This window comes from Lynx rufus, unplaced genomic scaffold (assembly GCF_022079265.1).
Source record: "Lynx rufus isolate CCGP_SWC_20201006 ecotype Redwood Valley unplaced genomic scaffold, mLynRuf1.p SCAF_11, whole genome shotgun sequence".
NCBI lineage: Eukaryota > Metazoa > Chordata > Mammalia > Carnivora > Felidae > Lynx > Lynx rufus.
This window is the reverse complement of record NW_025814825.1, coordinates 54,824,397-55,112,754: the sequence shown is the minus strand read 5'-3', so window position 1 is coordinate 55,112,754 and position 288,358 is coordinate 54,824,397. Positions and strand designations below refer to the sequence as shown.

Sequence of the window (288,358 nt, the reverse complement as noted above, 5' to 3'; positions counted from 1 at the left end):
TGCCTAAGAAGCACAGCTAAAACCAGAGCTGTTCAGCAGGCTAACGGACGAGCTCCTGCTGGGGCCAGATAGATTTGGCCGGGGAGTCCCCCTGTAGTGATAGTGTAGGTCATTGCCTCAGGCACCTTCTGCCTCTTGGGTTGTGTTACTCTCAATTCTGGTGCTTATAATCACATGATTAAGGGGGAAGGTTTATATGTGTGTGTGTGTGTGTGTGTGTGTGTGTGTGTGTGTACACACACACACACACTCTAGAGAGAGAGACAGAGAGAGAGAGAGAGAGAGAGAGAGAGATGTGACCATTGCATTTTATGTAACCCAGGATTCAGGAGCAGTGCTCCCACCTGCTTACACCTCATCGTATTTGTGCTAACCTTTCCTATCCCTTTTGTCATCCTTCCTGCTGTGTGTTTTCAATGTATTCACACATCGTGGTCTATGAGCCTTTCTATTCTGTCACCTCCAGGATAGCTTGCATGGCAGTGATGTTGGAAGCTAAACTTCCTTCACAACGTACTGAAATAGTACACTGTGAATTACCTACTATGACTGCTAATTAGGGCAAGGGATCAAATTGAACTAGGTTTTGAATTTACCTATTAAAAAAACCCATTTCGTAGTCATTCAACAATTATCCACTGCATTAAGTGCTGAGGATACAGTGATAAGAAAGCAGCCAGGATGCCTGCCCTTATGGAGCTTAGAGCAGAGAAATGATGAGAACACAATGAGCAGAACACAATTGGGACCATAATGGATGTCCCCAATGGGTGCCTGATTTAGGGGACGACCTAGCTGCCAGCCCTGAGGGTAGCATGAGCATCCCTTGTAACTTGGTCCCTTTACCTATTTCTATCCACACTTCGCACTCCAATCTGATGATCAGGTGAATAAATGTAGTTTTAACAGTGGTAAGTCGTATGAAGAGAAGCTGAACGGTCCTCTGAGAGCGTATGGCAGGGGAATTTGACCCACTCAGAGAGGGAGGGAGTTAATGAAGCAAAGGAGAAAGCATAAAGGTCCCAGGAGAGGGACTAACCTGTGTAAGGTCATATGATGGGATAATCAAATCAACTCTTTATTCAGCAGGTTGCACTGACCCCAGTGCCTGGCCCCATGCTGAGCTGGAGAATACGGAGGGGACAGACCAACACTACCCCAAGACAAGTTCAAGAAAACTGGTAAGCCTGGAAGGGTGCTTAGAGAACCTCAGTGTCCTAACCCCCAGCACCTGACAAGCATACTTACTCTCACTGATAACTAGCTTCTGCCACACCTAACACTCTTTGTGAGTTCAGCCCTCCCAGGACTAAAAGCTGACCTCAAACTAACATCTCTGGCTACAGTCTCTTCCTCCAGCTATTTGAAAACTTTTGATGCGCCAACTCAAACCCAGTTGTCAAACCTTCATCGGCTAAAGTCTCACTGAATTCCAGCTTTAGGAGAAATAATCAAGGTTCCATTCCCGGGCCTATGCTAAATTCTTTATGTGCATTAAGTTTTTTTTTTTTAATTTTTTTTTAACGTTTATTTATTTTTGGGACAGAGAGAGACAGAGCATGAACGGGGGAGGGGCAGAGAGAGAGGGAGACACAGAATCGGAAACAGGCTCCAGGCTCTGAGCCATCAGCCCAGAGCCTGACGCGGGGCTCGAACTCACGGACCGCGAGATCGTGACCTGAGCTGAAGTCGGACGCTTAACCGACTGCGCCACCCAGGCGCCCCTATGTGCATTAAGTTTTATCTTTACTACAGCATGGGAGGTAACACCATTGTAGTAGGAGAGGAAACTGATGCTCAGAGAGAGGCTAAGCCGAAACCATTCAGCGATTAAGTGACAAAATCACGATTCAGATCCAGGTCGTTCTGACCCAAGAGCTGCAACAGACATGAAAATGTGGAAGCTCTAACCAGGAATGAAGTTCCGACCACTGGATGTTCCATGTTTAGGAATGTGCATTTTCTGGGAGTATCTGGGTATTGTTTTTGTGTTGATGGTATCGTAGTTTGGGAAATAGGGCGGTCTTTTGACGATACATGCTGAAAATGTTTGCAGACTAAATACTACGATGTCTATGTTTTGCTTCCAAATAATCTCTCTGAATGTGGGACAGGGGCAGGTTAGAGTCTGCTGGGAGAGGGAGGGAAACAGACTGGCCAAGAGTTGATTACTTGCAGATTGGGGATGGGAGCATGGGAAGGGGGGTCATTATGAAACTGTGTCTTCTTTTGTGTACTTTTGAAATTTACCATAAAATGCTTTACAAAACAAGTAAGTTTGGGGTACGTTCCAGTGCCCATTCCTCAACTCCACATCCCACAGAGCATCACAGTTATATTTTCCTATAGAATCCAAAGCGGTATGGCTCTGGTTCAAGAATCTGAACAACCAGGGGCACCTGGGTGGCTCAGTCCCTTACGCCACCACTCTTGGTTTCTGCTCAGGTCATGATCTCATGGTTGGTGAGTTCAAACCTCGCATGGGTCTCCGCACTGACAGTGTGGAGCCTGCTTGGGATTCTCTCTCTCTCTCTCTCAAAATTAATAAGAATAAACGTTTAAACATGTTCAAACTGGATTTAAAAAATCTGAATCACTAAAGATATAATCGAGTCCCACCACCCAAATAGCTGGCAATAAAAAAGCACCCAGTACATTCTGCAGACACATGGGCAGAAGCCGACTCCCACAGAGCAGTCAAAACAGCAGGCCAGGTAAGAATCCGCTCAATTCTGATTCCAGCCCCCTGACTTGCTAACTCTGCAGCCTGGGGCTAGTTAACCTCTCCTGGGCCTTCAGTCTCCGTCTGTAAAAAGGAGTGGGGAGGAAGGCGTGGTAACGATAATCCCACCAAGGGTGTTTGGGAGAATTAGGCCACGCGGTGCCCGCGCCCCTGGTCTCCCCGTTCCCCCTCCCCCCCAACCCCCCTCGCTCGCTGGGTTTCTGAGGCCCCCTTGGCGCCCTTTGCCTCCTAAGTCTGGTTCTCCCTCCATCGGGTCTGCCTGGCAAGTTTTTGAGGGAGAGAAACTGTTTCACATAGAGAAGTGGGCACAGGCGTGGGCAATGGGGGACAGGCGTGTGACAACTGAGGAGGCTGAGGCACAGCTGCCCTTCCTGTTCTTAAGATACAGGCAAGGGGCAGGGACACCGTGCGATTTCTTTTTTAAAATCCGAGTGTGTATAGTTCACCTTCACCTCTGAACTTGGGTGGGTCTATCTGACATTGGTGGTCTCTAATCAGGACGACCAATCCTGCTGCTGGGAAACGTGGCGGGTTTGGCGCAGTCCCGGAAAGCCTCGGGCGTCTCCCGGGCTGTCTCTGGCGACAAGGCTGACCACCTCCGCGGGAGGGAGCCGCGTGTGCGCGGGCGGCGGGCAGGCCAGGCCCCCAGCCCCTCGGACCAGGAGTGCACTCTGCTTCCTGCCGCCAGAGGGCGCCCAGCCCAGCCCAGAGGGGCCCGTGGGCGGGAGTGGCGGCCGCAGGTGAAGGGTGAGCTGCGGGGGGAGTGCGGATCCCACCCGAAGGCTCACTCCGGCCATCTGGGCCCCAGGAAAGGGGCGGGGTGGCCTGGAAATTGACAGTGACCGGGGGAGAGGGCTGGATGCAGGGCCTGGCACCCATTAGGCGCTCGTTAAGTATCTGCTGACCGGGGTTGCTCCGGCACAGCTCTGGGGAGTCCAAGTGCACTCTCTGGAACCTCGGTAGCTGGCAGCCTCCTAGTGATGTACCCCACACCGCGAGCGCGAACCCGGGAGTCACACACCCGACTGACTGCGGTCCTTGTGAGCTTCCGTTTGGGGTAGGGGAGCGAGGCAACCCCTGCGAGGCGTGGGCACCACCTGGAGGGGGCCCGGAGTATCCCGGCTGCAAGGCCCTTCCTGCCTCCCCGGGACTCAGCACTCATGGCCTCAGCTGCGATCTTCAACTGTTCCCACCGGACCGCTGAGCTGAGTCTCCAGGGAGGGGAGAGAAAGGTTTCTTCCCGCGACCTTTGTCCCGGCTTGTCCCGGCTCCTGGCCCACGGTGCTCGGGCGGCTCAGTATGATCTGAGGCCGCCGAGTGGGCCGGAGACCGAAGGGGGCTCGACACAGAGTCTCAGGACGCTCCTGGCACTAACTGGGCAAGTGGATGTGCGCGCCGCGGACCGCGATTCCCAGGAGCATTTCTCCGCCCGAGGCCAGTGCCAGCGCAGGGAAGACAAAAGTGCCGCTCAGAGTGAGTGGAAACCCAAGAGCCAAAGCTTGCGCTTGCTCACGTCACGCAACTTTGTGGTTCGGAGCTTGACCTCTGAAGGAAGACTCGCTTCAAATCCCTTCTCTACCTCTTCTCAGCTGTGTGATCTTGGGCAACCATACTTAACCTCTCTGAGCCTCAGTTTCCTGCTTTGTAAAATGGAGATTTAAAAACAAACTTCTGTCGTCGGGCTGGTTGTGTGGGAGCCGTTAGGCCCAGTGTTCTCATCCCCGTGGTAGCCAGACGCAATCATAAGGGAGGCAGACTAGCTTCTTAGAACTGAGAGGTATGCAAGTCCTCCCGGAGGCACAGTCTGGGTCCCGGTGGAAGAGACCCGGGAAGCGGAAGCGTCCAGGTGGCAGTCTTTAAGTCCAGCACTGCTCAGTATCCTCTCCTCCTTGAAACTTGAGATGGGGATGCCTCAGTGCAGCGCCGCCCGGTGGCCACCCTCCGGGGTAAACCCCTGCAATCCACAATAGGCTGGCACCATGAGGACATCATCTCAGTTAATCCTCACAAACAGCCCTGAAAAACAAGCAAGGAAACTGATGCACAGAGAGGCCAAGTAACTCACGCAAGGTCACACAGCCAAGTGTGTGGCCAACGTGGAACCCCAATTCCATCTAATTCCGGAGTCTGGGCTCCTTCTTTTAGTCACCTACCTCTCCATCAGCTCAGCCCCCAAGCCTGGGACCAACCATCTAATTGGGAGTGGGAAAGGATGAGGAGTCCTGGGGCCAGGGCCCCCTCTGCCCACCCTGGCTTCTGGTGCCCAGAGTGGGTTGGAAAGGGGGGGTGGGGGCAGTCTTCCTCCCGGAGGCTTCAGGAAGTAAACACTGGCCTGGACCAGTGGGAAAGGAAGGTCTGGGCTGTGCCCCAACCAGGTGCACAGGGAGATCCCTCAGGGATCACGCCCTGGCTCCTCGGTGTGGGTCACCACGTGCTGTGCCCACCTCTCCCAAATCAGGGTGTGAGGAGAGGCCAGGCCCTGCCATCCCTTCCTTCTCTGGAAAGGGAGCTGGTGTCCATTAAAGAATGAACGTGCCCAACCTCAGATGAGTCTCTGTACGCACAAGCCTTCCCCGTTCCTCCTTGCCCAGGCCTTACAGTCCAGGCCTCCCTGCGGCCCCCACCGGTAGACATGACCTAGGACTTGGTGCCTGAGTTAACACGCTGGGGGCCTGGCTCAGACCACGGGCGCCCAGGGTCTCTTTGGGGAGGTGAGTGCTTGAGGAGCCGGGAGGGTGAGGAAGGCTTTGAGCAGGGCAAGAGGGCTTTCTTGAGGCCTCCGGGACAGCTCTGGAGGGGCTTGTGGCCTGGAAGGGAGAAAAGGTTTGTCCCAGCAGCGCTGGGGAGAGACCCTCCACCGAGCGGGGCAGTTTCAACACCGGATACCAGGGGGCAGTGCTGCGCAGCGAATGCGGCCCAGCTTGCAGCCCAGGCCAGCACGCTCACGGACACCCCTCCAGTCTCTCCAATAACGTTGCAAAGTTGTTCCTAGAACGTTTCTGACCCCGACAGCCCTCTGGACCCATAACGCGCTAAAGGGGGCGCGCTCCTCTTCCTCCGCGCGCCGCAATCAGTGCCGGCTGCCGGGACGCCCTTGCTGGGAAAAGACAGCAGCCACCTGGTTGGTGTTTGACCACCGACGTGGCCCTGCAGAAAGTGTAAGCTGGGGCGGCGGGGTGCCCCGTCGGGTTCTGCAGGCAGTGCGCGCAGGGGTGGGGTTACCTGGAAGACGGTTTTTGAGGGGACTTCTCAGCCCGAGAAAATGCAGACGCGCCTTTGAAATGCGAAAGGACGTGCGAGGTGGGCCGTCTGCGTGCCATAGCCTTGCAGATTTCCGTGGAAATCCGTCGGAGGAAAGGTCGGCTGTAAGGCGGAGGCCCGTCCTCCGCAGGGTTGGAGCTATCCCAGAGGGGCGGGGTGGGAGGGCTGACCTTTCGCGCCAGCACCCGGCCCCAGGCCCACCCCCTGGAATCCGTGGCGTGTTAGGCAAACGCCTTTCCTTCTAGCTTAGAGGAGGTCGTGTCTGGCTTTAAACCCCGCAGCAGCAGTGGGCAGACCGGTGACACGCTCCGAGCTTTTCCCCCCGCGGGGATCTGAAGTCCAGTGCCTGTCTCGCCCCGGAGGAAGAGGTCGAGCCCTCCAGGCTGGGGGGGGCGGCGCGGGGAGGGGTAGGGGGGCGGGGGGGGGAGGCAAGTGTGAGCACAGGAAGCTTGGTGAAATTTAAACGGGACATGATTCTCTTTGGGTACGGCCTGCTTGGTCTAGAATGTTTGGTTTTGTTTTTCTCTTTTTTTCTGATAGCTGCTGTGCAAAAAATAAAATAAAATAAGGCAGCTGCATGTCGGTGTTTGAATGCTAGAGACTGTGCTTTGAAGAATTCACACCTTAAAATTGCTTTCTGTGAGCCCAGAGGAAGAACTTATAAACCACCGTTATGTAATTTGAAACCATCAATAGCCCCTCTTTAAAGCTGTCTTTATTGTGGGAAGTCAAGGTAATGATTTTGTCGCTAATTTCATCCCAATGTACTGCGTCGCTTTTATAGCCTTTCAAAGGTAAGTGAAAGGCGTCAATCTGGGACCCTTTTTGTGGCCGATTAACAGTTTAAACTGGTTTCCTAACCCTGTCACAACTATTGGGCCGATAAACAGGATTTCTGGGGAGGCATTAGCAAGTCTGTAAATAGATCATTTAAAAAAAAAAAAAACTCGGGCAATTCTGCGCTCCTCTGGCAAAAATAAAACATAGGTCCACAGGGTGGTGTGTGTGTGTGTGTGTGTGTGTGTGTGTGTGTTTCTCACCTCCAAGAAGAGGTAGTTACCAAGGACTTCTCAAGAGCTGTTTGTGTCCTGGTTATGATGATGATGATGATGATTGTCATAATCTTAGGAGAAAGTGAACAACAAGCTGAGGACACAGGGATGGAAATCAATGGCTTTTAGGCACTGCATGGACTCTACCTTATGGTAGGAAATGTCCTCCCTTTCATCATTGGCAATGTCGGCTGTCGCTGCAAATCTTTTTTGACGTAGCACCAGCCAAACAGAAAAATCCGTTTTTGTGCAAGGGTTCTATCTATGGAAGAAAATCTTTTATGTGGACACACTGTTAACACAGGAGAGAAAGCAAGGACAAGAAGGCAAATTAGACCCCAGCCTAGGGTGACCCAGGCATCATCTCTTCCCTCCTCTGAACCACTGGAAAAGTTACTGATTTTTAAATTGAAGCAAAAAAGAAAACTGGACACTTGGAGATCTTTGAAGTTTGTTTTTTAAATTAAATTTAGGCCCAGACCTACTACAAGTTTCCTTTAAATGCCGCCTATTTTCTCTGATGAAACAGTAACCTCTAACTCCTGGCCCCGGTCGCCGACGGCCCGAGGGACTGCCCCATTCCTGAGAGTAACGTTTGGGTGCAGCCTTGGCCACTTTCTCCAGAGGAAGGGCGCAGCTACCCCTGTGCAATGCCAAGGGGAAATTGTAAGCAGGCGTGAAACTGTCGAGAGGCCCAGCCTGGCGCCCACCCACACAAGGCACTAGGGAAGGCGACATCCCCGGGCCTGGAGCGCCACCGAGATAGTGCTCTGGAGCCGCGCGCGGGAAAGCTTTGACTGTTTTGTCTTCCCTGCCCCCTCCCGCGCGGGGTTCCGGGGCTTAGGGCCCGGGACCGGGAGGAAAAGGCGAGAAGGCGCTTCTGGGCTCGCTGGGGTTGCAGCCACTTCGGAGCCCTCGCCCGGCCCCTATCCTCGCGGCCCGAGGCGGGGCGGGACGCGAAGGTGAAGTGTCCGGGCGGGCGGGGACCCCAGCCCCGGGTGGGGCCTCTGCACTCAGAGCCGTCGGCGCGCGGCCCGCCTCCCTCCGGGGCTCGGCTCCCGGGCCCCACGTGCGGGTCGGCGCCTGGACCCGGAAAACGCGGCGACTCCGGACAGGGGGCGCCTCCCCGGCGCCGAGGAAGGACTGCCGCGACGGAGGGGGCGGGCGGGCCCGCACGATTGCATTTTGAGCGCGACTGCCACCTGCAAGAGGCAGAACGCAGAGCCCGACGCAGATCCTCACTCGCGGCCCCGAGCCCGGCCCGGCTCCCGGGGCTCTGATGGCCCTGTCTCCTCCCCTCCGGCAAATGCCACCTCCAGTGAAATGCGCCCACCCCACCCAGCTTGGCGAGCCACCCGGCCCGGGGCTGCCCCAGCCGCGGCTCAGTCTCGCAGCGTGCGGATCCCCGGCCGAGGCGGCCGAGAGAGGCGGGCAGAGCGTCCCAGCGGCTCCTACCTACCCCCGGGCGACCGCACCGGCTGCGGCTGGGGGTGGGGTGGGGTGGGGACAGTGGCCGGTGGCCGGCGAGGGGACCCAGCTCGGCTGCAGGACGGCCCCGGGCTCGGCGGCGACCTCCAATAGAGCCCAGCCCGGCCCTCTGGCCCCGGGCGCAGCTCGCGTCCCCACCCCGCACCTCCCCCATCCCCTCGTCTGGCTGCGTTCTCCGCCTTGGGCTTTTCCTTTCCCTCCCAGGGTTTCCACCCCCTGCTTGTCTCCCCGACTCTCCTCTCCTCCGCCGACTCCTTTCCTCCCCACCTCGTCCCCCGCCCCTACGCTTCTGCAGTTTTATCGCCGAGAGTTCCAAACAGACCCCATAAACCCAAAGTGTAAGCACTGCCCAGATCCGTGTACGCATCCTGTCGCTTCTGGAAGGCAAACTGACACCGGGTGCATGTGGACCGCGTCCTGGGAGAGGCCAGAGAGCTTTCAGATATTCTGAGTCAGGAGACAGTTGGCTGTTTTCTTAGCATCTCTGCAGCGGCTGAGGACTTCGTTCTTCGTCCTCAGACATGTCCAGCCCAGGGACTTTAGCCCATTTTGTGCAGGTGGAGGACGTGGAGAAGGGAGGTAACCCCAACTATTATCAACTTAATTTTTCTCGTGGGGGAGGGGGAGGGGTCAGTCCTTTGAAGACTCTACGTCCTGTTTCCCCTTCCTCTTACTTGATTTCTTGACATTTTCTTGGATGGTTTAAGTAACAGGAGGAAGATAAGGCGAAGATAACCCCATACCTTTCAATAGAGTGAAATAAATAGCAAACCTGGAATGACAGCCACATAACTATCACAAATGAAACTGCGTGAAAATCTGTAACCCTAGCTATGCAATTTGGAGCTCCTCATGAAAAAGGATATTGCACAGGTGAAAGTGATTTGACAATTGCTTCCATATTTTTAATATTTTTCAAAATTGTTGAGAGGACTTTTCTTGACAAGGATGAATGCTTCAGCCTGGAGAGTTCGCCGTAGCCTTAGTCATTGGAGGGCGACAGTTATCATAAATTGCCTTTAAAGTGTATATTAAAGTGATTGAAATTTGTTTCCTTTAAAAAAAAAATAGCCTCTGAAGTTGAAAACTTTCTACTCTTACCGAATAGACTTTTCTGAAACTTTAAAATAATTCCCATGAACTTTTTCTTAGAGAAATTTCACGTTAAATGCAATGTTTCTAGGACTCTTTTAAAAATGGGAGTTGAAACACAGCCTTCAAAACTACCAATTTCCCTGCCAGATTCTTTAAGCTGAACATCCCCTGGGTGCCTGGACCTTGCTTTTATTGAAGCGGATTTTCAGGAGGCAAAAATGTGCATTCCTGGAGAACTCTGCTTTAGGGCATGTCCTAAAGTGATGCAGGTTTAGGCACCCCACACCTATCAGGGTGCACAGGGTTTGGGATGTGGGACCAGTGTAATGCCCAGCAAATATTCTAGGTAGGCTGACAAGTTGAGAGAAATGCAAAAAGTCCTGGCCAGATTCATGCAACATGAAGACAAAATTCAGTAAGGGTTCCTCATTTTGCATGAAGCGCTCAGCTACTGAGGCAGAGGAGGCATTGAGATCGGAACTGTCCAAAGTGTCTCCATGCCTTCAGGTTTATCACTAGTTATCATCCCTTTTCCACAGCTCGTTTTGCTCGGCCAGCCCCGACTACCTGGGGACTTACCGGAAAACTGTTTGCTTTGGTTTCCCCCCACATGATTTGTAACAACTTGAAGGGACTCTGCCTAACCCAAATTCCCTTCCTTTTAATTTTGTTCGTTAGTAACTAGATCATCAAATTCAAGTTTTTCTGTTCCTACATGATTTTTACTCCCTCCCCCCCCCACCTTAACTTTATTCCTGTACTTCAAACTAGTTCTTGTTCTTCTCCCCATCTATTCTCTCGACCAAAGGTTTCCAGCATGGCAATTTACATTACTGACCAAATTTCCAAAGCACCTTGAAAACTAACTGATGCCTTTCATCACCCACTGGAGTACTTTTTCACCAAGGAGCTCTTGTCAGCCCAGAAAGGTGAGGAAGAAATAAGAGATAATCACATACAGGTAACTGAAGGCAAAACCATCTCATCGTCGAGTTGTTGTTGTTGTTGTTGTTTTTCCTAATGAATGTCTTTAAATTAGCGATACCAGATTAATTACTGTAATAATCATAATGATAATATAAATTGTCACCCTCCACTGGGTATTCAGGTCCACTAAGCAACACTAAAAAACACAGATAGTGGCCATGCAAAACATGAAAAGGTTGTACTTGTGACACTGAACGCCTAGTTCCTATTACTAGCAATGTACCCGATATCCTTCTTTGTAGAAAAACCTGATCTTATAGAGGAAAGGCAAAAGTTAGAGGGATACCCCAACAGCTGATCTGAAATAATTCTCTTATTGAAATACACGAAGGGAACGCCACCATCACGAATTGGTATTTGCATGTTCAGTATCAGCCCCAAGGAGAGAGAATTTGGAACTGGAGGGGAAATGGCCGTTATCAGGAAACGAAATGCTTGCCCAGAGAATTCTAAGCAAATCAATCACCAGTCCGGGCAGGAGGGTTTTTTTTTTTTTTTTTTCCTGTTGTGTTTTTTTTTTTTTTTTCAAATATCCACTTTCCACTTGTTTTACCCAATTCAGAAATTTTTCCCAAGAAGAAAATACGCTTGTAAAATGTCTCATTAACAGCAAAGATGAATTGGACCTCAACTTCTGAATGCCATGCAGCTTTAATGGAGATTGTAGAAGTTTGTGGAATGAAAGAATACTGCCAGCTTGTATTCGGACTATTTTCCATCTGTGTGGTAGAGTTTGAGCTGTGTGTTCTACAAAAGTTTCAGTGGGTTGAAGGGTGACTTTGGTCCTGAATGTTCATTTATTTTTGTCTCAAATATGAAGCCATGTTTATTTTCCAAAATTTCACATTTTAAATACTTTCTACCTACATTTCTATTGTATTTACATTGTTATCTGATTTAATTATGTTTCAAGGGACACATTAGAGAGTCTCCACATTTAGTATTGTTTTACGAGGAAAAAAGAAAAACATTGGAAGGTGCTGATTTCTGTGTCAAATGAATGGGTTGCCGGTGTCATTCTTCAGGCAGCCCCGATTAATACTTACAAAATAAAGGTTTTCTCTTCAACGGATGTGGAGCTTTACCCATACAAAGTACGTCTGTGTGATCAGCAGTCATAAAATGAATAGAGGTGAGGGTGGGATCTTAGCTGGTCCTGCAGCCTGGTGCACTGATTGTGTTTTTATGGAGAGCCTGTTTTGTCCAGCAGCTGGTGAATTGCAAAATGGTCCCCAAAGCCTATCTCTGAGGCTAGAGGTTCAGCCACAGTCGTTCAGTTAGCCTCTGTACCCCGCCCACCCCCCCATTCCCCCCCCATCCCCCCCATCCAGCAACATCCCAACCCAGCACACCTCCAAATGCAAGACTTTTATAACAGAATGGAAGCCGCTGGGAGGGGCTCACTTGCTGGATCAACAGTTTTTACTTTAAAGAGAAGGTAGCAGTTCAGCCTCTTGTTTGTTTTTGCTGAGCACCTCGGTTTTGCCTCCGCATTTCCCCACCAGCAGGAGACCATTACCCGGGACAATGTTCTATTCCATTGTCGCTATCTCCCACGGAACTAAAACAATGCTCTGTTTGGCCTCCCAGGCGAGGGGGATTTGTTCTGCTCTTCCTTAAGCGGAGTTTCCGACTGAGTTTCTGACCCAGTCACTTGATATCCAGCAGGGATACCTGGCGACAATATATTTTTTTAAATCTGCTATCTTGTGTTTTGTAATTTCATTCTCTGAGAAAGAGCCCAGAAACTCGATTCTCAATCAGGAAGAATCACACCATGGCTAGGGGAAGAGGGTTTGCTCCAGCTGTGTGAGCCCTATAATTTAAATCATCCAGACAGGATTTATTTATAGTTGTCTTATTTTTTTGTTTTGTGTTATTGAATACCAAACCCTAAAAGGTTTGTAATATCGTATTGTTGATCATCAAACCCCAAAAGGTTAGGAACCACAAGATCTGAGTTCTTTTCCATTGGGCCAAGGTGTTTCCTTTCTGTTTACTCTTTTTAAAAGACATAAGTTTTATATGCATACATTATATATATATGCATATATACGTATAATATTATGACATATCAAGATTTCTAACATTCATATGACAAATGTTGATGAACATTAACTCTGGAGCTATTTTGTCATACTTGAGATCCTCTATGAAAGCAGAACAAGCCCACAGAGTAGGAAAAACCTGATCTGCTATAAGCATCTGTCTTTATATATATTTACGCAGGCTGCTATCCCTAAGTGTTTTCACCTGGAAAATGTTATGTAGTTGAACGCAGGTCTAGTGGCAGAAAAACTTGTTTGTCCTGGAGCTAAAGAATCAGTAGGGCCCTTAGGACTGTTTTTGCCCTTGGACGTGAGACTAGCTAATTGTCAGCATCCCTCCAACACTTGCTATCGCTTCACTGCTCAGGTTTAGCTAGGAGTAACCTGGGAAGCACAAATGTAACAGCTGCTTATAATAAAAGTGTAATTGGCCAAGACGGGCTACCTGAGGAGATTAAGCCTCCTGCTAATGAGGCCAAGGTCGTATGCTGATTTGCTTGGCTTTGAGATGGTAATAAATAGTCCTTGTCTCCTGCAGTCCCAGTGGCTGGATCCGGGGAAAGTCTACCTTCACAAGGCTAGTAGAGAAATAGTTCACGGCCCAGGTCTTACTGGAGAACAGGAGAGCCATTGTAGGAGATGACATGGAAATCCATTTAAAAATTAAGGCTCTGGACGCCGACAGATCTGTGTTTGAATGCCGACTCCCCCATTTGCTCTGTTGGTGACTCTGACCAAGTTACTAACCACTCTGGACTTCCGTTGCCTTAGCTCTAAAGATAAAGGAAATAAAAGTAATAGCTCCCTATTATTTGTTAGAAAGCTTAAATGACAGGATGCATGTAAAGCCTCCAGTGCTCTGCATTAGTGATCGCATCCAGGGACCAGCACCGCCCATCGAAGACCCAACCCTATGGTTCTTCCCAGTCTTGCCCCATCATTAGGAAGAATGTCCACTCTGTGGATATTGCAGTCACATGTCTTACTCCTAGATCACAGGAGGCTTCTTGTCACGGACAAGTGAAGCTGCATTTATTTTGGTCTTCAGCCATCAGGGTTTCGGCTTGTCGGAGCCCAACTGTGCCTGCTTTGTCATGGGTTCTGATCAGTGACACTCTTTCCTGACTACTCCGTCAGGCACTATTTGGGCCATGCCTCTCCTTAGATCCAGTGCCCACATCCCTTGCCCTGTGTTACCTGTGGCTTTAGAATCCTCCCCATCATGTGGGCTGCTTGCCCTTCGTCACCGTTTCTTTGACCGAAGCCTGAACCCTGTAACCACACCACACTGGTCACAAGTTCAGGGGAGAGATCGCTGCTCCTGACAACTTGGTCTAGTTTGGGGTACAAATGTGCATGAAAAGAGAACCCGCATTAGAAAGCGAGGCATGAGCTGGGGTGAAACCGTGGGCAAGATGATAAGTGCTATGGCATATCCCACTGTGAACCTTGCTTTGCTCATCCGAAAAGCTGGAGGGCCCCCTCCCCGGTCAGTTCCTCTCCTAGGACTTCAGTGGAAAACCTATGAGGTGTCCTCTACGGAAGCTTCCTGTCAACTGAAAATCAACGGCACCAAAAACAAAGTAAGAGGCATTAGGAGATCATAAGATGCAGGGAAACAACCGAATAATCACTAACCCTTGAAAGGTGACTAGAGGTGACACATGCCAGACTCAATGGCATGAAGTCTGGTTCCATCTAAGGTGGGGGAAGAGGGGAGAGTGTAGTGGGAACAGGTGTACCAAGGGCCTTCGATTATGTTGCTGTTCTCTGTCTCATGTTGAGGGATGGTCATTATCTCCTTTTCATAAATTTTGATATATGCGCACATGCATACACACACACACACACACACACACAGGACTTTAGTTGTTGGTCTTAAAAGTTTCATTTGACAGGGGTGCCTGGGTGGCTCAGTCAGCTGGGCATCTGACTTCGGCTCAGGTCATGATCTCACAGTTTGTGAGTTCAAGCCCCGCGTCGGGTTCTGTGCTGATAGCTCAGAGCCTGGAGCCTGCTTTGGATTCTCTGTCTCCCTCTCTCTCTGCCCCTCCCCTGCTCATTCTCTGTCTCTCTCTATCTCAAAAATAAATAAAACATTAAAAAATTTTAAAAAAAAGAGTGTCTTATGGTTAAAAAAAAGTTTCATTTGACAGATGAGAAAACTGAGGCCCTGGAGGAGGAAGTGCTCGCCTCAGCCTCTCAGTCACCAACCTAGTGCTGTATCTGAATTGTTTCCCCCCCCCCACTATCCCTCCATCTCTGTTTTCTCTGTTCTCTGTAAATCTTAGCAACATTCTCGACTCCTCTCCCTCCCTCCCCGCCATGCTCAATCCAACAGCGGGTCCTGCCCGTTGGACCTTCTCCCAATGTCTTGAGTCTACCCACTTCTCCCCACTGCCCCCGCCCGCGTGCCCATTCCCCAGCAGCTTCCACTGGCGGTGGGTCAGGGAAGTGGAGAGTCGTATGGCTGTGGTTCCAGGGTTCCTGGTCGGGTCCCAGCTGAGAGAGCGCCACATGTATTCACATGGAAAACAAAACTGACCGTCACACCTGTTATGCATACATGGATGAACATGAAGGTGCTCGGAGACCATGAAGCATGTTCCGTATCTGCATGTGTAGACGTGGAAGTATGTATCCCTGTTTCTGCAGTTATACGTGACGGGCGTGTACTCTCCTCTCGTACACCTGCTCAGTGATGCCTCTGATTCTCGGATCCTGGAACACCTCACTTTCTGGGGTGCGGCATCGTCATGGGCCTGCCTTATCCTCCTTGCTAGGTGGAAATCCCTTCATGGTAGGAGCCTGGTATGAGTACTCTTCACATGCCCCTCAGAGCCCGGGCCTGCGGGGACAGAACGAGTGCTCTGCTGAATAGGTGTTGAATGAACCTTTATACGAAATAAGCCCGTGCTCTTGCTGCTGGTGTTTCCATCCCACCCGTGCGCCTCTCCTCCTATCCCCATGGATGGAAGGCACCCCTTTCTCTGGGACGCCCATCCTTCAATGCCCGGCTGACTCCCACATCTGCAGAGAAGCCATGCTTCATACCAGCAGTCCTCACTCACTCAGCCTTTCCTTCCTTCTGAACTCCTTCTCCACTTGCAGCCTGGGCCACAAAGCGCAGCCCTCAGGGATGTCTTTACTCATTGGCACTTTAATGGAAGGTTGCAAGTGCCCTGGGCTGGGACCACCATGTCCAGGAGTCTCCTCCTACCACACGGAGGCCCTCAGCTCCCTGGGGTGGGTACCAGCACGTTACCTGGCCGGTAGAGGCTCAGTAAATATGTGCCAGTGAACCGAAGAAGAGCTTCCTCAGTGGGGTCCCTCCTAGGGGGACAACTAAAGAGGCCTTTTGAAAGCATAAATCAGAATGCAAACCTTCCCACGGCTTCCCATTGTGCTTAGAATAAATACGAAATTCCTTCCCACAACATAAGAAGCTTTCTATGACCTGGCCCCATCCTCCCTTTCCAAACCCTCCTCTCTCCTCCTCTCCTCTCCCTGACTCAGCCAGGGCAGCCTTCCTTCTGCTCCCCTAACACACTACATATTTCTGCCTCAGGACTTTTGCACATATCTTTCCTCTGCCTGGGAAACTCTTCCCCCGGTTCCATATTTGCTTGGGCAAAATAGTCCCAATAACACACCCTATTACTATTGCCTCGACACTTACCACCATCTGAAGTGATCTAATTGCTTAATGACCTCGTGTGTTCCTTGCCTGTTGCCCTCTTCTCCCCCTAGGTGATGGGAGCTTACCATCTAAGAAGCAAGGCCTTTGTTTGACTTTTTCGCTGCTGTGTCTCCAGACACTCAACAAAACATCTGGCAATTAATAGGTGCTCAGTAAATTAATGAATGAGAAAAAAAAATCATATCACACTGTTATGAATGGAACTGTATCCCAAGCCCCTGCTCAAATTCGTATCTTGAAGCCCCCAAATGTGGCTGTATTCAGGGAGATAATTCAGATTAAATGATGAAAGAAGGGTGGGTCCCTGACAGGATTGGTGTCCTTATAAGAAGAGGAAGAGACACAAGAGCTTTCTCTCTTTCCTCAAAAGCACGGAGGAAAGAAAGGCCACATGAGGACATAGGGGAGAGTGGCTGTCTACAAGCCGAGAAGAGAGGTCTCATCAGAAACCAACCTTTATCTCCACCTTTAACTTATCACCTTGGTCTCAGACGTCTATCCGCCAGAACTTTGAGAGAATAAATTTCTGTTAAGTCCTCCAGTCTGTGGTACTTGTGTGTGGCCGCCCTAGCAGACTAATACATACACCATCGCTAATTCGCTGGCTGGCCTTGGACAAGTCAACGTGCCTTAGTTTCCTCGTCTATGAAATGGGGCTAATAATAGTGCCCGTTTCATAGAGTTCTGGTGAAGATTTTAAGGAATTAATCCATGCAAGGCTCTTGGGATACTCTATTAGGGCCAGCTATTTGTATTACTAATAGCAGGTTCAGTCAAGTCGGGGAGGAACATCGAGAAAGCCGAATGTTAGAACTCCCAGGTAGGGTATGAAAGAAGAATGGCACCTGGGGAAAGACGTGTGGCTCGGAGAGGCCCTAGACAAAGGCAGGTGCAAAGCAGCAGGGGAAGAAGAGGAGATCTTTTGGGGAGACAGGCTGGGAGGAGGGACTACGTGATGTGTTCAGGTGGAAAGAACAGGGGAGAGTCTGGGCAGGAGAGAGCTCATTTTTATTTACATGGCACACCAGTGTTTTTAAGCGAGGGAGAAGTCAGCAGACCTCCTGAGCAGGTTTTTCGTGGCTGCTGATTTCATTCCCTCTACCAGCAGCTGTCACTTCTCTCCCTCCTGGGCACCATGCTCTTTCTCCGTCAGCACACTCTGCTTCTCCTGTTCTCCAAGCACCCACCAGAGGGACTGTCCTGGAAAGCAGGGCGTCTCTCCATTTTTTAGCCCCTGGGCTAGATCACCCCAAGTCTCCTATTCTGTCTCTCCCTCCTTTTTGGCATGCAAAGATTTTCCTGTAAAGATAACGTTTTTTGTTTTTTAGGTCGGCCTCACACCCAGCCCGGAACCCAATGAGGGGCTTCCACTCATGACCCTGAGATCAAGATCTGAGCTGAGATCGAGAGTTGGACGCTTGACTGACTAAGCCACCTGGGTGCCCCTGCAAAGAAGATTTTAACTAGAATGTTCAACTTACTGTCAAGTAAGTTGTTCTGTGTAGACAGCCAGAATCATTTTTTGTTTGGGTCTATTGTTTTCAATTCTCCTTTCCCACAAAACTACAGTAGGGTGGGCTCTGAGCCTCCAGATCTTTCTTCTTTGCTCTTCTCCTGGAGTTGAAGAACTGGCCTTTGGATCCATAGACACATCCTCGTGCTCTCTTGCTGCTTCCTGTCTGGCAGGGTACAACACCAGCCTCCAGTCTCGGCCACAGACTCTCCGGGTGCAAAAAAAAAATGCTGGCCTTGGAGCAGAGAAGTCGGGCTGGTCTCCTGACTCTGTTTCTCCTTCCTAGAGCCGCATCACTCTGGGTTCCCTGAACCTCACCTGTAAAATAGCATGGGTCTTGGGGAAGGCTGATACGAAGCTCTTGCCCCCCCCCCCATAAAGTGTTTGTTGTGTGTGATCGTTCTCACTGTTTTATCACCTGACTCTTCTGTTCGCTCATGTTCCCCAGACGCATGGTGCCTGGATCTCCAAATTGACGGGGAAGAAGGGATGGGGTTCGGCTGGCTTCAGGGCCATCTCCCCGCATGGGGTGTCCTTGACGTGACTTGGGGTTCGAACTACTCCACTGATGGAGCAAACCCTGATGGGCAGTTTGGTGAGATGTTCTTCAGGAACAGCAAGCAGTGACCACCTGAGACCCACCCTGGGGCTCTCCAATTTTGTTAGCTCCTCAGAGAAATGGTAGCCTGCGCCCTCAGGTTCTGGAGCAGCCCAACGTAACAGACCTGCTGCCTACAGCATCACCTTCGATGGTGCCTCAAGGACCAGGCAGGTGACGTGAATGAAGGGACCAACCCGGTGGGGAGCTGGAGAGCACAAGCCCCTTCCAGTAGGGCAGACACTTCTCATCTCCAGCTGATTGCTGATGTGGAAAAAAATCAGTCCCGTACAACGAGGTCATCTAATTTTTTAAGAGACATTTGGAGTTCAGGTGTTTCAGTAAAATCCCCTTATTTTGAAAACATTGCAAATTAACTCAAATATTAAAAAAAAAATACAATGTGGACCCAACAACACACGAAACCACAGACTGGATTTGGCTCTGGTTTTCAGCCTTTGCTTAAACTACGTTGGCATATTGGTAGATATTCAGCATGACCATTCTCTGTGACTTACCTGTGTTTTCTTTTGGGGCCTTGTCTAAATACCCAGCAGCAGTCATATAATTTGGACAGCCTGATGACTCTGCCATAAAGCAGGTAGTCTCAGCCTGAGGACCCGCCGCCTCTAAGCTTTGCCACGTGTGACCACAGAATCTGAGACCGTTAGAGCTGGGATCACCAGTGGATCACTGACCGTGTCCTGCTCCTCCTTCAGCAGAGAAGAAAAGGAAGGCCAGATGGCGTCAGCTCTTGTCTGGGGTCACTCACCTTCTCAGGCACCCAGTTGGGACAATAGTACGGTCTCCCAAACCCTGGTCCTACTTCCTTCTTTTTCTAGAGCTTCCATTTCTGGCTGTAAAATGACGCCCTTTGCTTCAACCCCAAACGCATTCTTCTGAGAAGGGTCTCAAAACGGTGGATGTTTTGAAGTATTTCTGTACGGGGCAACAGCACCAAATATTCGAGCCTCTGGTAGGTGCAGGGCACTGTCGGGGGAGGGGGGCTGCTCCCTGAACCTCTTTCTGAGGCCTCTTCTATAGAGATGGCGGGCAGAGGCTGGTTGATGTGGATGCAACTCTTCCTCCTTCCACCTACCCAGGGTGCGGACAAGCCCCACAGAGGGAGAACCTTAAGGAGAGAGACCACAACCAGCCACAGGCACCCAGGCTGTTTGCAGGAGGATCCTTTATGGTGTCTGCAACTTGCTCTTCCATCCGCCCTGTTGTGCTAGTGACACAATGTTGCCATAAACAGCTTCCGGGGCTCTCCAATGCCACCGCCAAACTTGGATACCTAATCCCTCCCAAAGCTGTTTACAGTTCTGTGTACTCCTCTTCATGAACATTATATCTTCATGGTATTAGCTTTTTTCAGATAATTCAAACAGATTGCAGAGGCCCAATTTTCCCTTCCAGAAGTCGTGCTGGTTTAATTAGTTAATGTTTGTAAAGCACTATTGAAGAGGGAGAGTGCTGTGGAAATACTAAGCCGCAGTATTAGGAGTTTCTCAACACACTTTGTAACATCCCTCCTGCGCAAATGTCATCCCCTTCCATCACGCCGGGTGCACGTGAGTTCCGACTGCTGCTTCATTTCACGGAGAGCGTGTCAGCCTGCCTTTTGGGTCGCATTGGACTCCAACACCAGTTACAGCCCATTGGCGTCCCTGGGACCACGGTTCCTCGGTTCCTCGGCTTCTGTTGTAGCTGAGAGTCTTGGCAAAACCTGAGAACAAATGCTTCTCGCAGATAGCTCATAGTCTTTGGATTCCCTTTCCTCCCTTTGCAAATGCTAACAAGAGCCCACCAGGTAGGAGGCATTCCCTCCCTCTTGGTCCCCTTGATTTGCCTGGGCTAATGGTTTTGCTGAGTGGCCTTAGTTGAGTCATTTCACCTTCCTGCATTCTTTGCCCCGCCCCGCCCCCACCCCCCCCAGCCCAGCCGTGGACTGTGTTGCAATGGGTCGAACACAAAATATCTGGGGATAAAAATATGCCCATGCTCAGTTCTGTATTCCTGGGTTAAATAGCTCACCTTGGCCACCTTTGAGTAGTGAATAAAGAGAAGTCTGTGTTACTTGCACTGCTTGCACGTAGGAATAGTTTTTGCCTTTCAAAATTACAGTGACGTCTCCCTGACTATATACAGTGTGACACATGTAATTTTTCTACATTTATTTGACGTTAAAATGTCCCTCAAAGGTTTTATATGCTTCTCTGCCTTCTTAAACAAAAATGCAATTTAACCTTTGGGGGCCGTTTCTCTGAATACCCATGGTACATTGCATTCTGTGGCTTTCACGCCCTCAAGAACACATGAGGTCAGAGTTAGTTGTGTCTAAGCAAAGTAACCCCAGATTGTGATAGTGTTTGACTCACTTGGTGTGTTTGCGCTCTCTCTCTCTCTCTCTCTCTCTCCAAGATTTCTCACTCAAGCAGTACCTTACTTTCCCATCTGATGCCTCTAATCTTTTGCAACCTAGGCAATGGGAGAGTTAGGCTCGTTAGAATTAGGTAGAAAATAAGAGTAAATAGGCTTCGAAGGAGTGTCTGAGAAGGTCTTCTATGAGCAAAAAAACCCAGTTGTAATTTACAGACCCTGTGATACATCATCTTAACTGCTCAGTGACCTTACCTTCATCCCCTTTCAGTTGTGGCTCTCTTTCTGGATGGGGGGGGGAGGTTTACAGGGTGAGTGACTTCTGGGCCAATGTTCCTGCCCACTGAAACAAAAACACTTTCTGCTTTTGAAACAAGGAGTTCTTAAAGACCTACACAGAGTAGGTGTCTCCTGCCTGTTAAATAAATGGCTCCAGCAGCTTTTGAGGCAAAAAGGAACTTTAGAAAATGATGGGTTTAAAGATGCTTTGAAACACAAATGTGTTCCTGTTAGAAAGATACAAATTTATAAGCCAGTTTTCCTGGAAAACCTCAAAGTTCTCTGTGACCCAGAAACGTTGTAATAAAATCAACCTTTCTTTTCCTTCTCTCAGAATGCTCCGCCTGGAGAATTTCAGAGCCAAGGAACCACCTGTTGCCATTTTCTATTCACCACCCTAAGTGTTAATGTTGCTCTGATTTCCTAAAGGTTAGAGCAGAACATGTTCATTTGCATCCTTTTTTTTTTTTTAATAAAATGAGAAAACAATTCAGGTCTCTGTACCCATATCCCAGTGAGACGGCCCGATTTGATTTTCCAAAAGTGATGAGGATCTTGGCAAAGACCACCTTTGTTCCATTACTGGCTCTAACACTTTGATTCTCTACGGTCTTAAGAGTGACAATGCTATGTCCTTAATGTGTGCAGCCTCCCTCTTGTAATGTCTAAATAGAGAAAGAAGAAAAATGAACATATGAGTTATTCTTTAGAATTTGGTTATTGCAGGGGTGCCTGGGTGGCTCAGTCAGTTAAGCGACCATCTTTGGCTCAGGTCATGATCTCACGGGTTCAAGCCCCACATAGGGCTCTGTGCTGACAGTGCGAAGCCTGCTTGGCATTCTTTCTCTCCCTCTCTCTCTGCCCCTCCCAACTCACTTTCGCTCTCTCAGAATAAATAAATAAACTTAAAAAAAAAGAATTTGGTTATTTCATAGGAGGCACTATATAATTCGTTGGTCAAGAGCACGGATTTGGATATGGGATGGTCTCGGGTTTGAATCCAGGCTATACCACTGCTCAGCTGTGAGACCACGGACACGTTGCTTAGACTCTCTGAGTCTCAGTTTCTCATCTGTAATTTGAGTGTTTCAAGTTACTTATGGCACCCAAAGTTTAGTAGCTGAAAACAACAACCATGTATTTTTTTCAAGATTCCGCCATTTGAACAGGGTTCACAATGGATGGCTCATCTCTGCTTCACATGACGTTGTCAGGATCCCTTATAAAGTTGCATTCAGCTGGAAGTTCCACTGGGCTGGACCATCTAAGATGGTCTCACTCAGTTGATGCTATCAGCTGGGGCACTTAGTTTTCTATATGGACTTTCTTCCTCTAGCAGGCTACACTCACTTCCATAAAGCATGGCAGCTGGGTTCCAAGAAAGCAAGAACAGAAGCTACCAGGGCTCTTTAAGACCTAGCTGCTGGGGGTGCCTGAGTGGCTCAGTTGGTTAAGCATCTGACTCTTGACGTTGGCTCAGGTCACGATCTCACAGTTTGTGAGATCGAGCCCTGTGTTGTGCTCCATGCTGATGATGCAGAACCTGCTTGGGAGTCTCTCTCTCCCTCTCTCTGCTCCTCCACCACTCGCACGTGCATGCACTCTCTCTCTCTCTCTCTCAAAATAAATAAAATAAACACTAAGAAAAAAAAAGACCTACCCCCAGAACTGGCAACGTGTCACTTCCACGTCACTCTATTGATCAAAGCATGTCATGAAGCCAGCCAAATTCAGCAAAGGGGAAAATAGATGCCACCTCTTGATGGAAGAAATGGCAAGCAATTTATGGCCATTTGTAATCCAACACAATGGGTACACACAGGGTTGTTACAAAAATGAAATGAGATAATAGCAGTGGGTAAGTCCTTGATAAATAGTAGTTGCTTATACTGTCAGATTGTACTGAATCAACATGATGCCAACCTATTCTCGATTGTAGTAGATGCTTTGCCCGTCACTATCTGGACCTTTCGATTACTCTGGCCGACTCTTGGTTCCTTCTTGCTATCTGTGATTCTACCTAACACAGTGCTAGCCCCATGGAAGGTGCTGGAAGAAAGACGCTAGTTAAATATTTATTGAGTGTTCATTGTGTGGCAAGCACTGTTCTAAGTAAGCACTTTACTTCTGTTACGTAATAGCCTTACAGATACTGGCGCTAACCTTACTTTGCTACTGAGTCACAGAGAAGCAAAGTAACGAGCCTAAGGTCACCTACCTAGTAAGTAAGCTAACTTGGAAAAGCGTGCAATTCTTGATCTTGGGGTCATTAGTTTGAGCCCCACATGGGGTATAGAGATTACTTAAATAAAACTTTTAAAAAAAGGGGGGTGCCTGGAAGGCTCAGTTGTTTAAGCATCTGACTCTTGATTTGGGCTCAGGTCATGATCTCATGGTTCCTGGGTTCAAGCCCCAGTTGGGGCTCTGCACTGACAGTGTGGAGCATGCATTCTCTCAATCTCTGCCCCTCCCTACCTTGCATGCATGTAAATGCTCCCTCTCACTCTATCTTTCTCTCTCAAAATAAATTAATTCAAAAATCTTAAAAGTAAAATAAAAGAAATTCCAGTTAACATATAGTGCAATATTTGTTCCAGGTGAACATAGTGATTTAACACCTCCATACGACACCTGGTGCTCATCAGAGCAAATGTCCTCCTTAAGCCCCATCACTTATTTAACTCATCCCCCCACCCACCTCCCCCTCTGGTAACCATCAGCTTGTTCTCTAGAGTTAAGAGTCTGTTTTTCGGTTTGCTTCTCTCTCTCTCTTTTATCCCTTTGTTTTGTTTCTTAAATTCTACACAGAAGTGAAATCATACGGTATTTGTCTTACTCTGACTTATTTCGATTAGCATTATGCTCTCTAGCCCCATCCACATCATTGCAAATGGCAAGATTTCATTCTTTTTGGTGGCTGCGTAATATTCTGTTGTCTATATGTATCACATCTTTATCCATTCCTCGGTCGACGGACATTCGGGCTGCTTCCATAGTTTGGCTATAATAGATAATAATACTTTAAACATCAGGGTGCACGTATCCCTTTGAATTAGTACTTTTGTATTCTTTGGGTAAATACCTAGTAGTGCAATTGTTGGATCATAGGTAGTTCTATTTTTAACTTTTTTTTTTTTTTTTAGGAACTTCCATACTGTTCTCCAGAGTGGCTGTACCAGATTTCAGCATCAGTTCTTAATTAATTTGCTTCTCCAGTGTCTTGACCTCCTCCTATGAAATGGGGATGATGGCAGTTAGATAAAATTGAATTCATCACCACATGAAACTTTGGCTGGGATGACAATATCTGCATAAATGCTAGGTATTCTTGTTTTTAGTCATTATTATCAGGTGCCCTGATTCATTGTCACAGAAACTTAATTTCAGGTTGTATTATCTCCTCCGATGCAGTTCCTTTTAAAATGATGTCTCAGACATTAAGTTATGCTGTCCCAAACCCCTCATAATCTAAGAAAATCTCAGATTTTCTGCCAGCATATTTTCCCCTCCTACATCTTCCTGAAATTAAAAAAAAAAAAATGAAAGTAGGAAGGAAAGCACTGTGTATGTACTATCTCTGATCCTGCTTTCAGGTGGGGTGACAGGGCGGAGGCAAGGCATGTGAAAAGCACCCTCAAGGCTCTGATTGTGATTCAGTTCATTTATATGGCATCATTTCACCCAATCCCAGAGAGAGCATTCATCTTGTTCAGGTTCTGGGAAGACTGGGTGCTGGTGGGGGTGTAGCTTTAAGTTGGGAGACCAGGATTGTCGCACAGATACCCCCACTAACTAGTTGTCTAATCCTTAACAAGTTGCTTTGTCTTCCCAGGCTCATTTTCCTCATCTGTCAAGTCAGATGAAGGTTATGGAATAGATGATCTCTGAAAACTCCTTCCAGCTCTACAGTTCTATTCTGGGTCTGTCTGCACCTGCAGACAGTGATGGGGGGGGGCGTTTGGGGAGGGGACTCTGGGGAGGGAGGCAAATTTAGTCATGGGATTAAACCACTTTTACCTGGAGCAGCCCTGTGTCCTCATGGGTTGTGTAGTGCAGGCTTGACTCAGATTATCCAAATAATTGATTGAGTTCTCTCTCCTTTCTCTCCCAGTGGACACACAGCTTTAGTTTCTGGGAGTCGCAGCTGCTTCTCTGAAATTTCCATCCCAGGGCTTCCGTCCTCCACTGTGTCCTCTCAGAAACCTGTCATGGTTTTTCTGGATGGATGCCCACAGAATTTTAATCCAGTCTCTCTCTCTCTCTGTCTCTCTGTCTCTCTCTTTCTCTCTCTCTCTCTCTCTCACACACACACACACACACACACACACACACAGAAAGTACTATGCATAACAAAAAGCAAAACCAGGTTATGGGTTGAATGTTTCTTTATTGAATTTGGTCACTTCAAGGGCTCAGAACATAGAGAGGCATCGCTTGTGCTGTCAACCCCAAGCCACGAGGAGCTGGGGCCCATGAGTTCTCTCCGTAAAGGGTTTGCACGTGAAGCTGTAAAAAGACCCAGATGCTTCAGCTCCCATCCTGGATCCAGCCCTGGTCCCGACACCTCTAGATTCTTGGTAAATGGCTGCTTAATTAAACTAGGTGTGTTCCCATAATACCCCAATTTCTTCCCTTCTCCAATAAGCCTTTGCATTTCCAGTAAGTGGGGGGAAAATACGTCCCAGCTCTCATGAAACTTAGCAGAGCCCCCCAACTTTACCCAACTTTAAAAGATGCAGTTCTTGGGGTGCCTGGGTGGCTCAGTTGGTTAAGCATCAGACTTCAGGTCAGGTCATGATCTCACGGTTTGTGGGTTCGAGTCCCACATCGGGCTCTCTGCTGTCAGGGCAGAACCTGCTTCAGGTCCTCTGTCTCCCTCTCTGTCTGCCCCTCCCCTGCTTGTTCTCTCTCTCTCTCTCTCTCTCTCTCTCTCTCTCTCTCTCTCTCTCTCAGAAATAAATAAACATTAAAAAAGAAAGAAAAGGTGCAGTTCTCCCACCTTAATTTGTGCAAAGATCCCCTGCGAGGCAGCTAAAAATGCGCATTCCTGAACACAGCTCTCAGATATTCATTCAGTAGGTTTGGATCTAGGAAACTACTTTATTCACTCCAGGGCAGCTGATGTAGGGGTGGGGGTGGGGGGCGGTGATAGACTCCTAAGAAATGCTCATGGCTAGAAATAAATAGCATTATCACAAACGAGAAGTTCATGTTTCCATTTGCATTTCATGTTGTTCTGATAAAATCCATAAAAACTGATGCTTGGTCATCACGATTCCTGGGATTGACCTTAAGGTCATTGCTCTGTACCTTGGATACCTGTCATGAGCACCCGGAGATTCCAAAAACTCAAAGCAGGAATAAAAAGGGCAAAGCCCTGCAGGGTTGCTAAAGAAGAGTGTAAATACCTTGGAGTTCAAATTCTGCACTTGCCAGCTGTGTGACTGGGGCAAGTTAGGGAACCTCTCTGAGCCTTTGTTTTTTTTCATCTATAAAACTGGGATATGATTAACCTTCCTGATGGAGGGGTTAAGAAAATTAAATGAGTTCACGGACCCCTACGTGACTGCTCAATAAACAGTTCCCACTTAGAACAAAATGTGCCACTGTTATTCTCCGGAAGGGAGGGGCAAGTGTCTCTGATGCCCAACTTCAAATCCTTATTTGGGATTGGGCCTTACCTTGGTGCATCCTCCAGTGCCGGATATACAGCTCCGGACCTCCCTGGGCCACCACTGCCCACCACGCTGGACTTTTCTAAGGGCCGCAGTTCGCTCCCTGGCCGGTTCCCCTCCTCCACCTAACAGAAGAGGCGGTGGACTGAGTATTTTTATTTTAAAAGACTTTTTTCTGGGCCTTTGACCCGACACTGCAGGTATCAGCGTGGGTTTCACGGGCCTCAGTAGCTTTGGCAGAAAGGAGGAGGCGGCTCAGCTGGGAGCGATGAGGGACCCGGAGCCACACACCCCCCTCCCCACCAAGGTGGCCCCACTGGGGCCAAGGCTTGGGTCTGGGACTTTCCACGGCCTCCAGATCTCTCGAGATGGGCGGCAAATCCTCCTGCGCAAGGGACCCGGGGAGGTTGGGAAGGGGCCCGGGCCAGCTGTCTGAGGGTATGACAGGAAAGGGCCACAGGCCGGGATTTGGGACCCCATCGTCTCCTCACCTAAGGAGGCCCCGGGAACCGCCTCTGGCCGAGCTCTACAGGGAAAGGCGGGCTCCATCCACCGCCCGGATCCCCTTCGGGAGGACCCGAATCCCAGGGCCCTGCACTGGCTACGCGGTAAGGGGAGCCAAGACCCGGCGACAGCGCCTTTCGCCCGCAGGAGGGGCTGGGGAGCGGAGCCCTCGCGGCCTCGGGGCGCCAACCCGGCGTTTGCGCCTGGCGGGAAGTAACTGGAGAGTTTGCTGGATTTTGTCTCCATCCCACTCTACATCTTTAGGCCAGGGCGGCTGCAAGGACACGTCCCGCTCTCCAGCCACCAGGCCCCACCGAACCACCCGGCAGAGCGCGGAATCAAAGGCACTGTCCATCCGGAGGCCCAGCTGGCGACAGCTCGAGAGGACTGACAGGCCACCCGTCTGTCGGGCCCCGGGAAACCCGCCTCCCTGAGGAGAGTGGCTCAGGATAATCTCACACACACACACACACACACACACACACACACACACACTCAAATAAAGTAGAAGCCCAAGGTCTGCCTCCACGGCCAGAGGTGGCTTCCGGAACCGGACCGAGCTTGGGTCCTCCGATGGGCCCGAGGGGGAGGGGGTAGGGGCGGCGGGGGAGGGGAAGGGGCGAAGGACCCCGCTCGGAGGCCCCTCCCACTCGCGGACGTTCCACGGGGTCGAGCGGGGTGGCGGCGGGGCTGCAGGACCGCGGGGCGGGCGGAGCGCGCCGGGCGGCGGGCGGGAGCCCCTCGGAGCAAACCGCACACACTCGCACCCCCTCTCCCTCCTTCTCTCCCACCCTCTCGCCGACACCCCCCGCCCCCAGCCCCCTCCTCTTCCCCGCCCGCCTCCGCCCCCATTCTGGGAATTGTGTGGAAAAATTCTCAGCCAAACCTCCCACCTCTCCTCTCGCCCCCCCCCAACCCCCCGCCACCCCACTCCCTTTAAAAAACCCCCTTTCCTCCCCGGCCCCTGCACTCTTTGTGAATGAGGGCAGGGAACACGGCCCTTCCCCCGCCCAGGAGCCACGCCAGACCGCCGCACTCAGAGGACTGTTTGTTAATAGTCCAATTAGATAATTGCCATCTTTCACTCCTTTTGCTCCGCATTTCCCATAAAGGAATGAATGGGGAGAGCGGCGTGGAGAGGGCTTCTGCCCCGGCAAGGTGACGAGAAGGGCTGGAGCATGCTCCTTGCACAAGGCCATGCGCTTGAATTGAATCATTGTAGCCTAATCAATGCTCTTATTGGATTACTGGCTGTTGCTTTTCTCAAAGATATTGTAGCAGAGACAATGAAATAGCTAGGGGAAAACTTTTTTTTTTTTTTTTTTTGAAGCAGATCTCACAGTTGAGATTTTCTCGGCTCTCTCCCTCTCCCCCCCTCTCTCCTGCTGGACTCTGAGCACAAAGCTGCCCTTTGAATGGGCTGCCTCAGGGCTGACCGGAGGTGCAAGCGTGAAAAAATCCAACGGGAACACTAAATGAAGAGAGGTGGCCGTTTAAGATGGCTGTCAGCGTCGAGGTGTGTTAAGGAGGAGTTATTTGGGACGAAAGCTTGGCTTTTAGAGTTCGGGGGAGACACTTTTCGGGAAAACTTTTACTCCCCCCCCCCTTTTCCCCCTAGAGGCAACCTCTTTCTTCTGCAGCAGGGTGTGCGAGGGTTTTTGTTGGTTTCTCTTTCCCTCCCCCCCTCCTCCCTCATTCAGCTCTATCTGTCGAGTGTGCAGAAAACCCCTCTAGCCAGTATGTGAGCAGGAGGGTCAAAGGCAAAGGGAAAGTTAATAATGCCTGCTAATGGTACTAACAATTCAGGATGAATCTTGTCAAAAGTTTTTCTGGAAGTGTGGGTCTTTGATTGTGTGTTTCCTGAAAGCAAGACCAGTCATTTCCGTTTATTCACTGGCTAAACCCCTACTTGATTGGGGACAAGGACAGAAACCATCCATTACGATCTGATATATTATCCAAACAATTTAGTGTATTCATGAGGTAACCGAAACGTGGGGGCTGCGAAATTACCCGTAATCAATTGCAACAGCGAGTGTACGTCCCCGCGGGTGTCGGACAAGTAGAAGTCGCCGTCTCAGCCACAGGCGGGAGCCGCAGCATTTCGGAGTTGCTCTGCTTGCTACCTGATCGCCAGGCTGGGGACACTGGACGTGCTCAGAGGACGCGGACGCTGACGAGGCGGCCTCGCCGCGGCTCCATCGGGATCCTGGATCAGACCCGCCGCCTCTCCGCCACTCGCCGGTCGCCGCTGACCCGCCCGCGGTCGCCGCAGCCGCCCCGCGGGGACATTCATTCTTGCCGCTTGCCTCTCTCTGGGCTGGGCGCAGGAGCTCCTTTGTAGGGTTTTGTGCCCGCGGCGCCTCCTTTTTTTGTTGTTGTTGTTTTTTTTTCTTTTTTTCCTTTTTTTTTTCCTTCCTTTTTCTTTTCTTTCTTTTTTCTTTTTTTTTCCCCCCCCATGTTCGGGAAACCAGACAAAATGGACGTTCGGTGCCACTCGGACGCAGAGGCTGCCCGGGTCTCGAAGAACGCGCACAAGGAGAGCCGGGAGAGCAAGGGTGCGGAGGGGAGCCTCCCCGCCGCTTTCCTAAAGGAGTCGCAGGGCGCCTTCTCCGCGTCGGGCGCCGCGGAAGATTGTAACAAAAGTAAATCCAATTCGACTGCCGATCCGGATTACTGCCGCCGGATCCTGGTCCGAGGTAGGAATGGGGTCGGGATGCAGGGCGCGTGTGCTTTGGGGGAGGACTCGGGGGCCCGAGCTGCGCGCGGCTCCAGACGCAGGCCCGCGGGGAGGAGGTGTCGGCTGCGAACTCGGAGAAAGTTACTGGCCTTTCTCCCCCCCCCACCCCCACCCCCACCCGCGGTCTGGCTGGCCGCTGGGCACTCGCACCCGGGGCGCGCACTCTCTTGCAGCCTCGACCCTCCGAGTCCCGAGGGGCCCCGCCTCCTGGGCTGCTGGGGAGCCTAGGGGCTGCGCGGGCCGGCCGGGGCTCCGGGCTGCGGCCTCCGGCCGGGGAGAGGGAGCAGGACACTATGGAGGACGAGTGCGCGCTGTGCGAGCCAGAGGACCTGCCGCGAGCCTGCCTACGGGCTCCTGCGCCCTGGCGGGCCGAGTGCACCCAAGGGCAGTGCGGGAGCCGGAGAGCAGCTGCCGAACGCCGGCTACTGCCGGGCTAGTTGGCGCGCTGGGCCGAGGGCCCCGGCGCCGCGCGTGAGACTCGCCTCGCCGCCGCCGCCGCCGGGAGAAGCGGCTGAGCTGGGTCGCCGGGCCACGGATGTCGCCTCGGTGCTCCACTCGGCCCCGCCGTGCTGCGCGTTTTGCGCTCGGCTAGGGGGGCGGCGGTGGTGAGGCCCGGCCGCGGCCCCGCGCCGCCCCGCCAGCAGATAGCCAGGCCCCGGCGGCCCAGACCCGGTCCCCCCTCCTTCCACCGCCCCGGCTCAGGAGAGAAGGAAACCCCGGGGTGGGGCGCTGGGGCAGCGGGAGACGAGTCTGGTCTACGCGCCCCAGAGCTGGGGACGGTGGGCCCCGGCCTGGTCAGTTTGGAGACCCTCAGGCTACAAGGGGACCCAGACCGCGCAGCCGAGGCTCCCAGGCCTGAAGGATCATCAGCTGATTTGGCATTTTTTTTTTCCTCCCATGTCTAGAGGCCTCTATAAAGGCCAAGTCTGGTTCCGCCTCTCGTCAGCGGTGTGGAGTTAGCCCCTTAGCTCCCCAAAACGCACAGTGTCTTTGCTCCCCGGCTGTGACCGCAGCCCTCCACCCCCATCCCCCACCCCAGACTGCAGGCAGCTGGCGGCCGTGTCCTCAAGCCAGCTCCGGCCAGGGAGGTGGAGGGAGACGGGAGGGTTCCGGTGGCTGACATCCCCCCTTCCTCAGATGCCAAGGGTTCCATCCGAGAGATCATCCTGCCCAAGGGCCTGGACCTGGACCGGCCCAAGAGGACGCGCACGTCCTTCACGGCGGAGCAGCTGTACCGGCTGGAGATGGAGTTCCAGCGCTGCCAGTACGTGGTGGGCCGAGAGAGGACCGAGCTCGCCCGGCAGCTTAACCTCTCCGAGACCCAGGTACCGGGTGGCCAGGCCGTGCACAGCTCTGCACAAGCCTGCCTCCCCATCTCTGTAACTGGCTCCTCCCGGGTACCCAGCCTGGCTCTGGACAGAGACGCCCAGGGGAGGCAGATTGGATGGGGTGAAAGACCTCACGATTCCTTCCCTTCCATAAACCATTCCTTTCCCTCTACACCCTCAAGTCTTCCAGGGCCTACACTCTGCCCTCCTTGGCCTAGCCCAGGAGGCCCCAACTGTTGTCCTTTGGAATTCTTTTTAGATCACAGTCTTGAGAATAACCTGCTTGCCTCTTCTGCTCCACAAGGAACCAATGTTTGCCCCTGTCTTGGCCACGCCATTTTGGCCAGATTTCCAGGCACCACCCTCTTTGGGGACCCCAGGCTTATTCAACACCCAGGCCTGTTCTGCAAGCATGGGGCTGGGGCCAAAGGCACCTCGGTGCTGAGGGTGACAACTAGATTGCAAAGGCACACATGCCTGAGATTTGCCTGTGCAGGCAGGCCACCCTGCCCCTTGAGTGTGGACCCATTCCCAGCGCTGGGCACCCACTGGGCACCTAGGAGGCCCTGTCTTCTGTGACAATGATATATGGGATCAGGGGCAGATCTGGGGCCCTGGGAGCCATCACTGCCAACTGCGCTTTAGGTCTTTTCCTTTACGTAAAATCCACATGACGTTATTGGAGTTAGTCACATAGACTCTGGACCCTGGACTTTTCAGGGCCAGAGAGCTTTGGGGCCTGGTGAGGGCATGGCATCAGCTTGGCCTAGGTAAGGGAGATTCCTTTCTGAGGGCCAGTCTCTTTCCCTGTGCCCAGCCCTGAAGCAGGTAAGGAGCATTTTAGGTCTGGGATCTGGGCAGAAAGCTGAGAACTGAAGACAGATCATCTTGGATGTTCTTTTTGAGTTTGAGTTGGCATGATAGCTTTTTCCTGTTTTCTCTACTACCACCCCTCTTAGGTTTGCAAAATCTAGACCTTTCCATATAGCTGCTAAACTCCATTCTGGGCCACCAGGTAGGCCCAAGGAGGGGGCAGAGGGAGATGAGAAAGTGAGAGGGAGGTTGGCGGAGAGAATTTGGTTCACCCCAGCCTCCTGACTTCCTCCCATGATTCCAAAGTTCATGTTGGAGAACAGGTGATAAATTAAGAGTATCACTCAGAGCCTCCAATCCAGAGGCAGAGAGAGGAGGTGGAGATAGCTTGGCCTATAAAGTCCATCCTGCACAAATTATTCCTTCTACAGCCACCTTCCCAGCTTGCTGCTAGTTAATGGCCACGTCTGACCCCAGTAAGCAAGTAACAGCCTCTTGAAGCCTTGGACAGTACTAATGCGGCAGAGGCTAAATTTGGTTGGGCTAAGGGCCTGGGTCCAGCAAAACAGAGCAACACTCCTCCTCACCCACCCCCTACTTCCCACACAGCAGCCTTCAGGCCTCACCCCTCTTCTGGAAATGTGAGCTCACAAGCCAGGATGATCCCTGTCTGGCTGCATGCAGGTAGCTAGGCAGCCCGGTGAAATTCCTTCTGGTCTTCCTTCGAGTTAGGATCACGGACATCTTTAATACTTTACTTATAATCTCTGACAGCCTAGGCCCGCTTCCACGACCCGGAAGCCCAGCCTAGTGCGGCTGTGTCCAACTCTTGGTGGCCCAGGGAGCTCCCCAGCCAGCAACCTCTCCTGCTGCGAGGTGGGGCTGGGACCGGGGCTGGGCTGGGCTGGGGCTGGGGCTGGGGCTGGGAAAGGGGACCTTCACGGAGCCCTCGCGTCCTGGGAGCCCGCCCCCCTTGACGCCGGTCTCCCCCTGCCCCTCTCTCCCGCCCTCCCTGCGCCCCTGCGCCCAGGTGAAGGTCTGGTTCCAGAACCGGCGCACGAAGCAGAAGAAAGACCAGGGCAAGGACTCGGAGCTGCGCTCGGTGGTGTCGGAGACGGCCGCCACGTGCAGCGTGCTGCGGCTGCTGGAGCAGGGCCGCCTGCTGTCGCCGCCCGGCCTACCCGCGCTGCTGCCGCCCTGCGCCACCGGCGCGCTCGGCTCGGCGCTACGCGGGCCCAGCCTGCCGGCCCTGGGCGCCGGCGCCGCGGCGGGCTCGGCCGCCGCCGCCGCCGCCGCCGCCGCCGCCGCCGCCCCGGGTCCCACCGGCGCCGCGTCCCCGCACCCACCGGCCGTGGGCGGCGCTCCGGGCCCCGGGCCCGCTGGGCCAGGGGGACTGCATGCGGGCGCGCCGGCTGCCGGCCACGGCCTCTTCAGCCTACCCGTACCCTCGCTGCTCGGCTCCGTCGCCAGCCGCCTGTCCTCCGCTCCGTTGACAATGGCCGGTTCGCTGGCAGGGAATTTGCAAGAACTCTCCGCCCGATACCTGAGCTCCTCGGCCTTCGAGCCTTACTCCCGGACCAACAATAAAGAAGGGGCCGAGAAAAAAGCGCTGGACTGATTTTACGTGTTTGCCTGTATTTATATTTATAGTATCTATTGTGGTGATATTTATGGACTCGCGTATTCGGCGCCCGAGGCTCCTGGGCTGGGCTTCCCGCTCCCACCAGGCCTCTGACAGCTCTCCTTCCCCGTTAGTCTCTGCTACCAATCTTATTTTGGGCTACTTTTTTTCTACCTTCCCTCCGTCCTCCTCTCCTCCCCCCAACTTCCTTCTGAATCCAGGAGAATCCAAAGAATTGGGGGGGGGGATGCCCGAATTAGCCAACTGATGCCCCAGCCGATGCCAGGCCCTGGAAGGAAAAGACTGGTTCTAAGTCAAGCACAGGCCACCTGCTCTAGATCGGGCCGGGCCGCTGCTGCCGGTGATCATTCTTAGGAATATTGAAAGAGGAAAGCTGCGCGCAGAGCCCTGGGGCTGAAAAAGCCGGTAGGTTTCGTTAGAGCAAAAAGGAAGACGTTCCTCCCTCTTGCCAGAGAAACCAGGGCTTTGGGGAGCCCCTGAGCCCTACTTTATGGACTGCTTGGGAGAGCCGATGCACACGCAGCTTTCTGGCTGGACAAATCTTGCCGATTCCCCACCCCGCCCCCCAACACCTCTAGAGAAGCAACAATCACAACCACCCCCGCCCGACCTCAGGAGATACACCAAACGTCACGGTGGGCAACGGCGGTGATACATTTGATCGGATCAGCAATAAAGCCAGAGTAATAACTACCACATAAAACCAGATGAAGCGAAACCAGTTTTTAAATACTCCTGTAACAATCCAGTTTGGACGGCTTACGAAAATCCACGATAGAGAACGCTCCGCGGGGCAATGCAAAATTCAAGTTCTGGGTGTTATGACTTTAAACGGGAACTTAAAAGGAAAAAAGCAAAAGAAAAGCCAACGCCGCTAGTGAAAGACAATTCAGAATCTTTTCTCCGAGGCTGTTCGGGGCGACGGCCGACAGCTCCCCGCTCCGGGAGCGAGGGAAGGGCGGCTGCTGGGCTCTTCTCGCCAGCGTCTCCCCGACGACGCGCAGGCAGAATTGCTGGGCTTGGAGACGAATCGATGCCCTTTGCGTCCTCTTCCCCACTCCCGGATTCAGGAAACCCTTCCAGCACGCAGGAAACGATTGGATTTCAGAGCTCTTCTTGGAGGACCAGGTGTCAGGGACGGAGACGGGGACAGCGAGGCTACCGGACCTCCAGTGTGGTAGTCTCGGTATTCAGATCGGCTACCTGCTCAGCTAGGAAAGGCTTCCCTCCCCACACCCCTCCCCCCACCCCCACCCCCCCAGGTTTCCACGGTCCCAAGTCAGAAACCCGGACCGCGACACCGCCACAGCCTCATCCCTTACCGGAGCCACAAACCTCCGTCCCCGCAGCTACGGCCACCCGCATTTTAACCAAAACTACAGACCTAGACGGCGAGGTGCCGCAGCGTCTAGAATGTATTTCTTCATCCGAAGCGAGCGCAGAGCATTTTTTAAAATAGTAATTTTATTGTAAATTATTTACGTCGGAAGCTCCCCCACCCCTCTTTTTTTTCTTTTAGGAACTAGTGAAGAAAATAATGAACGATTCAAACATGGGTAGGTGTCACTGAATCCTGGCTACTAACTTTGTTCTGAATGTTTTGGATATTTGGATGTTTTGTATTTATGTGGTGAGAGTGAAATATATATATCTAAGATGATAAATGAGGTGTATTTTTGTCTTGTGTTTGAAGGATAAAAAAACAAATCAAAAAAGAAGAAGAAGAAGAAAAGGAAGAGAGACCCAGCAAATGATATGGCTCGGTGGCCTGGGGACTCCTGGGGCGGAGGGTGGCAGGCAGCCCCAGAGCTCCAGGCCCTGCAGCCGGTACCTGCCATGAGCTCCTGAGAGGAGGTTTGGGGCGGACTTTGGTCCCTGGAGACACAGCCGCCTGGCTAAAATGTTGTTTCACTTCTTTGAGTGGGTCTCACTCTCTCTCTGTCCCAATAGGTTAGACCTTCAGGCCCTGCCCCCCACCCCCATTCTCCCCGCGTGGTGTTTCTGGGTTTATTTAGGAACTTGTGTCCTGACACCCTAAAGTTCCTGCCTCCTAACACTCCCAGTTTCTAGAGTTTTCCAGCCACATCTCCAAGCTGACCGGCAGTATTTTGGATTCATGCAATCACAGGGCCCGGAACAGTTACGATTTTCCTTTCTTCTGATTTAGAGTCTCTCTGCCGCTAAGAGAAACTTGAAGGAGCAAGAGAATGGAAAAGATATTAATTCCTGCACAGACCTCTTCCCCCACCCCACCCACCCCACTATATACGCGGTGGTGAGCGGATGTAGACGGTGCAGAGAGAACGCAGGGGTTGAGGAGGATACATCTAGACACTTTCCTAAAGCATGAGGCCCCCGGGGCGCAGGCCTATCGGTCCTAGCTCCCTCTTCCTGGTGCCCGGGCACCAGGGTGATGAGGGGGCCCGCAGTTCCCTTGGGGCACCTGCACAGGCCGGGCCCCTCAAACCCTCACGAGGGTACTGTGCCCGAACCGCAAGTTTGAGGCACCCGAAATGAGGCGGCGGCACAGTGTGGTCGGCTGAGTTCATAAGCTGAGTGTAGGTTGGAACTCTGCGTGGTTTAGGGCCTTTGCGGTGAGCTGGTTGTTTTCCTGAGAGCAGCCACCGCCCCCAGACAGTCTACTTTTGTTTCTGGAAGTCGCTGCACACCCCTTGGCTTGCTACCTCTGGGCTCCTCCCCTCCCTGTCTTATTTTCTTTAGCTGGAACCTGCTTTCTCCCTTCTGTCCCTCTAAGGGTCTCTCTCCCCTGCTGCTCTGGGTCTCCATCCCCTTGTTTCTCCTTTCTTCCATTGCTTCTCCCCAGTCGCTCTCTGTCTCTCTGCTTCTCACTCACATTCATTCTCTCTCTCTGTCTCTCTCTCTCTCCCCAATTCCTGTGCCTTCTCCTGGTGGCCCCAGGACCAAGGCATGGGTGGCTCTGATGCAGTTTTCTGGCTGGTGGTTTGGGGCCAGTGAAGGGGGAGAAGAGAGCGAGAAGGTGGCATACATGTATGGAACAAAAGAAAACACAAAACCCTAGCTTCAGGGTCCCCACCAAGCTTAGCCCCCTCCCCCAGGGGCATCAGCATGGGGAGTCACCAAGCAGATCCCTTAGAAGCTTTCCCTCCTTTCTCTTTTCACTTCCTTATCCCTCAAAAGGGGAAAGAGCTGCCTACCCCGTTTCTCTGCTCTCACCTCCCTTCCCTCCCTGGCTTTGGGAAGAGCTGCTGAGCTCTTCTCCTGCCACTCAGGGAGTGCAATTGTTCTTAACGAGACTCTTCTGCATAGAACATGAATCACAATTTTAATTAAAAAACGTTTATAGACAATTCATTTAATTTTAGTGCCTGTCTTGTTCCCCCTCCTTCCCCAAGGGCCTCCAGCAAGCTGCCTGGGTCCCTGGAGGGCTCTGGTGAGGCCTCTGTCCTCCCTCGAGTGACTCACAGGCCAGGGAGGAGGCAGGTGGCCTCTGTGACAACAGCTGGCCCTGCCTGGGAGAAGGTGGAAGGGGCTCCTGGAGGTCAAGGAGAACAGCTGGAGTTGGGGGAGCTGAAAGGAATCTCATGCTCAGGCCTGCACAAAGCAATGTCCAAGTTAGCTCAGAGCAAAAAAGAAAAAGAAAAAGAAAAAAAAAAAAACCTCTCACCAAACTCCTGTGACTTTGGTGGTCAGGTGCGGGGAAGACGTGGGAAGTCACTTGGGGAGTTGAGCTGGGACACAGGCTCAGATCCATACTTGCAGCTGGCCTGGCCCAGAGCAGAGTGTAGTCATAATAAATAGCATTTAGCAGCCCTTTATAGTTGACAAATAGCCTTTCACATATACCGTCTGTATTACTCCTTACTTGCAGAGTGCCAGCCTCATTTTAAAGAACCACATGAGGGGCGCCTGGGTGGCTCAGTCGGTTGAGAGACTGACTTCGGCTCAGGTCATGAGCTCAGGGTTTGTGAGTTCGAGCCCCACGTCGGGCTCTGTGCTGGCAGCTCAGAGCCTGGAGCCTGCTTCTGATTCTGTGTCTCCCTCTCTCTCTGCCCCTCCCTCACTCATGCTCTGTCTCTCTCTGTCTCAGAAATAAATAAACATTAAAAAAAAAAAAAGAGCCACATGAGGCTTGGAGCAGTCAAATGACTCTTGCTGGAGGCTATGGCCCTTGTCAGAGCCACAAGACTATAAGCTCCCCACACGGCCAGGACCCTCTTCTTCCTGCTTTTTTTTTTTTCTCCTTCTTTTCTTCTGCCCGCCCCCCCTACCTTCCTCCTTCCCTCCTTCCCTTCTTTCTTCTCTTCCCTTCTTTTATTCCTTCATACTTTCCTTTTGTGCCCAAAGTGTCTGGTTCATGGTACCTGAGTTCTTTAGCCTGTTTACACCCACATCTGTGGACTCCCATTTCCAGCCCTCTTTTTTGCTACACCGGCTGCTAAGGATTTACTTGGTGCCTTCATCAAGAGGTTTGAATTTTTCTCTTCTTCCTGTTTTCTTTCTTGCGGGTATCCAACTCCTGCCCCTACTCCTCTCCAGAGTGACATCTTTAAACACCTTACCATCTCTACCTCATACTTCTGTAAAAAAACAAACAAAATAAAACCAAAAAACTTCTTTCCGATCTAACATTCATATGGTAAACATCTATATGGTAAAGTACACAAAGCTTAAGCATACAGTTGATGAATCTTTACACACGTGGGCACACACACACACACACACACACTTCTTGAATTGTTTCAGTGATATTCTTCCAACTTCTCCTCTTAGGCCACATGATGATACAATGTTTTTCTCCTGTTTGAAAAGAAATGGTGTCATCTTGGTGTCCTGCTAATTGCACAGAAAACCTTCCAGGAAGTCTCTCCAAGGCTTCTGGACAGAATTAGAAATCATGTATTTCTTCCAATCCCCTGTGGTGCTGAGTCTAAGTGACTTAAGTCAAACATCCGATCAGAACTTAAGGTCTACTAAGTCAGCGGTTCTCAAGAAACAACAGAAGACCACCTGCTTCTGAATCACCTGGAGACTGGTTAAAATGCAGATTCCTGTACTTCAGCCCCCCACCCCCATATGAATCAGAAACTATGGGAGTGGGGCTCAGGAATGTGCATTATTAATAAGTTTCCCAAGTGATTTCCACACTAACATTTGAGAACTGTACTAAATGGCAAGTTCTCAAAACACTGCAACCTCCAGCATCTGGCCCAAGGCCTGCTGTTTGGTGGGAATACAAGGAATGTTTGTTAAACAAATTAATCCACAATGTTCTGACACATCATACCATTGTAACTTAACACCATGTCTACACTGGGGAATCTTTACATTTCAGAGTCTTTTTACTGGGATGGGTTTCATTTTGATGAAGCAGGAAAGGAAAGAGGGATAGAATTTGGTGATCCCTCAGGTCTCAGGGATGGTTTTTTAATAAACCCAACTTGGACCACCTCGCTGGACATGCTGCTCCCCTTCAGACCTGGGAGTTTGGGGAGGGTAGAGGAGAGCCCTCCAGATTTGCTGAAAGCCCTCTACCTTTCTTGGCTGGAACTGAGGATTCTATTGGAGCGATAGTAGAGAGCAATGGAAAGGAGCAAGCCCCCCAGGGTGAGAGAAACTGGCATTAAAGGGACACAGAAGCTGAAAATTACTTCTGTATTCTCTGATTTATGCTTGAAGCCTATTTTCTATCTAGAAGCACATTTGCTTATCCTCTTACCCTGAAAACACAAAATAAATGTGGGCTTCACGTGGTAATGTTGGGTCCATTCTTAGAAATAACAGCAACACACACACAAACACACACACACACTCCTATTCCTTGGTATCTCACAATGGCCACAATGATGGTTTGCTGCCTAAGAAAAAGTACTTCTTAGTGGTTACTAGTTATGGGCTCTAGAATCAGAGTGACTTAGGTTTGAATCCTAGAGCCACCACGTAATAGCTGGGTAGTCTCAGACAAGCTACTTGGCCAGCTGCTCTTAGCCTGTTTCCATATATGTCAAATGATGACAATAATGGTAGATGCCTTATAGAATTTTCATGAGTAGTTAATTGGATAAGGCATATAAACTATCTGGTACAAACTAATACAAACATTCAAATATTAGCCATTTATTACAAGACTGTGTCATTGTGGTAACTGATGATCTGAGACTCGGGGCCTCAGTTTCCCCATCTGTAGAGTGTGGAGATTGGCATAAAGTCCTTTCATGAAGAAGGACCTGGAATTGTGGTTGAGCCCGTCATAATGGACTTTACTCTCCCTGCCTTTAGACTGGATACCATAGTCATCAGTAAGCACAGTTTTACTCAAAATGATAAATTATTACTTTAGTGACATGGTAGACAGTCCTCAGCTGTCAGCGTCCTTTGGGAATTGCCTTAGCTGAGAGAGCCACCTTGCCCAATGACTGAGAGAGACATGGGGTTAAGTCTGGTGCTCACACCCCAGCTTTGGGTAGCTTTGAAGGACCATTCCCTCTTCTCAACTCCCCGAATTGTTGGCTGCAGTTCTGTCAAGATTCCAATGCAGCTGGACTTCTCCTTCTGCCCGGTGCTGCTTCTTTCTTTTCTCTTCCACACTTGATGAACTTGGAGCATTCACTAATATACCTCCTACATGCTAATCTCTCTGCTTCTTAGGGAACCCAGCTTGTATCAAATGTTGTGGGAAAGTGCATGGAAAGTGACAGAAATGGCGAGGAAGCACTGAGGACCTTCACTGTAGAATGACTGGAGGGCAAATCATGGGAGAGGAGGCAGGAATGCAGGCAGGACCTGGTATACTATATTTATAACATTTTCATTTTACCATCAAGGTGATGAGGAAAGGTTCTCCCAAGGAGATCATGAACTCAGTGAACATCTGTATTTTGAAAAAAAAAAATTTTTTTTTTGGCAGTAGGGGAGAATCCCAGGGGAGGTGGTGTGGAAAGAGAAGCACAAGGATTCTGAAGCAGAGAACAATTGGTGAGTTCACTCCAATAGGGACAAGAGAGGATGACGGTGGTGGTGGTGGTGTCATTCATTGGTGTAGTAGCGGCAGAAATGGAGGAGAGGGGATGGCCTCAAGACATCTTCCGCGATAAAATCAACAGATCTTAGTAACCAAGGGGAAGTGACTGGCGTTGACATGGATTTCAAGATGGGGCCCAAGTGGAACTTTGAAACCATTTCCCTTGAGCCAGAGAAGGACTCAGATGCTGAACCTGAACCCAAGAAGGGAGGGGGTGGGGCGAGGCAGCTCCAAGCCTGAGGAAGGAGAGGAGAGTTCCCGCAGAGGCCTTGGATCTACAGGAAGGAGGGCCCACGGGTGGGAACATTCCTGGAGCGTGCGCCCTCTGCGTGAGCCCGGCGCTTGCGCTCTGGGTCTCGTGTCAGTGGGCGGAGTCTGCGGCGAGGGCCTGAAGGTCTCCGAGGTTGCGTTCCTGGGGTCATTTGGCCTCGCCATCCCCGCGCAGGCACCCCGGGCCTCTCGAGGCCCACCCCACGCGGTGCTCGCTGGGGTCCCGGGCGGGGATGCGTTCGCGAGAGGTGCCAGCCGCGACCACCACCAGGAAGGTGGACAGCTCGGCCTGGTGTGACGCTTTCGCCGCCTTCGCCTACGCTGAGCGCCGCCATGGCGCCCTCCTGCCCAGCAGGAGAAGGCGGCGCTGGAAAGGTCTTCCTCGCAGGGCTGGCTCTGAAGATGTCAGCGGTGACTCAGGTCTGTGGGGCAGCCCACCCCACGTCAGGAGGTGCGGCCACGACCCCTGGAAGCCCCCTTCTCTACCCGTCCATGTTCGGCCGGGGTTCTCATCCCAGCTGCTCAGCTTGCGTAAAAGGCGAGAGGGGTCGGCCAGAGGCTCCTTCTCCATCCTCCAGACCAACGCTCTGGGCTCTGGAAAGCAACCCAGGCGGGGCCAGCTCTTGGAAGGAGAGAAGCAGAGATGAGGGATTTGTTAGGGATGCCCAGTAGCGAGTACCCACGTTTTGTTTTGTTTCCCTGCTTTCTCATTTGTTAGATAAAACTGCCATCTGTTAGATAGGTGGTGGGTAAGTAAGTTCATCCTCGTGCCCATTTTATTGAGGGTCACGCCTCGTCCATTCCAGGGAAGAGCTAAATGCAAGTTTAGTTTTCTGTCCCCGATGTCAGTTGATGCTATGGAGGGCAAGCACAGAGAGTTTGAGAGGGTGTTGTTGGGTGGGATGGGCAGAGAGCCTGCAGGGAAGGACTGTAGGTTCTGAGATGATCAGGAAGGTATGTCCCATCTTGGCAAAGGCAGCCCAGGGAGGAGTGGGAGGGAAGAGGGAAAGAAAATGAAATGGAATGATGGGGGCACCCATTGAAGAGAGGTGAAAGAGAAGGCTGGAAAAGTACCCTGATCAAGAAAGGTCTTCAATACCAACCTAAAGATTGTTATTCTGTAGGTGAAGGGGAGGTTTTTGGTAGGCAGGGATGGGAGGAAAGCTGAGTTACTGGATCAGACAGGTGCAGGCAGGGGGAGAAAGAAAGGTTAGTGAACTTGAGGTTAGGTGTTAAGGTCTGAAATTAGGTTGTAGGTGAAGAGAATGGAAAGTAGGTACAACGTGCATGCCTTTGACCTTGTCAGTCATGGAGGTTAGGGTGGCCTAACACACTGATGCCAACACTCCTTTTAAACATAAGCATCATTTCATTTTAACATTCTCTTCCTGAGCTTCCAGTGAACATTACATGTTCTCAAATAATTGGTGTTGAAATGCACACAACATAAACTCCCTGAAGCTACTGCAAAAACACAGTTTATTCATTCTCTTTCCTGGATTGACTATTAATCTTGTAGATAATTTGGGACCTCCTTTAAAATGAAACATATTTATTTTCAAAGTGATGAAAAGTTAAAACCTCATGGCTTATTTCATAAAAGGGCAATCCTCTGCCCTGCTTCTCAAGTGGTAACCACCCTAAGTTCTTTGAAGGTTTTCCTTCACTTTTTTTTTTTAATATTACTTTTTAAAAAATTTACATCCAAGTTAGTTAGCGAGTGCAACAATGATTTTAGGAGTAGAGTCTTTAATGCCCCTTACCCATTTAGCCCATTTGCCCTCCCATAACCCCTCCAGTAACCCTCTGTTTGTTCTCCATATTTAAGAGTCTCTTATGTTTTGTCCCCCTCCCTGTTTTTATATTATTTTTGCTTCCCTTCCCTTGTGTTCATCTGTTCTGGGTCTTAGAGTCCTCATGTGAGTGAAGTCATATATTTGTCTTTCTCTGACTAATTTAGCTTAGCATCATACCCTCTAATTCCCTCCACATAGTTGCAAATGGCAAGATTTCATTCTTTTTGATTGCCGAGTAATACTCCATTGTGCCTGTGTGTGTGTGTGTGTGTGTGTGTGTGTGTGTACCACTTCTTCTTTATCCATTCATCCATCGATGGACATTTGGACTCTTTCCATACTTTGGCTATCATTGATAGTGCTCCTGTAAACATTGGGGTGCATGTTCCCCTTTGAAACATTTTACCTGTATCCCTTGGATAAATACCTAGTAGTGAAATTGCTGGGTTGTAGAGTAGTTCTGTTTTTAATTTTTTGAGGAACCTGCATACTGTTTTCCAAAGTGGCTACACCAGCTTGCATTCCCACCAACAATGCAAAAGAGATCCTCTTTCTCCACATCCTCGCCAACATCTGTTGTTGCCTGAGTTGTTCATGTTAGCCATTCTGACAGGTGTGAGGTGGTATCTCATTGTGGTTTTGGTTTGTATTTCCCTGATGATGAGTGATGAGCATTTTTCATGTGTCAGTTGGCCATCTGGATGTCTTCTTTGGAGAAGTGTCTATTCATGTCTTTTGCCCATTTCTTCACTGGATTATTTGTTTTTTGGGTGTTGAGTTTGATAAGTTCTTTATAGATTTTGGATACTAACCCTTTATCTGACATGTCGTTTGCAAATATCTTCTCCCATTCTGTCAGTTGCCTTTTAGTTTTGCCGATTGTTTCCTTTGCTGTGTAGAAGCTTTTTATTTTGATGAAGTCCCAATACTCATTTTTGCTTTTGTTTCCCTTGCATCTGGAGATGAGTTGAATAAGAAGCTGCTGCAGCCAAGATCAAAGCACATTTTGCCTGCTTTCTCCTCAAGGATTTTGATGGCTTCCTATCTTATATTTAGGTCTTTCATCCATTTTGAGTTTTTGTGGTTCCTTTACTTCTTAATTCGTCTCATTCATTTCCTTTACTGCCCATAGTCTCTATCCTCCAGTATACACAGTTTAGTTTTAACATTTTGGGGAGGAGGTAGATCAACATTGAGCATTTACATTATTTTTTAAATGCTTATTTATTTTTGAGAGGGGGGAGGGGCAGGGAGAGAGGGAGACAGAGGATCAGAAGCAGGCTCCATTCTGAAGGAGCTCTGCTCCTGTCAGAAGCAGGCTGCTTTCTGACAGCAGAAAGCCCGATGTGGGGCTTGAACTCATGAACAGTGAGTTCATGACCTGAGCTGAAGTCAGACACTTAACTCACTAAGCCCCTGAGCATTTACATTGTTAGGAGAATGCAACTCTGATTCACAGTTGAGCTGTGTACCATGTATGTTATGAATCCATTTATTTTCTTGGACAACTTTTGTTTTTCCTGGAGTTTATAGTTTTCTTATTTTCTGTTTGATTGGTACTCTGTGTAGTAATGATTAATTCATTTCAAACTCTACCATGAATGTGAATCTTTCGGGTAGTTCTTATACATGAGATATTCTCCCAGTTCCTTCTTTTGGAGACATCTGTTTTGGTATTGCTGTCCTGCTCTGATGGACTCTGCTGACTGTCTAGGCCTGTGACACACCTGTTTTTCTGAGATCTTTCTTCACTGTTATTCTTGGGAATCATCATCCTTTCCTGAGTTGGAAGCTCTGTTTCCTGGATTCTGTGTCTTTCTCTTTGATGATTTGCTCCCTGGTCTTTCTGGAACACTTCCTTCAGTGGCTCCTTGAGACATGGTGCATGAGGTTTGTTTGTTTGTTTGTTTGTTTGTTTGTTTGTTTTGAGAGTTTGGATGTCTGAAAGTGCCTCTGTGTACTCTTAAACTTACATGATTATTTACCTGGATATAAAATTACAGGTTAGAAATGCTTTTTCCTCAGAATTTTGAAGGCATTCCTTTATTGTCTTCTAGCCCCCAGTATTGCTGTTAAATCCAATGCTCCTCTGATTTGTGATCCATTATATGTGACTGTTATTTCTCTCTGGAAGTTTTTGGTATCTTTTCTCTGTCCTGGTATTCTGAAGTTTCATAAAAATGTGCTTGGAGTAGGTCTTTTTATATCCATTGTGCTGGCACTCAGTGGGCCTTTTCATTCTGGAAACATATCTTTCATTGGCAAATTATCTTGAATTTTTCTTTGATAATTTCTTTTCCTCCTTTCCACTGCCCCCCCCTTTTTTTGGAACTCTTATTATTTGGATATTGGATCTCCTGGATTGATCTAATTTTCTTTTCTTTCCTTTCCTATTTCCTATCACTTAATGTTTTGGATGAGTTAATATGTTATAAAGCACTTAGGACAGTACCTGACCAACTTTATCTTCTAATATAACGATTGAAATTTTCATTTTGGGTATCATACTGTATTTTGTTTTTTAAAAATGTTTTTATCTATTATTTTGAGAGAGACAGAGATCATAAGTTGGGTGGGGGTGCAGAGAGAGAGAATCCCAAGCAGGCTCCACACTGTCCTGCAGAGCCCGACACAGGGCTCCATCTCAGGAACTGTGAGATTATGACCTGAGCCAAAGTCAAGAGCCAGAAACTCAACCACCTGAGCTGCCCAAGTGCCCTGCTATCACATTTTAAATATCCAAGAGTTGTGTTTAATTTTCCAAATCTATGCTGTTTATATGGTAGTCACATGTGCTATTTGAATGAAAATGAAATATGAGTAAAAGTCAGTTCTTAGTTGTATTAGCTACATCTCAAGTGCTCTATGGCCAAATGTGACTAGTGGCTACCATACTAAATGGTGCAGATATAGAGCATTTCCATCATCACAGAAAGTTCTGTTGGACAGTGTTGCTTAAAATTTGTTTTCTTTATAATAGCCTGTTATTGTTTCAAGAATGCATTATCTTCTCCTATCTCTGTGAGGATATTAATGAGAATTTGATGTTTCTTCTAAACTTCTAACTTTATTCTATTAGATCATTTGTACTTAATATTAGGACATAAAAAACCTGATTAGAAGCTTTCTGTGCTTGGTTGGGGGCTTACTGACTATTGAGATTTACCACATGGTGATCTGGTAGGGATTTTTTTAGAGACCACTGAGTATCAGTATCTTTAGGTCCTTTCTTTTATATCAGATTCTTCAGGGAAGAATTTTCCAGTCTCCTAAGTAGAGAGTACAGATCTAGTTGCAGTTAAACATGAGAAGAGGGGTTGGAGTCTCACTGACCGTATGTAGACTTTCACTTATTCTTTTTTGTCTTTAGCTGCATCTTGTGTCTTCCAGTTCAGAGTCTTTCTGGTTCACTATATTCAGAAGAACAAAACAAAACAAAACAAAACCTCCAGTTTTATGGTCTGCCTATTCAGGGTGGGTGATGGGATTGAACTGGGAGCCCAACTGTTTCTTTTGCATATTGATTTTGTAATCTGTAACCCCAGTGAACTCATTTATTACTTCTGGTAGTTTTTTTGTGGGTTGGAAAGTCATTTCTTAGTTTTTCAAGATGAGTTGTGGCACCCAAAAACAGCATATTGGGATTTACTGAAGAATGAAATGAGCTTCCTCTCCCTCTCTGCAGTGTAGAGACACTTTTTTTTTAAAAGTAGGATTCACACCCAGCACAGAGCCCAGTGTGGGGGGTGGGGTGGGGTGGAGGTTGAACTCATGACTCTGAAATCAAGACCTGAGCTGAGATCAAGAGTCAGATGCTTAACTGACTGAGCATCCAGGTGCCCCTGTAGAGACACTATTTTCAAATAGAGGGATAAGTACTACATTTTAATATGAAATGCTCCATTCTTCTGGTTATTTAGTGACAGCTGCTGACCTACCTTCTTTCCTAGCCCACGGGAACTTGGGCTAGAGACTGGTAGCCCCTAGCTCTGTGGTTACTGTATGGTGATTGTGGTCCGGGAGCCAGTCTCCCCCGGATCAGGCAGCCAGCCCGTTCTCAGAAGGGACAGATGTTGGATGGCTAAAGGAAATTCTCCCTCCAGGAAGAGAAAAAGCAGAGAATTCAGTGAAAATAGGACAGTAATAGGTTTCACAGTGTACCTTCTGAATCTCTTAGGAGAGGATATTCACTTCCTGTTCCCATTCTTTCCACTGTAGTCCAGGCCACCATCATCTCAGTGCTTCGATTATGGTAAAAGTCTCCTAATTTGTCTCTAGTTGCTTCCCCTGTAGCCTCTGCTCCATATTGTAGCCACAGTTGTATTTCTCAAATACGAATCTAATCTCAGTTGACTCCACTGCTTAAAATGGATTGCATGCAATTTCCTTAGCATTGCTTACAAGGCCCGTCATGACCAGACCTTGTCTTTGCTCACGGTTTCTCTCCCTTTTACTTTATAGTTCCATCTGTAAGATTTTTCGTATTATGCATAAACTGCTCCGTATGTCTACAGCATGTTTCACTATTCCTCCCTGACTCTCATCCATCCAATTCATCTATCTATATATATAAATAAATGACATCTATCTATATATGTAAATAAATGAGGAGAAAGGGAAAATTCAATGAAGAAAGCAAAGTGAAGTCCATTTTAAAGATGTAGAACTTGAGGCCTGGAGAGTCTGTGTGTCAGTGAAAGAATTCGAAGTTAAACTTTGTTATTCTGAGTCCTGGAAGACCACTCTGAATATCATGTTTAATCCTGGAGTTTTGTTTCATTGTCAAATGTGCTGCACCCTCAAGTGCTTTCTCCCTGAGTTGGGGTCCTTTCTTTTCATTGCCTGAGGCCTATTAACCACCAGGGTGGAGCCAGGACCGTAACTCTGCTGCATTTGAAGCTTGGCGATTCTTTTTTTTTCTTTTTTCTTTTTTTTTTAAATTTTAGAGAGAGTGAGCATGAGCGGGGGAGAGGGGTAGAGGGAGAGAGAGAGAATCTTAAGAAGGCTCCATGCTCAGTATGGAGCCCGACATGGGGCTCAATCTCATGACCCTGGAATCATGACCTGAGCTGAACTCAAAGAGTCAGATGCTCAACCGACCGAGCCACTCAGGTACCCCTTAGCGATTCTTTGATGTCCATATTCTGGTGGTGGGTACATTTGGAACAGCACTCAGACATGAAGAATTGGGTAAGGAGAATTTGGAATGTTGGAAGGGTCTGGAGCCCTAAGTCCAGAGGTCATTTATGTCATTACTGGAGGTAACAAGTGCTAATCACTCACTACTCTTCCTTTCTTGTTCAAATCAACTGAAAATGAGATGCCAAATAGGGTTACAAATTTAAGTGGCAGCAAGGAGTTCTCAAGGCTGTCTTCTCTCTCCCATCTGAAATTGAATTCATCCATCCACACATGGACCAAGAAGGGGAGAAAAAGGTGGAGAGGGATAGTTTTCCTGCTTTGGAAGCACCCACACAGTGGCCCCATGAATATCAGTGCCTACCACTCAGGTTAACTTCACCCTTTTCCCTTGAGTTGTGAGTTAGAGGAACAACCACTTTTCCCAACCACTTCTCCCCACAAAGTGGGGAGAATTGCCCAGTTGGCCGAACTGCCTTTAAAAAATGTAATTAAGTGATTCATTTGTTATTGTTCTTAAATTTCACAATATGCCAGAAGGTTGAGAGTTCTTACTGTTCTTTTGAATTTGTTTTAAAGGTTTGTATTGCTGTTCCTAAGTCTGATACATAGTAGGTATGCACTTTAACATATGTTGATTGACTGGAATCACAAAATTAGTTCATGAAGGCCGTGTATTTGAGTCCCTTTGATTTCTTAAACTATCTCATGAAAAATCTACCTTAAAAATTTTTCTGACATGTTTTATTACTCTCACTTTTTCTGTATACTCCACTAGCCATAAGCCCTCCCCTGAGCCATTTGACACTCTGTTGCAGACATCATGACATTTCTTCCCCCAAATACTTCAGAATGTATTTCCTAAGGACATTCTCCTACACAACTACAATACCATTAGCATATCTAGGAAAACTGATAGTTTTGTAATATTACCTAGTATCCACTATGTATTAAAATTTCCCCACCTATTTGATTGATGTCTTATAGTTTTCTAATTTCTATTTATTTATTTATTAGAGAGAGAGAGAGAGAGAGAGAGAGAGAGCATGTGAGTGAGGAGGGGCAGAGAGCGAGAATCCCATGAGGTGCAGAGAGAGATGGGGGAGAGAGGGAGAGAGAGTGCAGAGCCTGGAGCAGGACTAGAGCTCACCTGATTCAGGGCTTGAACTTACAAACTGTAAGATCATGACTTGAGCCAAAGTCAGAGGCTTAACTGGCTGAGCCACCCAGGTGCCCCAATGTCTTATATAATTTTTAAAAATTCTATGTCAAATCTGGGTTATACGTTACATTTGGTTATCATATCACGTTTGTTATCATATTACATTTGTTTCTTTGAATCTAGAACAGTTGTCTGATTTCATTTTCTCCCCCGTGGTACTGGCTTTGGGGAAGTCCAGGCCTGCTACCGTAGAATGAAATGCATTGTAGATTAGTCTGATTTTTTCCTTATGGTGTCGTTTAAATCGTTTCTCTGTCCCCCATATTTCCTGTCAACTGGAAATTACACATTGTCTGGCTAGAATACTTCCTAGGCAATATTTTGTTGCCAATGCCTTTTCATGTGGTCCGAGGAGGAGAATGGGTCCATTTTGTAATCAGCACACATCTCCTGAGCTCCTAGTAGGTAGCATGTACTGTGTTAGATAAAATGGAAGACTATAAAGAAATAATGTTTAACGTAGTACCTGGCACATGATAGAGGCTCTATAAATATTTATTGGCTGCTGAAATATGTAAAAAAAAGATAATTGACATTGTAAGGCAATATGAGTTGCTGAGTGGAACTGTATTTAGTTTAATTGATAAAGCTGCTTCTGTATGGTCTGGAGCTAGGTACTGTAGGCATTGCTAGGTACTGGTTGTACATTGATGATCTAAATAGCCCCAGTCTCTGCCTTTAAGAAGTTGGAGGAAAATTTAGGTGGGAAGGAAGAATTTGTTTAAGTGCCCAGCAATGTACGTTGGAGTTCGATTCTGGAAGACTTTGAATGGAGGTCAGATCATTCAAACCAACATAGAAGATTGGTTTTCTTTTTTTCTTTTTTCTTCCCTTCCCTTCCCTTCCCTTCCCTTCCCTTCCCTTCCCTTCCTTTCCCTTCCCTCCCCTTCCCTCCCCTTCCCTCCCCTTCCCTCCGCTTCCCTCCCCTTCCCTCCTTCCTTCCTTTTTGACATGGTTTTCTAATACACAACATTTTGGAGGGCTTACATTTGGGCAGTGTTGCTTTATGACTTACGTGGGCCTGCCTTAGTTTCCTCATTTGTAAAATGAGAATAATAATAGCTCCTATAGCTCATATCTGTTTAACACTTGCCATGTGGCAGATACCGTTCTAAATTTCTTCACAAATTTAGAATTATATACACATATAATCTCCTTTGATCTTCCTATCTCTGTAGGCTACTACCTATAATTATGTCCATTCCACAGATGAGGAGACTGAGGGACACAGAGGTTAAATGATTTGTCCAAGATTATATAGCTAGTAAATGGCGGAATCAGAGTTGAGCTCAAGCAAACTCTAGAGATTATACTCTTAGCTTTTCATGCACAAAATTGCCTATAGGGCTTTTGAGAGGATTAGAGGAAATAACATATTCACTTAATCAGTGCGTGGCATATAGAAGCGGTCCATAAAGTGAGCTGCCATTATTATTTTACTTGAAGAAATCCTTAGTGAAATGCTTCAAAACACAGTAGATCATTAGAAGTTTGTGAGCTTTTGAACTTGTCACAACTTGTGTCGATTTCTGGAAGATTAATGTGGCAGTGCTGAGTAGGACAGAATATAGAAGGAAAGTCCAACACAAAGAGATGTGTGGAGACCTGAATTAGTCCAGTTGAGCATGGGGGGAGATCCGCCATCATTAGAACAGCCTGACAGAGAAGGGAATTTTAAGATAACGTTGAGAGGCAAGCAACAAGATTTATGGAATACCAGAAGTGCACATGTAACTGCTGGTTACTGTGGGAAAGAAAGAAAACCAATGTTCTCTAAACACCCATGACAGGTGTCATCACCTTTTTTTTTTCTTTAGTACCATTTATTGAGCACCTTCTATAGGCAGACACTTGTCTGTATTTCTCATTCTTACAGCAATATTGCAAGATAGGTGTTACTGGTATCATTTTTCTAGATGAGGCTCAAAGATAAGAGACTTGCTCATGGTGGTGGTGGGAGGGAGGGAGAGAGAGATAGGGAGAGAAAGGAAGGAAGGAAGAGGAAGGGAGGAAAGAAGGAAGGGAGGGAGGGAAGCTAGCTCTCTTGAGGGTTCAATCCCAGATCTGTCTGATTTCAAGGTCCATACTGGACTAAGAATATTAGTTTTAGCCATGAATTTTCTGAAATTGTAGGCACAGTTTTATGGGAGGTGGTCACTTAGAAAATTCTCAAAGGAATCTATGACCCGAAAAGCGAGAACAGTTGTCTTAGACTATCAGAATTGGAAGGAGCCTCAGAAATTATAGTCCTGCTGCCCTCTTTTCAAAGTTGAGCAAACTGGGGCGCCTGGGTGGCTCAGTCGGTTAAGCATCTGACCTTGGCTCAGGTCATGATCTCGTGGTTTGGGAGTTCGAGCCCTGCATAGGGCTCTGTGCTGACAGCTCAGAGCCTGGAGCCTGCTTCCGATTCTGTACCCCCCCCCCCCCGTTTCCCCCGCCCCTCCCCTGCTCGTTCTCTGTCTCTTTCTCTCAAAAATAAACATTTGAAAAGAAAGTTGGGCAAACTGAGGCACAGAAAGGGGAGTGATTTGTTACAGAGGGACTCAAGTTTCAGAGTCAGCACTAGAATCCAGTCCCCTTGTCCTTTGGGCCACTGCATCTCCTTTTTTGATAACTTCCATCAGGGCAGCAGAAGCCTTGAGCGTTTGGAAGAACTGTGGTGTGCTGCACAGGTCCCCTTTTAGAGTGTCTTGCAAGGAGTCAGGCACCTGTGTAGGGAGGTGTGTTAACTCTTCAAGGACCAGGCTCTGAATTAGCACTGTTTGGTGAATTGCCACTTTATAGGGTACCATTAGTAAGAGACTGCTCGAAAGCAAGTTCTGGAGTGAAGGAGAGCGAACCCATCTATCCAGGGGCCTGCCTTTTGCCTTTGTATAGTTTTCTCCCCAGAGGAAACCCTGCCTGGTGTATGGCCCATCAGGCCTCCTTTGAGGAGTCTGTAGTAGCGGGGAGAAAGGCAGGGCAAGCTGCTCTCTGTGGCAGCAGAAACTTTTTCTGCACGCGGAAACAGCTTCAACACAAAGAAATGCAGCTGGTATTCATGTCCCCTCCTTGTTCTATCTTCCGTGAGGCCTTGCAGGCAGCCTTCAGCTCCTTCTGAGCCTGAAAGCACAGCCCCTTTCCCATTTCCTGACCACATTTTTAAGGGTCATTTAATTCTACCCATCACCTAGCCCAGTGCCTGGCACTAGGAAGGTTTTGAATGAGTATTCATTGACTGCATAAATGAATGAGATCCTACTTGGGTTTGAATCTGGATTCTACCGTTTATAATCTGTGTTATAACAAGTAAATTAAGCTCTGTGGGCAATAATGCCTGTGGTTACCAGGGAAGGTGTTAAACAGAAGAAAGTCTCAATGATGGTCAAGACAGGTCCTCCTGGGACTGGCGACAAGGAATCGCAGGACCATGATGCTCTCGGCGAGCCTAGAGGCAGCCTGGTAGTGGTGCTCCTGTCTGCTTCAGAGGCAGGTCAGAGTCCCTGAGCTCCAGTCCCGAGTCAAAGCCTCAACTTTGCTTTTGTCAATATTAGGCTCATTCCTCACTCTTGGCCTGCCGCAGTGACACTGGGGGAACTTTGAACACTTTCTACTCTTTGCACGTAATGGTCCTTCAACTTTTCCCTCTCCAGGGCAAAACCAAATTTATGCCAGCGTTACTCAAGATGGATGGTATTTGGAGGGGATTCCTGCTCAGAGGGAGTTAGGAGTGGAAGGTTTGGGGTTTCTTGAAGAATAGCCCTTCCACCTCAGACAGGCTTCTGTTACTCAGTGGTGTCCAGAAAATGATTATTGTTTCTAGATAAAGCCTCTGTGGTTTCAGACCTAATCATGATAAATCTACCCAGAATTAATGCCTGTCTGACATTAGACCAATTGCCTAGAAATCATGACACTTATAAGAAATAGTCATCTCTTTATTTGAATGAAAACAAAGCATTCCAGGGAAGATTAAAAAATACATTATTTTAATTTTTAGAGGAAAAGAATTCTTTAAAGAGAATTGTCAACGATCAAAACTGGTTGATAAATCACACGTGTAACTATGTAATTAAACTTCTCCATTCTGTGAGCCCTGCAATTAGAGTTCTCCGTCTAGGTACCCATAATGATTCATTCTTGCTAATATGCTGACAAAGAAGGGAGTCAGGAAGAGAAATTTGAACTTGAAATTTTCCCCTGATTTGGATCAGGAGGCCGTGAGTGGGAGTGCTCCTAGGCCGGGAAGCAGAGGAGCTGGGTTCAAGTCCCAGTCTATTTCTCAATAACTGTGGGGCTTCAGCCAAATCGCTAAGCCTTATCTGAGCCTTTGTTTCCTCGGCTATAAAACAGGAAAATCGTACTTTAGAGTATTGTTACGAAGCCTTTTTGAAACTATTGTTGTCCATGTGAAGGCAGTGTAAGGCCCCAACACATTTTAGTCTTGTGCTTTCCCTGTCTTATCATAGCAGGCCGGGCCCTCTGTCGGTGGTGGGAGGAAAAGGCTTTAATGTACAGTATCAGCCTTTGTGTAGTGTGAAAAGACAGACATTAACGAAGGGCTGGGCTGCTTTGTCGAATGTGGCTGTGATTGACTGGTGGCCCTGCTTCTGATGATCAGGAATTTATTATTAAGAAAATTGCCAGGTGCCTGGGGAGCTGGGACTTGGTTTGTGCCTTCCCAACTGCCGGGGGTCACCATGAATGCCTCAGGTGCTGTTTCATCGACTGTACCGGATTCACATTTAAGGAGAAACCTCTCATTTAGAGCGCGTGGGGGTCGTGGGGGATTGTGACAAGGACATAGAGAATTTTCAGACTTCAATTCTGAGTCTCAGTGTGGAGCCATCGGATAAGGATTGGGGTTTGAGTTCAAAGAGAATATCAGAGCTGGAAAGTACCCTGCAGATGATCTAATCCAGTGGTCCTCAAAGCGTGGGGGAGTTGTGGCTTCAGCATCACCAGAGAACTAGTTGGAAATGTTAATCCTTGGGTCCCATCCCAAACCCGCTAAAACAGAAACCGTGTGGCTGAGGTTTGGCAAGCCGTGTTAAACAAGCCCCTCCAGGTGGCTTTGATGCGCTCTGAAGTTTGAGAACCACCGCTCTAAACTAAGCCCAGGTTGTAAATACTTGTGGAAATGCTGACCCTGGTGCCCGGCACATTGGAAGCGGTGCATATATGGTAGCTGTTGCTACATTGCTGTTCTTACCTTGCAGAGCTGGGATAGAACAAAAATCAGACTTCCTGGCTGTTGCTTTCTCCCTGACACCACATTTTGCAGTGGTCCGTAGGAATTCAGATGGCACCGCCGTGATGGCCTCATCAGTCACAGCAGCAACGCGGGAGTATAGCGGGGATTGTTTTCGAATTGGGGGAGGGTTCAGTAGGGAAGTGGTACAGATGCAAGGTAGCTCTTTGGGAACAAACGGACTGTGACAGTTTCAGCACTCAAGCCTTCAGCTCCCCATCTGCATCATACTTAGAGAAGAGACTGTTTTCTGAGGGAGTGTGAGAGATGTTCCAGAAAAGGGAAATTAGTTGTGATAATTGATATTAACTGTTTTGACCTTAACTCTTATCAGAGTCTAGAATAAACTCAGGTAGGTTTCCCATCCATGAAGTGAAAATAATGTGATTTTCCTATTGATTACTTGACAGAGAAAGGGTATTTATAGTGTCAGTTTTATAAGAGCCTCAGAAGAAAGACTTTTTTTTTTTTTTTTACTATTTTAGTTGCATTAATTTTGTGGTAATAAATGTAATACATGTTAATGCCTTTGGAAAGTTTGGAAAAGTATTAAAAAGTTTAAGAGTCACCTATAGTCCCATCATTCAGGGAAAACTGAATGTGTGTATTTCCTTCTGATCTGAAATTTTAACAAAAAGAATATGAAATCAAAAGATACTTTCTATTGGGGGAAACTTGCACATACTGAGTGTTTGCTGTGTTCAAGGCACGTGCTAATTGCTGAAGGTATTTTAAATCAGTTAATCCTTATGACAACACTGTAAGGCAAAGGTTCCTCACCTTGACCACATATTAGAATCACCTGGAGCAGGTTGGGATGGTCGTTGGGAACCTGACCCCTGTACCACAGATTAATTATATCAAAAGCTCTAGGGAGTGGGGTCAAGGCATCAATACTTTTTTATGATTACACAACGCACATTCAAGACTAAAAAGTTGCCATAAGACGGACCTTTGGTTCTCAAATTTTAGTGTGCTTCAAGATCATCAGGAGAGCTCCTGTAAATAGATTGCTAGGCCTACCACCAGAGTATCGAGTTCTCATTTGATGGGTCTGCAGTGGGGCCTAAGAATTTGCATTTCTATCAAGTTCCCAGGTGATGTAGCTGCTGCTAGTCTGGGAGCTCCTCTGGAAATCTGAAGGAGATTATGTACGCCCCGTTTTACAGGTGAGAAGAAAGATGCTCAGATTAAATAATTTGCCCAAGGTGTACAGAGAAAAATTGGTAGAGCCAGAGTATAAACCGACCTCTACACAAGGGCAAACTTTCCTTATGTCTCTGCTTCCCTCACCCTGTGTGAGTATCACTTAGCTAATGTCCATTAATTTAATAAATTTCATCCATGGTAATATATCATTTTTTTAACCTCCCAACTCACCCCCCCAAAATTGTAAGTAAGGGAGTAGTAGAAGGGAGGTTTGAAAGGTAGCTGGGAGCTTGATTTTTTTTTTTTTTTTTTTTTTTTTTTTTTTTGGTTTTGAATGTCAGGCCAGGGAGTCCAAACTATATCCTATAGTAGCTGTTTCTTCTGTTTCTACTTCCGGCTGTCTCTCTGGTCACTGGGAAGACTGCACCGAGATGGAGTCCTAGAGATGGCTGCGTTTCTCCTGTCCCTCAGTGTAGACCATCATTAGAACTCTGTTATTTGGGGGCCTGGGTGGCTCAGGCAGTGAAGCAAATGACTCTGGATCTCGGCTCAGGTCATGATCTCGTGGTTCATAAGATCGAGCCCCATGTCGGGCTGCATGCTGGCAGAGGAGCTTGCTTGGGATTCTCTCTCTCTGTCCCTGCCCCTCCCCCATTTGCACTCACTCTCTCTCAAAATAAATGAATAAACTTGTTATTTGATCTGGAGTTTTTTAAAATCACATTTTTCAGTGATAAACTCAAGCCAAAAAGATTGAGAAACAATCCCATGTATTATTACTCTCAACCTGTTTAAAAATTATGCTATAATCATGCTTAGTTTATCACTGGACTAAGTTGGACTACAGTGCCGGGCTTATGAGAAACAGAACTAAAAATCGAAAGACCAGGATTCTATAGAGAACAAAGTAGTGGTTGCCTGGGTGGACGGGGGAAACAGGTGAATAGGATTAAGGGTACACTTACCGTGATGAGCACTAAGTAATGTGTAGAATTGAATCGCTATGTTGTACACCTGAAACTAATATAACACTGTATGTTAATTATACTTGAATTTCAGAAAAGACCAGGTGTCGCCTGAGTGGCTCAGTCAGTTAAGCGAGCAACTCTTGATTTCAGCCTAGGTCATGATTGAGCCCTGCGGCGAGCTCTGTGCTGAGCGTGGATCCTGCTTGGGTTTCTCTCTCTCCTTCTCTCCCTGCCCCTCCTCTGCTCTCTCGCATTCACTCTCTTTCTCTCTCAAAAATCAACAAACTTAAAAAAAAAAAAAAAAAGACCAGGATTCTAGCCCCAGATCTGTCAAATGTTAGCCATGTGACTGTTGGCAGATCATTTGACCTTTCTGGACCGTGGTGACTTCATGTATTAATAAGAATAAGAATTCCTGATCTACTTACCTAATAGAATTTTTACCACATAAGTGTTACAGTTTTGGAGATCACCTTGGGTTCAGGTGGCCTTGGACAGCTTTCTGGGCAGGGACTCTTGATCCGGGCTGGGAGGGATGGGAGCGTTGCTTGTGAGAGAGGACACATGTCTGAGGTAAGGAGAAGGGTGTGTGGTGATCAAGGGTGGTCGTGGTGGGGCTGGAACAGTGCGTGCTGGACGGAGGGGAGATTAGGTGGGCTGGTGTGGAATCCGGCTCGGATAATTCCCAGGGATAGTCAGGCCTATCAGACTTGTCCGATGGAGGCTATTAATGCCAAATAATTTGGAGGCTATTCAAAGCAAATAATTTTAATAGTAACAGTAACAAATTAATGGTTAATTAATATTACCAGACTTAAGGCTGAGGCTTTCAGCAGATTCCATAATTGCCTCATTTTCTTTGCTCAACAGCCTTACAAAGTAGGTGTAATCATCCCCTCTTTATAGGTAAGGCAACATGATGTGGTCACACAGCCAGTCAGAACCAGGAGGCCAACCTGGCTTTATCTGGCACGGAATCCACCACCTATACCATTATTTTACGCCTCCTTGTTTTTCTTTGGAGTGTTTTCTGTATTCATCTCTGGTTGGTCCTAAGGTTGTATTTGTGGTTATTTCAGTTGGCCTTTAAGGTCCAATTCAAATGCCACCTCTTTTCTACATTCTTCCTTCATCCCCAGTATGGATTTTTTTTTTTTCTTTCTCAGCATGTTTAGTTTGTCCTCACACCAGCAATATTCCACACTATCTGCTGTGTGTCTTAATTATTTGGGTACAAGCGTGTCTTCCCCATCAGGCTGTTATTCAGCAATATATCGAGCGAAGAATTGTTTCTCAGGATAGGTTTGCCGCTAACTACATTCCAGGGCAGAACCAGGAACTCTTAAAACCACAACCCCTAAGGGAACTTTCATGTGAAAAAACCCGTGTGGCGTATTAGGCTCTGTTTCCGTCAGGTAAAATATGAAGAAGGGGAAAAAAAATGAAATAAAGCCCTCAGTTTTCATAATCATTCTGCCTACATGGCTCAGAAGAGGCAGGTGACAGTAAATTGGTGGCCCGAAGTGTCACCTGGTTCTGGTGTGCAGAGCACGCGTCCCTTTGCCTTTTAACCAAATAATAGAAATGACTGAGAGAGTAAAGGTGCCAGGCCGATAGTTATGCTGAGTCCATTCTTCCCATTGATGCTTAAAGGATTTATGTAGGTAAGTCCCATTAATGTTAATGGAAGTTACATGTGTAATTCCCCTTTTTCATCACAGAGAGAATAGAGCTTTATACTCCTTGGGTAATTATGGTACCAGTGCTGTTAGTTTTTTCAGTTAACTTTTTCACCTCCCTTTCCTGCTTGGACTCTTAATAAAGGAACTGAATTCTTCTGTTCAAAAAAGAAAATTGCCAAAATATCTGAGAGGTGAAACAAATGTAACTAGATCCACTTGTTTGAGGGGGGAAGAAAAAAGGCAAGAAAACACGAGGACAGGAAGCTGGAGGGGAGCTCCTGCTAATTTTCAGATCCCAGGAAGCATGTCGTGGTTTGGATTTTCTAACAATGCAGGGCTTTTCACCGGCAGCCCATTTCCTCAGGTATTTGAGCTAAGAGGAAAATCACTCCCTGAACATTTTGACTGAATTAATTTTAGCGTGTTAAGATTTGAGTAGCAACACCTAAGTCCTCGTAGAGCCTGATAAAGAATTAATCTTGGTCTCTGCCTAACACTCAAAGGGGTATTTTAAATACCGTGGTCTCTGAGGTTTGTTTACAGGAATGTAAAAGGACAGCTGTATTACCATCCTGTTAAATGTAAGCCCCCGGGTGTTTATCCGTCACACTAGGTGCTCTGATTAGTACACACAGTAGGTCCTCCTATTCCTTAGATGATAGCTGTGCATGTTCCTTAGCTGGAGATGGGGAAGTCAGCATCCCCATCTTGCTACATAGATGGGCCACTTTTTGGAAAAGGTTTTCACAGTGTAAAAGGGGGGAAGTTTCAGCTTTCATTACTTCCATCATTTAAAAACAGTTGGGTTTATCTTTTGTAGTTGAGACTAGAAGAAAGGTCTACTTTGACACACGGACCCTTTCAAGTTTTGTGGCAGCCATCCAGTCTCATGCTGGAAGGGACTTTTATAGTTACCTAACTCAGCCAAGAGGTCCGAAAGCATTCAGTGAGCGGTAGGGACCTTAATCTTGTGCTTGGTGTGGTGTCTGGAGTACAGCTGACTAAGTAGTTTGAATCGACCTGTCAGAATCAGGCTGCTCTCTCTTTGGACAACTTTGTATAAGAAAGTCCTGCCTCACGGCCAGATAAAAATATATCTCCCGCTAGTTTTCTTTTACCCTTCCATCCTGTTCCAGTCTTTCACCCATTGGCTCCTGTGCTGTTCCCTTGGGACCATAGAGAATAACGTAATTGTCTCTGCCTCTTGAAAATTCTTCACCTGTTTCTTAGAATTAAGAACTGAGGGGCATCTGGGTGGCTCCATCGGTTAAGCTTCCGACTTCGGCTCAGGTCATGATCTTGCAGTTCGTGACTTCGAGCCCCGCATTGGGCTCTGTGCTGACAGCTCGGAGCCTGGAGCCTGCTTCGGATTCTGTGTCTCTCTCTCACTCTCTTCCTCCCCCACTCACGCTCTGTCTCCGTCTCTCTCTCAAGAATAAATAAACATAAAAAAAAAAAAGACTTGAGATTTATTGACCTGCCTTTCTTGTCTTCGATACAATCATATTTTGGCTTCTCAAGCCAGGGTTCTGGCTATTCATTCTCTAGCTCAACTATATTTCTCCAATTTGGCACATTCCTTGATGCTTATGATAGAAGACCTTTTGTCTGTCACCTTGTCCTTTAAACTGGTTCATAAACCAGATCCTGGTCCATGTGGCTGGCAGTCCCTGAAGCTCCTTTCAGATGAACTAATCAAATCTCGGAGAAGCCCCAGACGTGATGTTATGTGCATTGCTTTCTCCAGGACTGGCCAGGATAGTGAAAAGAAAACTAACTGGGAATTAGGAGACTTGGGTTTTAGCCTTTTCTCAGTCATGGACGCTCCCCATTTCACACTCCTTCCCATCTATGCATTTAATCATTAGGCAGCAAAGTGATCTTAAATTATAAGTTGGACTCTGTCCTTAAAATCCTTCAATGGTTTCTCAGTCCACTTAGGTCTTAGCCTAAAATTCAGAATCTTCCCTGAGGCCTAAAAGGTTCACCATGGTGTGACTCTATCCTGACCACATCCCCAGACTCATTTGGACATTTCTTTACGTTATTTGTTATGCTTCAGCCACACTGGCCTTTTCATAAGATTTGTCGAACCTCAGAATCCTTGCATAAGAGGCTTCCACTTCCTCAAATGCTTAGGCCCTCAATTTTTGCCTAGCTGACTCTTAATCTCTAGATCGCAGCTCAGATAGCACTTCTCCAAGTAACTCTTCCAAAGCCTGGAAGAAATGCTCTAGCTAAATGAGTGGCAGCCAAATTGAGTCCCACACTCTGGAGATAAGTATAGGCCAAGCCTTCAACCTGTGCTGTTGAGTCGTGCCCAGCTTTTCTTGGGGCTCTTTCCACTGACGTGCATTGTATGTGGGTTCTATCATATGCAGGCTGGATAGGCAGGGATAGGTGGTGGCAGTATCGTACCAGGGTCTTAAACACATTTTTAAAAAATGTAGCTCCCTCAACTTGAGGTGAGCATACTCAGTAAAGGAAAGAAAGGGAAAAGAAACATACGTTTATTGATGACCTACTTCGGGGTTGGACAAACCTTCACTGTAAAAGGCTGGATGGTAAATATTTTAGGCTCCATGGGGTGTGTGGTGTGCAGGGGAGTCGAGTCGGCTGTTACAGCCTGAAAGCAATCACAGACAGGCCATACCTGAATGAGCGTGGCAGTGTTCCAACAAAACTGTGGTTACAGAGACAGGTAGTATTGGACTGCTGGTCATTGGTTCCCAGGCCCTGACCTAGTGTGTACCCGATGCTTTCCATGTATTTACTCTTTATGACAGTGTGATAGGCAGTTGTTTTCCATTTTACAGGCACAGGTGAAATGAATTGTCTAGAGCCACCCGGCTTGGTATTGGGAAAGAACTAGGATTCTAACCTGGGCTTCAAATATAAGAGAGAGGGAATGGTCAATAAAGTTTAATTCAACATCCATTGGGTGCCCACCGTATGATTATGGCAGTGACAGACATTTGAAAACACCAGCCTCATCATACTTCTACCTGATTACACAGTAAGACTTAAAAATAATCTGGGGAAGGCATCACGATGTGATAAATATAAAGTCGGCTTTGGAATCGGACATGACTCAAATTTTAACTCTGTTGTTTAATGATTCTGTGAACTTGGGTGAGTTATTTAAGTTCTGGCCTAAATATCCTGAGGCCAAAACAAATGAAGTGATAGCGGCAGATGATAGGCCTCCATTAAATAATTTCTCAATGAGATTTTATATTGGAAGGGACACTGCACTTTTTATTTGTACTATTTGAATTTTTCTCTTGTAGGTACTGATAAGGCCTTCTTGATTCTAAGACTTTTATTTTTTTTAATTTTTAAAATATGTTTTATTTATTTTTGAGACAGGGAGAGACAGAGCATGAACAGGGGAGGGGCAGAGAGAGAGGGAGACACAGAGTCTGAAACAGGCCCCAGGCTCTGAGCTGTCAGCACAGAGCCCGACGCGGGGCTCGAACTCACGGACCATGAGATCATAACCTGAGCTGAAGTTGGCCACTTAACCGACTGAGCCACCCAGGCGCCCCTCTAAGACTTATAACACTAGGGATGTAAAGGAGGCAGCCAGTCTACGTCTCCTTCAGGTCTGGTGTGGCTCGAAAAAGTTGGCTTCTGTGATGAAGCATGGCCTGTCTCCACAAGCAGCTTTTGGAGGAGACTCCGGGAACGTAGATACCGAGTTTGAAAGTGAGTAATTTTTCAAGTCCTGCATTCTTCTTTCTCCTCATTTGCTAACTGACTCAGGAACAATCTGGGAGAGTGACTTGGAAGGGCCACATTATGATCTCATGTGATACAGTGAGTGGACGGGGCACCGTCAGGGTACTTACAGTTGGCAAATATTTATTTATTTTCCATGTTTTTTTCTTTCTTTTTCTTTAAAAAAAAATTTTTTTTAACATTTATTCATTTTTGAAAGGCAGAGAGAGACAGAACGCAAATGGGGGAGGGACAGAGAGAGAGGGAGACACAGAAACAGAAGCAGGCTCCAGGCTCTGAGCTGTCAGCACAGAGCCCGCCACGGGGCTTGAACTCACGGACCATGAGATCATGACCTGAGCCGAAGTCGGCCGCTTTGCCGACTGAGCCACCCAGGCGCCCCACAGTTGGCAAATATTTAAAACAAAGATGTCGTGGGAGGAGTTAAGTGGCTTGTGGGGAAGGTGTTTATCCCCAAAATAGGGTGCTGCCACTTTGAGGATGGTCTTTAGTATCTGACACACAAACTCCATTTCGATGATTGGAATCTCTTATTCCACAAGTGAGATCATCTCAAATTTCACACCTTCAAAAGCACACCGGACTGCCTTCTTCTGTTCCTAGAATGACCATCCAGCACCAGAAAAACATGCCGTTTTCTTTCTGTGCCTCTTCACTTGCTTTGAGGATCGTCTACTCTATTTTCCGTGATGCACCTTGCACATGTTCTCATTCGAGGCAGCCCTCTGGCTCTCTTGCCCTTATCTGTGTTTGATGTGCTCACGGAGAGAAACCCAACCTTCAAAAATCAGTGTGGGAGATTAAAATACAAACAAGGCCATGGTTGAAAATCTGGCATTTGGTGCAATTTTAGTAATCCATAACCTTCATATCTTTCTGCTTTTATCAGATGAAAGGCACACTCCTTTGACCCATGAAGTTGATCTGTGAACTCTGTCAAAAAATTCAAAACCCCCACAGTTGTAGATCATGCATGCCATTAGCATAATTTGCCACCCAGGCTGTAAATGTATGTTCTCTAAATTGGTATAGTCCAGATAGTGTTTTACAGCGTGCTAAGAAAAGATCATTTGACATGTAGTGGAGTGAACTAGAAGTTTTCTGTAAGAATCAGTACTCTTTTTCTCTTCATTTTTTCTTCCAGGAACTGTGAGTTGTAATACAAATTTAAATGTAGTCATCGAGATCGATACTACGCTTCAACCAAATAAAACCACATTCTAGCAGAGTCTTTGGGGGGATTGAACAGGGTGGGGACTTGGGGATTTGCTTTTCATCAATTTATCGGTGTGGGAGATTAGGATGGAAAAAATAAATGTCTTGACCCGTCCAACACAGTCTTTGAGTTTCGGAGCACCAGCGTAGAAGCTGAAGCAATAAAATGGAGAATTCGAGAATCTGAATTTCCCTTGGCCCCACTCTGGGGCTTCCTTCACTCCCTTTGTGTGTGTGTGTGTGTGTGTGTGTGTGTGTGTGTAGCTTGGGTGTTTGTAGGACTTACTTCACTGTTATTAAAGCTTTGTAAGATTTCTCGACGATCTCCATGATGATGTTCCCCTTTTTTAATTCCTGAAATTAAAATGTGTTGGAATGCTTGGCTGCCTTTCACTCCCTCCTCAATGGACCCTTTAGTTTTTCACACCAAGGTGTCCTTCTTCAGGGTGCCAGGTCAGGCTACCAAAACAGCTTCTAGGAGGGGATTAGGACCAATTAACATCTTTGTACACAAAAGCCACTGGCAGCTGAACAGGCAGCCTGGTGGCGGCTCTGGAGCTGCATTTTAAATAGGGGCCTTCTGTACTTGAGTTCAAGTAGGAAGAGGTGGAGAAAGTTTTTATTTATAATTGAAAATGCTGTTTTTGGATAAAGTCTAAATGAAAAGAAAAGTCGTGCTCAGAAGTATCTAACAAATACCATTTGAATGTTGGTCTATATTGTATGTGATCCTATCAAGGATGCTCTCTCCCTATAGCCCATTCCTTGGCACATATTGAGATGAAGGGATGTTTCTTCCCAGAACAATTTTGACCTTACATACCTCTTGTTCTCCGTTTAAAAAAAGTTCAGCTGGATCCCTAGGCACAAAAAGGAGCTGCTCCAAAGGATATATGGTCTTAAAAGGCAGTAGCCTTTTCACCGGAAGTCTATCGTATGGATACCTGTACCACAAAATCTTTGTTTAGGGCAAAATAAAGGGGAGAGAGGCATTGTACAAAGTTTTTTTTTTTTTTTTTTCCCTTAACCCTTCGATTCGAGAGGGCTCGGGTAATTTTTGTTTTCATTTTAATCACGTTAATCAGATTCTTACACTTCTTTTTACCCTAAGAATGATATATATTCTATGAACCAATAAAGATATTGGAGTTAAAGACATTTTGTGACCCAGGTAATAAAAGAGGAGTCTTAAATAGAGATCCCGTTGGAATCTCTTAAGAATAATGTTGTTAAAGATGTGACGGAACCTGTTTCTACACTTGGATGCTGAGAGTTTTCAAACGCATTTCAAGGCTCCAGGGCAAAATAGGAATGTTTTCAATCCATTTAATATTGCACCTTTCCAGCTTCCTTATCTGCAAGGCAGCCTTCTCAGTGATTGAAAAATACTAGAAAATAAAATTCTGTGTTCAGAATTTACAGTAGGGACCTACGGGGGACCAACGGAAACCAGGAGAAGAAATTAATTAATGTGTGCCAGGTCAAAAGACTGATGGTGATCACCAATTTACTGAATCAGGGTGGAAAGTTAGAGGGGGAAAATGTGATAACCTGATACTCTATTTCCCGTCCTGTGATACATTTTTGTTTCGTGGAAGGAAACGATGAAGAAAATAGTATGCATTTCTCTTTCAATAGCTTGAATGGAAAATGTTTTTAAGAAGTCAGCCTCCTGGCCCCTAATCTAAATTATGGTCATTTTCAGTTTCCTGGGTTTTATGCATAACTCTAGATTCTTCTTAGTGTGATATTTTCGAAGCAAACCTTAATACAGTCTCAATGTGTGGCTTCCCCCCTGGGTTTTAGTTTCAGATACTGTATTGTGAGTCTTCAGACATGTTGAGTCCCCCTAATGTTAAATGGTAATTGCCAGAAGTATAGGTGGGGATGGAAACATTGTTATATTTTGTTCATTTTTCACACTTCAGCTGTTATCCCTTTTTCTCTCTTGCTGTATGCTTATTAGGGTATGAAATGCAGGTGTGTGGGAAATGGCTAGCGGACATTGACAGGTTATTTTGTTGGTCACTGCCTAATTAGTAGCATAGTGGATGCACCCTGCTAAGCTTTAGTGTGGGGCAGGAGAGCTGGTCTGTTCTAATTTCCTCGCGGCTTTGATATTCGCCAAAAGATTGACGGTTTACACAAAAAGCCAAGGCCCGAAGGAGGCCTGTGGAAACAATGAGCTTTCTTGCTTGTAGACACCACAGATGTGAGAGAAAGCTGGCTAAAAACAATTGGCTGACACTGTCTAATTGTCTCCGATGTCAGCGTCATTAATGTTTTCCCATGTAAAACGAGAAGGCCAAGGTTGTATCCTCCCTTTATTTTGAGTCACATGATTATGTAACTTATCGAGATTCAGATTAAGTGTTAATTGTATTTGTGCAATAAAGAAACAGAAGCTACCTTGGACTTAATGAGTATGTGCTTAATTAATTTGGACAGCTTTAATCTTTATTGCCTCTGGAACAGTCCTGATCAGCATTAATAGCATTTTTCGGTAATTCAAATCACAACTCATTTAATAATAATATATATTTATATTTCTTTTTGAGTCCAAACCAGGGAAATGATTAGGGAAGTTTGCTTGCCTTTTGGGAAGCGTCGTGTGAGCATGTTAAGCAATAATTAGAATACTTTGGGGGTGTCTGCAGAGCCTTTCAAATTAGACAACTGACCCAAATACTCTAAGGAAACACAGTCAAGAAGCACAAAATTACAAGGTTACCCCTGTGAAACTCCAAACCTACTTTTATGGATGAAATGGTTTTAAAGATTTTTTTCTTGAGGAGGGGAAACCAGGGGAAGTTTTCACCCTAGGAAGAACTGACAGCTTGAGCTTTTTTTTTTTTTTTTTGCAAGGTAAGACCTGTAGTTTCCCACTGTGCTGATGACACATCAGTCCAAACCCAACTAACTGTATTGTCACTACAATCAGCAAATGTTGTCATGCAGTTTGCACTGTGTGGCAGCATCTGTGACACCAACATAAGTTAAGGCAGATTCTGTGGTTTCTGCTTCTTTTAATATTTTCTGGATCTTTCCTGGGCAGTTCATTTTTTTTTTTTTTTTCATCTGAACAATGTAATGCCTTCTAGTACAGGCAGTAGGATGGAGCTGTCCCCTGGAGAGAAGCCACTCTGTGATTTGTTTATTGTCTGTGAAGCTTTTAAATCAGGGAAACCCACGCATCTTGAGTTAACATGTATCTAATTTGATTCCCCAAAATAATCTCTTTAGAAAATTAGTCTCCCCAAAATGATTTTTCCAGAAAAGCCCCTCTGAACTTTTTATCATCTAGGTATGTTACTTGAGTACACAACTACCCTTGACACGAAGCAGTAGTTTTTGAACTTGGAGTCATGCATAGAGAATTGTATGCCTGAGGATCTGGCTTCCTGTATGTCTTCTTCACAAAAACACCCGCAACGTGTAATCCACACAGTGGATGCCCAGCATGTAGGGGCCCAATACAGCACCCACAGTGGTCTCACAGGGGATGTGTTACAGCACAGCTTATGACCCCAGGGCCTACTGTCACTGAAAAGTACGTAGCCTTCAGGGTCAGGTAGATCTGAGTTTAAATCTGGCCTTTTATGAGCTGTGAGACTTTGGACGTGACCTTTCTGAGCCTCAATTTATTTATTTATTTATTTTTTAAATTTCTTAATGTTTATTTATTTTTGAGACAGAGAGAGAGCATGAACGGGGGAGGGTCAGAGAGAGGGAGACACAGAATCCAAAACAGGCTCCAGGCTCTGAGCCATCAGCCCAGAGCCTGACGCGGGGCTCGAACTCACAGACCACGAGATCATGACCTGAGCTGAAGTCCGTGGCTTAACTGACTGAGCCACCCAGGCGCCCCACTGAGCCTCAATTTAGAAGAGGTAATAATGCCTTGCAGGGTTGGTGTGAGGTTTAAAGATAATTGTGAAGCATTTAGCACAGGATTTCCTGTTATTCTACGGTTGCACCTTCGTGTTCTAGGCTTTGTCTGCCTTGTGCTGTGCTCCCCTCTGTGTGCTCCCATGTGCTGTGTTTCCTAATTGTGTGTACCTGAGCTTGTTAGCTAACCTATCCACACTTGGTCCCTCATAGGTAATGTGGGGATGATAATAATATGGTGTTGTGGTGAGGAAGAAATGAGCCGATGAAGGTCATGTTCATAATCATAGACATAATGACTATGACTGACTCTGAAGGGGGAGGACGCAGGTCCAGGCACGGTGCCGTGTGCGTGTGTGTATGTGTGTGTGTGTGTGTGTGTGTGTGTGTGTTTAACTTTATCTCACTTAATACACATTGCACAGAGTGTGGAACACAGTAAACACTTCATCAATATTTGCTGCTATTGTGTTTATCGTGAAGCTCTGAGTTGTTGAGGGATTTCGAGTCTACAGATTCTTCATGTTATCATTCTCGGGGGACCCTGGTGAAACAGTTCCTCACCCAGGCATTTCCCATCCATGAGGTTAAGAAGGTATTACACGTGAACCCTTTCCCCTTTCTTTTACACCCTTTGGCCTCAGTTCCTCCCTTATCTACTCCCTCCCAACTTTTAAAAAAGTTTTCTTCTCTAAAGACAGCAAGACAGTGTGAAGTGAGTCCAGTCTCCTCCATAAAATGCTATATGCTCATCTGGGTTTATTCCAGAACATAAGCTGTTTGCATGCAGCTTTTCTCAATACCTATACCACCTGGGTCCTTTTTCCTCGCAGTCGACAGATCCTTATGCACTGGGTACAGCCAGATGGGCCTGGAAAATACCCTCTTCTTACCCTTTGTTTTTATTGGTTTAATTTGCCCCCCCCCAGGGGGATAAAGTTTTACAGTTTTTAAATACCGTGCCTTCATTTGTGTGTTCGTTTATTTATTTATCATTTAAGCCAATAGCTTCAAATCAGTTCAGCAGACATTTCTTAAACAGTTATTTGCAATCTATTGTATTGCATGTGTGGAATACAAACCTGAATATGAGAAGTACTGTGTGCCCCAGTGATTACACGTACAGGCTTTGGTATCACACTAGGTTAAACCTTTTATGTTTCCCTTAATAGGTTACAGAAGATGCCGGCTCTAAGACTTTTTCCTCGTTTGCAAAAAAAGGGGTTGAGAATATCAATGACATAGGATTGTTTTTAGGATTAAATGAAATAATATGTGTGAGGCAGTCCTCGCTCAATAAATGGTGGCCATTAATAAGACACAGTCTCTTCCCTAATGGGAGGAAATAGATATAGACAAAAGATAATTTCCATGGAATGTGGTTAGGCCTAGATTCATTCTGGCACGGTGGGAAGAAGAAGGCTTAGAGAAGGTTGCCTGGAGAGGATGGGAGTTGACTTTTAGTCTTGATGGCTAAGGCAGAGTCATTCAGGTAAAGTTGGGCAAGAGACTGTGTTTTCCCATTGGAAGGGACAGCATGAGTAAATGCACAGTGAAGAAAACATGGTATATTCCAGAAACTGCAAGAAATTCATTGCTATTAGCAACACAAAGTCCTTGGGTTGGACTTACCTGTAAGAGAGGCTGCTTGGGAGTGGGCTGGCCCTGTGTAGCCTTCCCTTTGTTTTACTCCCCTCTGCCCACTTCGTAGGTTCCAACTCCCTGTAGAAGGTGTTGGGGTCTAAAGAATGCCAGCTCTTATTTAATTTAACTTTTGTTCTAAAAGGAGAGGTCTTGTCTATCATTTGAGGAAAAGTCAAACATGGATTTCCAGAGCTTTCCTTACCTTGTTCTATTATTTAACCTGTGTCTCTGATTTGTCATCTCCAAAATTAAGTTTGTATAATAATAGTATTTACCACCTCTTGGATATTTCAGGATTAAGTGATATAGCACATGTAAAGTGCTTAGAACAGTCCCTGAAACAAAGGAAGGGCTCAATAAATGTTAACATTAACATGTTAGCTAGTCCCAGAGAATTTCCATTCAGAAGAAGGCAGCATTTAACTGAGAGAAATGGTGAAATTTTCGGCATGATGTCAATTGCCATTTGGAAACAGAGGTCAGTGAGAGAAATTAAAAGGGGGATTCAGTTCTTTCAGTTTTATGTGTCAGAGGGGAATTCAGTGCTACTGCATCTACTATAGTTTGAAAGGGAAACACAGATCCGGAATAGTGGTTCCAAGCCACCCTGTGCTGTTCTCTCACCGAGTCATAGACTTTTAGAGCAAAAGTCCGGAGAACAAACTCGCCCTACTGGGCACAACCTTCCCTCCCACCCACCCCTTGCCTTACTGGCTCCTCTTTCTCTCTTCCTCCCTTCTGCCCCCTTCTTACTGTAATTTCTCCTGACCTTCCTCCCTTCCCGCTCTCCTTCCCTAACCCTTTAACCTTCCTTCCTTAAAAATTAGGTTGCTTGGCTTAGAGAACAGTGTGGCCTCAATTTCAAACCCATGGCTAGGAGCCCTTGAGTGAAACAACTTATATCCCCATCTGAAATACATCTTCTCCCCCTCTGAATTCTTAACTACTATTTGAGCCACTCAACGGTGGTCGTTTTTATTTTATTTTTTATTGTAGTAAAATGCACAAAACATAAAATTTGCCGTCTTAACTCTTTTTAAAAATATTTTACTATTATAATTTTAAAGTTTATTTTTGAAGGAGAGAGACAGAGCGTGGGAGGGGGAGGAGCAGAGATCGAGGGAGACACAGAATCCAAAGCAGGCTCCAAGCTCTGAGCTGTCAGCACAGAGCCTGATGCAGGGCTCGAATTCACGAGTCATGAGATCATGACCCGAGCCCAAGTCGGATGCTTAACCAACTGAGCCACCCAGGCGCCCCAAGATTTCATTATTTTTAAGGAATCTGTACACCCAGTGTGAGTCTCTAGCCCACAACCCTGAGATTAAGAGTTGCACACGCCACCGATCGAGCCAGCCAGGCACTCTCCATCTTAACTATTTTTAAGTGTACATTTCAGCGGTGTTAAGTGTATCCATATGGTTATACAGTTAATCTCCAGAACTTTTTCGTCTTGCAAAACTGAAACTCTATACCCATTAAATAACTCCTCATTGTCTCTTCCCCCAAGCCATGGCAACTGTTATTCTGCTTTCTGTTTCCGTGAATTTGACTACTTCAGGTACTGCATGTAAGTGGAATCCTACAGTATTTGTCCTTTTGTGACTGGTATATTTCACTTAGCATCATGTCCTCAGGGTTCATCCATACTGTTGCATGTGTCAGAATTTCCTTTTTAAGACTGAATAATATTCCATTGTGTGTGTGTGTGTGGGGGGACATTTTGTTTATTCATCCTTCAATAGATGTTTGGGTTGCTTCCACCTTTTGGTTATTGTGAATACCACTGCTATGAACATCGGTGTACAAATATCTCTTTGAGACCCTGATTTCGATTCTTTTGGGTATCCACCCAGAATTAGAATTGCTGAATCATATAGTAATTCTACTTTTAACTTTTTGAGGAACTGTCATACTATTACCATTTGTAATGGAGAAATTTCAGTTCAAGTCACTTAGCCATCTTTGAATTGAGTTACTTTTTGTTTTGTTGTTGATTTCTAGGTATTCTCTATATATTCTGTATGTGAATTCCTTATCACATACATGATTGACACATATTTCCTTCCATTCTGTGGGTTGTCTTTTTATACTCTTGATACTGTCCTTTGGTGCACAATATTTTAAAATTTTCAGAAAGTCCAAGTTGTCTGTTTTTATTTTGTTACCTGTGCCTTTGGTATCATATCCCAAAAGAATACTACCAAATCCAATGTCATGAAGCTTTTGTCGTATGTTTTCTTTCAAGAGTTTTATAGTTTCCGGTGTTACATTTAGGTCCTTGACCCATTTTGAGTTAATTTTTATATAGGATAGTAGGTAAGAGTTCAATTTCATTCTTTTGCTTATAGATATGCAGTTTTCTGAGCATCATTTGTTGGAAAGGTTATCTTTTCCACATTGAATTGAATTTTAGACCCTTGTCAAAAACCATTTGATCATATATGGAAGAATTTGTTTCTGGCCTTTCTATTCTATGCCATTGGTCTGCATGTCTGTATTTATGCCAGTACCACACTGGTTTGATTACTGTAGATTTGAGTAAATTTTGAAATCAGGAAGTGTGAATCCTCTAGTTTTATTGTTCTTGTTCAAGATTGTTTTGGCTATTCAGGTCACTTGAGATTCCATATGAATCTTATGATGGGATTTTTTGTATTTTTGCAAAAAAGCTTTGTGATTTTGATGGGATTGTATTGAACCTGTAAATTGTTCTGGGTAGTATTGACATTTTAACAGTATTAAACCTTGCAATCCATAAAGATGGGATGTGTTTCCATTTATGTATGTCTTATTTAATTTCTTTCAGCAATTTTTTATAGTTTTCATTGTAAGCTGTATGGTTAAATTAACTTTTAGGTATTTTATTCTTTTGATACTATTATAAATGGAATTGTTTTTGTAATTTCCTTCTCAGATTTTTCATTGTTAGTGTATAGACAGGCAATTGATGTTTGTGTGTTGACTTTGTATTTTGCTACTTTGCTGAATTCATTTATGAGTTCTAAACTTTTTTTGTGGGACGCCTGGGTGGCGCAGTCAGTTAAGCGTCCGACTTCAGCCAGGTCACGATCTCGCGGTCTGTGAGTTCGAGCCCTGCGTCGGGCTCTGGGCTGATGGCTCAGAGCCTGGAGCCTGTTTCCGATTCTGTGTCTCCCTCTCTCGCTGCCCCTCACCCGTTCATGCTCTGTCTCTCTCTGTCCCAAAAATAAAAAAAAAAATAAAAACGTTGAAAAAAAAAACTTTAAAAAAAAATAAACTTTTTTTGTGAAATGTGGGAGTTTTTACAAATAGGATCAAATCATCTGCATACAGTGATAACTTTACTTCTTTTCTTGTTTGAAAGTCTTTTATTTCTTTTTCTTGCCTAATTGCTGTGGTTAGAACTTCCAGTACTGTGTTGACTAGAAGTGCTAAAAGCAGGCATCCTCGCATTGTTCCTGATATTAGAGGAAAAGCTGTCTTTTACCATTGGGTATAATGTTTGCTGTGGATATTTCATATGTGACATTTATTATGTTGAGGTAGTTTCCTTCTTTTTCTAGTTTTTAAATTGTTTTTATCATGAAAGCATATTGAATTTTACCAAATGCTTTTCTACACCAATTGAGATGATCATATGGGTTTTTCCCCCTTAATTCTATTAATATGGCATTTTACATTCATTGATTTTTGTGTGTTGAACCATCCCTGCACTGCGAGAATAAATCCAACAGGGTCATTGTCCATGTGTTGAGAGGCAGGCTGTGTGCTAGCTGCTTCTGGGGCAGGGCTGCCTGCCATGTGGCTGGGGTGGGGGATGGGTAGCTGCTATTGTGCTTAGAGCTGAAATTGACTGAAATTAACCTCCATTTACCACCAATCCTGCTGAAATTTGCAAGCCTTTAAGAGACTCCAGAGAATCAGACAAATTCCACCCCTGTGATTATTGTCTTTACCTGGAGAAAGATTCCTGGTGCTTCCTAACTCTCCATCTTCCTAGAATCATTCTCATTTTCTTAATAGTCATTTGAAGAAGAATCACTTTCAATTTTAATGAAGTCCAATTTAACATTTTTTCTCTTTTGGTTTGTGCTCTTTGTGTTCTAACATTTTTGCCCATCCTAAGATCAGAAACATTTTGTGTTGTTTTCTTTTAGAAGTTTTATAGGTTCAGCTCTTAAGTTTCGGTCTGTTATCCATTTTGAGTGAATTTTGTTAAATGGTGTGAAGTAATCACTCCTCAGTGATTGTGATTATCCAATTGTTCCAGCAACATTTCTTGAAAAGACTGTCTTTTACCCATTGAATTACCATCTTTGGTAATTCTTTCTTGAAAGTCTTTGTTGAAAATCAATTGACACATATATGGTATTTTTCTGAACTTTCTTCCATTCCGTTAGTCTCTATATGTCTGTCCTTAAGCTAATACATGCTGGTTCCATAGCTGTAGCTCTGTACCAAGTCTTGATGTCAGGTAGCAAAAGTCTCTGCACTTTGTTATTTTTCAAAACTGTATTGGCTATTTTTTTTTTATTTTTTTTTTAACGTTTATTTATTTTTGAGACACAGAGACAGAGCATGAATGGGGGAGGGTCAGAGAGAGGGAGACACAGAATCTGAAACAGGCTCCAGGCTCTGAGCTGTCAGCCCAGAGCCCGACGCAGGGCTCGAACTCACGGACCGTGAGATCATGACCTGAGCCAAAGTCGGCCGCTTAACTGACTGAGCCACCCAGGTGCCCCTGTATTGGCTATTTTAGAGCCTTTGTATTTCTCTGTAAATTTTGGGACTATGAACTCTTTGGATACAGGAGTATGTCCAATCTTTAGTGTTATCCCATAGTGCCTAATATGGTTCCTACTAAGGCACTTTTCTACGTTTGTAGACTGATCAGTTAGTGGGAACTGAGGGAATCAGTAGTTTCAACTAATTGAATCCTACAATCTTAGAGGTGAAAGAAGACTTATAGGGACACTAAAATGAAGATGAGGCCCAACCATCTCATTAAAAAGATGGTGAAACTGAAGCCCAGAGAGATTGGGTGACATGCTTAAGGTCACAGAGTGAGTCAGAGATAGGATCAGAACTCAGGTCTTTGACCCACCTACTCCTAAACAGGAGGTACTGGGCTTGCCTGGGTGGGTGGTTGGTTCTGTGGAGCTCTATTTATGTGCAAGAGATAGGATTTTATTTTACTTTTACCACGAGGGTTTATCAATAATGTGTCAGGCCATCGGAGTACAGAGAGGAATAGGACATGGTACTTACCTGTGGTTTGTGGTCTATTGGGAGCTACTTTAGTATGTCTCACTGAAAGTGCCCCTAGACAAGGTCTTTGATTTGTGTGTGGTCTAGGAAATATGCCTAAAGGTAGACCTTAGGCATCTGCGTTTTAGTGACAGACTTAAGGCAAGTCAGTACCTGCATGAATTTGATCAAAGGGTCTTTCCAGAGGCCCAAGCAGTAATGCCAAGGATAGAATCCTTGCAAAGCAAACAGCCTCCGCATTACAGGTGCTGCCATCTGCACACCTGTTTTGGAGGACTTGCTGAGCACAGACATTTTGACTTTTTAATGGATGACCATGAAATTGACAAATTAGGGGGGAGGAAATTGCATATCGGAAAGCTTCCAGTTCATCACTCTACTGGGAATGACTCAGCTCCTGCTTCCCTTCAAGCTGTAATTTCAGTTTCTTTCTCCAATGGACATGTTGATATTTTGTTCTTATTTCTAACCTTCTGGCCTATGGAAAATTTCTTTAAAAGGAAATAGAGAAGTTAGAAAGTGTGATTTGAAAAGTAACTTTTATGTGAAGCAACTCTATCAATATTAAGATTTAGTCAATGTGTTATATTGGAACATTTCTAAACTTTAATCAGCTATGAATTAATGCTGCCATTTTGCTATGATAAAGGAAATTTTCATTCTTTTTAAGTACTTTTATTCATAATTATTAAACAGAGACAAATGCTAATTACATTGGAAAGCATTAAATTGTGCTGTTTTCTTCATCAAAATGTTTTTCTAAAGTTTTATATTTAGACTTGAAGCAAACTAGATTGATAACATAATTAATGTCTTTGAAATATTTGGTGATTAAACAACACAGTTCTTTTTTTTAAAAAAAATTTTTTTTTTCAACGTTTATTTATTTTTGGGACAGAGAGAGACAGAGCATGAACGGGGGAGGGGCAGAGAGAGAGGGAGACACAGAATCGGAAACAGGCTCCAGGCTCTGAGCCATCAGCCCAGAGCCTGACGCGGGGCTCGAACTCCCGGACCGCGAGATCGTGACCTGGCTGAAGTCGGACGCTTAACCGACTGCGCCACCCAGGCGCCCCTAAACAACACAGTTCTAAATAACATGTAAGTGAAAGAAGTCTCAAATGGTATTTTAAAATATTTTTAACAAAATGAAAATGAAAATACAAATTTATTAAAATTTGTGGGATACAATGCAAGCAGTGCTTAGAGGGAAATTTATAGTAGTGAATGCATATATAAGAAAAGAAGAAAGATTTAAGCTCAGTAATCTAATTTTTCACTTAGGAAAAGCAGAAAAAGAAGAGCAGATTAAATTTAATATAAGTGGAAAAAGGAAATAATAAAAATTAGAGCAGAAATCAATAACATTGAAAACAGAAAATCAGTAGAGAAAATACATGAAGCCAATAGCCGTTTTTTAAAAAAAATGATTATCATTAAAATTGATAAATCTCTATCCAGGTTAACCAACAAAAAAAGAGAGCAGATACAAATTACTATGTCAGCAATGAAAGAGGGGCCCTCATTACTGATCCCATGAACGTTAAAGGATACTTAAGTAGTGCATATTTGGAAGTTACCAAGAGAGTAAATCTGAAAAGTTCTCATCACACACAAAAAACTTTCTGGTAACTTTGTATGGTGCTGGGTGGGAACTAGACTACTGTGATTTCACAGTATGTACAAATATTAAATCATATTGTACATCTGAAACTAATATAATGTTGTATGTCAATTATATCTCAAAAAAAGTATACTTAAGGACTATTTTGAACAATTCCATGCCCACCAGTTTAATAACTTTGATGAAATATACCACTTCCACGAAAGCTATAATCCATCAGAAGTCACACAAGGAGAAACAGATATTGAACACACCTATATCTATTAAAGAAACATTCATTTATATTTAGCTACATATTTTTACTCTTATTATTCTTTTCATTTCTTCCTGTGCTTTTTGGTTCCATCTGGGATCATTTTCCTTGTGCCTATCGAACTCTTACTAGAAGTACATGTGCACATGTCCTGGAAACAATTAATAATTTTTATGTCAGCAAAGAACTTCAACCTTTTACGAGATAGCAAGCAAGCAAAACTCCATAGATACCAATAGTAGACAAGATTTAATGGATCACAGTGAGGCAGTTTATTACTTACAACACAGCAAACATTAGGAACATCAGTGTGGTACCACTTTTCCCCATATAATAGCGGATCTTGGTCTCCAATGTTATCACAGTTTGGCCAGAATCTGCTGTTCTCACAGGTATGGATTTCTATAGCTAGCATAAATGTCAAAGGCTTTTAGACACCGGTGGTAGCCACGGGCTTGTACTTGAGCCCTGATGTAGTCTATGTGCCAGGAACAGGCAGATACTCAGCTTTAGAAATTCAAGTCAAGTGCCGACAGGTGCCATCATCTTTGTAGGCCATCTAGGCTTCATTGTCTTACAAATGGAGGCCTGTCTATTGAGCCCATTGGGTTATTTTCGTAAGATTGCTGTGCCTAATCTCATGACAAATGCAAGAATTTGTCATGGGCTCTATTGTCCTGACTGGCCACATTATTTTATTTAGTTTTGTCTGGGCGTGGATTCTTATGGAGACCCATAGGTATCCAAGTGAATTCAGGTGGCAGTAATCCACTGTAAGCCTTTATCTCCTGTTAGACTTTTCACTGGCCACACAGGGCTATTGTGTTGAGGTACCGCATCTCTCAAAACTCCTGTTGCCTTTACATCCTTAATCAAACCTTTGCTTTCTTTTTCCTTTTCTTGAAGTCTCTCTGTCTCTTTTTTTAGCATAGCGTGGGAGGGAGCTGGAAGTGTGGTTGTTGGTCCTTTGAGCACTGGCTCCACTGTCATTCCTCGAGTGGCTCTCCCTGTTTGAGAAAACGCCCTTTGGACTTTATGAGAATTCACAGTGCAATCATGTAAAGTGTCACTACTAATGATATGTTTAGCAGTGGGAGCAACAACATTGGTAGACAGCAGAGTTCTGACCAGCCTTACCTGGGTGCTTAAAGTTATTTCCCCTTGTCCATTTACTGTTTCCATATCCGGCCACTGGAATGCATGAACCTCACCCTTCAAGAGAGGCAGGTAATATAGTCATAAACAACCATAAAAGTTCATATCGTCTCCCCCCATCCCATTGTTCTCTCATTGGAGCCCAAGACATTCATTTCCCTCTAGGATGGAAAGATCTTGACCTCACCCATGCCTCCTCTGATCATTAGAGGCTATTGAATCAGAACATAGGGATGCAGGGGCAGGTTCAGAAGATGTTTAAGGAGTAATTTGTTCAAACATAGCCTCCTAGTTTCTTAGTTCCTGCAGTAGAGAGAGACGGAGCTCCATGGAAGACACTAGTGCTAGAGGGGCACCTTTCAACCGGGACAGGTGTCAGCACGGGCCTCCCATAGCTTGAGATCTGGCTTGAATTTCTTCAGAGCTTACCCCATTAATCTCTTCTGTGGGAACTCTTGTTTTATCAGCTCTGTATGTAGGTGAGGCCCTTTGGAGAGGTTTATTAGTCCTGTTCTTGGTTTTGTCTCAGACCAAAGAGACTCCAGCTGGATTAGGGGCTGTCTGTCTTTATCCTGGGCATCTTTTGGTCCCAAATCATCACAGCCTCCTGTATAAGCTTCAGGGTACTAACAACAAAGTTAGTGGACTCTTCCGCCCTGGGAGCCAGGTCCTAAAAATTTATCAGTCATCCTCTGGATAAGTGGTTTATCACTGAGCCCGTAATTATGTCCCCCGAGTCTGGAGAAGCTCCAGCCCTCACACTCTGACTAGCTTCTTCTGTGGGAAGTCTCTCTGCATTGGCTTAATGTTAGTGGTTAATGTAGTCGTTGACAAAGGAATACAAAGGGTCACATATGCAACAGCCCAGTTGTCTCACTCCCATGTCACACCAAATGCATCAGCCAATCTTTAACGGCTCCCTAGTGTGCTGATCAAAGTGGTCCCAGATTTCCCTCTCTTCCTTCTCACTGTGGTTCTGCTCTCTGTGCTCTGGACAGGGACATGTTAACCACCAAGAATGTCTTAACGTGGTTCCTAGAACAGGTTACAAGTGTGCTTCCCTCTGTGATGGGTGCCCCGGATACTCTTCTAGTTTCCTGTCCTGTAGGAGAGCAAGAAACAATCATGGCATCATTTGGGCAGCTCGTTTCAATCATATTTTCCACTGCTCAGCCTCTTCTGTTGACTCAGTTCATATATATTTACAGGGAGACACCCGTTTTTCATCTCTTTACCCACCACTTGGTTGAGAATATTTGCTTCTGGTTTCCAAAGAGGCTCCTCATATCCCTCAACCAAGACCATGGGATTCTTGTTTTTTCTCTTCCCCAAAGTCATTGTCTATCTTGATACCCTACTGGCTACTCCCATTTTGTCAAGGAAGAGCTTCAAACCTGTCTCAACATTCTCATGCCAAAAATAGGTGACAAGATTCAGTGGATTCAAGAAAGATGGTTTATTTCTCATAGCAGAGTGAATGGCAGGATTATAAGCATGGCAGCTCTACTTTCCCTTCCCTCAAGTCATCTGAGGCAACTCAGTGGATCCAGATGGTGGTTGCACATGCAGTGGGTTGTGCAGTTGAAGAACCACAGGCCAAAGGCTCAACATCTTTTGTGGTAAGCAAGCAGCAAGCCAGTCCCCATCTCCTAGGAAGTGATCAGTTACATGGTAGGCATGCTATGGTCATGTGATCTACTTAATTGCTTATGTGCGTAGCTACAACAATAGTGCAGGACCAGATGATGGTTAGATTTTGCAGTTTGGCATACAAAGCAAGGATGTGCTGAGATATGCAGGACCCACGGCAGAGTGCTTCTCCCAACATTTTGTTTGTCTGAAAATATCTGTATTTTAACTTTGGCTTTGAGGAGTATTTGTACTGGGTATAGAATTCCAAGATGGCACTTAACTTTCTTTCAGCACTTGAAAAATGTCATTTCATACTCTTCTGGCTTCCATTGTTTCAGTTAAGAATTTTTTTAATGTTTATTTTTGAGAGAGAGAGTGGAGGAGGGGAAGAGAGGTAGGGGGACAGAAGGTAAGGGGACAGACGATCTGAAGTGCGCTCCGTGCTGACAGCAGAGATGCCGTATGAGTGGGGCTCAAACTCAGGAACCTTGAGATCATGACCTGAGCTGAAGTTGGACGCTTAACCGACTGAGCCACCCAGGCGCCCCTGGTTAAGAGTTTTTGAGACCTTCAGCAGTTGCTCTCTGCCCTGCAAATTCATAGCTTTTAGCCCTGTGCCCAGATATAGCAGGTGCCTCATAGGAAAAAAAAAAAAGTCTGCAAAACATCAGTTGGCTTCTTCACGGTTCTCTTCTCTGGAATTTCAGTCCCTCAGTCCTTGCTTCTAATTTTTGCCCTTTTAGACCCTGGGATTGTAATGGCTTTCGACTGTTGCAAGTCCCAGGATGATTCCTTGTCCTTCATTGGTTTCCTAAACTCTGCCTAAATTTTGTAAATAGTCTTTCATTATTAAATTTTATTCAGTTACTCTTTTTACATGTGACATCTATTTCCTGCTGGGACATTTATACAACAGGTTTCCTTAATGTGGAATTTCTGGCATCTTTTAAAAAAAATTTTAAAAAATGTTTATTTTTGAGAGAGAGCGAGGGCGAGAGCCAGTGCAGGGGAGGAGCAGAGTGAGAGGGAGACAGAGAATCCCAAGCAGGCTCCGCATGGGCAGCGCAGAGCCTGACATGGGGCTTGAACTCATGAACCGTGAGATCACGACCTGAGCCAAAATCAAGAGTTGGATGCTTAACCAACTGAGCCACCCATGCACCCCTCTGGTGTCTTTTAATATACCAATCTGTCTTATGAGTTTTCCAGAGGAGTCTTAGAGCACTGTGTTTCTGAGTATCTTATCTTTAGAAATAGTATTACATGAATGTGGACCTAAAGGGCCGGAAGGCTTCTTGGAGTCTGTAAACAAAGCTCAGTAAAAGGCTCCCAACCTGGTTAATGAGGGACCTGATGCCTACCTTTTTACCTTTCTTGTCAGTTTTCCCTAGAGATGTGTTGCTTTAGTTAGAATGTCAAAGTATAGACTAGTGGTTAAGAACACAGACCTTGAGGGTGCCTGGGTGCCTCAGTCTGTTGAGCGTCCCACTTTGGCTCAGGTCCTGATCTCATGGTTCCTGGGTTTGAACCCTGCACCGGGCTCTGTGCTGACAGCTCAGAGTCTGGAGCCTGCATCAGATTCCATGTCTCCCTCTCTCTCTGCCCCTTCCCCACTCGTGTTCTGTGTCTCTGTCTCTCAAAAATAAATAAATGTTAAAAATAAAAAAGAACACAGACTTTGGAAGCAGACTGAACTAAATTCAGGTCTTTGCTCTGGAATTACATAGTCTTTTTGAGCTTGTTTCCTCATCTGTAATATCGATATATACTTGCCTATCTCATACATATTTCAGAGAGTTTAAAGGAAATAATTCATTTCATTCATGGGACATAGTAGGTACTCAGTAAATCTCTCTCTTCTCTTTCTTCCTGCTTTGTTTCCTTCTAGTGAAGGAAACTGAAGTCATGTAAGGAAGATGTACTTAATAAGTTCTTTTCTGCCTTCTCAAGAAGAACTCTAAAAGAAAAAATTGACGATAAAATTGTTGACCTTTATATTTTAAAGGTCCGTTTTATGTTTAGAAATTTACTCTTAAAATTCTGGCTTTTGGTTTATATTATAAACTATACTTCTACATACAACTTTTTTTTTTTTTTCAACGTTTATTTATTTTTGGGACAGAGAGAGACAGAGCATGAATGGGGGAGGGGCAGAGAGAGAGGGAGACACAGAATCGGAAACAGGCTCCAGGCTCTGAGCCAACAACCCAGAGCCTGACGCGGGGCTCGAACTCCCGGACCGCGAGATCATGACCTGGCTGAAGTCGGACGCTTAACCGACTGCGCCACCCAGGCGCCCCTACATACAACTTTTATACAACATGTACTTTTATTTAGTTAAAGGCAAACACCTATGGTGTCAATACTATTACAGCATAGTTAGTTTTTTTTTTAAGTATTTTAAGTTTAGGGAGAAAACGATTTGGGCCTTAATTCTTTTGCAATTTGTTCTTTCCTCTTTTTGGGCATGTAGGAGATAGGGATCAAAATAAAACACACCTGATAGTTCCTCCAAAGTGGAGCTTTGTCTATCTAAATCTGAATTTTCAAGATTTCCATGATTGCCCCAAGTATCTAGTTATCCTTTCTCCCGAGGGCAAACTTGCTAGAGAAAAGCTCATTTTCCTTAAGTACCCAGGTAGAGTTGTTCATGCACATGCACCACTGACAAAGTCAGAGCTTCCATAACATTCTAAGTGTTCCCATCTTGGACCCACTGTCTTCTGTTCAAATGCAAACTCTTTAGAATCTAAGTTCCTTCAATATCTCTTTCTGATCAGTTATTGGGAAAATCTGATGTACAACCACACTTTCTGCTCCGGGAAAATCTTTATGAAACTCATGACTGACTTTGCCAATTAAGGAAAGTTATTCCTAGAGGCGAGGCGTTACTATCTTTGTAACTGTACATTCCTTCTTCAATTATGAGGGCTTTTGTGCTGTAGGTGCTTAAAAATCTCATATGAAAAAATAAAATGAGAGGCACTGAAGTATGAATATACCAATGAAAGCACTTAGAACTTCCTTCCACTAAAACACACGCACTTTAGTCAGCATACTAAACACAACACCAATGAAATTTTATACATCTTAAGTGAATAATAATGGATACTGTGCAGTGCAGTTACTTTCCATTTACCACCTTTTTTTCCAGAAACTTGTAAATCAATTTCACTCTAAAGCAGATAGCACGCAGTCGCAAACTTCTATATGGTCTTGGACAAATTAGCAGGAGGCATTTTTTCCTCCTGGTCTCTTTGCACAAGTGAAATGTTCTTCAGATTTTATGCATCATAATTAATGCTGCCAACTTTGAGTCAGAGATTCAGAATTACTTTGGATGCTTGGAATGATAAAAGTCTTTTGGTGACTCTCCTTTATCCGCAGTAATTTGTCACCTTATATGAAATTCTGATATGCATATATTTATTTGTGCACATTGTTTTTTGGGGAAAGCTTGAGCATTTCTGTCCCAGTATATTGTAACTTGTGTTGTATTCTCAGTGGGTGGATTTGGGAATGGAACAGAGAGAGAAGCAAATGATGGAGGAGGCATGGAGGGCTTTCCAGTGAATTCCTAGGAAAGGTGGAGAAAGTTGAAACAAAGAAAACTCGGGCCTTAGACCAGCCGTCTAACAGAAAGATCTGAGGATATAACTATATTGCAAATCACCTCCCTTCTTTATACCCCTGCTGTCACTAAATTAGACAGCCATCATTTCCCCTCAGACCTGGTTTCTCTTCCTTCTTCTTGGCTCATTCAATCTGTTTTCATGTAATGCCCAAAGTTATCTTTCTTTTTTTTAATGTTTATTTTTGCGAGAGACAGAGAGAAAGAGAGAGAGCAGGAAAGGGGCAGAGAGAGACGGAGATATAGAATCTGAAGCGGGCTCCAGGCTCCAAACTGTCAGCACAGAGCCTGACGTGGGGCTCGAACTCACGGACTGCAAAAATCATGACCTGACCAAAGTTATCTTTCTAAGATACAAATCATCTTGTCAGCCTCTTGATTCAAATCCTTCAGTCCTTCAAAGTTTCTCCATTGGTCTCAGGAATAAGTCTTTTTGACATGACTTAACAGAGGCTTCTTGTTCTGGCCCCCTGCCTACCTTATCTCCAGCTACTCCCCTCACATGATTGTTCTGGTAGTACTAGTGTTGTTTTGTCATATGTGCATTCAGTTCTTCCTTTGAGCCATTCTTTTCTGTTCTGATTAATTTTAATCCTTCCTTCAGGTCCCAGTTGAGCCATTACTACCTTGTGTTTTCCCCAACCATTCCCAAGCAATTTCTTTCTAGATCCCCTTTTAATGTGACTTCCCTAGAACACTCCTATCACAGTGCACATCATAGTGTGTGATAATTGCCTCTAATGATTAGTGTGTGTCCCCCTTAGATTGGGAATCCCACAAAGCCCCAGGCCATGCTTGTCTTGGTCACTGTCACATCTTCGATGCCCAGCAGAATGCCTGGCATGAAGAAGAGGTACAGAATTTATTTGGCTCATTGAGTCTGAATCCTAGGGAGCCTCTAGGTGGCTGGAGAAACTGACTCAGGATACAGAGAATCTGCAACGAAGCAAAGCAGATTTCTAAATATTGTGTTGAAACTCTGAGGAAAGGAGATACTAGAACATTTCTACCGATCAGGGAAAAGGAAAGTGGAAAATAACACAACAGTTTCCATTTCTACTAATTTAAGATGTATGAAATCCAGTTAATCATGTCTTATATTGTTTTATTTTAGAAACTACAAATGGGTCTTTTCTTTCCATGAGACCTTAATTTTTTCAACCCCCAACTCCCCGGAGGTGTTGTGGAACTGAACCCTGGGGGGGGCTTCTGTATCTCTTATTTCCTCGGGTTGAGAGCTTTAGCTTTGGCCAGGATGACTCCGGGCTCTGGTAGTGTCGTCTGCCCATCCTCCCTGCAGACACGGGAGGGCAGTGCAAAAGCAGGTTTCTTTTCCCTGGACTCCTTCATCTCTCCCAAGGTGTCACAAAACCTCCCACTCCCGCCTCGCCAGCTTTAGCATTTCCTGTTCCTAGTGTCAGTTCCCTATTCTTGTAAGTATCCCCAGTAGAAATGGGATATGTTACGGAAATGAAATTGAAATCCTTCTAGTTCCCCAGAACACTACAGAAAAACATTTACACATACCAAAACTGTGCAAGGGGGGAACTATGATGTGTGGTGGTATCACTGAAATGCAGTAATTCTCAACCTTTGGGGAGTTACAGGTCCTTTGAGAATCTGATGAAAGTTAAGGATCCTTTCCCCAGAGAGATGTACATACGCCCTCACAATGTTGCATACAATTTCAGAGCATTCAGGAACACGTTAAGGATCTCTCCTGGAATGTTTACTGAGGAACTCTACCAAGATTTGGGTACTGGGGAATGAGAAGTATTAGAGATGCTCCCACCTCTGAATTTGTTATTAAAAATGAAACAAGTTTCCAGAACGTGCACCCCATCACAGAGTTTGATTATATGCTTTGACATGTACTTTATTAATTTATGACACTAAGTCAGCACATAGGCTATTAGAGATTGCAAGATAGGATCATTCAGTATTTGCTGAGAGTGCTTTGAGGTCATTAGCTTTCTAATGAAAATATGTGGATGTACAGTTAGAAAAATGAGAAGCAGCTGAAGTTAGCTAAAAGGGGGCACACCATGGACTTTAAACCGATATTTCCAAAGTGCCATGACCATCTTTTTGAAATATAGCACTGCACCCCCCTCACTCCCCAAATTTTGTGTGCAGCCTTCTCCCTTCCCCCCAGCCCCTGAATTCTGATAGCATCTGCTGTGACTGGAGCGATCTTGGGCTGTGGGCAGCTGGAGTTCTATCTGTAGGAAGCTCAGGAGAGGGACAGGGCCTATGGGCTACCAGTGCCGATGGCTGCCCCAGGGGCCATGACTCGGTACAGAAGCCACACGTTACACTGGCAGGGGCAGAGTGGATCTCCCGGTGTTCACCTGAAAGACACAGGATTGGGGGACACACATTAGGGCCTGAGAGGATTTACTGAGTCATCTTCCAGCCAGTGGCCTCCAGAGGCCACATCAGGCTCCTGGGGAAGGGAGCTAACATTTAAATGGAGCCACGGCACTACTGAGACCTTGAACCTGCTGTTGGTAGGCTCTGCGTGTAAGGGTAACAATTAATGAGAGGCACCAGCGGGACTGCTTTCCTTCTCCTTACCTGCCATTTCTCTCCTCCCCTCTAGTCTGCGTGGCCAATTCTCTCCTCCCCTCTAATCCACGTGGCATCGCAGAAATACACTTGAATGTGGTAGCCGAAAGGCTCAGGGCAAGTTAATCTAGCTGCTCAGCTTCTCGTCTGTATGATGGAGACAATAATAGTATGTATGTCATAAGGTTATTGTAAAATTAAGTGAAATAATGCATGTAAGTAAGGGATTTAGTACAGTGCTAATTGCCTAGGAAATATTATAAATGGTCACCATTTTTATAGTTATTTGGGCATTTATGTTTCCCTGCCAGGCTGATGACAAACTTCCAAATGTCAGGATGCATCCTATTTTTTACCACAGAGCTTACATAAAGTAGGCTTTTAGAAGTATTTTTGAATGAATAAGTAAATAACTGCCTTAGTGAATGAGGGAATGAGTGAAGATGGGTTGAAAAATCGATGTTTTGAATAAACTTGGATAGGTGTCCCAGGGCTTTTGTGTGTGTGTGTGTGTGTGTGTGTGTGTGTGTGTGTGTATACATATGTATATAAAATATGTACGTATGTGTGTGTGTATACATATGTATATAAAATATGTATGCTAGACTCTCTGAGTAGACTGTTGTTCCCTTTGACTTTGCCCGGCCACTGACTATTTCTTGCCTTTTAGCTATCACCTTAGCACAAGCTTTTAGAAAGACCTTCCATATGGGGCACCTGGGTGGCTCAGTCAGTTAAGCACCTGACTCTTGATTTCAGCTCAGGTCATGATCTCATGGCTCATGGGATCGAGTCCTGAGCTGGGCTCTGCACTGATAGTGAAGAGCCTGCTTGGGATTCTCTCTCCCTCTCTCTCTGCCTCTCCCCTGCACTTTCTCTCTCTCTCTCTTTCCCTCTCTCTCTCTCTCTCTCTCTCTCAAAATAAATAAACATTAATAAAAAAAGGCCTTCTGTAATGACCCTTATCCAAATGAGCATCCTTGCCCCTGGCCCCACTTGTTATATTTTCTATCACTACCCTCTGTTTAGATCACTTATAATTTATATGATTTATATATTATAAAGTTTGTAACTATATAGCTATTTGGTTTTGTAGCCTTGTTTATTTCTCACTACATAATAAGCTCTGTTGCCACAGAGAACTGTTTTCTTCATGACTCCATGGAGAGGCAACAGTCTAATGGGTAGAGCTAGGGATTTGAACCCATGCAGTCTGACTCCAGGGACTGCCTGCTTCCAAACCCTGGCTCCACCATTTATTAGCTGTGTGACCTAAGATGAGGTACTTAACTTCTCATCTTAGTTTTCTCATTTTCTAATAGGGTAAATAATAGTACCTTCCTCCCTGTTACTGCCCTTCCATCCCGGGCAATGGGTTTTCTGCCCTGGGCCGTGTGTTTTAGAGGATGCTGCTCCAACACCACTGTGGCTAGATCCCACTCCGCATGCAAGCAGTCCCTAGGGCCAAGGGAACATGCCCGTACCTGCCTCTTTTAGACCACACTTCCGGTACCTGAGATCCCGGACTCCCCTACCCAGATGACTCCAAGCAAGCTTCCAGAGCCCTGTGGGGTCTTCCCCCCTTGTCACCAGTGTGCACACCCAGAAACCTTATGGTAACTGAAGATCTGCTATTTGCAGAATGGGAAGGTGGACACAGTTTAGATGTTTTGTCTGAGATGTCCACACCCATCGATCCAAGGCTCGTTTTGTGGTACAAGATATGTTGCAGGTGGGAAAAGAAGGGAGGTAGGCTAGGGTCCTTTATTTTATTCTTGCTTTTAATCTGGCAAATGCTAGAGACAGGCCACTATCTCCTAGATTGTTGTGAGGATTAAATGAGATATTACATGTAAAGCCTTTAGAAAATGCTTGATATACTGTATAGTGCTCAGTAAATATTAGCTATTTATTACATATCCAGTTAACTTAGCACAGGGTCTAGTGCATTGTAGGTGTTTAGTCATTTTTTGAATGAATGAATAGATGAATGATTGCTTGAACTTTTAGCTCATTAATTGGGGCCCATGTTGGTTCTGTTGCTAGGTAAAATCATCTGTGTATTTGAATGAAAGATTTCTTTCTTTGTTGTAGTCATTGTTGGCTGAAAGTAAGAAATACTGGCTTGATATTCACAGTTAAGCATGAATAGCAAACTTCCTATCAGGAAAAAGGTCTTAGATGTTGATTTCACAGAATGACAGTGTTCAGAAAGGGTCTGTATCTTATTTAAGCGAATAAATTATTTTTCAAGAAATACCATAAGGGATTTGAATTTATGTACTATTAGATGCTCCCTGCTAGCCCAAATACATTTGCAGTGGCATATACAACGGCAGGATTTACAACAGGCTTCTAAGCTTCAAGACAACTTTAATAGTTTTCTGGCAGCACAGAGGACCCTTATCATAAGCAGAGTAAGTGGGCTGCCTGTTAATATTATTGGAAGCCCCCAAAGCCCACTTCTGATGGCTGATCAGGGGCCATCAACCTCATGATTTAAATTCCTTCTTTGGTTCATCAACAAATGTGAAAGGATCGTGGATATTAGTGACATACAGAGCAGTGGTCAGTCTCCCCTCTATTGCTTATCAGCTGTGTGATCTTAGGCCAATTTCTGGATTTCACTTTCCTCCAGTTTCCTCATCTGTATCAAGAGCTAACAGTAACACTGAGATGGGTTGTTGCACAATCCCGTCAGAGAACCCGGCGGAGTGCCTGGCTGACAGTAGATCTCATTCCCTTCCCCACTAATTACCATGTATAGGGCCATGAAACAGAGAGTATATCCTGAGTTAAGCTTGTTTTGACAATATAGTTATACAGGAGGTACTACTGAACATACACTTACAAATCTGATGAATAATGTAGCTACCAATGCAAAGTATATGAGCAAACTTCATAATAACTGATAGCAGGAGAACATAGCAAATTACTCTTAAAAGAGAATGCAAACATTCATTTTGCTTAAGTCTTCTAAAATGCCATTCGATTAAATCATATTTTTGTTCATATTAAGAACAAAATTGGTGTTTTATCATTAAAGAAGGTAGAAAAAAATAAATGTTTTAAAAATAAAGCAAAACTCTATTTTAGTTCTAATGTCTCTAAAACATTCTTCTGGAAATGAAAAAAAAATCACTAAGTCTATTTTGTATCCTTATTAAACCAACATCGGGGCTCCAGGGTGGTTCAGCCAGTTAAGCATCCAACTCTTGATTTCAGCTCACGGTTGTAGAATCTAGCCCCATGTCAGGCTCTGCACTGGGTGTGGAGCCTGCTTGGGGTTCCCTCTCCCTCTTCCCCACTTCTGCTCATGCACATGCACTCTCTCTCTCTCTCTCTCTCTCTCTCAAAATAAATAAATAAACATTAAAAAATTTTTAAAAACCCAACATCTATGGAACTGCTTCGGAGCCCTTTTGCCACTGGTTGGTAAAGATTACATAGTCTTCTCTTCTGGGCTTACTGCCCCCTAAATAGCATTCTCCCTCACTTCATCTGCACTGAAGGCTGCTCTTGGGAAAAGGGAACTATCTGATACTCAACTTCCATAAATCTGGAAGAGTGAGCAGCCAAGATGGAAGTTCTACTCCCAGACTGATCTTTTGCATCTGCTCGGGGTGGTGCACTGGGTGGGAGGTGATTTCAAGGACCTGAGCCTCCGATTTCTCCACAAAAGAGAATCTGGGTCTCATTTGCTTACCAGAATGTGGAGACTTCCTTTTTACCGTGAGATAACTTGGAAATACAAATGCCTTTTTAGGGAACTAAAACTTGTGGTAAAAAACTAAATAACTGAACTTAGTTACATTCTTGAGAGTAACTTGGTGGGGGAAAAGAGAGTAGAGAGCACGATGTGAAAGGCCTATGGAGGAGGACAAAAGCCTGGGGCAAGAGCCCGTCCGGCGCTCAACAGGAAATCTTCACTGGCTCTAGTTTTAGGGTTTTTTTTGTTTCCCCCCAAGTTGATTGATTATTTATTTATTTATTTATTTATAATTTATTTATTTTTAAATTTATATCCTAGTTAGTTGGCATATAGTGCTATAATGAAAACAGGAGTAGATTCCGGTGTTTCCTCCCCTATGTATAACACCTAGTGCTCATCCCAACAAGTATCTTCCTTAATGTCCCTTACCCATTTAGCCCATCCTCTCTCCCACAACCCCTCCAGCAACTCTGTTTGTTCTCTGTAATTAAGGGTCTCTTATGTTTTGTGCCCCTCCTTGTTTTTATATTATTTTTGCTTCCCTTCCCTTCTGTTCATCTGTTTTGTATATTAAATTCCACATATGAGTGAAGTCATGTGGTATTTGTCTTTCTCTGACTAATTTCACTTAGCAGAATACCTTCCAGTTCCATCCACGTAGTTGCAAATGGCAAGATTTCATTCATTTTGATCGCTGAGTAACTGTTGATGGACATTTGGGCTTTTTCCATACTTTGGCTGTTGTTGATAGCACTGCTATAAACATTGGGGTGCATGTGCCCCTTTGAAACAGCACACCTGTATCCCTTGGATAACTACCTGGTACAATTGCTGTGTCATAGGGTACTTCTATTTTTAATTTTTTGAGCAACCTCCATACTGTTTTCCATTCCACTGGCTGTAATTTTAAACTAGAATCTGAAATTTTGAAATTTTTTAGTGCTGGCAATGGGCTTTTCATTTAAACAAGAAAAAAAAAAAAACCCCACACACCAGAATAAACACACAAAATGGACCTTATATATCCACTTAGTGCTGGTTTGCAGCCATTTAATGAACACGCATGGTATTGACTTCAGGGTCCATTATGGACATCAACACTGCCTGTATTTGTGTGTGGGGGGTTTGTGTGTGTGTGTGTGTGTGTGTGTGTGTGTGTGTGTGTGGTTTTTTTTTGACAGTCTGATTTTCAAGACTTTCTCATAGCTTTTAGTAGTATTTTTTGGACTTCTCTTCATTAAGGATTTTAAAAGCAAAGGTCTTTGCTTACATTGAAAGTGCTACTTTTCCTAGCATCAGAGTTCCTTGCTAATGGCTTTCTGAATACCATTTTCATTATTTAATTTTTATAGAACTCTACTTCCTTTATTATTACATTTGCCTTTGTAATATGCACAATCTGTTGGCTACATATTGCTAGGTTTTAAATATTTTTCCTGTTTACCATTAATAAAAAACAGTTGCTGATTCATCTGCCTTGCAGAATAAATCACTAACCTCATCCGTGCACAACAGAAAAATGTCAGGTATATCTTCTGATTATCCTCCCTAGCTATTTTGCTCTGATCTCTCTCTTTTCCTCTACACTAGTGAAGATACAATGTCCTCTGGTTATGGAGAGGAAATAAACATAAGGCTAAGGTTATTTGGATTTTATAAATGTAATAGTAATCAATAGTAATCCCAGGGCGCCTGGGTGGCTCAGTCGGTTGAGCATCTGACTTCAACTCAGGTCATGATCTCGAGGTTCGAAAGTTCGAATGCCATGTCTGGCTCTGTGCTGACAGCTCAGAGGCTGGAGCCTGCTTCAGATTCTGTGTCTCCCTCTTCTGCTCTCTCTCTCTCTCTCTCTCAAAAATAAATAAACATTAAAAAAATTTTAATGTAATAGTAATCCTTTGCCTAGTTAATAACAGGAGTGTATATAACACTTGACACTTTACCAAAGGACTTCACATATGTTGTTTTATTGGACTCCTGAAGGGTTGTTCTAATTATTATCCCATTTGATAAATGTGACCTGCCCGAGTTCATGATTAATGAGTGACTGAGGCCACCCCTTCTTTCTTTTAATCAGGCTCATCTTAACCAAAATCTTAACCATCTTAACCAAAATCCCTTTTCCAGTCCCACAGGCTTTTGGCTACAAACCTTTTCTCTTGCCCTTCAGGGCTATGGCCACTCGAGAGTGGGTTGTACCCTGTTGCCCATTTCCTTATGTTGAATTCATTCTTCAGTTCTCTGAAATCCAAGGTTGGTGTCCACCACCGTACTGGACCGACTTACTAAGAGCAAGAGTCACAGTACCGTCTGGTTGTTACATGCCGTGAATATTTTTTAAAAAATTTTTTAAGTTTGTTTATTTACATTGCCATGAGTCTTTAAAATTTTTTGTTTGTTTGTTTGTTTATTTATTTATTTATTCATTTATTTATTTTGAGACAATGAGAGAGAGAGCGTGAGTGAGTGAGAGGCAGAGAGAGAGAGAGAGAGAGAGAGAGAGAATCCCAAGCAGGCTCTACACGGGAAGCATGAAGCCCAAAGTGGAGCTTGAACTCACAGACCACAAGGTCATGACCTAAGCTGAAACCAAGAGTGGGATGCTCAACCGACTGAGCGACCCAAGGTCCACCCTGCCGTGAGTCCTGTTGCTTGTTTCTACTTCAATTCTCCATACCATCAACACCACTGGTCACTTCTGCCTTCTTACGTGCCCTCATTGGGTTTTTTCCTCCTCTTCAGGAGAGTCTCCAAGTCTCTTCAGTGACTCGTCTTCCTGCATTTTTCCTTAAATAATGAGACTTCTCACAGTGCTAGCCTCCACTCACCTCATTTTTCTTTTTCTTCCCATTTCTTCTCGTCCCAGAGAAATTTTATCCCCTTCTCACTGTTGCCTCTATAGGTAGATGACTTCATCAAAAAATATTACAGATTTTTTCAAACATAAACAGAAGTAGAAATAATAGTTTAATGCCTGTGGACCCCATCACTCAGCTGCAATAGTTACTGACATTTTGCAAATCTTGTCATTTCCCTTGTGAATACTTCAGTATGCACTTCATAAGGGCTTTCGAAAGTTATAGCCACCACACCATATTTATTTTATTTATTTTAGCAGAATTAATAGTGTAATTACTTAATGTCATCTGACACTTTCTAAATTTCTATGATTTTCCTAAGGATACCTTTTTATAGTTGATTTGAATCCACATTCTGATGAATTGCTGTCTCTTTATTATTATTATTATTAATTTTATTTTCTTAATTAAAAAAATTCTTTTAATGTTTATTTATTTTTGATGAGAAAGAGAGACAGAGCACAAGCAGGGGAGGGGCAAAGAGAGAGGAAGACACAGAATCCAAAGTAGGCTCCAGGCTCTGAGCTGTCAGCACAGAGCCTGACATGGGGCTCAAACCCACGGATCATGAGATCATGACCTGAGCCAAAGTTGGCTGTCCAACTGACTGAGCTACCCAGGTGCCCCTAAAGTTTATTTACTCGAGAGAGGTAGATAGAAACAGTGTGACTGGGGAAGGGGCAGAGGGAGAGGGAGAGAGAGAATCCCAAGCAGGCTCCATGCTGCCTGCTGCAGAGCCTGATGTGGGGTGGGGCTCAAACTCACAAACCATGAGATCATGACCTGAGCCCAAACCAAGAGCCGGTAGCTTAACCAACTGAGTCCCCCAGCCCCCGCTTTTTAAATGTTTATTTCTTTTGAGAGAGAGAAGGAGAGAGTGTGCACATGCACGAGAGTAGGGGAGGGGAAGAGAGAGAAGGAGACACAGAATCTGAAGCAGGCTCCGGGCTCCGAGCTGTCAGCACAGAGCCCACGTGGGGCTTGATGTCATGAACCGTGAGATCATGACCTGAGCCACAATCAAGAGCTGGACGCCCAACTGACTGAGCCACCCGGGCATCCCTGATGTCTCTTACGTGGATCTCCATTTCTAGTGCTGCCACACCAGGCCTTTCTCTCAGGCTCCAAACCCAAGAGCCCAGCAGACCCCTTTAGCTTCATTTGGAGGCCTCAAAGGTACTCCAGACTCTACATATTTCTAACTTAACTTCCTTTGTCCCTAAAAGCTTACTCTCATCTTGTGCTTCTTGTCTCAGGAAATGGCAGTACGGTCCACCTGATTGTTCACGCCAAAAACCTGAGGCTCTTCTCTGATCCCCATCTCTACTCACTTCTCATATGTCACATGTTCCCAGGTACCGCTAATTGTAGCTCCTCCATATCTTTTCAGTCCATCTTTCCATCTTCCCTGCCATTATCTTAGTTCAGATCATCACTGTCCCCCTGGATTGCTGCACATCCTAAATGGTCCCCTCCTTAAAGTTCTTCCACAGCTCCCGTTGTTTTCAGGATAAATTTTAACATCTGATAAGGCCTTAAAAACCCAGTGCATGCTGCCATCCCCAGCCCCATTCCCCTCTTCCCCTTCTGGTACTGTGCACCATAGCTGGACGTGCCTCCGTTCCCTGCCCTTTCTCACCTCGGGCCTATGCTATGATGTTCCTTTCGCCCGGAATGCTCTTTTGTTTCCTCTCCCAACCCTTTCCTCACTGATTTCACTCCTTCTTGTCATGATATCTTTGCTGAACAATGCTTCAGGGAAGTCTTCCCTCACTCTCCAAACCTGAGTCAGGTCCTGCTGTCTGGGTGCTGAGGGTACCTGGAGGTACTCGGTTTCAACTCCTTTTGTAATATTAATTCCATGGATTTGTAACTGCTTATTTGGTGTCTTCTGTCTTATTTGTGGTTGTAATCTGAGTAAGAATAGTGTCAGTTATTAGGCAAGCGCTCCATAAATATGAGTTGAATGGATGAAGTAATGATTCTTTTTTAAGATTTATTTATTTATTTGGAGAGAGAGCAAGTGGGGGAGGGGGAGAGAGAGAGAGAGAGAGAGAGAGAGAGAGAGAGAGAGAGAGAGAGAGAGAGAAGAGAAAGAATCCCAAGCAGGCTCCACGCTGTCAGCCCAGAGCCCAACGCGGGGCTCGAACTCATGAACTGTGAGATCAAGACCTGAGCTGAAATCAAGAGTTGGATGCTCAACCGACTGAAGCCACCCAGGTGCCCTTTTAATTTAATTTTTTTTTTGAGAGAGAGAGAGAGAGAGAGAAAGCATGAGTGTGGGAGAGGAGCAGAGAGAGAGAGAGAGAGGGAGAGAGTCTTAAGCAGGTTCCATGCTCAGCACAGAGCCTGATGTGGGCTCGATCCTACAACCGTGGGATCATGACCTGAGCCAAAACCAAGAGTTGGATGGTCGGTAGACTGAGCCACCCAGCATTTCTGAAGTAGTGATTCTCCTAAGTCCCAGGTTTCCCGTGTGTACCACTGTTGCTTAGCGTTGTAGGTACTGTGTGTGATAGGTATTGCTTGTAGCATCCAGGCCTTAGACAATTAAGTTGAATTTTCAGAAAATTGTTGAAACACGGCAATAAAGTAGTGTAGGGTAAATATCGTAAGCTTGTTCCTATCTTAGGGCCTCTGTACTCACTACTCACTCTCTTTGAAATATTTTCCCTCTGTCTTCACCTGTTTTGTTCCTTGTCCTTGAGACTTAGGTGTCAATATCACTTGCCACTGTTTCTTTGTTGTTCTTTTGTCTCTTTCTCTCTCTCTCTCTCTCTCTCTCTCTCCCCTCCCCCCCCCGCCAAGGGAGACAAGGGGCTTCATCTTTCCTGTTCATTGCAGCATTGTAGGTATTCTACAAATATTTGTTGAATTAGTGGAAACATGAATGAATGAATGACCGCTACAGCAGTTGAGGTGATACACTTCCAGGAAAAATAAGGGGAAATGACAAGCTTATATGTTTTTCAAAAGTAAACGAACCCTCTGTAGGTCCGTTTATTAGACATGTAATCTTGTGTGTAGCCTTTTTCTGTGCTATTCCTAATTGTCCCTTTCTTACAGGTTATGTGGGGAGCCGTTTGATGGACACTTTCCATTGGACCACCTTGCTTAAGTGAGGTGCGAAGCATGTGCTAACATTAGCAGAGAAGTGAGCTTTGCCAGAGGTGTAAATGAATAAGAAAAGTAACCAGGGGACCTACTGAAACAGACCTTTTAACAAAAGAGGGAGGTACCAGTTTGTATATTTCAGCTTCAGAAAACCTGTTTCAGAGGCTCATTGTAAGGCTAACTGATTTAGCCCAAAGAGCAACCAGGAGGGTTCAGTTTGGGTCACTGGCAGTTGTGTGGGACTTTGGGCAATAGTGGGGGGAAGAGGAGAAAGGAGGTTTGGTTGGGAAGGCAGTGGGATGTGAAAGTGTGTTTCTAGTGAGTGGGCAGGAACTCTGCCCACAGAGATGTTCTAGTTTCATGGCTCCTTAATGCCCGTGTTCATTGAAATGGGTCTGGGAGCAGAACAGTGAGTTTAGTTCGAGACATTTGAGATTGAGGCATCAGTAATATTAATAAAAAGCTCAGGGATCTAGGTTGGATCTAAGAGATTTCTTAGATGCCAGCGGGAATACCAGCATCAAAAGGAGGAGAAGAGGGTATGGAACTCTTTGAAAGAGACCTAACATTTCTTACTCAGAGGGCCTCAGGATCTTCTGAAGATCACATGCTATTGGTCATTCCTTTCTGAATTCTTGTAACGCTTCCTATCTGTAACTTCTAGGCTTCTAAGCCTTTGGCAGAGTGTTGTGCAGTAGAAATACAATGGGAGCCACACATGTGAGCCACACATATAACTTAAAATTTTCTACCAGCAATATTTTAAAAAGTAAGACAAAAACCCTAGGTGAACATAATTTCTAAAATTTAGTTAATTTAACCCAATAAAACAAAAAATATTACTATTTCATCATGCAATCAATATAAAATTTAGTAATGAAATACTTTATAATCTTTTTTTAAATACTGAGTCTTCAAAATCTATTGTGGATTTTACACTTAAAGCTCATCTCAATTCAGCCTACCTACATTTCAGGTGCACATCACATGTGGCTAGTGACTACCATATTGGATAGTGCAGTATGTGTTGTATTAGTATGTATTCGTCAGGACAATCATGCCCTGTCTTCCTGATGGATTTGTAAGGCCCCAATCCCTCTTTGGAGCCCCAGTGCCCCACATAGGGCTCTGAGCAAAAATCAGCTCAAATGAGCCCAATTTCCGGAAGCCTTCCTTGATCCTCCTCTTGTAAGGAACGATTTCTTCTTCTTTTGGGCTCCTATAACATGTGCCCTGTATGTCTGTGGTGCCGTTTCTCAGTTTTTACCTGGTATGACAGTTGTTGGTGTAAATGTCTTAGAATTGCTCTTTCTACATGTGAGCCGAAGGCAGAATCTATCTTTGGAGTCCTCATGGGTACCTAGCATATTAACTTTTTCTCAAAGGAAGAGTTCAGTAAATGTCTGTTGAATAAATATGTGCACATACTAAGCATTTATATCAGTTGAGTATTTTGCTAAGTGATAGGTATGTCTGGACATTGAAGAGAAAGTGACAGGTTAGGTACAGTAAAGTGAATTGACTCAACATTTAAGACTATTTCTTGGTAGTCAGAAGAGACACAATAAAAAGGAAAAAAATAAAAGGTGGGGTATTCATCCTTTGTCCTGGGGAGGACAAGCCACTCCTGTTGTTCACTTCTCTATTAATTTGGTCCTGCCTGCTCATTTATCTATTTTATGACTGTCTACTTTTACCTGCAATAAATTCAATTTCCTATTTCATTTGCAGATCATCTTAAAGATACAGAGAAAAAAGAAGGCAAATGTCAGCCTGGGTAGGTAAATTTCTATAGCAGTGATACTCAAATTGTGGTCCATGGACTAGAGCTGTCTGTGAAGAGGTATGTTCAGAAATGAGATTAACCATTTTGGAACTTTGTAACACTTTGACAGTCAATTTGTGCACTTGAATCAAATAAAAAAAGAATTAAGTTTGTATTTTATACTTGTTCTTATTTTTATTTTGTTTTTCCAATAACTAACTTAAAAAACAATTTTACTGAGGCTATAATTGATGTACAATGTGCTGCATATGTTAAAAGTGTATAATTTGATAAGTTTAGACACGTACATATCTGTGAGACCATCTGTACATCCAAGATAGTGAACATATTCTTCACCCCCCCAAATTGACTCATACTCCTATGTAATTGTCCATCTCACTTGGCCCTCTTCCCCCAAGTAACCATCAGTATGCTTTCTGCACCATAGATTAGACTGCATTTTCTATAGTTTTATACATAGAATACAGTGTGTGCACTTTTTTTGTCTGCTTCTTTCACCCAGTATAATGATCTTGAGATTCATCCAAGTAGTTGTTTATATGAACAATTTGTTTCATTTTACTATTGAGTAGTAGTCCAATATATGGCTATATCACAATCTATTTATTATTGTTTGTCTGCTGGGGGACAGTTGGGTTATTTGATAATTTTTGGCTATTACAAGCAAAACTGTTCAGAACATTTGTGTACAAGACTTGGTATGGCTATATATTTCCTTGGGCAAATATCTAGGGGTAGAATGGCGGATCAAATGATCAAACCAAGTTAAGTCAGCTTGGGCTGCTATAACAAAATATCATAGATTGGGTAGCTTAAGCAATGGACATTTAGTCTCTCACAGTTCTGGAGGCTGGGAAGTCCAAGATCAACATGCTGGTAGACTAGGTTCTTGGTGAGGTTATTCCTCCTGACTTGTTGACCGCTGCCTTCTCTTCATGAGCACTGTGTGCTCACATGGCCTTTCTTTGGTGCATGTGCATAGATACATCTGTCTCTCTTCATCTTCTTATAATGGGCACTAATCCCATTATAAGGAGCCCACCCTCATGACCTAATCTAAACCTAATTACCTTTCAAAGGCCTCATCTCCAAATACAATCACACTGGGGATTAGGGGTTCAACATACGAATTTTAGGGGGATACAAACATTCAGTCCGTACAAAATGGTAGGTGTTTAACTTCTCAAGAAACTGCATTTTATATCACCACCAGCAGTTCATGAGCATTTCACTTCCTCATATTTTTACAAACATCGGGTATCGTTTAGTCTTACTAATTTTAGTCATTCTGATAGGCGTGTAGTGCTGGCTCATTGTGGTTTTAATTTGCATTTCATCTACTGGTGTTGAATACATTTTCATCTGCCTGGTTGACATCTGAGTATTTTCTTCGGTAAAGTGTCTTTCCAGATCTTTTGCCCATTAAAAAAAATTGGGTTGTTTTCTAGTTGAGTTTTGAGGGGCCTTTATACATTCTAGATACAAGTCCTTTATCAGGTAGGTGCTTGCAAATATTTTCCCCCAGTCTGTGGCTTCTGTTTTCATCCCCTTAACTGTGTATTTTGAAGAGCGAAGGTTCTAAATTTTGATGAAGTCCAGTTTGTTTGTTTGTTTTAGTGGGTTGTGCTTTTGATGTCATATCTAAGAAATCTTTGCCTCACCCAAGGTCACAAAGATTTTCTCTTATGTTTTCTCTAGGATTTTTATTGGTTTAGGTTTTATATTTAGGTCTATGATGCACTTTGAGTTAATTTTTGTATATGGTGTGTACAGATCTAAGTTCTTTTATTTTTATTTTTATTTCTTTGGTGGTGCTGGGACATATGGATGGCCAATGTGCCAGTACCATTTATTGAAAAAGTGTATCCTTTGTTCTCTGCATTGCCTTTGTCAAACATCCATTGTCAGTATGTGTGTGGGTTTATTTCTGGACTGTATTCTGTTCCATTGGTTAATTTGTCTGTCTTTATGCCAATACCATGCTGTTTTAATTACTGTAGCTTTATAAGTATTGGGACAAAGTAGTGTTAGTCCTCCAACTTTGTTTTTCTTTTGATTATTCTAGACCTTTGCATTTCCATATGAATTTTAGAATCAGCTTATCAATTTCTGCAACAAAAACATACTGAGATTTTGACTGAGATTATGTTGAACCTAAAGATCAACATACAGAGAAATGACATCTTAATATTGAGTCACTTGACCTCTCTGTTTATTTAATTCTTTCTCTTGGCAATATTTAGCAGTTTTCAGTTTACAAGTCTTTTTCGTCTTTTGCCAGATGTATCCCTAAAGCTTTTCATATTTTTTGATAACTATTGTAAATGGTATGTTTAAAATTTCAATTTCTGATGACTTATTGCTAGTATGTAGAAATACATTTGATTTTTGTATATTGCCCTTGTATCTTGCACCCTTGCTAAAAAATGAAGCAGTTGAAGCAATAATAATTAGATTCCCACTGTTCTGACTGGATCTTAGAAGGAAATGGAACAATGAAAGATAAGCCGATGGTTTTGATATAAGGATGCTGGGAGAGAAGAACCTGGAGAAGAGCTCTGTTTTAAAGATCCTTTCTGTTGTGAAAGGCTGGACACAGGGACTAAGTCCAGGGCTGTGTGGTTGTCGTTCCAGGCATCCTGGCCTAGCAGTACCTCTGGGCTGGGTCCTCTTTCTGGCTTTTGCCAGAAAGGGCCATAGGAGGTGCTCAGCAGCTCGGCCATGGTCTAGGAAGGGTCATAGTCAATAACTGCACCATCCAGGGCGCCTGGTGGCCCAGTCAGTTAAGCCCGACTCTTGATTTCAGCTCAGGTCATGATCTCACAGTTCGTCAGTTCCAGCCCCCATTGGGCTCTGTGCTGACAGCGTGGAGCCTGCCTGGGATTCTCTGTCTCCCTCTCTCTCTGTCCCTCCCCTGCTGGCTATCTCTCTGTTTCTGAAAAAAAGTAAATAAATATATAAAAAAATTGCACCATCCATCACCAGCTGCAAACTCATCCATTCGTGAGTTTTTCTCCTGGGACCTGTGGTAGAACAAAAGAGGAGTAGGCAACAGGCAGTTGGTACCACTTTTAGATTCTCAGCATTCACGAGCCTCCTTTCTTTTCTTCCTTCCTTGCTCACACTCGCTTTCTTCCTTCCCTCTTCTCTCCTCCCTACCCCTTCCCTCCCATCCACTCCTTTCCTCTCCCTTCCCCTCTCTTGTGTTCAAACTTGTACCAGAGGCCTCTATGTTGATTTCACTTGGGAATATACCACAGCCCTGTTTACCCCAATAGGGTCAGATTTAGGTCTTTGCAGGCTGAATGAGCTCCCAGTTGGCTTCTATCTTCTGGAAACTGGAGTTTATCCCTTTCTCATAACTGCCTGATTTACTTCACAAAGCTGTTGTAAAGATCAAAGGAATAATGCCGTGAAAGTGTTTTGCTTACCACTTTCTAAGAGTAAGTAAAGGGTGTTTATTTGACAAATACTTATGGAGCATTTATTTTGTTTTATGCACACACTAAGGATAGAGCAGAGAACAGACCTGGTCTCTGTTCTTGTGTCCTGAAACGTTGAGTAAGGCAAGACAAATATGGAGCAAATAAGCACACAAGAGATTATATGAATACAATTGTGATGAGTGTTCTGAAGGAAAAGCGTGAGTGCTGTGAGAATGTGAAATAGAACTTGATATGGGGATCTCAAAAAAGACCTCTTTGAGAAAGTGACATTTAAGCCGAGACCTAATGGGTGAATAAAAATTGCTCAGGTGACTGGTGTAAGGAAGAAAATTTCAGGTAGAGGGAACCATGTATAAAGACAAGGAAGCAAGATGGAGATTGGAATATTGGAGGAAGTAAAAACACTTGGGAGAGTCAGGGACCGAGGGTCACTAGATGAGGCTTGGGAGGTAGGTAGGGATCAGATCATGCCGGATCTTGAAGCCACGCTGAGGGTTTGGGACTTTTACAGATAGCTCTCTATATATTTCAACAGAGGGATTTAATATAGGAGATTGGTTACACACATACTGTGTATGTGGATGGCTGGGAAAGCAGTGGTGTCCCCTGAGACAACCTGATATTGGTAGTTAGCAGTTTCCACTCTATGGAACTGGTGGTATTAACAGAATCCAGGAGTTTCCAGAAGGAGCCTGTTGCAGCTGGTGGGACCACGGAATAAGATGGAGTAGGGCCCTTGGTGTAGGAGTTAGGATTGCCAAAGGAAAGAGCCACTTGTAAAGTTGTCAGAATCAGGGAGAGACTGACAGCAAGAGAGAGACAGAGAGCTTTCCCCTCTCCTTCTGCTTCTGCTCTCCTGCCAATACCTCCTAGTAGTAGAAGCTAATAGAAACATGGAGTTTACAGCCATCTAGCCACAACATTATAGAGCAGAGTAGAAAGGGTGGGTGTTGTACGGAGTAGACAACAGTGGGTTAGAGACAACAATAGAGTATGAGTAAGGTTTTTTTTTTTAATGTTTATTTATTTTTGAGAGACAGAGACAGCATGAGTGGGGGCGGGGCAGAGAGAGAGGGAGACAGAATCCGAAGCAGGCTCCAGCTCCGAGCTGTAAGCGCAGAGCCTGACGCAGGGCTCGAACTCACAAGCTGTGAGATTATGACCTGAGCCAAAGTCGGACACTTAACCGACTGAGCCACTCAGGTGCTCTGAGTCAGTAAAAGTTTTAAATCCTTGAATCGCAGAAGAATTGATACCATGTTAGTGACAGCTTCCCTCCCGGTGTTCACCAAGTTATCTTTCTCTATGGGTGGTATTAGCTAGTGAATTCCCCAGGTGCTTAACTTAAAGTCTGTCAATCTTACATTCTTTTTCCCATAGATACTTATGAGTTACACAAGAGGATATAAGAATAGATATCATCTGTTCAATACCTGCTTGGTTATAGCATCTTACAATGTCTCATTTAATCCTTACAACAAACATAAATTGAGTGCTATTATTATCTCCATTTTATAAGAAGGTGATTGTGACTGGGGGGAGGGTAAGCTAATAAGTGACATTGCTGACATTTGAAGTAGGGCTTACTTTTATAAAAAAAATTTTTAATGTTTATTTATTTTGAGAGACAGAGAGAAGAGCAGAGAGAGAGGGAGACACAGGATCCGAAGCAGGCTCCAGGCTCTGAGCTGCCAGCACAGAGTCCGACACGGGGCTTGAACTCATGAACCATGAGATCATGACCTGAGCTGAAGTCAGACACTTAACCGACTGAGCTGCCCAGGCTCCCCTGAAGTAGGGTTTTCTGACCCAAAGCCTGGCTCTGTCCATAATAGCCCAGTACCTAGGCTAGAATTTGGGATGAAATCTCCGATACAAACCTCCAAATGTAAGTGATTTCTCTCATGTTCAATTTCTTCTGACTTGTGAGAGGATTCCCAGTGGGAATTCTGGGTCAGTTGAGCAGGGGACACAGCATTCAGGGTCTTTAGTGTGATGAGCTTTTTTTTACTAATGACACTTAAAATTTATGGTCAAGAAAATTGTGGAGTTTGTTTTGCTTTTACTGTAGCATGAATGTTCTCACTTTTACCTGTAAATCATACAGTTTTATTCATAGCAGAAATGTCATATGGTTTATTTCCCCCCTCACTCTTTAGGTTTGTTCTGAGCATTAAATGAGATGCTGTGATGTGCTCTAACTTAGCAGGTATTCAACAAAAGATATTCAAGAAGTTGATTCATTTTTAATCAGCTGATTTTTTTGAGGACACAAAGTTTAGTTAAGAGATAGGCCAGTGACGGGGCGCCTGGGTGGCTCAGTCGGTTGAGCGTCTGACTTCGGCTCAGGTCATGATCTCACGGTCCGTGAGTTCGAGCCCCGCGTCGGGCTCTGGGCTGATGGCTCAGAGCCTGGAGCCTGCTTCCGATTCTGTGCCTCCCTCTCTCTCTGCCCCTCCCCTGTTCATGCTCTGTCTCTCTCTGTCTCAAAAATAAATAAACGTTAAAAAAAAAAAAAGATAGGCCAGTGAGAAACGTTACACAGATAATTTGATGGGGCCACGGTGGCTGAGAGGGGAAAGAATTCTTCTGGAGGGAGAGCTGACATTCGTCATTAGTACCTATCTGACCCTTTCCTGAAGTTAGGAGCAATATAAAAGCTAATAGTGTTTGGCGATCATTTAAACCTAAAAAAAAAAACCCCATGAAATACTTTACCTACAGTTCAATTGAGAGAAACACTATGCAGACATTAAAGAGTGCTATTTTATTACTTTTTTAAATTTAATTTTTATTTTTTAGAAGTTTATTTATTTAGGAAATCTCTACATCCAACGTGGGACTTGAACTCACTGCCAGTAGACCTTGACCATTTTGCATAAAAATGGGTTGTCATGTCTTCCAAATTGGATTCCTATGTTAGTGCAGCATTCATTCTTTCTTCTTCTTCTTCTTCTTCTTCTTCTTCTTCTTCTCTTCCTCTTCCTCTCCTCCTCCTCCTCCTCCTCCTCCTTCTCCTCCTTCTCCTTCTCCTTCTCCTTCTTCTTTTTTTAAAATTAAAAGCCAAGGTCTGAACCAGAATTATCCATGCAGAGATGTTCTGTTCAAAGCATTGCACCACATTATGTTTTTGTTAGAGTTGCCACCATTTCTAAGGTTCCTTTTCTCTTACTTCTCATACCAGAGACCGTTTAAAATACCACAAGCTTTCCCTTACATGAATTACTGAAAGACCTGTTAGGCTAAGAAATTAACTTCAAGGCAGTATTGTTCTCATGAAAATAGTATTCTCTCGTGGAAATTTATTATCTTTTGTATTCTTTGTTATCTACTCAAGGTGAGGTTCCTGTGTATAGTATATACTTCTGGCATGGTGCCTTGGTTGACTTACTGTAGGCAGCTGCTCTGTCGATAAACAAAGTTGGAAAGACTTTGCATGTCGCTCGCTCTCTGTATCTTAACTCTTCAAAGTCACTTAGGTTCCAAGTTAAATGCAGCCATTCATGCCTTGCCAGGAATGGGGAAGGAATTCTAAATCTGTTGGCCAAGGGCAGAAGAGCAGTTCTTACACTGTTCGATCCAAGGACCCCATTTTAAAAATTATTAAGGACCCCAAGCTTTTCTCTAAGTGTGTTATATTTATTAACATTTACTCTATTAGAAATTAAAACTGAGTGGCGCCTGCGTGGTTCAGTCGGTTAAGCGTCTGACCCTTGATTTTGGCTCAGGTCATGATCTCATGGTTGGTGAGTTCAAGCCCCGAGTTGGGCTCTGCACTGACAGCACAGAGCCTGCTTGGGATTCTTTCTCTCCTCCCTCTGTGCCCCTCCCCTGCTCATGCTCTCTCTTTCTCTCTCAAATTAAATAAACACTTAAAAAAATTAAAACTGAAATTTAAAAATTTTCTTCACGAAAAATAATACAAAACCCCTATATGTTAACGTGACTAACATTTTGTTTTTTAAATGTTTGTTTGTTTGTTTGTTTAGAGCACCTATGTGAGTGGAGGAGGGATAGAGAAAGAGAATGGCCAGCTGGCTCCGCACTGTCAGCACAGAGCCTGGATCCTGCTTCAGATTCTGTGTCTCCCTCTCTCTCTGCCCCACCCCTGCTTGCACTGTGTTTCCCTCTGTCTCTCAAAAATGAATAAACGTTAAAAAAAATTAAAAAGAAGAAACAGAAATTAAAAAAAATAACTATATATTTTTAATTATACTTTTTATTTAGTGATAAATGTAGACTCACGTGCAGTTGCAAAACATTATACTGAGAGATCCCAGGTCTCCTTTACCCAGTTTCCCACAGTGGTACTGTCTTGCAAAACTATAGCATAATATCACGACCAGGATATTGCCATCCGTACAGTCAAGATGTAGGATGGTTCCTGCACAAGGACCTTTTCTGTTGCCCTTTCATAGCCACATCCCTCCTCCCCCAACCACCAACCCCTTGCAACCATTAATCTATTCTCCATTTCTATAACTTTGTCATTTCAAGGGTGTTACACAAATGGAATCATACATATGTATCCTTTTAGGATTTGCTTTTTTTTTTTTTTCACTTAGCATAATTCCCTGCAGATTCACCCAAGTTGTGTGTGTCAAGGGCTTGTTTCCATTGCTGAACAGTGTTCCATGGTATGGATGTACCAACAGTGTATTTAATCACTCACTTGTCCAAGGATGTGTGGATGGTTTCCAGTTTGCAGCTGATATGAATATGGCTGCTGTGAACATTTGTATGCAGGTGTCTGTGGAAACATAAGTTTTCATTTCTCTGGGATAAAAATCCTCAAGAGTATAATTGTTGTGCTCTATGACAATTGCACGTTTAGTGTTATAAGAAACTGCCACACTGTTTTCCAGAGTCACTGTACCATTTTACATTTCCACCAGCAATGTATGGGTGATCTGGTTTTTCTGCATCCTTGCCAACATTTAGCATTGTCATTATTATTTTTATTTGGGGGGGTGTTTGTTAATTCTGTAAAAATACACATAAAATGTATCATCTTAATAATTTTTTTCCATCTTAATTTTCCAGGGTGCGGTTCAGTGGTATTAAAGACATTCATATTGTTGTGCAACCATCAGCACTATCCCCAGAACTCTTTTTATCTTATAAAATTGAAACTCTGTACCCATTAAACAACAACTCCCCATTCCTTCCTCCTCCAGTCCCTGGCAGGCACTATTCCACTTTCTGTCTCTATGAATTTGATCACCTAGGTACCTCAGACAAGTGGAACCATATGGTATTTACCTTTTTGTGACTGGCTTCTTTCAATTAGCATCATGTACCCAAGGTTCATCCATATTGTAGCTTGGTCAGGATTTTCTTCCTTTTTCAGGTTGAAGAATTCCATTGTATATGTACACCACATTTAGTTAACCCATGCATCGGTTGGTGGATACTTGGTTTGCTTCTGCCTTTTAGTTATTGTGCATAATGCTGCTAAGAACAGCATTCTGAAATACAAATATTGCAGAAAGATGCTGCTTTCAATTCTTTTGGGTATACTCAGAAGTGGAATTGTTGGATACTATGGTAATTCTCTCTCTGTCTCTCTTTTTTAGGGACCACCATACTGTTTTCCACAGCAGCTACATTTTACATGATCAGGAACAGTACACAAATTTCCAATTTATCCCCCACCTCACCAACACTTTTTTTTTTTTAAGCAGCCATCCTTATGGGTGCAAGGTGATATTTTATTGTGGTTTTGATTTGCATTTCCCTAATAGTTAGTGATGTTGGGCTTCTTTTCTTGTACTTATCAGCTATTTGCTTATCTCCTTTGGCGAAATGCCTATTCAAATCCTTTCCCATTAAAAAAAAAAGGTATTTATTTATTTATTTATTTAATTTATTTATATTGAGCAAGTGAGCGAGCAGGGAAAGGGCAGAAAGAGAGCGGGAAAGAGAGAGAATTCCAAGGCTTCGCATTGTCAGTGTGGAGTTTGACATGGGACTTGAACCCATGAAACGTGAGAGCATGACCTGAACTGAAATCAAGAGTCAGATGCTCAACTGACTGAGCCACCCACATTCCCCAAATCCTTTCCCATTAAAATTAGGGTTTTTTTGTTGTTGTTGTCTTTGAGTTTTTAGAAGTTTTCTATATATTCTAGATATTAATCCTTTATTAGACCTATGATTTACACATGTTTTCTCCCATTCTGTGGGTTGCCTTTTCACTTTATTGATAGTGTCTTTTGATGCACAAAAGTGTCTGATTTTCATAATTCTACTTTGTCTATTTTTACTTTTCTTGCCTTTCCTTTGGTATCATATGCTAGAAATCATTGCCAAATCCAATGATATGAAGCTTGTGCCCTATGTGTTCTTCTAAGAATTTTATAGTTGCAGGTCTTACATTTAGGTCTTTCATCCATTTTGAGATAATTTGTATATTATGTTAGATAAGGGTTCAACTTTGTTCTTGTGCAAGTAGATATCCTGTTGTCCTAGCACCATTTGTTGAAAAAGCTGTCCTTTTTCCATGGAATAATATTGGCTCCATTGTCAAAAATAATTTTTCCACATATGCAAGTGTTTATTTTTGGGTTCTCTAGTATATTCCATTGGTCCATATGTCTGTCTTTATACCAGTACCATATTTCTGATTACTGTAGCTCTGTGGTAAGTTTTGAAACCAAGAAGTGTGAGTCCTCTAATTTTATTCCTCTTTTTCAAGGTGGTATTCATGGTCCCTTGAGATGCCAGGTAATTTTAGGATGGATTTTTTCTATTTCTGTAAAAAAATGGGATTTCAATAGAGAGTAGTAATGAAATCTTAACAATAGTAAGTCTTCTAATCCATGAACATGGAATAGCTTTCAGTTGATTTATACCTTATTTAATTTCTTTCTGCAGTGTTTTGTAGTTTTTATTGTACAAGTCTTTCACCTCCTTGGTTAAGTTCATTCCTAAGTATTTTATCCTTTTTGATGCTATTGTAAATGGAATTATTTTCTTAATTTTCTTTAAAGATTGTTCATTATTAGTGCATAGACTTTTGATTGGACAGTTTTATCCACTTACACTTAAAAGAATTATTGACTTCTCTCACTTTGCTGTTTACTCTCCATATGCCTTATAGCTTTTTTGTGTCTCATTTCCTGTGTTAGTGTCTTCTTCTGTGTTTAGCTGAGTTTTTAATAGTAAAGTGTTTTCCTCTTTTCACTTTCTTTCATATACATTCCATAGCTATACTCTTTGTAGTTACCATGGGACTTACATTTAACATCCTAAAGTTAACAATTTGAATTGATACCAGCTTAACTTCAATAACATATAAAAACTCGACTCCTATGTAGCTCATCCCCACCACCTTTCAATGACTGATATCACAAAATTATATCTTTATACATTGTATGTCCAAAAGCAAAATAATAATTTTTTAATGAATTAGTCTCTTAAATCATGTAGAAAATAGAACGCAGAGTTACAAACCAAAGTTACAATATTACCTTTTACATTGATATATATGTATATATATAATTTTAGATTAATATATGTATGTATACATATAGATGTGTATATATATTTTAAAATATTTTAAATAAATTTTAAAATGGATTAATTACATATATATTATATATAATATATTAAAATTGTCTTTTTTTTGTCTTTTTGTTGTTTAGTTGTAAAAGTTGTATATAGTCTAGGTACTAGACCCTTATCTGACATATGATTTATAAAAATTCTTCCTCCATTTTGTGAGTTGTCTTTTCACTTTCTTGAAAGTGTCCTTCAAAGCACAAAATATTTTAATGTTGATGAAGTTCTGTTTATCTATTTTTTCTTTTGTTGTGTATGCTTTTGACATCATATCTAAGAAATCATTTCCAATGTTTTCTTTTTAAGAGTTTTAGCTCTATAACCTAGGTATTTGATCCATTTCGGTTAATTTTTGTATATAGTATGAGTTAAGGGTCCAACTTCATTCTTTTGCTTGTGGGTATCCAATTTTCCCAGCACCATTTGTTGAAGAGAGTTTTCTTTCCTCACTGGATGGTCTTGGCACCTTTTGAAAATCAGTTGACTATAGATGCATGGTTTTATTTCTGGGCTCTTATTTTTATTTTATTGATCTGTATGTTTATCCTTATGCCAGTGCCATACTGATTACTGTTCTGATTACTGATTACTATATTACTTTAGCTTTATAGGAAGTTGGGAAGTGTGAGTTTTCTAATTTTTCTTTTTCAAGATTGTTTTGGCTATTCAGGATCACTTACAATTTAATATGAATTTTAGGATAGGCTTATCTATTTCTGCAAAAAAAAGGTATTTGAGATTTTGATAGGGGTTGAATAGAATATGTAGACATATTTGGGAAATATTACCATCTAACAATATTGAATCTTCTAATCCATGTACATGGGAGTTTTTCTATTTATTTGGGTCTTCTTTAAATTCTTTGAGCAATGTTTTGTCATTTTTAGTGTGTAAGTCTTATGTCTCCTTGGTTAAATTTATACCTAAATATTTCATTCTTTCTAATGCTATTATAAAAGGAATTGTTTTCTGTATTTCTTTTTCAACTGTTTATTGCTAGTGTATAGAAATACAACAGAACTGAATCTGTATTACAAAAGTTTGCTGAATTTATTAGCTCTAGTAGGTTTTTGTGGATCCCTAAGGGCTTTCTATATATATGACCATGTCAACTGGGAATAGATAATTTTATTTCTTCTTTTCTAATTTCTAATTTAGATGTCTTTTATTTATTTTTCTTGCTTAATTACTTTGGCTAGGACTTCCAGTGCAATACTGAATGGAAGTAGTGAGAGCTATCATCTTTGTTGTGTTCTTAAGGGAAAGAGTTCAGTGTTTTACTATTGAGTATGATGTTAGTTGTGGTTTTTTCCATAAATGTCCTCTAACCTTTTAAGGAAGTTTTATTCTATTCCTAGTGTATTGAATGTTTTTATCATGAAACAATGTTGGATTTTGTCAGATGTCTTTTCTGTGCCTATTAAGATGATTAGGGTTGTTTTTCCCCTTTTATTCTATTAATATTGTGTCTTACATTGATGGGTTGTCATGTTGAGCCACATTTGCATTCCTGGGATAAATCTCATTACATCATGATGCATAATTCCTTTAATGTGCTGCTGAATTTGGTATCCTAGTAATTTGTTGAGAATTTTTGCTTCTGTATTCATGATGGATATTGGTTTAGTTTTCCTGTGATGTCTTTGTAGGGCTTGGTATCAAGGTACTGCTGGCCTCATGGAATGGGTCAGGAGATAGTCATTATTCTCCTATTTCTTTTAAGAGTTTGAGAAAAATGGATGTTAATGCACCTTTAAAAGTTTGATAGAACATACTAGTGAAGTTATATACTCCTGAGCATTTATTTATTGGATGATTTTTTAATTACTGATTGATTGAGGTTTATTCAGATTTTCTATTTCTTCTTAAGTTAGTTTTGGTAGTTTGTGTTCTAAGAATTTGTTCATTTTATCCTGGTTACCTAATTTTTTGGCATACAGTGTTCATTGTATAATCCTTTTTATTTCTGTAAGTTCAGTAATAATGTCTCCACTTTAGTTTCTGGTGTTAGTAATAGAGTCATCTTTCCTTAGTTCTTCCAGCTAAACTTTGTCAATTTTGTTGATCTTTTCAAAGAATTAACTTTTTTTTTGTTTCTATTGTTCTAATAATTTGTTTTTGTCTGCTATAATTTTTACTATTTCCTTCTATTTGCTAGTTCTGGGTTCCATTTGCTGTTTTTTTTTGTAGTTCATTGAGATGTACAATAAGATTCTGATTTGAGATATTAAAAAAAATTTTTTTTAAGGTTTATTCATTTCTCAGAGACAGAGAGAGCGTGAGTGGGGGAAGGGCAGAGACAGAGAGGGAGGCACAGAATCTGAAACAGGCTCCAGTCTCTGAGCTGTCAGCACCGAGCCCAATGTGGGGGTGGAATTCATGGACCATGAGATCATGACCTGAGCCAAAGTTGGACGTTTAACTGACTGAGCCATCCAGGTGCCCGGAGATATTTTTTTATGAAGTAGCCTCCACATTGTGGAGCCCAAGAAGGGGCTTGAACTTACAACCCCGAGATCAAGACTTGAGCCGAGATCAATAGTCAGACACTTAACCAACAGAGCCACCCAGGTACCCCTGAGATCTTTTTCTAATGTAGGCATTGATAGCTGTAAATTTCACTCTGAGCACTGCTTTTGCTACTTCCCATATATTATTATATTGTATTTTCATTTCTATTTAATCAAAGTATTTCTAATTACCTTTGACTTTTTCTTTATCCTATTGGTTAACTCCATATTATATACATTTTTAAAATTTTTTAACGTTTCTTTATTATTGAAAGACAGAGAGACTCAGAGAATGAGCAGGGGAGGGGCAGAGGGAGAGGGAGACACAGAATCTGAAGCAGGCTCCAGGCTCTGAGCTGTCAGCACAGAGCCCGATCCAGGTCTCAAACTCATAAACCGCGAGATCATGACCTGAGCTGAAGTCGGATGCTTAACTGACTGAGCCACCCAGGTGCCCCAACTCCATATTATATTTTTAATGGCTGTAGTAATATCCTCTGTTTCATTCCTAATAATGGTGATTTACGTCTTCTCTCTTTTTATCTTTCTCAGTCGTTGTTAGAAGGTTATCAATCTTACTGATTTTTTTTAATGCAGCACCTTTTTTTAATTGATATTCTCTATTGTTTTCCTGTTTTCAATTTCATTTATTTCTGCTTCTAATGTAATTATTTCCTTCCTTCAGCTTGCTTTGAATTTATCTTGCTCTTCTTTTTATGGTTTCTTGAGGTAGTTAATTGATTTGAGATCTTTTTTCCTAAGGTAAGCATTTAGCAGTATAAATGTCTTTCTTAGTACTACTTTAGCTGTGTCCCATATATTTTGACGTTATATTTTTATACTGAAAATATTTAAGATATATAATATCATGAAATCTTTAGTACCTGCCTTAATGGTCCCTCATTTCCTTAACTGTAGACCCTCTCCTGTATCCCTATAAATCGTGGCACCTAGAACACAGTATTCTGGACCTATCTGGCCATTGAAGAATAGAGCAGGAATGTCTGTTCATTCCTCTTCTGTTCATTCATTTGCTCATTTATTCATTCAACAAACATTTACTAAATTCCTATAGCATATTTTGTGCTCATGGGAATAGAGAGATGATTAAGACATATTCCCTCTTACCCTACTGTCTCCATCAGAGAAGAAAAATAATCAAAAAATTTCACGGGTGACCACTATTTGCTATACTCTAGAAATTCTACTGCCATTAACACAAAGCTAGGTTAAAATGCCATTGGTTTCCTCCTCCCCAACAAGTTGTCACTTTCTACCTTATTTTCATCTCTTTTTTCCCCTATATTCATTTATTTTGTTTCTTAAATTCCACATATGAGTGAAATCATATGGTATTTGTCTTTCTCTGACTGATTTCTTTTGCTTAGCATAATAGTCTCTAGTCCCATCCACATCATTACAAATGGCAAGGTTTCATTCTTTTTTATGGTTGTAAAAAAAACCATAAAAAAATTATGTAAAAAATTATGGTTGTAATTTTCCATTACACACACACACACACACACACACACACACACAAACACACACACACACCACATCTTCTTTATCCATTCATCCGTCGATGGACATTTAGGCTCTTTCCATAATTTGTCTATTGTTGATAATGCTGCTATAAACTTTGGGATGGATGTATCTCTCCACTCCAAATCAGTATTTTTATACCTTTTCTACACTATTTTCAAAATTCTCTGTTTGTCTTTAATCTAAGATAATCTAAAACTGGTCTGCATTCTACAGGTTATACCCATTGCTTAAAGCTGATTCCTTTCTGATTAATTCGGGTTGTGGCTAAATATTTTGAATATCATCCCTGGCCTGAATTATAACTGTATACATCTTTATCTGTCCCTTTCCATTGACCATTCTTTTAGAATACAACCTGAGCCCATAATAGAGTAGCAACTTAGATATGATCAACTTTTTTTTAAAGAGCTCTCCTATTGGTTGAACCTTTTGGTCTTCACCAAAACCCAGGGCAGACATAAACTTCAACTGGCAGATGAGGAAATTGAGATTTAGAGAGGTTAAGTGACTTGCTAATTTGGGAAAATAAGAAACATATGCAAGTTTCTAGACTTCTACCTCAGCTTTTACTTTTGCCTCAAATTTATGCCCTCTTCACAGCTGACCACTAAATATGTTTTCAAGAGGGCAGAGTCCAATTGTATAATAGATCTGCCTGTCTGAAACATGATTATTAGTGGTAATGGCTGGGTATTAGCTGGCATGCATGCCTTGGGTTTACAGTAAAGAATAACTACTTTTTATTAACTGTCCTTTTAGATATATTAGCGACTGTCACACCTGAATTATAACAAAGAAGCACTAGAGAAAATTCAATGTGGGCGGCAAAATTCTTTGAAGAATAACTAGTTATAATTGGGGAGTCTGAACACATTTCAGAGTTGCACATTTAATATGCAGTATGGTTAATTGCACTGTAATTACAGTGTTTGAGAATGCCATGCTAAGTGTTTAATCCTTTTCAGGTTTGCCCTCCAATCAGTGGTCTGCCTTCATTTTCTAGATTGATGAAGTCTGTCTCAGAGAAGGGGGTAGGTAACACGATGGTGCTGATGTGGCTAATCAACTAGGAAAGTTGTAAAATGAATCTTTCCTGTCTGGAATTTATATTTAATCATAGTTACGTACTCTTTATGAATGAGTGTTGATTAGTTAGTTGTCAGAATATGAAAACAATAAGGGCTTTTATTTACGCAGATAAGTTATTCTAGAGTCATTATTTGGGTTTGATTGAGTTGATGGGGATATTTACGTTACCTCGGCACATAGATCTACTTAGTCTTATTCATAATGTTAATTATATACTGCAAGAGTTACTGCCATGCCCTTATTTATGGTGTTTACTATTAGAGTTTGTTTGTACGTGTGGTGATTGTATGGTTCTCCTCTCTTTCACTGGACTGTGCCCCTTTTACAGTCCCATCATGGAAACCTGATCTTCAGTAGTTAGTTCACGCTGATTGCATGTGCCTCTTGGCCATTTTTTTCTTGACTTTTTTGATGTGATATTCCTAATTATAGATGTATTGGTATTTATTCTGTTTGGTAGTCTGTCCTCATCCACAATTTGGTGTCTGTCATTAATTCTGGAAAATTCTCAGTCATGATTACTTCAAATATTTTTATATTGTGTTTTTCTCTTCTTGTATTTCAATGACATGTAAATGACACCTGTTGTAATTGTGGCCATATTTTTTGGATATAGTGTTCCTTTTTATTCTCTCAAACTTTCCCCTTTGCATTTTAGTTTAAGAAATTTCTATTGATGTATCTTCAAGCTCATTGATTCTTTCCTCATTCATACCCAGTTTGTTCATGAGCCCATTACAGGCATTCTTTATTTGTTATGATATTTTTGATTTCTAGCACTTCTTTTTGATTTTTACAGTTTCTATCTTTCTTGCATGTTCTACTTTTTTCATTAGATCCCTTATCATACTAACCATAGTTATTTTAAATTTCCATTCTGAAATTTCCAACATTCTGCTGTGTTTAAGTCTGGTTCTGATGCTTACTGTCTTTATGCTGTGGTTTTTGTCCTTTAGTTTGCTTATTAATGTTTTATTTAAACCTAGTCAAGATCTATAGGGTAAAAAGAACTGAGGTAAATAGGCCTTTACTGTGAGGTTTTATGTTTATCTGGCTAGGAGTTAGGCTGTGTTTACCATTTCCTATAGGTGTGGATGTCAGAGGCTAAATTTTCCTCTGGCGTCCTTATTTTTGTCTCCTCTATGTCTTTAGATTTCCCTCAAGACTTCTTCTTAAATAAAGTCTGAGGTGTGAAATTCTTTCCATTATACTTCTGTTTTTATAGAAACCCTATGGATGTGGTGGTAAAGCCTAAAGGGAAAAGGAAGCATTCCCTAGTCCTGTGATTAGATTTCTGTCTTGTGGTCAGCCTGTACCCCTGGGGTGTGATCTTAAAATTACTTCTCAGCCCTGGGGTGCCTGGGTGGCTCAGTTGGTTAAGCGTCTCACTCTTGATTTTGGCTCAGGTCATGATCTCGTGGTTTGTGAATTTGAGCCCCACGTTGGGCACTGTGCTGACACAGTAACTGTGCAGAGCCTGCCTAGAATTCTATCTCTCTCCCCATCTCTCTGGCCCTCCTGTGTGTGCACTTTAAACAAACAAACAAACAAACAAACAAACAAACAAACTTAAAAAATTACTTCTCACTCCCTCTGGAGAGATGAGAAAGCTATAAGGAGCTGGGGTTGGGTATTTCCTTTACTACACATTGGAAGCTAGAAGGAACTGGTGTTGGGTATTTTTCCTTTTCATTGTGGGAGACTGTAGAAGTCTACAGTTGGGTATTTGCATTCTCCTGGTCAGTTAGGCTGTGGTAAAATCTCATTAGTTTAGGTTTTTGTAGAATAGTTTCTCTTGAAGACAAGCCTAATTAAGGATAATAGAATTCTCTGGGCATATTTCAAAATGGCTACTATTGTGGTTGGAAAAGATACTTGATATGATTTCAATCTTAAATTTGTTAAGACTTGTTTTGTGGCTAACATATTACCTATCATGGAGAATGTTCCAGGTGCACTTGAGAAGAATTTGTATTCTGCTGCTGTTGGATGGAATGTTCTGTACATTGTGTCTACAATGTAGTTCAAGTCCAGTGTTTCCTAACTGATTTTCTGTTTTGTTTCAAGATATCTTTGGTTATTCTAGGTCCTTTGCATTGCCATATATTTTAGAATTGATTTTCATTTTCTAACAAAAAAAACCTGCTGGAATTTTTATTCAAATTATATTGTCTATAGATGCATTTGGCATTTTAGTCATATTAAATCTTCCAGTTCCTGGGATGCCTGGGTGACTCAGTCAGTTAAGCATACAACTTCGGCTCAGGTCATGATCTCACGGTTCATGAGTTCATGCCCTGCATCCGGCTCTGGGCTGACAGTGTGGACCCTGCTTGGGATTCTCTCTCCCCCTCTCTCTCTGCCCCTCCCCCATTTGCAAGCATGCTTTCTCTCTTAAAAAAAGAAAAAAAATCTTCCAGTTCCTAAGCAGAGTATGTCTATTTACTTATGTGTTTGATGTCTCAAATTTTTTTTTTTTTTTTTTTTTTTTTTACTTTTCAGTGCATAGATCTTGAACATTTTTGGGGGTGTGGTTAAAGCTATTAATAAATTATTTGTTATTTTGAAAGTTATTGCAAATGAAATCATTGAAACTTTCAGGTCCTAGTTGTTAGTTGCTATTAGATAGACATACAATTGATTTTATATATTGCTCCCTATCTTGTGACTTTGGTAAGCCCGTAGATTAGTTTTAATAGCTTTTATGACAATTCCTTCAGTTTTTCTATGTATATAATCATGTCATTTTTTTTAAGTTTATTTATTTTGAGAGAGACAGAGACATCGCGAGTGAGGGAGCGGCAGAGAGAGAAGGGGAGAGAGGGAATCCCAAGCAGGCTCTGCACTGTCAGCACAGAGACCAATGCGGGGCTTGAACTCACAAAACTGTGAGATCATGACCTGAGATGAAACCAAGAGTTGGACACTTAACTGACTGAGCCACCCAGGAACCCCTATAATCATGTCATTTGTGAATAAAGACAGTTTAACTTTTTTTTCTAGATTGTATACACTTTATTTATTTTTTTCCTGATCGCACTGGCTAGGATGAGGTTTTCTGGTTTTTTTTTTAATGTTTATTTATTTTTGAGAGAGAGAGAGGGAGAGGGAGAGGGAGGGAGGGGCATAGAGAAAGAGGGAGACACAGAATCCGAAGCAGACTCCAGGTGCTGAGCTGTCAGCACAGAGCCTGACGTCAGGCTCAAACTCATGAGCCGTGAGATCATGACCTGAGCCAAAGTCGGTTGCTTAACCAACAGCCACCCAGGTGCCCCAAGGATGAGGTTTGATAAAAGTGGTGAGAGCAGACATGTAATCTTGAGGAGGAAAAATATTTTGCTCTTTGTCATTACATGTTAGATACAGGATTTCTGTACCTTTTATCAGACTGAGGAAAGTTCCCTTCTATTTCTGGTTGCTGAAGTTGCATCGTGCCATTAGTATTGAATAGTCTTGAATGCTGTTTTTCTGAATGTATTTGAGATGATCATGGAGGATTTTATTTTGAATATGTTAATATGGTGAATGCCAACTGATTTTTAACTTCTTATTCTGGAACAACTGTAGATTTACAGAAAAGTTGTAAGGACAGTAGAGTATCCTGAGGGTTCCTATATATCCTTCCCATATATCCATAGCCTGCTGGGTACATCACCACACTACATTTGTCAAAAATAACAGATTAACACTGACACAATACCCTTAATCAAACTACAGGCTTTATTTGGATTTTACCAGCTTTTCCACTAATGCTTTTTTTCTGTAACAGGATCCAGTCCAGGATACTGCATTATTTTATGGCTTAATCCTCTCTAATCTGTGACAGTCTATCTTCCCATGGTTTCCATAATCTCAACAGGTATAAAAAGTGCTGAGCAGGTATTTTGTATGAATGAATGAATGAATGAAAAAATAAATTAAAAATAAAATAAATAAAATGTTCCTCAATTTGTGTTTCTCATGTTTTCTTATTATTAGACTGGAATTTTATGGGTTTCACAAAAAATACCACAGATGTGAAGTACCTTTATCACTGCATCCTATCACTAGAAAAAGATATCAGCATGACTTATCACTGTTGATGTTAACCTTGATCATCCTTGAGTACTTGGTTAAAGTGCTATCTACTAGGTTTTTCCACTGCAGTCACTATTTTTTTCCTTTTCTATCTTCTTTCCTTTAGATGAAACCCACTAAGTCCAGTGCACACTTAAGGTAAGGAGAATTAAATTTCACTTCTTAGAGGGGGAAATTTACACATAATAATTCAAGTTCTAAACAGAAGCCTTTTTTCCTTCTTCCCCACTAATGTAGTCAATCATTTATGTCGGTATGGACTCATGGATATTTATTTATTCTTTGAGTTAGAATCCCATGCTATTGTTACTTGTCTGGTTGCTCAAACTGCTTCAGCTGTAGCCACTGAAGGCTCTTTCACGTTGATTCCAGAGTCCTTTTGACACACTCCCTTTCTTTTCTTCTTTCCTTCTCCTGGCACTATATGATGCCCGAGGCTCATATTGTATTCTTTCTTTTTCAGCCTTAGAACCTGCCATTTCCCCCAAGGAACTCTGATTGCTTTCCTTCCAGATTGGTATTTAGAAACCAAGATCCGGGTGTTGGCTGTCATTGATAACTGGGATGTCATGTTAGGCCTTCTAAGGCCTTCTCGGTGGACAAAGCTAGGAAATACGTTATGTAGATTAACCCATCTATAGGTATAACCTATAGATGTATATACCTATATGTATATATACCTAATTACCTTATAGATGTTAAAACAGACATGAATTTATATTGGTATCTCTGATTGTATTCCAGCATCAACAAGTTGATTCTAAAATTTTTTAAGTTTATTTATTTATTTTGAGAGACAGAGACAGCGTGAGCAGGGGAGGGGCAGAGAGAAAGGGAGAGAGAGAGAGAAGCCCAAGCAGGCTCTACACTGTCAGCGCAGAGCCCGACATGGGGCTTGAACCCATGAAACCTTGAGATCATGACCTGAGCTGAAACGGAGAGTCCAACGCTGAACCGACTGAGCCAACCAGGTGCTCCTCAACAGGGTCATCCTAGTCTTCCTCTCTTGCTTATTGGTATAGTCAATTCTGATATAATGCTTGTCTTTCAAATAGGAAGAGTTTGAGCATGATGTGCATTTCACATTTTCCTTTGCAAGATTTTTATCCCCAAGGAAGAGTAGATGAACAGAGAAAACTGCACCCAGCTGAATCAAGCCATGTTGGACTATGTGAAACACACACATGCACCTCAAATATCTACAGCTACCTTAACTCATTGCATGTATTATCTGACCAGGTTATGTTTTGCTACTCTTTTGAATTTGTAATTCATTCATTCATTCATTCATTCAATCATGTATTTCACAAACACATCTAAGTGTTCTCATTCAAAAACACCAAGCAATGAATGGAAAAAGAAATCTTTAAGTATTGGGGAGAAGCTAGAAATACTGAAGTGTTTTAAAGGAAACGAGAACATGTGATGTCTCACAAGCAACAGGCATAAAGGAATCCATATTGAGGATTATCTAAGGCAATGTTCTTAAAATAGAAGAAACTTCCCTGATGGAACAACTTTAAGTACTGTGAAGTCAATAAGAACAAAGCCTAAAGAATTGGAAGAAATGGAAAGATTGTTGAGGGTATGAACTGAAGGCCAAACAGAAAAATTCAGGATAATCTACTCTTATAATCAGAGAGAAAGCATTATTTACAAAGATCTTAAGTGGAAATCACCAAATCCTTTAGACGTGGTTCCTTTTAAAAAGTGCTGGTAGTGGCTGGTTTCATCCTTTTAAACACCACTACAATTTTCAAAGCCATCAGCTGTCTGCAAAGAGTCCAGCTGAGAAAGACAAGTACAGGTGAGAAAGCAGCAAAAGAATTTCTAACAGTGATAGAGAAGTTAATTGAAGAAGAACGCTATGGAGCAAAATTCTAATTGTGACGAAACAGGTATCTATTGTAAATGCTTTCCTCTAAAGACCTACATCTCAGTGTCAGAAAAACATGGCAAGGATTTTAGACTGTGAAAGAGCTGTGATGTTCAGGGCCACTCACCAAATCAAGGACAGTGAGCTGCACCCATCCATATATAGTTTTAAACTTGTCCATTTAAAGGGGATTTCAGATAACTATTGTCTCACTCACAATAACTCATAAGCTGCATATATGTGTCTCTTGTTATTGTAGCTAATCATTTAACATTAGCTACAATAGTGTAAAACTATGCTATCATTTTTGTTAGGTTCCTATCTTTTAAAAAAATGTATTACTGACAGTTTTTGAATGTGCCCCAACCTCATTTTTACCCCAAAGGATGTATGGTTTTTATTGTGCAATTTTGTAGTGCAATGATTTTTAAGAACACATGTATCATGGTGTAAGCAGAATTGACTATAAGTTCTTTCTCTGACAGTGAGAAACCAATCTGCCATTATCTACAGTTTATTTACTTATTTAACCCTAGTCTACGTGTTGAGTAGTTTCAGAATTACTAACCCAGACCCCAATGGGAGGCACATTTGTCAACTAGGTTAGTGTTTGTATACAGTTCATTTTATCTTTAGCCTTACAGTAGCCAGTAAAATTACTGTTATCCAAAGTACTTAGGTCAGTTCTTTTTCCCTCCATCCCCTTTAGTGAGATAATGTCATATATTGGTAATACAGTTAGCTCTTGTACTTTGGTATTTGATCCATTTTGAGTTAATTTTTATATATTGCAAAATAAGGACCCAACATCATTCTTTTGTATGTGGATCCAGTTTCCTTAGCACAATTTATTGAAAAGACTATCCTTTCCCCATTGAGGGTTCTTGACATACCTGTTGAAATCAATTGACCATATATGTGAGGATTTATTTGGGGCTCTCTTTTCTAGTCCATTGGTTGATATGTTTGTCATTATTTATGTTTTATTTACTATATTACTATATTTACTTATTATTTATTATATTTACTATATTTATTTACTATTTATTATATTTACTATTACTTACTTTATTTACTATAGCTTTGTAGTAAGTTTTGAAGTTGGAAGGTTTCAATCCTCTAATTTTATTTTTATTTTTCAAGATTGTTTGATCTATTAGGGGCTCCTTCCTAGTCATGTATGTATGAATTTGAGGATCAGCGTATCCCTTGCTACAAAAAAAGGATGCTGGAATTGTACTGAATCTGTAGATTGCTTCGGGAAATTACTGATGTCTTAACAATGTTAAGTCTTCCTATCCATGAACATGGGATATGTTTCTATTATTTAGGTTTTCTTTATTTTCTTTTAGTAGTGTTTGTAGTTTTTCAGCATACAAATCTTTCACTTCTTTGGTTACAGTTATTAAGTATTTAATTTTTAAGATGCTATTATAAGTGGGAGGGGGCACCTGGCTGGCTCAGTTTGTAGACCTTGTGGCTCTTGATTTCAGGGTTGTAAGTTCAACCCCCACGTTGGGTGTAGAGATTACTTAAAAATAAAATCTTAAAAAAATTATCTTATAAATGGAATTGCTTTCTTAATTTTTCTTTCAGGTTTTCATTGCTGGTATACAGAAACACAGCTGTTGCACATTGATACTGTATTTTGCAAATTTGCTGAATGAATTTATTAATTCTATTAGCTTTCTTGTGGTTTTTTAAAAATATTGTTGCTATTGTTGTATTTATGTGATATATTACATTGATTTTTTTCTTATGTTGAACCATTTGGTCATGTCATGTAATGTGCTCTTGGATTAGGTTTGCTAGTATTTTGTTGTGGACTTTTGTATCCATATTCATAAGGGTTATTAATCTATAATTTTCTTTTCTTGTGATGTCTTTATCTGGCTTTGATATCAAGTAGTGCTGGCCCCATAGAATAAGTTAGAGAGTATTCCCTCCTTTTCTATTTTTTGAAAGAGTTTGAGAAGGATTGGTGTTAATTGTTCTCAAAATGTTTGGCAGAATTCAGCAGTGAAAGCATCTGGTCCTGGAATTTTCTTTGTTGTAAGGTTTTTAAAAAAAAATTTAAAAATGTTTTTATTTTTCAGAGAGAGAGAGCACACAAGCAGGGGACAGGCAGAGAGAGAGGAAGACAGAGAACCTGAAGCAGGTTCCAGGCTCTGTGCTGACAACAGCAAGCCCGATGTGGGGCTCAAACTCACAAACTGTGAGATCATGACCTGAGCCAAAGTCAGCCGATTAACCTACTGAGCCACCTAAGCTCCCTTTGTTGTAAGGTTTTAAATTACTGATTCAGTCTCTTGTTATGAGTTTGTTGAGTGTCTTATTTCTTCTTGAGTCAGTTTAGGTAATTTGTGTGTTTCTAGGAATTTGTCCATTTCATCTATGTTTTCTAACCTGGTGTATAATTGTTCATATTATTTTCTCATAATCCTTTTTATTGTTGTATTGTTGGTAGTAATGTCTCCATTTTTATTTTTGATTTCAGTTATTTGCATTGCCTCTCTATTTTGTTACTCCAGCTAAAGGTTTGTCAATGTTGTTATTTTCAAAGAAATAACTTTTCATTTTGTTGATTCTCCTATTTTCTCTTGTGTATTATTTTATTTATCTCTAATCATCATTATTTCCTTCCTTCTACTAACTTTGGGCTTATTTTGCTCTTACTTTTCTGTTTTCTCAAAGTGCAGTGTTAGCTATTTATAGCTATAAATTTCCCTCTGAGCACTACTTTCACTGGATCTCGTAAGTTTTGGTGTGTTATATTTTTGTTTCTAATCCTCTCTAGGTATTTTCTGATTTCCCTTATGATTTCTTCTTTTTAACAACCTTTGGTTGTTAAAGAGGGTGTTGTTTAATATCTATGTGAAGTTTCCTGATTTCCTTCTATTATTGATTTCTAATATCATTCCATTGTGGTTGAAGAAGATACTTTGTATGATTTTTATGATTTCAATCTTTTAAAATTTATGGAGACTAAATTTGTGGCTTAACATAATATCTATCCTGGAAAATGTTCCATGTGTACTTGAGAAGAATATGAATTATGCTTTTGTTGGCTGGAGTGTTCTATATATGTCTGTTATATCTGTTTGGTTGATAGTTTAAGCCCTCTCTATCCTTATTAATCTTCTATCTAGATTTTATGTTCATTATTGAAAATGAAGTATTGTAGCCTCCAACTATTATAGTTGAACTGTCAGTTTCTCCCATTAATTCTGTAAATGTTTGCTTCATATATTTTGGGAGTCTGTTGTTTGCTGCATATATGTTTACAGTTGTTACATATTCTTGATGAACTGACCCTTTGTGAAAATACAATTTCCTCCTTTGTCTCTAGTAGTAGTTTATGATTTAAAGTCTGTTTTGTCTGATATTAGTATAACCACCTCAGCTTTCTTTTGGTTACTATTTGCATGGAGTATATTTTTCCCATCATTTTACTTTCACCCTATGTGTGTCCTTGGATCTAAAGCGAGTCTCTTGTAGACAGCATATAGTTCGATTTTTTTTCTTCTATTTGTATTTTGCCAATCTCTGTCTTTTGATTCAACAGTTGAATACATTTACATTTAAAGTAATTACTGATAAATGACTTCTTTCATTTTGCTAATTGTTATTTATATGCCTTATACCATTTTTGCCTCTCATTTCCTACATTACTGCCTTGTTTTATGTTTAGGGTTTCTGTGTGTGTGTGATCACCATTATGATTTCCTTTTGTATATATTCTATTGATATTTTCTTGGTGGTTACTATGGGGATTATATTTCACATCCTAAATTTATAATATTCTAATCTGAATGAATGCAACCTTAACTTCAATAGCTTTAAAAAAAACTCTGCTCCTATATAGCTCTGTCCCTATTGTGTTATTGTCAGAAATTACACTTTATACAACAGGTGATGACACAGATTTATAATTATTTTTAATGCATGTCTTTTAAATAATGTAAAAAATAAAAAGTGAAGTTACAACCAAGAATATAATAATAATGGCTTTTGTATTTGCCCATATATTTACCTTTACCAGAGATGTTTATTTCTTCATATAGATTTGAATTACTGTCTAGTGCCTTTTCATTTAAACCTGAAGGACTCCCTTTAGCATTCCTTGTCAGACAGGTCTGGTGGTAATGATTTCCCTGAACTTTTCTTTCTTTGGGAATTAATTTCTCTCTCATTTTTAAAGGACAGTCTTGCTGAATATGGAATTCTTGATTGACAGTTTTACTACTTTTAAGGCCTTAAATATGCCATCACATTGCTTTGGGTCTCCACAGTTTCTGATGGAACTTTGTTGTTAATCATTTTGGGTATTCCTATATGGAATTAACCACTGAACTTGAACCTGTAAATTGATCTTCCAGCAAATTCGGGATCTTTGTAGTCATTATTTTGTCACTTAAAAACATTTTTCATATGCCATTATTTCATCTCCCTGTGGGCCATTAATTTCATGTGTGTTCAACTGCTTGATATTGTATTTCAGGTCTGTGATGCTTGTTTAATTTTTCAAAAAGATCTTTTTTTCATTCTGTGTGTTTTATATTGGATTGTTTCCAATGCTCGTTTCAAAATCATTGATCTTTTTCTTCTGTATTATCTAATTTGCAGTAAATCCTATCTGATGTGCATAGAGCTTTTTTCATTTCTGATATTGTATTTATCTTTTGTGGTTCCATTAGAATATTTTTTTTATAATTCCTGTTTTCCTCCTCATCTTGTTTATGTTTCCCTTTAGATCTTTGATATATCTTAAACATATTTATAAGACTTAAAATATTGCTTATAAGGTCCTTGTCTGCTAATTCCATCATCTCTGTTATTTATGAGACTGTTTCTGTTCACAGATGTCTTATGAATCATATTCTTCTGCTTCTTTGCTTACTGTAATTTTTAGATGCTGGATACTGTGAACTTTACATTGTTGAGTGTTGAATATTGTTGTAATCCTTTAATGATTACAACATTAAACAATAAGAAGTCTGTCATCACTTTTATTGTTGTTCTCCTGAATGTAGTATGTACTTTTCTTTGTCTGCTTTTAAGACCTGAGTGTTATATTTACTTTTCAACAGTTTGACTATGATATGCCTTAGCATTGCCCTTGTATTCCTGCTGCACTATTTATAAAGAGACAGAAATTAGTAACAACTCAAATATCTAAAAACCTGAGAATGGTTCATTGTTCGTTGACATAATGGAATGGCACTGAGTAACGGTGTAGCTTATGTTGGTCCAAGATAAAATGTATATGAAATAATGTTCAGTAAAAATTGGAACAAACTATTATATGTAGTAAGCTTTAAAAAAATGAAAGATACTTATATAAGAAACTTATAAATTTACTAGTCATGTAAGTAGTGTATTGAAGTAAACCATTACTTCCTCTGAAAATCTTTTTCTATAACAGCTTTTGAGATGTAATTCACATACCATGAAATTCTTCCATGCAAAGTATACACTTAAAGTATGCAATTCTAAGAATTTTGAATATATCCATAGAGTTGTGCAAACATTACAATTAACTCTAGAAAAATGTTATCATCCTAACAAGAAACTCCATACCTATTAAGCAGTCACTTCCCATTTTCCCCAATACCACCCAGTCCTCAACAACCACTGATCAATTTCTCTCTCTATGGTTTTGCCTCTTCTGCACATTCTGTATAGATGGGATCATAGTATCTGGTGTTTTCTTACAGGCTTTTTTCACTTAGCATAATGTTTTCAAAGCTTATTTATGTTATAGCATGTATTAATACTTTATTTCTTTTTGTCATGAAATAATATGCAGTAGTATCAGTTTTAATTTTTTTTAATGTTTATTTATTTTTGAGAGAGAGAGAGAGAGAGAGACAGACAGACAGAGCACGAGCAGGGGAGGGGCAGAGAGAGACAAAGACACAGAATCCAAAGCAGGTTTCAGGCTCTGAGCTGTCAGCACAGAGCCCCAACATGAGGCTTGAACTCATAAACCACGAGATCATGACCTGAGCTGAAGTCCAACCCTTAACCGACTGAGCACACCAATGTTATCAGTTTTAGATCATGATTAATATTATAATAAGTAGCTCTATACATAAAGACTTTTAAGATGGATACCTAAAATGGAATTAGTACGTCAAAGAAAATGAACCATTTTTCATGTTATATTTTTAATGTATTTATAGCTCTATATCTATATACTTACATATACTATATACAAATCTATATCTATATACTTCAAAAGGCTACATAAATAATGAGAACTTACTTTAATTTCCTGAAAATGCAAATAAGCATTAAAGAGAAAATCCTTTTGACTACTGCTGTCTCACACTCCACTCCTCACCCCTGGGCTTGTTCCTCTATTTTCTACTCCTAGAGGCAGCCATTATCCTGAGTTTGGTACCTACCCTTCCAATTCATATTAAAAAAATTTTTTTTAAGTTTATTTATTTTTGAGAGACAGAGAGAGACAGAGCATGAGTGGGGGAGGGGCAGAGAGCGAGAGAAAGACACAGAATCTGAAGAGGCTCCAGGCTCTGAGCTGTCGGCACAGAGCCCAATATGGGGCTCCAACTCACAAGTCGTGAGATCATGACCTGAGTCGAAGTCGGACGCTCATTTTTAAAAGGCTTTTAATTATATGTTATATGGAGGTTAATAATTCCATTGTGATGCCTGCAACACAAATCCCTATGTGCATTATTAAACAGAACAAAAGCTAATTATATCACTTCTATCCTTTCCATCAATATTCATATCATATAAATAAACCATAGTGTAATGGGAGATCTGAATCCCAATAATTGACTCTAACAGCCATCCTAATAATTCATTCCATGCCCTGAAGATAATACCATATTGTATTTCAGGAGGCTATTTTAATTCCAAGGAAGGTAAACAGGATTGATTTCAAGGGGCTTCAGATTCAGCTTGGGACCAAAGCACTCAATTTGATTATAGATTTGATAATTAATCAACTCATTCTTAAACTCCAAAAGTGATACCTAATTACTGTATAATTGGAGTAGATTATTATATCAGCCATTAAAATAATGGAACTTTGTGAACTAACTCAAATATTTAATAGGCACAATGCTGATATTTGGTTGAATATTTTTGATTACTTAGTTTTGGAGGAGGCCTCTGGGCATTGTCCAGCACTCAGGGTGACTGATCAGGTTTACCGGGTTTCCTGGCTGCTTTACAAAAGCCAGGTGGCCATGATTTGTTGCTCAAATCTCTTGATTTTTTTTCTGGAAAGAAATGATTTCTCTATACAAAATACCTGGTGGCAGCACATGTCATTCATATGCTCTTGTAGTTGAATCTGAATTGTCTCATGTTTCCTGGGACTTTCCAAAAAAAATTTTTTTTAAGTTTATTTATTCTCCAGTGAGAGAGAGAGAGAGAGAGAGACAGAGGTGGGGGGGAGGGAGGGAGGGGCAGAGAGGGAGGGAGGGAGATACAGAATCCAAAGCAGGCTCTAGGCTCTGAGGTGTCAGCACAGAGCCCGACAAGGGGCTGGAACTCACAAACCATATTGATATGACCTGAGCCAAAGTTGAACGCTTAACTGACTGAGCCACCCAGGGACCCCCTTGGGACTTTAAATTTTGAAGGTTTAAGACATAACCTCAGGTAATCTCAGGGCAAAGGCCCTTTGGTTAATCTCTTGTGGATTTTCATGACAGTTGATCTGCAAGTGTTTTCAACTATCTCATGAAAACCTAGGGAAAGGATTGAATAATAAGATGCCATACCAAAATTATCTGTAAGTTTTCAAAGTTCCAATTCACTCTCATTTAAAAATACTGTGCTGCCCTCTTAGATCATTCCGCCACTAAATTACCCATCCTAAAATGTTATATCAGCTTTTTAGAAGAAGAGAAAACAGAGCTATCATTTTTTTCAGAGTTTGAGTTAGACTTTAGTAGAAGTATCAGACAGATACCAGTTAACAGTAGCTCCCCTCCCCCTCCCCCACCTATCATAGAGAGATCCCTTGGTAAATAGAGTGGGACATTTGCAGGTGAGTATTGAGCAGAAGCACTGTGCTGGTTTGAGCTCAGTGAGTTGTGAGTTGGTGAGAAAAACCAGATGTGCAGTCTAATTCATTTTGGATTTATTTTGGATGCTTAATGATGCTAAAAGAACTGTGCCTCTTTTAGCTTAAAATTAGCACCCCAACCCCTTTCTCCTGACCTGGAAACTTAGTTTTAAAACAGAAAAAAAGAACACCGAGTGTAGGTCAAATTCTAGATTTGTTTTGTATTTTCTTGGAGAGTAGGTATTGGTATCATTCCCCTTCTGCAGATGAGGTTCAAAGAGGTCAGAAGACTTTGACCAAAGACTAACCAGCAACTGGGGTTTGGGGAGGGCCATTCTGAAATGTGACAGGCCTGCCACACCCCTTCTGGCCAAGGTCTAAGCCAGAGCCGGGTTTAAACAGTGCAGAGGGCAGTGACGTGGGACAAATGCCAGGCTTCACTCTGCCAGCTCTGCGTGGCCTCCGCCATTCTGACCGCAGTGTCGGCCTCCTTAAGCGCAAGGTCCTGCCACCGCAGAGCAGATGCTCCGCGAGGCCTCGCGATCCACGTGCTGCAGGGCCCACGTTCTGACCACTTCCCAAACCCCCGAGCAGCTGGAGGAAGCCGCTTGGGCCGTGGTCACCGTCAAGTGACTACTACGTCCTTTACTCCGGAGGCGTTCCCTTACCGGGCCGGTTTCAGTCCCTGCCTGTTTTTCAAGGTGCAAAACGTGCACACTGAGCTTGCCCCTGCGGGCACCCGATTTCCCACACCGCCCCCAGACTCTACTGGATGAGAACGGAGTTGAAGCCTGGGTTGTTTTACTGCCCACCACATCCCGCTCTCCCTTGGTGGCTCGCGGGGGGCGGCCCGCGGTAGCGTTCAAAGTGCTGTCTCCAGGGACGCCGCAGCCCCAAGGCCGGTTTGTCCCCCTGCCGTGTCCGGGGGATCGGGGCTGGAGGAGGGGTGCAGGAGCGAGCCGCAGGGCACACCCGCGGGTCCCACGCCCCGCCGACTGCGCATCCTGCGGCGCCGACCTCAGCGGGGGGGAAGGCGAGGCGCAGCGGCCGCCGAAGGCTTGGAACCGGCTGGGGCCCCGGGCGGCCGCCGCTCCCTCCGCCGCCCCACCTCTTGCCCGGCCCTCCCCACCCCGCCCCACCGCCCGCCCGCAGGTGCAACCGCGGCGGCCGCCGAGTAGGTGCGTGGGGATGATCTCACTCGCGCGCTCCGCGCCAGGAGGAGGAGGAGCGGGAGCAGACCCAACTTCCGGGTAGTGCAGCCGCACGCCACCGGCATCTTGCTTTTCCTCCCCCTCCCCCCCGCTGCACCCCTCGCCTCTCCCTCCTTTCCTTTATTCCCGGCCCCACCTGCCAAAATGAACAGCTCGGACGAGGAGAAGCAGCTGCAGCTCATCACCAGCCTGAAGGAGCAAGGTAGGCGGGCGCGCGGCCGCCAGGTGCGGGCAGCCGCGGCCCGTGGGCGGGGACGGCTCCCGGGCGCCGGGTCGCGGCTGCGGCAGGCTGGGTGGGCGGTGTCGCGGCTGCCGCGCTCACACCCGTAGCCCCATCACCCGTGCGGGAGCGCCCTCCGCTCCCCGCGCGCCTAAGGAGAGCCCGGGGCCGAGGGTCAAGAGCGCGTGTCGAGCCCGGCAGTGCGGGCAGCCCTCCCCGGCCCTCTGGGGTGGGGGGAAGGGGCCGAGATTTGGGGCGGACGCGGCACCACCTCACACGCGGGAGAAGCGGGTGGGCCGGCCGTCTCGGGAGGAGGCGGTTTGGGCAGCTCCGCGGGCCGCGCTCCCCAGCCTCGGCCCCACCCTTGCACATTGGCGCTGGGAGGCCTGCCGCGCTGCCGCTACGCAGCCTTCCCTGCTTTTCAGCCCCCTTCGGGCTAGTTCCTCTTTCCTTCCCCAGCCACAGTTCCAGGCCCCGATGTGTTTGACCACTTACCATTTTCAGCAGTTTATTAGTCAGTGAGCCAACACCCTGCCTGTGTTAGGCTTCCTGAATTCAGACTTGGCTCTGGTCAGGAGAGCCAGGCCCTGTGCATGCATTTCCACACTTCGCCTGGGGGTTACCTCCTGGTAAAGAACTGTTCTAATCAATAATTTTCACCTCTTACTGCACTTGGCCACAAAGCCAAATTAGCGATCAAGTGTGAGTTCAACACTCTACGTTTACAATTACTGTTATTATCCGGCCCGAAGGTGGCCCGAGAATGTGGGTCAAGAAAGCGAGGAACCGCACAGATTTAGGAAGTAAAAACGTGTAGGAACTTGTGCTTTTCTGAATCACTTGGTGACATGGCCACATAGTGGAAGGGGGCCTGCTCTGGGGCTAATCCTGCTGTTCACTCTCAACTCTTTCACTTCTGTTGGCTCAACTTGACAAGGCTCTTCCCTTCCATGGGTCTTGCGGTGATAATGCCTTACCTGACTAAAGGCATGGGCTAAACCAGATGATTTTATTGGGCCCTGCCCAGTTCTGTGCACCTGTTGCTCTTTTGAAACCACAGACATACCATTCGCAAGGGTGTGTGGACCCCTCTGGAATTCACATTCCTGGAAACAAATCTCAGCACGATTGTTTACCAATCCTGTGATCTTGGGGAAATTATTACCTCACTGAAATGGACAGAACCCGTTTCCTTTGTTGTATCTAGCGTCTAGAAACCATTGGATAAATGTTAATGGCCTTTTTCAGTACCTTCGACTCTCATCCTAAATTAGCCTTAGTTCATAAAGTCACAAGCATCGGTGAATCCAGTGGGTGGGTGAAATGCCCTTATCTGACATTTCTCAAGTGGCTTAGTTGAGGGGCTGGATTCTGTTAGTATTTTATTTCTAATAGTGCTCTTCCCCCAGTAACATAGTACTTGGGATTCTAGACAGTTGGAGCTTTCATCATTGGTAATATCTGTCAGTTGGATATCAGAGCTCTTGATGGATGGTTGGTTTTCAAATAATGATGCAATAAAAAAACTTCACTCCTTTTTATTCTGAGTATAATTTCAAGGGTAGATTAACAATGCGGAAAATCCACAAGTTGTTTATATTTGATTTGGGAGTACATTCTCTATCTCTGTGTTGGATTTGAGAGCCGAGAAAAAGGGAGGATTCTTAAGTTTTTGGCTCTTTCTCAGATATTGGAAAACAAATCTATGGTTTGGTATTTTTGGAGGATGTATTTCTTGATGATGGGCGTATCAAAGGCAGAACAGTTAGGCTTTGGAATTTGTGTGTCTTAAAAGGTGCACTTTTTTTTTTTTTTTAGGATTGAGTCCGGTTACATGGGTGTTGGGATTTTTTTCAGCCCATCTCAACACCAGAGCATTTATTTGTCATAGGATCATAGACTGTGATAACAAAGGACTTATTTCAAGGGCATTTAACTGCTGTTTGACCCATGGAATTAATTGGGAAGATGGGAGTTTGAGGTAGATGAACAGGCAACTAGGTGTTTGGGCTCTTGCCCCTAAGATCATTAATCTTGTAAGCTGATGGTATGTGTGATTTATTTTTGAAAATAGACAATATATTTTTAATCCCTGTTAACATGGTGAATAATTCCACTACTCCTATTTAATGAGGACAAGAAAAACCATTACCGATGAACACTCTAGTTTCCTTTTTCAACCCTGTGTAAACACATTCATGTATTCCTTTAACAAATACTTACCAAGTACCTACCATGAATGAGGCCCAAGTGGGAGGCCCTCGGGGTAGATAGTGAACCAAACAGACAGTCCTTGCTCTCCACCAGGTTTACTGTCTAGTAGACAGTTATGAATCAAATAACCACACAGATGTGTGCAATTACACATCGTTTTTGTAGGATAGATTCTTAGAAATGGAATTGTTGGATCAGAGGGCAAGTAAAGTTTTTGTTTTTTAACGTTTATTTATTTATTTTTGAGAGCGAGGGAGACAGATTGTGAGTGGGGGAGGGGCAGAGAGAGAGAGAGAGAGAGAGAGAGAGGGATGCACAGAATGTGAAGCAGGCTCCAGGCCCTGAGCTGTCAGCACAGAGCCCGATGCGGGGCTCGAACCCACGAGCTGTGAGATCATGACCTGAGCCAAAGTCGGATGCTCAACTGACTGAGCCACCCAGGTGCCCCGTGGTAGACATAAAGTTTTGCTGGGCGTCATCAAGGTGCCCCCAAAAATGGTTGTACCAGTTCACCTGGCCCCCCCGGCAGTGTCCATTCCTCCCCCCCCCCCCCACTTGTCACCGTTGACCAACCTCGGTCTTTACTAATTGTGACAGTCCGATGAGTTTCTTCATTTTCGCCAGTCTGATGAATAAACATGGCAACGTTAGAAAAATTAAGTGAGGTTCTTAGTGAGGTTTGCAATCTTTTTACAAGGTTATTGGCTTCCTCATCTCATTTCTTCGTTAGTGAATTTTTGGTCAAAAATTTGAACCCGTTCCTCGGGAGTATGTTCAGAAAGAAGATTCCTATCTACTCTGAATGGCAGAACTGACCCAGCCTTCCCTAATGTGAAGCCTGCGGTGGTGTGGTGAATAAGGTTGCTTTTGACAAAAGTTGTGAAATGTAATGACGGAGTCTGTCATAATACGAACAATCTCTAATTTATACTTACCATTCCCTCGGCTCTATGTCTTATAAATCACACCCACTTCTGAATTACTTCAAAACATTGTATGTTCCCTTCTAGTGAATGGTATAATTAGCTATATTATGTCTTTCTAGAAAGTTATATTATGTCCCTTGAAAAAAATTAGCCAGTGTGTGATTGCTTATGTTCAAGCAGATGTTGAGGTAATGAGGTAATTCTCTTTTTGTCCTTTCTGGAGCTTTATTTTATTGGACTGATTGACATCTTTAATGCACTGACAAATGGCAACTTGGGATACTATTTCCGATGCATATTTCTTAGCTACTAAAGTGGACATTTCCCTTACAAAACATCGAACGATTTGCTGTCCCTCCCGAATTCTGGGAAATGATCGACTTAGCTCAGCATTTGTTTAAGGTACATGATTTCCTCCGTAATTTATTCGTCCCACGCGCATTGAATATTCATAGCCAGGCACTGTGCTAGGCATCAGAGTTGGAGAGATGAATAAAACCTTGTCCCTGCTGGTGAGGAGTTCCTAGCCTAGAGATGGTGGTAGGCATGTGAATTCCAGGAAGAGTGTCTAGTTGGCAGAGTTTGGGTCACGGGTTTAAGTCCTTTGGGCAGGGCACCTTGATTGGCAGCCCGCACAAAGGCCAGTGGATCGGAGTGGTTGTCCAAACAAGAATGGTGTACCACTACCAGAAAGGGGGGTGAGTTGCAAGTTGGGCAGACACAACAGACGTCCACTACACCGGTCAGGGTAGTAATGCCATGTCACTTGGAACCTGGCGAGGAAGTTTTGAAGGGTGTGATCATACCCAACAGTTAATGATGTTACGATGTGAGACCACAACCACGCCAAGCAGACTGAAAACACTATCGGAAAGTAAGATAATGGGCTTTAAAGCAAGGGAACGTTTCATCTTTAGAGTTAGCTATCATTTTCTCCAAGACTATAGCGATAGTGCTTAAGGTTCCAATGGGAATTTAGCCAGGCTTAGTCTTAGAGCTGAGTTAGTCATTAAAGAGGCACCCAGCGTTGCCTTGACTTCTAGGCCACAAAGTAGCTAGGGCATTATTTCGACAAAAGGGGCCCAAAGGATTGCCTACTGCCGTGACTGTATCAGTCAGGAAAAGCTGAAGCATTGTCGGTCTTGGATACACACAAAGTCAGTCAGTAGAAAGCAGTTTGGGATTAAACGGTTGCCATGGTACCAAGTGCAAACTTGGCTTCACGTCACTATTTTTACAAGTGTGGTCCGGGGGGCCACCGGTCTCTGAATAATGGGGGTACGTACGCACTTTCTTACTTATTGATGAAAAGAGGCCTGGTAAATTTATTTTTCTTCATCTGGGTATGTTTTTTGTAAAATCGACACTTAGGATGTTTGGCTTTCACAACAAAATATAACCTAGATTGAGAAAAGTGCACGAAATAGGAATGAGCATCTCAATGAGTTATTGAAAAAAAAAAGTGCTTCTAACAACACTTAAATCAGAACATTTCCAGAAACCCCTTCATAACCTCCCAATCCTTCTCACCTGCCTTTCCCCGATGCTATTTGTGTCTCCAAAGGTAAGTTCTGCCAGTCTCTGAAGATTAGCTAAATGGAATCGTACAGGATGCATTATTTGCTGTGTCTTCTTTCGCTCATTACGTGTGGGATTTATCAGCATCGTGTGTGGTTGTAGTTCGTTTATTTGCATTGCTGAATAGTATTCCACTGTATGAATGCACCCAAAAAAAGTTTTTAAGCGAACATACTGTGGATCCGAGGTCAGCGGACTTTTTGTGTAAATGGCCAGATAGTAAGTATTTTAGACTTTGGGGGACATTCGGTGTTGGCTGTAAACCCTAAAAATGCAGTTTCCTCCTAAAGTTTGTGAACTACCATCTCAGAGGCACCAAATGGGCAACCCTCCATGAGCTGGACGCTCATCACGGGCTGAAGAATTACGTCTTGCAGTCAGAATTTCATCATTCATGTAAGATGTCTGCTGGGTCGTTCAATCTTACTTTTGTTTTAAATTGAATTAAAAATAAACATCTGCTTATTTAGGAAAAAATAAGCATATAGCATGAAAAGTACAATGAACTCTTCCCTCTGATTCATTGTTTCTTAATCTTTATTTCATTCTACTCTCCTAAGGAGTCTTTTTAGACATTTTCCCCCCAACTGTTCTTCTCCCCATGAAATTTTAATACCGTGGATATACTGTACATCTTTTAAAAATTTTTTTTTAATCTTTATTTATTTTGGGGAGAGAGAGTGTGAGCAGGGGAGGAGCAGAGAGAGAGGGAGACACAGAATCCAAAGCAGACCCCAGGCTCCGAGCTGTCAGTACAGAGCCCGATGTGGGGCTCGAACTCACAGACTGCGAGATCATGACCTGAGCTGAAGTCAGACGCTCAACTGACTGAGCCACCCAGGCGCCCCATACTGTACATCATTTAATGTGCTGTGATCCTTTGGAGGCCGCAGACCACTGTGATACCTAACACTGTGTTCCTCTTTGAGGGCAGTGCCGTCCCATTGGTCACACATGCTCTCACCCCCTTCCCATTCCTCAGAGTTACACTGTTAACTTTTTGTTCTGTTTCCTCTCAAAAACTGTGCACATGAACACACATATGTAGTTAATCACTTAATATGTATTATGGAATTCCTATCAGTACATATAGAATTGAATCTTTAAAAATTGATTTGGATAGTGTTGCACTCTCCAGATTTCCCCCAATGTAGTTAATGTTCTCTCGATGGACATCTCTGTGTTTCTGTGTCTTTGCTATTAAAAATAATGCTTTGGGCAATAGATACTAGACATCAGTATGGATTCATGTTTTGCCCAATCTAGATCTAGATGATTACATATAGAAATATTTACAGATAAGTATATGAAACTGTCATAGCCAAGAGGTGTCTAAGGAGACATGACAACTAAACATAACAGGGTACCTGAATGGAATCCTGGAAGAAAAACAGAACATTAGGTAAAAACTAAGGAAATATAGTTGAAGTATGGACTTTCCTTCATAATGTGTCAGTATTGGTCCGTTGGCGGTAATCAATGTGCAATACTAATGTAAGATGTTAATAATAGGAGAAACTGGGTGTGGGGCATATGGGAGCTCTCTGTACTCTCTTTACGATTTTGTTGTAAATCTAAAGTTTACAAAATTAAAGTTTATTAAAATAAAGATGCTGCTTACATCCTCGTACACCTGTATCTGTAAGTACAGCTGTGGGAAAAATTTTCAAAAGTGGATCCCAAAAAGTAGGTATATTTTAAACTTTGTTGTCCTGTAGATTTTATTCTGTTATACAACAACGTTTGGCTTTAAAATCCAGGAGGAACATGGCTTTCATTCTTGTCTGCTTACCGTGCTGAATATTAAATATTTTAAGTATTAAAGCATGAGTTCTGGAATTTTTATATGGCACAACAAACAGTAATATATTAGGATCCTTTCAGTGACTTGATTCTATCTCGAATCCTGTATGGCACAAATCAGAGTATGATTGTGATATATATATATATATATATATATATATATATATATATATATGCTGTATGTATACACACATACGTATATATATTAGGTTTACAGAAAACCTTAGCAGAAAGTACAGACAATTTCCACATAGCCCCTCACCTTCCCTCACCCCCAGTTTTTTCTGTTACTATCATTTTGAGTTAGTATGGTGCATTTCTTAGAATTGATGAGCTGTATTGACCCGGTATTATTCAGTGGAGTCCATAGTTTATATGGGGGTTAATTCTTTATGTTATATGTCCTATGGGTTTGGACAGATGTATGACATATACCCACCATCACATTATCATACAGAAGTATCACTCCTCCAAATATTCCCTCTGGTCTACTTGTTCATCACTCCTTCCTTACCCCTGAACTCTTGGCAGAACCCCTGATCTTTTTACTGGCTCCATAGTTTTGCTTTCCTCAGAATGTCATAGAGCTGGAATCATATAGTCCGTGGCCTTTTTATATTGACTTCTTTCACTGGGCAATATGCACGTATGGTGGTTCCCCTGTGTCTTTTTGTGACTTGATATTTCTTTTTATCACCAAATAATACTTGTATGGATGTACCATAGTTTGTTTATCCATTCACCTGTGGGTAACCATGGTCGTTGCTTCCAAGTTTTGGCACTTAGGAACAACTCTGCTCTAAATATTCACGGGGTAGGGTACGGGGGAGGGGAAGCCTGCGATGGTCCTGTGGGGTCTCAGGACCCCATGGGGTCTCAGGGTCTCGGTGCGCCTGTCCCCTTGGGCTGCAACTTTCACTTGTGCTTCTCAGTTTTTTTTTTTCTCCTTAGGTAAGACAGGCATGCCAGAGGGGGCTGGAGTTGGCTCTTATCTTCCTCCAAGTCTCTTAGGCTCTGATGAAATGATTTTTCCTAAGGGCAGGCCTTGCTAAGGCTCTGGGCACATTTCAACATGGTGCCTTCTCCCTTCCCCCGCCTAAAGTAGTAGGGAAATTTCCTCTGATGTTTACTGTGAGGACTTGGTAGCCCTCCTGGGTGTAAAACTCACAAAAGGTTGGGGCCCTCCTAAGAGTGGCCTACCCACTGGAGTTTTTAGCTCTCAAACTTGTGAGAAGTGAGCCTTCAGCAATTTGCCAACCACTGCTTAGGTTTTCCTGTCTTGGCGCTCTTTGGTGATGAGGTTCTGAACCTCAGCTTCTGCTCCCGTAAGTTGTGATTGTCTGTATCTTGCCCATCTCTCTAATTTTTGGAAGAGCAGTTTGCCCTGTGATCTCTGTTCTCTGATGGACCTAAGAAGAGTCGTTGATTTTTGGTGTGTTGAGGTTTTCTGTTGTTGGGAGGACAGGAGTATTCACATCAAAGCTCCGTGCCAGACTGGAGACCAGACTTATGCATGTATTTTAAACATACTCAGTTTCCTCTCTTTCTCTTGGTTAATTTGAAGTCATTACTATAGTTCGTTGAGAGTACTTCTTAAGCATCATTAATTCATTAACACTGAACCGTGTGTTCTACCAAGTAATGCATACGTTTCAGGTTTGCCATAATTTCTTTTCAGATGTGAAATCTGTCATCTTTGTTTTTTGATCAGGTTTTCCAGCAGTGTTTTCTCTGACTGTTCTAATGCTTTAATTAACAAGGGAGGTATAAATGACTTCTCTTTCTACTCTGGCTCTAGGAGAGGACCCATTGGCATGTGTGCAGGAGGGAATAATGTCCTAATTGAACATTATCTCTTATGACTCATGTCCTCGTTCCCCATTAGTAAGAGGTGTTTCAAGACTCCATGAGTCTCAGAGATGCAGACTTAATGGATGAGAATCTCCATTAAAAGATCTTATGAGGCAGTGTTTTTCTGGGTATATTTGATGGCTATTTAAAGCTTCACTTTTATTAAGTATCTTGTAACATGTGATGTAAGAGACCCTTTTAATATGGGGAGGGTAGTATGTGCTTTTTCACAAGTTGTTCATGTGAAGAACTAGATCCATTCTTCCTTCTTCCTTAATTTAACACACATTTATCAAGTGCCTGCTGTATGTCAGGCATTGTGCTGGATGTGGGCATCTGTATGCATAAGACACAGTCCTCACCCTAGAGGATTATTTCTGGTCTGGTGTTTTAACACATCGCATGCAGTAATGCTCAGTAATGATTTTTACATGAACGACTTTGGAAATCAGTAGACTGGTCCTGCCTCCAATATTTCTTACTGCAGGATTTGACTTCTCTGTGCATTTGTGTCTTCATTTTTATTTATTTATTTTTTTAAGTTTATTTATTAGAGAGAGAGAGAGAGAGAGAGAGAGAGAGAGAGAGAGAGAGAGAGAGAGAGGATCCCAAGCAAGCTCCATGCTGGAACTCATGAACAGTGAGATCATGACCTGAGCCTAAATCAATTGTCAAATGTTTAACCAGCTGAGCCACCCAGGTGCCCGGTGTATCTTCATTTTTAAAATGGGGACATTAAGGGCACCTGGATGGCTCAGTTGGTTAAGTGTCTGACTTTGGCTTGGGTCACGATCTTGCAGTTCATGACTTTGAAGCCCGCATTGGGCTCTCTGCTGTCAGCACAGAGCCCGCTTTGGATCTGCTGACTCCCTCTGTCTCTCTCTGCCCTTCCCCTGCTCACGTGCGTGCTCTCTCTCTCTCTCTCTCTCTAATAAATAAGTAAACATTTGAAAAAGATGGGGACGTTGGTATTTGACTTAATTTTGCTCCACATCCCAGACTTCTATGAACCAGCCTTTCAGTCAACATAGGTACCAACTCTGCTTCATATTCTGTTGGGTGTGAGGTCTATAGCAATGAATTGAATGGGAGAGAAGACAAGAAAACAGGCTTATGTTCAGATAATTTATAACGTTATACATAGATGCTCTAGTAGAGATACATGAACAGTGTATTCTGGTAGTATATTATAAATACACATGTTGATTTTCGTCTTAGGTATGTAGGGAGAGTTTCTTACAGGAAATGACAGTTGAATTGCATTGTCAAGGAGCACGTAGGGAAGATAAGGAGGAGAAGACCTTGCAGACAAAGGAAACCTGTTTATAAAGGCACCTGGGTATGAAAGGTCTTAGAGGGGTCAGGGAGGCATTGGGACTTGGGGTGTGATGGATTGAGTGGTGGTCTCTAAGACTGAATGGCACGAGTGGGAATTGGTGTCCCAGGTTGTAAAGCTAATGTCATTGGGTGCTTTTAAACCCAAGAATGATGTAAACCAGGTTGCTTTGTTACTATGCTAACTATCTACTTTGTGAAGAATGAACTTGGGATAGAGGAAAGCTAGAGGGTTTTACCATTATTGAGGACTAGAATCAGGGGAGAGATACTTTAGAGGAAGGACAGATTGGAGAGACTTTTTAGGCGATGGGAGCATTTTGATGATCTGTTGGAAGGTGGAAGAATGAGAGGAATCAAGGATGATTCTGAGGTACTAGCTTGAAGACCAGGTACATGATCCCATCTAGGACATCATGAATACAGGAAGGAGGAAGTTTTGGTGAAAAGGGAGTTTGATGAGTTCACTTTCTAACATACAGAGTGTGAGGTGCTTATAGGGTATCTGGACAGAGATGGCCAGAATAATACTGTCTAGTAGAACTTCCTGCTGGGATGGAAATGTTCTGTGCCTCCTGTCCAGTGTGATAGCCACTGGCCACGTGTAACTGTTGAGCACTTGAAATACCGCTAGTGTAACTGAAGGACTGAATTTTCAGTTTTATTTAATTTTAATTAATTTACATGTAAGCAGCCACATGTAGCTAGTGACTCCGTATTTGACACTACAGGCCTAGAAGGTATTGGTTGGAAGGACTGTTCTGGTGCTTATACCTGAGATGGGGTGATTAATCTGCCTGGAACTGAGAGGTTTCCAGGGACACAGGGCTCTTCAGTCTAAAGTGGGAAAGTCCCAGGCAAACCATGATTGTTATCCATCCTAGCCAGAGGTGTTATTGGCCTGTAGTTACGAACTTTAAGTGTCATGCCTCTGAAACAGCTAAGTCTTTTTATCAGCTTTCTGGGCTGGCTATATCATGATTTGCAGCTTGGAGAGAAAACTCCCTTTCTTGGTATTAGGGAGTTGGGAAATAGAAAACCAGCATGATTCTTGAAACACGTGCTCTGCCTGAGATTCTCCTTGTTTCCTCCACATCCCCCCTTTTTCTTCCATTCTGTACTCTTATGTAACGATTCCCCTCCCTGGCTGCACATTAGAATCACCTGGGGTGCTCACTTTCTAAAACAAATATGGTGCCCAAGGTCCACCCTAAACTAGTTAAATTAGAATCTTGGGTTGGGGTGGGCAGAGAGGGGGCTAGGCATCTGTATGATTTAAAAGCTCCACAGGTGATCCTAATGTGCAGCCAGGATTGAAAAGTGCAGCTCCCAGACGTGCTTCTGCCACTTTGCCAACTTCCCTTTTTTTTTTTTTTTTTTATAACTACAACACAGTACCATTGATTGTTATTTCCCTTTCTCCTTTTATTTGGTGGAGGGTGGGGGTTGCAGGATTTGATATACTTTGCTGTATCCCTAAGAATAACCATGGCTAACATGTAATGAACACGTAATATACCTAAGGTACTCTTACATCTTGCGTTAACTCCTAATCACAACACTATAAGAAAGATGTATGATAATTATTCTTATTCTTCAGATGAGGAATCTGAGATTCAGAGAGAGTCACCAAATAGACCAGTGTCCCTTGGCTGCACTTTTTAATTACTGTTATGTGACCTAATAGTACAGTGAAATAAACTGTACCTGTAAACCCAAGAGATGAAGTCTTCCTAAGCTGTGGATGTCTTTCAGATGGCAGAGCATTGGCCAAGTTAATATCTACTTTTGTACCGGGTTACTTCAAGCTTTGGAGGATCTGTATCATCAAATCACTTGAGCTGTGTGACTCACTTCAAAAATTCCCAGTGAGCCAGTTCTGAAACAAAGAGAAGGCTTTCTCTGTGACCCTTTAGCATTGCCAGAGAAGAAGTAGCTGAATAATATAGGTCACTTCAATTTTTGCCAGTTTCACTGAGGTTAGGGTTGGTTACATGTGTATTCGCTATGGGGTTTGTGTGTGTATGTATGTAAATCTTATTTAGGGCAGTGAGCTTGGTTTTTTATCTTCAAAGAAATAAAAATATAAGTAAATGTTTTTCTCTCCATTAATCCCCTATCCCCCAGGAGCCCCCTTCCCATTGCCAAGTGGTTGAATTCTTCCTATACTTTTCCTCTGCATTCCCTTTACCTGGCTTCATTTTTGTAAGTTGCACATGGTCACAAGAAAACATTTTCTGTGGTTTCCATTAAGTCATGATAGATGAAGGGTAGTTGGGAGTCAGCGGTGTTTCATCTGGATTCTATTGGTCAGAAAATGGAAGAGTAGTATCGGTATTTTTTAAAAGCTTCAAAGCTGTTATCTAATGTTTGAAATAGAAAAAAAATTCTTAATGTCAATATTAGATCATGGTTTTATAAGCCTTTTATTGTTTGTTTGTAAAGTAGGTCATCAAGAAAAGAGTGGTAAATCAGTTTTGATTTTTCTACTTCCTCTGCAGATACTTTTAAATGTCAAGTAAACGAAAATCTCTCAGTAAAACATATTTAGTTTTTGAAAGAATATTAGATACAGTATAAGATTTGGGACTACAACCATAGACTACCCAATGCATAAGTGCATCTTTTTAGACTCTCTTAGTTTTGTTGCTTTCTGTTAAAAAAGGAGGGGGTCATTTTGTTGACTTTTCATAACTGAGGACAAATTTAGTTTATACCCATTGGTTGGGTTTTGTGTGGTGGAGGCTGAGGAGGAGCTGGTGTGCATAGGACTTCATTCTGTGGTCACTCCAGTCTTTTCTGTTGAAAATGCAATTTTTATAAAAGGGCTGTTATCTTTACATGTATCTATTAAGCTATTTTATGGGCTAATTCTCAAGGATTGTTCTCGGCTTCAATAAAATTGTCCGTTAATTCTTATTTAGAGCGTCACAGAGTGCCGCTGAAACTTCTGGGCATTGGTGGTGTAATCCCATAAATATTTGTTCATTTGGTTGGGTGTTAAGGTTGTGGTCCTGTGATTGCCTTAGCTATTCTAAACCCTTTGGATCACTGATGGAGGATATACTTCACCATGTGAATTGTATGTTTTTTGAGGTGTTCTCTGCTCCAATGGTTAGAATCCTACACTCCTGGATTTAATGACCAAATTATCTGGGATGTTCTTGAAGCCACTGATGTCTGATTATTTTTTTCTATCTTTGGGTTATTCATGGAAATAGGAAACTCTGTCCTTTAAAAAACAAACAAACAAACAAACAAACAACTGACCTTTTTGTAGACACATCCCGATGAAAATGTTTTTAAAGTAAAAGTACAAAAATGCAATCTGGGCATGCCCTGGCTCTGTGGCGCCAGTCAGGGCGCTGGTCTGGGAACAGGTACCGGCTCTGTTAGGCCCACCTTGTACATTTCATTCCATCCTTAATCGCGGGTCATGCTCTTTCCTCCCATCATAAGCTGTGAACCTCGTATTCTCAACCGTGAGGATATCTAAGAATGGTGCTTTGGCCAGAAGGTGGATGTGGGGGTTCAGGCTACTTTATTTTCCTGGCAGTAGAGGATTTTCAATAATAGGCTGCTGTTTTCTCACATAGTTGGAAATATTTCCCAACCGTTCACATATTTTTCCAACGTAGTGAAATGAATCTGGCTGATATCTGGTCATGTCTTGCTGATCAATGACCTTTGCAGTGCCTGAAAATAGTTGTTCTTAGTTTTATGCTCATGGCATAAATCTTGTGCTTTGTGAATAAAGCAGATGTGTGACACTGAACCGAATGTGTAAGCCTACTTTATTCTCTGGAGGCTGATTTTAAAAAGAAACCTCTGATCACAGCCCCACAGACTAACAGTGCTGGAAGGAACTTCACGGAGGACCCACCTGTCTCCTCTCACAGGCCCAAATGCTGAGCATCAAAGAGAAGTGATTTGTCCTAGGTCACTTATGGCTCCTAGGTCTTTCTGTGACCTGGGGAGAGCCGAAAGTTGGCCTGGTGGGCTCACACCTGCTGTGGTCTCTCTCTCTCTCTCTCTTTTTTTTTTTTAATATGAAATTGATTGTCAGATTGGTTTCCATACGACACCCAGTGCTCATGCCAACAGGTGCCCTCCTCAATGCCCATCACCCACTTTCCCCTCCCTCCCACCCCCCACCAACCCTTAGTTTGTTCTCAGTTTTTAAGAGTCTCTTATGGTTTGCCTCCCTCCCTCTCTGTAACTTTTTTTCCCCCCTTCCCCTCCCCCATGGTCTTCAGAGACTCTTCTGCGGCCTCTTCTCTGCCCCACCCCCAACCTAGTACACAGACCACAGAGGCTAATTGGATCCAGGGTTTTCCTACAGTAAACTTCTGATAGTGTTATAATGCTGCTTTCCTTTTTTCTCCTTTTAGCCATAGGCGAATATGAAGACCTCCGAGCCGAGAACCAGAAAACAAAGGAGAAGGTTTGTACTCTACCCTTTCTTTCCTTTCTTCCATGTGTAAAAGCCTAGACGGCATGGCGCATTGTTCTGCCACCAATTTCAGTTAAATGCGAATGAGAGTTTTTTTCCTTTTTCTTTTTTCTTTTCTCCTGCATGTGTGGTTCAAGCTAATATCAACTCCAGGCTCCAGATGGTAAAGACTAGCAGCATGCCACAGTGGGCGCTGCTCTGGGCGATTAAGTACACGGCTAAATGTGCCGCAAGGCACCAGGCCAAGCATCCCGGGCCCCCGAGAACTGTACTTTTTCCTAACAACCAGATTTGGGATCTAGTGATGGAATTGAAAGGGAGGCATTTATCTTTGGGGCTCAGACGCGGTGGATTCTGGAGGGAACTCTTTGGCATTAGTCGTTGGTCGTTTAGCCCATCTTTTCATAAACCTTTTTGATGCTTGTTTCCTCTCAGAATGTGAATAATATACCGGAAGTTGAAAATCACTCGCTAAGAAGATGGTGGTGCCTGGTGAATATTTTCAGGGGCTCTGGCAGTTTTATTTTGAAACTTAAATAATTGAATTCTACTTACCTTTATAAACTACTTACCTATATGTCTCCGCACAGGTCCATTTAAGATTTATGAATATTTATTTATATATCTTTTTTTCTCACCCTGTAAATTTAAGGAGGGGACAAAAGAGAGGTCTGAATTAAAAAAAAAAAAAGGAGAGTGCTGAGTTAAAATGAAAAGTAGGAGAGGGCAGAACTGTCCATTATTATTTTTATTTTTTATTAAAAATTTTTTAAGTGTTTATTTTTGGGAGAGAGAGAGAGACTGGGCACAAGCGGGGGAGGGGCAGAGAAAGAGGGAAACACAGAATCTGAAGCAGACTCCAGGCTCTGAGCTGTCAGCACAGAGCCCAACGCAGGGCTCGAACTCATGAACTGCAAGATCATGATCTGAGCCGAAGTCGGACGCTTAACCAACTGAGCCACCCAGGCACCCCTGTTGTTTTTAGATAGAAACAAAATTTATGCTTAGAAATTACTTTGTTTGACAGAACGAATATTTCAAAACAGGTCTGTGGTGGAAAATTCATAAAACATGTTGTTTGTGGTTATTGAAGAAGATGGTCATCATGGCTGTAAATCATGAGACCTTGTCTTTAACATTTGAGAATAAGATAAGTAATGAAAATTGGCAAATGTTTGTAAACTTGTGGCCTATTTGAGGGTATTTATTGGGTTCTTAATCGTATTTAAAATTTTCACTCATACTAATTTGCTACCTGTATGATTGGCGGTATTAATAGTATGAACTCTAGTTCATATAAAAGCGGATTTTTAGATCATTATTTTTCACCTACTTTTAAGGCTCCTTTGCTCATTTGTAAATAAATCCTTGATGTTCTGTGACATCTTGAGTTTCTTCTCTTCCTTCCGTCTGGTGATTTAGGGAATGGTAGATGGGGGTGATGAAAATCTCTGTGACAGAAAGTGGTTGGTGCATGAATCTCTCATGTGGTAAGAAAGTTCCAGAAAAACAGTTCGACAAGATTCCTAATTCCAACACAATAACGACCAAAACTTGCAGATGTCCTGAGGATGCCGACAGGTGGGGAGCTTGTGCTTAGATCCTGGTTCCCTGAAGCCCTGTGATTTGGGGGTGGGGCCAGTGGCTGCTGCTTCGGCCACGTGGCTTGAGCATCTTTCCCCAAGAGACCCAACCATCTTCCAGCTGCGGGAGAAAGAGCCAAGAAGTTATCAGTCGAGCCTGTTTTATCAGTTGAGCCTCTTCTGTTGGCATTCCTGGCCCAGGAGGGGAAGAAGAAGACACATTGGACGGGTTCATTCAGGAGAACTCTTTGACTTAACCTAGAAGTTCTGAGGAGAGAAAGCAAACGAGTGTCTTCATGGGACAGAGAAGGAAGAATATAGAAGAAAATGAATAACACAAGAGGAGAAGAATAAGTTTTTTTTTTCTTCTCCTTTAATTGTTGCTTACATGTAGACCTAGCATTGCCCCCAAAATAGTAGATGTTCTGTAAACATCTGTTGGTGGTGGAGGTGATGGTTATTTCACGGAGAGCCACCTTCTGTGGTGAGGCTTCAAGTGAACCATCTGTTGCCCAAGTGGAATTATAGGTAATATTCATTTGGTAAAAGGATTATAAATTACTTTTGCCCTTTAACTATTTCTTTGTTTTTGTTAAACAATTTTTTTCAATGTTTATTTTTGAGAGAGGGAGAGACAGAGAGAGAGAGAGAGGGAGGCAGTGTGTGAGTGGGGGAGGGGCAGAGAGAGAGGGAGACACAGAATCTGAAACAGGCTCCAGGCTCTGAGCTGTCAGCACAGAGCCCGATGTGGGGCTCGAACTCACGAACTGTGAGATCATGATCTGAGCCGGAGTCAGACGCTTAACTGACCGAGCCACCCAGACGCCCCCACCCATTAACTATTTCCATATTTCTCTACACAGAGTGTGGCCCGATACTTTTGTAACATCTGTATGCATTACTGACCTTCTTCTGTTCTAATACTTTAAAAATAACTATTAACAGAAACAGGAAGAAAAAAATGGAAGCAGTATGGAACGCTGTGGTTGTGGGTAAAACAACATAGAGTGGTTTTAAGTTCATCGCGTTCTGTTCATCTTCTGGTAAAAGGCTAACAGGTTTATTATTGAAATTTTTTTTTCCAAAAAAGGGGGGCTGTATTACAAAGGAGGGAAGCATATAATAAAAGCCTTTTATGCAGCACAGAATGAGTAAAAGCAGCGTTAGTTCTGGTGGTGGTAAATGGAGAACACCATTTTCTCTGGCAAAGCACTTTCTTGTGCCTGCCTGAGTGAGCTTTGTCCCATCCCTATCCACAAATACACATGGCCATCCTTACCTAGCAGACCCAGAGCAGAGTTTAAAATTAGTCAAGGAGAGGAAATTAAAGTAAAACTCCTTTTGCCATATTTAATTTGACCCAGGGGAATTTTGCACAAGTGGAAGGGACCAAAAGAAACACATTGCAAGTTGTTTCTCCCTTCTTCGTGTCCACATCCAGTCTGTCTTTGTTGCTAGGTCACGAACCTTATCAATGAGAAGAGACAATGGGTGTGATTTTTTTGGGGTAAGATATTTTTATGCTCTGTTTGGAGTCTCCTGCAAGAGACGTCATGTCTCTTCAGAGCCGGCAGTTGCTTAAGCGGCTGTGTTTGTTGAGAAGCTACTATGGGCCATGCACACTCACTTGTCTTCCTCGTCCAATACTCCAGACAGCTCTGTGTCAGCTCCAGTGCAGAGAACAGACCCCGAGAGCTTGACAGAGTCTAGATTCCTATGTGGGTCTTCTGACCACAAATGTTCTTTTTGAAGCAGGTAAGCTTACGGGAGCTGATTGACTTTCTCCACCAAGGTCTTGGTTTTATTTGTAGTTCTTTGTTGTTAGCTCATGAATTTTCCACAGCCAGTTATCAGACTCCATACTTTTCTGGATCGTTTATCTCGACCATCGATAGGTCTGTATTTTTAAGTACAGTTTCAGTTTTTAAAAACTGAAAGTTAAATAGCGCGTGAATCGTAATGTCAGAAGACTCACGTGTGTGAGTGTGTGTGCATGTAGATTCTGGCACAGGTGTGCCAAGGGTAAGAGGAGAGACCTGGAGGGTCGAATGAGGGACACAGGAAGTGGACAAATAACTTGGATAAATTGTGCTGTGAATGCTTGGGGCCTGGGGGTGGGATGGGAAAAGGACGAAAAGATAAGGATCCTCCCCTCATCCGTGTGACAAACTCTTACTAGCTCTTAATGCTTGGCTCACGTGTCCCTTATTTTTTTCAAAGTCTTCTCTAACTTTCTCCCAAGCAGAATTGTTTACTTCTTTATAACAAAATATCTGTGTGTATTTCTTATGTACTGATCACATTTTCTCAACCAAAACTATTATCAAAATATTCTAGAGTGTACAAGTAAGCTGTATGGGGTTGGGTTAAAGTGTAAAAAGGGTCCCAAACGTGCCTTTATGGAAAGGGTGCTACTTTCTCTAATTTTTTGGCCTAGTTGCTAAACGACATTGTCAACAGTATGTTAAAGAGCAAGAAAGCCTGTTACGTGGAAGTCCACGACCCTTCCAAATCTGTTTTTTTGAGGTATGGACAAATAGAAGATGATGTATTGTGGGATCAGTCAAATAAAATCTGGTCGTTTGCTCGGGAAGCAGGCACCACATTAGTCATTCTTCTAATGCTTCCACAGTCGAAGGGCATTCTCCTTATGACTCATTCAGGATCTTTGTCATAATTGTTTGGGGTTTTTTCCTATATGGGGGGGGGCGAAGCCTCACTGAGCTTTTAATGGAATAGCTTTCACATTTCTCAGGGTGGCGGGTGTGTGTGTGTGTGTGTGTGTGTGTGTGTGCGTAAAAAGAAGGAAATCTGTATAATAGAAGAATGTCTGCCTTTAAACAGTAAGTATTTATATTTAATATTGTGTCTTGAGATTGAGTTTTGAAATGAATAAATGTTTAAGTGGCTGATTAGAAGCCGTTTGGATGAGCTACTGTCACAGTGCATCAGGCGGCTCTGTCAGCTTGCCAGGAACAATGAATGAAAGGGAATGAGACAGACACTTTCCAAGACTTACGTTTCAAGAAGCCAGATATATGATACTGTTTGCATCTTGGCTCCCGTTTTCTATTGTTAGCATTTCTTTCTCTTGTGTAAATTTCAGAGGTGAAGGTCCCAAAGTATTTTATTAAAAAAAAATCAGTAAAGAAGCCACTTTAAAGAGCGAGATACGCATCCATTATGCTAACTGTTCATGCATAATACATCCACATACATGCAGTTTCTTTAGAACAGAGTGGCAAGTGGTTGTGCCAGAGAAAAAGTAATTACTTAGCAGTTTGAAAGTGAAAATGAGTCTCTTATTAACAGCAATCTATCCAGAAACAAAGAGCAAGGATCTCTGTTCTGAGGACATGTGTTTCCATCGAACACACAATACCTAGAATTTAGAGAATGCTGTAAGACAGCTTCAGGGGGCAGCTACTGCTTTATTGCCTGTGAAAATTGGAGGGAAAGAACTTTGAATTGGAAGAAAGAACGCCACCAAAAGAGAAGGAGGGTGAGGGGAATCCCATGTGAGGGGGAATGAGTTCAGTTACTGTGTTCTTTAAGGAGAAGCCCAGGCACGTTCTAGCCCAGCTTCCCCAGGTGGAAGACTCTCCCCACCGTTATCCAAGTTCATCACCAGAGATCCCAAAACAGGTAAATAGGCACCGTTCTGCTGCCGTGCGTGCTTCAACTTTTAAGTGTTGTAACTGGGCGTAAAAGGAGTGAAGTTCAAGAAAAATAAGTAAAAACGGTGGAGGGCTGCCTCCTTCTCAGATCTGGTGTTATAGCCTCTGCCATGTGTTCCCCTTGTACAGCGTTGGTCTCATTCTAGCAAGTGTTTTTATGAATTGCTTCTTTCTGGGTAGGTTGCAGGTTTCGTGAGAGCGTGCTGTCTGTTACGTGCCCCCCCCCCCGCCCCCCATTCCCCCCCGCGCTTAACACAGTGCCTGGCACGTGTGGGTGCTGTAGGAGTAATTTGTTCAGTGCTTGGAGGAAGGAAATGGAGGCATTCGCGATTACAGGAGATACCTGCTTAGAAGTCTCTTTCAGTCAACTAAGGTAGTTGTCTTGTGTGGATTGTCTACTTTGTTGATGTTGTGTGCGTGCAGTGTGTGTGCGCCCTTCTTGGGTCCCAGACGTGCCTTTCTGTCTAGGCTGGCAACCCTGCACTGCATTTGTGTACCATGGAGATAAACATGAATGTTTATGTGAGTGGAAGTTAGACACAATTCAGAATATTGGAACTTTTCTTGCCTCAAATATACACACAGCGACACGTAAAGAAAGCTTAGTGTCTCCCACAGTTCTCTGTATTTCTGCTGAGCCCCGTGAAGCAGATACTGTTGTATAAACAGTTGATGTGTGAGGGAGAAGGAAGGGAGGTGCCCGTTTTGGTGGGGGGAGGGAGGGATTGCCAGTTCACCCTGGAGAGACTTACCTCTGCGCATCATCCTGCCAAGTGCTTTGAAATGCTGGTTTCGTTTCAGAAGCCAGGTATCTGCCTGGATGAGGCTCAAGGAACATTCGTGGAACAGAGCCAGGCCTTCGCACATTGAGGCCAGGGCCTCTAATATTCAAAACCAGCAAGGCCAACCTCTGGCTAATTCACCACTTCATAAAGAGCCAATATAGAGACTCTAGAATCGACCTCATGTCATCCAGCTAGCTTAACACAGTCAGCCCTCGTGCTGCTGGGTTCTACCCCAGCCGCCGGCTATACAGAGAGTCGTTGGGCATCATAATGAAGTGACGTGGGCCCAGGAACATCTGTTGCTATTGCAAACTCTCCATGAGCAATTCTCACACAAAAAGAAACAGTTTCTACAAATGCTGCAGCTGTGTGGGCAGGGTAGAGGAAGGGGTAGGGTGGGTGAGGGGCTTCTGCAGGACATAAAGACGCAACATTCTCCCAAAAAGGCCCAGAATCCTTGCTAACTTCCCTCTGTGGGTAGAATGAGAGAAAGGTTACAAGGTATTTTTGGGGGTTCACCTAAAATGATAAAATAAGTGGATATTTGGATTTCTGCTTAAGTAAAGGGGTACGTCCTTCATATTTTGTTCAGCTCTGGTTTGGAGTAAGTCAGCTGCATTTGCCGCATGTGTAGATTCCCCCTCCCCCTGCAACACACACCCCTTTCAGTATCCATAGCAGATGGTAAATTCTGTGGCTGCCAGTTCTATCATAATGCGGTTGCAGAAAATAGAAAGCAAAGCCACACGAAGACCCCTGCTAGAATACAGCTGGGTTTGGGAGACGCTTCTGAATCCTCTGGTGATGCCTGTAGGGGTCGTGTTAAAAACATATGGCCGGATGGTAGAAACCGGTTCCTGGCACGTTAGAGTAAGACTGTGATACTGAGACCTGTTATTAACCAAAGCCTGTCTACCTGGGCCTTATGAGCGGAGAGCATGGGCATAAAGCTTTACTTCTGGGGAAAGGGTATAAGCCCACCTAAAATTGTCATGTGTGGTTCATGACCAGTAAATGGTACCTGCATGGGTGGTTTGTGTGTGATGTCTGTCGGTGGTCTTTTTCAAATCCCAGTAGGCAGAATGCTATCGTGTTTAATGTTCATATCTCAGTGAAAACCCTGGTTTTTTATTTTTTTTTAAACGTTTATTTATTTTTGAGACAGAGAGACAGAGCATGAACGGGGGAGGGTCAGAGAGAGAGAGAGACACAGAATCCAAAACAGGCTCCAGGCTCTGAGCCGTCAGCACAGAGCCCGACGCGGGGCTCGAACTCATGGACCGCGAGATCATGACCTGAGCTGAAGTTGGCTGCTTAACCGACTGAGCCACCCAGGCGCCCCAACCCTGGTTTTTGTTTTAGGGAAGAATTAAATTCACCTTGATTCTTTCAGGTGGAGCTTGGAGAGGGATATAGAAGAATCCAAGTGGTATTAAGTCAGGGACAGCACGCCCAAGTGCCAAATCTTAGATGAAGACGGTTTTTCACAGGGCATGTTATACCTTTCAGAAATGTCAGATTAAGAAACATGAAGTTAACTCGAAAGAAAGCATCAGATCTATTTCACTTGGCAATCATAACTCAGGCATGTAAGTCTAGTCAGAAATTATGTTTTGCTTATGCTCATTTAGACTAAACTGTGAGTTGTTGGAGGTGGGTGTGCCGACTGGCAGGGTGGCGGGGTAGTTCCACAGAAACAGAAGCCTCATTCTAGAAAACAAGAAGAACATTCCTGAAACAGCTGGCTAGCTAAGTGTTCCGTCCCTTTGGGGAAAGATCTAACAAAGCTTATTTGAGAATCCAGAACTCTAGTGTTTAGAATTGTAAACACCAAAATGAATGAATGAATGAATGAATGAATGAATGCAGTTTATCTGTTAAGTTGTAACTTGAAACTCAATTAGACGGCATTACTTCCCCTCCCACAGAGGAGAAATTCCTCAAGAAGACCTTAATGAAAGAATATGCCTTCTCCTCAAGGAAATGGTCTGGGCTGATCCCTCTTCGGGAGGGTGTAAGTCAGGATTTAGTAAACAGCCTTGCTGAGTTAGCACCAGTGCCTCTTCCGTGTACTCTTGCCAGAATGGATTTTCCCCAAATGAATGGACATAGGTTTTTTGGTTTTGGTTTTTTTTTTTTTCAAGTTTCAGTTCCTGAGACATTAAAGGGGAAGGCTGACCTGTTTATGTCTTAATTTTTTTTAACTAAGAAAAATATTTTAAAAGCACAGAAAAGGGCAGATATTGATGTAACAAATATGGCCCTCACAGAATTAAATGTTGTTGTTGTTTTTTTTTTAACTAAAAAAGAATGCTGCAGGTAAAATCGAAGGTCCCCCATGTCGCTCTGCCCTGGGCCCCTTCCCCTCCTTGTTTTAAGAGCCAGCTGCCATGATAAATTGTGTACGTGTCCTTTTATTATGTGTTTTTATATGTTTTATATATGCCATATGTATTGTGAAATGTACATTTATAGTATACTATAGCATAGTATATAAAGTGATTTTATTCGCTTAAGGTATACTTTGGTATATGTGCATCAAGTCTTTTTTTTTTTTTTTTTTTCTTTTGTGCACCGAGTCCTTTTATTCGCCATTATGGCTTTTGCGGTATATGTTGACACAGAGCTTACGTGCATTTGCTGTCACTGGTGTCTAGTGTGTTATGTGAAAACACCATGATTTATTGTTATTACAAATGTCGCACATGTATGTACAGATCGGCTTGTACTAGAGATTCCAGTAACAGAATCTAGAAGTGGAATTTCAGGGGCGCCTGGCTGGCTCAGTCAGAAGAGCATGCGACTCTTGACCTCGGGGTTGTGCGTTCGAGCCCCACGTTGGGTGTAGAGATTACTTGCCAATAAAGTCTTTAAAGAAAAAGTGGAATTGCCGAGCCACAGGGTACGTGCATTTTCAGTTTTGGTAGTTTGTGATGCCAGTTGGCACTCCCACCAGCAGCGTGTGAGGGTTTTCTAACTCCCGAGAGCAAACTTTTTCCGTTTTTGCCAGTCTGATGGATGAGACTATCTCACTGTCTTTGTTTGGGTTTTCCAGATTATCAGTGGCATCATGACGTTTTAACCATTGTAAATTGAAATGGAAAATATCCAAAGGCATGAAATCCCAATATGTTTATCTGGCACGGTAGGATTCAAATATAATTTAAAGTTGTGCTTTATTCACATGACCCTCTGGTAATGGTATTAGAGTAGTCCCAGAAAATTCAGAAATTAATTCTCACTCTAATAGTGAAAAATAACTTTTTAAAGTTTTAGACACCTACGATGAAAATCTTTCTGAAATGTGTTATACTTAACCCGGTTTGTGAAACTCGCGGGTAAGTCGCATCAGTCCTCATAATGAACGAGAGGCTTTTATAGCATTGATACCTTCAGGGCTTGTAAAACTAAGGGATGTTTGTTTCTATACCAGACACACTGGAAGGTCCTCATGCTTTAAAAGTTATTTTTGCCTTTTAAGGTCTTACTCCTCCTAGTCTTTTCAGTGAGTCCTCCCACCTTTTAAAACTAAAAATTTGTTGGGGCACCTGAGTGGCACAGTTGGTTGAGTATTAAGTCTCTTGATTTCGGTTCAGTTCACGATCCCAGGGTCGTGGGATCAAGCCCCACTCTCTCTCTCTCTCCCTCCCTCTGCCCCTCTCCCCAGCTTGTACTCGCTCTCTTTCTCTAAAAACCAAAACAAAAAAACCCCCACAAAAAAACCCTAAAAAATAGTTTGTCAATGATACATGCTTATTGTGGAATATTTTGTCTTCTCTTATTTTAATTTGCTACCTTCTCTGTAGAATTCTGAGGGTGCAAGGATATCTTTTTCCCTGAGTGAAGGCTTCAAGGGACGCAGGGCAGCAGTTTGTGTTCAAGTGTCGTCACTTCCGGTTGTGCGCAGGTGTTCTGAATAGTTCTGGAGAGATCGTTCCTATCCAGTTTCAGGGAATCTGAGCTGCAGATGTGGGGGGTGTTCACTGTATTAGCCAAATACCCACTTAAAAAGAGGCACATATATTCTCTTAAAAGAGTGATTTGAACTCAAGGATGTTAAATGGGTCCGTTCCTGAGGAGATAACGAGCAGGAGGATGACTCATTATCTTAGAAGGTCCAAGGAAAGTGGCCAGATACAAATGGTACAAACACCATGCGATTGAGTAGAATAAGTACCATGTGACCATGAATGCTTCTTAAAGGTTTTAAATTTTCGTTTTCTTCTCATGAAATTGTTACTGTTTGTAAGTTTGCTCTTTTTTGCCTTCCCAAGCTTATGATAAAAATTTAACGTTTCTGTGTTTTCTCATTTCAGTGCGACAAAATTAGGCAAGCTTATGGTAAAAACTTAACATTTCCGTGCTTTCTCATTTCAGTGCAACAAAATTAGGCAAGCTTATGATAAAAATTTAACGTTTCCGTGTTTTCTCATTTCAGTGCGACAAAATTAGGCAAGAACGAGATGAAGCTGTTAAAAAACTGGAGGAATTTCAGAAAAGTATGTAAGCCTTTCATTGGAATTATTGTAAACACACCCCAACTGTGTTTTGGGATTATGTGGGTAGGCACGGCCCCTGTGTTTAGTTGCCGCTGCATTGAGTATCCAAGAAAGCAAGAATTGTCCTCCCATTTGCCCCCCACCCCCCACAATGTCCTGGCATTACTGTAATTTTCAAACAAATGCAATGAGCATTATTGTTTTATGAGTATGTTATTATAAAAGACAGTTTGCCCTTGTTATGAAAAAATTTTACTATGTAGAACAGTCGAAGGAGAACAAAAATTACTTGTTATCTTGACTGTGAGAAAAGGCGGCGTTAGTGTTTTATAGTCTTTCTTTCTTGGTCTTTTGTCTGTAGGCAATATGTGTGTCCACAAAAAGCAAAGCCATGCTTTGCATTTAGTTTTGCAGACTGCTCTTTTCAGGAAACGGTGTATTTTTTGCGTGTCAGTAGAGATGTATATTTGTTTTAATTTGTTTTTATGTTAATTTGTGTTAGTATTTGTTTTAATTGCTGTCCATCTTACTCTCTTATAGGATCGTACCATAATTTATTTAAACATTTTTTTTCAATGATAGATGATGGATTCTTTTGGAGTTTTAGATATCCTAAATAATGCCATGTCAAGTATTCTTACACATCTTTAGAGTGGTCTGATTTGTCTCTTACCTTAATTCATAGAAAAGGAATTCTAGTTCACAGAACTTACACATTTTTTTAAAGAGTTTCCATGTTTGAAATGGCCCCGTCTCACCAGGGAAAGTCATATGCCCATAAAAGCTGTAATAATCTAAATTTCTGCTATGGTCTTATTTTTGTATGTGATCCAAATCTGTTATTTAAATTTTTTTTTAAACATTTATTTATTATTGAGAGACAGACACAGAGTGTGAGCAGGGGAGGGACAGAGTGAGGGGGAGACACAGAACCTGAAGCAGGAGCCAGGCTCTGAGCTGTCGGCACAGAGCCCGACGCAGGGCTCAAACCCACAGCCCTCGAGATCATGACCTGGGCTGAAGTCGGATGCTTAACCGACTGAGTCACTCAGGCGCCCTTATCCAAATCTGTTATTACCTTATCCCCTAAGATAGAATATATCTGGTCACACTCAGAAGGAGCAGAAGGAAATATGTCATGGGAAGAGGACCAGACCTTAGCAGGAAAAGTGACCCTCTCCCTTGGAAGCAAGATCCTTCCCATCTTTCTGCAGATGCTGCATTAGGCTGTTTGATTGTATCATAAAATGTTGACTGGGTAACTACACAACAAAACAGTTTTCTCTTGTTGAAGGTTAAACAGCCATAAAAATGCAGCATTATCGTTAATTTCAATAGCCAGTTTATGTTTATTTCAAGGGTCTGGCTGTAACCAAATCTCAGGGGAATATTGTTGATGTTACCTATCTTTGGAGGCCAGTACGCACAAATAAGACAGAAATATGTCTTATTTGTGAATGTGTGAATTGCAATGGGTGTAGGACTTTCTTCTTCCCTGATGCAGAATTAATGGGATGTTCTAACACCAAGTCACACCGAAAGGGTTATGCCATGGGCATGGTTACCAATTCATGTTCTCGAATCAACTCTTGATGGTGGATTGGCATGCTGTGTGTAGCAGGAATAATTCAAGTTCTTATGGTTGGACTTACCATAAAATGCTTTGGTGGGGTAGGTAGTAAGCATTTTGCCTCTTGTGTTATGCACACGTGGAAGGGGCTTCCCCCCAAATCAGCCTACCTTTAGAGTAACACATAAACTGCTCTCATCTACTTCTTTTTCCCTCTGTCTTTGTCTCTTTTCTCTAAATACCTTTGATAGTTTTAAAAATTCACACTTTTCCCTACGAGCACCTCAAAGCCTGAAAGAATCAATTGAAAGGTTAGTACAACAATCTTTATTGCTGTCTTCATTTAATTTTTCACTTTTGAGTCAGCTCAACCTTAAAGCTTGGATGACAGGAAAACACAGTGCTGACTCTTGACTCGTCTCAAAAGAACAGGAAATGGGGATGAAGAAAACTTTGAATCTTTGTTAAAACATTACCACGGTGGTCGATGACCTTTGAACCGAGGGTGGAAGTTCAGGTTTGGAAGGGAATGCCTCAGTTACCACCCGTAAAAAGCGCCCTTTGGTGTCAATCCACCTAGCCCTGAACGATTTCCGCATTCATAAGATTGGGATAAATGATCCTGCCTCACAGGCTGTTCAAGGAATAAATGAGATACTTCATGTAAAAAGTGCTGAATGCATTGCCTGGCATTAGAGTTCAAGGACTCAGTAAATATTAGCTGCTGCTGCCAGCATCTCATTCACTGCCCCGGCCAGAGTGCCCTTCAGTGTTGAGAGGACAGGAGTTCACGATTTCATTTTCGGACACTGATCTTGACATTTGGACAGCTCCCAGGGAAAGTTTCTTTGGGTGCTAAGCAGAAATCTGCCTGCCTATAACGTTTACCTGCTAAACCTCGTTCTCCAAGTGCAGGAAGAGAGCAGCTGAACCAGGTTTAGGAGGAGCTCTGTTCCACAGGAGGGCTCTACCGTCCCAGCTCAGCGTGCTCTTTCTAGCAGGTTTTGCCCAGATTTCCGTGCAGCTCTTCCTGAGCCTTCCTCCTGTCTTCCTGCATGAGGAGCATCACTGCCTAGCAAAGCCATGTTCCCTACGAAGGCAGATTCCTGTGCAAGGAGAAGTAAGTAAGGTCTTTGATGCCCTCCAGCCAGAACCTGAGAGACTTTGCTCTGTGTTAGGGCACACCCGTTTTCCTGCACACCTGCCGGCTTTCGTCACTGTTTGCACACTATGTGAAGACCTTGCAGGTAACCTGATGTTGCAGGAGAACTTGTGGTACGTTCATCACATCTGCTTGGGAGACACCCTGCATCTGAGTATTGCTGACAGTTGGCTGGATGGAGAGGAGTTTTGCTCAGGGTGGCACCATTGGTGGCGTCCCCTTTGTTAATTTTTTTTTTAAGTTTATTTATTCTCGAGTGAGAGAGAGACAAAGCCTGAGCAGGGGAGGGGCAGGGAGAGAGGAAGACACAGAATCCGAAGCAGGCTCCAGGCTCTGAGCTGTCGGCACAGAGCCCTATGTGGGGCTCAAATCCCTGAACTGTGAGATTGTAACCTAAGCCAAAGTCGTACGCTCAACCGACCGAGCCACCCAGGCACCCCCCGCCCCCAAAGTTTTTTAATTTTAATGTTTAGTTTTGAGAGAGAGAGAGAGAGAGAGAGAGAGAGAGACGTTGAGTGGGAGAGGGGCAGAGAGAGAGGAAGACACAGAATCCGAAGCAGGCTCCAGGCTCTGAGCTGTCAGCACAGAGCCCGACGGGGAGCTCCAACCCACGAACCGTGAGATCATGACCTGAGCCGAAGTTGGACACTTAACTGGACTGAGCCACCCAGGCGCCCCTGGTGGTATCACCTTTGAATACAACAAGTTAGAAAGAGACATGGAGAAATGGGAGTCGCCTAGAAATTGGTTTGGCTGGGCCTGACCGGTTAGAACTCTGTAATTTGACATCTGTTACTCGACTTTTTGGGCTTCAGTGTTCTCAAATACAAAACTTGCGATAGTACGTGCCTCCTAAGACTGTTGTGAGAATTCACGACAGAACACATGTAAAGGGTGTGGAACAGGCTGGACACGTAGTTGGCCCGATAAATGGTGATGGTGGTTGTGTCCTGAGCAGTTCTGTTCTAGAGAGAACGTTCTTGTAAAAGGGTGTTCACAGATGAACGTAGGCCTGATCTGTTTTCTCAGTCGTTGAGACAAACACAAACCTGGTAACCTAGTTGATACCTAGTATCATGCTAGGTGCAAGGGAGTCCCACGTGAGCAAAGAAAAATTCCTGCTCTCATGCTCACGGTTAATAAAAGACGAAAGCAGGGGCACCTGGGTGGCTCAGTCTGTTGAACGTCCGGCTTCGGCTCAGGTCATGATCTTGCAGTTTGTGAGTTTGAGCCCCGCGTCGGGCTCTGTGCTGACAGCTCAGAGCCTGGAACCTGTTTCGGATTCTGTGTCTCCCTCTCTCTCTGCTCCTCCCCCGCTCGTGCTCTGTCTCTCTGTCTCTGTCTCTCTCTCTCTCAAAAAATAAAAATAAACCTTAAAAAAAAAAGACGAAAGCAAGTGACAAAGAAAGAAAAGCCCAGTTGCCCTACGGTGCGATGCGTTCTATGATGGCACGTATGTACATGTGCTTTGGGGTCACGAAGAGGAGAAACAAACTTGGCTAATTCAGCTCGACTGGCAGACGCAGCAGTCAACGTACTTTTAGGTTATGCTTCTTACTTCTCAGAGTCATTAAAAACAAGTGTAACTATGGAAAGTATCAAGCTTATGCAAAAGTGAGAAAATGGTATAACAAACCCCCATTTATGCAGTATACAGCTTCGACAGTTAACCAGCTGATGGCCAAGTTAATTTCATCTCTGTATCCATACCTCTGCTCTCACCAACCTCAGATTATGTTGAAACGCATTCTAGCCATCATCTCATTTTATTTGTAAATATTTCAGTATGTATTTCTAAAATACCTGGATTGGGCTTTCTTCTTTTTTAAAACCTTCATGTCATCCAAATTATAGACACTTTTAGGGGTCGTGGTCATGGTCTGTGGGTATTACGAGACAAGCCTGCGTTCAGCACCGTAAGGCAAATCACTGAACACCCAAAGGTTTTTAAAACTTTTGTCCTTTGGAAGGTGCAAATGAAATGATGTGTTACAGAAATATCTGTTTTGTGTCACGTAACCTGACTTTTGGTTTTAGAAATGAGGTCATGCTTTTCAAAGATATAATTGCCCTTTGAAGTATGTTCTCTTTTGAATCTGGAAAGTTGATAAGTACGTTTCTTTGCTACCTATTTAGCATAGGGATAATTTTTTAAACTAGAAATCAAAGCACTATTTCTGATTTCTACTGTTCCCTCTTAGAGGAAGAGATTAAAAAAAAAAACACACCTACCTGATGGAGTCTACTGTATGAGAATTGGAGAAAATGTGGGCTAGTGCTACCTATGTAAGTTTATCAAGTTAAATTACAGGGCAGATTTTTACAAAATGTTCAGAAAATAAGTTTTTTTTTTTCTTTTTGCTAGGCTTAAACCTGGCTATGGTGGAATGATTTTTCTCACTCTTCCAAGAGCAAGAATGTTGTTGAATAAAAAGTCAAATTCCTATGAAACATGCAGAGTGTTTATGTTTTTGTTATGATCATGGAAATACCAGATTGTGGGAGAAGAAGTCAAGTAGTTAAGGCTAAAAAATTCAAAGTAATATTTGATGTTGTAAAAATTGTGTAGGTTTCTTTTCTCTTTCCTTCACATTTTTGAAGAACCTACCTTGTAAACACAGTGATAAAATGCCAAGAATATTAGGATTTTAAGGAAATAATAGAGCCTATTATTTAAACTACAATATAAAAGGCAATTATATTGATGAAGAGCTACATGGGCTTTGTGTGTGTGAATAAACTTGGCCTGTGTTCAGCTTCTATTTGTTCTTCTGGCATAAACACATATTGTGTGTGATTCCAGTTTAATGGGGACCCGTTTGTATGCCAAGCAGCTGCATTTTAGGACCTATTGCGTGATTTCATAGCTCTCTGAAAATTGGTTCTATTCAGAACAAGAGATAGAATAGGAGGGGGGGGGGTGTGGAGGGGGGGGGCGCAGAGCCTCAACACACAATCATTTCTTTTCAATTGGAGCCAGAAAGGTTGATGACAACATGACCATTGTGTTATAATGATAAGACCACTAAGGCATCTGTACCTCTCATCAAGGCTTTCACACAACAGCAGATACAATTTAATTCACTGCTCTGTCAGCAGTGCTGATACCATTATGCCGTCTGTCTCCACAGTTATAATCACTGTCCTCTGAGAAATGCAGTTGAAATGATCTTGAGCAGTCAAAGAAACTCTCAATTAAGGCTGCCACTTCCAATGTGTCAGATTGTGTCTTATGCACTTGGTACAATTTTCACTTCCAATCCTGTTTATTTACAATGTCTACCAGTAATTACGCTTAACGTGTCATTTAGTGAGGGGGGCCCCTGCCAAGCCGATTGTTGGGTGCTGCCGTACCATTGAGTGGGAGTTTCTCGAAGTCAATGCCATCAGCAGCTTTTAGGCCCTGATGGGATGCAGTAGTAATGTTGATAATGCAAGTATCGTGCTCATCAAGTCATAATTAGATGCCACTCAAATGTGCCACTTGTAATAACAGTGTTGATTCATGTTTTTCTCGGTGACTGCAACTACTAATTAGTTAAGTGGTTTTTGGTTGGCCTGCATTTGCTGCAGATTATTATTACCCCTGAAAAAATGTCAAGGTTAGAGATGTTTCTGGCCATTTAGTCCTGCTTTATGAATCTGAATATTAACATAATAAGAACTTTGGACGGACTTAGGAAGTAATACATTTTTGTATTTAATTTGGAGAGAAATTTTTCCCCCCCTGAGTTTAATCATAATTGCAGGTTAATTAAGCTTAAATGAAGCAAAAGTAATCTCTCTTTGTGTTATGTGAGCCCAGTGCTTTTTGCCTAACTTTGTTGGGTTTCACATTTGGGTAGACTTAATTTTTCTTTCTTAAGCCAAACAAATGTCAATGAGTATACACCTCTACAGTTAAGTTTAAGATTCTGAGCGTTTTCTTGTAACTAGAAACATGGGCGAGAGGAATTGGCATGTCCCCTGGTCTTTCGAGTACGATTCAAGTTCTCAATTTTGTACCTGTAGATCTCCATTTATATAGAGCAGCTATTTAGAAAAAAAACCTCAAAATAACTATTTTTCAGGCATTGGTAAAGTACCGAATAAAATTCTGTTTTCTTCCGAATCTCCTAGCAGTCTGTGATGCAAGCAGCACCTGATTTCATCGTCCTATGGTGCATAAACCTTGTTGCTCTGCTCTTCTGCCTTGGAGTTTACTAAAAGTAACCACTTTGTCCCTGATAAAGACTGCTGTTACAGTACCGGCCATCACTAAGCTGCCACATGCGTTACTCCAGTTAAAGAGATCAATTGGAGGTTTATTTTTAAAAAATGTCTCTTTTGCTAGCTTTCCTTATTAGATCCACGTGTTCTGTCCTGTTACGCAAAGGAAATCACGTGTGCCACTTTTTATTTAGGAGAGACTCTGTCGTCCAAATTCGTGGACGTGTCGGGCTGCGTGCACAGGTACATGGGAACCAGACAATTAAAAAAACCTCCTAACTAGCTTTCCTAAAATGTGTGCACTGGCAGTAAAAGCCTCTTCCTTGTGTTCTTTTTTTCCCTTCCACATTCATATATTAGCTAAGATTTAATCAGGACAGCCTCTTCAACACTTTTTTTTTTTCCATGAGAGCTGAAGGTCTGGCTAGCTAAAGAATTGAAGTATTCTGAGTCATGGGACGAAATGTGTGGGCTTCTGGAATCACTGACTAATCTCTGAATGCTGAGACTTTTTTCCCCTCATTCCTAGTTTCTCACATGGTTATAGAGGAAGTCAATTTTATGCAGAACCATCTTGAAATAGAGAAGACCTGTCGAGAAAGCGCCGAAGCTTTGGCAACAAAGGTGAGACTCTTTAAAGAAGGGAATTCTACTTGAGCTTTTTAATTTCAACGTGCTTTTCTGAAGAGTGGCCTCTGCCCTTTTCTGCCCCTCTGGTTTTCTAATCCGTTGTCTCCACTCTGACGATGAGGACAGTGTTATAAGTTCTCAGACTCCTGGAAGCGGCTTATGGAAATATCTTACTGCATAGGTTATTTGGACTGCAACAGGGGGCATTTCTTTATATGCATTTCAGCATTTGTGCTTTTTTGCCTGTGAAAAATGGCCCCAGAGGAGTTCTTCCAGCTGGACTTCCTAGATGTCTGTGCACTGGGTGAAAATGTTAACCAGGTTTAAAAGTAACCTGGTGGGACGTAAAGGATCAGTGAGTGTTTCGTGTTTGATGTAGATGAAAAAGTCAGCCTCCAGCCCTATATTTCAGGTGATTATTTGTGAAAGCAGAGTGAGGGCATATGCTAAAGGTGACCTCCAGTGCTCTGCTGATTGCTTCTCGCTGATGAATTTACCAAGAGTGTAATTTTCTATATTCTGTCTCATCAGAAGTACATTATTATTAAAGAACGTTTTTATCTCCGTCTTACGTATTTTGGATTGAGTAAAATGCATCTGAACCACTTCATCAGGAAATGGATGACAGCAATTTTTAGCCAAATATCATTAGTAATTGCCGGTTGTGTGTCTTTCCCCTCTTCCCCATCAGGTGCCTCCAAAGTGTGTCTTTGGATGTGACTGAAATTCTGCAAATCAGTCCATCAGTCCGTCTGTATATGTCTCTATTTAATTTGTATGCATTAGCAGTGTGCTTGCTAGAGGTGTTTGCTTAATTGTTTGCGTGATGACACTACGTTGGGATTCACAAGATAATGCAGCCAGAGCCTCAGAATATAAATGATGTGCATGCAACTTCCCTTCTGTTATTTGTGTCTGAAGAATACGTAGCAGCGCGGGCCTTCACTTTCAAAACGATGATGATGTGAGCGCTCTCCCCCCGCTGCATCCGTGCTACACGTCGCTAAGTGTTCACTGGTCCACAAAACTGCGAATTCTCTTCTCAAGTCCTGAGGGTCTTCTTTTGGAACAAGTAGAAAAATGTAGTCGGAGCACACTAGCTGCTCCGAATTTGCAGTGGCTGAGGATGGTCTCTGTGTTTCCTCTTGCTATTCATAAGTGCCTAAGTATTCCTGTTGCCAATAGGACACGTGGAACGAAAAGGCTTGACTGACTCTCAGGATGGGCAGACTTCACGGAGAGCAGCAGTTTGGGAGGCGGTATATACAGGTTTCATTCCCACTTATGTCATTTTGGGCATATGTGACTGACTTTGGGCAGGTTAGTTCTGGTTCCTGGACTGCTGTAGTCTCCTTTTAAATGACAGGATAGACTAGAGTGAGGACTGAAGGGAGAATGGGGAGGACTTTTCTTTTTTTCGTGATGCACTTTACTCATGGGTCTGTACAGGCCCCTTTATTTTTTTTTGTTTTTATTTTTTTAAGCTTATTTATTTATTTTGAGAGAGAGGAAGAGAGAACATGAGCAGGGGAGGGGCAGAGAGAGGGAGGGAGAGAGAAACCCAAGCAGGCTCCTCACTGTCGACGTGGAACCCGACTCAGGGCTCGAACCCACAAACCGCGAGATTGTGACCTGAGCCGAAATCAGGAGTTGGTCACTTAACCCCCTGAGCCACCCAGGTGCCCCTGTATAGGTCCCTTTAAAGAAAGATTTGATTCCTGCCTTTCTGTTTTTAACTAACAGGTGACTTTGAGCAAGAGAATGCACCTCTCTGAGCTATGGTTGTCTTAAGTGTCAGGGTAGACCAGTGTTGATTTCTTAAGAATACCCTACACCCACTGGTGGCCATGTGTGGGCTGAGAAAGCTGCCATGTGACTGTTATGGTCATCCGTGGTTATGAACCACCGTGTTGCTAATCTCAAAGGTCAGTTTTGTAATTTAGTCTTGACCATGGGACCCTTCCCTCTGCCGTTTGTCCTCTGTTCTTTATGAAGTCTTTTGAAAATGGACATACGGTTTGCTTTTGAGGATACAGTGTGACCTTATGGGACTTAGAATAAAAACACAAGTCAACAAAACCTATAGATGTGCTCATTGGATCTGGAAGATCCTACAGCTTTGAATGCAAAGTTTGGAAGCTTCTCTATATGTATGATCAATAAACCACACGTCCTGATTTAGATATCCCAATTGTCATTTTTGAAGGTAGGGTCCATTTTTAAAGCAGCAAAGTTTCTGCAAATTTATTCTTATTTTCCTGAATCTTTGCTTTCAAATTAGTGACAAATGGGATGTTTAGTTCTTAAGGTGCAATTTGCATAATGTTCTTAAAAGCAAGGGTGGGTACTTTGCTAAAATGTGTAGGTTAACCTGATAAATGTGGACCAGTTATTTAAACCATGTGGTCCAAATCTGTTTAACTTGCTTACTTTGTATCTTTAAATATTCATTATGCTGCACCCAATATGAAAACTACTTAAATTTGAATGTACTAGAGGATTCTGTTACTGTAGGGTTATAGAAGATTTAGTTTTGCTTTGTGACTTAGAATGGTTCCAAAAAACAGCATGCCGTTAACATATATAACTTGATGAATAATAACTTCGGTGAAATTGCATAGCCAAAATTTGTGAATTCAGAGTTTCCAAAAATACCCAGTTAGCACGGTCATGAGATCTTTATGTACATAAATCTTACATTTCTTCTTCCAAAACATGAGAATGATGTTTTAGAGAAGACTTTTGAAATTTTCTAGGTGGCTTTTTTGTTTTTTTTCTATTTTTTGTGACTAGGCTCCATGCCCAACGTGCTGTTTGAACTCATGACCCTGAGATCAAGAGTCCATGCTTTACCTACTGAGCCAGCCAGGCACCCAGTGTGTGGCTTTCTTCTTGAGTTAGTAACTTTGTTAAATAGAGTAGTAAGGCCAGCGAAGGCTGGTGGATTTTTAGTGCCTGACTTGATAGAGAGAGGCATTAAACTCTTTTGAGGGTAGGACTGTTAACTATCAGGTTATTATTATTGTGATGGTGGCCCTGGAGCTGACGTATTAAGCACCAGATGGCAAAAATTAGCATTTTTGTGCTTTCGTGAGTATCCTGGAGGAAGAAAAAATTGCATGGATCATGGATGTATATCTTGGTTGAAGAAAACGAGCTGATAGACTATTTCCAAAGAAAAATCAGATGCACAAACTGAACTTCTTTTGTAAGAATGAGTAGCAAACACTGAATTTTTACTGCATGTCAGTCACTGTGTTAAATACTTTATATGTAATATCTCCTTCAATCTTCACATTATGGAGTAGAAGCTATTTTTCTCCTTAGTTCGCTGATGAGGAAACTGTCACCCTGAAAGATGAGGTTATTCTAGAGGCAGAAACATTTGATTACAGAGCAGGATTCTTGACTCTGCTGATTTTATAGAAATGTATAATAACACATTGCCTTTCTCTGTATCAAAGATTCTTAGTATTGACGTACATTAGAGTGACCCGAGGACTCAGAGAAAGTACTGTGCTGGGTTCCACTCCCAGAGGTTTGGGTCTGTTGCAAGCCTGTGCAGTGAGAGTTTTTAAAAGCTCTCTAGAGATGTTAATGTGCAGAGCTGGAAACCATTAGTTTAAGTGGTAGGAGGCAGAATTACAAATGAAGGCTTGAGGGTTTTTTTCACCTTTTCCTTAAATTGTTATTTCCTCCTAACGTTCAGAAAAGATGGTGTTGTCCGGGAATTGACCATGATCCTTGAGCACAGCGTAGGTCTACTCGGTAGCATTCATGGTTCAGAGAACCCACAGCAGTCTTCACTTGAATGTTTCATCTGAAGTGAGAGAGGCTGAGAGGGAGGACGGGCTCCCATCCAGTTCTTGATCCTGTAATGTATCTTGGGGAGCTAGAAGCCCGAACTGTGGGCTGGGGACAGGGAAGAAAAGGACAGTGTCAGATTCCCTGAATAGAACTCACTGGGCTTCCCAGGGAGAATCTGCAGAAGGGTTCATAGCCATTTCTGATGGATTGATTCTTCCTGACTCCCCAGAGAGGTCAGGGAAGCCTCTTGTGCTCCAGACCAGGCTACTTAAGATACATTTAGATTCAATGTTATTGGGGTGAGAATCAGATCTCCCAGTTTGAAATGGTCTGGGCTTTTCCCTGACGAGTCCTAATTACCACAAATGAAGGGCCAAAGCCTGACAAGTAAGTACGAGCACAGCTTACTCTGATATAAGGTGTTTAGTGGAGAAGGGGAGTTAGCTTTGCATTGAACTAGGTCTCTGTATTAATTTCCAGTGTCAGTTACGAAATTCACAACTTGTCGTGTTGGTCATTGGCCCTTAGTGAAAGAAACATGGTTTCATGTCTAAATGTTCGTGTGTTCAGAGAAGACCTTTTATTTTGCAGTCTTGAGAAGAGAAAACATGAGAAAACCGTATTTTCCTTCTGTGGACTTTGGACCCAGGTTTAGTCTTTTTTTTTTTCTTTTTAATGTTTATTTTTGAGAGAGAGAGCGTGCTCGCACATGCAAGTGGGGGGGAGAGACAGAGAGGGAGACAGAGGATCCGACGTGCCCCATGCCGTGCTCAGACGCACGAATCCTGAGATCTGACTGGAGCCGAAGTAGGAGGCTTAACTGACTGAGCCACCCGGGCGCCTCCCCTCCTCCAAGTTTACTCTTTGTGTGTGCTTTGTACCGATATTCATATGGACATAAACATGAACCAAAGAAGGCAATGATAATTGAGCAACTGAAACTAAAAAGCAATTAATGTCTGCAAAAGGAATAACAAATACATTAATGAATTAGGATTTCTTTTCTTTGCTGTGAATTGGAACTCTTTATAGAGATAGTAGAAACATATCTTGCGCTTTCTTCCATTGTGTATTATTAGAACTCTAGATGGAAACACGTCTTGAACTGGCTTAAGAAAAGTAGGAATTTGTTAGTGAGGGATATTGGAGAATCCCACAGAATCTATGAGCTAGGAGAGTATTTCAGGAATGGACTGGAGCCCTGTGGGAAACCCATCTGCATTATTTTCCTCTGCCTGTCTCTACACATCAGCTCCGTTTTTGGCTTTGCTATGGACTCCCTTCCTCTATTCCTCAATTCAGAGTTGGAATGTGGGTGCCAATAGTTTCTGTACATGCAGACGTGTGGAAGGAAACTCCTCTCCGTGTTCCAGCCTCCAGATTTCTGGAGAACGGATCCATCTGACCAAGCTTGGCCTCGTGTGCCTAATCTGTGGACTGATTAGCTGTGGCCAAAGGGATAGGGTGTGCTCTGGGGGAACATGGTTGTTCCCGTAGCAATCCTGCCGAACAGTGAAGAAGAGTGTAGCAGTGTCCAGAGAAGAGAGAGGGCTGAGCTAACAAACATTTACAGGGCATGCATAGCAGCAAAGAAAACATTTTTTTGAAACAAAATGCCTTAATTAAATTGAAATAAATTGAAATTTGATTTAATCCAGACCGGTATTTTATCTTAATTCTTCTTATATCATCTGTTATAACTAGCATTTTCCCGTGCTGCTGGCTGTAATCCAGGCATCAGGTCTTACTTAACGTAACAAAGTCTATACTGATGTTTTTTTATTTTAAGTTCTCTTATATTATCAGTTATAGCTAGGATTTTCCCAGGCTGCTGGCAGTCATCCAGGCATCAGGCCTTACTTTAATAAGTTTAATATTAAAAAAGTGTAAATAAAACCTTACTTAATGAATCTTCTAATTGTTAGTTCACGCTGTGAATGTTGATGAATATGGAAGACAGAAATACACTTAATCTGTCTATTGTTTAAAAATCCAAGACACTCATTTGACTGCTGTTAAAATAACTGTTTTTATATTTTGCCTCAGCTAAATAAAGAAAATAAAACATTGAAAAGAATCAGCATGTTGTACATGGCCAAGCTGGGACCAGATGTAATAACTGAAGAGATCAACATCGATGACGAAGATGCCAGCACAGATCCAGAGGGTGCCGCGGAGACTTGCGTCTCCATCCAGTGTCAGAAGCAGATCAAAGGTGGTATTCTTGGCTCAGTCACCGAGCATATTTTTGATAATGTTTCTCAGCCCTGGTTGTACATTGGAATCACTGGAGAACTTTAGAACTTGGGTTCTGCTTCAAGACATTTCTGATTTAAATGTTCCAGGGAGTAGCCTGGTTTGAGAATCACGACAGGACGTGACATTGGTGTGTTACGACTTTCTTGTTTGGGATTAGGCGCTTTTGAAAGTACTGTCTTGATAGAAACAGCTAGTCTGTAAAACTGCTTAAAAACATGGACTATAGTTAAGATATTTTTGTTAAGTGAAAGAAAGAATGGGGCCACCTGGGTGGCTCAGTCACTTAAGCGTCCAATTCTTGACTTTGGCTCGTCACAATCCCAGGGTTGTGAGATCAAGCACCACATCAGGCTCTGCACTGAGCCCGAGCGTAGAACCTGCTTAGGATTCTCTCTCCCCGTGTTCCTCTCCCGCACTCACGTACATTCTCTCTAAAATAAAATTTAAAAAATATGCCTTAATTTTATCCATGATTATATATACACATAATTATATGTACACGTTGTGTATGTTAATGATATAGGAAGGCCGTCTGGGGCTCAGTGGCTTCTGGGGCATTTTGGCCTTCGGCGCATGTCAAAAGCAATACTCGTTAGTTTCTCGGGCAGATAAAACTTCAGTTGCAAGTATGAAGGAAAAAGTAAGAAGAAAGCCATCCTTACCTGACCCTCCACCCCCTTAATCTAAGACAGAATAATATTGATATGGTTGGAGAAGGAGAAGAAATGTCTAGGATTTTCTTTTGTTCCTAGTTTTCCCTTCTGTTAGGTCTTGGATGATCTGGTCTCTTGTTCTTCCTTCAGGATTAGCCACCCAGTGGAGACCGTGATTTTGAAATAAGTGTCTGAGAACTCCTTCAAGCTGGGTTCATGTAAAAGTTTGATTCCATTTGTAAATAACCCCAGAGAAGGTTTTTTTTTTTTTTATTGTTCTTGGAGAAGGGTAAGAAATTAAATGCAGTTAAAAACCAAGTCACAAAACTGTAGGCCCGGGTATCAATTTAAGTACTTGGTGCTAAGCTGTGTATATATATTTTTTAACGTTTGAGTGGTGGAAATAACTTTCATCTAATACCAAAAACATTTTCACTTACAGTTGCTAATATTTCCATCTTGGTAATCCAGTCTTCGTTAAATCCCAATAATCAGAAATATGAAATAACTTAAGAAACCATGCACCAAAAACTCTGGAGAGAAAATTACTAGAATTAACCCTTTTTCAAAGAGGTTGTATTTTGAGTCACTTCAAATAGTATTTGAGGGCTATCCACTGGCAGCAGGTCAGGATTTTTTTCTGCAAATGAAAATCTGCAAATTATCAGCTGCCCAATTGTTTATTCTATTGTATTGTGACGAGAGCCCATGGCCATTTTAAAATAAAGAGGAAATTAGTACAGTGCCTTAATTTGTTTCCCTGAAATCTTAAAAAAATTTACTTCTCAAAGGCCAGGTAGTTTTCTAAAATATGTGTTTGATAGAATGTAAAGAAAACATGATCTAGTATATTTAAGGACATGGTGAGATCATGAGATATAAAATTATTAATAACTGTGGCTGTGTACGGGGGCACAGAATGAGATTTCCATTGTTCTCTGCTTCTTCATTTTTGTTTTAATTGTTAAATAACCTTGACCATAAGCTACACGTGCACTGGCATTTTCAATTCTTTTGACAAGATTGATTTCTTTTTTTAAGAAGAAGTTCATTGATACTGTTTCCCCCTTTATTTTTGCTTTGAAAACGCAGAACTTCGAGATCAAATTGTATCTGTTCAGGAAGAGAAGAAGATATTAGCCATCGAATTGGAAAATCTCAAGAGCAAACTTGTAGAAGTAATTGAAGAAGTACGTATCTTAGGCCTGAAGGGCAAGCCTTTTGGTGTTTTCAGGGCATTGGAGACCGGCTAAGTTAAAAAATTGCCTTTGGGAGTTCATTTCTGACACGAGAACCGTGTACTAATCTTAATCTTCTCTTCTACCCCCTGTTTCAAACATACAAAATACCGTAGACAAGAAGATCGCGAACATTCGTATCCTCACTACTTAGCTCAGTAAATAAAGCACCAAAATAGCAACGAAGCTCTCCCTTTGCCCCCCGTCTTTCGCCGTGTGAGACAGATTTGTAAGAATGGCACCTGCAGTTTAAGTCCTCCACTTTATTGCTGCTGGTGAAGAAGTGTGTTGCTTCTCCTTCAGCTGGTTGGCCGAGTTGGTCTGTCCTTGTGTGCCTCCAACATAAGCACACGTGATAGGCGGTAGAATGGGTTCAAGTGGGTGTTTGGAGAATCTTCTTATTTTTCCGTGTGAATGGTCTTGAGGGACAGGAGCACATAATTGCCTTTCTCTGCACGACGCTTCGAGGAACTGCAGTCTTCATTTAGCTTGTGTCAGTGAGTGGCTCCCAGATTCTGCAGCCCAAGCTTCCAAACCCACACACTCCAGCACCTAGCTATCCCTCCGGTGGCTTGCAGGTAATGCCAAGGCCTCGATCCCTGCAGTGGGCAGCCTCATCCAGTTACCTAAGTTTGCACAACGTATCTGACCGTTTTCTTAAGGGCCATCATGGGAGACATGTTGGGAAGCAGTGGCCACCAGTTTCAGCCTCGCTCCGGTTTCCTTACTGTGGCAAGACATCCTCATGAGGGAGAAGAAGGGTGATGATATTTTAGAAGTGGGATTCCTGTTGGAGATCTTATACCAGTTACTAATTCAAACCAAAATCAAAAATCTAATTTATACTAAAAGCAACCAGTTCACAGGCTCTGGCATGCTGATTGATTCAGTCCTTTTCCAGGACCACGATCTTAGTGTGTTTCTTAACTGTAACCATAGGAGAGAGACACACACATTTTGATGTACTCTGTTCCTTAATTATGATTATTTACTGATAATCCTGCCCCCTCCCACTTAGAAGTGTTACCGGAAGCCCTTTCGGAAGTTATTTTTGTTATGACTATTTCAGATGTGTGGAAAGTATCAAAAACAAAATAACGAATATCCATATCCCTACTACCTGGCTTAATACGTAGTCTTGAAGATCCCAGTGGATTTCTTCCTGACTGCAATCCCTACCCTCCCTGCCCTGTTTCCCTAAACAGTCATTATTCTAAACTTGTTTTTTATCATTCCAGTGCATGTATTTACATCTTTTGCTATAATAAATAGTATTTTGAGGGTTTTTAAATGATGTAAATGTACCTGCTTTTTAAAATTCAATATAGCGCATTTGAGATTTATCCTCTTTGATACATGTAACTTCACATTCTTTTTTGTTTTAATTGGTCCTATATGATATTCTTTCCTATTGACCGATGTCAAAATTACCTCAGAAATGTGTTTTGGGGGAAGATTTTCATGTGTGTTTTACTCAAGCCCAAAGTCATCAAAGTTTAAGGTGTTTTTTTTACTTAAAAAAATTAATGTACGTTTTACTTAAGCCAAATGTCATCAGAGTTTGAAATGAATACCAAAATTGAGTATTGGATCTCAGACCAAATGATTCCTCTATTTTCTGGGTGCTTTCTGGTTGGATTTTTGCATTTTAAAATATGAGTCATTTACATTGTTAGGGACCAGTGCCATTTGGAATTTGTAAATAAGTTCTCTACCAAATGTATATCCTAACTTAAATAGCTACCTTTGAGGCCTTAAGAAGGACCTTAATAAAAGCCCAACACGGTAAAGCCAATGACTGCTTTAAATTGTAGCTTTGTGTTGAATGTTGGACAGCAGTTTGAGTGTTGCACATCGCCATATGTCGTGTTTTACAATGTTGGGTGTTTCCTTCCCCCGCAATCTCACAATTTTAGGTAAATAAAGTTAAACAAGAAAAAGATGTTTTGAATTCAGAAGTTCTCGAACAGAGAAGAGTCTTAGAAAAATGCAATAGAGGTACGTGTTTCCAGTCTTTTTTCTCCGATACATATGTAATTTATTTGGTTTACATACCTTTTGTGTTGTTTTATACTTGTGCCTAAAGATTCTTGTAGCAAGAATATCTTGTAGCAAGAATAGTGTTTTTTTCCCGATTTCTAGCAATGAGTCTCTCTCTTTTCCGTTGTTTTATCACCCACCTTAGAGTCTTGGGACTTCTAGGAAGTGCTTTTGCTTGAGGAAATTACAACCCACTTTATTTTTTTTTTTTATTTATATTTGGGACAGAGAGAGAGACAGAGCATGAACGGGGGAGGGGCAGAGAGAGAGGGAGACACAGAATCGGAAACAGGCTCCAGGCTCTGAGCCATCAGCCCAGAGCCCGACGCGGGGCTCGAACTCACGGACCGCGAGATCGTGACCTGGTTGAAGTCGAACGCTTAACCGACTGCGCCACCCAGGCGCCCCTACAACCCACTTTAAACCCAAATACTATTCTGTCTCTAGGTATCCTGGGACCATGGCCATATTGGCTCTCCCCTAGTATTTATGTATTTTGTAGGTTATTTTTAATCTGAAAGAGATGAGGATATCTACATAGATACATGCAACATGATATGATTTTATTTATTAAAATTTTTTTAATGTTTGTTGATTTTTGAGAGAAAGAGAGATAGAGCAGGGGAGGGGCAGAGAGAGAGGGAGACACAGAATCCGAAGCAGGCTCCAGGCTCTGAGCTGTCAGCACAGAGCCCAACAAGGGGCTCAAACCCACAAACTGCGAGATCGTGACCTGAGCTGAAGTTGGATGCTTAACTGACTGAGCCACTCAGGGGCCCCGATATGATACAGTTTTAAATTGAGAGGATGTAGAAAATGGGACAAAGTGAAAGTAAAATGAAATACTGATACACAGATTACATGCTTGCTCTGAAGTCGTGCACATTCCTGCCTGTGTGCCTGAAATCTGGCTCTGAGCTGTCCGGCCATCAGCATGATGTGAGGTTCATGATATGTATCTGAATCACATAAAAATGAACCTCTTGATCAGGAGAAGCAGACCTGGTCCCATGGTGAGAAGGAAATTTCTCCAAAGGCTACCTTTAAAGAAAACAGAATCCTTGCTAATGAAACACAGCGTCAAGTCTCACGGGGACAGTTTTTTAATGTCCCCTGGTTTAGGACAAGAGAGTGATGCCAAAGTGGAGTTCTGCAGACACAGTTCTGAGCTTTTTGTCCACCCCCCCCCATTCACTCTCATTTCTAGTTCAGAAGCTACGACACTGAAAGGAAATCTTCCAGCCTTCCCTGTTGTGATTGGTGGTGGTTCTCCACCTTTGTGTCACGAATTGAGGTTTTTGAATAAATGAAGGACCTCGTAGTTAAGTGTGGGAGATGTGATAGACTGTGACATTTGCTCGGCTGTCTCCACATTTAGGAAGATAGTAATGATCTTGACGTACTGTGCTAGAAGCAGGGGGTTCTACGAAGGTTAATCACATGGGTCCTTGCCTTCAGAGAACCCTGTATCTAGGAAGAGAGAGAGATTATGTAAATGCATGACTAGGACCAACGTAATTTCTTTCAGAATCCAAGTAAAGAGGGCCAGGACATGTGCAAATTCACTTTGTATTATGGTGCACTGGACATAGAAAAGAGAGTCAATTATCTTGCCCTGGCTTCCGATACTCACCGCCGTCTTTGTTTTCTTCCTGAAATTTCTTTTTTTAAATAGGTTTGAAAATTATTTAGCTCTCAGGGACCTATAATTCACATCACAGACCACCACTTCTATTGCTTTACTTGGTAAGACTTTTAGTCTTTCCTCTGAGAAGGCAGTAGATTTACGGCGTACAGAGTTTGAAATTCTATGTCATTACACGGCAAACCCGTCCTTAGTCAGTTAGGACTGAAGTGTCCTGGCGGAACGTTGTGTGAAAGGAGCCATTAAGAGAGCCTTTTTAAAGATTTTATTGATATGACTCAGCTCGGGCTTGAAAGTACCTCTCCAGAGGCAGATTGAGAGACTAGTGTGATATCTACCTATGTTGTGCCTAATTTCTAACACCGCCATCACTCCCTCTGGCCTGTCTATATCATTATTTAACAACACAGGCCGCAAAATGTCAAAAAGTAGCAAAGCTTTCACGTTACTCTTATTTGACAGGACCTTGCCTTTGAAGATGTCTGTCCTGCATTGATTCTTTAATTCAGAGCTCTGACTCTGGGCCTGAATGGATCTGAGCCCGTTTCTCTTTATAAACATGGAAGATACTTAAAAACAACATATATGCGTATGTATATGTGTGTGCATATGTATACATATGTATACGTATACATGTGTATACATATATACACACACATGTATGTATATATATTTTTATGTTATATGTATTTATATATATTATACACACATATATATATATTTTCCTTTTTATTCAGGTAATATACTTTTTTGGTGGAAAGTATAGATTCATGTAGGAATAGGAAAAGGGAAAAAATTTCAAGGTTTACAGTTCAGAGATAAGCGCTATTAACATCGTGTATATTCTTCCAATCTAAAGAAAACTCTCTCTCTGTTAAATTGTTTGCTAAATGTGTTTATAACATTGATGGAAGATGAAGAAAGTATCAGCAAAGAAATGATCTCTTTACCCACTGGTACTTTACAAGCGCCCTGAACATCAGTCTCCATTTGTACCCCTTGGATTTTTATCATTTCTTTTCTTTATAATAAGTTCTACCAACTATGTAGATATCTCTAGACAGCATGTTGTTTAATTTTGCATATTTTTGAACTTTATATTAATGGTATCCCTTCACATGTGTGCTTCTGCAACTTTCTGGGTTTGTGGGGTCTATTCCTGCTGAAGGCCATTGGTGTGGTGTGTTGATTTTCACTGCTGCACAATATGCCATTCGATGTCTATACCAAAATTCATTGACCCAGTATCCTGTTGGTGGATGTTTGAGGTTTTTTTCCAGTTTTTTTTGCTATTCCAAGTCAGACGGTCATGAGAATTCTCACAGGCATCTCCTGGCGCACATATCCAAGCATTTCACTAAGATCCACGCCAAATACACGTTTATCCTCTGTCCCACTGCGTGACACCAGAGGACTTACTAAGTAGGTTTACATTCTGGTTAGCAGTGTTTGTTCCCATGTTCTTCATCCTCTCCAGACTTGGTGTAACTCTCCTTAATTTTTGCCAGTTCCCTCCTTGTGAGTATAAAAAGGTACCTGTGGTTTTACTTTCCATTTCTCTGATTACTAATGAAGATGAGTATCTTTCCATGCGTTCACTGGCCTCTCACGTTTCATCTTCTGCGAAAGGCCTCGTCGATCTGTAGCTTTTAAAAAAGGGAAGTAAGCTCATTTAAAAAAAATACCACGAATGTCTTTTGGTTCAAGAAATATGCAATGTCATTTCGATGGCAGAATTATATTTCTTGTAAATTATATACTCTACTGGTCGTCCCCCATGAAACCATCTGGATGATTTCACTGTCGTCTATGGCAATGCCAAGAGCATTCTCGCAGCTTAACCTCTGGACGTGTTCATGATTTGCTCTCTCGGGGGAATCAGTACCTTCCTAAATGTGCAAGTGTCGAGTCAGAGGGCGTGAATAGTTTTGGATTTTTGATTCACATCGCCGAGTTGTCCTCCAAAAAGGTTTGATCGATTTATATTCCAAGCAGCGATGGATGAGGGTGCTTGAGTGCCGATGCAAAGAATCTCTTCAGCACTGCTTTTCACCCATCTTCCTGATAGTCTGTGTGGTGTCTTGTCCATATCTTTTCCTCCTCTCCTCAGTGTCCATGCTGGCAGTAGAAGAGTATGAAGAGATGCAGGTTAACTTGCAACTGGAGAAGGACCTTCGAAAGAAGGCGGAGTCATTTGCACAAGAGGTAAGTATCCAGAGACCTAGTTTTTTCGTTTTTTAAAAAATTGTTTTAAGCATTTATTTATTTTTGAGAGAGAGAGAGAGACAGGGCATGAGCAGGGGAGGGGCAGAGAGAGAGGGAGACACAGAATCCAAAGCAGGCTCCGGGCTCCGAGCTGTCAGCACCGAGCCCGACATGGGGCACAGAGAACCCACAAACCGCGAGATCATGACCTGAGCCGAAGTCAGACCCTCAACTGAGTCAGCCAACCAGGCACCCCTCCAGAGACCTAGTTTTAAGTGTTTGTTTCTTAAAGAACTTTGGAGATGATGTATCAAAATAGGGTTTTTTTTTTATTATTTTTTTTAACGTTTATTTATTTTTGAGACAGAGGTAGAGCATGAATGGGGGAAGGGCAGATAGAGAGGGAGACACAGAATCGGAAGCAGGCTCCAGGCTCTGAGCCATCAGCCCAGAGCCCGACGTGGGGCTTGAACTCACAGACCGCGAGATCGTGACCTGAGCTGAAGTCGGCCGCTTAACCGACTGAGCCACCCAGGCGCCCCCAAAATAGGTTTTGAAATTGAATAAGAACTCACCACTTTGTTTCTAAAGATTTTTTTTTTTTAATTTTTTTTTTCAACGTTTATTTATTTTTGGGACAGAGAGAGACAGAGCATGAATGGGGGAGGGGCAGAGAGAGAGGGAGACACAGAATCGGAAACAGGCTCCAGGCTCTGAGCCATCAGCCCAGAGCCCGATGCGGGGCTCGAACTCACGGACCGCGAGATCGTGACCTGGCTGAAGTCGGACGCTTAACCGACTGCGCCACCCAGGCGCCCCAAGATTTTTTAATATTTTTTTTAAGTAATCGGTACACACAACATGAGGGCTCAAACTCACAGTCTAGAGATCAAGAGTTGCATGCTCTACCAACCGACCCAGCCAGGCACCCCAAAACTTATCACTTAAAATAAGGGAGGCGGCTATGAAATAGCATCAAGGTCCCTGATCGTGGTGTCAGTAGATCTGGGTTCAAATTTTGGCCACGTCAGTCAGTCACTGGTCGTATGACTTAAGAGTATTAGCCTTCTTGGGGCTTCACTTTCACTGTCTGTAAAATGGGTGATGCTTGCTAGTGGCTCAGCCAAGTGATTTCAAAATCACATGGCAGGATTCTTCAATCCTGGTACAGGATTTTGTACTGTAACATGCTGTACGAGGGAAAGAAATTCTATTTGGGGATGCCTGTAACTTACGATGAGAAGTCCCGCTTGAGTACGGGATGCCTGTATATTTCAAAAAGCCCTAAGAATCCAGGGTCCACCTCCAATACCACCCCAAACAACAGTATCATGGTGTTAGTATTTCTCTTCACCTCCTAGACGGTGATCTCCTTCCATAAGCTGATTCTTCCACTTGCTGTGGAACACTGCCACGCTGTATACCCATCATCTCGGCCTTTCGCCAGAATAATGGTTTTCCTCTCGTGTCAGAGATAAGCTTTGAGCCTCTCATGTTCCGACCACCCTTCGTTGACCTGTTGTCACTGGGTTTTTCATGGCCCTGGGGCTGGTTTACAGGGAAACGATGAGGCACCAGTTGGCTGAACTATAACAGCTTGTGATATGGCGCTGGTCTGCCCGAGATCTCCATCTACCTAGAAGCAGTTTGAGTCTGCCTGTGCCCTGTAGGTTGTGCCAGAAAGTAGCTAAGGAAATGTAAAACATTCATAGGTAGAAGTAACCAAGGTGTAGAAGGAAGACAAAGCGTGGGGTTATGGGAATGACATTTGAAAATCAGATTATGGTTTTGTGCAGGAGTCTTTCTGCACTCGAATGTAGCTGTGCTAGCAATGAACTCTGTAAAAGGTTTCGTCCGAGACGTCAATTTGAAATATTATGATTCATTTTATTCAGAGAGTTTAATGAAAGGTGAGTAAAAATTGTTCTCTTGTTACTTGGAAGAAAGAGAAAAGAATTGAAGTGTGTCAGAGCCCTTCGGAAAAGCTACAGCGATGTAAATAATGGCACCAGATAAACAGCTGAGGGGGAGCGAGAGTAGGGATGATGTGAAGACGCCTCCACCGTAAAACTGAAAAGGCTGGCTTGTTTTCGACCCGAATGCCAGCGTCTGATTTTGAGAGACATTTTCACTTTTACATCTGTTGTTCGTGGAACAATATTAGAATACAAAGCAGCTCGAAGAAAACTTGAAGGCCACGCAGCAGCAGAGAAGATAGACGGGAGAAGCAGGATTCCGCTAAGAATATGAAAATGAGTGGTGGACCCTGCCCTTCACCTGGTAGTGATGGGCGGAAACGCGACCCTGACCTGTGACCCCGGCACGAGGAGACGGAGGTGGGAGGAGGGAGAGCAAGGGCACTTACTGGTGCCCTCAGTACTTGCAGTGGTGCTCGATGTTTTTTTATAGTATCTACATTCGACCTGCACAATAGCGAGAAGAAAACTGGTTTTTTTTCAAAATATGGTCAGATTGGAAGCCATATACCTTCCCCTTTGCACGGTTGACAGATTCTCAGCTTTTCCACGGAAAACTACTGCTCAACAGTGCATAACTTGACAAGAGAAGTGACTCTTTTGCATTTTGGTTTTTAGTGCATTTAGCAAACATCTTCAGAAGCCAGTGTCTGCGCTCATCGGGGGGTGGGGGGACTATAATGGCAAAGGAAGCAGCTATGACCCCTGCCCTTCTGGAATTTAAGGTCTGGAGCCTTAGAATTCAATAGTTAACTTACTTCATGTTTTTAACCACAAAAGGAATGCATATACCTTGTAAAAAATACAAACAGTTCTAAAATGTGTAGAGTAAAAAAATGGGGAGTTTTCTCCACACTCCTACTTCTACCTGTCCATTAAAAAAAAGTGCATGTGGGGGCACCCGGGTGGCTCAGTGAATTAAGTGTCCGACTTCAGCTCAGGTCATGATCTCACGGTGCGTGAGTTTGAGGTCTGCGTTGAGCTCTGTGCTGACAGCTCAGAGTCTGGAGCCTGCTTTGGATTCTGTGTCCCTACCTCTCTCTGCCGCACCCCCCCTCTCAAAAATAAAATAAATAAGCATGCAAATTAGTGGGTCACAACCAGAATTTCTTTTTAAAAAAATGCATATGCACGTACACACATGGGAATATTACTCAGCCACAAAGAAGAATGAGATCTTGCCATTTGTGACAGCATGGATGGATCTAGAGGGTATTAGGTTAAGTGAAGTAAGTCAGAGAAAGACAAATATGATTTCACCTACGTGTGGAATCTAAACAAAACCAACACAAAAGCAGAAACAGACCCATAAATACAGAGAACAGACTGGTGGTTGCCAGAGGGGAGGGGAGCATGAGGGGATGGAAAAAATGGGTGAAAAAAAAGGCAACATAGAAAAACAAAACAAAAACAGGACCCTCCCTCAATAAGGAAGAAACAGCCAGTTGTCTTCCTGTGTTAAGTTTTTGTGTTTTCTTCAATGTAATTTCATTTTTTTAATAGAAACAGTATTTTTTCTTTTTTTAAAGTTTATTTATTTACTTAGAGAGAGAGTACATGCGGGTGATCAGGGGAGGGGCAGAGAGAGAGGGAGGGAGAGAATCTCCAGCAGGCTCCATGTTATCAGCACAGAGCTTGATATGGGGCTTGATCTTACAAACTATGAGATCATGGCCTGAACTGAAATCAAGAGTCGGACACTTAACTGACTAAGCCACCCAAGTGCTCCGATGTAATTTTAGTTTTTAATGAAAGATTTTCCTGTACTTTTTGAATATAGTTTTTCTTGCTAGTCAGGGTAGTTTTCCTTATTAGAAAGCATGGGTGCCTCATTCCGAGTGTAGTCTGGATATACTAGGGGACTGTTGTGTAATCGGTTCTGTTCTTCTCCCAGACAACTCAGGTGATATTTAATATTCTTCCGGAAAGAATGAATTATATATTAATGACACAAGCTTTTCTTCTCTTTTTCATTCTTTGAAAAGATTCATGAAATTCCTCCAAAATCCTGGAATCTATGTTTGTGTGATAAGAGACTAACCTCCCTAACCCTAGCTGTCAAGTTCTTATCATAGTTAAAAGCCAAAGTCATAGGCATTTGGTCACTAAATTTCCTTTAAACACATCGTTAGAAGGCGTTGTGTAGAATATTTCATGTTAGTGTCTTAAAGTCTAGAAAAAGTCAGACTAAGTCTTTTCACGTTACCATCGTTACCTAGGGGAATTTATTTTCTGTATGTTCTTTTCATTGTATGCTTTTACTATTTAGGGATTGTTACAGGGTTTTGAGAAAGAAATTCACATTATTAACATCCCCAAGACATAATCTTCACCTTTTCTTTTCAAAAGAACCAAGTTGAGATAATTTTTGATCGTGTAAATCTGAACAAGTTTTCCCGAGTGCTGTGTAGGGAAGGAGAGCTGTGTCTTTCCCCCAAGAGAGAACGGGAGCTCAGAGAAGCAGTGCAGTGAGAGGGACACAGCCGTGCCTTGACTGATGACAGTGGCCTGTGCCCAGCACTGTTCGTCTGCTGAATTCACCGGCTCTGTCCTGGTCGCCCACACCAACTGCTGCCTCTCTTTCTGCTCCTGGCCACCAAGCACTCTTGGGAAAAGCCCTCACTTGCCGGAAAGCCAGAGAACTCAGTGACTCTGGCTGCTATTTTCAGGCCTTCCTGTTTCCTCTCTAAGGTATTTGCTAAGACACCGGCAAGGGACCCCAATCAAGTTGAGTTTTAAGAGGGGAAAAATGACTTAAAACATTACTGTAATAGTAATAATAGCAATAATAATAATAATAATGTTTTAAGAGGGGAAGATGCCTTAAAACATTACTGTAATAATAGTAAAAAGTTTTAAGAGGGGAAGATGCCTTAAAACATTAATAATAATAATAATAATAATAATAATGTTTTAAGAGGGGAAAAATGCCTTAAAACATTACTGTAATTCTGTAACTCAGAATAGCTCATTTCAATTATACTGCTGGTTTCAGATGCCAAACCTGGATGGTTCTTCCCTAGCACAGCGATGCCTTTGACCTCACCGTCCTGGTGCGCAGCACCTATGCGTGTGCACACACGCCCATTCCCTCACGCCTCCTCGGCACATTCCATTCTTACACAGGAATGAGCTGTCTGGTGGAAGGCGAATGCCAGTTTTACTTTCAAATGCCTTTAAGAATCTCAAACTCTGGGGGCGCCTGGGTGGCTCAGTCGGTTAAGCGGCCGACTTCGGCTCAGGTCATGATCTCGCGGTCTGTGAGTTCGAGCCCCGCGTCGGGCTCTGTGCTGACAGCTCAGAGCCTGGAGCCTGTTTCAGATTCTGTGTCTCCCTCTCTCTGCCCCTCCCCTGTTCATGCTCTGTCTCTCACTGTCTCAAAAGTAAATAAAACGTTAAAAAAAAAAATTAAAAAAAAAAAGAATCTGAAACTCTGAATCTCTACTATAATAATATGGGCCTGATTTCAGAGTTTATGAAACATCTCATGTGTAGAATCACCTGGTGGCTCACGTGTGGAGGGATATTAAGGAAAAGAAGCAACAGGTTCATAGAGAATAATGTCGTATTCAAAAATGTAACCTTGTGAAGACTAGGTGAATAATGTATGTAAGTTGCTTAGTAAAGCGGCCAGTAAACATTAATGTACCTTTTCCCATTTCTTCTTGACCCCCCTAACTTAACTACTTTTATCACTGGGGAAAAGCTAATTGGTTTAAAACAAAACATTAGGTTTAGTAAATATCAGAGGAAGGAGATTAGCCAGGTGGTTGAGAGCTTAGGCCTCGAAATCAGACAGATCTTAGCTTAAATCCTGGTTTTGCCACTTTCGTGTGTTCTTGGGAAAGTTGCTTAACCTCTCTGACTTCAGTTACCTTATTAGGAAAAATGAGATACTAATAGCATCTACTTGACAGTGGTGTTCTAGGGATTAGATGATGTGATACATGTGAAATCAATACCACATCTATCACATAGTGTTAGTAAATTTTAGCTCTTCAAGGAAGAAGTATTTAACTCATAGGATTTATGTAAGGATTAAAATAACACGTATAAAATATTTAGTAGAGTACTTGGTATAAGATAAGTTCTTAATAACTATTAGTCAGGACTATTAAGTATTAATGTATTTTAAAACAATAAAACAGGGGCGCCTGGGTGGCTCAGTCAGTTGAGCGTCCGACTTCAGCTCAGGTCACGATCTCATGGCTCGTGAGTTCGAGCCCCGCGTCAGGCTCTGGGCTGATGGCTCAGAGCCTGGAGCCTGCTTCTGATTCTGTGTCTCCCTCTCTCTCTGCCCCTCCCCATTCATGCTCTGTCTCTCTCTGTCTCAAAAATAAATAAACATTAAAAAAAATTAAAAAAAAAAACAATAAAACAATGAAAAACTGAGGTATAAAATAAGACTCATTTATTGCATATATGCCTAATTGGGGCAAGGGTGAAGGTCCTTGAAGACAGCATCAAAGTTATGGTTGAAATCATAGGGGTCATTACTTCTAGAACTATGATACTGTACCACTCAGCAATCGTCTTTAACTTTTTAAAAAACGTTTATTTATTTATTTTTAGAAAGAGAGAGAGAGAGAAAACACAAGTGGGGGAGGGGCAGAGAGAGAAGGAGAGAGAACCCAAAGCAGGCTCCACCCTGTCAGTGCAGAGCCTGACGCGGGGCTCGATCTCGCAAACCACGGGATCATGACGTGAGCCAAAACTAAGAGTCAGATGGTCAGCCAACTGAGCCACCCAGGCGTCCCACCTTTAATTTTTTAACAGAAGCTCCACGTGCTTTCCTGTTGCTCTGGTTTCGGTTGGGGAGATACTCGAGATTGATTGGCACGTATATCTTTTTGTCCTTCCCTCTTACAGATGTTCATTGAACAGAACAAGCTCAAGAGACAGAGCCATCTTCTGCTGCAGAGCTCTGCCCCCGACCAGCAGCTGTTGAAAGCTTTAGAAGAAAATGCAAAACTTGTCCAGCAACTTGAAGAAGAGAGAATTCAGCATCAGAAGAAGGTAACAGGTTTTCTTCTGGAGTCTGGATACACACCAACCTGCAAGAGAGGGCTCAATGCGGTCCCTAGATAGAGCTCCCTCCTTGGCATTAGTGAGTCTTTCCAGTCTTCTCGTTTTTTAGAAAAATGTCACCAGCAAATGAAGTTAATTTAGTACCCAATTGAAGATTTAGAGCGCACTATCCCAGACTTCATAATGATCTTTAAACTGTCCAAAGGACTGAAGAAATGAGGGAAAGAGAGAGCACTCGAAAGGAGCTTGGTTAAGGCCCAGAAAGCACGGTTGGGACATCTGCGAGTTGATTGTGTTTCTGGAGACCGCATACACCGCGAGAAGTGTGTTTGTCTCGGAGAGCTCATTGGAAGGCATGGGTTTTGTTCAAAGAGGGAGGGAGCGTCCATGTTAGTAGTAATTGTTTGCTTAGAGAAAATTTCCGATTTTGTAAAACTCGCACAAATATATATGTTTAAAGACTTCCCAAGTGGTTATTTCATTTTGTTCGAGTGGAGCGATTCCAGCAGACACAGCCCACCTTCCTGCGCCAGGCAGAAAAGATCGTCATCCCGGTAGGTGAGAGAGAGGAGGCGGGAGGGGTGGGCAGGCGAAGAGGTGGAACAAAGACTGTGAAGTTAAAGAAACCACTTAAGAAAAATTACATCAATATTTATACTACTCACAGCGTACCTCGTTTGTGAAGAAAAGGTTGTTGGCTGCCGTTTTATCATCACCTGTCAAAGTCTCTCTCAGCGATAATATTGACGTTTAATCCTCGGAAGTTTCTGGAGTTTTTACAAAGTTGGTCATGGGGCAGAGTTGATTTTTTTTTCCCCCTCAGTGAGGAATGTTGGTGTATGCGTAGAACCTCCAGATGAGTGGAGAGTGGCAGCGGTTGCCCCTGGGAGGAGAGCTAGGGAATAGAGCGGGGAGGAGAGAATTTTTTTCTTTTTTTCTTTTGGTCCCCACATGCAGGAATTACCATTTCACATAAAGAGAGGGAGGATAAAAGAAGGGTTATGTTCATTCAGCTCGTGTTGGAATTGTCTCAGTTTTGAAAAGTCTTACTAGTTGTAGTTAGCGCATTTAGTAAATAACATGGGCCTAGAGCCAACCGAATTGACGTGAGGTGTGGGATTCAGCCACTGTATATCTACCTTGCCGGGGTAGGAAGAGAGAATAGGTGATACTAAATTTGAGCACATCGTGAATGCAGTTGTAGCAATCAGGACTTGTAAGGCGGTTACGTTAGAATATATACTTCCTCTGGGTGGTCTTTCATGCGTGTGGTCTTAAATAGCTCTCCCCTGTCTGTGGGATCCCCTGCAGACTTCCCAGCAATCTTTTCAACGCTGTGTTGTTTTCACGATGATGAGAACAACACATACTTCATCTAATGAACAAACTTTTAAAATGCGGTACAAGTTAAAGAAGAAATGAAGATTACCCAAGAATTCCATATTTTGGTACCTATCCAAGCTTTATGCAAATAGAGAATTTTATGAAGGTAGTTTAAATGGAATAATACCGTGCATACTGTTCTACAATCTGATTTTTTTTTCCAGCTGGTAACGTATCATCCTGTGTCAGTGTGTAGTGAGCTGTGTGATTTTAAATGGTTGTATATAGGACCTCATTTAGTGAACACGCTATGATTCCTTAAATCGATAATATTGGTGGATATTTATTTTCAATTCTTCCCTGTTACTAAGAACACTGTAGTGAACACATTTGAATACGTATCTTACTATTTCTTTTCTTTTTTAAGATTTTTGTAAAGTTTATTTATTTTGAGAGAGAGAGAGGAAAAGAGAGCCTGCATGAGCGAGTGGGTGAGGGGAAGAGAGAGAAGGAGAGAGAGAGAATCCCAGGTAGATTCTGTACTAGCAGCACAGATCCTGACGCAGGGCTCAATCTCACAAACTGCAAGATCGTGACCTGGGCCGATCTCAAGAGTCAAACACTTAACGAATTGAGCCACCCAGGCACCCCGACTTACTATTTCTTTAAGGCAAATTTTAAAAGTAGTATTGCTGAATCAAATGGTCTTTCTTTCTTTTCTTTTCTTTCTTATTTTAGAGAGAGAGAGAGCGAGCATGCATGAATGGGAGGAGGGGCAGAGAGAAAAAAATCTTAAATTTTTTTTAATATTTATTTTTGAGAGAGACAGAGACAGAATGTGAGTGGGTTAGGGGCAGAGAGAAAGAGAGAGAGAGGGAGACACAGAACCCGAAGCAGACTCCAGGCTCTGAGCTGTCAGCAGAGCCCGACGCGGGGCTCGAACTCACGAGCTGTGAGATCATGACCTGAGCCAAAGTCAGATGCTCAACTGACTGAGCCACCCAGGCGCCCCCAGAGAGAAAGAATCTTAAGCCTGGGAACTCGATCCCACAGCCTGGGAATCATGACCTGAGCCAAATTCAAGAGTCGGTCGCTTAACCAGCTGAACCACCCAGGCACCCCTCTTTCTTCTTTTTTTGTTTTTTAAAGGTTTTTGATACTTGTTACCTAATTGTCCCCCAAGGGTTCTTTTTCATGCTACTTTAATGTTCTCTTGAAAATGGGTATGAAAGTAATAATCTGTTTTAAATGAATTTCATAGGTATTATTTTACCTTTTTGACCCATGTTTACACATTTAATTATCTGGGATATTAAGTCTCCAATAAATTTATATCGACTCACATAGCTGGTATTTTAAGCATTGACTGTACTCTAGGATTTGGGTGGTTTTTAGGATGGATTGGAATCTCTTTGCCATGAATTGGAAAGTAAAGGGAAACAATGATGTTTTTCCCCTTTATTTTTGCTTGACAAAGGAAAGACTGTAAAGTTCTGTTTATAAATTCCAGGTGAAAGACTTAGAGGAACAGCTAGAAAACGGAGCACTCCACAGAGAGATACGCAACCTTAAACAGCAGCTGGGGCTTCTGGAAGAAGATAAAAAGGAATTGGAATTGAAATACCAAAATTCTGAGGAGAAAGCCAGAGATTTAAAGCATTCCGGTAAAAGCATCAAGTGGGCTCCCGCGTCTTAGCAGTCTGTGAATTCCCCACGCCCAGCCCCAAGCCGGGCCGGTAGCTAGTCCAGAACCCTTGCCCAGTGCTTGAATACGCAAGTAACTGCAGTTGAGTCGAATGGCCACTGTTCTCCAATGATCCGCGAGCCCTTAGGCCTCTTTTTTGGACTCCGTGTTCGTGAGCTTCACATACAGAATTAAGAGACAAAGATACCGCTAATATGAGAAGACCAACATTTCAGCATTTCTCAGGGCTTCAGATAGGAGTGTTCGTGGAGTTCGTACGTTGTTCATTTTAGGGCGCGTTTCTAAGAAGAATTCAACTTTAATGGTTCATACAGCCCTCGTGTTTGGTGTCTAATTATACCCATGAACTAATACTTTCAGTATCACAGCTAACAATAAAATGGGCAACAATATGTATATTAAGTGGAAAAACTTTTAAAACACCAGGGGATATTTAAATCAAAGGATTTATTCAGTCAGTTCTAAGAAGGCTTGACAGGAATGTGTGAATTGGATTATTCCACAGGGATAAGTAATAAGTTTCTGTCGGGAGGTAGGTGATTTAAGGAGGCAGGCCATTCCCTTTTATAACAGCTTCAATATTCACTTCAGCTTTTTGGTTAATTTTATACTAGAATTTTGAAATCTGTATGGAAGAACCATGTAGGCTTTTTTTCCCTTTAAAAAGGATTCAATGCTTTCTAACCCACAATGAAAATGAACCACAATTTATCTTTTTTTTTTTTTTTTTTTTAAATTTTTTTTTTTTTCAACGTTTATTTATTTTTGGGACAGAGAGAGACAGAGCATGAACGGGGGAGGGGCAGAGAGAGAGGCAGACACAGAATCGGAAACAGGCTCCAGGCTCCGAGCCATCAGCCCAGAGCCTGATGCGGGGCTCGAACTCACGGAGCGCGAGATCGTGACCTGGCTGAAGTCGGACGCTTAACCGACTGCGCCACCCAGGCGCCCCACAATTTATCTTTTTAATTCGATCTAAAATTAAGAAGTATTCCATTCTTTTTAAGTGAATACCCAGGCAGCCTGTGGCCAAAGCCAGCTTGGTTATATATGTAGAAACAAATAGGCAGATCACTGGGGGTGCAGTCATTCACGGAGAGAGGACTGGCTGGGGACAGAGAGAGCCATTCCTGAGTCCAAACAGTATTCAGTGCCTAGAGCCTATCAGAGCCCATGTTAGAGGTATTCGCATCTGTGGTACACATTGAACTCGAGCTTCTTGAACTCAGAATCTGTGTCTTTGCACAGCACCAAGCATGGACCCTTTCACACTGTTGGTGCTTAAATACCTGTTTCGTTCATGACGTGAATGCATCGAATGGATAAATTGTATTTCCAGAATGTTCCTTCGCTTTTTGCAGACAGTTTCTGAAGTTAACAGACCTTTGAGAGTCTGAGTCTGGCTAAAATCAAGAACTCGAGGATTTGCAATTTTTGAAGGAAATTAAGTGGTGGGGGAAAGCGTGCTATTCAAATTCATACTGAATGCCATCTTTAAAATTAATGCCCAGTCTATACATTTTAAAAGTCCAGTATTAACAATTTCTTAGTGTTTGAGTGGCATTCCGTTTTAACAAATATTTCTTCAGCCTACTCGGTCCTTCCTCCCCGCCCGTCCAGCATTGTCCTGAGTTTATTTTTCTTTCCCATAGTTGTATTTGTGGCCACAAGACAGTCATGTTTTCTTGTAACCTGTGTAAGGCCTCTCTCGCATTAGCGGGGGCAGCCTGGAGCATAAACATGTTAAGACGTTCTGCAGTTTCCTACTGAGATTTCTAACTTTGCCCGAATAGAAAGAACTTGATTTTGAGAGAGGCTGTGTGTTTTCATCTCTGTGGGGAAAAGGTGTTGTGTTAAGTTGCCTGTTTCGGCTCTTTTCTGAACGCTTGCTCTCTGTGCAGTTGACGAGCTCCAGAAGCGGGTGAACCAGTCCGAGAATTCGGTACCTCCGCCGCCGCCTCCTCCACCGCCGCTTCCCCCTCCTCCTCCCAACCCCATCCGGTAAGCGCCTGCGGGAGGACCTCTTGGCATCAATGCCCTGCCTTGTCTGAGAACCTGAAGTTGATGTGAGCGGTAGCCCTTCTTCACAAACAAGCAAACTGCTGTCTTTGCCTCATTGGAGGAGTGGGTAGTAAAAACTCAGAAACGCTGAAACTTATCAGCTGGTACTTCTCTCAGCAGATTTTTGCAAAGGCCGATGTATCACTCCCGTCTTCTAATCTATATAGAAAGGGCAGAGACATTCCTGTGGCCTACCCTGTTCTCCTGCCCGGGATGTTCCGATTCCACGTGGATGTCCCAAACCCAGGAGCCAAGACATTTGTGTAAAAAGTCGGATGCTTCAGTTGTAAAATTTCACTCCATGATGCTGGGATTTCCGTTAAGCGGAAGACCAAGAAATTTTGAGCCTTTCTCGGGTGTTTTTCCCTTTTCGCATCCTGATCTGAATTTGAAAAGCTCCGGTTTATTCATTTACTTTAAAAATCAAAGTACTAAATGAAACAAAAATTTATCAGTAGTAATTGTCACAGACTAGTAATTAAGCTAAAAGTGCTCATTATGTTTTATCCCTAACCTCACATTTAAACCTTTAATAATGCCGAGAGAAGAACGTTCCATAAGAAGAAGATATTACGTTTACGTTCTTGTGATAGAGAATCATCTGTGCAGACAAGAATTCACTTTTTCTGAAGCCTGAGCTGACTTGATGGTCCCGAGTGCCTGAATTAAGCACAATAGACCCTAGAGTCAAACATCGCCTCCTTTACGGCTGGTGCTTCATTCTGACACCCCGCATTACGTCAGACAACCTGTTTGCCCTGGTGACAGCTTACCTCCTCATGTCATGATGCTAGCTGCTTCTGTATAATTTATTCTGGAACAAATGGAATTTAAAATTTTGCTAGCGGTTTTTGTTTTTGTTTTGTTTTGTTTGTTTTTTTTTTTTTTTTTTTTTACCTTTCATTAACTCATGTGTTTTGTTTAATCCTTTCACCCGGAGAGGCCATTTATTCACGCTTTGCACCTTTGCTGCTCCGTCTGAATAGAAAGTGTAGCATTTTCCTCCCACATGACTATGAAAATGGGACTTTGCCTTTTAAAAAGATTCTCATTAGTTTTCCTTACTGAGTAGGGGATGACATAATCTACTTTAAGCCATTGAAGTAGTCAAGGCAAAATAATTTTTACATGTGATCGGTCCGAGAGTCAATTGAAAGAATTTCAGGTATTTTAAATTCTTTTCTGCCCTGGGTAGCTAAATCTGTTGGAGATATTCTGAATTTGACATTTAAAATAGGAAATTCATCACTTTGATCTTTCTCTAAGGTGTAGAATTTTGAGCCGATAAGAAAGGTCACTTCTGTCTACGAGGAGGGAGAATTGTGAAGAAAGTGATTATAGTCTTGCCGTTGGCCTTTAATTTTTAGTCTAACAAATCTTGAAGCCCTTGGAATTAAAAGTAAAGTGTAACCTAAATAGAGTATTTTCCCAAAGAGCACTTTATAGTTACACTGAGAAATGAATGTAGGACTCAGACTATGTATGTCTAAAGCGTGAGCTCTTTTTTATAAGGCCCTTTAAAGAAAATTTTCATTGAATAACATGAATGATTTTTATTATAAGATGAATTTAAGTAGTGTAAGATGTAATTTCTCAGTAGAAAGAAATTTTTTTTTGGTAAGGAGTACTTTCTTGTCAAAGAAATATATTTGCATGTGTATTGAGTTTCACTGGACTTTGAATCCACAAATCAAGGTTTTCTAACTTTGTTCCTCAGCCATTTGTTTTACCCCGACATAGATCATGGATATAAATGAAAGCAGAAAAAAAAAAAAAGACTAGGGCCTGCTCCTTTGACCCAGGGGACAGGTGGGAGAGAGGAAAGTGAGGAAGAAGGCATACGTTGGTCATGTTTTATAGGCAGTAGTGAACGCAGGAGAGGTCCTGGGCAGGCATGCTCACGGGGAAGAGTTGGGTGTATTGGTGTATTAGTCGGCATTCTCCAGAGAAACAGAACCCGTAGGGGTGTGTGTATATACCTATGTACATGTATGTGTATACATCATATACATTCACATAAAAGATTTATTCCAAGGAATTGGTTCACATGATTATGGACTATGACAAGTCCCGGGGTGGGTTGGAAAGAGAGCCAACAAGGAGAGCCTAGGCTGTGGTTTCAGTCTGAAGGTCAGTCAGCCTCCAGACCTAGGAAGAGGCAGTGTTTCAGTCTGAGTCTGGAAGCAGGAAAAAGCAGACATCCTAATTTCAAGGCCAGAGGGCAGAAGGAATTCTGTCTTACTTGGGCAGTGGTCACCCTTTTGTTCTATTGAGGCCTTCAACTGATGCCCACCCACATTACTGACAGCAGTTTGCTTTACTCAGGCTTCCAATCTAAATGTTAGTCTTCTCCAAAAACCCTCACAGAAACACCCAGAATAATGTTTGACCCCATATCTGAATACCTCATGACCCAATCAGACTGACTCAAAATTAACTATCACAGTGGGCATGAGAAACACTTATTAAAGAATTTCAAGGTCGATGCCTTCCACTGAACCATTCAGTGTTTGGGAGCTCTTGCTTGAAGCTTTTATCCATTCAGTTGAACTGGCTGTGAAATGGGGCAGTTTTAGCCAGAGGTTTGGATTATTGGTCCCAAATGCCTTGTCCTGGTGTTCTCATCTGGCCTGGGAGACCTACTTTATCTGTAACCTAAGCCCCGTCTTGACAGAGGGCTCTTTTTTGATATTACGGATGATGCTTCTCTGGGTACCATATAAGTCTCCCAACTATAGTTCAATTCAGAATAGTTAAAGTTAATGCTTTCTCTCATCTACTTAGGTGCTTTACTTCATTTATGTAAATATACACAGATATTTCGAACAGTACAAATAACTTCCTGCTTTGTAATCTTTACGTACGATAATTCAACACTGAAAATTTCAGAACCAGAAATGGGTTCATTACAGAGTGTTGTGAGAGAGTAAGGGGAGGCCCCCACCTGGGGACAACCCTCTCCAAGCCCCCCTCTGCCGTGGAATGTTAACCCTTAGACATCGAATATCCCTTGCCCTCAGTCACAAAATGGGAAAAATGAGCAAAAAAAGTTTGCATTATTTCATTTCTCCCAACTTTTGGAATAAAATATGCTTGTTTTAAAGTTCTGTGTAAATAAGGATTTCTAACTCCTTGTGAAAATAATTTAATTCCATTTGGGGCCACCGTGAGTCCAAAGAAGACAAACTAAATGAAGTCAAAAGTCCACTAACTGATTTTTTCCAGTTGGTAAGTTCTGAAAGCCTCACAGGGTAAAGCAGAACGTAGTGCTTTCTTTTCACTGTGCTTTGCGAGAGACTGTTCAGTGTGTTTGGGAGTTTTCATAAAAGGCAGTTTGAGGATTAATAATAAATCTAAAGGCAGAAGTAAGAAATAGAAACATCTGAAAAATTACGGTCATTAGGAAACACTGAGTTGTTCTGTCCTCAGCCAAGTATTGCTGTGTGTGCCCAGGCATCCCTTTTCCTAGAGGCAACACTGTGCCTTCCCAGCTTGGCCTCCTCAGGACTATTGTGTCCAATCCAGTTTATCACACAGAGGACATCGATAATGTAGTTGAAGGAATTCAAGAATTCTCGGTCCATTTGGTCTTTTTGGTAAACTATTTTGAGGAGGAATGATAACATATATGGAAGTGTGCACCAACTTATGTACAGTTTAAAAGTGATATAAAGCGAACACCCATGTGTTCACCATCCAAATCAAGAAATAGAAAAATACTGGCCTAGACTCTTATCCTTTTATCCCTTTTTGAAAGAAAAAAAATTTCTTGCCTACATATATATCCCTAAACTCCTATAAATATACATATGGTTTTTTTCCTGACTACATGATTAGAATTTTTCTGTCTGCATTTGAGTCTCGTTCTTTTTACTCTACGTTATTTTGCAAGATTCATCCGTGTTATCTTGTGTAGCTGAACTTCATCCATATTCATGGATACATAATCCATTTTATGAATGTCTCCGTGTGCTTGTCCATTATGGTGCTTATAGACATTTGCGTTATTACCAGTTCAAGGAAATTATGGAAATTCTACATGAACGTTCTCGTACGTGCATCCTGGTGTACAAGGGCTCGCATTTCTGTAAGATCCACGGAAGCGGAGTCGCTGGCTCCTAGAATGTGTGTATCTTCAGCTCCACAGGATGATGCCAGTTTTCCGAAGTGGTTTTGTCAGTTACTACACTGTCTTCAGTTTGAGAATTCCTGTTATTCCACAAACCTACCAACGCTTGATATTATCAGACTTAGCGTTTCTTGCCCATTTGATGACAGCGTAACTAAATCGGTGTGGGTTTCATTTGTGTTTTCCTAGTCACTAATGAAGTCAAGCACTTTTTCTGTATGTGTTTGGGAAGTTAGGACATCTTCATTTATGGAGTTTCAAGGCTTCTGTCGATTTTTTCTGTAGGATTGCCTGCTTTTTCTCATTGATCTGTAGAGTTTCTTTTTTATTCTTTATGGTGTCTTTTATTACATGGAGATCTTAAAATTTTAATGTGGTCAAATTTGTCATGATTTGGATTTTGTACAGATGTTAAAAACATGGGCCAGAGAGACTGTGGTCTAAATGTATTTTATCCCTTAAGTATCTGGTCTGTGTCATTCAGATTCAGAGGTTTTTATGCCCATATTTCACAAATAGATATTTACTGAGAGCATCCCCTATTTCTTTCAGCCTTCCCTTTCCCTCAAATGTATCACATAGATGGCTGTTTCTGAACTTGGGGTATGGATATTGACACTGTTTTCTGTATTTGTTTTACTTTGCGTCATATTGGTGATTAGAGTGGCCCCCTTCTTTGAGTCATTAATTTGCTTTGAATAATTAGATGGTTTCATGCAGAAAGGGATGAGACATCTTTCTCTTCCCTAAAGTGATGAAAAGTTTAATAACTTACTAAAAGTGGTAAATAGACTCCTAAATTCTGGCATTTACGTACCTTGAGAAGAATTGGATTTTTACTGATTATTTTGAATCCGTACATTTTATTTCTTGGATCATCAAGCACCCAGTAACCTCCTGTTATTCTTCTTCTTTCTCCCAAAGATCCCTCATGTCCATGATCCGGAAGCGATCCCATCCCAGCGGCAGTAGTGCTAAGAAAGAAAAAGCAGCTCAACCAGAAACAAGTAATTCTCACCCCGTTTGGTTTGCTTTCAGTGGTTTTAGCCTAGTTTTTCAGCAACATATATCCTTTTTGAGTTCTTTGACCGTGAGCAGTTTGGGGAGAAATGTGAACTTAACAGCTGAAGAAGGAACAAGATGTCGCTGCCTTTAAGCAGCTCATTGTCTAGATCACGTCCCTGTAACGTGCATTCTGCTGGGATGTGTCTTTACAGGATGGGTCAGTTTACAGGCTGATGTGTTAAGGAAAGAGAGGGAGTGATTCCAGGTGAGGGGTTTGGGGAGGGGTTTTTAGAGTTGATAGCAAGTGAGCTGAACCTTGATCAGGCACCTGCTGTCTACTGGTGCCGTGCTGTGTACTGGAGACAGAAGACACAGAAGTTACATTGAGTGGGGGAGACAGGAAGTAAACAAGGGTGATCACTTGGAGGAAGAGCAGAGGTTTCTAAGAAAGGATGGAGGCGGGCTGCCGGTTTCAGGAAGCCATGCCTGTGCTGGGCAGTTTGGATTTAGGAAGTCAGGGTGAGGGTATTTAGAATAAAAGTTCACGTAGAGGGGCAACAGATTCAAGGTCCAAAGAGGGGAGGGAGCTTGGCCTATCAGGAAACTGAACAAAGGTTGGTATTTCTGGAACATGGGGTGCAAGAGAGGAGCTGTGAGCCAGATTGTGGAGGCTGTGGTCAAGGTTTCAAAATGTATCCTAAGGGCAGTAGGAGTTTTAAGTAGGGGTGTGACATGATGAGATGGGTCTTGTTAAAGACATCCCGCTGTCGGCAGCAAGAGGACAGAGAGCAGACCGCAGAGGAATGAGGGGATGAGGAGAGGCTGTCCGTCATTCAGATGCCGGCTGGCTCAGATGAGGGGAGGGTGGTTGCAGTAGAGACACAAAGAAGTGGCAAATCCAGGAGCGACTCTGGGAGGTGCGATTCCCAGGACTCTGGCTCACTGGAGAGGGAGAAGTGGAAGATCACATGAAGAGACGGGAGTGGAGGAAGAAGAGCTTGCCCATCGAGCAGAGGCACTGGGCGGCCAGGAGTAGAGTCATCGGCTCACAGGGCTGCGGGCAGGGGTGCGCAGCCACACGGAGAGCAGCGGAGACCAGTAGAACCCACACGAAGCTCAGCACGTTTGCTCGGCAGCTGTTGGTTGCAAAGCGTGGTGGATTGGCCCGGTTCGAGCCCAGGCTGGTACAGACGTCTTGGCCCCCTTTTCCTACCCCCCAGGTTCATTGATCCAGGCCAGCCGTTTTCCTGCCACTGGCAGGGTGACATTCTCAGATCCGTTGTCCCACGTTCTGTGACAGTGCTACGCTTCTCACTGCATCAGAATAGAGTCCAGACCCTGTAGGCTGCTTATCGATGGTTCTCTGCTGTTACCTCAGCCTCATTTGTCTACATCGGCTCCTCCTTATGACTGGACCATTACCTCGAGGCCCCCTATGCGCTTGCTCTGTCTTTCCTCATTCCAGCATTGCCTGCTGCCTTTAGTCTACTCAGAGCTTTCTCTGGCAAGGGGTTCTAGTTCTGCCTCTCCTGTGCGGGTTCCAGGCTCTTCCTCCACTGCCACTTATTTTTTTTTAATGTTTATTTAGTTCTGAGAGAGAGAGACAGAGCGTGAGTGGGGGAGGGGCAGAGAGAGAGGGAGACACAGAATCCGAAGCAGGCTCCAGGCTCTGAGCTGTCAGCACACAGCCCTATGTGGGGCTCAAATCCCTGAACTGTGAGATTGTAACCTGAGCTGAAGTGGCCGCTTAACCGACTGAGCCACCCTTATTTATGAGTGTTGGCTCATTGCTCTGTGTTGCTATAGCTTTTTGCTTCGGATTTTGTAATGTCCCATCCCCCAGCCTCCGCTGTGGTGTTGGCGTTATTTCCACATCTCTCCTCCTGAAGAGATTGCAAGCTCTTTGAGGGCTTACTCCTGTCTGCAGGTCTCCCACAGCTTATATGCATCTTCAATGAATCCAGGTTTAGACCCGACCCTATCTTTCCTAGCCGGAACCTTGCAGCACCATTACAAATGAAAGCTGTGTTTCGATCTTGTTTTGGGACAGTTGGTAAGTCTTAGAGGGTTGGCAGGGCAGTCAGCATAAAATGGTTTCCCCGTCTAAGTAAATTACATTATTAGCTTGTCAACCCCCACAGCACCCTTAAAGTTAAAACAAAACAAAAAAAAGTTCTGAGCTTCTTAACCCCCAGTCTCAGAAACCATACAGTTTTCCTTGAAATGAAAGTGATATTTCATTTACAATTCATGAAATGGGGCAGTAGTCTCTCCCTCATTCTTGAGCTATTGGATTATTACCTGGGATATCACGTTCCTGATCCAGAAGTCGCTCATGAGATTTTAAACTGAAGCCACCCTAAAACTATGCTGCCTTAAGTGATATGGACCACAGCCATACGTGGTTGGAGCTTCTCTCTGTCTGGCAAGGTATTTATAGTGACTTGTTAGTAGTTCAAACTAAAAGCTAGTTGTTAAATGAATAAATCAACAGTGATTAAATGCATGATGAGTAAGTACAGAGCATCAGACATTGGGGTCATCTGTAACGACCTTGGAGTTTGCATTTATAAGTAGAGACCAGTCTTACTAACAGTATTATCTTTTGTTAGCATCTTATGGTGGCTTTCACTAGCTACTTGATATGCTTCTCAGAGCTGATGAATGAAGAAACTATTATTACCAATGGCTCTTAAAAAGCTTGATTGTAGGGGCGCCTGGGTGGCTCAGTCGGTTGAGTGTCCGACTTCGGCTCAGGTCACGATCTTGCGGTCCGTGAGTTCGAGCCCCGCGTCAGGCTCTGGGCTGATGGCCCAGAGCCTGGAGCCTGCTTCCGATTCTGTGTCTCCCTCTCTCTCTGCCCCTCCCCCGTTCATGCTCTGTCTCTCTCTGTCTCAAAAATAAAATTAAAAAATGTTAAAAAAAAAATTAAAAAAAAAAAAAAAGCTTGATTGTAGGGGCGCCTGGGTGGCTCAGTTGGTTAAGCAGCTGACTTCGGCTCAGGTCATGATCTCGCGGTCCGTGAGTTCGAGCCCCGCATCAGGCTCTGTGCTGACAGCTCAGCCTGGAGCCTGTTTCAGATTCTGTGTCTCCCTCTCTCTGACCCTCCCCCATTCATGCTCTGTCTCTGTCTCAAAGATAAGTAAACGTTAAAAAAAAAAAAAAGCTTGATTGTAGGGGAAGGTCTGTGGAATATTCTAGAAGTAGTTTTTAGGTCAAATATAAGAAATAACAAACTTTGAAGTTAATAACTAATTTTGATAAGAATGCATTTATTGAACAAGTTCTGAGATTTCAGAGGTATGCTTGCTGTTTGTCATATATTTAGGTCATTAATATGTTGGTATTGTCTTACCTCAGTTTGCTAACCTGCTGAATGGAGAAAATCGTAGTTCCTATTTCATAGGGTGCTTGTGAGAATTAACGAGTCTCCTAACATGTAAAGTGTTTAGAGTAGTACGGAGCATATAGAAAGTACTCAAAATGTTAGCTTAAAAAAACAAAAACAAAAAAAAGGACAAGGTTCCAGCTACCCTTTGAGGGGTAGTAGTCCTCATTTGGGAGGCTCTTGTAATCACTGTAGTTAAGGGAATATCCTTAACTTTATGACCTTACGTCACACTCAAACTCATTCAACCATGATGCGTTGTTTAGAAATTTTGTCCATCGTGGTGGCATAAGATTCTTTTTAAATGCCTTTTAGAAAATGTTAGTGAAAGAGAAAAGTAATCCTGTGGAATTTAAAAAAAATCATTTTCCTTTCTTGTAGGTAATAACAAAAGGTTATATTGAGCAACAAGGTGATGGTTTTGTCTGTGGGTCTTTTCTTTGAGGAACGAACTTATTTTTCAAGTGGGTCTTAGACTTTAAGCCTCAATTAATTACATGTAGCTTTCTGATCCAAGACTGACCTTGAAGCACTAACTCAAAGAACATTTGATTTGATTTTCCTGTGGCAGTTCGGTGACATTAGACCTGTTGTCTTCATTGGTCCCTTTTCTTTAATCTCCAGCATCCTGCATATTTCTATTGTCCTTCTGATTACATGCTTTTGTGAGACAATTACCAACTGCGGGATCGCAGAAAGAATTACAAAACATGCCATGAGCTCTCTGTAGGTGATTCTTGCAGATTTATTAGAACCGCTTAATAGTTGAGAAGTTCGTATAGATTGCTTTTTGCTAGTTCAAAAACAGGGTCGGTGAGAGAGAAAGCTTGTGTAGCTAACCTAGCGTTGCCCTTGTATTGTGCCCGAGTAGGGGATCTGATAAGAGTGATTTCTTTTTCTTAAGACCAATTAAGCCTTTACCTTTGAAAAAGACTAAGAAATTAAAGCCCGGTTTATAATCTGTACACAATACAGATAGTGGTACTTCTCTGAATTATCACTATGATTCTGGCAAGCAAAAATAAGAAACTACTTTAAATTCCTGTTATGTTAGATGCTGCAGCAGATTTGAATGGTGTTGACCATAATTCTCCATCTGTCTGCCTTAATTAGTTTTTGTATGGTGCATTTAATTGGGTTTCAGTCATTCCTTACAGAGTGCTAATCTGTTTGTCGGCAGTGTTCCTGTTGCCATGCAGCTCTTCTTAAGGCTCACTCCAAATGGCAGGCTTTCTGAAAATCAAATGTTTTTTTTTAGGATTAAAAAAAAATTCCAGGGAATAACTTCCATACCCATACCAGGTGTTCGAATGGCAGACCTGGGTTTGTGTCTCCCCTGACTTTGAATAGGGTCAGCCAAAGCACCGCATGGTGCATAATGGGTATTCAGATACCGAATGAGTGAGTGAGTGAATGAATGAATGAAGGAGTAAATCTCTATCCCGAGTAATATTCTTATCTGTCCCCTTGTTGACTGCGGAGCCGTCAGCAGAAGCTGCCCGAGAAAATGCTACTTAAAGGCATACAGTTGATCAACCCACAGTCTTGCCTTCTTTCATTTATTGACTTTGTTGCCATGTTTCCCATGTTGCCTGGTGAAGGGTGCTTCCTTGCCATCTGGATCTGAAAAATGCTATTTGGGTATTGAGAACTTTTCATTCCCAGCATTTCAGTGGCCAGTGGAGATGACAGGACCCTATCTGAAGTCAGGACTGTACCAGAAGACCTAGGTTGTTTGATGAATAGAGCAGTGATCCTGTCACTGAGGTGCTGCTGAGGTGAGGATGGTAGAACCTTCTGGATTCATCTAGTTGCTCCCCTAGGCACAACGTACGAGGAATAGCTACTCTGTGTTAGCGTCAAGGCCACGTGGCAGAAAAAGAAGCCATACCGTAAGCCTCATTAGTGCAAAGCCCAACACTCCTGTCCATTGGCTTGGGGTCATTGTTATGATGGCCTCCATTTACAAGTTGTCCTTTGGGATTTGGTTATTCCTGCTCAAATAGCAAAAATATTAATAGCCATGTAAAGCCAAAACTTGAATAAGTCATTCAGCAGGTAGATACCTGCTGAGTGCGTACCATATGCCCCACACTGTGGAGTGTTCCAGAGAGCCCAAGTGGAAGGTCTTTATGAGGTATTTAAACTTAAATATATCGGTTGCAGTGAATGAGGCAGGTGTAAACACAAGATCTAGAATGGCATTAATGGTGATAAATGTTCCAAACGTGATTCAGTGCCTTCTTTGGTCAAGCTGTTGTGCAAGAGACAGATTTCATTATTCTAATCAATAGCGTTAAGCCCACCTCAGCTATATTCATCTAATTGATGCATATTTCAGCAGCTTCATTGTTTTTGTAGCAAAATCGTGCAAAGGTTAGACAATAGACAGTTGAAATTTTTTAAATCAAATTTAATTACTTAATTGCAATCATTTCTGGGTGTGTGTTTTCTTTTAACATTGACAGTTTTAAAAGACTCGAAAAAGGGTTGTGTGAATGTTTCCTTCCGTTGTGATTCCTAAATAAAAGATGGCAATTTAAAAATAGATTTCACCTATTTGCTATTCATCTTCTGACTGTGGCAAGTTAACAGATCTCTTTTATCTTTTATTTTCAAATGGGTTTTTTGATAGTTATTCCTTCTTTGGGCTGATTCCTTTGACATAGGATGTTATAAGTTCTAAAAACATCACGGAGGCAAAGATGAATGATTATTTGGGGTACAAAGCTGGAGAAATGTAAGTCTATCATTATGCTGACAAATGGAACCAAATTCTGTTCACTTATTTAACAGAGATGAGCCAATATTGACTCCCAGGCTACAAATTAGACCTCAGATTTTAGAACTGTATTTTTAAAAAACAGATCTTTTATTATAGGATTTTTTTTTTAATTAAAAAAAAAGTGTGGCTACCTGGTAGCTGCTAACCTCTGTAAATTGTTATGCGATGTTTTGTGATTTGGTCTGAAAAAACACTGTGGTTAATTACAACGTGCAGGTTTCCTAAGTCACCAAAAATAGCAAGTAGCTGTTTTCCTGTAACATAAGATGATTTACATGTGTGTTCTTTGACAGCCGAAGAAGTCACGGATCTGAAGAGGCAAGCCGTCGAAGAGATGATGGATAGAATTAAAAAGGGAGTTCATCTTAGGCCAGTGAATCAGACAGCTAGACCGAAGGCAAAGGTACGGAATGACTAATTCTTCCCCTCCCGTGATGTTTCCTTTCGCAAGTGCACAAGTTCCAAGTTTGATGAAAGCTGCATCAGGACTGACTGTGAAATCTTAGGATGAGACTGATGTGTCGTAAAAGCCTTTACTTTTCTACAAACACATTTCAGGAGAACTCTGAGCCACCGTTGACCTAAATCCCTGTAGAGAGAAAGTGGGGGCACCTGGCTGGCTCAGTCAGTAGAGCAAGTGACTGTTGATCTCAGGGTTGTGAGTTCGAACTCCACACTGGTTGTAGAGATTACTTAAGCAGGGTGCCCTCCTCTGCTTGATCTGAACGGTTATGCCAAACAAATAATTATTACACCCTTTCTTTTCTTTAATTCCTGGTTCTTTTGTGTAATTCAACAAGTATTTATTGAGTATCTGCTCTGTGCCAGGTACTGGTTAGGCACTGGAGATAAAGCAGGCAACAAAGGAGACAAAAATCCTTGCCTGCCTGAGGCTTCTGTTTGAGTGTGAAGTGGAGGAGGGCTGGGTGGGCAGGTGGCCTCACATGATGATGTCAGAACAGACCTAAGCCGACTTCTGAAAAACGGTGAGGTTCATCGGATTGTTTTAACTAATTTTACAAACCTGTTCCAGGACAGTTTGAGGAAAAAATTTTGTGTGTATCTATCACCAGCCGTCTTCCAAACTAGACCACAGTGAGCACCAAGGTCTATGGAAGCACCTAGAATCTAGTTTAGTGCCTCTGTCTCCTTGTAGGTGTGTCCCATTTAAACAGACCTAAGAACAGAGTTTTTGGTGTTTGTCTTGAGAAATGTTTTTTCGTTTCCTTCCTGTAAAAAAGCATCATCAGGTTGGTTCTCTTTCTTCTTCTTCTTTTAAACCAAACTTTAAGGCTCTTTCTGACTCTCACGGATGCCCCCGTTCACCTGCTTCAGTGTCCCCAAGGAGCACGACTGTTGGGTGCAAATTCTGCTGGCCTTAGTAGTTGCCACTTGGTCACAGGCAGGCGAGGTAGCCAGGCAAGGCGGGAGTTGTCGTGCCCCGGGCTGTCCACAGAAAGGGGGATGGAAAGAGGGCAAAATACCCCACTGGGAGAGTAGATTCCCGTCCAGTGAAATGGAAGCTTTGGCCAGCCGCGAGGAGTGCCGGTCTGTGCCGTGCTCTGGGAGCAGTTCTCCAGGTAAGGGATAGGGTGTAGACAGTCTGGCACGAGTGTTGAGCACTGGTGTCTGGTGTGTGGAGCGTCCTGTTGTTGGAGGTGGGGCCGGGCCCGCTCCTCTGCTTCCCAGGCCCAACTCTCCCCGGAACGGGCGGAGCCCCGGCCCTCTCCGACCCACGGGACTGTTGTCGGGCTCACACGGACCGAAGCGTGGAACCACTTGAAAATGGGGGCTCCAAGTGGAATCTTTGAAATGAAGTCCTATTTAAGACTTTCAAGTCACAACTGTCTTGAAAAGAATAAGCTAAACCAAACGGACTAGAGGAAAACACGGCATCCTAAAGAAACAAAATTAGTTTAGAGAGAAAAACGTCGAGAACGTGTTAAGTCCTAAGCCGTCGCTGTTGCGGATGTCCCTTCATTCTCAGAGTATCACTTTGTCCTTCTTCTTTCCTGCCCTGCCTCTTCCAACAGTTACACATTAGTTAATGTCAGTTCAAACTGGAGAACAACTGCTCAAGGATCAGTGGACGACTGGGTTTTCCGCCGGTAATCCTTAAATCACGTAGATGTAGTGCTGAATGACCTGGTCAGTAACCCTGGAAACAAGCCACTGCATGCGCCTCCAGACACCCCCACCCCCACCCCCACCCCCAGGGCCTCGGTGCTTTCCTGCAAGGTCATGAGCTATGAGAGTGCTTGCCGGCCAGGCTCGCCCAGGCTCCTGCCTTCGCCCAGGGCGCCCGAGTGGCACATAGCCCCGGGCGCTTGTTCAGCCGTAATCACCCGAACAGTTTACCTGCAGAAGTCAAGCCTGCCTTAAGAATACTAATTTAACTGCATCTTTTCTAAATTCCTTGACGTTTGTTGTTGATACCGTTGTGGTTATAATTAGTGTCTTAGAGCTTTTGACTGGCACTTAGGACTGGCGCTGGTGGCATGCGTATTTCCCAGAAAGCGCAGGCTGCGAAAGTTGAATGTCTTGGTCTAATCTGTACATGAGCAGCAAACCTCTCTCTCCCTCCCTTCCCCCCCCCCCACCCTCCCCTTTCTACCTCTCCCTCCCCTTTCTACCTCTCCCTCCCATTCCCTCTTTCCCTCTCACTGTCCACTTTTAAAAAATTGGTACAGGATCTTATTCTTTCAATAACTTTTGAGAGGAAAGGGTTTTAGGTCGCTGTTAATCACTTCCCATTTCTTGATGCGAGAGAAATTAGCTTTGCCTCTTTTCCAGGAACCAGAGGCCAGGGAGTCCCCCGCAGGCTTTCTCTTCATCTCCGTCCCCTGTGGAAGGAAGTGGGACAGGGGAGGAGATCACGGGTCTTTCTTTGAAAACCTCGTGCTAGATTTTCCCTCCGGTGAATTAGTGGAGGCATCCACGGAGACTGTGAGGGAGTGAGGGGCGGGCAGACATTACCCAGAACCGCATTTCAAATCGCTGTGTTCACGGTGTGGCCAGAAGAGAAGCCCTCTGAGCTTTCTAACCGCTTCGGTAGCCGGTGATGCTAACGTTCTCCCGTGAAGCCCGGTTCTTGGCTGACCCCTGCCCCTGGCTCCGTCCTGAGATCCCCGCAGCAGGCCCCGCGGCCTCTGCCTGGAGCTGTCGGAGCTGAGAGAGGTTTCTGCCCTGTCGCTTGCTTCCTGCTCTGTGCTGCTGCCTTCCTGGTCGTCGCTCGCTGTTAGAGGCCTGGCGACGCGAGTGGAGAACAGTTCCGTGTAAAAAGTTCTGAATACTTTGAAATTGAATCTTTGGAATCGAAATCTTTTCTCTGTGTGGTGACGACAGGAAGTAACAAAATGGCATTTAGAAGATGCTAGCTCGAGTCCTTATGCCTTGACTGTTTCTCCTAACTGTCTGTTTAACTGCCACTTGGGAACACTAACATGTCTAATCTTTTTTCCTAACCGTAAGACATAGACCTCACTTAAAAAAAAAAACAACAAAAAAACCCCAGTAGTCCATATAAGTTGCCAACACTTTGCCCCGTAAAAATCTCGGTTTAGACTTTTAAAACTGAATTACTAATTGTGCTTTCTTTTTAAAATTGTAGCCAGAATCTTCAAAAGGCTCTGAGAGTGCAGTGAATGAGCTAAAAGGAATACTGGTAAGAATAGACCTTTGGTTTTATTATTTTTAGTTCATGGGACAATGAAAGGAGAATATTTTTGTAATCTATTTCTCTGAATAATTGGTTGTGATGCGTTTCATTTTCATTTGCCAAAACCTTCAGAAGCCATTCTTTCTGATAGCTCGCTTGATTGCTCTGTGGACGCCTCCATCGGGCATGTTAATGTTTGTTATGTGTCACTACTCTGCTGTTTCTGTTCTAGAAGAATGGTTGCACTTGCACCAGAATCATTATTTCCTGTTCTTGCCCTCCAGTCCTTGCTTGACAGCTTCAAGATGAAGTGACCAGATCTAAGGACCAGGGCATGCTGGGTCATAATGGAAACACAGTAGAGACTCTTGCGTGGATAGTGCTTGATTTGAGGGCCTGAATGTGGAACCTTTGGTGCCAAAAATAAATCTGAGCTCCTACCCAAATATCCACATATGCTACGATCAGGGTCGCAGTCTGCTTTTCCTCACAGTTTAAAAAATTATCTGGTGATAAATTGGAGAATAGAATAAAAGTCCCTTTCTTTATGCTACCAACTTCATTTTCTACAAGCAACTCCCGTCCGTTGGAGAACAGGCCTAATGCCCGTCTCCAGCCAGTTTTCTTCTTTCCAAAGCATACGAGCTTTTGCCAGCAGAACACAAGAGCGCTGCCCTGTCGGGCACTTGCTGTCAGAGAGGAACGCCTCACTCTGAAAATGTTACCAGATACTAAGGGCTCTATTCTCAGATCCTGTTACAGTCTCAATCCCAGTTATTATGCACAGTAAGTCAACAAACGTGGGGGCGGGGGTACAGAACTAATATTCCCGTGTGTGTTGTTACTGTGCTAATTACGCATTGCATGGAGACATCCACATAATTGTGGTAAACAAAATTATTTTCATCAAGCATGAAACAGCAGACTTAACTCAGAATGGCTTAATTAGTCTGCTTTACTTTTAGGTGAGTGGCGTTAGTACTGAAGAGAGGTATAGCCTCCCTCACAGTGGTGTTCCACCTACGGAATGAAGTGTTAAGCCCATTGAAAAAGTAGCGTGGTTATTATCCAACGGATTCTTTATTGAGAAAATCTTGTTATCCAGCGAGAACTCCCTACGCTAGTCCCTTTTGTTGTCTCTGCATTAGAATGCTATTTCCTGTTCATGAAGATGCCCTAGAATAGAGTTCTGACCATCAGTGAAAGAGTAAACTACACTGAGGTTGACTATTTAAAAATCAGGTTTATTTGAAAACACCAGACATCTGTCTAAGATACAGATGATATTTGATGAGCTAAGATATCCCACTCCTGATAATGCTAGATAGTAGCAAGTTTACTGAATTATAGCGTCGCTCTTAAAGATCATGTTCACTATACATTTTGTGCCACTTCAAGGAGAGAAGTTTGCAGAATAGGTTTTTGGGAAATAATTTACAAATTATAAAAATTGTCAAAACCTCTTTCTTTTCTGCAAATTACCCCCATCCTTCATGCTCTGGATGGATTATTAGATTTCTCTGCTGGATCTGGCGTTAATGTGCCACTCATAGCTGTTAATTCTGGCGTGTTCTTTCTTTTTTTCTTTTTTTTAATGTTTATTTATTTTTGAGAGAGAGAGAGACAGAGTATGAGTGGGGAGGGGCAGAGAGAGAGAGAGGGAGACACAGAATCTGAAGCACGCTCCAGGCTCTGAGCCATCAGCACAGAGCCCAATGCGGGGCTCAAACTCACAGACCGTGAGATCATGACCTGAGCTGAAGTCTGGGGATGCTTAACCAACTGAGCCACCCAGGTGCCCCCTGGCAATGCTCTTTCTTTGCATTAATTGTTTTTATTTTTTAAAAAAAATTTTTTTTTTCAACGTTTATTTATTTTTGGGACAGAGAGAGACAGAGCATGAACGGGGGAGGGGCAGAGAGAGAGGGAGACACAGAATCGGAAACAGGCTCCAGGCTCTGAGCCGTCAGCCCAGAGCCCGACGCGGGGCTCGAACTCACAGACCGCGAGATCGTGACCTGGCTGAAGTCGGACGCTTAACCGACTGCGCCACCCAGACGCCCCTCATTAATTGTTTTTAAAAAGTGGAACTCACTTTTCTCCCTTACTCTTCTTTTCCAAATGGCAACTCTCCAGTTACCCCCATGGAGGTTCCCTTTGACGGAGGATTTATAACCCCTTGTCACTTGGGGCTGAGAAAGCTTACAACTTCTTGTCAGAGAGAGAGAAAGCAAGCCCCCTTCAGGTGGGGCTTTACTGGTGCTTCTTGCTGGTGCGTAGGCTATTGGGGTTATCAGAGTACCCAGCAGCACAGACCCAGCAGCACACATGACCCTGCCTCATGGTTGTGGCACGTGAGAAGCAAACGTGGAAAGAGCATGGAAAGCGTGCCCACTGGCACTGCAGTGAGAGCCAGTACCTGTTACGAGAGACCAAGAAACCAAGGAACGCCATGTTCAGTTCTGTAGAACAGAAGCCAGGAATAAACTGGTGTTTTTGCTGAAATCAGATGTAACCTGAGTTGGAGGGACATCATAAGAGATGTCCTTAAATGTCCTTAAGAGATTTGGCCTTTTGCTGAAAGCACATGAGTAGGAAACACATGTCTGGTTTGGCATTTGGAAAAATCTCACTCTGTTTGCATGTGGACGCTTCCCAAGTCAATTGCTACAGTCTCAGTGTGGACTGAACTTATTTCTCCAAGCCCGTTGACACTGAACTTTTAAAAGTTGTAGATTAAAAAGAAAAATCTATGATTTACTTCTCCTAGTCACACAAGGTTTTTTAGAGGTTTTGGAAGCCTGTCAAGTCACCCCAGTCATGTGAATGTCACTCTCAGTGGACACAGCGATGTCTGAAGAATAAATCCATACAGATTGATCTAAAAGTCTCTTTCAAGTTCAGTTGTCTCTAAATCAAACAAAAACAACTTTTTTAATGTTTATTGACTTTTGAGAGAGAGAAAGCAAGCAGGGGAGGGGCAGAAAGAGAGGGAGACAGAGAATCCCAAGCAAGCTCTGCACTGCCAGCTCAGAGCCCGACGTGGGGCTTGAACTCACAAACCGTGAGATCATGACCTGAGCCAAAATCAAGAGTCGGACACTCAAACAGCTGAGCCACCCAGGTGCCCCTAAACAAAAACAACTTCTAAGAAATTCTCTTTCAGGTTTTTCCCAGGCACTTTTCAGTTTTTCAGGGTACCCAGGAATTATTGGATAGTAGATTTTGCCAACCAACACTTAGATAAGTCAGTGTCATGAACGTTTGACCAACATGGGGACTAGGATTGAACGCTGGCTTGGGAATCAGAAGACCTGCGTTCAAGTCCAGCCCTATCACTGACTTACTGTGGGGCCTGGCCCAAACCCCAAGGCTCACTGAGTTTGAATTCTCTTTTCTGTAAAGTGGAAGGAATTCTGTGTACCATATGGTTTCTAAGTTAATTTCTGATTCTCAGAGTTTATGATGATAACATAAATAGATAATTTAGACAATCTTGGTACTTTATTAGCTAAGCTCCTTGGTCATTCCAGTTGAGAATCATGTAGACATCTTTCTTTTCTCCCCAAGTGTCTGCATATTTCAAGTTCACTCCCATACTAGCTGAGTCAGTCACATCAGTCAGTGGATGGAGAAAAACGTTTTGAGATTCAAAGATTAGAACTTGGAAAACAGAACCTTTCAGTATCAGGTGTGATGAGAGGGTAGCTCACCACAGAATTTGGGGGATTAATGCTGTTATCCAAATAAAAAAGAGAGAATATTGTGAGAGAAATTCTTCCTTAAAAGATATCCTTGCAAGGTGTATGTGTGCATATATGTACACAGTCACATATCTTTTTCTTTTTCTTTTTTTTTTAAATTTTTTTTTAATGTTTTTATTTATTTTTGAGACAGAGCCAGCATGAGCAGGGGAGGGGCAGAGAGAGAGGGAGACACAGAATCTGAAGCAGGCTCTAGGCTCCAAGCTGTCGGCACAGAGCCCGATGTGGGGCTCGAACTCATGGACTGTGAGATCATGACCTGGGCTGAAGTCGGATGCTTAACCAACTGAGCCACCCAGGTGCCCCGACACATATCTTTTTCTTGAATTAACTCCAGCCTCTGGGAAAATTAAAGACTGTTCTTGACATTCAAATGATGTAACAGTTTCATGAGTTATTTTAGTACTAATGGCCCTATATTTTTCAAATAATCTATTTACAAATGTACAGCTGGTAAGTTTTTAAAACTTGTAAATGCATGATTTGGGAATAGTTTTTCTAATATGTTTTTTTTTTTTTCAAATTTATCTTAGTTGCCTTTTGTTCTATTTTCTTTACCTTGTCGGTATTGATCCTATTTTACTATTTAACTCTTCCGTGAGTAGGTGCGGTTCTGCATTGTTAACTGTGAAATAAACAAACCACATCATCTAATTTTTTAAATTATAAAATAAGCTATTACAGGGTTCCATGTAACATGATTTTCCTTTGAGTATATTTATAGGTGAATTTTTGCAATAAAGGAAAAGCAGATACTTCTTGGGGAGGGGGGAGGTATCATATGCTTGATTACAATGTAAGCCTTATTTTACATGTATATTTTACACATTACTCTTAGCTGGGCAGCTGATAGCGAAAGAGTAACATCTCCTCATCTTGTAAGTCACTCCCCCCCAGCCCCATCAGGCTGCTTTTCAATGCCTTTACCCAGTTAGGGGAGAAACCTTTCTAAACAAAGCATAATAACCTGTGTCATGTGAGATTTGTACCTACCTAATTTTACAAGCTACTTTTTTTGTTTTATAGGCCAAAGAAGAAACATGAGTTAACCGTTTTTAGCCAGTAGAATTCTTAGAATCCTTCAGGAAGTTGGAAGGGGGCAGGGGCAGAATGAAGGCTGAGGTGACAAAGGCCAGCCCCGTTGGTGGCCTTGGTGGGCAAAAGCTGCCACCGGCCCTGGCGAGCTATGCCAGACCTGAGGTTCCGATCTGTTCCGATACAAAGATTATGGATCCTCCTGGCTTTTTTTTCCCGCCAAGCATGTGGCCCAGCTAAGGAAGGGCATTTCTTACAAAAGGAAACGGGCCCCCGGTAAGGGTGCGGTGCTGAATCCTTACACACGAGGTGTGAATTATGTCACCCAGTGCTCTGTGCAAACACGTGACTGGGAACGGGACATAGAAAGCCATAGTCCTCCCTCCGTAGCACGCTTCCCAGAGGAGCCGGGGCAGGGAACCACCTCCTGGGTCTTTCTCTGCTGCCTTGGAAGTCAGAACCAATTTCAGCAGGCACACAGCTTCGCGGCATCTCTTGTCTCCTTCGGCGTCTTCTGGGCCCTGAGTGACATCTCCGCTGCCTCCTCTGTTAGGAATGTGGGATGGCGATGCCGGGCCCTTCCTCGCTTCCCTGTGTCCTTATAACCTCTCCTCTTTCACAATGAAGTCAAGGTGTCTCAGGGCAGTTCTTTGGCTCTAGGCCACGGGAGAGCACCACGTGCCTCCTCTGGCGGCCACGACACCATTGCCACCACTTGTGGAGCCAGGGTCATTCTGAAGACTCAGCCACACTTTTTCAGGGCCGCAAGGATTCGGGTTCAGTAGCTCGTGGCTGCTGTATCAAGAAAACCTTCTCAGGTGAGTTCACTATGTGCTTCTCTCTCCACACGACGGATCAACACATACCCGCCTCTTCCTCATCGATGTGCGGGCACCTCCCCCCGCCGAGTTTCCTAGTTAGCCCATCTCGTCCTGTTCTTTTGATGTGAAAGCTGACATCTTACATCCTCAGTAGCATCTTCTTAAACGATCCAACACCGTGTGTCGTCGAAGATACACACACGAGAAAAAGAATATACGTGTATACAACAAATTCATTCCGTTTCCTAATTCCATTCAATTTCTGGTAATGTTTTGCTGGTTTGATTTTTGTATTCTTCTGTATATTGTTATGAAGCCATTAACCTTTTTGTTTTTGTTTTTGTTTTTGTTTTTTCACTTTAGGGGACACTTAACAAATCCACTAGTTCAAGAAGCTTAAAATCCCTTGCCACTGAAAACAGTGAGACTGAGTTAGAGAGGATTTTGCGTCGCAGAAAGGTGACAGCAGAAGCAGATAGCAGTAGTAAGCTGGTTTGAATTCTCCGCAGCTCTACCCTTCCTCTCGGAAACATTCTCCTTTAAGCCTCTTTGTAACATGAAATGCTCTTTTTATAATTATTAAATTTGTTTTTAATGTGAGTGAGAAGTATCGGATGGGCAAAGGTACTTATGGATATCCCATAAGAACTGGTGTGTTTTTGCTTTTTGGTGTGTGTGTACATTGTCTGTTTGTAGGTAATCAGGGTTTTAGAGATGGGGCGTGCTTCACGCAAGATACCCCGGTATGAAGATATTCAGGATAGGCTTTGGCAACAGTGTAGCGGGAAGGAGTCCCCGCTCTGCTGTTGGCGAGCGGATGGCCGGTAAATTGCTCAACTTCTCTGTGCCTCGGTTTCCTCATCTGTGAAATGAGGGTAATAAAAGCGCCACCCCATAGTGTTATTCTAAGCATCAAATTCGTCAGTCAGTACACGAGGAGTGCCGAGTAGCTCGCGTGGCCCAGTGACAGCACAGGATAGTCAGTAATAAGGGTGGTCACGACGCATCAGTTACAAATGCACAAGCATCATTTTTAGCCTTCAGATCCGTTCTGTTTGCTGTCTCTGCCCGCGAACCGGGTGGACGACGCATTTCGGCTCTGTCACCAACTAGAAACGACCATCTGAGCGAGCCTGGAGCTCACAGGCTGCGTTTGCGTCACGGTATGCACTTGCGAGACCTCAAGGCTAACTGTGTGTGTCTTCCGGTTTTTTCCATCAGCTTGGTCACGGGAATTAGCAGAAACCTGTATGAGGTTTTTCCCTTGTGGCCAGGAGGCTGGCTTTGAAAAACTACCCCAAAGTAGCATTAACCAGCCACCGTGGCTAATGGGCTGAACCTTTTAGACTCCATTCAGTCAACTCTATTTGGTCCATTGTGGCAGTTTAAATCTGCACTGAGTCATGTTCACCAAGTTTAAGTTGCTAGAACAGGAAGGATTGGGGTTTTTGATAATCAAGGTCTAGTTTCCACGTAGGGATTTTACTCAAACAATTTAGTAAATTTGTTCCTTGAACTGGAAGCAGCATAAAATACCAGCCAAACCTTTCTTATAAAAAGATTAGATCTGTTTTCCTCTTAAAAAAAAATTCAGCCGTTCAGTTTTTAGTTTGGTCTGGAAATTCTGCTGTTAATATCCTGCAAGAATTCTCTCCCCGCTCCCCCCCCCCCCCCGCCCCCAGAACAACCCCCTCTCAGGAAAATTAAAGGATGCTGTAAGAGATTTTTTTTTCTTAGAATTGCTTTATAAGCATTTACCAGCCTCCACCATGAATCGTTATTCATTTTTCTGACAATCACTTCTTCTGACATTTCATCCTTGAAGTATTCCAAATAGCCATCATGATTTTTTAGGACTTTGTGGATCCAATTTTTGTTTTCAGTTATTTACATTTTGTATTTTGTTCTCATGGAAGCATTCCTACTTCACTCACGAACTAGTCAAATGTGCAGCACTATTTCAAAGTTAGTTTTCAATGGGAGAGACAAACATTTTCATTTTAGTCACTATGGGAATTTGAATATTTCAAAGACTGGACAAAGAAAGGTAGGAACACATTGTATAGGCGTGTGAGAATCTTTCATTTTACTTATTTTATTCCATGAATATATAAATATTCAATGTATCATTTGAGGAATGTTGTAGTAAGGCATATAGTCAATGGAATCATCAGTATTTGGATAGAAAAACAAGAACTCTAATTGGCAGAGTGGAGAGGAATCCTATCGAGGAGAGAGACTTGTAAATGAGCAGAAATTTTCTTTTGAGCTCCCTAGTAGCCAAAGCAAAAACAAAAGCGCCAGTGGGAAGAGGAAACAAACCTCCAAGCTCTATCACCTAGAAAAGAACTCATCCTTTTTCTTTTTTAAATGGTGCCGATGTTTTTCTAGCATCAAATTGGAAGAGGTATTTACCAAATACATCTCTGTATAAGGGTCGTGGAATGACAAAGTGAAAATCCGGGAGGGGATTGTAGAGAGGGAACGAGAAGCTAAACTTAGCACAGCTGTTTGCTGCGTGCTGCATGGTGGGAGCACATTACAGAGATGAATTTGATAGGTTTATGGCTTCAGGTACGTGTGAATCTTTTGAGAAGCTTTCCTTCTGTACACAAAGGCTTATGGGAAAGCTAATGTGAGGTCCCAGAGTGGAGAGAGGAAGCATCATGGGAGCGGCAGGGGCGGCCAGAGCTTTGCAGACCTCAGACCCCAGGATAGTTGGTCTCTCCCTCAGGGACCAGTGACGCCCCTTTTTCTTTAGAGTTTCTTTTATCAGACCGAACTGATACTTTGAAGACTCGTGGCCTGCCAAGCTGACATCTCAAAGGGCAGCAAGTGCCTCTTGGAAAACATTGGGCAGCTTAAACAGGATGCCGTAATAATAATGTTAAACATTCTGTATTTTTCTTTATTTCTTTTCCATATGTAAGAAAAAACAGGAGCTGTGGCCCAGCTCACCCACGCTCCATCGTTTGTAGCTGGCTTCACTTGCAGAAGCAGCAGCAGGCATCGGGGTATTCAGAAGCAGATCTTGCTTTCCTACGAGGACGGATTGTTTAAAGCTGTCTAGCGTTGTAGTCAGCAACTACCCAAGGGCAGAACAGAGCGGCTCAGAAGCCAATCTCGAATTCACCTTCGTATTTTTATTTTGGGGATCTTTCTTGATCTTCCCACTCTTCTGTCCTCACTTGCACATCCCCATGCACCTGCAGGCTTGTCACAGCTTGAATCAGGATATTCAGTAACGTGACAAGCTTGTCTGCCCAGATGGTATCGTGGAAATAAATGAGGAAGACAGACACCCAGTGCTTTGGGAACTGAGGCTTTCCCTTAGACCAGAGGGGGTCTGTGTCTCCCACAAGGAGCGAGGCCATCAGAGGTACAGCAACGGGATGGCGGAACAGTCTCGCAGCCACTCTTTAGGGGTTTTTTTCAAATCAGAACTTCATTTTTGGAGTTGATGGTTTATACTGTTGGAATACCTGCGACTCATTCGTATGTAAATGTGAGCATGAAATTCCGGAGCCTAATATTAATGACCAGAAACCAACTAGCGTTTTGGATGGTCCCTGCTAGCACTTACCCTTTTAGGAGATGATCCGACATGGCTTCGGGAAGATGAGACCCCTCCCAAGTTTTGCCCTCTTTTCAGTGACACCTTGCAGGTTGTCCTCTAGCTTAATTTTTAGAAGTTCTAATTTTATCTGTACATTTGTGACTTATTACATAAATCTTCTTGTCTTACAAAGATTTCTTCTGAGGTTTCAAGAAAGACATATTAGAATCTTGCCTTGAGAAAAGCTGGCTAGGATAGTATCTTTCTAACTGAGAGTAGAAAACAGATAATGAGAGAACTTTGCTCCGGTGCCCGGGGGTTTTGGATTGGTACGCCAATAATTTCAGGAACAAGCACTGTTGTAGTCATTTAATCCTGTCCCAAAGAGCAGAAGAATCCGAGAGGTAAACAGCCAACCTCTTTGCCACCTAATTTTTAGAATCCTGTGTCTGTATTTTAACAGGAAATAAATCCACTTACTTCTCAATCACATTAAAATGAAAAATGTTCATAAAAGCCGTTTAATGCTTAAGAAGCCTCCATGAGCCTTTTAAAAAGAGCCTTTGACATTGTTCCATTTGCTGTTTGAAACGCAGAGCTGAGTTTGGGGAAGAATTAACTCTTGAGAGGCCAAATGGTTCAAGTAGGGCTGTCAGAAAGCCATGCTCTGAGAAGAAAAGAGTTTTCACAATTCCGGTATTAATAAGGACTCTGGTCAGTGAGGGAACCCTGGCCTGGGGTTTTGTGCTTTCCTAAAGGCCTGGACATAATTTCTCAGCGTGGTCCTGGTGCCCTGAAAAGCAGTAGTACCACGAAAGCAGAGCAAATTCCTAATAGGAACATTTTGCGGCATGCTCTCGAAATTTTAAACAAAACTTGGCCTCTCGCTTCCTGAGGGATTTTCGGCTAATCTGTTTTTCAGTGCCATATTAATAAGCATTGCACAGAATTATTAAACTTGAGGTATGTGTTTGGTTTTAAGGTCCAACCGGGATATTAGCCACCTCAGAGTCCAAATCCATGCCAGTGTTGGGTTCTGTATCCAGTGTAACAAAAACAGCCTTGAACAAGAAAACTCTGGAGGCAGAATTCAACAGTCCGTCCCCCCCAACACCTGAGCCAGGTGAAGGCTCGTGTAAATTGGAAGGATGTACAAGTTCCAAGGTCACATTTCAGTAAGTAATGATGCTCTTTACTAAGTAAGTGTGTAGAAGAATCTGTGATGACTTAACTGTGTGTTACTTTGCTTTATTCCCCTTCAGAGAGATTTGGGTTGAGTTAGCCAGTAACTACTCTCCTTCCTCCATTTGATGAGCCAACTTGTGATTCTAGGCTCCTAGCTCAGAGGTCTTATTCTGATCCAGAGCAGATACGTGTCGAGAGAATCCCTTCCCCTCAACTAACGTTTGGCAACCCGGTTCTTCTTCTGCACAGAGAATTGACGAATTATTCGGTGTCACAAGGAGCTTAATCATTCTTCCAGGATTAAATGCTCGGATCATCCCTCTTAATGATTTCTGAGCCGTCAAGGAAGATGCTAGATCTTCCAGGAGGTAGTAGATATCCTCTTCACGTGTACTTTGAAGGGGACATTTTTAGAACCTTATTTTCTGGTCCTCAGTCAACGGTGTGCCTTAAATATGGTTCCCTCTCGAGAGTGAAGAGATCCTATGTAAAGAGTGATCTCTGCAGACTTGCTCTGAAAGTGGCACCCTGCCAAAGAGTAAATCCTGCTGTTCAATGTGCTGCGGACGGATCCCGTGGAGGGGCGGTTTGTCTTACAGCAAAGGCAAGCTCTTCTCGGAATTCCTCTAGTTTTGCTGTAGTTCTCTTGCCAGACGGTCAGCTGGTTTGCCACTTGAAGAAAAGGAAGAGGTGAGACAGATCAGGTCAGCCGAATATTGTAATCATGGTTAATTGAAACCTCGGATTTCCTGTTCCATCAGGAGAGAAAGAACCCTTTTCTGTAGCTGTACCTGTCCTGGTGTAAAAGGTGAAGCCTGGACAAACGAAGTGGAAATTCAATTTAGGTCTATTTTTGCCAACTGGTATTTTCTTCCACTCTTGTGTTGCTCTCGCCGGGCACGATTAACTCCCCCCCCCCCCCTTTTGGAATGAATGGACTTCTTTGCCGATTTACAGTTTTATCTCATTTCATTGTGTTTAATTAAAAGCACACTTTCTCCTGCGGTCATGTGTTTCCTTTCTTTTGAGTGGGGTCATTTGAACTATTCCAACAAAAAGATGATCTATATTCATTCTTCATCTTTCCTATTAAATTTGTTCAACACCTAATTTGACATCAACAGTCTGGCTGCATTTGAACCAATACCCAGACACAAAAGCAATTTGGCCGAGACAGGTTAGTTGCTGAGATGTGCTTCAGCGTGCACGTATAGATTTTTTTTTCCCTTTACCATTTTATACAGATAATCTTAATCAGAAAATACTGCAACTCCTTCCTCCTTTTGTCTGTCTTTTATTCTCCAAAAGTAAGTGGAAATTACATTTCCAAGAAAGGAAATGAAATAATTGCAGGCCCAAGGTCTGCAAAATGTGTGTTGAATTGACAGTGAAAAGGATCCGTGTGTTGACAGACACAGTTGTTAGATGCTATAAAGGCCTAAGTGAAGCTCAATTTATTTCTCATCTTGCTTGTTCAATGACTGCTTAAGAGACACATTTCAATTTAATTTAGCTACTTAAAGCACTAATACAAATACTCTGTGCGGCTGTATTAACTTTTAAACTTTGTAACCTAATGCTTGATTATTCAGTTCTTGACATTCTTCAGCTGAAATAACCAATGCCATGTATTTTCATATTGACAGTCATTTAACAAGGAAGAGCGCCTTTCTGAAAAATCTGTGTCTTAAGTATAATTAGGCTATCCAAATGAATCTGACGATTTTGCGCATGTACATGGTAATTATTCACTTCGCAGACAGGCATACTTCATTTATGTTTAAACCTAGGTTTGTTTGTTTGTTTTTTTAAATGAGCGAAAGAAGTTTAACTTAATGCAGTTGCGTGTAAGCTTTAAAAGCAAAAGCTCATGTGATCTATCAGGATTCCCGGAAACTGGTCTGGCTGCCAGGAATGAGAAGGGTTATTTTCTGTCTGGCTTCGACTAATAAGTTTGCTCTGTTATCCCAACCATAAGGTAGAGGCAACCACATTGTCTCATCTCATAGACGCACGTTGTCAAAGCACTTGAAAATCGGATCAGCAATCCAAAAGTGAAATCCAAAACTGTCTCTACTCTAAATAATTTTTATTTTGATCTGTGGCCAAACTACCGTGGTGTTTCAGCCTAATGGCTTTTTCTACTCTTGACGGGGAATCAAGGTCAAGGGAGGAAAACAATCACACTATCCTCTAATACATACGTTTTCTCTTTCTCTCGCTCTCACCCCTACACACACACCCAGTCCCTACTACCCTGACCCCCCCCCCCCCCGCCCTCCCTCTCCTTTGACCTCTCTGGCCGGGTATCTCTTCCCCCAGCCCTTTGCTTTTGCTGTCCCCTCTGCCTTATATGTCCTGCCCCCATGGCTACCTGCCATACTGTCTCATCTCCATCATTTCTTTGCCCTAATGTCATCTTTTCAATAAGGCCTACCCTGACCACCCCGTTCAAAACTGTACCTCCTGTTCCTCTAAACTCTGATTCCCCTCACCATACTCCATTCTTCCCCTGCTAGAATGTCAGCTCCATGAGGGTAGGAGTTTTTTGGTTTTGTTTTTTTGGTTTTTGTTTGTTTGTTTGTTTGGTCTGTCCACTGGTATATCTCAAACACCTGGGAGAATTCTGGAAATTCTGTATATACTTGTTGGACAAATGAACAAATGAGTCCATTTTTAGTATTACTAGAACAGCAGAATATCAATTATTTAGGATACTCACTTAACCAGCAATCCCCCTCTTACTCAGCAGCCCCACAAACACACAGGCTAAGTATTAGAGATTTTTGTTTCTCTGTGGTTGACTTCTTGTCTTTTTTAACATTTTTTTTAAATGCTCAGGGGTCATTTCCAGTCAGCTCAATTTTGTAGAACTTCTGCATCTTTGTACCTACATAAGATCAAGTTATCAGAGACAGCAGCATACCCAGTTATAAAAGAAAGATTCAGCTATGCTCACTTCTGTGGCCTAAGGTGGACAGGAAGGATTGAAAACCTACTAAGAAGGGTTTTAAAAGAATAGAAACAAAGGTGTTTTCTGTGTAAGACCCTCAGTTGATCAGAAAATTGTAACACCAAGCTATTCCTGGAAAGTTTTTTTTTTTCTTTCAATAAATTCCTAAAATCAACATATATGTGTATTCCAAATAATTGAGTAACTCCAGTCCGGTAAATTATAGTGCCAGAAATATATGGATTTATTTCCTAGGGCCTTATGGGATGGCAAGGGATAGCTTTAATACTTAATTGCAAGGATTAATTAAAATTAACATTCTTGTCACCAGCCTAAGCAGAGCAAGGGTTTTTTATTATTTTTAAGAAAAAGAAGAAAAAGAAAGGAAAAGATAATCAAGACTTAGAGAAGCCTGATTATTTCTATTTTAATAATAGCTTTAGAAATATTTGTGTCCTGTCCTGTTAATTATTTCTAATAAGTATATACTATCTGGTAATAATATCTTGAATCTAATAGCAAATTTGAATTTCATTAATTCTGATTCTTTAAAAAATTTTTTTTTAATGTTTATTTTTGAGAGAGAGAGAGAGAGAGAGAGTGCAAGTGGGGAAGGAGCAGAGAGAGAGGGGGACACAGAATCTGAAGCAGGTTCCAGGTTCTGAGCTGTCAGCACAGAGCCCAAAGCGGGGCTTGAACCCACGAATGGTGAGATCATGACCTGAGCTGAAGTCAGATGCTTAACCGACTGAGCCACCCAGGCACCCCAATTCTGATTACTTCTAATTCAGGCAGGAATAATAATAATAATCTCCCTTTATGCTATGAGGGGTAAAGAGGGGCCAAGCAAAATAAATAAATAAGGAATGCATACATACATAAATACGCAACCAGCCAACAAACCTGATTTTTGCTTTCATGCTCTTTTCTTTTGACAGAGTAATCTGACCATGTTAAATGTATAGTAAGACTCATTGATTCAAGCTGATCTATGGGTGGGATGGTCAATATAAGATAGGGAAAATTCCAAATTATAGATTTTTTTCAAAGATAACTGTTTTATTACTTCCAGGCAGCTACAATACCCGGGAAGAGGCTGAGTGTTTCACAGGGTCAGAAAGATGAGGATGGTTTGTATTTTCGCCTGGAGAAGCCTCGAGACTGGGGAGGGGTGTAGCAGGGAAACGCGGTGCGATCGGTTTTCTAAGCCTGTGCCTTTCCATGTGTGCACCGGGTGGCAAGGAGCGTCAGTTCACTGCCGGAACTGGAGCTCGACTGGGTTTGCCATTTGTGGTCTTTAGGACCTTAGACAAGATATTGAGCCTGTGATCCTGTTTCCGCATGTGTAGAGTGAGGGTAACAACACCCACCTTGTAGGGTTGTCATGTGACTTGCACGATATATGAAAAATATCTCCGTGAATTCTTTTCTTACGTTAAAATTGTAATGTTGGACCATTGCTGCAGAATCACGGGCCAGAGTTGAGTTCAGAGCTTAGACACTGGACACCTGCATTATTGACTGGGCCAGGTTTCCTTGGGAAGGTCACGCAGCCTGTTTTGTTTTCTTTTTGTTGTGTGTTTTCTCATCTAAGATTGAGACAAGTAGATTAGGCCCTCTCCAGAGCTCCCCAAAAGCTCTAGCTTTCCTAAGTCCTCACAAATGTGGTTGCTTAGCAAAGATGTTCACAGTTAAGATAAGGAACAAGAGGGAAGCATGTATTTTCTGCCTGCAACGTGTCCCTCAGTATAGATTTATGGTAAAACCTACAAACCCAGGATTGTAAAATAATTTTTAAACTACCTTACCAGAATTTACAAATCCAAATCTAAATGATAGTTATCCTTCAGAGAAGTACTCTTGGGGATCAGCATACTCACTTGAACCCAATGGCTGTTGTTCCAGATGCTTTCAGACCTGCCTGGGTTAGAGATACATGATCACACAGGAGATAAATTGGATAGCTGGTCCTAAAAGAGAATTAGTGCTAGCATTTCACGTGGGCAAGGACTATTTTAATCTCCATTGTATGGTCAGTGTCTGTTTCGAAATGACTCTGGCTTTTGAAGCTGGATTCACTTTTTGAAATAGTCATCAGTTTGCCACAATTGCAGATGTATATATACGTATATATATTTTTAATTTTTTTAAATGCTTATTCATTTTTGAGAGACAGAGAGAGACAGAGCATGAGCAGGGGAGGAACAGAGAGAGAGGGAGACACAGAATCCAAAGCAGACTCCAGGCTCCGAGCTGTCAGCACAGAGCCCGACGCGGGGCTCGAACTCACGGACTGTGAGATCATGACCCGAGCCAAAGTCAGACCTGAGCTTAACCGACTGAGCCCTCCCCAGGCACCCTGCACAGGTATACATTTGTAATGTGACACAGCGTACCTGGATATGGGTGAAGTCATCTTCCATTTTAATCCTGTGTGAAGGCCCTGAAACACGTTAGCTCCATTATCAAAGAAACCAGGAGTCTAATGCTCTTGATGCAGGTGAGGTAAGTTGGGAAAACATTTTGGGGGTAAAAGGCTACAACATTCCATTGTATATTTTTTTCTCTTTTTTTTTAGTTACTATTTGTTATTTTTCATAACATGTATTATATGTTAATACATATATTCACATTACAATAATATCTGTCCAAGAGGAGAAGTACTTTAATTGCTACAGGCAGGATATATATGTTGATTACAGATGAGGCAATGGGTCATGGCCCCCAGTTCCACTTTGGAGGTTCTGGACTTTGGAATTTTGCTTCCGTGAGGTTTTGCTGTGATTACTGTATTTCACTGACTATTAAGCCATATACTTCCATGTGTTTTTTTAATTCTTCCGAATGTACAGATTGGACCTATCTCCATTTTACAGATGACAAAACTGAGGCTCGTTGAGGCAAACACTTAGCCCCAAATTCTGTTCCTAATCAAGAGTCGGGTCAGATTTCATTTGAACCTGTTTCGTATCCAACTCCAGAGCCCGTGCTTTTGAACTATAGCCTACTGTGTTGAGTGTATGATGAGCTTGAAGAATGGAGGGAAGAAAATGACTATAAGATTGTGTTCTATCGGAAGCAGTGATTCTGCAGTTAAATCACCCCATTGACCCGGTGACACTCACATCCTGCCACTTTGACCCGACACACTCCTAGGTAGTTCGTCTCTTTCCCGACCCCTTCCTAAGGCTAACCTAATCAATTAGAGTACCTCTTCCCAGGGGAAGAAAGTGTTAGCCAGTAAAATAATTCTGAAAAGGGAGCCAAGCCGAATAAGCACAGAGACTTAAAGAGTAGTTAAAAAGAAATCCTTTTAATGTTTTTTGTGTCAAATGTCCAGTAAAGAGGCAAGCTTCACAAATTTTGCAAAGTACCATATCACAAAACCAGCCCAAGCTGCTTTAGTTTTTGGCATCAGTTTCATTTATACTTTTTTAAAAATTATTTTTTGACATTTTCAGACTTTTTGAAGAATAGTTTATTCCCAGGGAGTCAGAAATCTTGAAAGTAATCTGACTCTAATCATTGGTTTAGAAAGGTGTTTTACTAAATGATAATATGGTAATACAAAGATGAATCACTATGAATCCAGTTGTTTGAAAAACATACATTCTATAGCCCAAAATAAATTTAATTCAGTTTATGCTGTACCTTTTTGAGACACCTCCATCTTTGGTCAGTAACTGGTTAGCTCCTTTGAGTTTGTGCTGAAGTGTCCATTGGACATCGTGTTTTTAGGACATCTGTCTTGTAAAGAGAGGCAGGACAAGTGGGCCTTCAGTAGGGACAAAGAGCTGGGCAGAGCTTAGAAAAGAGTTTTGCATCACAGCCAGGCAGAGGCCCAACATGAGCTCTTGTGTTCTTGCCATCTTGTTCCTCTCTGCCTCTGGAGAGTCTCGTCTACTGGTGGTCCTGCTCATCTGTACTGAGCTCTTATTCATCCGTGTTCACTTTTCCTATTAATCACTTTCAGGAAGGTGAATGTCCTGACAGTTCCAACCAAACAAGGCGGTCAACCTCAAAGGTGCGTTCTCATCTCATGTAGTTACTTCTACAAAACCTTGTTTCAAAGGGGAGAACCCATGTGAAAGTGAACTCAGGTTCCATTGTGATTGGTGTGCTTCGCGGCGATTTCATAGCTGGGTCTTCATCTCTCGGCCCTCATTCTCAAAGATCCTGTGAGAACCACAATCCCCAGAGACTCTTGCAGTTAAAGCTTCTCTCACTCATCATGCTTCTTTTCAAACCCCAATCTCCCCCCAGAAGTCCAAGCTTTATCAAGCTCTTCTACTTTCCAACCACCAGACAAGGCCGCTAGCTTGGCTTTTTTGTTTGGGAGGTCAAAACAGGCCACGCTGTGCCCTACACGAATTTCAAAAACAAAAACCCGTGAGGCGGTGACCGGAGTTCAATTTCAGCAGAAAAATGTCCGTTGCCAATGAAACCATTTTTATTGTAATTTGCATTTAATTTCTAGATCTGCAGTGTCTCTAAATACATGTGTCTTTTGTCCCCACACAGATTTATTTTTGTAAGAGTTCATCTTGTTTGAGCCATTAACTAAATAGCAAAAGGGTAGATGATAAAAGATAAAATTTTAGATGTCTCTTGGTTAGTGCGATCAAACATTTCCATGAAAGAAAAAAAAATCTAATTGCCTTTCAGGTTTTACATTAAAAGTAAAATTGATTTTATCATCATTTGACCTCTAACTGGTCTCTTCAGTTTTATGTCATTATTTCCAGTGTAAAACTAATGTAGAAAAATGAAGTTGAAAGACGCTGCCCTTTTGGATTGGAGCTGGAAAATCTGAGCTTCTGAAATCTGTTACCAAATAGAAATTGAGATTCTTCCTTTTAGGGAACCTTGCATAAAGCTCTTGTCTCAAATATTGATCTCAGCTGGAAATTCATTCGGCAGGTCACATAACTATTCCTTGAGAGAGGCTTGGGTCAACATTTTGTGCAAATGGAAAATAGAGAAGTTCTTCCAGACCCTGTGGTGGAAAAGGGTGGGTTTCCTGCCTGTCCCTTCACCCTTCGCCATCATTGCCTCCTCTCCTCCTTTCTCTTCTTTTGTGTGCGTGTGCGTGTGCGTGTGCGTACGTGCGTATGTGTGCGCGCGCCGGTGGGGTGGGGAGAAGAATGGGGGCCCCTTCTCCGTACTTAGTAAGCATTCGCTTCTGAGCAGACGCCACTGGCCAGCAGAATGAACTGCCTGGAAGTTACTGCTTCATCCGATGCGCTTACACAATGAAAGGATTTGCTGTGCCCTCAACTGTAATCTTAGTGCCGTCGAATTGTGTACTCACACCGCAGGAAGTGGCTCTGCTCGGCAAGGCACGACTACAAAGGTCCTCCTTGTGTGCCCGTACATGGATAATTAAGTCTCAACAACAAAATTAGCAGAACAACTGGATGTTCTGGAAGTTGGAGATCCCGTCACTTGGCGTTCTTGTCTTCTTTTCCTCCCCACCCCCCGCCCCAAGGAGTTGCCCTGTGGACCGGCCCAGAGGGCCGCCTGTCAGCATTGTCTTACAAGTGCTCTGACTTGCCCTACAGACAACAACTTCTTCCAGGTTAATCGTTCAGGCTGTAATACATCTAGCGTTAAAATTCTGTCCAGTAAATCTCAGCATGACTCTTAAAATGCCCCTGAGCCCTTCTCAGTTCTCCCAGAGAATTAATTGCCTCCTAACATTTGCCTCCAGTTGCAAACACCTGTGATTTTAAGAGACTTTGCATAAAATGTATCATTTCTGCATAGAGAACCAAATTGCCTTTGGTGCTTTGCAGTTTTTTTTTTTAAGTATCTTTCAGTAGTCTCTGCAGCCTTTGTGTTTCCTTTTATTTATGGATGGCAGTGTGGGGGGGGGTGGTATTTGATTTCTTCAAATAGAAGTAGCCAAATAAAAGTTAAATGCAATTTCAGACCTAAGAATACATTGACTTAACTTCTAAAACCTGATAAACACATTTCCTTTGAAATATACCTTGTCACAGAACTATGAAAAGTAGCACTGTGACTTCCCATCTTAAAAGAGAGTTCAAGGTATATAACTTGGTAAATTTAAGGAAAAGTATTTGAAAAATTAAAAATATTGTTCTGCACCCCTAGAAAAATGCAAGCATTTTATGCAGGCTGGCTTTTTTGAGGAGCCAGTGGTATATATGGTGAATTTTATAGAAGACTTTATGTTCCTTAAATAAGATACTTCTTTTAAATAACATTCCCTGTTAATAGCGGGGATCAAAAATGGATTTTTCATGGTGACTTAAAGTTGTGGAAAATTACGAAAAGCTCAAAAAGTAGCCCAAAAGAGTAGCACACGCATTTCAGGATCTTTGCCTGAGCTGAAATCAATGTTGGGTTCATGCTTTCTCAGTGTTGATTTTGCTGGTGAGAATGGCCCAGGGCATTTCGGGATCTGTGAATGTCCACGGTCCAGCCCACGTTAGGATTAAAAGAAGCGGGCCAGGACTTCGTAGCGCGCCCCACGGTCTGGGATGGAACCCGAGCCCCCATATGCCTGTGCTGCCTTTACTCCACTGAAGAAAATACGGCTCAGTGTGGACAAGGACGTCTTTGCCCAGCCAGCCATTGTTACTTCTGCTGTAAGAAGGAATTCTGGTTGATGGTTAGGGCAAATCAGCAATCCAGAAGCTGATGTCAGCTTTTCAAACCCAAGGTGCTGTTTCGTTGTTTATCAATTTTGTTTTCAGAATTTAAAATTATATCTACTTTTGCATCAGGTAGCAGGCGACCCAAATCGAAAAACTATTCTTTGAGCCTAAATGGAGTTTCGAAAAGTACACAAAGCTGGAAGAATTCAGCTTTGTTCTACCTTCATTACAGTTGAAAGTGTTCAAACTGGTACTAATGACAGACAGTCTCACCTTCTGTTTGAAACCGTTTGGGGAGATTTGGGACAAGCGTGTTAAAATCCCCCAACAAATAGGGTATCTGAGAGAAACACTAAAAACCACCTCTCCTGTAAAGCCGCTCCCGCTCACTGTTGTAGTAACTGTATAAAGGGCTCCGGAAACAAAGTGAGACTTCTTATTTTTACACACGGGAAAATAGAAAGCAGACTTCTTCTTTGGAGTTTTCCCAGGAAACTACTTTATAAAGACAAATTTAAATCTTTCCGTCTTCTGTCCTTGGAGGTGGTAAATACGATTGCAGCTTTATTCATTTTCATTGTAAACGCAGCAGCGTTCAGACCGTCCGGCTGTGCGTCATTTTTTGGACGGCTGCCACGGACTAATGCAGACGTCCCACCGGGAGACCAGAGAAGAACTAGACTTTGATTCACCAGATTGTGTTAAATAGTCCAGCTGTTGCGATTTGAAAGATAGTTACCTCCGAAGTGAAATAGAAATGAACTTGGCATTTATGCCTCCAACCATTTTTATACTGTTTGGCAATCAGCTTTTCAGAGGTAGCATTTTATAAAATAACTCTCACCGCTTAAAAGTTTCATTCACTGTAATGTTCAAAATGTCCCACCTTTATATTATCAGTAAAATTAAGCTTGAGTGATATGCAGAATTTGCATGAAATAAGCATTTCCCCCTTCATTTCGTGAGCTTTGATTGTATTCAATTGAGCTCAGAACCACATCTATTAGGGCTCTTTGGGGCATTAGTTAATTTGAATTGCAGCCGAAATGTTAGCTAGAATGTTGTTGAATATAATTGGAACGTGGAAAGTTGATTTTTGAAAGGAATTTCATTGAATGCAAACAATGATGTGCTTTTTGAAAATTAGAATGCTGTTCCTTTGTCTCTTGTAACACAGTCTGAGAAATCACCGAGTCCCTTTATGAAAGTTCAGTTTTGGCAACGCTGTTTACAGTCGTTCAGGTTTTTGTGGTACCAGTGTGGTTTGGAGTCAGGTCTTTTCCTCTGACTAGCAAGTGGCCCCCACATGCCCGGGCCCCACATTCTGGCTCTCTTGTAGCTGGGGAACAGTAGCTGCTTTCTAAAAGGGCACCCGAGCTGTGTGCACTCCGGCATCGGCTCCGTGGAGCGGCACAGATTGCTACATTGTCTCTGAGCTTTTATTTTGCTTTTCAGTTTTTCTTTTTGTCTTGAAATAGCTCTTGAGCAAACCATCTAAAATGACCCGTGAAAATATTTTGAATGGATCATAAATGACTACCAGTATGTCGCGGTAAGAAAAAGAATACTGGGCCAGGAAATCCAGATTCTAGGATTTTAATCCTGTGTCTGCTAGTAACAAGTTACGCGCCCTTGAACAAATCACTTAACGCACTATTCTTTGGTGTCCTCGTCGAACAAATGAAAAGGTTGGACTAGTTCACGTCAGTGATGCCTTTCAGCCTGAACACCACAGGATTTTAGTCTTACTTTAGAGCACCCATAAAATGGAAGTTTTACATTTGGCGATTTTGTAGCATACAGGAGAAAGGCTGCCATACTTTTCATGAGTACTTAGTTTTACTTCCTTTTTTGTGGTCCTTGCCCTTGGGTGAAGAATTAAAGCAGACAAAGTGAGCAGAATAATAGTATACTGCAATTCCTATCGGATTGTTGCCTTTGAGCCCTTGAGTCTTTCCCTTAGGGGAGAAGCTTTTTTTTTTTTTTTACGTTTATTTACTTATTCTGAGAGAGTGCGCGAGTGTGTGTGCATGTGCCTGTGAGAGGGACAGAGAGAGACAGAGAACCCCAAGCAGGTTCCATGCCCAACACAGAGCTCCACGTGGAGCTTGATCTCATGACCGTGAGATCATGACCTGAACCCAAATCAAGAGTCAGAGGCTTAACTGACTGAGCCACCCAGATGCCCCTATCTTAGGGGAGGAGCTTTGACTTGCTAGAACTTGCCATTGTGGCTGCCTAGAGCAAGAGCCTGGTTTCTTGGCACGGTCACTGATGACACTCTGGCCCTTCCCATGATGGGGATGGAGTCACAATGAGGCTGCAGAAGGTCCCTTGTTCCAGAAGGGGTCCTGGGAAGCGCCCCATGGGAACCTGGAATAGACCTAATGTGTCAAACCCGGAGGAGGTACCAGTCACAAAGGGAAAGGAGGCAAAGGATAGTTTGAAGGGATGGACTCGGAAAGAGGCATCTGAAAACAGGGATTCAGAGAGAAAGAAATCAGTAAACATGCCAAAATTAGCCTGTGGCATTATTGTCCAGTTTCTGAGAGAAGACACCTTTGGTAAGCGGCATGGCGCCGTGGAAGAAGCAGGAAAGGAGAGAGCTCCTGATTCTTGCACTGCCTCTGCCGTTGATGAACCATGTGATTGTAGGCCAGGTTCTCTCCTCCAAAACTCATTGTTCTCATCTGTTAAAGGACCATTTGGACTCGATGATTGCCTGCCGTAGCCCCTTTTGGCCCGAACCCATTGGGATTCCCAGTCAGTGGTCATTATCCGTTGAGAAATCAGTTACTCTGACTCTCAGTGCGTACATTCAGAGAAACTGCCCACGGTGATAACCAACGGAGTTCTCTCGCTGTAGCCTACGGGTGACTTAATAATGAATCAATCTGTAGTTGAGGCACTAAGACAATTCCGGGCCAATTTCATCCCGACCACACAAGGTTTCTGAGTTTTCGATTCAGGTGACATCCCCTCGTTGCTCTTGTGGAAGCCTGAGAGCATTTCCTGGAAGTTTTCACCTCCAGCCGATGCGAGAAGCTTTCTTTAGGGTGTGTTCGTCACCCCTTCACCTGCAGACACACACGGGCGTGAAAACATCCACGGTAGTTCTCCGAAAGTGCCGAAGGTCAGTACGGGTTGACGGAAGCTGCTGACTTAGGAGGAGGCGAAGCTTCATGCCTCGAGCAGACCGGCTGGCTCACGTAGCAGTGGGCTCAGACCCAACATGGCAGAGCCAGACCGGTGACCGGCCTGCGGACTGTTGTGGCTTCTGGGCCATAACAGCCGAGCCAGGCTGGAGCTTCATTTCCTAGGATTCCCGTGCCCGTTTGTTTCCAGGTTAGCGTGGGCCACAGGACAAATTCGCGTGAGCTTTAGAAGGCAGAAGTGACACCGGTGTCATTTCTGTTTTGAAGGCTCTGAAGGTCCGCGGAGGGCAGACGCCGTGACGGTCCATGCGCAGTGTCCCCTAGTTAGCACGTGGTGGCATTTGGCCCACGGTTTTCCCAGCGGCCCCCAGCTCCTCCTCCAGCTTTTCCAACTTTTGGACCAGGTCCATGTGTGGTTCCTGCAGGTCGTCTACGTCGTGGGGTTTGGAGACTGCGAAAGAGACAGAGCGGCGGTTTGTCCTCAGTCTCTCGTCAATTTTCACCCATGTTCCTTTTCAGCTGCCAGGACCGCTGACTTCATTCAGGTCCAGCGTCGGACGCAGAGGCCACAGACTTACCCAGACAGCCTCGCTCTCTCCCTTGCCTGAAGCCTCATTCCAGTCGTGAATCTCGTAGGTCTCTCGCAGTGGTTCCACTCCCGTGACCGTGCCCTAGTGCACACAGTCTTTCAGGCGTTGTCTGGGTCAGAGAAGGTCAAACCGAGTACTGCTGGGGGAACCGTATCCCCTGTTGATTCCCGAAGCACAGCAGATGTCCTAAGAGGCGGATCTGTGGTCCAGGTTGATGGAAGGTGTCCTGGCATTTTCTGATGACAAGGTGTTGTCAAACTGAGGCCAAAACAAAGGGATCTGTCCTCACCGCGGCGTGGCTTTCCTCTGTCTCCCGGTCATCTCTGTGCGCTCGCCACTGGCACAGAAGACCGAGTCATGTGTTAGTCACTGTCGATGGTGGCCAAGTCATGCAGTGTAACCGAAAGGCCAGACGGAGCGGTTTTCAAGCATCAGGACAGATTTCACAGTACTAGGCAGAAGGCGGGAAGACCGCGGTCGTCGGGTTTCAGGTCGTGGTACCTGTGGCCGGAGCAGACAGGCTGCCTTTTCTCAGTAGTCAGGCGTTTGTTCTGATGCTTTCTTGCGTGAGAGAGGCCTCCAGACCTGGCCACGCCAGAGCGTGGGCTTCTGAGCCCCTCACATCTCGTTAGTATTCACTCGTTTATTCATGCCGCCCGTGGGCCCACGCTAGGTGCCGGGTGGAGGTGAACAAAGCCGAGGGTCCCTGTTTCGTGCACGCCTCCCTCTTACTTGAAGAGACAGACGCATTACACAGCACTCATTGCATCGTGACTGTGGTGAGTTCCACCGGCGAGGAGTCGTAGGGGGTGAGGGAGTGTCTGGATGGCTCCGGGGCTCAGGGAGTCGTAGCGGCACCAACTCCCGTGAAGGGCTGGCCGAGCAGTGGACTCAGCAGAGGCGGGACAGGGGTGTGCTGGTTCGAGCTTCGCTTCGTAGCCTTTGCCACGAAGGCCAGTGAAGTCTGAAGAGCCCCTGTCCCGCCTTCCTGACACGTGGCAGGAAAAGACACAGAAGACGTCCCTGTTTTCACAAGGAGATTGTCACTCACACAGCTTGAGAAGCAGTAGCTTCGTGCTTTAGAATAGAAGGGAAGAGAGGAAGCTTCTGTGGGGAAAGAAGCCACCTCTGAAATTCATTAAGAAATTTCGCCAGAAACAGGGTTCTCCTTTAGGGAAAAAGTTGATGGTCACTTAGCATTTTAGCTTATTCTCTGGATTCTTCCATCGGCCCTTGTTCCTCCCTCGCCCCTCCCCAGGTCTTGCCAGATTTCTTCTGGTCACTAATGGCAGCGGCAGGCACGTCTCTCAGCTGCCCATCCGGGATGGGGTTGGCTTCCTTCGCTCAGCGGGGTGGTCTCCTCAGAGCTGATCTGCAGCTAGTTGTTCCCAGGGACAGGATGGGTTGGGGGGGGGGGGTGTCACTGGCTCCTTCTGGCTAAGAGAAGGTGGGACAGGAGTCTAGGCGCAGTGGGACGGCCTGCGCCAGGCACCCAAGAGCTTTGCACTTCTTGAGAAGAGTGTGTAATTAAGCAGGTAGGTGAATTTGGCTTTTTAACACTTCCGTAGTTAATTGCTCTGACTTTTTCCGCCGCCTTTCTCCTGGCCTCCTGCTCCTAATATGTCATCTAATAGCTCCTTTTTCTTTTAATGGCTGGCACCTCAAAGACCACTTTGTGCATGCTAATTAGACTTAGAGCATTTGGGTTTTTTTTTTTTTTTTTTGGTTGGTTGGTCTGAATCCAGGAATATGGAAGCCAAATATTTTCTCTCTCTCTGCTTTTTTGTTTTGTTTTGTTTTGTTTTGTTTTGTGTAAATGTTCTTCCCCTAGGCCTCCCAGTAACACCGGATGCAGGAGCCAGTGCTTTGGCAAAGAGCAACAAGCTGGACCTGTTGTAGTTTTAGATCCTGTTTCCACACACGAACCCCAAACCAAAGACCAGCTCACCGAAAAAGATTCAACTCCACGCAAGGATGACGAAGGCAAAATGAAACCAGAATACAAAGAAGACAGCATGGAAAAAACAAGAGACACAGACAGCTCTCACTGCTGATGCGAAAGCCGACTCGTGTACCAGCCCTCTTCGCCGAGTAGTGATCAGTTCTGGCGTATTGGCAAGGGGGGCTGCCGATATTCTGTTCTTGTCACTGGACTCACGGTACAGGTTCTATTCTGGTGTCACTTTTGTAAGTAATTTACCTATAAACATAAGTAAGTTGTTTAGCAAAATACACATCTGTGTAGGTTTTATTTTTCTGTATAGGGATAAGCTGTTTCGTTTTTGTTTTTCAAATTAGTGTATTAAGTGTGACTTCTTCTAGAAGGTTACAAAAAATTCAGGCGTTTGTCTTTTTAGCTAACGTGCAAACCACTGAACAAACGTAATACTGAAAGTTAGCGGCTCTATGGATAAATGGAGAAACAGAACTGACCAACTGAAGAGGATTTAAAAAGTCCCCAAAGAAGCTTCTGTTTGGGGGCTGATCTTCTTTTGCTAGAGAAACTGCAGTAGCGTGGAAATTGTTAGGCACGTGGCGTACAGATCACTTTCTAGCCTATCCCGAGGTAAAGCATAAAATTCAGGAGCTGCAGGTGCCAAGCCAGTACTCCCATAGTCCGTGCTCCTTGCACACACTGTCAGCTATGGAACGGAAAATCCGTGTGTATTTTCACCGTGCTCAGAGCCTCCCAAGGACGTCGGTGGGAATGCTCTGGTGGCCTGAATGAAGAATGGAGGGGAAAGTCCCAGCCTTGGACTTAATAGAGTATTATCTTGGTAAACAGTGTGCTCCGTGCTAGGAGTTAACTGTTTTCTCAAGTACGAACGTGGCACCAGTGCCGTGGTTTATCGCGATTCTTATGTACAGTCAAGATAAGTGACAAGCACATTTTTTCCTCCTTCACTGCTGTTCCACATTATGCAGGTTTGTTGTATGTGTGTGTGTGTTTTTTTAAAGAAATTAAGTGGTAGTTAGTCTCTAAAAATACAATGTTTCAGTCTACCACGGTGAATAAATAGAAATGTAATCAGGGATTTTTAAAAAAAAAAAAACTTATACAGCTTTTCAAAGTTGATTGTTTCAAAATTGGTGTTTATTTAAAATAAGTGGTAAGGTACTTGAATGCATTTTTTATGACAATGATTCAGTAATGGTAATTTTACTATTAAAGAACGTGAAAGGTTTAGTTTTGTTAGCGCGGCTCAGCATGTAGCTGTCAGGTGTTTCTCACCTAAGGGCAGAAGAAAATGATAGTAATAATTGCAGTAGTTGTATTTTATTTTTGCACGTGTGCTAAGCATAGGCTTGAAGAGGTGGGTAGGCAGGTAAATAAATGTACTTCCTAAATTTGGAGATAATTCTCCTTCTGTAGGTTTGTTATGCTTGACTGTTTCCATGTTCTTCCAGTGATGATTTTCCAGTTACTTATTGGTTTACTCACGGGGAATTAAAATGTAATGTTTTTCGGCTATAACGTTCCTAACCGAATACTATTCTGTATGATCCACTGACTACAAACTGCGTTAACACTTAACACAAGTTCTGTTATGCTGTGATTTGAAGTCTCCTCACCACACTTATTAAAAAGCACTGACAGTTTCCCATTAAAGGTCAGTTGTGGTTATTGAGATTTTGGGGTTACGTCCCCAAACTTGTCATTCTTGAGCAAGAAAATTGCAGACGCGTTGGATGACTTCAGCGATTTTTAATCGTCCGCAAAATGGTTTCTTTGAGGAATTTTGCTCCGTGCTTCTTCGTGCTCTCCTTCCTGTGTCTGTCATGAGGCTGCCGGCATGTGTTTTACACACATTTAGGAACATAAAGACACGTACACTTGTCATTCCCTAGTCATCACACACATCAAGGGGGTGACGCACTTACGCAACCCCCCTCATTTCCAGGGTAGGAGGGTACCTGTTTGGTGAGATGCGCTCCCCGGGCCAGACATCGATTAGCAACCGGGCTTTGCAAATGTTCTTGTCTTGTCTGAGCCACTTTCTTTCCTTCATCGCGATCACAAAGCGTTGAAAGTTAATTTGATCTCGAGGAGTTTGATGTAGGATTTAACTCCTCTTGTTCTGCCTCCAGTATTGCCCCTTTCGCATCAGTTGTGAGGAGGTTCGTCCCTGCTGGGGTGCCGTTGTCAACAAGCTGTTAGTCCAGGACAGGAGGACACAGGAAGACTGGGGTTTGTGTCTTCAAGGTCATTCTTAGCCATTTGCACACACCCGCAAATTAATAGATGATCTTTATACCATTTTAAAGTTGGAAGGGACTGCCATCTTTAAAGTTTTGTTTTCTCTAAAAAATGATTTCTTCTTCTGTTTTGGAACAGGAACTATGCCTCACCTGCTACAGAGTTTTGGACTAGTACTGGTGCGTTTTTATTGCCCGCGTGAGGCAAAGGGATAGACGTACTTTGTGCTCTTGCTATTAAAGAAGGTGTCTCCCTTCTTTCCCCAAAGAAGAAGAATGTAGTTAAAATTCTAACACCCTCTTGTGCCTGGGCTGGTCTCAAAGTCCTCGGCACCGTGGTCTCAGCAGCTGGGCGGTCCCGTGGAAACACTGACTGGCAGGACCCCGCAGGGCTGTACCCGGCCAGCCTTGTTTTGCCCGAGTGAGAAGGATGGGTGACGTGGCTCGGGCTACTCACCAGGAATTCCTCTTTCCTCGGCCTCTTTGTTAACACACAATAACATGTTTGTTGGAAAAATGGAGTAGGACAGGCAAACACGATCATCCGCTCTCTTTCTAGACCATCTTTAGATTGTACGTCAGGTAAATGATGGTCTGTGTCACAGAACCCTGGATGATTTTCCCATGTGTGTTTAATGACTTCTGTCCCGGAACAACTTCAGCGTATGTGGCAGTAAGTTGTGGAGACGGGACACCGTCCATCACCATCCGGGAGCTTAGAATGATCCTCAAGCAGCCCTCGTTGAAAGGATTGGATCGGTTTGGAAGTTTCTTCCTGGCGCTAACATTCCCCAACCCCATTCATTCACAATGGACGTAGGACTAGTCTCTTTGACCTCTTTTATAAATAATAACTTCTATAGCGTGTATAGCGCGTGTTTTATGTCTACGATACAGTGACATGTATGTAGGGAGAGAGAGAGAAAATGTAAGTAGAAGCAGTGTTCGTTACATGAAGAAATTCGAATGCTCCTCTCCATTGGCGGCCCTGGGCTTCAAGTTAGGAAAAGGTGGACAGGCTGTGTGCCTGTGTGCAAATGAAAGCACTGACCCGGTTGAGGTAATAAATGACCTCTTTGGTTCATTTAATTTAGTTACTGACTTAGTTTGCATATTTTTGCTCTGGTTCCATTCATTTAATTATAATTTGTGTTATGGTCCAGGGCAGACTGGTGATTCCCCGTATTTCAGGTGCGTGTGGCTATGTGCGAAGGCTGTGTCGAACGCCAGTCATGTGCTGCCTGCCTTTAAAATGAATTTTCCTGCCAGGTTCTCCTACCCCATCACGTGTTGCTGAGCACCGGGACAGGCAGGAGCAACCACAGATCGCGACATGGTTCTCCCACCGCCGCCCCGTGTGCGCTGAGAGAGCCCGCCCCTGAGCCAATTTTCAGTCGTTGCTTTGAGCGTAAGCCCTTGGCTTTACCATAAGGCCCTTAAGTTTCCCCGTGGGTACTCCTCAAAAGGGAAGCTTCTCAGCGTGCTCAGTAAAAACATACAGAATAAATCGGAAATCTAAACTTCACCAACTCTCCCGCAGGTCAGTGCATAACAATTTTCATAGCTTTAGAGGAAAGCAAATGGTAACTTTTAACAGAAGCTAAATTATATATAAAGCAGTAGGACACTATTAGATCTATAGGTATGTGTTTGAATAAATTTGTTTCTGGTACTTTTCTGCTATAGCCCCGACGCTGGCTTATACGAAGGGCACTTCAGTCAGCCTGTATATCATTTTTAGTCCCCTGTTTGTTAGATGCCGTAGTATAAATAATTGCCAGTTAGGAACCTTAAGGTTATTTATTCATTTAATGTGTTTTGTTCATTTATACTGATTTCTTTTTCCAAAGAGGATCTAAGGACACGCACAAGCATATAAGTAATATAATAAAGACGAAAATTTGGGGGAGGGAACCAGGGAAAAGGGAATTGACGGTAAGGAGGGAAGAGGAAGCTGGCGGTCACACAGACTGTGGCCTCATACTTGTGCGTGAGGCTGTGGCTACTACAAAAACGCGTCTGTGCTTTCTGGCACGGAATTAGAATCTGCACTCAGTGAGGAGTCAACGGCAAAAGCGTTGGGCTCTTTTACTGGGTCGTGGCCCCCCAGTGGACAGGAGGGCTGGTATACAAACAGAATCCCCACGGAAATGGGTGGCTGGAAGACGCGGTTTACAGGTATGATTTCAGGCCGAAGGGCTACGTACCGATTTTACCGAAGAGTGAAATCCAAAGAGTCAAACGGAGCACGCGGGTTAGGGACGTTTTTGAGCAAAACCAACACAGAGATGCGCCTCAGCTGTACGGGTCTCAAGTGGCCATAAGTCGGGGTTGTCCGTGGCCCCATCCAGAAGACGCTCACGCTTTGGCTGATCCCTCCATCACTTCTGTGGGGAAGATGGGCCCCAGGAGCTCAGGCGGCCCCCCAGCCATGGTGGCCTTTTCAGCTTCCTCGTGCAAGGAAAAAAATGTGTGTTCCTCGTTGAAACCTATTAAACAACAAGAGCAATAAAGGTTACAGTTAACCCAGTGGTGCCAAGTTGGCTGTTATTTGTTACGTGACGTAAAGGAGGTCATCCTCAGAACCGCCCAGAGGCGTCACGTCACCGTGAGAAAAGATCCTGGGACCATTTAAAACCGGGCCCGACTTGGGTTGTATGTTAGCTGTGCGGTATGCTTGTTCAGTTTGTGTGGTACCCTTCCGGAACATTTGGCCTATGGTGGACTCCGGGCAGAAGCTTGGCAGAAAAGGACCAGAGGAAGAAGATGAACTAGAGGGAAGACCAGTCCTCTACATGAATACAAACCATTGTCAGCTAACTGTTCCAACATAGACAGTTGCAGACTTCATTCCAGTCCAGTCCATGCGGGCAGTGCCTGTGTTAAGGGTTGAGCTTCTACAGGACTTCCTACTTATTCTCTTAGTGGGGACATTTGTTTTTCCAGTTTTTGGTCATTTAGTGACTACTTATCATTTACTGACTACTGTCAATGGGCTGTACTGGCCACAGGCCAATGACAAGAATTCTCATCACAGGCACACCTCAGAGATCCTGCCTGTGTGGTCCCGGACCACCACAAAAAAGCAAGTCGAGTGAGTTTTTTGGTTTTCCAGCGCATATAAAAGTTATGTTTATAACATAGTTGGTTAAGAGTGCAGTAGCTTTATGTCTAAAAAAAAAAAACGTTCGGGGCGCCTGGGGTGGCTCAGTCGGTTGGGTGTCTGACTTCGGCTTAGGTTATGATCTCACGGTTTGTGAGTTCGAGCCCCGCATCGGGCTCACTGCTGTCAGCGCAGAAGCCCGCTTCGGATCCTCTGTCGCCCTCTCTCTCTGCACCCCCGACTCAATTCCTTCTCTCAAAAAATAAATGCACATTAAAAATATGTACATACCTTAATTAAAAATACTATATTGCTAAAAAATGCTCACCATCATCTGAGCTCTCAAAGTCAATCACCGGATCACAGATCATCATAAGAAGTATAATAATGAAAAAGTTTGAAATGTTTTCAGAATTACTAAAACCTGACAGAGAGATGTGAAGTGAGCAAATGCTGTTGGAAAAATGGTGCGGACAGACTTGCTTGAGGCAGGGTTGCCTCAAACCTTCATTCTGTAAAAAACCACAGTATCTGAGAAGTGCAGTAAAGCCAAATGCAATAAAATGAGGCATGTCTGTAATCTGCTAATCTGTTCCAGAATGTTTGGTTGGCACTCTCCCTGAGGGAGGAGGGGCTGGGCCGGGCCCCTGGTCACTAGGATCCTTTCTGATGCCCTGAAGCAGCTGTTTCTCTTGTGGGGAGGTCTGGCTAGAAATGTGGTGGGTCATTTTGGAACCTGAGGCTTCTAAGAGGCAGGATGACATAAAATAACCAGGTAGGAATAATCATATATAGGAGCAGTATGATTTTGCCTATCTGGAAAAACCAACCCGATATTACACATCCAACAACACACACTAATTTCTGATTGCCCTTACACTCCTCAGAGTCTCTCCATTATGTTTTTTAAAAAAATTTTTTAATGTTTTATTTATTTTTGAGAGAGAGAGAGAGACAGAGCAGGGGAGGGGCAGAGAGAGAGGGAGACACAGAATCCGAAGCAGGCTCCAGTCTCTGAGCTGTCAGCACAGAGCCCGACGAGGGGCTCGAACCCACGAACCGTGAGAGCATGACCTGAGCCGAAGTTTGACGCTTAATCGACTGAGCCACCCAGGCGCCCCATGTTTTTATTTTCTATGAAGCTTAGGGTGTCTTTCAAGGTCATTACATATGTTAAACATAGCAAATTTATCATTATGGCTTCCATCGGTGTCTTTGTTGTTTGAATTACAAAGACGATAACGTGGTCTCTTTAAATATCTCTGTATGCTATGTGCCTACTTCTGGCCATCCCAGTAACATGAAGGGTAAAAATGGGTATCTGGGGTGTTTTCTCTCCAAGTAGCCAGTACTTACAAGGTGCTCCTATCCAAGCAGATCTGCAGAGATTTTTACCTCATAAAAAAGAAATAATTTACCTCATAAATTCCCTCGGTTCTCCTGAGACCGTAGCCTTTCCAACGTATGACAGACTTAACATGCTGTCTACTCGTCTGAAGTAAAAGGAGTTGTTTCTAAGACTCATCAGGAAAACATCTGCCTTTAACTTTCAGGGGCTGTGCAGCCAGACCTTAACCATAATTTGGAGCATAACAAAAGGTAGGCTTGGAGATTCCAATCAATTAATTCTATTGAAAAGCACCATGCAGCTTATTCATGGAGAGGAAGGGCGAGAGTTTTAAACATTCAGGTAAATAGATAATCCATTAAGAAAACAATGCACATTGTGGTAAATGCCACCCCAGTGTTGTCAGCACTTAGTTATAGTCTTTGGATTCCCCTGCCCTCCTGCTGAGGGCCTCCCATTCCCCCTCTTCCAATCTTTGTTCTCCTATTCATGGCGAAGTGAAAACAAAGCAAGAAAGCAGCACGTACCCAGTGCTCCCTTCTGGACAAGTTCTTCCTCTATAGTAAAAAGGCGGTTGTACTTAGTCACCCGTTCGCCTCGAGAAAGACCTCCCAACTTGATAAACCGGACACCGAGTCCAATGGCCTAAGGGGGTGGGGGACAAAATTTATTTTAAACGAGAAGTCACGTGTTGCTAAAATACGAACCATTCTTTAGGGAGAAAGGGAGCGGACACCGCGTGCTGTTCTGGTTTTCCTCATAAGTCAGTATTTTATCTTTATGTAGGTAACACGGCCTGCTTACAAAGGGACAGCGGCAAAAGGTAAAGAGCGTGACTAAACATCAGATGCTTTACTAGTCATGTGAGCGTGCTGATTTTATCTAAGAACATTCTGGCCTTTCCCACTTCATTTTAGGCGGTAAGATTGCAAGGGCACACCCCAGCCATTTCAGTGTGCTCATCATTTTCCCAGGACTTCAATTTTTCTTCTTTTTAAAAGTTCAAAGATTAGCTCTTTACAAAAGGCAGCTGTCTGGGAGGAAGCAAGTCTCTTTCATAAAAGGTTACATGACTTTCTCCGCCAAATACTGCATTTCTCTGAAATACCAATTCGAGATAAAAGCAGTGTTTTGGCAATTCTGCAATTGACCAGCTTTTAGCACTTACCAAATCGACAAGGCTGTCATCAGAAGACTCTCCTTCTGTACTTCCAAAGACAGCGATGTGCTTCTTACCTGTAAGCAGAGGAATTCTTTTCAGGTTTAGATGGTATAGAAACAATAAATGTGTGTATATATATACATACGCGTACACATATATGTATATAGACATATATACATATGTAGAAAAGTGTAGAAAAGTGTGCATCTTTGAGACAAAATCTACAGGAAGTAAAAGGGCATCGTTTGGGGAGATGATACATATATGTATATATACGTATGTATATATGTATATATACATACATGCCTCTGGAACCAAAATTTAAAATTTGCTAGAGATTTGGGGCACCTGGGTGGCTCAGTCGGTTAAGCGTCCGACTTCGGCTCAGGTCATGATCTCGGGGTTAGTGAGTTCAAGCCCCACATCAGGCTCTGTGCTGACAGCTCAGAGTCTGGAGCCTGCTTCGGATGCTTTGTCTCCCTTTCTCTCTGTTCCTCCCTCTCTCTCTCTCTCAAAAATAAAGATTTTTTTAAAAATTGCTAGAGATTTAAAACTTTCCTGTGAAGAGTCAATGATTTGACCAGAGAGAATTCTGATCTAAACATTGTATTTTTATTACCCTAGTTGTTTTTTGTTTTTTGTTTTTTGGAGAAACAGAATGCACATGTAGGGGGGAGGGGCAAAGGGAGAAGAGGGAGGGACAGAAGGAGCCCAATGTTGGGCTTGATCTCAGGTGAAATCATGACCTGAGCTGAAATCCAGAGTGACACACTTATTCCTGAGCCCCCCAGGTGCCACTTGTTACCCTAGTTTTACCTGTTTATGCCTTTCTGGTATCTCAGATGCTAAACCCTACATGAATGCCACCTGTCAACAAATCTAAGCTACCATAAGTTGTAAGACCTTTATGACCACTAAAGGGGAGAAATGCTCAAATTAGATTGACACGTTTCTAAGACCACAACTGTAGGACACGATTCCATCTTGTCCATGTTCAGTGTAGAAAAGTGTGCATCTTTGAGACAAAATCTACAGGAAGTAAAAGGGCATCATCTGGGTAGATGATATGCCTCATTGGATTCCACAGTTTATCGGGTAGAATATTATTCAAAGGAACGTGTCGTTCTGAGTGTTTACTTATGAGACGAACAGTGTCGCTGGTGCTTAATCAGTCATTTGAGGATCTCAGAACCCCTTGAAATTTGCCAGTCTACAAAGAGCCAGGATTCTTCCTCCAGAGACAGCGTTTGTGCTTTAAGAGGCAGGAGCTAGAGTAGCAATCTGAAGTGATTGCCTGCTGAGAGGGAGGCCCTGGAGGAAAGGCCAGGGCTGGGGCCTCCCATCCACCTCCTACAGGACAGTGCTGCCTGGGCCCTCGACTGGGCCCTCTGCAGGACAGGGACTACGCATATTCCATTCCCTTCTCTGGCACCAGCCCAGGACCCTGGCTGCCGGTCTGGCCCTGACTCCTGCTCCAGCCTTCTGCCTAGTTCCTGAGACCCACTCATGTTTCAGGCACTGTGTGTAAGTGAACGAGGCTCCTGTGAACTCACGGGAGTTTACAGTCTAATGGAGGCTACTAGACATTAAATAACTGAACAAGTAACTGTGGCCAGTAGGATATAGAGAAAGCATAGGAGGCTAAGAGAAAGGTTCAGAGCAACCAGGTAGGGGCGAGGAAGCCCGGAAAGGCACATACATCTGAAAAGGTTTCCTTTAAGGAAAGGAGACGTAAAGGATCAGTAGTTGTTAGCTGAGTAAATGATACAGGGCAAAGCATTCTAACCTGAAGGAACAGCATGTTCAAAGCCCTCAAGTTGGTAAAGAGTTTGAAACTTGTGAGGAATTGAAAACATCAGTGTGGGGGCACCTGGGTGGCTTAGTCAGTAAGCATCCAACTCTTGATTTTGGCTCAGGTCATGATCTCACAGTTGTGAGATCGAGCCCCGCTTTGGGGTCCTTGCTGGGCACGAAGTCTGCTTAAGATTCTCTCTCCCTCTTCCTTGCCCTTGCTCGCACACAAGCACCCACTCTCTCTCTCTCTCTCAAAAATAAAAAAATCAGCATGGACAAGTGGGATCACTGTAGTGTGGTATGAAGCTGATAAGGCATTGTCCTTAGCCACACCTGTGTGGTAGCCCTCGATAAAGGGGTCAACCTTCTGGACCGGGGCTGTTGTCAGAGCACTGAAGTGACTCAGTAAGCTAGCTGCATTCCGTCTTCCAGCATCAAAGCTCTTGCAGAGGGTTGGAAATTTGTTTTCCTTCCAAGATGAATGCCATGCTTTTTATTAACTGATAAACTGTATTATTTTGGGCTCCTTTTACAACCAAGTTAAGTTCATTATGAGCCTGTTAGATCTATATTTTTACTCACTGTCAAGAAGATTGGTTATTTGCACCAAGTCAGACATCGTAGTTTGATTGGTGTGTTTGATGATCAGCCCGCTGGATTTGGGGATGCTGATGTTACCGTCCTCTAGAAGTTCAGAAACGCTCTTGGACGTAGTTCCTGCAATTATGTAACATCTGGAACCAAGAGCATTATAGATGCTGTCCCACTGTTCAGAGTCCTGGGTAAATATTTAAGAATTGATAGTTATAATGCATTAAGCGCAGTCACAAAACAACAGGCATCTTATGGCACATATTCAAAGTTATCGATCTTCCTGAGAGCCACAAAACAGTTTTCTGTTGTACCAGCAGTGGCTGAATGATACCTGAATCACAGCCACACAAATTAACAAGCTTCATGGAACAAAACTTCAAGTGATTAATTAAATTTGAGCTTATAGATCTAGCAAATAAAATGTTTAGCACATTAAATGCTCCACAATGAAGTCCTTCAAACGCAAGCTACTCCTACCCCCGGTATTATCCATGACACCAGTAATGACTGCTTGGCCAGATCTCACTGTTCTATCTGGTGAACGGACAACTGAAGGAAACGCCCCTGCAAGAGCCCTAGGTTCTCATTCTCAACACCCTTATTTTTTATTGGTGAGACCATCACATGAAATGAAGTGCTTATTATTTTTTAACGGATGGTATACAAAATCCTCTAAGCCACGGTACCAGATTCCAGCCTGTCTCACGAGAACACACGACACAGGGGCAGTTTGTTGCATTAAAACCGGCTGAGGTCAGAGCCCCGGGACAAGCTGTGGAAGTCGGGGCTCCGCCAGTGCCGGGATGAGGCACAGGCGGTGACAGGAGTGATGGCTGACAGAGGCACTGGGCCACCAAGTGAGAGGCAGCAGCCATCCTCACTCCCCAAATTTAAATCATGCATTGCCTCAGAGAGGGTATCTGTTCAGCATATCTAATGGTTCTTCAGTTCGTACCATGAAGACTTGGAGTTCTGGAGCATTAGGGAGAGCGATGGCCTGTGCTACATGGACCACCCTTGTCAGGTGCAGTTGCTGGCACGGATCCCCAAACCTCACTATCTGAAACCTTACGAAAAATACGGCTTCGTGGGGCGCCTGGGTGGCTCAGTCGGCTGAGCGTCCGACTCTTGATTTCGGCTCAGGTCATGATCTCACGGTTCGTGAGATCGAGCCCCGTGTCAAGCTCTATGCTGACAGCATGGAGCCTGCTTGGGATTCTGTCTCTCCCTCTCTCTCTGGCCCTCTGCCGCTCACGCTGGCTCGCTCGCTCGCTCGTGCTCTCTCTCTCTCAAATATTTAAAAAGAAAAAAAAAGTACAGCTTTGTGACATTCGTGCATTGTGTGGCGAGTGGATCTCGGTTACGAGCGTTTGACCTAGCCCGCGTCCTGTTGCCGGGAGCACTTCACAAGGGCGTGTGATGAACTTGCTGAAGCAGCGGCTAGCACAGCGGCTCGCCCGGCCTGGCTTAGGTTGCTCGTAAATACACGGTACCCTGAAGTGCTCGGGGCTAGCTTGTTTCCTGCTGCAGAGAGTAACACTCCTATGTAACTGTGTTTCTGCTATGCGTTTGCTCGGTGCCTGCCTTTCCTCCTATATGCTGAAACAACTCAGCCCTCGCCCAGACTGCAGTATTTCCAATGACCAATCCAAAAGAATGAGTTTGCTCTGTGTGGGTATAACATTCGAGGTGGATCCCGTTACCTCCTTCCTGAAAGGATCGATCAAGGCGATAATTGAAGGGAACCGGCTGATCAGATCCCCGTACAGGCCCACCATCTCGGCTGCGTTTTTGTACGTTCCCGTCATCACTTCGTACTTCCCTCTGCTCTGAGAAGTGTTCGGACAATAACAAAGCACGGGATAAATGGTGAATTCCTCCAGTGTGAAAGGTGGGATTCCCATTCGCATTTACTCATCGCACATAAAAGGTTGTGAACGTTCTTTTCAGGCTGTATGCCCTTTAGAAACCTATGCACCTTGAATGTCTGTTAAATATTAGCTTGGGGAAATCGAGTCACTGTTCCCCTTCGTGCCCTGCGGGGGTCTAACCACTGACTTCAGATGAAGCCTGGTGCGCAACAGACCAAGTACACAGAAGGAGAGGAGTCATTTCTTGCTTAGGTTTGTGACGTGGCGCTCGCTGCCTGGCTGCTTGCACAGATGGGCGAGGACATAAATTTGTAAAATGGGACAGCACTGCACAGGGGCCCCACTCACCAGAACCCGCCGTCTTTCCACTCACAGTAAACGACTAGCTTGTTTCCTCTACTGTGGATATCCTAACATTTGAAAGCAGAGTGATTCTGAGATACTAACAGCCACTATGAAATGTCAAGTGACCCGTGTGAAGGCATCTCCTTTTCAGGTAGCAGCAAGTTCCGGCAGGAACCGTACGGTCTTGAAAGTAGAGTTCCAGTTCAACCCCACTCATTTGAAGTCCGGAAAGCCCCTGAGTCATCGAGGGAACAGGGCTTAAGGATCTAGTGTAATCTCTCTGCAAGACATCGCACTGACTTCCAGGTCTGTGTCGAGGGACGGCACCTGGGGGGACGGCACCTGGGGTGTATCTAGGTACTGGGGAGGAGGCAGAATGGAACAGAATGACATTTTTGTTTGCTAACGCCCTCTTGTTACTGCTGCTAATGGCAGGGATTCCACTGGAATTAGAAGTCCCTAACTGCAAGGATTTTATTCTTTTTCTCAGATTAAAAAGCAGCAAGGTCTTTTAGTTCTTTACTGCAAAGCATTAAAAATCCTATCTTGTCAGTAAAGAAAAGTTAAGGACTTTTTAAAAAGTTTATTTTCATTTATTTTGAAAGAGAGAGAGTACAAGAGCATGCATGCACACGCATGTGAGTTGGGGAGGGGCAGGGAGAGAGGGAGAGAGAGAAAATCCCAAGCAGGCTCCACACGGTCAGCACAGAGCCCAACAAGGGGCTTGAACCCATGAACCATGAGACAAAACCAAGAGTCCGACGCTCAACTGACTGGGCCACCCAGAGGCCCCAGAAAAGCTAATGGCTTTGAACTAACATTGTAAGAATTATCTGCTATCAAGCTAATACATTTTACTGAATATAAGCAAAAAATCCCCATTCTAACTAGCACTAGTCAGTATATTCATAGTTCTTGGTATACATTGCTGATGAAAACATGCAATTATTTTTTGTAATAGTATGCCTAGGAACCAATCATTATGTGGAGAATAGGAAATTATATTAAACATTCCTTCATGCACTTAGCATCTTTAGAAAACTAAAAAGGACTTAGAAGTCAGCTGAAACTTAGGGTTCTCATACACTGTTCAAATTTTCCTTTGAAGTTTCAAGAATTGCAAGTTCAAGCAGAATTCTCTCTGGTCATTTCCCCTGAATTTGACATTAATTACCAAATCACCACACGTGTATGTGAACATGCTGGGCGTTTTGTAAAACTCAGACTCAACATTTGTGTATTTGAAGAACAGAAGTATGTGTACGTGTATCAGACTGGCAACTTTTAACAGCATTCCTAACATGTTAGTTTCCCAAGTTTTAACATTAACTGCAGGCGTGTTAACCCCGAGAAAGCGAGGACTGCAGCTTTTTAAAAGTGAACCTGTTTTCTGTTCTTTTTAAAATAACTGCCTACTTGTGGTGTGGTCTCTGGGTGAAGCTTCGTCACTAAAGCTCTGTCCAAACCCAGGCTGTGGGTAACACTGTGATGGGCTTAATTGGATAAAAATACATTCTCCATAAATGTCAATAACTTGCAAATATTTTTATATTTAAAAAGTGAGTCACAGGGGCACCTGGGTGGCTCAGTCAATTAAGTGTCCAACTCTTGGTTTTGGCTCGGGTTCATGATCTCATGGTTCATGAGTTCAAGCCCCATATCGGGCTCTGCACTGACAGTGTGGAGTCAGCTTGGGATTCTCTCTCTCTCTCCTTCTCTCTCCTCCCCCCTTCCACTCCTGCTCTCTTTCAAAATAAATAAACAAAATAAAGTGAGTCACAGCACAAATTCTGAGAACCACTTGTCCAGAAGGGCTTACCAAGTCACAGTTAAACAATGGGTTCACTTTTCATGCTTGACAAATTCAGCACTTACCAATGAAATGAGTGAACTCAGCAGGACATGCCAGCTTGTTAAATTATTTTTCAACAGCTCTCATAATTGCAATGTAAGCAACCATGTTAGTAATTTTTGTTACAGGATTTCTATATGTAATTATTTTGCCATTTTCTGTTAATTTTTAAAGATCATAGGGGCGCCTAGGTGGCTCGGTCAGTTTTGGCTCAGGTCATGATCTCATGGTTCATGAGTTCGAGCACCGTGTCAGGCTCTGTGCTGACAGCTCAGAGCCTGGAGCCTGCTTGGGATTCTGTGTGTGTCTCTCTCTCTGCCCCTCCCCCGCTCACTCTCTGTCTCTTTCTCTGTCTCTCTCTCTCTCTCAAAAATAAATAAACATTAAAAAACTTTTTTAATTATATGGTTATGGTATTTTCTGGTCATTAGCTAACTTGGCTTTCTCAGGTTGGCATTTGTTTGTCCCCTCATACGATATTAATAAAAACAACAGAATCTGTTTGGAAAATGTTCAGAAACACTCGTTTTGAGTTCTAATTTAAAAATACTGGGACCCAACAAAAAGTAAGTGTTCTGGAGCAGAAACTTACATAATCTATCAGCTCGTGTGCAGCACAGTTGATGGCTAGATGCAGATTGGTCCCCAGGTCCAGCCCCAGGTTTGCACAGATGCCTTCGATGAGGAGCAGCGGCTGCTCTATGGTGTCGTAATTAATGGTTAAACAGCCAAGATGGGACATCTTGCCGGTGATGGGCTGCTGTAACCAAACCAAATGATGCATGTAAATTGAGCACAGTAAGATTCTTGGAGCTTCCTGGTTATAAACTAGGCATTGTTTATAACCAGATACAGCCCTCTAGATGTGTCTCTGTGTCTCTACTAACGGCACATCCAGGTTCCTCTCATCTCTGCATGACCTTCCAGCGTACGATTGCCCAAAGTATCTGGAATAATTTCCTTAGCCCAAGGTTTCAAGTTTGACCTAGGAATACACTTGTCTCTTTGGTCTGCCTGTGTAATCTCTTATATCAGCTCTTTCACTGTACATGGGCTGACCTGAGCTGCAACCACCAAGGTAGTAAATTTCCACCTGGTCTCTGTAAACGTCTGTCCAGCCTGTCCCTAACTCTGTCCTTCTCCATCTACTTCCAAACACGCTCTTTCCTGTGTTCTGTCTTCCTTTGGAAGAATATAAGTATTAAGGCTGGAACCCTCCTTCAGGAAACGTTTTATGAGAAAAAGGAGTGAAGAACTCTGCTAAAATGCGTTGCTGAGGATGGAAGAATGTTTGGGACCCGGAGCAGCCCAGGGAAAGCCATGGATTTCTTTTGCAAGGTCAGCCCTGATATGCCTCATCATAAATTGCCACTATCCAATTATAACATAGTTGAAGCAGAATCAGTAATTCTGAAGGGTGTGTGTGTGTGTGTGTGCATGCCAAACTCAAGAGCAAACCCAAGTGTGTGCACGAACCTAGGTGTAACTATCCCATTTCTCTGATGATAACACTAGTCAATTATAAGAACCATCCAACATTTTTAATGTCAGCGAGAGGAGCCTTTTATTTGGCAAAGGAATAGTTGGGGAAATTTCTGTATATCAACTGAGGAGTTTTGTTGGAGTCTTCTAAACTACAAAAGTATGACTTATTTAGAGTTTATTTATCACTTATTAAATGCCAGCTACCATTCTAAATGCTTTACATAAATACATTTACTCCTTACGTTAACCTATGAAGCAAGTACTATTATTATCCCATTTTATAGAGAGCTAAGTAACTTGGAACAGATTTTAATCCAGGAAGTTTAGCTCCAGAGTTCATGCCTCCACTGGTATGGCTGCCTCTCTAGAATCGACCAATTAAGCTTTTTCTAACAGAAATAAAAAGTAGCAAAGCTGATCACAGGAGGACTGATCTTGGTCTGAGCTTCTCGGAACACAGAGGACAACCTGCTGGCACGAGGGAAACAGCATTGATACCGGGTGGCTTGTTCATCATCGCCTAAGCGCTCTTACAAGGTCCAACTTTAGAGTGTTGTGTTCATCCCAACAGATGCAACTGTCAAGTACTTTACTTTCTGGTGTATTTTTTCATACATTTCTCTTCTCTCTCCCAATTTTGAGGAGGGATTTAATTTTCCATCTTTAATTTTCCATTTGGGTGAGCAACTAGGACCATTTGCATTATCTCCGGGGTTCTTATTGGTTATTCTAACTATATGGTTGAAAGGTTAGGCATGGAACAGATGTGTCTGTCAGAGCACCCACAATCACCAGAGTCATTGACTGGTCAAGGTCAGATGGTTTCCCGAGGCTCTTGCAGCCACCCTGGCCAGTCTTGACAAGAACTGTTTGTCTGACGCCGCTGACAAAATCTGAGCTCCCGTAATGGTTCTGGATATGGTGCTTTGGTGACTTTGCGGGACGCGATGAAAGAGATGGCTCTCTTTTTGTGCCTTTTGTTTCTCTCTCACTTGATAGGGGTAAGATGAAGATCGAAAACCTTTCCCATGTGCTTTTTGGCTACTTAGCAGAAATTCCCCTTCCCCAGCATTTCACCTATCAGGTTCCAAATATAATCCTGTTACTTATAAATGATTCTCCGTGCCCTCCGAGATGTCGGCTGGACAGACAACTGCTGGCCCACAGCCTGTGGCCAGAGAGGGAGGAAGGAAAGATCTCCCAGCCCTGGGCTCTGCCAGTTTCTGGCTCTTGGAGGAGGAGCACTGTGTTGTTTCGATTTGTGTCAGCCCTGGTCTTGGAGCTCAGTGACTGGGAGAGGAACACGGGCAGAGAGGATATAAACGAACTGTGTCATACTGAAGTGTGGTAAGGAAATACATGAACTTACTTGACTTCTTTTGTTTCCATCATGCCCTTTTTTTGTCTCTGTTTTTGGAGGAGGCGGCTGTGGGACAGAAGATGAAGATAAGTCACTTGCAATTATTAGGTCTTGTGGCCCCTCCACTGTTCTGGGCCCTGTCACACTATGAATCACACATGTGTGCACTCACACACACACACACACACACACACACACACACAGGGACCTTACCAGCCCCTCCCTATTTTGATAACCTCCAAACCGTTTTTTTGAATTCAAGTGCATGTTCCCTTTTGTTCGTCTTTACGTTGTACCTCCAATCATTATAGATGGGGTATGTGGATAACATATCCATGTATTTCTACTCAGGTAAATAAGTTATTATTCTCTCATACAAAGTCCCTTCCTTGCCCTGAAGGAGAAACACCACTGTGGGATTTGCTTTTAGATTGGTTTGAATGTTGTTAAGGTACAAACCCTTTGTCCTGCAGGGTGGACTTGACTTTTGGAAACAGCCAAAGGTCATTAAATCTGATGAATCTGGTATGTGTAATGTCATCTGAGATTAAAAGATACTTTCCAAAGATAATTGGTGCTTTCAATACCCACAATGTAGGGTGTTGACAGTGTTCTAGACCCAGGATTCAGCCTTTAAAGGATGCTTTTTAATACCCAGCATTCACAGGCTCTGTAAATTGGGGTATGTTTGTCAAGAATCAGTATGGTTCACACCCAAGTATATGCAAATACAGATATCCTACTTCTTTCCTTCACGATGGAGTCAGCTGAACTTTCTATCCCCTGCTAAAAATACCACACTCAGGAAGCAAAGTGATGTGCGTGGCAGGAGACATACACTGGTGAACAAGACAAACACAGGCACGACCAGTGGCTCATATATATGGTTGCCTGTCATCGTCTGGCTTCTGTGGCTTCCCTCTCAAGGGCTGCCTGGCCAAAGGCTCCTGTTTGCCCAACACCAGGATCCCAAGCAGACACAAGAGTCTGTGCCTTAACCGTTACACTAAACTGCCTCGCACATCCTAGGGGCCAAATCCTTTCTTTGCAAATCCTAAGGGGTGATCTTAGCATAAAGCCAGCTGATGAGATTGTTGAAGGCCATTAGAAACTGGATCCGCAGTCAGTGAGGGAATGTAGAAGCTTGCCTCCCATGTGAAACCCAAGGCAAATTAATACATTTCACACATCAATAACAACAATACTGAGTTAATGAACTGTAATGAACTATAATTTGTATATATTGTCAGCAATTCCATACCATAGATCCTCTTCACATACCATTTCAATTGTTTTGTTAATATGTTTCTGAATTTCCAGAAGCATCTCCACACCCTGTAAGTAGAACAATCATGATCTTCCACAACTGCAGTCTAGAAATTTTAAATATAAAAACTTACACCACACGCTGGCTCTTTCTAACTGCATATTTGTAGGGTCCCTGACAATGTATCCTGGTTAGTAGATTGGATATGGTCTATCAAATCAGAAGATTAAATGTGAATCTTCAGCCCTCAATTTTTATTTGGTTGAAAATGAGCGAGACTCTTCTCACAATCCTTTCTCCATTGTTCAGAACTGACAGGTTCAGTTGGTTGGATCAAGTGGACCTCATTCTCTTTCAGTCTCTTGACCAACCTTTTTGCAGTACATGTCACAGGTCACCCAGGGATTCTGCATGATAGTGTTTGAATTAGTATAAAGCCACTGTCACTTAAAAAGTCGACACAGTCTAATGACTGTGGGATCTGCATACGAAGACAAATACAGAATGGTATGCCAACTGCTCTGGTACCCAATAGCGCAACAGATTATTAACTGCAGGGAAGATTCTGGTGCCAGCATCTGAACATGATCTGATGGATGGTGAGCCAGCGATGGATTCCTAGTGTTCCACAATCGATACCTTGGGAGATAATGGTTATTCTCATAAAAAAAGAATTCTTTATCATGAAGAAATTATCTTGAGATTTTTTTTAATGATTTTCACTAGCTTGGATAAAAAAATATCACTCAATGTATTACCAGAGGGGATGAAACATCCTGCATGTTTTTTTCTGAAAACATCTGCTATAGAACGTGAACATTTGTTCCTTCCAGTGCATATTTCACGAGGATTTAAAGAGGCGTATTGGCTCATTCAGAGCACGGCAGAACAAGACAGACGCTAGCACACGACTAAGTAGAAAGATGCAGCTTAGGATTCGTTCATTCTGTAAACATGCACCAAACCTCTCTTTTGTGCCAAGCAGTCTGCTCGGCCCCGGAGCTCTTACTGAACAGAATTGGCTGCTAGGAAAATGCCAGCTTCCTCTCACTGATGCCACAGTGCATCGGCCAGTAAATAAAGATGCCTCAACTCCCCCAAATAACAACCTTCCAGCACTATCAAGGCCTGCCAGGTTACTCACCCGGGGCTTCTTGGGGAGTCACTGGCACATGTCAGTGCTGAAAGGAACCAGAAATTGAAGGTGGCCTAAATGTGCCACCCCCCCCCCTTTTTTTTTGACATCTTGCTTTCTTCCCAAGTCCCTGATTTCCTAAAGTATTTTTTTTTCTCATTTTATAATTAATTCTCTCTCCTTCAGCGTCATAAACCTTAGGGACCCTCACTAAAGACTCATCGATGGTGGAGTATATTTTTTTAGAAAAAGCAGTATGATATACTATGAGGTACTTGTTTAGCTGTTAATCCAGGATGGGGTATACAAATCACTTCTTTCATTAAATTCAACTTCCCGGGCGATGACTTCCCACAGCTGACCAGAGATACCATTAGCAAAGGTATAGTTAGCTTTGTCGGCTGCTCCTGAAATAGGGAAGAACAAGGAGAAACAAGAAACATGGTTCATTGTTATGGAGATACTCGTGGGTCCTTGGCACATAATAGATACTAACCTGAGGGTGCTTCAGTAATGCAATATTTAAGTAGAGGGGGTTATTGTCCAGCATGGCACTGGTTTTGGCCACAGCTAGTGACACTGCCCCAATGGCCATGCTGCCACTGAGGACAGGTTCAACAGGTTCTGGAGGCAAGATAGGCTTCTCTGTAAGAGTATCTGTCCTCCCTAGAAGGAAAAAGAGTGATAGAAGATTCCTTTCTAGGAAGTTTGACTATGATAAAACTATCTATTTTTAATGCTTTACTTATAGATGTGAAGGCCCAGTATAAAGAAAGGGGGAAAACTGAGGCTAGACAGAAAATGCTCTCCACCCCAACCCCCAAGAAGTTTCTGTGTGATGTTCAAGTAATCCTTAGCCATGGATTATGCCACTCTTAAGAAATGTTAAGACATTCAATATTAACTCCTTCAACAATTTTATGGGGTAGATACCGTTAGCCCACATTCACATATAAGTAAACTAGGGCTTAGGTTAAAAGATTGGCCCGATATCTAATAGAACGTGAATAAAGAGGATCTGGACAGTCTTTGGATTCCAAGTCCTTTGTTTTCTACACCTGCCATAGCTCCTTGGTACCCAGCTTTTTGTTGAATGTCTCTTCATGCACATATATCTAACTGGTTACCTTTCTGGCCAATCCCAAACAGACACCTCATTGTTTTAGAAGTGGCATCCAAACCCAGCCATTGACCCTCACCCTCACCCATCTTTTACTCTCATTTGTTCCCAGTGAGCCAGCCTGATCAGGTGCTACGCCGTCCGTTGTAAATCGCTAGGGCCCTTTCTGCCCTTCCCCCAGCTGCTGGTCTGGCTCGGGTAGGTAAGATAAGTGGAAAAAGCTATGTAAGCGCAGAGTACGTAGTAAATCTTTAGCAAATTCCTGTCCCCTCCTACTTCTCTTACGTTCCACGTTCTGTCAGTCAACAGCAACCGCCAAATAAACACCCAGTGCTGATCTCGACCTATAATTCAGCAGTGGCTATCTCCCTGTCCCAAGAGATTGGTTTCATAGGATTCTTTTGCCTTGGGCGACTCTCCTTCCCTCTCTGGGCCTCAGCATCTGAATCTAGGAAATAAGGAACCATGTCTCCATGTTCTCTTTGATCCCCTCCTGGTTCTGGTGCTTTCTTCTTCAAGGAAACCCACATTTATTGGGTGTTTGTGCGTTTGCCTCATGCTAGGCGCTGGTGGTGCTCAGTTGAATGAGACATGATTCATGTCCTCAAGGAGCATGTTGGAAAGACATAAAACTCTGTTTACAATACCAGCAGCACTGGAGGGGCTGAAGTTCACAATATGTTGGAAAGCATGGAACAAAGGGCCATGATAACTTTGATTATTTGCCTTAAAAGAGCAAAGTTTACCCTCCCCCCCCCAATTTTTCTTTATATGTTATTAACAGGACAGAGAAAATGTTGGTTATCCGTATCAAAGGATATTGCTAATCTTTAAAATATGGAGTGGCTTTTTTGATGAGCTAATGGACATTTTGCGGGGCAGCTGAAGGTCCCCCACACCACTTTCCTCTTCCCCATCCGGCATCGCCACCCTCCGGTACGCTTCCTTTGGTAAGTGCTCACCTCTGGGGAAGAAGTATTTTTTCCTTACAAAGAAAACAGAGGGTGGGGTGGGGTAAAACCGCCTAAGATCCTCGACATGATAGCTTCAAGCAAGGAAGTCACATGCAGGATGGATGGTACCTGGTGGGGAGCCCGGCCTAGGTCTGCAGCAGACTCTGATCGGAAAGGCAGTCCAAACATCAGCCTTTCTTCCTCACATAGTGGTTATGGAAGGTTCTGTAACAGGAGTCACCGACCTTGCCTTTGTCCTTTTTTTCTTGCTGGGGGTGGAGGAGGTGGAGGTGAAGGGATGGCTATTGTTTGGTCTTCCAGGCCCTTTTCCAGCTGTCTTCTCTCCTTCTCTTCTTGTACTTTACTTTCAAAGAATGTCCTTAATGGCAAGAAAACATGGCTTTACAATGAAGACCACTCGTAATTTGGGCCGTGTTTTAGTGCTGACCTGACCTCCATTCAATGTGTGTCAATAATTAGCTCTGCTTTTTAGCCACTTAAAAGCAGATCACAGCTTCACTCTCCAAGGCCCCCAAACGATGGTGGTGTAACAAAACTGTGTGGAGGAGCTGAGATTACTTTTGGAAGGAAATACATAAATGTTTGGAAATAACTGTTTGCAGGTTGTATGTGTTCGTTTTAAAAATTATTTGAGGGGCGCCTGGGTGGCTCAGTCGGTTGAGAGTCCAGCTTCGGCTCGGGTCACGATCTCACCGTTGGTGAGTTCGAGGCCCGCATCGGGCTCTGTGCTGACAGCTCAGAGCCTGGAGCCTGCTTCAGATTCTGCATCTGCCTCTCTCTCTGCCCCTCCCCCACTTGCACTCTATCTCTCACTCTCTCAAAAAATAAATAAACATTAAATTATATGAGCCCAGTCGTTTGTATATTTAAGGTAAAAATTGAAGATCTAATTTGATTAAGGGCTACTGGATTTTCTTTTTGAGTAAATGACCATCAAAAGAAAATTGAGTCAAGAATAGACAGCGGAATATATAGCATAATGGGCAGGACTTCATTTTCTTTTTTTGGTGGGGAGGAGAACTTAAGGTGAACAGTTAAAAAAAAAAAAACTTGGGGAAGGCCCCTTTAGGTTCACCTCTATAAAAGTTCAGCTTCCCCAGAGTAAGAAGAGGCTCAAAGCTTCCATAGGAAAAGAAAAAAGCCAACAAAGAACAAAGACATGGGAATTAGAATTACATTCCACTTATTAAAGATCCAGGTGTTGGTGGGACAGAGCCTTCAAAGTGCTGAGAGAAATTGCTTTTAATTTTTTTTTTTCAACGTTTTTTATTTATTTTTGGGACAGAGAGAGACAGAGCATGAACGGGGGAGGGGCAGAGAGAGAGGGAGACACAGAATTGGAAACAGGCTCCAGGCTCTGAGCCATCAGCCCAGAGCCCGACGCGGGGCTCGAACCCACGGACCGCGAGATCGTGACCTGGCTGAAGTCGGACGCTTAACCGACTGCGCCACCCAGGCGCCCCGAGAAATTGCTTTTAAATGAGATCTATACTCAGGTAAACTGTCAGCCATCAGGGCAAAGTGCTGGCATTTCCGCACACGTACGAACTCCAAAACTTTCCATCCCACAAGTCGAGAAAGAAGAAGATACAGGATTGAGAAAGTAGGGGGAAAATAAAGGGATGTCCTACGGCATCTCTGTTAGCAGGTAGAGAGGAACCAGTCCAGATGGGAGGTTTGGGGGAGAAAAATTCCAGGAGAAAAGAAATGGAATAGAATAGAAGGCATGAGAAAAACTACACTGGGAAAGAAAATGAAGACTATGATCACAGCAGATGAGGGAAAAAAAACAAACAAAACCAAAAAACCATTAAAAAAATTTTTTTTTTACAAAGGTTATGATCCAACTCTGAAGCAAACTAAAACGTGATATTATGTATAAGTAAGCAAGCGGTGAAGTATAGAGAGAGACAGAATCCAGTTGACCTTTGTTGGGCCAAGAGGCTTGTGGCACCGGACCTCCCCAAAAGGAAGAGTAATGCTAACCCTTCCTCAGTTGGGTGTTGGACAATACTTACACAGCCCCAGCAGACCCTTCCTTGGTTTTCACATGTTAGAGTCCACCTATGGACAAGCATGGAGGACTTGTCTGTGGCTGAGGGGCAGACTATAAGCATCACCCAGTGACTACGTGAAAGGGTAGGAGACACTCAAAGATGGCGTATGAGATAGGGGGACGGACAGGACATCATCTGGATTCTTCGTGCTTTTCCTGAGAAACGTTCTACTGAAACTTATCCTGAATCCTTTGCATGGAAAGAGGCTGAAAGGCCTTACATGGCCTCCCACAGGAAAACTGTAAAAACAAGGTTTTCAGAAGAAAAATGGTATTTTATGCTGCATTTCGCTGCTTTAGCATATGCTTCTTAATCAACTTGCTGACTGTACCCTCTAGATACAACAGACCCATATTATTGGCGGGTGAAGGAAAAAGAAAAGAGATAACATTTGTACTGGATGCTTCCATTTGCAAGTGGAAGATTTACCTGAGCACCTGGTCCACCTCGGCCTGGTTGGAGGGGGCTATGCCCCGAAGCTCCTCCGTGATGGTTTTGTTGACCCACTGCACAGCAGTGCTGACGGCCTCAGACCTTTCCACTTCCTCGGCCTCAGCCTGCTCGGGTAAAGCGTTCTCATGGACTTCAAAGTGCGTTGAGATCACCACTGAACATATGTTCTGAAAATAATATAAGTGTGTTCTACGTTTTCCCTATCTTTTGCAGAAAAGAAGAAATTGAACATATCCAGCTTATACAATTTTGTTTGAGATATTTTTATAACTGTTGAAACAGTGTGGGACCCAACTTCAAGGAGCATTTAAAATTATTACCTGGTTAATGTACACTTATAAAAACCTTACATTGAACTTCATTTTTATCACTACCTGTCCAGGAAATAACTAAAAGGATACAGATTTTAATCATAATTATTTTCCTCCCAGAGACTGTAGTAAAATTATTTCTAACAAATATGTAGCAATTCAAATGAATTATTAAAATTACTAAAATGAATTTGTCTTTATGTAGTTTGGCCTACATATCTACGAATCTATGTAAATCCATATAAAAACATTATGAATAAACATCCCTGTAGATTTACAGAACTTACCACCTTAATAATGTCAGAGTTTTAAAACTATTTTTGCCCCACGTCTCCATCTTGGGTCATCTTCAGGCTAGCAGGTCATGTCTGTACCAATAGGACACTTAAACATAATAAAGCCATCATGTTTGACTGCATGGTTCCTGCTTTATGTACATAACTACCTACAAATTGTGTGTGTATATTTCACAAACAATGAACTTCAAAACATTAATTTGCTATAATTTAGACAATAAATGCTAATAAATGCAGTGGCGTCAGGACACAGTGAAGAATACATTTAAGCTGCTTCATACCTTGGGGAAGTTTTGAATGGTGCAGAATATTTCTACTTGTAGAGTTGGAAGCCCCAGTCCATCCAATACGTTTCTTCCCACTACTTTGCATATGGTGGGTGGCTTTGCGAGTTTAGAGAAACAGTTTGCCTTCGACACACACACAAAAAAACAAAGATGACAACACCATAACTAATTTGTCTTTAAGAGGTCATTCGCATTTACTCTAGTTTCTACTAAACTTCTCCCTCAGTGTCCTCCTCCTGTGGGGATCAGGCTAGCAGCTCTGTGGGAACTGCCCCGGCCTCATGAGCTGAAATTTGGATTAGCCTGATGCCCAGTCTTTGGTACATGGAGTGATTTGTTCTCTTTTAAAAATATTTACTTATCTATCTATTTATTTATTAATTTTTAAATTTACATCCAAAGTTGATATGTAGTGTAATAATGATTTCAGGAATAGAATTTAGTGATTTATCACTTACATACAACACCCAGTGATGATACCAACAAGTGTCTTCCTTAATGCCCCTTGCCCATTTAGCCCATCCCCCCACCCACAACCCCTACAGCAACCCTCAGTGTGTTCTCTGTATTTAAGTGTCTCTTGTGGTTCGTCTCCCTCTCTGTTTTTACATTATTTTTGCTTCCCTTCCCCTAAGTTCATCTGTTTTGTATCTTGAATTCCACATATGAGTGAAGTCATATGATATTTGTCTATCTCTGACTGACTTCCCTTAGCACAATACCCTCTAGTTCCATCCATGTTGTTGTAAATGGCAAGATTTCATTCTTTTGACTGCTGCGTAATATTCTATTGTGTACCACAACTTCTTTATCCATTCATTAGTTGATAGACGTCTGGGCTCTTTCCGTACTTTGGCTATTGTCAATAATGCTGCTATAAACATTAGGGTGCATGTACCCCTTCAAAACAGCACGCCTGTATCCTTTGGATATATACCTAGTACTGCAATTGCTGGGTCATAGGTAATTCTATTTTTAATTTTTTGAGGAAACTCCATACTGTTTTCCAGAGTAGCTGCACCGGTTTGCATTCCCACTAGTGGTGCAAAAGGGTTCCTCTTTCTCTGCATCCTTGCCAATATCTGTTGTTGCCTGAGTTGTTAATTTTAGCTATTCTGACAGGGGTGAGGTAGCATCTCATTGTGGTTTTGATTTGTATTTCCCTGATGATCAATGGTGTTGAGAATTTTTTCATGTGTTTGTTAGCCATCTGGATGTCTTCTTTGGAAAAGTGTCTATTCATGTCTTTTGCCCATTTCTTCACTGGATTATTTGTTTTCAGGGGTGTGTGTGTTTTTGATAAGTTCTTTATAGATTTTGAATACAAATCCTTTATCTGTCATTTGCAAATATCTTCTCCCATTCTGTCAGTTGCCTTTTAGTTTTGCTGCTTATTTCCTTCCCTGAGCAGAAGCTTTTTATCTTGATGAGGTCTCAAGAGTTCATTTTTGTTTTTGTTTCCCTTGGCTCTAGAGACATGTCAAGTAAGAAGTTGCTGTGGCCAAGGTCAAAGGGGTTGTTGCCTGTTTTCTCCTCTAGGATTCTGATGGCTTCCTGTTTTGTTTAGGTCTTTCATCCATTTTAAGTTTATTGTTGTGTATGGTATAAGAAAGTGGTCCAGGTTCATTCTTCTGCATGTCACTGTCCAGTTTTCCCAACACCATTTGCTGAAGAGACTATCTTTATTTCATTGGATATTCTTTCCTGCTTTGTCAAATATAGTCGCCCATATGTTTGTGGGTCCATTTCTGGGTTTTCTATTCTGTTCCATTGATCTATGTGTCTGTTTTTGTGCCAGTACCATACTGTCTTGATGATTACAGCTTTGTAATACATCCTGAAGTCCGGAATTGTGATGCCTCCAGCTTTGGTTTTCTTTTTCAGGAGTCCTTTGGCTATTTGGGGTCTTTTCTGGTTCCATACAAATTTCGGGATTATTTATTCTAGCTCTGTGAAGAACGCTGGTGTTATTTTGATAGGGATTGCTGTTCTCTTTTGAACTCTCAGCAGAAACTCACATACATTTATTTCTTCTTTTTTTTAATAAAGCATGAATTTATTTGCAATCAAAATGAAACATCATTTTAACTTTTAAAAAAGGAAAACAAGTCTTTTATTCTTATACTTAAAAGTCAGTTTTAAATGACATAAACCCACAATATAATTTTAGAAATCAAATAAACTTCCCCATTTCAAATTTTTTTTTTCAACATTTATTTATTTTTGGGACAGAGAGAGACAGAGCATGAACGGGGGAGGGGCAGAGAGAGAGGGAGACACAGAATCGGAAACAGGCTCCAGGCTCTGAGCCATCAGCCCAGAGCCCGACGCGGGGCTCGAACTCACGGACCGCGAGATCGTGACCTGGCTGAAGTCGGACGCTTAACCGACTGCGCCACCCAGGCGCCCCAAACTTCCCCATTTCAAAGAACAGTATCTAACAAAATGTAAAACTTTTAAAAGCATTTACAACATATATTTATAGGTTTGGTTGTTTTCTTAAAAAAAGAATATATCATTGCTTTGGCCACTGTTTTAACTGCTTTACCCAAATTATTTGTGCCTAATAACAACCCTATGGGATCAGTACTATTTTTGCTATCTCCACTCTATACATGAGGAAACTGAGTAGAAAGAGATTAAATGTTTTCCCCACGAGTTCAAAATAACTGTCTGAGCTGAGATTCACATCGAGGCAGGCTGATTCCAGAATCCACGTCAACTGCTATTGATGGGGGAAGGGAGAAGGGCACAAAGTCTACTTTCAAATGCATAGCATTTTGGGAAAAAAACTAAGCCCGAGGAATGTGGTGATACGCTCCCTATTTTTATGTCAGGAATATGAGGCCCCCACTAACTTTGGCCATTCCAGACGCGGATAATCTTCTACCTGCCATGTTGGCTTCCATTTCTGGTTTGGTGATGGTGCCTCAGAGTGAAATATGTACATACATATGAATTTAAGGGAGGAGAAAAATAAACAAACAAAAACTAACTCAGGATTGGAGTCTCAGCCAAATTAATTCACACTGAAATAAAGAGATTTGTTTTAATTAGATGATTCCAGCTACGCAACGGAGGAGGATAGTTGTTTGAAAATTATTACTTAGTTTCTCCAAAGAGGCTCCTTTTGGGAAGCAGACTGTTAGTCAAACATGACACACTTTGGAATTTTTTCACATACGTTTCTTAAAGACCCCATGTCACTCTTTAGCAGGCCCTCACCTATCCTTCTGTCCAAGATACCAAAGTCAGTTGGTCTCTAGAATGCTGTGATGCAAACAGGAAAACTTCTGTGGGCCAGTTTTTATTCCTCTCAGCAAGGCATCTGATATTTTAGTGGTGAAGACTTCTGCAGAGGCTGTATTTCGCCACCAGTTCACGTGTTCAAAGAGGGTTGTCAGAACCCTAGTAATAGCAGTTTCATTGACGTGGAAAAGCAGAAGCCATTTGGAAGTGATCCAAGAAAGAGGCGGAAGAGAATGAAGCTGAGGCCGAAAGCCATTCAAAACGCCTGAGTAAAAAGATACAAGATGGTGTTTCTACACAGAGGAGTAGGAGCTGGGAGAGAAGGAAGAAGGAAAGGTGAAGGTACACTCTCCTCAACCTCTTTATCATCAGATTGTATTGGGTTCTTTATCTGCATTCACCGCAGACCAGGCCTCTCATCTTTCGGTTTGAAATCCAATGACCTCAACCTACATAACAGGTCATCTAATACCCATCAGCGACGTGCCAGCTCGCAGGTGGGGCCCCAGCACTGCTAAGGCGAAAGTCAATTTTCAAGCCATCCATATATTTTAAGGACTGTGGTTTGGATGTTACAAAGTAGGTGCCTAAATGAATTGAGACAGAATCAGGAGACAAAAATATTATTTAGCTTATCCATTGTGTACTGTAGTGAATTTGATGCAACTAGCAAGGAGCATCCACAACGTATAATGTTATGTTAGGAGGGAAAAGGAACTAACATTCTTAAGTGTTTAATATGTGCCTTGAGGGACTGATTGTGCCTTATCACTGTGTCACACCACAGTGCCTGGCAGATTTAGGATTCCACAAATTAAATCTTGTATAAACAAATATATGTCAGATACACCCCTGGAAACTTTGTATACATTATGTCATTAAATCCTCAAAACAACTCTGTAAGGGAAATCCTATCATCTCCATTCCACAGATGAGCAAACTGAATTCCAGAGAAATAAATTATACCGGGTAAAGCGACCAATGTTTTAATTATTTACTGCTAAGTAACAGACTACTCCAAAACGTAGTGGCTAAAGCCATTTATTCACCCATGACTCTACAAATCTGGCCTGGGCTCAATTGGGTAATTCTTTTGGCTGATCTTGCCTGGAGTCTCCTATTCAGACTCAGTCATCTGGAAGCTTGACTGGGTCCAGAGCATCCAAGATGATTCAACTCATGTGTCTAGGGTCTCAACCAGGATGCTTAGAACATCCTAGGGGGTGGCCGGGCATGTCTTTCTTACAGGATATCCTGGAGGTGTTACACCTGTGAGCCTATCTACCTGATCTCTCTCTCCAGCAGGGTAATTGGACTTCCTGGATAACTACTCCAAGAGGGAGTGTTCCAGGAGTACAGCCTCAAAATGGCAGCACTTACCATGTCTTTGTCTGCATCATGCTTGGTGAGGTGCTATTAACCAAAGCAAGTCACATGGCCAAGTCCCAAGTCAGTGTGGGAGAGATTTACATAAGACCAGTCACACTGGTGGTATGGTTCATTGGGGAACATCAATATGATAGTTCTACTAAGTGGCAGGGCTAAGAATTAAATCAGATCTGCAATCAGATCAGATGAATCACAAACTCTTTCAATCATGAGTTGTATGGTGAGGGACTAAATAGTATCGTATTGCTATTGCCCACAAGCATCTTCCTCATTGCTTCAATTCCTCTAGTATATAACAGAAGCAGAGAGGAAATGGCATTGGAGCTGAACATTGGGGAATATGTAGTATTTCCACTGGCAGACGAGAAGAAGTCAAGGGAAGATACTTCAGGTAGAGGGAACAGGATAAGCCAAGGGGAGGGAAGTGAGGAACTTTAGGCTTCAGGGAATAGTAAGGAGCTACAGGGGGTTTCTGAACAAGAGACTGTTGGACAGATTTAAGATTAGGAACGCTGCTCCGGGGGCACCTGGCTGGCTCAGTTGGTGAAGTGTGTGACTCTTGATCTTGGGGTTGTGAGTTTGAGCCCCACGTTGGGTGTAGAGATTACTTAAAAATTAAAAAAAAAAAAAAATTTTTTTTTTTTTTTTTAAAGGAGCATTGCTTTGGCAGCACGATTTGGGTTGAACTCAATAGAGGGAGAGACTAGATGAAAATAAGGATGGCCAAAACCAGGGCAGCAGCAAAAAAAACATCTTTTTGCCAGTCCAATTCTTGAACTTGCTTCAAAGTCCAAGCCCAAATTTTCTCAGATGCTACAGCCTACAGGGACCTTCCCTAACCCTGAATTCCTTTGATAGGCATGCAGTGATGTGTCCCTCAGTCTAGCACACAATCATGTATCACCTTATCTAGTACTCCAGTTATTTTATGTATCAGTGGCTTTTATCCATAACCAAGGTATAAGCTCCCAGAGAGCCATACAAACTGAAGTCCTGGCTGCCTAGTAGACTGGGAAGAACATTAACACCGAGGAACCAGAGTCCAAATCTCCAGTCTTAACTTTTGCACCAAGTAGCCGTGAGACAAGAGCTTGGTGTCTTTGTGAAATGAAGAAGTTAGACTAGTTAACTTCCAAGAATTCCTCTAGCAAGAGACAGTGGGAAGAGAATGGAATTCAGAGTCGCATTCGTTCATTTGTGTCACGTTAGTGCTTGAGTGTCCACTATTTCCATGGAATCGCGAGGTACTACGGACACAAACCTGGTCTGATTCGTCACTGTCATTCACTGTGTCCCTTGGAAAAATCATCTAAATTCACTGGGCCACAGTTTCCTCATTTGTAAAACGAAATCACAATTTTTACCTCCTAGTGGTCCTAAAGATTAAGCAACAAATCACATAGCACAAAGAGCTCAGCACTGCCCTCCCCCAACATACAGCTTTCACTTGTAGGCCACGATTGAGTAAAATAAACATTCATGGAACATCCTCCATACCAACTGCCTCAACAAGATGTTGTTTTGAACCCTGTAAACACACTGTGCTTCTTTATTGCATTTACATACTCTGCTGTCATATTGCCTCACCTTAGTGCAAACTCCTATCAGTTCCAACCACACTGCCTTCCAGAAGGTAGGTGGCTAGTACTTAACGGATCTAGAAGTGAGAAAACGCTGGTTTCAACTGCTCATTGCTTAAGATGCCTGATCTTGTGCTGGGCATAGGGACTAGGGAGGTGGTAGGAAAAGGCCCCTGCTTTCCATGGAGCTCAAAAGCCTATGGAGGGCCTCATTACGGACAGGAAATGATTTAGGAACCCTCAAGGACAATCAGTCCAGGTGAAGCGGGCAAGACTGATGTGAATTTGGAGTTTGGGTAGGAGCTGGTCAGATGGGGTCGGGCATCCAGGAAGAGTGCACCCTGCAAGGTACATACGCTTGAAATCAGAGTGCGACTCGGCAGTAATGAGCGGGCTGGGCATGAGGCCATCGGGTAGGCTGAGGCCAAGCTGTGGCAAACGCCAGGGAGCTCACCCGTGGTCAAACGGAGGCCGCTGAAGGCTGCAAGCTGAGCTATGCGGTGTTAAGGTCTGTGTTTAAAGAGAACTGGCAACCGCGCAGGGCGGTTCAGAAGCCTGCCGGGCCCGAGCTGTCGCCTTAGCCACGAATGCGCCTACACCGCACTTTCCTCTAACTGCTTCCTGTCCACCACTTTCTCGAGATTCCTCCTGCCCAGGTTTCCGCACCGCTTCTTCCTTCGGGGTCGCCTCCCCGCACGACCACGGTCCTCAAGCCTGTGGCGGCGGCGCGCGTGCGCGACTCTGCGGCGCAGGCGCACGGCGTTGCCGCAGCGCGGGGCGGGGGGAGAGGGGCTGGAGGGAAGAGGGTGTTAGTCTCAGGTCCCTACCAGGTGCCCGTAGACGTCGGCAGGCTGGAGGTAGAAGGTGGAGTTGAGCAGCTCTTCCAGCCTGCGCGGGACGTCGTTCTCCCGGTAGTACTCCATCGCCTGCTGCTTCAGCTTCTGCAGCTCCCTAGTGGTCCCACAGCTGCGGCCGCCGCCTTCTTCCCCCATGGTAGGAGATTTGAGGCTACAGCTGGGGTTAGCCTGGGGGCCCGCGAGCGTCCTGTCCGTCGCTAGGCAACGCAATGAGATTTCCCGACCCCAGATCTCGCGTGGCTTCTCGCCCGGGTTCTTGCCGCGGTCTTGGGTGCGCATGGCTCCTCCCGTGCTCCTCCCTCCTCTTCCTGAGGGATTGGGCCTGGGGCTGGGGCTCCTCCACTCCTGACGCTCGCGCAGTGGCGGCGTCGTTTCCCACCACTTTCCCCGACACTTTTCCTGATGGGGAAAGAGTTCACGATTTCTGCGGAGGCGTGGGAGCGTTAGTCCCGGCCTCCAGCGGGGGACCGGAGCCTCGGGTGGCGCGCTCTGGGCACCGGGCCTTCTTGCTTACCCTTCCCCCCCCTGCCCCCGCACACTCCCTCGTCCCTCGCGGTGGGTGAGCTCCTCCGGGTGGCGCGGGCACACCTTGCCAGCCCACTCCTGGGGACGGTTATATCCTCGCTGGCCCGTGGAGGTGCCAGGAATTCATTCATTCGCCCGTATTTAGCCGCCTGTCCCGAGGCCAGCAGCGTGCTGGCCGGACACACTGGTGCGCCGGAGAGAACCGGATACGCGATCCCACCCCCTGTCCCCCTGCCCCTCCGCTGGCAAATGAGTGGGGTGAAATCACTGGAAGGGAAAACCAGTGTGGGCCGAAAAAAATCGGGGTAAACCCCGAATGGTTATGGCTTGGACAGGCCTAGGGGTGGGGAACGATACAGGCAAAACTTGAGAAGGAAAAGTGGGACTGTAAGACTGGCACTGGGTCATGTACCTTCTCCAGTACCTTCAGAGGCTGCCTCAGTCCTGCCCTTTTAAATCCAACTGCCTACTTGGCTTCCTTACACCTGCCGGGTGTCAGTGCAATTATAGAACTTCTTGTGCCTTCTGCTCTAGGTACTTAGGTGGGAGTGGGCCGACACGGGCAGGTGTTCTTGTTCTACTCTTAACCTATAAGTGTTCCTGACTTAAGTAGATCGCTTAAAACATCTCTGTTGTATTTGGCTTTTCTGGAAAACAGTCCGGTCTATTCTGCCTGCTTCACAAGTCCCTTAGGATAAAATGAGAAAGTGAGTGAGAAAACACTTCAAAATAAGATATTTTCAATAGAGGCAGGTAGATGTATAAAAATATGTGATTCTATAAAACTGATAGAGAAACCCAGACATGTACCTCCTTCTGAGCTCCCTCAGTGTTGTCTCCAAATCTCTGATGGAACATCTCACTTGCTGGGATGTGACATCATCATGGGCCTGCCTTATCCTCCTTGCTAGGTGGAAATCCCTTCATGGTAGGAGCCTGGTATGAGTACTCTTCACATGCCCCTCAGAGCCCGGGCCTGCAGGGACAGAACGTGTGCTCTGCTGACTAAGTGTTGAATGAACCTTTATACGAAATAAGCCCGTGCTCTTGCTGCTGGTGTTTCCATCCCACCCGTGCGCCTCTCCTCCTATCCCCATGGATGGAAGGCACCCCTTTCTCTGGGACGCCCATCCTTCAATGCCCGGCTGACTCCCACATCTGCAGAGACGTGGTGCTCCACATCAGCTCTCCTCGCTCAGCCCTCCCTTCTGAACTCCTTTCCCACTTGAAGTCTGGGCCACAAAGCTCAGCCTTCAGGGATGTCTCGACTCATTTGACACTTAAATGGAAAGTTGGAAGTGCCCTGGGCTGGGACCACCATCTTTTGGAGTCTCCCCTCTGTAACCCACCAGCCTCTAGATTCCATGAGGACAGAGACTTGGTCTGTCTTGTTCACCATGGTGTCCCCAGTACATTACTTTACAGATCTTTGCTCGGTAAATAGGTGTTGAGTGAATGAGTGGATTTTACATATAATAAATGCCTAATAAATACTTAAAATGTTTTGGAGTTGAGTGAATAATGAATACACTAGGGTGGCTAGAGCAAAGGATTGTTTTCAGTAATAAAGAGACATCAGGATAGAAAAGTAGCATGGGCAGGATGGAAATGGTGTTTTAGGAAGTTAGCTGGCAGCAATGGGTAAGCTTGGAGGGTGTTAGTTGTACAGAAAGCAGGAGACACAGGTAGAAAATGATGCAGATGTGAGGGCCTAAAGCCCACTGATAGCACTGGCAAGAGGTGGATGACAGAGTTAATAGGAAGAAGGATGGGAATCATGGTGAGTGACTGGATGTGGGATTGGGGGACCAAAGATTATGCCTTTGAGGATGGCTCCTAGAGTTCTGTTACAGTTGATAGAAATGGGGTGGATAAGTGAGTGATGTGGTTTTGATGGAAGGAATAGGGTGCATCTGGTTTTAGATGTGTGGGGCTTGTGGAGCATTGGTATCTCAGAGAGAAGGGAAGACTGACGATATGAAGATCACCCATCCACATGGCACTTAAAGTTGAAATAAGGATAGATGAATCTTCTGGAGGGAAAAGGGAAAAATCCTATAGAAGCAAGGACCTAAATATTGGGGAAGAAATATATTTAGGACATAGGAGGAGGATAAGGTGCTCTAAGAGGCAGTGAGCCAAAAAAGAAAAAAAAAAAAAAGCTTAGGGAAAAAAGAAAACAATCTAATGGAGTTTAAGACAGAGAGTTTTTGGAATGTGTCAGATGTGCGTGTGTACATATGTGTAAGAATAAATTCTGAAAGAATATACATTGGCATATTAAGTGTATTGTCTTTGGGTAATGGGATCATTGGGAATGTTAATTTTCTTTATTAGTAGTATCTGATTTTTCTAAAATGAATGTACTACTTGTATAACTTTGAAAAATTACATTAAGATATTTGAAGGAATAACATTAAGTCAAAGACTGAAATTAAAGGAGAATGAGAGACTGAAAAGATATTAGGGAGTCAGTTGTTCCTTTATAGAATCTTGCCATCCTCTTAAAAATAAAACTACATGTAGGCTAAATAAATAGCTAAATCTACCATCCCTGTTAACTTCTGTCATTCACTCAATCAATAAATATTTATTGAATGCCTACCATGTGGCAGAGACTAGACACTAGGAAAACAGCAGTGAACAAAATAGGTAACATTTCTTCCCTTCACGGCACTTAAGTTCTTGTGGGCCTTGATCCTAGCACTTACATCCTGCTGAGCTATCAGGACAATAAACTGCATTAAGAGACGTGAAAGCATTTTGAAAAGTTGGTATGCTAGGCGTTTATTAACATTCTATTAGTGTTGACAGATCCAGAGTAAATAAAATGACTATTCATGAATATTCCAATTTTCTGATTTTTTATAGATGTTAGAAGTACTGGGGTTTTAGCTGTAAACTACATTCACGTGTATGCGTATTGTATACATACTTATCACATTCCTTGTTTTAGTACCTTGGTAACTATATTTCCATTTCATATTGAGACTAAATGTCCAAGGGCACTCAGAGAACATCAGAGCTTGAAAGGCATTGAATGCAGCTAACTCTAAGGGTAAAAACAGGGGAGTTGAAAGGAGGAAAAGAAGGGAAAGAAAGGGAAAGGAAAGACTCAGGAGATAAGGAAAATTCTGGAAGATATCCAGGGACAGAGGGTAGGACTATACCCTCTTCCTTTAGAGAGAGGACACCGCCATGACTATTGACATCCCACAGATGGGGTGCCCGCAGTGGATGGGTGTGGTAGGGGACAAGGGACATTTGGGAATTAGAAGACAGATTGGAGTCCCAGCTGTCCCCAAGATCTAGACCTCATCAATAAAATGAGTGGCTGGTCTAGATCAGTGTTGCCTAAACTTTTTGAGTATGAAGACTCCTTTTTAACAACCAAAAAAATGGAAGAAACTACACCCCCCCCCCATGTAACAGTGGTTATATACAGTGACTATGAATTCAGTAGTATGTCTGGAGCATATGTGTTTCATTCACATAACCTCCATACATGTGACAAAGAATACATTTATAGGCAAGCTGCTCTCCAGGTCGGGCATGTGTCTGGTGCATATTTGGAATTGTGAGCTCTTTGCCTATAGTATGGGGGCTTCTCGGGGACCTTGACTGAGAGCCATTGAATCAGGTCTCTTCATCTTAGACGTCTCCTATTTTGTAGCTTTGATTCAAGATAAAATATCAGGGCATACCAGTCTAGTCCTATCTGCTAAATGAAGACCCTTCATGGAGGAGATTAATCATGCTTCAGTCTGCATTTGAAAAAGAATTTCTAAGCTATGTCAGACATTTCCTAAATGAATGAGGATAAAGAAAAACATATTTGTTCATTTCCCCCTAATCCTTTCTAACACCTTTCTATAAATTGGAACTTGTTTGCCATGACTTTCATGTTCAGAAGTGATTATTTAGGTGTTATTTTGGGGTTGCTATCAAGTGCCTGTTAATTCTTGCCTGCATTTGCCATCTGTGTTGAATATCATTTTTCATAGGGAACTAATGAACATGATTGCAGGTGTCTTTAATCTTTAGAATCCTAGAAACTGGAGAGAGAATAGATGGAAATGTTGCCTTTTCCCCATCTAAAGATGGGAGTGATAATGTTACCCCTCCTGGCCCAGTTGTCAGGAATGAGGGTTGCCAAGCTAATTGCAATATAAATAGCTATAAATTAAATGCGAAGGAATAAAAGTAGGAATGATTAGACTAATAATAAAATGTTTTTGTAATTTGATTTTTTTCACTACCAATGTCTCCTGGCAATAGTCATTACCTCTGGGCTAGTAATAGCAACAAAAACCCGGGCAGCAACTACCATTGATGGAGAACTTTTATATGCCTGAGGTTTTCCTTACATCATCCCATTGAATTCTGCAACACAACCACAAGAGGTAAGGGGTTGGCCCAAGGTGATACAGTAAGCAAATAGTGGAGATGGAATTTGAACCAGCTGACCCCAGTGCCCATGCATTTCCCGCTGCGCTCTGCTGCCTCTCAAATCTAGAATCTCGGTAGTTAGATTCCACGGTCTCATGTCAGCAATTGTTAGGCTCTTGGCCATCCTTTCTGGATAAGCCAGTTGAGCTGCTCACATTGAGGGCATGGAGAAAGGAGTCTGGGAAAATGGTGTTAATCTCTTGATCACTGGCTCTCAATCTGAGCTGCATATTAGAATCATGTGGGGATTCTACCAAATTCTGGTAACATCTGAACACTGTTAGAATCTAAGCCCCTTGAAGAAGAGGGGTATCTATTCCCTGCTGTAGTATTAAAAAACACTGATGCCTAGGCCCTACCCCAGACTTATTAAATTAGAATCTCCAGGGGTGGGGCCCACACAGAGGAATTTTTTTTATATGGGATATTAATGTGCAGCTAAGGTTGAGAACCTCTGCCCTAAAATATTTCTTCAGGGATCATGTTAGAGAATGGGTAAAGCTTCACCCAGGGAAAATTTGATAGTGGATACAGCCAAGAAGGCCTAGAAGTGTTGGGCCTTGGAACCAGACCACACGGGTCAGAGTCCGGTTCTTCCATTCCCAGCTGTGTGTCCTTGTACAAGATACTTAACCTCTCTGAGCCCATTTCCTCATCAACTAATATTTTCAATTTCATAGGATTGCTATGAGATTAAATTGGAAAATCCACGGAGCCTTCTTCCCACCATGCCCAATACATAGTAAATGATGTCATTATTGCCAAAGAAATTAAGGAGAAGGAAAATAACATTTTTAGCAGTTTTACTATATTTGTCTGAAAACCTTTATTTGACTTTGTACAGGAATTCAGGTGGAATTGAATTAAATGATAAGGGGAACCCCCCCTCTTAAAACAATATTAATGACATTTTGAGATAATCAGACCTCCTGGTAATCTATCACTTTTGTTTTAACCTTTACCATTTGTGCAAAATTATAGAGTTGATGTGTTATTTCTCTCTTGTTTCCCAAATAAAGCAGAAAGCCGGAGCCACGGTTGCAATGTGAGTGTTCAAAGCTGGCATCCTGTCAAAGACTGTATTAGATTTAGCCTTCCGGTCATTTGTTCAGAGGGCTTTGACACCGAAGACCAAAAGATACTGTTGGAGATGTTATTGCTGGCAGTTTAATTGGTATTTTTCAGGATATAGACACACAATTTCTATATAGGAAGAATTAAATTGGAAGTAGGGCAATTATCCAGTGAGTTTAGACAGTAAAAAGAAAGAGGAAAAATGAGGCAAAAGAAACTCTTCAAGTAAGCTATTTTGCCATTTTAAAGTAGATACTTTTTTAACTTTGTAGAAATAGAGACAACTTAAGAGTATTTCTGTGACATAATTAAGGGGCTAATAAAGCAAAATGAATACATATAAAATATTCTACAAAGGCCAGGTTTTCTAATTTGTACTTCTCTTAATATAAAAGTAGCAACATAAATATAGTAATTGCATTTACTTTGAATGAGGAAAATGTTAAGCATCTTTCCCACATAGGGGGCAGCAAAGAAGAAAGAGAGGAGAAATCCCAGTTAAGAGGACCAGTTAGATGTTTTATCTAGTTACGTCTGAAAATGTTTTCTCTGTAACTGCTGCAAACATTGATCTGGTCTGTTTCCCAGCCTCTGAGAGTCGTGTGTCCACCTATTTTGTTATTGTGCTTGAGTGAGAGCCAGTAAATTGTTTGACTTTTGTAATTAAACTTAAGAACTTGATTGAAGGGGATTTTAGCTTCCCTGAAAATGTACTTTAAGTTAATCTGCTTAAGAGGAATTATCTATTTCTTATTAGCAAAATCAAAACACTCTATGCCTTTATAACTGATGATTTCTACTGGCCTGGTCATGAATCTCATGGTAACGTTAAGTTGTCAAATATTATTTGGGGGATTTAAAAAATTCAGTTGTCAAAAATTTAGGACTTGATTCTTGACATTTTCTTATTGGCAAAATGAAGGGTCATTGGTGGTGTTTGCTCTTTTTCTAACTTGATTTACCTTTTGTTGTTTGTTTCATTTAAGACATTTGAAACTTTGTGTTCCTTGACTATTTTTAAAAATTGTAGTCATAGATGCAGATGAGAATGTTTTCTTTCGGGGGAGTAAATTTGGAGAGGAAGTTCCCAGGCGTTTTTAGCAAATAAAATCATCTTAGGCAAATTTCTCAGTATGATTTGATTTAATTGCATCTTTTTTACATATGACAATCATTTATAAGTATCATTGGAGCCCTACACAGTTCCAGAATTATTTAAGGTGACATTTGTGAATGAATCTCTAATGCCAATCTAATGTGTTAGATTAAATTTCTGTACAATTAAAAAATACACAGAATTGTATGTTAGCAAGGAATAAGGGGTCCTGCTTTTAATTAAATACCATTATTATATTTTGTGTTTGGGCATCCAAAATCTTAGGTAGATATTGCAGAAATAAGAGCAGTAATGGTCAGAATTCGCTTCTCAGAAGAATAATGTTTCCATTAATACTTAAGGAGAGATCTGGTCAGGATGAAAGACTAAAATGTTATTTCTGAAATGGAAATACTTTTAAAATGTTTTTAATGATGCCTGTCTTCTGCTTGGGCTACAGTCAGCATAACCAGATTTAAATGCTGTAGTTTGGAGAGAGGAAGGGAAAGGAAAGTAGGAGAGAATTTAAGACAGTCGTGTTCAGACAGGAATAAAGAATGATCGGTATTAAGATGGTTTTGTGTGACAGCACTTTCACTTGAAATAAATAGTTGAGGCAAACTGAGGTGGGAAGAGAAGTATCTGGGGGCCTGCCCTGGTCTCCACTTCTTTTTGTGTGCACAGAAATACAGCCAAGTGTAGCCCACATGGGTAACCGAAGGTCCGCCCTCTGCCACTGCCCTTTCGGGAACTGGCCAGACTCCTTAAAGGAGCTGAGAGGCCCTTGTTCAACAGCTGCTGTTAGACTGTTGTAAAAATTGGAGTTGGTTTGTGAACAACCAGGTGATTTAAAATATCCCCGAGCCATCCTAGGTAACCTTCTTCCCCAAAGTTCATGGCCAAATATTTGCACTCATAATAATTACACAAATATTGCCTTGGAATCTTTATGGGAATTTGAAAAGAGAGGAGACCATGTAACAAACTCATGAGGCGGGGCATTTTATAGCAAAGAGTGTCTCAGTTAACCTCAGTTAGGTATCTGTGCCTTCTAAAGAGTTTTTCTCCTTCTGCAGTATTAAAAGTAGAGTTCCTGTAAAATTATTCTATGCCCACACTTGTTGGAATGTTTATTAACGTGCGTATCTGACCTAAACTTTGGTTTCCTAATCATTAAATGCTTTCTTTTTTCTTGCTAGCCAAGCTGACAGTATATAAGGGGAAAGTAAGGCCTGTGTGCTGATTTTAAGAATACAAAATCAAAGACTGTCTTTTACAGGGCAAGAATCAAAGACTATGTTTTGTAGAGTAAGAACAAAAACAACTTTTAAAGTATGATATTTGAAATAACTAAAATGTGTGTTTATCAATTTAAATGCTTTAGAATAGATGTTGTCCTATGTATGGTTATTTATTACTTTATTGAAAATCTAGGCATTGTGAATTCTTAACTAAGACCACTGGAAAAAAAATCTGTTCAGTTAATATATTTTTTTGTACATTTCTTATAAACCTGTTGTTGGAAAACAGTTGTCTTTTTTTGAGATAATTATAAATCTGCAAAAGCAGGAAATGTAATCAAAATGAAGAATTCAAATTTTCAAGATCTTTTTAATTTGTATTTGCGATAGACTTTATTTCCAAGTATTATTTGTTATATGAGAATAGAAGGAATCACCAAATGTTTTTTTTTTAATTAAAAATAATCATTTTTACCTTCCCTTGTATGTATTGTCTACATTTGATTTGAACTCACTAGGGGCATGCCTTGAACCTTTCATATTCTTTCCAAGCCCTAGTGCTAAGAAACACACACACACACACACACACACACACACACACACACACACACACACACACACCTTGTATCCTCTAGGGTGAAGGCTTAACTGTCACATCAGGACCAGCTCCTATGATCATGGCATTTATGAGCAACTCACCTTGCTCTCCAAATTTGGACTTCAGGAGATACACCTCATGCCAGCCTAGCTCCTCTATTTTTCACAAGATATGCAGGTAAAGATGTAGGGTTTTTAATGGTCGGCATCTTCCAACTAGTCCTTTGGGCCGGGCATACTTGTTGACTACTCAAGTGCATCTTGCTCAGTTGGATATTTTAAAATACGCTGAACTCTGGAAGGGGGCTGTGATCCCGTGTCACACAAACTGGAGAGAGAAACAGGATGGTAACACTTCTTTGGCTACTGAGTGCTTTCTGACTTTTGAAAGAAAGGAAACTTTGCAGTATGCAATTCTAAGAAAATTGTAAGAAACAAAGTAGAACCAAGCTCCTCGCGGGGGAGGGGAGTGAAGCCTGTGCTTGCCTTAGCTTCTGTGTTGTCTGACTCCCTCACAAATGCTGCAGCTGCAATGTTGATTGAGAAGGAGCCCATGCATTCTGCCGAGGGATGAAATACTAAAATCTTTTTCTTCCCTTAGTGAGTGGTTCTATCTTAATTCAGAAGCTATAAAGCAAATTTTAAATTGGTATTATTTTCTAACTGGGAAGTAAGTACAACTTGTATCTGGAGTACAAACATTGCAACAGGTACTATTGCCCATGAGCTTGATGTTAACTTTTTGCGTGAGTATAAAGGATCTTAACAGTTCTCTGCGTTAAGTGGATATATGTCAGTAGCAAACGTAAATGCGAAATAAAGGGCTCGGGTTGAAATGTCTGTGGCAATGTACAAATCTGATTATGAAGAATGTCAACGATTACCCTAGAGAACAATCACAGTTTAGCCCGGGGTATAATTCTCATCGCTCTGTGTACATTTCATCACTTAGTTGTGCACAGGCACAGGAAATGATGCATTTTAAAATGCATTCTTTTATTTTTAAACACCTGCCCAACATCTTGACCAATCCTTTTTAGTCTGAGGCTCAAAAGCATGTAACCCAAAGTTAATTTCTACCTTGTGAAGTCAGGTGGTTTCAAATGTGCTGCAAAGATCCACATGAGCAATAAAATGTGAATCCCCGTTTCGTTATCTCTGAACTTTGGAATTCTATTCAGACCTCTTGCATCATGTGCAAGTATATGAGAGGGGAGGATACAAAAGTGAAACCAGTCCTGTGGCTGTTGTCAGATTTGACGTTCGTCTCACGGAAGATGGATGTGCTTGCTTGACTTGCTTTTCTCTTCTTCACATGTTCTTTTCCCCCCTCCAGAAATGTGGAGCATACTCTGGGGGTTCATGTGGAGGACACCGGCCACCACCTTCCCATACCCCCCACCACGAGGGCCACCTTCCCTGCATTCCTGCTTCCTAAGCCATCTTTTGCAAGGGGGTTTGGGACTCTAGCCCCACAGTCCAGGCTCTCCTAGTCGTGGCTGCAGGGACTTCACTCACCCTGCCCTTACTCTGTCTTGACCGCCTGTCCCATAGGCCAAGCTGTTAGAAATAACCATGTGGTCATATTTGCTGCTTATTTGTTTCCATTACAGGAATCATCATAATAGATAAGGAAATCATAGAGCCAGCAAAACTTTTGGGCCACTTAGTTCCATGCCTTCATTTTACACACACACACACACACACACACACACACAAATAGAAAAAAACTAGTTGTTGGTAAAAGGCAGTCAACATAATTCTTCTATTCAGGAATCAGTTTATTTAATCGGTGATTTTTTTTTATTCGCTTCATTATGGATAAAGGAAAGATAGAGTAAAAGATAAAAGCTACTTCTATTATGTGCAGTATATTTTGGTATCTATCATATGTGTAATTGCCCCAACTGAATATCAGACATATTCTGACAATATTAAAAGATGTAAAAATCTAAAATCCCAAATTCCTAAATTCCAAGAAGAAAGTGCTTCACTATTTACAGTAATGGAACTTGTAGCCTGATCTTTGAGGGGGTTAGCTGTAAAAATTCTGCAGCTTTCTTCAGATGTATAATTTTAAATGTCCTTTTTTTTTTTTTTTGTAGCTGCCTTCTCTGTACTCGAGTTTGTCAAGTAAGCAGGCAGATGTTTTTGCCTTTTTATAAAGTACAGTAATAAGCATGTCTACTGCCCTTACTTCATCAGCTTCAAAACCTATTCACGGCTCATCTGGTTGGAAGATGATTCACCTGAAGCTTTGTTCCCGAATTAGTAATGCGGCAGCATCTCATTTAGCAAGTGGTGCTTCCCACCACTTAGGGGGAAGAAAGTTTCTCTCTCTCATTCAGATACAGACTCAGGCTTTCACCTGTCAGAGAAAATGAAACCGTCACTAACCACTGTTTATTTTGCTGGCAGGTTCATGCCTACGACAAAGCGATTTTTCTCCAGGTGAATTACTCCCCACATTGGCGTGGCAGTGACTAATAAAGTATTTATCAAAACTCAGGCGTGTGGTCCCCGTTCCCACAGTGTGTCACTGCTGCCGCCAAGTGACAGGTCTGAAAAACAATCAGCAAATCTTAGACAATTAGAGCATCGATCCCACTTAGCAAAGCCAAGGCCCCCAGTCCCTACTCGACAAAGATTCCTTCTTCTTAGGTGATGGGAATGAAGATGCTCTCCTAAATCACACTTGACCCACGTAGCCTTCCCTCCGAATTCGGGGCTCTGAGAAAAGAATGGCACAGGGATTGAGAAAACAGTGGCTGTCCCTGAACGTACTCTAATTCTAGGGTCCAGGAGTTTTTAGTTCAGCTTGGTCAGTTGTCCCCAGTCACACACTAAATCATACTGTGATAAAGGAAGGAGAAGTCTCTGTCTTAAAACTCAATTAGACACACCAAGAACTCGCAACTCTCACAACCCAAGAGTGCTTGGTGACATATGCAAAGACCCTTCTCTCGAGCAACCTCATTCTTGAACTGGGCTAAGAGCTTTTCAATTGCTGTGACATTTTCAGCCAAGGAAGGAGTAGTTGCTGCGGAGCAATGTTTTACAGGCAATTACTTTATATTATCAACGGAGCAATTCCCTGTCCAGAAAGGAACCAAAGCGATCAAGTTAAATCATTAAAGAGAGAAAGAGCAAGTGGGGAGAAAGGATTCATCTCATTAGCAGGTGCCGGTGCCGCAGGCTCCAAGGCGCACAATGTCACTGGCCCTTTAAGACAATGGCTGCGCTCCCTCCGCCACCCCCTCCCCTGGAGCTGTTGACAGGTCTAAACCTCCCTAGCAGCCCATTGTGGCCACAGTAGGAGGCACCTGCAGAAAATGTGCCAAAACCAGGCAGGGAGCAAGAGCTTTTCAATAAGCTCCCCAGCTGGAGAGGAGAAGCAACACTAAACAAGCGGGCGCAGACCAGGCATGTGATGGGAAAAGGGGTCAAAACCAGACACCTCCTATCGGCTTTCTGAGCTTTCTGAGCACCGTTCCCTTCAATTTGCTGACATCTTCTAGCTGGCTTTTCTCTATTTGCTTAATATGCTGAGGTATTTAGCTTAAAAGCACTAAATACTCCATCACGATGAGCTGTTCTCTCCCTTTCCCATTTACTGTTATTAAGGACGTTTTCCAGTATTTTCTCTCTCTTTCTGCCCCAAACTCAGATTGTTTGCTTTTGCTTCTCTCTCTCATGGCGACTTGCAGGCATTCTCCACCACATGCTGCCCGCTTGATTTTACTCATTTTTAATTCAGGGACAAGCAAAGCTCCCCCAAATCCAGGAGCTGGGCTGCCTCCGTAAAGCACACCTTCCAGCTGCTATAAGCACGTGTCTGGAAGCTGCACTGCATTTCGACACAGTAAACATTTATTGTGCATCTACTGTATACCTGTCACTGTCCTCAGGGCTTCTGGAAATCCAGAGGTAGACAAATGAGCTTCCCCTTTCGTACTGCCTAGGATCTAGCAGAGAAGCTAAAGAGCTAATATGACCACGGGTTTTAAGAATTTGCTTTGCATCCATGCACTTTTCTTTGTAATTCTTAAAGCCCTTTGGAGAAGAAGCAGGAGTGGAGGTGGGGAGACAGGAGGGGCGGGGGGGGGTACAGAGAGGGACCTGGGATGTGCCAGTGGTGTAGCGGCTTTGTCCAGCCTGCCTTGAGAAGCAAGAGGACAGATTCTCAGTTTCATCTCTCCAAGCTGAGAACCTGGCATAGTGCCTCAGTTTTGGCCGTCTAATTAATCTGGCACTCCGTATCTTTATTTACACGGTGCTTCCCAGTTCTCATGATATTTCCATCTCTTGTTTTTCTCATCTGAAGTAGGAAGGCATTATCTCTGTCTTACAGATAAAAACATCTGAGACTCGGGCAAAGCACCTTACCAGGGCCACCCAAAGAGTAGGTGGTAAGTGCAAAGGCCCTGGGGGAACCTGGCTCCTCCGCTGCCCACCTGTGCCTTGGCCTCCTTTCTGCTCTGGGCAGCCTCTTCCAGCTGTCAGCCGGCACAAACACACGCTTCGAGAGCAGCGCGGAAATGGATAAGGTGACATTTTCACAGTGAAGTTTTCCCCCCTCCTGCAGATGGAGAATGTTGGCGTGTACAGATTCTGTGGGTGTGCAGCAAAGAGCAAAGTCAAGTGTGATTCAAGGTGGGAAATACCAGCTTCAGGTAGGAAACGAACTCATCTGTGTAAGTACCAAACTGGCGTCGGAAGTAGTTACCCCTGGAATTTCGTTTGTCTAGAGACGGACTGGGTACATTTAAAGCTGGTACAGCTAGATTGAAGCACGCGTAAGATACTTGCTAAACCACCGCAGAGCGGCTGCTTGTTCAGAGTGCCGACGAGTGGTAAGAGGTACGAGAGAAAGTATTTCAGAAGCACCCTCGACTCAGGAAATGAAATTGCTTTCGCACGGGATGGGCCACAGCCGACATCCACACTCACAAGCCGAGCTCACGGAGCAGGACCTGGCTGGGCACACACCTGTCCCCTCCCTGCCCTGCCCTGCCCTGCTGGCTCTGGGGCCTTGTGTGTGTTCAGGCCTCTACCGAGGCAGGAAGAGATGTCTCTGGATCCTTCGGGCTTGTTTATGCTTTAACGTCTCTCCTCACAGAGGACTGGTCCTCTTCTTCCATTTTCCCTGGTGCCTCCCTCCAATTCTGGAGGAAACAAGTGGGCTATTCATGTAAAAAGAGAAAGAGTGAGCTGGGGGGGGGGGTGGGGGGAGATGCCACCGACAAACTCCATTGAAAACCAGTGGCTGTTCATTTACATTCACACTTTTAAAAAATGTTAACTAATGATGTTAAATGGTTTGCCAAAGGTCCTGGCAGGTCAGTTGTAGAAGTGTCATTTCTGCCTAATTAGGGCTCTTGTGGCTGCCCGGGGCCTCCCAGTGCAACTGGTGACAAGCCGAGAGCTGACAGCTTCAATTGGTGCCAATAGGAAGGTTGGACCGGTCATGTTTTCCAACTCAGCCAGGTGTTTGCTGAATGGGGGAGGGGGCCCGGGGAGATCTGAGCCCTTCCACGATCTGTCTTCTTTCACTGCTGCCTGGCAAGTCCTCTCCCTTTGCCTGTCTTGTCTTGTGTCAAGGTCAAGAATGGGCTTTGCTAAATCAGCAATTTGGGTTATCTCTGGGAGGTCATTAGCAGCCCTCGGCCCAGACATTTCAAGTGGTCTCAGGACCCAGATGCTAGATTTTTTTCTCCCTGAAGTCAGAGAGTAAGAAGAGGAAAGTTTTAGGTAAAAAAAAAAAAAAAAGTAGGAAGAAGACAAAACAGACCAAAAAAGACTCCGAAAACTCTGCCTAGCTAACAGTGTTAAGCTTCTGAAGACATTTCATAATAATAAAACTGCCTGAAGACAAAACAGCTAAAGCATCCTGACCAATGCTTTAAATATTTCAAAGAAGGGAAGACAGTAACGAAAAAGAAATCCTGTAATGTGCAATTGGATATAGAGTACCTGTCACATAGTAGGTTTTCAATAAATAACTTCTTGCTCATTTGATTTTTCAGGGGAGAAATTTTTGTCTGAGAAACAAAGCAATTGATGGAGATGTTGCTATTTTTCACACTTACTTTTTAAAAAAAATTTAACTTTTTAATTTATTTTTGAGAGAAAGAGACAATGAGAGCCTGAGTAGGCGAGGGACAGGGAGAGAGGGAGACAGAGTCTGAAGCAGACTCCAGGCTCTGAGCTGTCAGCACGCAGCCCGACGTGGGGCTCAAACCCACAAACTAGGAGATCATGACCTGAGCTGCAGTCGGACGCTTAACCGACTGAGCCACCCTGGTATCCCTTTCACACTTTAATTGTTCCTGCAGTGCTCTTTGAGTTTCTTAGTTGACCCAAAATACATGCTAAGTTGGAGTGCCACATGAGAGGTTGATAAGATTATTATATATATGTATATATTTTTTTTTTACTTTTTTTTTTTTTTTAACAACTTAAGCAAACAACCCCTGGTGCTCAGGAGCTCCAGGCTGCAGCAACCACAGCCCAAAGAGGCACTCAGATAGTGCATCTGAGTCCAGAATTTGGACTTGACCCACTGGCAGGTCCTGTGGGGTTGACGGCACTCCGTTTGTGCCTGAATTGGATATACCTGCACTCGAGCACACGATGCACCGAGCACGTTTACTGGTCTGAAGGGAATGGCAGGATTACTGCATTTGGGGGGGGGGGGTCAATGCTTGTGAAATCAAAGGGAAAAAGGGTATTGCAAGAAGCAATGTTTGTTTTCGGAAAATCTTAAGACCAGACCCTTTGATGTCAGTTTGGGGGGTGGGGGCGGTGGCGTCTAAAGCGATGGAGGTATCTGCCGACTGGCAGTTTTCAGCTCTCTTTCCCGCCTGCTGCCTCTGTTTGCTCTAATACGGAGCAATGGAAAATGGGGCCAGAAAGAAGACTGTCCCTGGCTGCTGATTTTATCAATGGCGTCGCATGAAGATTAAACGAGACAGCATATGTAAGCCACACTTAGGACAATACCTGGCACGTATCAGGTGCCCACTCACACCTGAGCAGAAGGAATTCTCTTTTCTCCTGTGCAGAGTCCTTCATGGTTGGAAACCACGCGCTGTTCTGCAGTGTCACGTTATTTTCTCTGTACCCAGAACATGTTTGAACAAAGAGAATTTGGAGACTCGACTAATAGGCTGATCTCATGAATGATATGAGCAAATGAATCGAGACACATTTAAACAGTTTAGTTGCCTGTCTCCAAATTTTCCCTCCAGGACCTCCTTTGTCACTAAATGCCCTTAAGAGGTCCACTTTGCATTTTCGTCCACCCCTTTTGTGTCACGGCACGTGTCCTTCTTCTTCTTCTTCTTCTTCTTCTTCTGTGACCTTCTTGGTTCACTCCTACTGCTTTTTTCCCCGGGATATGATTTTCCTTCTAGTTCCAGTACTAACCCCGATCATGGCTCTGCCTCCCACATCCGCCTCCGTCTCTCAGATCTGATCCGCCGCATGTGATCGCTGTCTGCGTACTTGGAGGGTGAATGATTTACTGTCTGGCTCTTACGGATGCTAAGAAGGGGCCACTGAAGACCCTCCTTGTGGTTAGGAAGATGAGTATGTAAAAATCATTCTGTAAGGGGCGCCTGGGTGGCTCAGTCCGTTAAGCATTTGACTTTGGCTCAGGTCATGATCTTGCGGTCCGTGGGTTCAAGTCCCATGTTGGGCTCTGTGCTGCCAGCTCAGAGCCTGGAGCCTGCTTCGGATCCTGTGTCTCCCTCTCTCTCTGCCCCTCCCCTGCTTGTACTCCGTCTCTCTCTCTCTCATTCTCAAAAATAAGTAAACATTAACAAAACAAAAATGAAAATCGTTCTGTAAGACATTAGTGGTAAAGAAAACCTTCTGCAGCAATGAAACCAGCATGTAAAAGTAAGCCAATTATTTACTAAAACTGAAACAAAACAACAAGAAGCTTTTGAAGAGTCGTGAACAGAGGAAAGAACATGTGAATGACCAGAAGTCTTCTGTTTTGTGGCATTAATATGGTCTGGTGGTATTTGTGATAACTGGTCCTCACAACGGTGACCTGAGGAAGGTGAAATCATGTTCAGTTGGATAGTACCTAAACCTTTCTGAAAGCAAGTCTGATCTTGTCATCCCATTGTTTGAAGCTGTCTGGTGGCCTTTTAGATCTGACTGTGGCTTCTTTTTGACCTTGAACCCTTACTCTGCTGTGCTGATCTGCTTGCAGTTCTCAGGATATGCCAGGATGTTTCATGCCTCAGGGCCTTTGAACAAACTCTTTCATATCCCCGGAATGCCTTCTGTCCCTGTTGTTCTCGGAATGCCTTCTGTCCCTGTTGTTCTCCTGACAAACACCTGTTCCTTATGCCACCTCTTCCCCGAAGCTCCTCCTGACACCCCCAAGTTACACAGACCTTTCTTTCTTTTGTGCCCCTCGACACAAAAGCACCCTTTTCTCAATAAGAATAATAATTGTAACAGTAGAAGTTCCCTTTTATCGAATGCCTTCTGTGTGCCAATGTAAGCGCTTTCACTGGTGATACCGTTAATTTCTCAGTGCTCCATGAAGAAGGTGCTGGTGTCGATGTTCATGTTATTGATGAGGACCCTGGGGCTCAGACTGCCTGTTGAAGGTCACAGAGCTTGACAGTGGTAGGGCGGGATCCTCGCCCAGCCAGCATGATGCATGCACACATATGAACCACCCTTGATCTAAAACCACCAAGCCATACTGCCTCCCATTCTAAGTGGCCACCATCCCGGTGTGTGGGTTCAGTTTATCTTCCCTCTAGATGGCGAGCTGCTGGAGGTCGGTTTCACTCTTCTGTGACTCGGTGTCTAGTGTCTTGTGTCGACCAGCGCATGGCAAAGACTCTAAATGTGGGTTGAATTTAATGAAATTGAATGGAGTTGAATTGCACTACATATTTGTGTGTGTGTGTGTGTGTGTGTGTGTTTACACACATATTCTCTCTCCCTGCCTCTCTTATTCTCTTTATATGTGTCTTTTATATACGTATATACATGTACACTATACATATTCTATATGCATACATATATAGTTATATACACAAGATACACATATGTCTATGTAGGTATGTATACATAAATGAATGTAGTATATATAAATGAGGTATATATACATATATATAAAGAGATTAAGAGGCAGGGAGAGAGAGAACCAGTCACAGTTGGAAGGAATATACATGCATTATAGTCTCTCTGACTTTGGATAGTGAGTTTATAGCCTGTGTTAACCCACTTTGTAGCATGGGTGAGACAGCATGTACGTGGATGAGGATCCTCCTAAAGACAGACCTTGAAGCTCTCCAGGTTCTGCCCCCGGTGTCATATTAACGTTTAAGCCAGATGGTTATCAGAGGAGGAGATGTCTAGGTAGAAGAACATTTTTGAGTTTTTTCACTATGCGTTGTCTCAGGTGTAGAGATGAGTCCTACTTTGTCCAAACACTTTTCTTCATCATTCAGTCTTCTTGAGTCTGGTGAGCATGGGTCTCATTCTCTGCCACAGGTGACCACTGTGCCTCCTGTAAGGTGCTCTGTGTTATGCAGAGGGACAAGAATGACTAATAACCCAGCACAGAGAATAGCCTTAGCACAAAACCAAAAACTCTATTAGATCTAAGAGGCACCTGTGGGATCTGGAAAGTTGGGTGAAGGTTCAGGAATAGCGAGTTCAAGGGCAAAAACCTCTCTCCTGGATTCTGTGCTCATGCTATGGCTTGCTTCTAGGGGGGAAAAGGAAATGTGTTGTTTGTATACAAGTGCCCATTTCTCACATTTATTTTTACCCCACATGAGCATGAAATCCCAGTTTTAAAATCAGATTCTAAAACGTTATAAGCTGTCAGGTTCTTATTGATTTCTAAAGCAATCCTCTGGCCCTGGGTGATCCTTCCCTGCTGTCCTCTGACCCTCCTTCTGCCACTGACCAGTCATGCCCTTTGCTTCTCTCTCTGTTCCTCTGCTCTGTTTCTGGAACCCTTCCTCTTGGCCTTGCCAGACCCTACCCATCCTCTGAGAACCACTTAGGTCCATGAGGATGAGACCCTTTCCTGCTTTGCTGTGGCATTAATGGTCTGTGACCTTTCTGACTGAGAAGCATGGAGTGATGGCATTAAAACCTTAATATGAACTTATCTGGGCAGGCTGAGAGTCTGGGTGCTGCTCTTTAAGGAAGGAGTTCTGGGCTGAAGACCACGGAGGGTCAGGAAGGGTGGTGGCCCGTGGATGCTGACCTTGGCCAGGATCAGCGGTGCCCAGCAGCGTTCATAACGCCTATCTACAAAAAGCAGGAGGGAGCAGTCATTCTGTAATTCATATTTAGAAGGCTTCCTGAGAGGGGCACCTGGGGGGCTCAGTTGGTTACGCAACTGGCTCATGATTGTGGCTCAGGTCGTGACCTCAGGGTTCCTTGGTTGGAGTCCCACATTGTGGAGCCTGCTTGGGATTCTCTCTCTCCCTCTCTCTCTACCCCTCTCCCCCTCCCTCAAAATACATAAATAAACATTAAAAAAAAAAAAAAGCTTCCTGAGAGAGCCCTGTTTTCCACTTAGAGCTCCCAGGTCATTTGGCCAAGATTTTCTGCCCCTTGGAAGTCTCCAGAAAAAAATCCCCAAAGTTGGAAATGGGCTTTCCTTTTCAAAATGCGTATCCATAAATTCGCTTCGCAGCTCTTCATTTGATCTCCTTTTACTTCTCTAACTTCCTGCCTTATCCCAAGACGGACTCTGAGACCTACGCACAATCAGGTAACACGAGTGGTATCTTTGAGAAACAGGACTGGACGGAAAACGGGGCAGACTCGCAGGTGAGTTCGCAGATGTGTTCCCTGAGGTCTGCGGCATTTTCGGAGAGAGGCCACGCGCGTCTCTCGGCCTCCGCAGTGTGGGACCAAGGCGCCCGCTCCACGGGCCGGGGGGAGCGGTGGGCAGAGGCGGCTCCCCCCTGCGGCTGCGCTGCGCCCCGTGTTTGGAGCCGGCTGGGGAACGTGGGCCGGGCTTTCCGGGGCCCTGTTTGCTTGAGCCAAGAAGTCCTCTCCCAGGAGAGCCCAAGACAGTCCCTGGTGAAGCTTCGTTTGGAGGCGAGGGAACAGCCCGTCCCTCGTCTGCCGGGGGCTGCCGGGGGGGGGGGGGGGTGGGCTTGAGCAAATGGGGACAGAAAGCTCCCAGCCCCCACCCTTGCCCCGCCCCCACAGTGCTGGCGGTAGTTTCAGTTTCGGTTTCGGTGCCGCGCGGGCAGGGCAGCGGCTGCGGTGCCAGCAGTGTCCCACCCCCGAGGTGCTGATTGGGCCGCAGTTCCAGTGATGCGTGGCGGCAGCGGCAGCAGAGGCGGTGAGCCCGGCGCTGGCAGTGTCGGTGGCACTTGCACGGTGGCAGTGGCACCAGCACTGGCGGTGGCGGTGGCACCAGCACCGGCAGCGCCTGTACCAGCGGGACGCGGCACCGCGTCTTCGAAGTGGACACGTGGACACAGCCGCATCGCAGCAGCCCCGGGGCCCCGTCAGCTTCCGCACGTCCCCGGGGGACAGGTGGCCGGAAGTGGCCAGGGTGGGCTCTGCCCAAGGTGGCTCTGTGGGTGACGGAAGCCTGGACCACCAGAGACTGTGGGGAGGCTCAGCCGAGAAGGTATTGGAGGTTCCCCTAGAGGCAGGGTGTCCAGTGGCCGGTGGGAGTCGGACCCCGATTTTAGCCTTGAGACAGTGAGCCAAGAAGAGATGAGCGACCTCACATTTAGAGCTTTGTAAGATAAGAACCAACCGGCTGGTAAAGAGAAGCTTAATTCTTCCTGGTGTGGGCAGTTGAGCACACAGCCATTCACTCATTCCCTCATTCGTTCAGTTTTTCATTGAGAAAACATCAGTGGGACCTTTACTAGAGTCTGAAGTCAGATTAGTGGCATCTGAATCTGGCTCTGCATTTGCTAGCCTGTGATCATGACAGAATTGGGTGATTTCTCTAAACCCCGGTTTCCCTGTCTCTAATATGAAACGTAAATAATACTAAGTATCTACCTCATTGGGTTTTAGGAGAATCCGATGCATATGGAATGTTTAGCACAGTGCCTGGCGCTAATTTAATAGCCAATAAGTATGAGCCATGAGCTATGATTAAACAACGTGGAATGTACAAAGATTCACATAATCCCGTAGTAATTAAAACAGTGTGTGTCCATATAATGAAACACTACACGGCCAGTGTCCAGAAGGATATACAGTTGATCCTGGAACCACCTGGGTTTGAACTGTGCAGGTCCACTGATATGCAGATTTCTTTTTGATATGTATAGTACAGTACTGTAAATGTATTTTCCCTTCCTTGTGATTTTCTTAATGACATTTTCTGTAGCTTATTTTATTGTAAGAATATAGTCTATAATACATACAGCATACAAAACGTGTGTTAATTAGCTGTTTATATTATTGCTAAGGCTCCCCAGTCAGTAGTAGCCTTTTAGTAGTTAAGTTCTGGGAGAGTCAAAATTTGTACGGGGATTTTCCAGTGTGCAGGGCGTCAGCACCTCTAACTCCTGTGTTGTTCAAGGGTCAACTGTACTGCGGTAACCGTGGCCATCACTTGGTAGGGAGATTACGGGTGATTTGATTTACTTACTTTTCTTATCTGCCTTTTAGAATTTTTCCGGAGTATATGAACTATTCATGAGATTTTATTTTATTTTTTTTATTTTTATTTTTTCAACGTTTATTTATTTTTGGGACAGAGAGAGACAGAGCATGAACGGGGGAGGGGCAGAGAGAGAGAGAGAGACACAGAATCGGAAACAGGCTCCAGGCTCTGAGCCATCAGCCCAGAGCCTGACGCGGGGCTCAAACTCCCGGACCGCGAGATCGTGACCTGAGCTGAAGTCGGACGCTTAACAGACTGCGCCACCCAGGCACCCCTCATGAGATTTTAAAGTAGAAGGGAGAGAAATCTTGTCTGACCATCTCTTTGGTGCTTACACCTGCTCTGTGACACTTTTGTCCACCATATGCTTGAACAGTTTCAGGAGGAGCAAAGTGCAAGGGCACTCAGGGCAGCTCATTGCGTCTGTTGGCAGCTCTGATTCCAGAAATTTCCTCCTTACGCTGTCTGCTTGTATTTTCTAACAGTTAGGGCTCATTCATCTATTCATTCAACCAGTACTTATTTTTTTTAAATTTTATTTATTTATTTAAAAAAATTTTTTTAACGTTTATTTATTTTTGAGACAGAGACAGAGCATGAATGGGGGAGGGTCAGAGAGAGGGAGACACAGAATCGGAAACAGGCTCCAGGCTCTGAGCTGTCAGCACAGAGCCCGACGCAGGGCTCGAACTCACGGACCGCAAGATCATGACCTGAGCCGAAGTCTGCCGCTTAACCAACTGAGCCACCCAGGCACCCCCAACCAGTACTTATTAACTACCTCCTATATGCCAGGCACTGTGGCAAGTTCCAGGGAGACAGTAGTGCATGGAAGCCAACAGAGTCCTTTCATGGAGCTAGTAATTTAGTGAGGTCTTCAGACTATATAGCTCAATGACTAAATAAATATGTCATTACAAATGAAGAATCTTTGAAATGCTCTGAATCTAGGAGAGCACACGGCAAAGATCGGGGGGGGGGGGGGAGTCCTGGAGGGCATCCCTGGGGCTAACATGTAAGCGGGACCATGAACGGTGTGTGGGAGTTATGGGGGTATAGGCAGGGGGGGGGACAGTCCAAAAGGAGGAGCAGAATCCGCTTCTGGGCCACATGGTCATTTCATTGCCTTTTCATGTGTGAGCCTTTCAAATATTTGAAAATGGCTTCTTCCCCAGAGTCTTTCTGTTTTACTTCTACTCTCTTCAGCTTTTCCTCCTAGGATGTGACTTTATAGCCTATTGTCATTCTGAGACCCAGTTTTTGGTGCCCCCTCTTCTTATAACTGTTTTGAGCTCTAATTCACATACCATGCCTTTCACTCATATAAAGTGTGTAATCCTGTGACTCAGTGTATCACAGAGTTGTGAGATCATAACCTGCGCTGAAATCAAAAGTTGGATGCTTAACCGAGCCACCCAGGAGCCCCTGATTCTAGCCCAATGTTGCTAAGGTTTGTCCATGTTGTAGCCTGTGTTAGTACTCACTTCTTTTCATTGCTGAATAATATTCTAGGGTGTGGATATATCACATTTTGTTTATTCGTTAGTCCACTGATGGACATTGGGGTTGTTTTCACTCACTGGCTATTATGAATAATACTTACAAGTTGTGCAGATGCATGTTTTCACTTCTCTGAAGTATATACTTAGGAACTACTGGGTCATTTGGTAACTCTGTGTTTCACTTTTTGAGGACCTGCTAGACTGTTTTCCAAAGCCGTTGCCCCATTTTATGTTCCCACCAGCAGCATATGAGGTTCCAGATTTCTCCACATCCTCACCAACACTTGTTATTATGTGTGTTTTTAAAGTTTTTATTCAAATTCTAGCTCACATTCAGTGTAATGTTCGTTTCAGGTGTGCAAGGTAGTGATTCAGCACTTCCATACCACACCTGATGCTCATCACAAGTCCCCTCCTTAATCCCTATCCTCTATTTCACCCGTCCCCCCGCCCACCTCACCCACCTCCCCTCCGGTAACAGCCAGTTTGTTCTCTATTGTTAAGAGTCTGTTTCTTGGTTTGCCTGTCTCTCTCTGTCTCTTTTCTCCCCCTTCGCTCATTTGTTTTGTTCCTTAAGTTCCACATGAGTGAAGTCACGTGGTATTTGTCTTTCCCTGAGTGACTTATTTCACTTAGCATACTACGCTCTAGCTTCATCCATGTTGTTGCAAATGGCAAAACTTCACTCTTTTTACGGCGAATATTCCATTACATCTGCTTTGTCCATTCATCAGTTGATGGACGTTTGGGCTTTTTCCATAGTTTGGCTATTGTAGATAATGTTGCTATAAACATTGGGGTGCATGTATCCCTTCGAATCAGCATTTTTGTATTCTTTGGTTAATAGTGCAATTGCCGGATTGTGGGATATTATCTGTCTTTTTCATTATAGTCATCCTTGTGGGTGTGAAGTGACATATATCATTGTGCTTTGATTTGCCTTTCACTGATGCCTGTAGATGTTGATATCTTCTCCTATTGGCCTATTCTGCAACCAATGTGCCTATTGGCCATTTCTGTATCTCCTGTGGGGAAATGTCCATTCAGATCCTTTGCCCATTTTTAATTGGTTTGTATCTTTTTATTATTTGCTTATAAGTGTTCTTTGTGTATTACAGATACATATACTCCCTTATCGGATGCATGATTTTCAAATATTTTCTCCCATGCTATTGGTTGTCTTTTCACTTTCTTGCTAGCGTCTTTTGAAAGCACAAGAGCTTTAAATTTAGATTAAGTCCAATGTATCTATTTTTGTCTACTTTTTGCTTGTTCTTTTGGTATCCTATCTAAGAAACCATTGCCTAATCTAAGGTCTCAGAGATTTATGTCTATTTCTTCTTCTTTTGTTTCTTCTAATAAGAGTTTTATAGTTTTACCTGTCACATTTAGGTCATTTGTCTGTTTTGAGGCTGGTTTTGTATGTGCTGTGATACAGAGGTCAGCTCATGGTTTCGTCTGATACTCAGTTGTCCCAGCACCATTTATTAACTATGCTCTTGGGGCGCCTGGGTGGCGCAGTCGGTTAAGCGTCCGACTTCGGCCAGGTCACGATCTCGCGGTCCGTGAGTTCGAGCCCCGCGTCGGGCTCTGGGCTGATGGCTCAGAGCCTGGAGCCTGCTTCCGATTCTGTGTCTCCCTCTCTCTCTGCCCCTCCCCCGTTCATGCTCTGTCTCTCTCTGTCCCAAAAATAAATAAACGTTGAAAAAAAAAATTTATTAACTATGCTCTTATGCCTCCCGCTAAATTGTCTTAGCGTCCTCGTCAAAACTTCCCTGCTTATAAATGTGAGGGTTTATTTATGAACTCTCAAGTTTGTCCCATTGAGCTGGCTGCCCTTAAGCAGTACCATGCTGTCTTAATTATCGAAGCTCTGTAGTAAACTGTGGAATTACAAAGTATGAGTCTTCCAACTTTGCTCTCATTTTTCTAGATTGTTTTGCTACTCCGGATCCCTTGCATTTACATGTGAATTTAGGATTGGCTTGTCAGTTCCTACAAAGAAGCCAGCTGGGATTGTTAACAGAGATTGTGCTCAAACTGTAGATCAGTTTGGGGAGTATCGCCATGCCAACAATGTTAAGGCTTCCAATCCATCTACGTAGGATGTCTTTTCATTCACTTAGGTCTTCTTTAATCTCTTTCAACAGTGTTTTAGTTTCCCGGGTGTAAGTTCTACACTTCTGTCGAGCTTATTCCTAAATGTTGGATGGTTTTTTTATACTACCATAGATATAATGGTCTTAATTTCATTTTTGGATTGTCCACTTCACATCCCTTTTTAAATGTAGTCCTTAAAACCACTGGGCTGTGTACAGTGGGATTCACCTTACGCTTATAGACACAATTCCATGAAAATAACCCAAGACAAAGTTAGCTTTTGATGGGAGGGGATGAAGTGGCGTGGGGCGGTCTACACAGCAACCTCACACCTTTGACTCATGTTAACAGAAAACTATCATCCCTTTTCAAGTTTTCTGGTGCTTGTGCCTTGCTTCCCACACTGGACACGTAGCCCTGGGGAGCCAAAGGTAGTACGTTGGCCTTTCCCTTTCATATTTCTAGATTCAGCCCATTGTTCATAGATGCTGAGATTGTTCTGGATGCTGATTCTGACCCTGGTCATGATATCTTTGCCCTCCAGCCTATCCACAAATGTAGCAAACACACCCTCTTTAAAGTTTTCATTCAAGCCAGTGATAAAACTAGTCAACAGGACTTTGCCAAAGAGAGAGGCTTGAGGTCCTGAGCTCAGCACCTCTCTCTGAGATCATTGAATTTCAGCCTCTGAATAACAGTATCCAACCAGGCCCCAAGCTACCCACTGGTCCTTGTACCCAGTTCAGTATTCCTTGTGTCCAATCCATATGGCAACCCCACTGAAGTTCTCAAACTCCCTACTGAGTTCATAAATCCTTGTTCATTTCTACCAGTCTGGTAATCCTATCAAGAAAGATACAAGATTTATCTGACAGAGCTTTTTCTCTGTGAACCTGCACAGGTGCTCATGACTGTTGCTTTCTATATGCTCATAAACTGTAAATCTCCTTTAATAAGCCATTTCTGAATCTTGCGTCCCAAACTCATAAGCCAGTTCTTCTCTTATTATAAGAGAATTAACCTCAGATGAGGAAACAGGATTACATGGGTTAAAGTCATGCATACGGCTGGTAAGTGTGGAGGGAAGACAAGAACCCAAGGCTCATGATGACTTATTCTGTGCCCCCTCCACTCATGATGGAGGAAGTTCCTATGTGGACAATGATGGGAGCAAGTGTGAATGTGGGAAGATACTAGAAACTCCACGTTCTCAGGTGAACATAGGTGTTCAGTTTACTGGCCCAAAGTGGAATAGCACACCAGAGGATAAGCAGAGCATGAAAAGGGTTCTTTTAAACCACACCCATGGCATCATATTACCTCATTTAATTCAGGCTCCTCTTTGGCCTGAATTATCTGGGTTTTAATAGGTGAACAAGCATCTATCTACTCATATTTTTTCTAGGCCCCATGGTAGGCTCTGAGGCCCCTGAGATGTAAGGGGCACGGAGGTGGTTTACAGGTGAGTCCAGCTCTGGGCTGCCCACAGTGGGCACTGTGGTAGGACTGTCTGAGGCCAACCTTCTTCTGAGGCCCAGGGTTTCCTGTCAAGCAGTCAAGATGGCAAGTGACTCAGGTGAATCAACACGGAACACAAACCAGTCAACGATTGTTAATTTATCATCTGTTATGTGCCAAGCGCCGATCTAGACATTAGAAGACAGCCATGAATAAAACATAAAAATTCTTGTCCTTATGGAGCTTACGTTCGTGTGTCTGCGTGCGTGTAAATCTTAACAGCCGTGTCAGATGATATAGAAGAAAACCTAAAGCTGAACAGGGGATAGGGAATGACGGGGTGGACACGGGGCTAGCGTTTAAAATAAGAAGTCCAGGAAGGCCTCACTGAGGAGCTGACATTTGAGCAGCAACCTGAGGAGGGTATGTGATCAAGCCATGTGGACATCTGAGGGAAGAGCACCTTGGGCAGGGGGACAGCTCGCGCAAAGTTCCTGAGGTAGGAGTTGCCTGCGTGTCGGAGCTCCGGCAACGAAGCCACATAGCTGGGGGATGAGGCCCGGTGGTGCCTTGTAGGAGGCCAGCTTCTCCTCTGAGACGGGAGGCCAAGGAGTGGCACGATCCAACTTACGCGTTTGAAGTGGTTACGCTGTGAGTTCAGTTTGGTGGGCAGTGGGGTTGGCAGAGGAGAGGCAGGGAGGCCTGCGAGGATGCTTTCGCAAGATACAGAGACAGTGCTGATTCCGCTTAGGGTGACGGGGTGGCCGTGATGAGATGCAGACAAAGGCTAGAGGGGAGGCCCCGGGATTTTGGGCAACGGGACGTGGAGTGTGGCAAAGGGAAGGCGAGAGCCAGGCCGGCACGCTGGGGCCGAGCAGATGGAAAGATCGAGTCGGCAGTTGCGGAGGTGCAGACGGCTGGGGAAGGGCAGGCTCTGGGAGGAGGGGGCTGGGCCACTGGTTCGGGGCCTGTTTACTAGAGTTGCCACCCGTCAGGCACGCAGCTGGAGGTGGCAGAGCCCAGACTAGGATTGTCAGCGTGGGGTCATGGCCCACATAGGCGGCATTTAAGGCCGTGAAGCCGGAAGAGACCCCCCAGGGAGAGAGTGTTGGTAGAAAAGAAAGAGACGTCTGTGGACTAGTGCCTGGGCCCTCCCACATTTGAAGCTCCCAGAAGTGAGAAACAGCTGGTGAAGAAGTCTGGGGTGCTGTGCCATTGAGGGAAGAGGGAAATCAGGTGTTATTTTTTTTTTTAATGTTTGTTTACTTCTCGTGAGAGAGGGAGAGGCAGAGAGGGAGAGAGAGAATCCCGAGCAGGATCCACGCTTAGCTCAGAGCCTGATGCGGGGCTCGATCCCACGACCCTGAGATCATGACCTGAGCCGAAATCAAGAGTTGGATGCTTGACTGACTGAGCCCCCCAGGCGCCCCCCAGGTGTCCTGAAAGTCAAACCAAGCAGGTATTTCTAGGAAGACGGGGCGGTCTGCCATGTTGAGTGGTGCTGATTGGTCATGAGGGCTGACGTGGTCACGATCTTTGTGGCCACACCAGTGGCAGAAACAACGGGCAGGCGCCACTCCTGAGTCCTTGCACAGGCCGGGTACATCCTGCATCCCACCGCCCCACCCCACCCCCCGCCCCCGGTGACCACAGTGACTGTCCTCTGCACAAACCCCCAACTCTACCTCCCACCTCTATGGTGGCCCCTAAAATGGCAAGACGAGTCTCTTCCTCTCTGACGGTCTTGTGTCAACAGGTGTCTTGCTGACCAAGATGTTTGGCGAAATGCAGAAAATGTATTGTTTTTCCTTGGTTTTCTGTGTTTTGCTGGTGAAGACATATTTGTCTCATTCTAACGCAGCTGATTCAGTACAAGCCTATCGCTACCAATTAAAAACATATGCATTATTTCTGAGCACATAGGGTCACATTCAGATCTCCTCACAAGGTACATTTCCAATACACACGTTATTTAACATAATGACACCCCCATATTGTTACCGTGCTCTACGTAGCTCCTACCCACCCTAGGTAATGAATGATGGGCATCACTTTTTCCCTCTTTGTTGGAGGTAGGGGATGGGTGGATCCGGGAAATCGTAAGTGGAGCCATATAGATAAGAGGGGTGTGGGGGTGTGCAGAGTAGATGATGGGCACTGGGGGCCGAAAGGATGGCAAAAGCAAAATTTTGGAGCTGGGAAAATGTGAATCTGGAACCAGTAAATAACCACTGTGGGTGGGATGTAGACCCCGGGAACGCCGGGCCTGGGCGAGCTGTCCGTGAGGAAGAGGAAAAGTCAGGGGTCCCCAGGTCGTGGGGGTAGGGCCGTCTGTAGCTCTTTCCCAGAGAGAATGGAGCCAAAGTAACCAGTCAGCTGTGAGCACCAGAGAGGCCCAAAGACAGGCAGCGAGGGCTGGTGAGGGGTTAACAGGCCAGGGGAAGGGGCTCCCCAGGCGGGGTTGCCAGCAGGGGTGACTCCCGCGCCAGGAGGCACACGGGGGTGTGATGGAGGTAGGTCTTCCACCATCTGGCATCTGCTGTTTCCCTTTGCTTTTAATTTCTATCCTATCAAGATAAGTTTTGCTTTTCATACTCACTGATTGTACGGAACCACGAGTTATGGATCACATACCTGCCACGTTCCTTGTTCTAACATTTCTCATCTCTGACAGGTACATTTTCCCTCGGGGACATCGGGTCTGTGTGTTGTGGGGACATGCTGTGGCCCCCTGGATTTCGCTTTGGTGGGGGCAGTGTGTAG

The 288,358-nt window shown here is 43.5% G+C and overlaps 3 protein-coding genes across 7 annotated transcripts; 2 read left to right on the top strand and 1 right to left on the bottom strand.

Moving 5' to 3' along the window:
* Positions 1-29,783: 29,783 nt before the first annotated feature.
* On the top strand, positions 29,784-35,408 carry VAX1 (ventral anterior homeobox 1). 2 transcript variants are annotated; one of them, XM_047072738.1, is made up of 3 exons: positions 29,784-30,024; positions 31,203-31,397; positions 35,368-35,408. In XM_047072738.1, exons 1-3 carry the CDS (start codon positions 29,784-29,786, stop codon positions 35,406-35,408), a joined length of 477 nt encoding a protein of 158 aa, XP_046928694.1. The 2 variants fall into 2 exon arrangements, with proteins under 2 accessions (XP_046928694.1, XP_046928693.1); XM_047072737.1 differs by lacking the exon at positions 35,368-35,408 and adding an exon at positions 33,237-33,824 and having other exon boundaries at positions 31,203-31,390.
* A 92,359-nt stretch (positions 35,409-127,767) lies between these two features.
* Positions 127,768-228,434, top strand: SHTN1 (shootin 1). 4 transcript variants are annotated; one of them, XM_047073495.1, is made up of 18 exons: positions 127,770-127,944; positions 142,061-142,113; positions 152,606-152,666; positions 160,137-160,231; positions 166,091-166,259; positions 168,049-168,146; positions 170,111-170,192; positions 173,990-174,084; positions 180,930-181,076; positions 183,922-184,075; positions 186,018-186,117; positions 191,231-191,313; positions 197,778-197,887; positions 201,095-201,148; positions 207,126-207,246; positions 211,301-211,493; positions 218,430-218,480; positions 226,656-228,434. In XM_047073495.1, the coding sequence occupies exons 1-18, from the start codon at positions 127,887-127,889 to the stop codon at positions 226,876-226,878; spliced, it is 1,947 nt and encodes a 648-aa protein (XP_046929451.1). In that variant the 5' UTR covers positions 127,770-127,886; the 3' UTR covers positions 226,879-228,434. The 4 variants fall into 4 exon arrangements, with proteins under 4 accessions (XP_046929455.1, XP_046929454.1, XP_046929451.1 ...); XM_047073497.1 differs by lacking the exon at positions 218,430-218,480 and having other exon boundaries at positions 127,772-127,944; XM_047073499.1 differs by lacking the exons at positions 207,126-207,246; positions 211,301-211,493; positions 218,430-218,480 and having other exon boundaries at positions 127,768-127,944; positions 226,656-226,860.
* Positions 228,435-231,336: 2,902 nt separating this feature from the next.
* On the bottom strand, positions 231,337-259,045 carry ENO4 (enolase 4). The gene is made up of 14 exons (XM_047072736.1): positions 258,881-259,045; positions 251,830-251,958; positions 250,918-251,108; positions 248,656-248,789; positions 246,834-247,003; positions 246,613-246,744; positions 245,217-245,270; positions 243,945-244,001; positions 241,683-241,850; positions 238,726-238,851; positions 237,011-237,206; positions 234,641-234,708; positions 234,000-234,117; positions 231,337-231,510 (listed from the first exon to the last, which is right to left on the bottom strand). The coding sequence occupies exons 1-14, from the start codon at positions 259,043-259,045 to the stop codon at positions 231,380-231,382; spliced, it is 1,839 nt and encodes a 612-aa protein (XP_046928692.1). The 3' UTR covers positions 231,337-231,379.
* Positions 259,046-288,358: the final 29,313 nt, after the last annotated feature.

Excerpts from the sequence above, each read along its gene's own strand:
- VAX1 (XM_047072737.1), top strand. The coding sequence starts at position 29,784 with ATGTTCGGGAAACCAGACAAAATGGACGTTCGGTGCCACTCGGACGCA. Across the intron at positions 30,025-31,202 it reads CCGCCGGATCCTGGTCCGAG|ATGCCAAGGGTTCCATCCGA; the intron begins GTAGGAATGGGG and ends CCCCTTCCTCAG. Across the intron at positions 31,391-33,236 it reads TTAACCTCTCCGAGACCCAG|GTGAAGGTCTGGTTCCAGAA; the intron begins GTACCGGGTGGC and ends CCCTGCGCCCAG.
- SHTN1 (XM_047073495.1), top strand. The coding sequence starts at position 127,887 with ATGAACAGCTCGGACGAGGAGAAGCAGCTGCAGCTCATCACCAGCCTG. Across the intron at positions 142,114-152,605 it reads ACCAGAAAACAAAGGAGAAG|TGCGACAAAATTAGGCAAGA; the intron begins GTTTGTACTCTA and ends TTCTCATTTCAG. Across the intron at positions 191,314-197,777 it reads AGCAGCTCAACCAGAAACAA|CCGAAGAAGTCACGGATCTG; the intron begins GTAATTCTCACC and ends GTTCTTTGACAG.
- ENO4 (XM_047072736.1), bottom strand. The coding sequence starts at position 259,045 with ATGGGGGAAGAAGGCGGCGGCCGCAGCTGTGGGACCACTAGGGAGCTG. Across the intron at positions 246,745-246,833 it reads CATTACTGAAGCACCCTCAG|GAGCAGCCGACAAAGCTAAC; the intron begins GTTAGTATCTAT and ends TCCCTATTTCAG. Across the intron at positions 245,271-246,612 it reads CTGGATTAACAGCTAAACAA|GGTGTGGAGATGCTTCTGGA; the intron begins GTACCTCATAGT and ends TTCTACTTACAG.